The sequence below is a fragment of the Balaenoptera acutorostrata genome, chromosome 18, assembly GCF_949987535.1.
Source record: "Balaenoptera acutorostrata chromosome 18, mBalAcu1.1, whole genome shotgun sequence".
NCBI lineage: Eukaryota > Metazoa > Chordata > Mammalia > Artiodactyla > Balaenopteridae > Balaenoptera > Balaenoptera acutorostrata.
This window is the reverse complement of record NC_080081.1, coordinates 58,495,676-58,784,033: the sequence shown is the minus strand read 5'-3', so window position 1 is coordinate 58,784,033 and position 288,358 is coordinate 58,495,676. Positions and strand designations below refer to the sequence as shown.

Here is a 288,358-nt window from a genome sequence, read left to right as displayed (position 1 = left end):
TCATTTGCCTAATCATGGGCACAGTTGGGTAAAGACCTCTAACCACACATTCACCCATTAACTAGGCCAGTTATGAAGGGAGTTGGGGTTAGAAGTTAATAAGGCAGACACTGTCCCTGCCCTCATGGAGAGTACAGTCTAGTGGGGAGACAGACTTAAAACAATAAGAATAAACAACGTAAGACACTAATGATATGAGACATAAATGCTAGGAAGAAAAAATATAAGGTGCTGTGCTAGTGTACAACATACCTCCAGGCAGGAGCACGTGGGAAGATGATATTTATGCATAGATGTCAAGGATGCAAGGGAGAGGGCAGGAATGGGATGGGAGGAGGAGAGAGGACAGCCTATAGGTTGCCAAAGCAAAAGTGACCATTGGTGTTGTATTTTATAGCATTTATAATCTCCCTGGCAGAAATTTAACCTTTTTCACTTCCCTGGGGACTTTGTCATAAGCGAATTTGGTTAAGTTCGGTTCTAATTAATAGTGATAATAATGACGACACTAACACTTATTAAATGCTTACTTATACATCAGATATTATTCTTAGTGTCAAATGTCACCTCAGCGAGGCTGTCCCTGGGCTCTAAAAAGCAGCCCTCAACTCCTATTTCCTTTACTCTGCTTTTCTTTTCTCTTATAGTACTTACCACCATCTGACATTGTATATGTCCTTGTTTACTTTTTTATTGTCTGCCTCTCTGGTTGGAATGTAACCTTCATGAGGGCAGGTACTTTTGCCTATTTTGTTCATTGCTGTTTCCCCCAGAACTTAAGCCATTGCCTGGCACATGCTTGACACTCAAGAAATGCAACTGTGGTCCCTTGGTATCTGCGGGGGATTGGTTCCAGGACCCCCGTGGATACCAAAATCCATGGATGCTCAAGTACCTTATATAAAAGTCCTAATATTTGCGTGTAACCTATGCACATCCTCCTGTACACTTTAAATCATCTCTAGATTATTTATAATACCTAATACAATGTAAATGCTATAGAAATAGTTCTCAGTGCACAGCAAATTCAAAGCTTGCTTTTTGGAACTTTCTGGAATTAAAAAATATATATTTTTGATCTGTGATTGGTTGAATCCTTGGATGCGGAACACTCAGCTACAAAGGTCCAATGGTATTTGTTAAATAAATGGATGGATATTATTCATTTAATCCTCACAGTGTCTTTATGAAACAGGTACTATCTCTCCCTCTTTGCAGATGAACAAATTGGCACAGAGAGGTTAAGTAACTTACCCAAGGTCACACAGCCAATGGAGTGGTAGAATCAGGATCCAGACCCAGGCAGTCTAAGTCCAGAGGCTTGTACAACAGGAGTATCCACAAAATAGAAACAGCTGTGGAGAGAGTATATCAGTTTGACTTATAGCTTTTGTTTGGTTAAATGGCATTCTGTTTAAAGACCTCAGAAATATAATCCAGTTCAGTAATGAAGTTCTATACACTCCTGGTTTGATAAAACAGTTTCATTGAGGGAGTGGTATATAGGACTATCTCGGTTATTAGAAGTCTTGTGCCAACCTAGGGAGTTCACAATCCAGATCAGATAAGAAAGTCCTGAGTCATAAAACACTTTCAGATCCTATAATATAATCTGTACCCAGAGTTCCTGGAATATTCCTTAAAACTGACTTCTTAGTAACTGGTTATTAGGGATATGAAATATGGAAACATGATTTACTCTTGACTTGTTCGGTTGAATCAAAAACTTAAAGTTTGTTGTTTGTGCTGCTGTGTGTTTAAAAAAACTAAGAGTTTGGAATAAAGAACATAAAGCCTCCGTACCCCATCAGTACCTGTGTTAGACAACAAATTCAGTCTTGAGGTCCTGCCTCTCACCATATCTCCTTGTCAATCTGGGCAGATATTATTTAGCCTCTGGGATATAAAACTTGCCCCGAGGCCATTTTGATTTTTTTTTTTCCTTCTGACCATTTATTTTTCAGGAATGCATCTGTCAATAGTTTGCTTTTTCCTTGATAAGAACAGTTTTATCTTTGTGTATGTGTACGAGGTTGTCAAAGAAAGGAACTTGCTTTTGATCTCAGAAACTTCAGCTTTTCCTTTCTGCCCACACATCTCGGGATCACTCAGCAATCCTTAATCTCTTTTTCTAAGAAATCTATTTAGGTGGTTTGGCACTTATTTTGTTATTTCTTTGACCACTTACCCTGTCAGAACTGGCGAGCAATTCCAGTCCTTTTCACACATCTATCTTTATGCCGTCTCTCCAGGTCTATCTCTTTGTGCCTGTCCCTGTTCCTTTCTGTCTCAAATATGTCCTATAATCTCTTGCACACATACACAAATCTAAATTTACAAAAAGTTATGTATTTACAAAGAGTATGTACAATTGCCAAAACTCATTGAACTGAAAATCTGTACTTTTTATTATACGTAAATTCTCCCTCAATAAGAAAAAGAGGTTTTGTGCTTACAAATTTGCAGTAAATTTAAAGAGAGTTTAAGCGTCTCTTGAGCGGATTTATGAATTGATCACTGTTCCCAACAATATCTCGGGTGATATTGTTGTGCAAAGATAATGCTTGTTGCTACGAAAAGTGTCGTAAGCAATCATTTTTTCAAAGGTCACACGTGCTCAAATTTAACTTTTATAATTTCTGCATATATAATTAGAGCCATTGGAAGCCCATTACCACCAGGAACTTGAAAACCCCGGAGCAGTTTCATTGCAATGAGGAGCCATGTAGTAAATAAAGACTATGTGAAGATTCTAGCAAACACCTTCTCCCAAGACAAATAATTCTTTCTCTCATCCTCAGGTTCCTTATCTGCAAAAGAGGACAGCATTTGTTCAGCTTAATTCCAAGGTTGTTATGAAGATAATTAAATTTAAGTCAATTAAGCACATATTTAGTGTCCCCCTAAACCATGTCAAATTCTGTGGGCACAAAAGAAGGAACAAGGCATGCTTCCTGCCCTCATGGAACTTACCGACCAGTATAAGAGGGAAGACCAGTACATACGTGTTTACAATAAAACATATCATGCCTTCTAGGTGATAAGGATGCAGAGTGATCCAGACACAAGTAAAAGAAACATTAATTCTGGCTGGCACCACTGGGGAAGGCTTCATGGAAGCAGAAGCATTTAAACGAGACCTTGAAGGAGGATGATTTGGAAGAAAGGCTTTCCAAATAGAGGCAGAATGAGAGCAAAGCACAGGGATTGGTCACCATGAGAATCAAATGAGTCTGTAAACTGTAAAGCACTATTTAGTTATGAAGTGTTACTTGTTACCTCTACTGGGGCTGCTACTCAAAGTCACGGCCCCTCTAGGTAATAAGATAACACGGTGATTTAGATTACAGAACCTCAGAGTAAGCATGATTGCCCAGTGTCAAAGTCTTGAAGATACATCTCAAGTCTAACTCAGAAGAATAAACATCAACCAAAGGTTAACAGTTAAATAAATTCTCTTTCCGTCTTCTAACATCTTTCCCATTCCTTCCAAGCTAGCACCTCCCTGCCCATCAGCACATCAAGTCTTACGCCTTAAAAAGGATCAAAGCAGCCTCTGAGTTAGCAAACCTCAGATTCAAATACTGGCGATGTTGATTTCCAGCTATATGATAGGAAGCACCTGCCTTTAAACTGTATAAGATTTAAATTTTACATCTGTAAATGGGAATAAAAAATAATAGTATCCACTTCATAGAATTGCTGAGAAAGTTAAGTAAAATAATGTAGCTGGTATATAGCACTCACTATTATTTATTATAGTAAGCTACAAGGATATATAGTAAAAGACAGGGAATATAGCCAATATTTTATAAAAACTATAAATGGAATATAACCTTTAAAAATTGTGAATCACTATTTTGTACACCTGAAGCTTATATAATATTGTACATCAACTATACCTCAATTATATTGTATAATATATATTGTACTTATATAATATCCTACATCAACTGTACCTCAAAAAAACAATATATCAGAAAAATAAAATATTAGGGAATGCTATATAATAAAGAATTCGCCTGGTCTTAAAAAATATTATTTATTATCATTATCATCTAGAGTAAATGTTGCCAAACTATGGCTTGTGGGTCAAATCCAGCCACGTCCATTTGTTTATGATTGTCTAAGTAGCTTTCTGCTGCAACGGCAGAGCTGTGACAGAGATTGTGAGCCACAAATCTAAAATACTTACTTCCTGGTCCTTTACAGAAAAAGTTTACTGACTTCTGATCTACAGAGGTGAGAAGGGAAAATATGTTTATGTTACATTTACAACCAGTTAGAGGATTTTATCTCGGTGGGCTTGCCACTGACTTTATGTCCTTATTGTTGGCTCTTGGCATCTGATGGTACATGGTATGCACCCCTTAGCGCTGGAGGAGTTCCTCATATGGACGCCCACATCTCAGTACCATGGAGATCCCTAGGATCTTCTTATATCCTCCCAGAGTCTAGTATTAATAGATAAGGACCACAGAGCAAATGTGGGGAAGGTAGGTAATGAATTCTGGCTCCGATTAATAATGCCATAACCTCAAATGGAAAATGCAGAATACTCAGGATGAAAGGGAATTTCATATGTTACCAGGTGATGGAAGAACCCTGACCCAGTCACTGAACAGAGGGAAGCAACAACGTGAAAAGAAAGTAAAACATGGTAGATGGTTTGAAATTCCCATTGGCCTCCTACTACACTCCTTAAACTAAGGGCCCTGCACTCTAGTTCCATTTAAATATTCTCTTTTCAAGCATCTCCAACATTATTGCTATTATGAAATGTACAGGGACCTAGGTAGATTGGGATTATACATCTGAGCAGTATTTCTAGTTTCATTATTTGTCCAGGGAAGAATACTGGGCTTGGGTTCAGGGAACAAAGAGGCATTTCACCTCATCTCTTTTAGCCTCAGGTTCCTAGCATAGATAATCTCTTTGTTAACTGTAAAATGATTTCAAGGGAGGACAACCAAAGACTGGTGTACGCATGTGTATGTCTCTGTGTGGTAGGGTGTTCTGTAAGGGGGGGGTGATTAGAAGCTTTCTTTTGAAGTTGGATGCAATGAGAAAATGTTCTAAGATGAGCTCCAGTTGCTGATATTTTCACCTTCTACCCCTTAGGCCATCTGCATCTGTTCTGCTTGTTCAAGCAAGGTAAGGTTTCTTTGGACCCTGAGCTCTCAATCAAGGGAGAGCATGAAACTAGTGTTCTCTCATCCATACCTTTTGATTCAAAGGAGTACATTCCTTTATAAGGTAATAAATAGCTAATATGGTAACCCATCAGTTGTAGGGACATAAGCATAGATGCGAGCTTACTCAGATCCCTTATTGGCATGGGACTAAGCGGTAAGATGCAGCAGTATTCTAGTTCATGATGATTATGACAATGATAGTAAGAATATGATGATAATAATCATAAAAAGAAAAAAGGAGTACATTCCTAAAATCACTGGCAGGGGAATTGTCTCTTGTCAGTTGAAAGAGCCTTTTCTTAATTGTTTAAAAAAACCAGATATTCATTCATTCAAAAAAATTCATTGAAAACACCAATATTCATTGAGCTGTCACTATATCCCAAACACTGTGATAAGTGCTGGAGCCAGCAAGAATGGACAGTCATTGTGCCTTAATAACCTCAAGTCCAGTCTTGAAATACCCTTTAACAATTCTGTTCTGCTAACATGTTGCTTTATTTTGTTATAGCCATAGCTGTGTGGATCGCTGACTTCCCTCTCTGCTGCACCTCCATCACTCTTCCACCCAGTGTCTGGGAACGCATCATCTGTTGATTCCCTCTCCTCCCAGTTTCTATATACTTTTAGACTTTCATCCCCACTAAGGTGCAAATGACTGTCAACAGTTCAGAAGAGTTTTCCTCCTGGGGGTACTTGTATTACAGAGGGCTTCCGTGTCCCCCCAACAGCACTGGTTCTTGCTGAACCTGGATTTGGTCTTAGAACCCATCTGTCATTACCAGTCAAGGTTGGCAGTTATGTTGAAAACTATCCATCATGGTTTAAGCCAAGGCTGAAATTTCAGGAATTGGATAGCAAACAATAGTTTTGTTTTGTTTTTTTTGGGGGGGGGGGGGTGGAGTTTTCACTTTTTTTCCCAGAGCCCTGAAAAGTTAGGTGACACAGGCAAGAGCTTACGCCTATTATATATAAGGTCTCAGCTTATGGAAAAGCATAGCCCAAGGATGGCAGTTGTCACGCAGAAATGTTCTCTACCAAAAAGGAAACCAGAAATGATCTTCACTGTGCCTGAAAACCTTGTCACTGTATAAAGTGAGGAGTGTGGCATTTACCGAGATCCTCCTATCCCCGGATTCCTCATCTGTGGATATAGAGGGCTGACTGTACCGTGCCATTTTATATAAGGGACTTGAGCATCCTCGGATTTTGGTATCCTGGAACCAATCCCCCGCGATACCAAGGGGAAGACCGTATGTATATCATTATAAAGGCACAGCCACTCGAAATATCCATACTAAGTGCAGAATTCAGAGCAGAAGCATTGTAGGTAGAGAGGGCCTGGAGGTGCTTTATGGTACCTAAGTGAACAGTTTGCCTCAAGAAGAATCTAATTTGAATGTTGAAGAACAACCCTATGAGGAGGTCTGTTCTAGAAAATTCTAGCATCTTAAGCCCCTTGTTTGACAGGGCTAAATTCCAAAGAAGAAAAATGAACTCATTCATTAGTGAGGATTCAACTTGCTGTTGTATGATCAAGAAGACTCAATAATTTAAGTAATGTTCTCTAGCTTTAATAGTATTTGAATGTGAAAGTAGTCATTCTCTAGCTTTAATAGTATTTGAATGTGAAAGTAGTCATTAAATTTGGGTACCTGCTGGGTTATAGTAGATTGTAAAAATTTCAATGTAGTTGTAGAATTTCAAATGCAATATTAAACACTCATGACTATAGTAAAAGAAGGAGAGCTTTGTTCAAGTAACTGCATTATTGGAGTTGACAAGCGAAGTATAAACACCTCCCTGACTAATAGATGTGCTCACTGCCCCTTCCTAGTAGGAAGATAGAACCGTATATGGTATTATGTCTGTTCTTGGAATAGATGCCAACTTGGTGCAGGCTAGGCTCTCTCAAGAAGCTCTCTTCTTGATGGATTAACTATGAATCTCTGAAACTCTTCTCCGGTTGTGGAAAGTATTTGAAACACTTATCTACAGATACATGAGCACGGTGACATAGCTGCCTTAATAAGCCACAGAAACCAGCGTGTTTTAAATATGCACAGAGTTATATTTTTGCCTGACATCCCATTACCAATATAAACATATCATCTACTGTGTTGGTTATTTGCATTAAAAATTAATTAGATGACTTTAAAACTCCCATTTCCCTCAAAGCTACTTTTTATAAATGCTTGATTTTTTCTCTCAATAATTTCATGGGTGTTCAGTGTTTTTATCAAGTAAGTATTTTCCTATGTAACTTATAAATGCACACAGACATAAAAAATATTAACAGTTAAGAACTCATAAGATATTCCCATTATTTTTATTTTTGTTTTTATCAGATTTTAAGCACAGGCTTAACATCATACATATACACATCCTTGTGGCTGTCTGGATCAGTGAGGTTGATCCTTGAACTATTCCTTCAAGGATATTGTCTCATTAGATGATCATCCCTACCACCTCATGTAGAAAGAGCCAAAACCTCCTGCAACATTTGGAAATGTATTTTCCCCAGATGCAATTGTGGTGGAGTGAAATAAACAATGAATTTGGAGGTTGGATTTATGCTTTAACCAGATACCTGTTACTAAGAGGGCCTTTTGTTTAAGCTTTCAGAGCCTCAGTTTTGCCATCCCTGTAATGGAGATGTAACTCTTCTTATTATGTAGCTCATTTAATTAAATAATATTTACTAATATAAACTTTGAGAAAAGCACTTGGTAAAAACTCTAACATTAAACAAATATAAGACCTGCTGTTACACTTTACCACACCACAACTGTATTAGTCCCTGTTTATTCTAACAACACCCAAACATTAGTGGTCATTGGCCACCTGCAGGCTCAGCTCTGCCCAAAACCAGGCCAGAGAGACTCTACCTGATAGAATATTAGTTAATCACTCATTGTCGTGGGTATCTTTTGGTTTTGCCTTTCCCCCAACCAGATCTTCTGATAATAGTACACCAAATTTCCATAGCGAACCACTTCTTTTCTACTTCTCAATCCATGTGATTGGCTACAGCTTGTCAAATGTGATGTAAGTGTAGCCAATCAGAGTACCACTCTGGACACAATGACTGGTTCAGGAAAGATTCTAAGGTCAAACCAGGCAATAAAAACTGGCTTCTGGAATTTACTGGGGACTCTGTTTCCACTAGAAGAGGAAATAAGAAAGGAAGTAAGCCTAGGGGTGTTAATGGTCATCTTATCACCATGTAGATTGAACTATTTAAGCCAACTCTAAGCTAACTATTGAAACTAACACAAAGGAAAGCAGGAGATGGAGAAGGACATATCCTCGATTACATCATCTGAGCCCCTGGATCCAACCATTCCTGAAGTTTTACTCATGCACTTTTTGGTTATCTAGCCCATGGATTTCTTTCTCCACTTTAGACTTTAGAGTTTAGTTTCTGTCCTTTGCGATGAAAAGAGCCCTGACTAATATACTTACTTCTTACTGTGAAGGAGGTACTCTATAAAGAGTCCATGGCCAAGTTATGACTCATGCTTGCGTCAATAGATAGATACAGACCTAAATGCCAGTGATGGTGTTGTGCGGTGGCCTTCATCCCTCCTTTCTGTGTGTAGTTAGCCTGACTAACAGACCTTGAGCCTGGATCGAGCCTACCTCAACCCAGCCAACAGGTGAGTCTGTCCTTCTGTCCGGTTGATACCAGCTTTCTTTTTTTTTTTTTTTTTAAGTGTCTCTAAAGAAAGATCTGCATCAAAAATTGTAGATACCAGCTTTTAACCCTAGGGCTAGGATAAGCTTCTAATAAATCCTCATAGAATCATTTCTGATGTGTCATTTCCTCCTTGATCTATTCAAGATTTCTTATTGGCCTCAGAAGCTTAAATATTGCCCAGACTTGTCACTCCCACCCCCTTGTCTCTCTTGGACTTTGCTACCTGCCAGGACTGGATTTGAGCTTGTTCTGAATTACTCTTGAATATGACATTGAATTTGAACTCCTGACCATAATTCTCCTCCACCTTGAATAGGATCTAGCCTTTCCTTCTCAGTTTTCCCTGGTTCCTACTTAGGCAATTCTTGTTTACCTTTCTACCATTCTTTGGGAGTAGTGAAAACAATTTCGTTTATAAATTTCTACCCTTAGATACTGGTATCCTGAGTCTATATCAAGACCTTGAATGCACTTTGTGAAACTAAATGAGGTTCTCAATTTTCCACGTACCCAGTGCCTGTCCCCACCCACATCTTCGAAATCACTCTGGAGTTCTCTGACCAGACTCTACTTTGGAAGCCAGCCAAAGGGAACCTCTGCTTCAGTTTAGTCCAGTTCCATTTATGGCAGGGCAGTTGGAGAACACGTGACTCCAACAAGATGAGGCCCGCCCAGAATCATTGTGCACTGACCCTGCAAAAACTGAAAAAGTAGAGAATACCCACTGAACACAGGAATGACTTGATGCCCCACTCCTGGAATTGCCTCTGACCTTGTCCTAGAAGCAGGTGTTGGGTGCTGACCAAGAGAACTTTGAGGATTGTTGGTAAAGTTGGGAAATATGGATCCCTTGGTGGGACCTCTCCTCTCATTCTCAAGTTGATACATGAGTCTCCCTGTCATCTGAAGGGCTGAGTGCTGGGTTCCCTGCTTGGATGTGGGAAGCTGAAGACAGAGATCTCAGACCTAGTCTGCTTTATTCCAAGGAGCCCCAGACAAACCACCTTGCTCAGACTGCTGAGCCAGCCAAGACTTTCTTCTCTCCTGATGGCCTGGCATCATCTCCTTTTCCGATCAGGACCAGCCTCTGGAGCTCTTGCGCATCTAAGGGCCAGTGGAGAAGACATGGGTCCAAGAGAGGAGTCCAGAAAGCCCAACTCAACCTGCAACAAGAGAGGATGGGTCCCAAACCGGAAGTCCTATGATGGTGCAAACTCAAAGGGAGCCAATTCTCTCCTTAAGAACTGACAGAATTGCTAAACACCCGAGGAGGAACCAAGTTCAGAGGTAATAGAAGAGATATCAGAAGCCACAGTGGTGATCCTGCCCCTCCCACTATTATCCTGTGTTCTTTCCACAGCTGGGGGAAAGGAGCAGGGTGGTGAGTCCCAGCAACTGAGCTATAAACTGAAATGTGGTGACACTTTCCATATAAACATTATGCTAGCTACGCCCTAAGGTAGCCCACAAAATCTATTTAACACATAACATAGGAAACAAAGATGTATGCCTACAAGAAATTTATTCTGAGTTAAAAAAACCCCTAAAACCAAAATACAACCTACCAATGAATCTGGACACACACCTTCTGTGCAAAACTGGAGATAGCCCTACTGTGCTTGGGTAAACACAGAGTGGTTTTGAACATATGGTAAGTGCTTGACGACCACTTTATGCTTGATAGGTTTTTACTCTATAAAAGTTTATGCATGTTGTTTCATTTGTTTTCTTTGTTGTGACTCATTTTCAATTAACTTCAGTGTATATGACACTCAGAATCCTACTAACAGAGACATCTTTAAAGGTGTACGATCCATATGTCGGTGTGTCTTAAGTCTTCCTCTTCTTAGAATACACTTGCTGCTATATATATAGTACAAGGCAAAAATGCGGGGTTTTTTTGAACGTTAACTAAAGGCTTAACTTTTACCATTCATATAATAAAGTGCAGATTTTCCTTAAAGGTGAGTTCTCCATTTCAAAAAGGCTGGTGACAAGGTTAGCAGGTAGTAAAGAATTTCAACAGTTTAAATTCAAGGTCCTAGGAAAAGTCCTCATGGAGAATATTTTCTGATCATGGGAAGATAAAATTTTTATTTGATTGTTTTTTGCAGAGTCAGAAAAAACCCAGGGGGGGCTGAGAGGTGACAAGTCCTTCTTGTGTTTTGCCTGTGAAGGGGGTCAAGACGTGGTCCCAAGACTGAAGGGCACCACGTGACCAGCCGGGCTCACTCTGTGCGGGGGCTCAGCTTTGGCGAGTCACACAGATAGTCATTCAGGCCCAGTTCTTGAATTTCAGCTTATTTTGTTCTTGAAAAGACAAAAACCAATTATTGATAGCTCTGCTGACCTCAGATATGCAGTCTATCTTAGTGAAATGATCTTTTCCGACCATATTATTGCCAGTTAAAAGTGACCCTGAACTTGTTGACATAAGATCAGTGGGAAAAAACCACAACAAACAAGAAATAGATATTTTCCCTGAGTTTTGTGTTTTTAATCACCAACGTGGCTTTGATCCCCTTCAAAAAGACCCCCTCATCCTTTTTGCCAGCCCTGCTCTCTCTTTCCAAGGCATCCTTTGTAAGACCATCCCAACCTCCACTGGGAATCCCTAGTATAGGGTTATTATACTATCATAGTTAGCTGTAACCTACCTCTCTGTATCCTCCAGAACAATGTATCCTAAGAGGCCTGAGCCATATCTGGGCTCAACTCTCTCCTGCGCTGGGACCAGCAAGTGCTTTGAACGTATAGACCCTCAATAGATGTACTCTGGAATTTTGAAGTTGAATGAAATGAGTCCTTGCCATCGTCAATTTATGATTTAAACAAGATTCAGATTAGGATTTGCTCCTTTCCAATCTCAGCTCCCACAGCCCACATCTCAGCCTCTCTTGGAAGTCCCTGGAGTCCCCACCCCCTCCCATCTTCCTGAGCTGCCCATCCCATCCCCCTCAGCTCTTTTCCTAGGCAAGCAGCAGCAGCTATCCCAGGCCTTCCCTCCTCCCCTCCACCTGTTTCGCCTTCTCAGCCTCTACTGCGCTGGCCTCTGGGCCCTGTTTTTAAGAAGAGTCGGAAGCATTGAAGTCAGGGCTTCTGATATTTCATGACATCTATAAATAATAGTCATTATAATAACTACCTTTTATGAAGGATCTGCTATGCTGGACATGTTTGAAAGATGTGATTTATTTACCTAGCCTCAAGCCAGAAGAGTCATTCTCTTTGCATATTCATTTGTTTAAAAAATATCTAATGAACAGGACAGTGAAGATGTTTGCTCTAACAGAGCTTATATTCCTATGGAAAGAGAGAGTTAACAAGTGGGCAAGGTAATTTCAGGTAGTGACTATACTCTGAAGGAATGACAACTGGGTAACGATTTCGTGAGTGCTGATTTAAGTCTCAAGATCAGGGAAAACCTCTCTAAGGGGTAACGTTAGTGCTGAAACCTGAATGAAGTAAAGGAGACTGATGATGTAGACAGCATCCCTGCATAGGGACCAGCACGGGCAAAGGCCATATGGAGGGTATGAGCTTATCACGTTACTGCGTTATCCTGTGGCTCTGTCTGCTTTCTCTGCTAGAATCTGAGCAAAACCCTAGTTCCCTTACACGCTGACTGTAGGAAGGACTACCTTGCCCTTGCTGGTGACAGGGCTTTCCAACCTAGCAACCTGCTGGCTCAGCTGGGACACCCTATTATACCCATAAGCATTTTCTCTACTCTTCATGATATAGTCAAGACCCCACCTCTGACCCCTCCAGTAGGTTCATTTTGTATTTGTTTTCTCCTGGCTTATTTATTTTGCCATATGAAACACGGGTCTTTACATCTGCCCAGGCAGGGTCAGTAGTTGTGGTGCATGGGCTTAGTTGCTCCGCAGCATGTGGGATCTTCCGAGACCAGGGATCAAACCCATGTCCCCTGCATTGGCAGGCAGATTTTTAAAATAATTAATTAATTAATTAATTAATTTTGGTTGCATTAGGTCTCTGTTGCTGTGCGCAGGCTTTCTCTAGTTGCGGCAAGTGGGGGCTACTCTTCATTGCGGTGCGTGGGCTTCTCATTGCGGTGGCTTCTGTTGTTGCGGAGCACGGGTTCTAGGTGCACAGGCTTCAGTAGTTGTGGCATGTGGGCTCAGTAGTTGTGGCTCGCAGGCTCAGTAGTTGTGGCTCACAGGCTTAGTTGCTCTGTGGCATGTGGGATCTTCCCAGACCAGGGCTCAAACCCGTGTCCCCTGCATTGGCAGGTGGGTTCTTGACCACTGCACCACCAGGGAAGTCCCCCCAAGGTTGCTCTGTTTGACTATTTGTTTCTCCCTGCTCTCTCATCCTCTCCCTTCCCTAATTAACAACTGATCTGCCCACTGGAACTCAGGGAAGGTCATGGAGGCTGAATGAAGGCTCTTTCCTATAATCAAAGAAATGAGGGACACAGAAAGGCTTTGTGCCCAGGAGCGCTGCAGGGCCCTGTGCGGTATCAGCAGGTGGAATTTTTTATGTCTTACCTGATACATTTCCGTGTTGTTTGAAAATTTTTCCAACAGTGTGTATTAATTTTATAATTAAAAAAACACTAAAAAAGTGTTTTTAAATTCTACTTTATACTCAACACCCAGACCTTGGTATCTAATACCATTCTCCAAGAAAAGGAACGAGGATCCTTGGGGAAATGGCCAACACTAGGGCTGGGGCAGGGAAAATTCAAGATGAGTCTGGAGTACCTTGTGGTGCCAGAAAGTAAGAAAAAGCTCCAAAAACAAAAGGATAGGACATGTCAAAGGGACGCAAGTGCCAATCTGAAAGTACTCCCAGTGGCCAAACCTGGAACAATATGAGTGACAAAATAAATGGTATTGGATTATAACCCAAACTATAAAATAAATATCCATGAGTCTATACCAGTATAAAAAGGTGGTTGAAGAAATAAATGAATGGGGGAGAGGGAGAAGAGACAGCTGCCCCTTACAGATGAATTCCAAATAATTCATGTAGATACTCCACCCTCCAGGAGGTGGAGTTTAAAGCCCAGCCCCCATCCCTAACCCACACTACACACACTTTCAGCCTGGAGAGCTGTCCTTAGTGACCTGATTCCAAAAAATGTAGTACAGAAAGGGGAGAAGAGTAACTTTATAGTGGAGAAGTCTGGCAAGCACTACCTCTGCAAGGTGATCAAGGTGGATTGACCTCAACAATGATAAGTTGTGTTGATAGCATGTACCATTGATAAACGTGATGAAAAGGGTACTTCATCTCTGTGGTCTTCCTCTCCTCCCCCCCGCCCACCCCAAATTCCTATAATCCAGTTTAATCATGAGAAAACATCAGACAAATCCCAACTGAGGGACTTTCTAAGAAACACCTGACCAGCCCTCCTCAAAACTATTAAGGTTGTCAAAAATCAAAACCTTGTTTTGTTGTCAAAAACAAAATCTGAAAAACAGTCACATATGGGAAGAGACCAAAGAGATGTGATAACTAAACACAATGTGGAATCCTGAATCAGCTCTCGAGCAGAAAAGGGACATAAGTGGAAAAACTGGTGAAATCTGAATAAAGTCTGGAGTTTAGTTAACTGTACTGAACCAATGTTGGTTTCTTACCTTTGATAAATGTAGCAAAGTTTAGTAAGAATGATATTAGGGGAGGACTTCCCTGGTGGTCCAGTGACTAAGACTCGGTGCTCCCAATGCACAGGGGCTGGGTTCAATCCCTGGTCAGGGAACTAGATCTTGCACGCCACAACTAAAGATACTGCATGCTGCAACTAAAGGTCCTGCATGCCACAACGAAGATCAAAGATCCCACGTCCTGCAACTAAGACCTGGCACAGCCAAATAAATAAATAAATAAATATTTTTTTTTAAAAAGGATGATATTAGGGGAAACCAGGTAAGGAGTCTACAGGAACCCTCTGCATGGTCTTTGTAACTTGTCTGTAAATATAAAACTATCATAAAATAAAAGTTTATTTTAAAAAATGAAAAATGTTTCCATCAATAAAAATGCCTGTCAACAACCCAATCAAAAAATGGGCAGAAGACCTAAATAGACATTTCTACAAAGAAGACATACAGATGGCCAAAAGGCACATGAAAAGCTGCTCAACATCACTAATTATTAGAGAAATGCAAATCAAAACTACAATGAGGTATCACCTCACACCAGTTAGAATGGGCATCATCAGAAAATCTACAAACAACAAATGCTGGAGAGGGTGTGGAGAAAAGGGAACCCTCTTGCACTGTTGGTGGGAATGTAAATTGATACAGCCACTATGGAGAACAATATGGAGGTTCCTTAAGAAACTAAAAATAGAATTACCATATGACCCAGCAATCCCACTACTGGGCATATACCCTGAGAAAACCATAATTCAAAAAGACACATGCACCCCAATGTTCATTGCAACAATATTTACAATAGCCAGGTCATGGAAGCAACCTAAATGCCCATCTAGACGAATGGATAAAGCAGATGTGGTACATATATACAATGGAATATTACTCAGTCATAAAAAGGAATGAAACTGGGTCATTTGTAGAGACGTGGATGGACATAGAGACTGTCATACAGAGTGAAGTAAGTCAGAAAGAGAAAAACAAATATTGTATATTAACGCATATATGAGGAATCTAGAAAAATGGTACAGGTGAACCAGTTTGCAAGGCAGAAATAGAGACACAGATGTAGAGAACAAACATATGGACACCAAGGGGGAATAGCAGGGGTGGGAGCTGGTGGTGGTGTGATGAATTGGGAGATTGGGATTGACATACATACACTAATATGTATAAAATAGATAACTAATAAGAAACTGCTGCGTAAAAAAAATAAATAAAATTAAATTAAAAAAAATGCCTATCAGCAAGCATCTTTATATATTAAAAAATTACTTTTAACTATTTAAATGATATTTAATCATGTTATTATAAACATTATGAATTAGAATCTTTTCTTTAGGCTCACACAGTCCAAAGCCTACATTTTTCATACTGTATTTTTATCCGTTTTCAATAGGGCTGCCTCAGGCATGCCTGTGAGATCAAGGCTTTGTTTTTAATCCTGCCCTACAACCAGCTGGGTCTTCTGTTGTAGCCAGGGCCCCAACCTCTGTGCTATGTCTTAGCTGCCTGGACTCCAAACGGCTAGAATTAAGCCTGGGTGGATTTTGCTGGACAGCCAATGATACTCTAGATCTTTTGCATTTCAATCTACCTTCTCTCGGTCAATCAGGTCTTTTAAGGATAAGAGCTAGTCTTGTTAAGGATCTTAGACTGTAGTCTAAGAGCAACGTGAAGCTTTTGAAGGTTTTAAGTGAGAGAGGTGAATAATCAGCCGAGGATGAGACAGAAGGAGAGGGAGGGAAGAGTGTCTTTAGGAGGAAGTTAATACTTCATCCAGGCAAGAGATATGGTCACTTAGACTAGGGTGCTGGCACTGTGGGTGGGGACTTGTGATACCATGACAGTTAATAATGATAATAATAGACATTTATATAATCCTATAGAGTTTATACTGCAAATGCTTTGACATTCTTTGTCAATTAACTCTGGATAGAATTTTCATTTTGCAAATGAGGGAAACTGGAGCCATAGGAAATAAGTGAATTGCTCAAGGCTAAGTAGCATAATTTTAACCCAAGTGTTTTGATTCCAGATCCAATGTGTTTCCCAGTGCCTGACTGCAAAATTGTGTGTGTGTAGGGGAGTGATATATGTTGACAATTTGTTGTTTTTACCCTTGGCTAATGGTTTTCAAAATGACTATACTTACAAACTTAAAACATACAGATTCCTGGGCCCCGTCCTCAGAGATTCTGACTCCGTAGTTCTGAGGGGGGCCCGGAAGTCTGTGGCATCCCTGGGTGATGCAAGGAAAAAGGCTTGTGGACCACACTTTGAAAACCAGGACTGCTGTGGGTCTCTGCTTGTTATCCCAATTCCCACGCACAGGAGACTGAACCTGGGCAATTGTTTTCCAAGTACATGTTATGATGATGTAAAAGTGGATACAGATTTTACAAAACTATTGTTTGATCAGTCATCTTTTCTAATCTGGACAGCATTAGCAAACTTTGCTTTGAAACTATTTTTGCTGTTTAATAACTACCTTGTCCCTTTTGCTTCTGTCCTGTATCAAGCCTCTCCCACGGTCACAGTCTGCATGTCCTTGGCCCTTCGCTCTGTGGCTTCCCGGCAGCAAGCCTCTAAGCCACAGAGCTGGCAGTGGCGCCCAGGCGTCCCTGGCCTCAGCTCGGCATCACCTGCCCCGCGGTCAGTTTTTCACAGCAGAAACTTCAGCCGGTAATAGTCTGTGCGTGAGTTTTTTTTGTAGCCACAGGGAAAAGGGGATGGAAGAGGCTGGTTTGGGTATTTTCCCATCTTAAAGCACTCTAGCCAAACTGCAGGTTATGACTTCAGTGTGTCATTCTTCTTTTAAGAAAATAACTCAGCTGTCCATAATCCCTCCCTGTCTTACTTGGCCTGAAAAATGGATTTTCTTTCTGTTTTGTTTAGCTTTCTGACACATCTAGAATCAGATGTTCTTTACGTAATGACTTTGTGTTACTACTCCACTGGAAGGTCACTTAAGGCATGCAGCTCACCGTTTATGAATTTTATCTACTTTTGCATCACTACATGAAAATAAATACTGGTGCACTTGTACCTGAAGTTACAGAAGGGAGGCCCGGCTCATGTGGTGAAAGAACAAAACTGCAGTGACCATCAATGTTTTATTCTCTCACTGTTTGCCTCGGCCTCCATTGGCCCACTTTCCCTTCACCGTCCACAGGAACGTTTTCCTGGAAGGCAGAGTCAGGGGGAGAAGTAGGGAATCCAGAGAAAACTATTCTTTCCACATGGGGATGGCTTTTCAAAGTCTCTCCCAGGCGCACGGCCTCAGCAAGTGTGTGGATGGGCACATTTCCACTTCACCCAAAGGAGCCCTGGGCTGCCACACGTGGTATCTGCCAACTTCAGGGGGTGTTTCCCTCTCTCCACCTCAGCTGCTTGGTCTCTGGTGGGTGGAAGCTGTGGATGTTTATGGACCAGGCACCACAGAATTGCTTTGATCGGTTACAAACATCTCTTCTTTCAAGCAGATAGGGCTACTGCTATGGCTGTCTCGGTGATTGGTTGGTTAGTTCTCTGGAATGCTTCAGCCCCAGGGAGTACATACACCCCACCACCACCTGAGCTTGGCAGGGTTCCCCGAGGGGCTCCCAAAGATCACAACTCCTTCTGGCTGTGCCCATTGCTGGGGACACCTGTAACCTCTACTTCAGGAGGACACGATTGGCTGTTAAAGCTCCAAGTTTCCCCCTGCTCCTAACCTTGGATTTAGCTAAAAACACATCACAGGGACTTCCCTGGTGGTGCAGTGGTTAAGAATCCGCCTGCCAACGCAGGGGACACGGGTTCGAGCCCTGGTTCGGGAAGATCCCACATGCCGCGGAGCAACTACGCCCGTGCGCCACAGCTACTGAGCCTGCTCTCTAGAGCCCACGAGCCACAGCTACTGAGCCTGCACTCTAGAGCCTGCAAGCCACAACTACTGAGCCCGCGCGCCTAGAGCCCGTGATCTGCAACAAAGAGAAGCCAGCACAATGAGAAGCCCGCGCACCGCAACGAAGACCCAACGCGGCCAAAACAAAAACAAACAAACAAAACCACCGCAAAGTGTTTTCCTCTTACAACAAGTCTCTCAGGGCCTGGAAATGTCTCAGCTCTTCCTCTGGCTCTTTCCTTAGTTTAAAGGGTGGGGCTGGAAGGAATCTTTACCCTGTATTTCCCTCCAAGGACTGGTCATGGGCACATGTTCTCAGTCTCTCTATAGCAGCTTGGCCAGGTGAGATCAGCAAACGTTGTTCACTCCAATGCAGTGTGTCATTTTGGACCCTTCTGAACCCTCCTGCCTGCTTGCGGGGTTGAGTGACAGCCCGGCTCCCACTGTGGTCACTGCCCCACCAACAACCTCCCGCCCCGATGTCAGGAGGCCTGGACACACCCTCTACGTGGGCCCCTCCCTAGGAAGTGTGAGACCTCCATCTGCTTTCATAACCTTTTTAATCAGTGGTGCAGTGGGCCGAGGGGAGGATCCAGGGTTGCTCTGGGCTGCCTTCTAAGGGGGACAGCCTGGAATCTACATCTGACCCCCCAGGGGTTTGGCAAACGTGGGTCTAACCTTCCAGGGTATTTGATCAAAGCAGTGGAGGCATGGGAGTTTTAGGGTTTCTGGGCCAAGGAACATGCGTGACAGGCAAGTGGCTTGATGGGAGAGGAATGTCTGGGCCATCAGGGTGGAAGCAAGACCCCTCAAAGCAGGTGAGAGAAGGATACGATAAGTTCCAGTCCTTCAGAGAGGGAGTGCTTTGGCAAGGAGCAAGTGGATTGTCAGGCCCCGAGCCAGGCAGCTGTGGTTTGGGGCAGGGTTCCAGGGCCAGCAGGGAACTGCGGTGCCAAATGTGAGCTGAGTGGCCGCCCGGTCACATGCAAGCCTTGGCCCACAGGGTGGGCTTAGACACAAATGCTCTGGTTGCAGGGCACCTGGGTGCCAAAGAGCTTTCCTCAGGCACCTGGATCCTGGGCTTAGGGCAGCAAGACTGACCAATTCCCCTTCCCCCACTAGTGGCCAAAGGTCCCAGATTATGAAACAATAGGCGTGTGTAGGATCAGCTCAGCTAACTAGCAGGACAGAGTAAGTGTGCAGGTGTCCCGGTGATACGGGATTACCTTTGCCCCCATCCTTCCCACCAAGTTCTTTCTCATGAGAGGCAGCCGTTTCTACAAAGTGAAACAGATGAAGTCTTGCAAAGGCTCCTGATAGATTTTTTTTTTTAATCTATGAAATACGCAGACACACAAAGAGGTGAGGGATGATGGACAGATAGATATGTACATCCATACCTACACAGAGACACACTTACACATACAGACAGGCCTTATACACATAGTAGATGAATTCCTAAAAAGCTACATCTAAATTCAGTTTTTGCAAATAATCCCTACTTGAAATTTATCAAGACAGCATCTCCTAATGAGTCTTTATGTTCTCTTTAATTAAATAATGGAACAGATGCAGCCTAACTTCTTCTTTTTTTTTTTTTTTCTATTTTATTGCCAGGAGGCTCAGAGCGAAACTTCATACTTAATTCATTACTTCCTTAGCTTAAATCTCCTAATACAATTGTTTTCTTTTTTCAGCCCATTTTATTACTGGACTTTTGTATCGAGGTCCTCGATGTAATAATTTTACGGCTATTTATCACATGTAATTTTTGATGATTTTAGAAGTCAATAATGAGTAAGGAATATTAGATAAATGAGTTGAATTTTCTAGAATCTGAAAAATATGTATCAGGGAAGTTTGTCAGTTTATGGATTTCTAAGTTCTGGAAAAACAGAGTTCTGTTGTAATGAACAATATCCTATTACAGAACCCACCTGGATAGAGTTCGGAGTGTAGGATCCCCCTCTGCCGTCGAATGTGAAATGCCTGTACAGCTGGGTTGGAAGGATTAATCAGAAGTACCTGTGGCAGGAGGGAAGTACTGGTTCCCGGAGGCAGGAGTGCTCTGCCAGCATCACTCTCTTTGCACCTACTCTCTCGGGGCCACATTTGCAAACACACCGAGGAATGTTGGCCACATCCTCCCTGGTAGGTTCAGACAATGCTTTTGCAGTCCTGTATCTGACCCACTTGGTCAACACGGCGCCTGGTCTCAAAGATAGCGGGGAAGAGAAAGGCCTGCAGTGTCACTGAGTCCATTCCTCCGGGTGGGGCAGGAATGAGAAGCAACCTGATCTGCCCCCTCCAACTCTGGGGAGAAGGGTGCGGTGAAGTCTCCTCTTTCTACCGGCCATCTACCACTGGCACTGGCCATCTCGGGAGTAACCAATTCAGTTTCTCACTCTGGCATCTCTCCTTTACCTCTCTGCGTCCTCACTGCGTTCTGGGAGATAATTTGCTGAGGCACGAATGTACGTTCAGAAATCTTCCACCAACGTTTCATGGGGCTAGTGGCTGATGGGCCTCCCCAGCTTTGTTAACACTGGTTGAGGGTGCAGGCTGAAGTTATGCTTAGCCTGGGGGTGGAGGCCGGGCATCTGGGAGGTTCTGCTGACCCTCTGTGCTATGGGGTGAGTGGGGTGGACGGTACTGTCCACCAGGACAGTGTGAAATGAGCCCCCCCCCTTGAGCAGCTCTCCAGGCCTTTGTGTGGGGTGAAGGGCACTAAGATTCCCCTGCCTTTGGGGCAGAGAATGAATGGAAGAAGTTGTCTCCCTCTGAAGCAGCTCCTCCAGCACTGTTTGTTCTCAGGCTTCATTTCACAGGTCAAAGAGAGGGGAGTCCTAGAAACAACCTGGAATTGTCTTAAAATAAGTAGAGAACCGACACGGGGAAAGAGACTCAGTTTATTTTGTGTAACTGTTGAGGGGCAGAGCTAGGACCTGTGAACACAGGTTAGAAGGAAACAGAATTGGGTTCAAAGGAAGGAAGGCTTTTCTACCCCTGAGAGTTGTTCAAAAATGGGTTGGGTCCATCCACAGATGAATGGATAAAGGAAATGTAGGTACATATAACGGAATATTACTCAGCCTTTAAAAGGAAGGGAATTGTGACATGCTGCAATGTGGAGGAACCTTGTGACTTCATGCTAAGTGAAATAAGTCATAGATACTGTATGATTCCACTCATATGAGGTGTCTAAAGTAATCAGATTTATAGGGGCAGAAAGTAGGATTGTGGTTTTCAGGGTCTAGGGGATTTGAGGAATTGGCAGATATTGTTTAATGAGTACAGTTAAACATTAGTTTGGGCAATCTTATGGTTACTAAGTGGGAAAGGTGGGGGAGGGACTAATTGGGAGACTGGGATTGACATATACACACTACTATATATAAAGTAGATAACTCATAAGGACCTACTGTATAGCACAGGGACCTCTACTCAATACTCTGTAATGACCTATATGGGAAAAGAATCTAATAAAGAGTGGATATATGTATATGTATAACTGATACACTTTTCTGTACAGCAGAAATTAACACAACATTGTAAATCGACTATACTCCAATAAAAATTTAAAACAAAAATCAGTTTGGGAAGATGAAAAGAGCTCTGTGGATAAATGGTGAAGATGGTTGCACAACAATGTCAATGTGCTCAACACACTGGAAGGTACATTTGAAAATGGTTAAAAGGGAAAATTTTATGTTTATGTGTATTTTATCACACAGAAAAAATTAAGTAAACAGCATTGGAGATTAAAGGGCCCTGTGACACTGAAAGAAAAGTGGCTATTAGCCAGCTTATCACATTGGCATGAATGTGCCTTTTTGGTAGTTGCCACTGATTTGGTTTTGGTGAAACAGTACCAGGTACCATGATCTCATATGGAGATGGAGAGGCCCATTGCTCAGAGTTCTAAAGAAAATTAGAAAACAGAGCCAGAAGGCCAAGTTCCCATAGGAAAGAAGTCTCAGCTGCTTTCCTCAAGTATGCACATGTGAGTGGCAGGAGTGGGGTACTCAGCTGTTGGGAGGGTAGCATGGTGTAGCGAGAGGCACTGTGTTGCTGAAGAAAGATTCTTCTTAGACATTTTAGGTTCTAGTTGTGTGGTTATTTAACCTTTTGGAGCCTCACTTTCTGTATCTGTAAAATGGGAATTAATACCTTTTTCACAGAAATAGAGAAGTAGCCTATGAAAGTATCTACCGCATAGTGGTTTCCCACAGAAATGTTCATATTATGGGCCTCCCCACAATATTCTTTTTTTCTTTAAGTTTTACATTTTAAAAATTGTATCATGATTTGTCTGTCAGTGATGTGGTTCTTGCCAAATTCATCAACCAGGAAATGAAGTTGATACTGCAAAATATATTATCCTTGCTCTGTCTTGACCTGTCACTGTCACCCTGCATTATTTTGGACACCCTACCTAGAGTGTTCTGCAAAAGGAAGGGTGATTTCTTCTTGTTTTGATTTTATTGAGACTCCCCCAGGGGACCATCAGCAGCAGAGCTGAGACGTGGTCTCTTGACCCGGGAGACCCTTGGCACACGGCATGGCTCACTACAGTGTGCTCCAGCTCTCACCTAATTGCCTTAATTAGAGACTCTTCTGGCAGGGGTCCAAGTGGTACCTTGTCGGCATTCAGCATCTCTGCCAAAGGACAAGCGGGAAAGGGAGCCAAAGCCAACCAGGAGAAATGAAGGCAGCAACACTTTTTCCTAACTAACCCATTAGCACCTTGATGCTGGGGGGTGCTCCCCCATCCTAACCAATCTCTGTACATTCCTGCTTGTAGTTACCCAGGGCTTACACTGATAAACTGGTAGAACACAGTGAAACTTCCACAAGGACTTGAGGAATGGAAACACTGTGAAATGTGAAGCCACCACTCTGCCTTGGCAACAGCACCTTGGGGCCATGGAGCTACATGCCACCAAGGCATAGAAAAGTAGATTTTGGTCTGTGTTCAAGCCGGCATGAAGCACCTCCATCCATTTCCCCACCTCCACGGACATACATGTGGCAGCACATGGAAATGACAAGAGGCCATAGGTAAGGCTGTCCAGCTTTGGCCCATCAGTGTTCCTGGCTTGGATTTTTCCTGGTTATCACCACCTGAGGCTCGGCTCTGCTTGCCACCTCTCAGATAGGGGTAGCATCAGGCTGTGGGGAGAGGAGCTCTTCTCTGTAAATCACCAGTTGTCCTGACATGTGCCTCACCATTTCCCTATACTTCACTTGCATCTTGGTGTTTGATATAAAAGATTGCCTATATCCATTGGTGACAGAGACCTAATTCAAACTAATTTAGGCAAAGAGAGAAAGCAAGATCCAGAGGTTTGCAGAGGGGTCATTTTTGAAACAATGGCTGAGCACTGCTCTATGTGCACATGAGAGAATGTATCTGAGATGAAAGAACCACCTCAAAGCAGCAGGCTGAACATTTCCTAGAGCTCACACACGGCTGAGAATAGCTTGTGTCCCCACCAGCCAGGGTAGAAAGACCTCCTAGTAGAGTCCTCAGTAGTGGGACTAAATAAACCCTGGACTAACAGTTGTTCTGGACCCACCATAACAAAACTTAAATTCAAACTTGAAGAGATCCAATTGATCCCAGTAACTTAACCTTTTGCCATAATAAAGCTCTACACTATTTAAAGAAATATAACAAAATTCAGCAAACAACAATATCGAATTACAGTGTCAGGTATCTAGGCAAAAATTACTGAGTATGCAAAAAAGCAGAAAAATATTCTTCATGACCAGGAGAAAAACTGATCAATAGAAACAGACCCAGAAAATTAGAGAAATGATGAATTAGCAAAAAAGAATATTAAAATGGCTATTTTAAATGTGCTCCCCATGTATAAGAAAGTAGAAGAAAACATAAACATGATGAGAAGATAAATTGATGATATAAAAAAAGACCTGGATGGATATATAAAGATGAAGAATACAATATCTGAAATGAAAAATACTGGTTGGGATTAATAGTTAATCAGACACTACAGAAGAAAAGATAGTGAAGTTGAAGGCAGAGCAATGTAAACTATCCACATAGAGATATAAACTATCCAAGCAAGCACAGAGAGAAAAAAGACTGAAAAAATTAATAGAGCATTAATGACATGTGGATGATACAGGTATAATCCAAGTAGACTACACATGCATGATTAAAGCACCAAGAAAATGGTGTGGGTGGTGGGGAAAATATTTGAAGAAATAATAAAAATGTTCTAACTTTGAGGAAAACTATAAGTTGACAGAATCAAGGAGTTCGACAAACACCAAGCAGAGTAAACATTGAGAAAACCATGCCAAGACACTTCATAATCAAATTGTTGAAAATCAGTGGTAAGACAATCTTAAAAGTAGCCAGAGGAATAGGAAAACATTACATACCTGGGAACAAACATGACAATGACAGCAGATTTCATGTCAGAAACTATGTAATCCAGAAGACAGTGGAGCAACATCTTTAAAGTGATGAAAGAAAAACTTTCAATCTTGAATTTAATACCCAGTGAATATGTTTCAGAAATAAAAGTGAAATAAAAAATTTTCAAACAAAGGTAAAATAATTCATCACTAGAAGTTCTTCACTTCAGGAAATATTAATGGAAGTTTTTTGGGCAGGATACCATACAAGAAAAAGATCTACATAAATGATTGAAGCGTGCCGGAAATGTGTGTAATTTCTTTAAAAGTTGATTGGCTACTTAAACCAAAAATAATCACAGTGTTTTGTGGGATTCATAATATATGTTGAAGTGAAGTGTATGAAAATAGCACAAAGACAAGAAGGAAGAAATAAACATTCTGTTGTAAGACACTTATACTCTACTTAAAGTGGATTGATATTATTTGAAGTTAGACTGTTATAAGTTAAAAAGTATAATATTCTATATGTACCCTATAGGGGACCAAAATATATTACACAGATCAAATCTTGTTAAAATAAACTCCAAAGTGCTATTTCAATGATTTTATCATTCTCATATTTATGTCTTTCATTTTGGCTTTAATTAGTTATAATAACACTTGTAATTTCAAAATTTGACCTGTCTCTGTAGTTCAACATCTGCTCCTCTTTTATTAAACATTGCCAAGTAACAGCAGAGAAGTATTTTCAGCATCATGCTGGTCTCACTAAGCTAAATTTGGTACTGTGGAATTTGTTGGTGAGGATAAACTATGTGAGAATTCCTATGCTTGAAGTAATGCTGGCTTTGGGCCATTTCTATTTAAATAGTGGGCTTGGAAAAAAATGTGTTTTCAAACAGATTCTGCCATTTACAAACTGAACTACCTTCTGTTGGGGAAAATACGTAAGGTCTCTGTGACTTGGAGGTCCCATGTATTGCACATAGCAAAGAAAAGACCATACACGTCTCTGGTGCCCTTCCTTTATTCCCTGTGAAATGAATAAGACTTTTGGAAACCGTGATGGAAAACTTGATTACTTAATAAGTAACCACTCTTGTCAGATGAGTAGAAAGTAATACTGACCTCATTGATTTTTCCACCAATGTGTCTCCCTATTCAGGGCTACAAGTGGGTCATATTTGGAACTATGAGCTTTGAACAAGGTCTATTACTTAGTGACTGGATGATTTAATAATGGTATAACATTTTAAGTAGTAGTGAATCGCTTAGAGAAGTAAGGTATACAGTTAATAAGTATATCTAGATAGAGGCCCAGGCAGCCTGGCTTAGTGGTAAGGACAATCAAGGGATTCAGGAGATCCAAAGCGTGTCCTAGTTCTGCCACTTGTTAGACCTAAAGCACGTAATCTCCCTGACCTTAGTTTCTACTTTAGACCAGAGTAATGTTTCCACAGGTGGAGTATCTACTACTGGTAACCATGGTAGATAACCATTATAGGTTATTACAAGGTATTGAGTATAGTTCCCTGCACTATACAGTAGGTCCTTGTTGGTTATCTATTTTATAAATAGTAGTGTGTATATTTTAATCCCAAGCTCCTAATTTATCCCTCCCTCTTTTACCTTTGGTAACCATAAGTTTTTTTCTATGACTGTGAGTCTGTTTCTGTTTTGTAAATAAATTCATTTGTATCATATTTTAGGTTCCGCATATAACTGATGTCATATGATATATATCTTTCTCTGTCTGACTTACTTCACTTAGTATGATAATCTCTAGGTCCATCCATGTTGCTGCAAATGGCATTATTTCATTCCTTTTTCTGGGTAACATTCCATTGCATATATGTACCACATCTTCTTTATCCATTCATCTGTCGTTGGACACTTAGGTCGCTTCCATGTCTTGGCTGTTGTAAATAGTGCTGCTATGAATATTGGGGTGCATGTATCTTTTTGAATATTTTCTCCAGATACATGCCTAGGAGTGGGATTGCTGGATCATATGGTGACTCTATTTTTAGTTTTTTAAGGAACTTCCATACTGTTCTCCATAGTAGCTGTACAAATTTACATTCCCACAAATAGTGTAGGAGGGTTTAGGAGGATTAGTTTTAAAGCATACACAGTAGCACATAATTTGCACCTAACAGTACAAATAAAATGAGAGAAATATCATGGCAACAAAATCTTAGAAAGTAGACATCAGATGAACATGTGGTAATTGATGAGCAGATCCAAGAAAGCTGAATCCTAAGCCAGCAGTGGGTGAAGTTGAGAGGCAACATGATTTGCATCTCAGAACCTCTGAAAGGCTTAGGGATTTGTACCATCAATTACCTCTGGAAGCAGAGGCAGGGAGGTAAGATTGAAAACAGGATTGACATATGTACACTAATATGTATAAAATAGATAACTAATAAGAACCTGCTGCATAAAAAAATAAATAAAATTTTAAAAAAAATATTGAAAACAGAACAACTGTGATTAAAAGTCTGCTTAGGAAGGAGTAGGACTCCAAACAGCCAGAAATCTGCCCTCCTCACCCAGCTGTTCAGAAGACTCCAGAAGAGAATTCTTCAAGAAGATGAAACTGTTGGGATACCAAGAGCATGGATGCAGAGAGAAGATTTATGCACCTAAGGGAAAGTTTGGAGGTATATTAGTGAAAAGTGTATAAAAAAATCTCATCTGACCATGGTACTGTTATTAATGCTGCAAAAGGATTCCCAAGGAAAACAAAAAGGTGTGCAGAAGAGGAAAAGGAATCACACTTTACTGCATGGCTTGGATGTCAATAGGGTTTTCATCCTTAAAGTAATGTCAACCGAATATTGATTTTATCCAAATGTTTCTATTGAAAGAATGGGAAAGGATGGAAAGTGGAGAGGGAATTGGGTAAGGAATATGGAAATTAAGCTTGATCTGGATCGTCGACAGAAGTAAATCAATAAATAACGCTAAAATTAAAAAATCAAAGAGAAACATCAGGACTTGTTTTTAAAAATAACGAATTGGAGGTAGATAGGAAAATAATAATTTAGAAGCACTGAGAGTGGTAACTTCAAGGGGTGTAAGCCTGCTTTACTTCTTGTAACAATTATAGAATTCTTTGACTTTTAACTGTTTGCAGTATAATTTTGATACAGTTTTCAGAATTCCTTTTAAAAAGGTATGAAGATGTTATGCAAATGACTAAACTTTGGAAAATACTAGCCTGGAAAACTTAAGCTCCCACAGTCTGTGAATTGGTCTAAAGAAACAGTGAATTACCACTCTCTATTGCCATGTGTCTGTTGTCATAACACTCAGACAGTTTAAGTCACACACATTTGTTATTTAAATTACGGTGAATTGTTTTGGGGATGGTGGTGTGGGGGATTATAACATGGAGACATTACAGGGTTTCATAAACTAGGGCTGGAAGATACCTGGGACACTTGAAAAACCTTAAGTGCTCATTTGTAAAGATATATTTATACATTTCTGCCTAGTAAATACTATTACCCATCCCATCCCTTCCCCCTTCCTTCTCCCCTTTTAAAGTTAATGTGATTTCTGGAATGCCTGGGACCAGAATGCATACACCACAGCTGCAAGTCTTTACCAGTTTCATTTCATGACATTCGTTAAATTGAAAATATAAGTGGGGTGGGTGGGCATCTATTATTAAATGAGATAAAGCATGTAAACTACCAGGTAGTGAATGAATAGTTGCTACCTTCTCTCTCACTCACGCCCCTGGGAAAGGAGATTCACTGGCAATCACTCAAATTATGACTAATCACTCCTTGGGTTCCTGGAATCTGGGACCAGAGTGATGGTTGGGATGTGAGGAACTTCTTCCATAAAGCAGAGTCTGATGGCTGGAAGAATCTAGAATTATATCAAAAGAAAGGAAAAATTAATGAGAAATGACTAGACTTTACACTCGACGGACTGGAACATTCCAGAGCCAAGCAAAGTTCTTCTCACACGTGATTTCATAATAATTAGGGCCAGCTGTGCCTTGGCAATTCAGGTCAAGCCAGATGCCAAAACCCAACTCAAACACTTATAGGAAGCTCCTCATCGTCAAAAGCCTCCAAACATCCAGTAGAAAATCAAAAGAAGGTAAATTATGTTATCTCTTCCCATTCTGCCAAAATATTTTTCTCCTGAGTACTGATAACCTCTATGGTTTTTCCTTGTGCTTCATGTCAGAGGGTAATGCTACTGATGGTGTTATATTGTGCATACATGGAAGAATTCTCTAAAAAAAAAAAAAAAGCCTTCATTAACAAATACTCCTTTGTGCTGAGATTTGTTCTTGGATTACTGCATGTACCCCTAAGCCAGACCAATTTACCCATAAGTCACACATTTGTTGGCCAATAAAGATGAACTGTCTTAGCATCTCTCTGAATTGGAGAGGAATTAAGTGGCTGGGAGGATGGGTTGTCAGGACGGGGACTTTATGATGCTCTGTTGTAAGTTTTGAATTTAAATGAAAAGGTGTACAAGAATTTCTCATTCCAAATAGTAAGTACTATTTAAAAAATTTTTTTTTCAGTAGAATATATGTATTTGTTTGCTAACTGACTCACTCACCTTAACTATAGAAATTCTAGTGGACACGATGAACTCTACTTTAGAAACTGAAAACGTCTTTTCCTCCAGTTTATTCAAATTATATTCTTTCCATTGAATTGTGGATTTCTTGGAGTATTTTAAATTGCAGGTCGTTTCATCATATGTTTCTTTTACTTCTTCTACTGCAGGACTATTTTTTTTAAGCTACAGCTGAGAGAGACTCCCAATAAAACAGTACAGCATTTGGCTTCAGTAGAACAAAAGTAGGCCAGGCCTTAAAGCAGTGCTGGGGGTTTGCCTGGCCCCAGGGCTCCCCACTTAACTCAAGCTGGCCTGCTCCCTCTCTAGAGCCCTGTTTCCACTGGTCCCTTTGTTGAAGCTGAAAAGCAGTTAGAACAAAAGCCACGGCTCTACTGCTATTTGCCACAGTGACTAACTTGGGCTAAATGTAGAATTCACCGCATTCCCATCCAGAACCCTTGGGCTGGGGTTGGAACTTAGTCGAGGCTCTCCAAGGGGCTGCTTCTATGAGACGGCCTTAGATGATCTTATCTGGACCGGCCTGGGGTTGTTTACCACCTTGGGGACCTGAGTCCAGCTTGTTCTAGAGCAAGTTGATTTTTCTTTTTAAATAAATGTATTTATTTTATTTATTTTTGGCTGCGTTGGGTCTTCACTGCTGTGTGCGGGCTTTCTCTAGTTGTGGCGAGCTGGGGCTACTCTTCATTGAGGTGCGCGGGCTTCTCATTGTGGTGGCTTCTCTTGTTGCAGAGCACGGGCTCCAGGTGCGCGGGCTTCAGTAGTTGTGGTGCACGGGCTTAGTTGCTCTGCGGCATGTGGGATCTTCCTGGATCAGGGCTTGAACCCGTGTCCCCTGCAACCACTGCGCCACCAGGGAAGTCCTAGAGCAAGTTGATTTTTAAAAGGCTTAGATACTCTGAGATGGGAAAGAGAATTCAGAGCAGAGTATTCTGAATGGATCTGGGTTCCTTGACCAACAGAAGCTTCAACAAAGTAGCCTCCTCCATCTGTCCTAGGACCGAGCACAACGTCAAAGGTACAGCAGGAAACAGGCCACCTTCGGAAGTGCAGGAAGCTCACATTTAATTTGATCCCCAGTTTTGGTCATCATCAGCCACCCTCTTAGATTCCCTCAATTCCTGCAACAAAATTAGTTTCGAGAGGCAATAATATTTTTCTTAAAGGCATTTTAGCCTTTTTACTGAATAATTCAACAATGTCTAGTGGAACTCATAACCATTGACTCCTAGGTTTCCTCTATTTGGAGGGAACATATACTCATTTTATAGATCAGTGTTCTCTAAAATGAAGTATTTGTATCTGGTAGACATGCAAGACAATCTTTTGGAGCAGAGTAAGAAAATATTCCAACTTAGATATATTTTTATCTAAAACAAAACAGAAATTAAGCTTCAACTAGTACTTAATAAATGGGTTGGCACTGGTCTCCTCTCTCGGCCCGCTTGTCAGAAGGTCAGGTGTTCTGGACGACAGAGGAGGAAACCTGAGGGAATCCCATAATTTGGAGACATTAATAGCGTCACCATAATGTATTTGTTTTCAGTGTAGGACACACTGCAGTTTATGTGTGGCAGGTTACATGGATTTACAGGTTTTCTAAACTAGTTTTGATAAAACGAACCCTGACAAAAATAGGCTAATGGTGTAAAATTATTTCTCGAATGGAATCAGAGATTAAAGTTAATAAGAAATGCAAACGTAAGTGAACAGCAGGAATATGGTAGGGCAGACACCTCTATAATTCATCTGTCACATGAGGTAAAAATAATTCATCTAATTATTCATCACATGGTCCCAACTAAAAATACTAGGTGAGAGCAGAGTTATAGTTATTTTATCTCTATCTCATCTTTTTGAAATTTCTATTTTAGTAAATATTTTTAACATACATAAATGTTAGTGGAGCTTCATATGTATATAATTTTATAAAGAGATAAACATTTCATAAGCAAGCTTGCTGGAACATTTTTTGACTGATGGGATGTGCAATCAAAACAATTTGGAGACCACTGTTAAAGAGAGGCAAACTAAAGCAAAATAATGTTGAATTACTTCTCCGAATTCACAAAGCAAATGAGTCAGAGCCAGAAATAAATTCTGTCCTTGAGTTCCAATCATAGCAGGCTCCCACCTCTCAGGGTCTCTATGATTTTCTAAACTGCCACCTTCTTAAAATATTATTTCTAATATTCTGCATAAGTTAGATCCCCGAGGCAGTAAAATACAACTGTGGAAAGAATGAAAGTTCTGGAGTCTGAGCCCTGGGATGTAGCCCAGGCCCTGCAATTTCAGTCTTCTCATCTGCCAAATGGGAGTAAGTGACCACTCAGAGATGTTGTGAGGATTAAATGAATGAATAAATATGAAGCCTCTGGCCCATGGGAGCCTTCCCTCCCCTCCCCCATTATATTTTAATTATAATTCATGAAATTTTACTCTAAAGTGTGAGGTTAATCCAAATACTTTCGTAAGTCAGGAAACCTGTGGAAATAAATCATTCCCTTCATCCTAAACATACTCACATGGATACCACCTGCTCTACCTGAGGCACCTGCCCTGAAATCCTCCCAACACCCAACACTGAGTTCCTCGAGGCTGCTTCACGCTGCCGAAGAGCATGTCCAGTTTCCGTAACTCTCTCGGCAACACTAATGGACCATGTCACTGGGAGACAGAAAGCTGGAACCATACCCCTGAGGGAGTCATGTCAGAATCTTAGGGGTGGTGGTTTGACAAAGTAGATCAATATGAAAGTATAATTTTACATTTATAAATTTAAAATGCTTGCATAATGCATACCGCAAAGAGTAAAACTCACCAAGCCATCATGGCTGGTGGGGATACCCAAAAGAATCGGTGATTATAATGGGGGAAAGGTAGAGTGAGGGCAGCCCCCATAAATGGACATGAAGGGAAACAGGAGTGGGAGTGAGGTTTTAGGTCCATTAAAGGGGAACAAGTTTTTAAAACGATGAGCAAACGGATAGGCAAAAGATCTGAATGAACACTTCACCAAATAGACATTCAGGTGGCAAATAAGCATATTTGTTGAAAGATGCTCAACCTCATTAGTCATCAGAGACAGTCAAATTAAAATCACAATGAGGATTACTACACACTTTTAGAATGGCTTTAAAAAGAAAAAGAAAAAACTGAAAACAAGTGCTGATAAGGATGAACTCTCATAATTTATTGGTAGAAATTCACAATGGTACAGCCACTTCGGAAAACAGTTTGCCAGTTTCTTATAAAGTTAGATACATACTTACCATACAACCCAGCAACCCCACTCCTAGATATTTACTCAAGTGCTTGAAAACGTAATGCTTCCACAAAACCTATACATGGATGTTAACATAGCAGGTTTACACATAATCTCCCTAAACTGGAAAGAAATCAGATGTTCTTTAACAGGAGAATAGAGAAATGAACTGTGATATATCCATATGTGGAATACTACTCAGTAATAAAAAGGAACAAACTATTGATCCACACAAGAACATGGATGAATCTTAAATACCTTTTGCTTAGTAAAAGAAGCCAGAACCAAAGGCTGCATATTGTATGATTCCATTTATATGACTTCTTAAGAAGGCAAAATTATAAGGGTGGTTGCTAGGGGCTGGGGATAGGAGAGAGGCTGACGTCAAAAGGTCGGCACGGGGGAATTTGGGGGATGATGGAACTGTCCTGTATGTTACTATGGCGGTGAATACATGACGGCCTTAGTCAAAATCCATAGAACTGTATAGTCCAAAGAATGAATTTTCACTGTATGCAAGTTTAAAAAAACAATCAACCAGGTTATCAGAGGACTAAGATGGAATGCAGACTGTGACAAAAGAATCTAACAGTATTACACACACCATGCTTAAGGGGGTGGGGGAGAAAGGAGGCAATCTAAGTAATTTTGGAAAACAGTGCTTTGAGTTGATATTGTAAGGCAAAGACAAAAAGCAAAATTATACTATACTACAGAGAGTAAATTTATCTCTCACAGCATAGAGTTTAGCAGTTTTGAAGTTATTTTACCTCTCTACCAGGGTTGAACAAAGAAGTAAGTATATTATAGATAATGAGAGACGGGTTTCTCACTGTTGAAGAAGAAGTTATAAGTAAGCGAAGGAAGACAGTTAGAACAAACCCAGTGGTGCTAGATTAAATCGGAGATATCAGTATGAACTCATGTGTGTTTGTGTGTTTTTAATATATATTTAGACAGATCAGAGCTTCTCAACTTTGGCATTATTGACATTTTGGGTTGCATGACTCTTTGCTTTGGGGGCCTGTACCGTGCATTGCAGGATGATTAGCAACATTCCTAGCCTTTACCCAGTAGATCCCTGTAGCACTCTCCCCTCGAGTTTCGATACCCCAACATGTCCCCAGACGTTTCCAAATATCCCTTGAAGCGGGGAGCAAAATTGCCCCAGGTTGAGAACCACTGAGTTAGATCTATATAGAAGTAAATAGAGATGTGTGTGTGTATGCGTGGGTTAGTATACATTATTTCCTAGCTCTGTCCACTGAGGGCCCAGAAACAGTGACACCACAGTAGCAATGAGCACGCCTCACATCCAGATCCTGATTTCTAAATACCAGCCTCCAATACAAGGAATGAGGGTCCTTAGAGAATCAGTTGAGTCCAGGCATGGGGCAGGGAAGATACAATATGAGCCTGAAGCATCTTGTGGTGCTATAAAATAAGGAAGTGCTCAAAAACCAGGGTGGGAGGCTTGCTGAAACCTGAAAGAGCTTCCAATAGCCAAAACTGGAACAATCTGAACAACAAAATAAATGACAATAATATGGGATTATAATGCAAAGAACAAAATAAATATCCATGAGTTTATAATGTCGTGAATTAATAAATGAAAGAGAAAGGACAGCTCTTCCTTCCAGAAGAATTCAAATTCATAAATGCAGAAGGACTGAAAGAAACCGTAGAATCATTTGCACAGCACATAAATAACTGCAACAGGCAAGAACCACTTATGGATGCTAAAATTAGTGAGGGAAAGTTTAAGGAGAAACAGATAGCAGAGAAACCTGGCAGACAAATGATAAAGGGTAACATCATTGGGAATTAAGACATACCAATATTATCTACTCCCTGATATGATGCAGTGAGAAGGGCACCTCTCATGGTGTGCTCTTCCCCAAAATTCATAACCTCAAGCTACCTAGGAGACAACATCAGGCAAACCCAAATTGAAGGACATTTTACAACATAATTGACTAGTATTCTTCAAAAGTGTCAAGATCACAAATGATAAGGAAAGACCAAGAAATTGTAACAGATTGGAAGAGACTAAGGAGCCGTGACAACTCAATGCCATGTGGCATCCTGGACCAGAAAAAGGACGAAAATGGAAAAACTGGGGTAATCTGATTAACGTCTATAGCTTAATCAGTTAATAGTACTGTATCAACATTAACTTCTTAAAATTGCTACTTGCATCATGGTTACGTAAGGCGTTAATATTAAAGGAAGGTGATTGAGGTTTATATGGGAACTCGCTGGATTGACTTCTTGCAACTTTTTTGTAAGTCTAAAATTGTACAAAAAGAAAAAGCTTTGTAAAAGATGAGAATCATGGAAGTATTCCTCTGCATGACACCCTCACTCCAATCACAACACATAAGTTACATTCCAAATGCTCTTCAGTAGCCCTAAAGATGAGTAAGTTTTCTAGAAACTGCTACCAAAGGTACATGGAGGTAACTAAGGGACTCTGGGAACCCCTGTCCACCATATAGTCTTTGGTGTCAATTACTTCTAAGGAATGGAATGTTCCATCTTATTTTTTATAGATCTATAAAACATACCATGGTTTTCCCTATAAACTGAGAGTTTGATATAATCTGGAAAAGAGGATGTGTCTCCAAAGGAGTGGTTAGAATCATCTTGAATGAAAATGAAAAGAGATGTACAACTTGACTCCTTTTCTTGGTAAACCACTTCTCTTCCTCCTGTAAGTATTTTTCACCAGGTTTTCGGGTGCTCCATCGGAAATGTACAACATTGCAAGAGGGCTAGTGGGAAAGGGGACCTGGAACCAGCAGGGGAGGTTGGCAGAGGACCAGACTCTACGTCAGAGACAGAGGCGTGGAAGACTGTGGAGAAGAATAGACCCATTCTCACTTCTGCTGAGCACCTACCTTGCCAGACACTGCACGGAGAGCCCTGTGCCCATTTCACCCTCATTCCTCACAATGCCCCCAAGAGGTACTGTTAGTATTGTCCCAGTTTGGTGGATAAGAAACTGAAACTGAGGACAGCTAAGTGACTTGCCCAACGCCTCACAGCTACGGGCAGCAGAGCCAGGTCCTGAAACCAGTGTCAGGCCACAACCAACACCATCGCCACTTTTCCTCAAGTCCTGCAAGTGGTCGTGGAGGTTAAACATTCTAAGGCCAGAAACTAGAAAGTCATTCCAGAAGCTGGGTGTCTGGCCATCGTGGTCAGAAGTAAGGCAAGGGTCTGGAAGTCAGACCGGATGGAAAGGGTCAAGGCTGGCAGAGGTCCTGGAGCTCAGCGGTCAAGAGAATGACTCCAGTGGCAGGGCGCAGGAATTAGTCTTCTCTTCAGGCAGGGAATGTTTGCTCCAGGGACTTTTTTTCCTTTCTCTTTTTTTTTTTTTTGTCTGCGCCCTGCGGCTTGCGGGATCTTAGTTCCCCGACTAGGGATTGAACCCAGCCCCTCCGCAGTGAAAGCACGGAGTCCTAACCACTGGACGGCCAGGGAAGTCCCTAGGGGGTCTTTTTTTTTCCTTCTGGGAGCACAGGATTGGGTCCACGCTGACACGGCTGGAGCCTAGGCTCTGAGACTTACCGGCTGTGTGACATGGGGCGACTTCCTTACCTCTCTGAGCCTCAGATTCCCCATCTGTAACACAGTGATCGTAACTGTGAACCAGATCATGTCATTCCTCTACCCCAAACACTCCAGTGATGTCTGATCACACCCGGAACAAAATCCCCAAACCTATAAGGCCCCATATGATTGGCCCCTGGGTCCTACCCACCCTCTCTTCTTCCTTTTTGCTCATGTTTTTCCAGCATGCCAGCTTCCTTGCTTTTCCTCCCACCCTCACTCAGTCCCACCTTGGTAGACAGTTTGTTATTCAGGTGGTCTTGCAATAGGTATTACCTCTGCCTGGAATGCATGTTTATTCCTTCATTCATCCAGGCTCAGTTCAGAGGATCCTCCCCTGCCCACCCTCTCCTCTCCCCCATCATCCTTCTCTATCCCCATCATCCTTCTCTATCCCCTTCATCCCTCCCTCTGCTTTATACTCATCCCTTCATTTGGTACAGCAGCTATTTAACTAGTCCAGAATTGAAATGTAATCATTTATATCAGGACTGAGATACGGAAGTGAATTTATATAACTGAATTCAAAGCAGGGGGTGGGGAAGAGAATTCAGAAAGTTACCTAACGCTAATTGAATGTTCTTTATAAACGTAAAGAATTGGAAACAACCTAAATGTTCACCAACTGGGTACTCATTAAATAAATTGGAGTATATCCATACCTTGTAACGCATCGTACCATCATGGGAAAATATGTAGTTTAGTGAAAAGGGCAAGTTTCAAAACAAAACATCTGGTACAATACAATTGATGTTGGGAAAACTTTCTGTGTAAGCGCATGTAAATGTAAACTAAAAATTTAAATTGTGTACACACACACACACACACATATACACAAACACATTTATACAGTGTTTTGTTTTGTTTTTTTTCCTGGAAGAATATGTATATTAAATGGTTAAAAGCAGTTACCTCTAAGGAAAGGAATTGGAGGGGAAGGATGAAGGGCAGGGGTTGGGGAAGTGAGGGATAATGTTCTGTTCTTATTCTTTATATTTCTGTGTTATTTGAATTTGTTATAATAAATGCATGTCATGTTTGCAATTAAAAACAGCAACAGCAGCAAATCATTATAAGAGAGGAAATTCCCGAGGCAGAGTGTGTTAGAATTGCAGTAAACACACAGAGGACTTAGAAACCTGGAGAGAGGAGGGGTCAGTGGGCCACACGGAGAGCTGAAACCACTGTCCTCTGTTAGGATCTGTCCTAGCTGCCCGGGAAATGTGAGCTTGTCACCGGCGACCCCACAGTAACATAATCCTAGGAAGGAACCTGAGCCTTCCCCTGCCTGGTCACCTTTGTTCCTAAATCGGGGACGAATGGTTTTCTTTCCTGGTGGAAACCATTTCAGGAGAGGATTCAAGGGTCCATGTTGGGAATGCAGGCTGGAATTCACCCCACCTTTCCTCCCCACGTGTAATCCCGGCCACTCTGGCCGTATTTAAGTGTGTTCAATTCACATTGGAGCCTCCGAAAGGGACATCTCAACAAGACTTTTTAAAAGAAGCATTCATATACAATTTTGAAGGATATCCTTAAGTTACTCTTCGGTGTTCTGTTTTTTAGGTAAAGTTGTCTCAATTCATCTTTCTTCCTAGTACATATTTATTGACTCTCAAATTGTTTCTGCTCAAAGAAAAATTTTGTTGGTTGTTTTTGTGCAAAGTTGGTGCAGGAGACAGAGCCCTGGAGGCTGACTGTGCCCGGAGCCTTCTGGACAATCTTGAACAGAATTGTTTTCTTTTCTGACCTTCAGTGTCCTTGTCTGTTACATGAAAGAGTTGTACTAGGTGATCTCCAGACTCTCTGTAAGCGCTGACATTTATATCCCAGCCCATGAACCTTTGAGTGAACATATACCTGCTGCCCAGAGCTGTGGGGGGCACTATGAGCCCACAAGTTTATAGCATAAAAGAATTTTAAACCCTTTCTCTTTTGATTGCTCCCTTGTCCTCCCCAAGCAAAAAATGAACCCCTCCTATATTAGTGCATAAATGACATCACCAGCTGAGAAAAAGGCCAATCTGATCAGAGAAAAAACTGGCTTCCTGATGGAACTTGCAGGCCAGCTTGAAGACTCTCTTGGAGCCCACAGCCTTCTGACAGCCTTGAATTGCCTCCTCCTCCTGGAAGTTCTCCTGGATTGACTGAGAGTTTCCTAAAGTGCAGTAGGTGAGAAAAAGAACACTTGTCACCCTCTGAGACTGGCTATACCCCTCCACAGGATGTTCTCCAAGAAAGGCAGTTTTAACCCATCCCCAAATAGAACCCTTTATTTTTTAATTAGAGTTAGGAGCTGAACAAACACTACTGAAGAGATGCAAATGAAGGTTTTCTGGGTCTGTTTCAGCAAGTAGATGTTACTCATTTAAAGGCAGTACATTACATTAAAAAAAAAAAGCTTGAACAATGCTTGAAAGTCATTTCGTTATATTTAAGTAGGTTAAACTAATTTGTCTATACTTTTGTCTATCCTTTAATTGGTTTAATAAGTTCTCTCTTTAATAAACAAAGATTAACTTCAGCCAACTTTAATTTTTTTAAATTGATTTACAAAGTTGTGTTACTTTCAGGTGTACAGCAAAGTGATTCAGTTTTATATATATATATATATATATATATATATATATATATATATATATGTATATATATATATATTCTTTTTCAGATTCTTTTCCATTATAGGTTATTACAGGATACTGAATATAGTTCCCTGTGCTGTAGAGTAGAACTTTGTTGTTTATCTATTTGTTATATAGTAGTGTGTATCTGTTAATCCCTAATTTATCTCTCCCCCCCTTTCCCCTTTGGGAACCATAAGTTTGTTTTCTATGTCTGTGAGCCTATTTCTGTTCTGTAAAGAAATTCTTTTGTATCATTTTTTGAGATTCCACATATAAGTGATATCATATATTTGTCTTTGTCTGACTTACTTCACTTAGTATGATAATCTCTAGGTCCATCCATGTTGCTACAAATGGCATTATTTCATTCTTTTTTACGGCTGAGTAATATTCCCTTGTACATATGTACCATGTCTTCTTTATCCATTCATCTGTTGATGGACACTCAGGTTGCTTCCGTGTCTTGCCTCTTGTAAATAGTTCCAACAACTTTAATTATCACAAACACTTAAGTTCAGTCATTCAAATAAATTTGTTAGAACAATTATTAACTTTCACATTTGACTCTTCCAGAGGCTCCTACCTCCTGGTTTGTGGCGTCGGTCTTTGTCAGCTCATAGTTTACTGTAATCTCTCTGATTTCAAATTCTTTTCTTTTTCTGCTGATCCTTGTTCCCACTAGATTCTCTAGTTTTAACGCTTCCTAACATCTCATGGCCAAGTAGCACCAAGCTGGTACTTCTGAAATGATTTTTTCCCCCTAAATTTGTGTGCTCCCAGCAAATCAACACACATGAAGAAGGATTTAGTGTAGTTTGGTCTCTTTTGAATGCCTCTTCGGGTCATGGTCAAAGTGAGAAAGAAGCGAGCAACAAGGTAGCACAGCCTAGGGTGGGAAACAAGCTTGACCCACGTCACTAAACCAGGCCTGTGCTTTTAAGGACCTGGGTTCACCTTTCTAAGATTCAATTTCCCATCGGCAAAAAGAGGCTATTGAAGCCGGCTGGCCACCGTGTTTTCCGTTCTGACTTTCCACTGTGTTGTGAGAAACAGCATTTGGAAGTAGCTGGTGTGATTTATAAACCATTTTAGGTCAATCAAAAAGGGATAATGTAAATCTTGAGAAGTACAACTACCAGGGTGCCCATGAGACTCATGCAATCACTCCTCTTCTTGGAGAGATTAGGAAATTGTGGTTGAAAACAAACAAGCCCTAAGTTGCAGTCCTGTACTCATTATTCACCAAAAAAAAAAAAAAAAAAGCAGTCACTATTTTCATCAAAAAAAGAGTATAAATAGCATGTTTTGAAGTGAAAGAAAAGTAAACAAGAATGAAAAATGTTTATTAACATTAGAAAGTTTCAGTCTCGGGGCTTCCCTGGTGGCGCAGTGGTTGAGAGTCTGCCTACCAATGCAGGGGACACGGATTCGAGCCCTGGTCCGGGAAGATCCCACATGCCGCAGAGCAACTGGGCCCGTGAGCCACAACTACTGAGCCTGCGCGTCTGGAGTCTGTGCTCCGCAACAAGAGAGGCCGCGATAGTGAGAGGCCCGCGCACCGTGATGAAGAGTGGCCCCCGCTCGCCGCAACTAGAGAAAGCCCTCGCACAGAAACGAAGACCCAACACCGCCATAAATAAATAAATAAATAAATCAGTCTTGTGATTGTTCCAGAACACAAAAGCCTTGTCTGTTTTTGTTACTAAGTGGCCTGTGATTTAAAGCTGCTGATAGTACCAGTCGCTCACGATGCCTCCGTCCCCCCTTCTTCCCCGTGCAGTCCTAGCAGACACTCATTTGTATGTATGGCTTCAGCCTGTCTGCAGCGTCTGGCCAAAGGGGCAGATACTAATGGCATATGTTAATTACTATCCAACAACTTCCTTTCATTAGAGTGTTTATTAACATTCTCACTTCTGCCCATTGAACCAGCTGGCACGAGGCTACACTGGCAGCCCTAAGTTCATGGGCTGGTTTCACTCGGGGCTTATAAAATAGAAGAGATTTTTCCTTTTGGATCACGAAACCTTTCCTGTTCCTATCTCAGCCGAGAGCTTTCCGAGATGACACCAAAATAGCAACTTGGGAAAAAATGTCTTGCTGTTGGGGCCCATCTTCAGAGTGGTTCTAGATAGATTTGCTGCTATAATTTGATAGTTATCCATCCATCTGCTTAGACATCTCTTTCTTAATCATTAGTGGGCACCAAATCACTCTCATTCTAACTGTATACACTCAGAAGCTATGAAATAATTTGTGTATTGGTGAGATTATGAATTATTTTAGGAGGAATGCGCAACTTCTCTGAATACATCTCTAGACTAGATTTCTCAATAGCACAAGCAGACACAGTTCATTAAAATTTAGCGGTATGGGGAGTGGGGAGTGGAGTAAAGTAAGGTAGCTGGGGAAAAGCTCTGAAAAGCCAAAACTTCGGATAGCATGATAAGCAATGAACAGACATATTTTATATTTAACAATAACAGCACAATTAACCATAAAGAACTCTAGATCTTTCTATTTCATTGGTTGCCCATGTCCCTTTAAGGTGCCCTGAGGTGGGAAACGGACAAGTTACCAGGAGAATGACAAAGCAGGAATGACACGTTTTCCAGCGTTCTCACCCAGTGACAACCCCCAGCAATCACTTGTTGCAGAATATCAAATGCAGGAAAAGAGATAGAGCAAAATGCTCAAGAGACAGTTCTTAGTTGCTTTGTTGGGAAATCACAGTAGATCCCGCTTTCAAGGGGATCAGAAGTTTTGTTCACATCTGATCAGGCCACATATATTAGATGAATGGGTTTTTTGCTTTCGTATTAGAGCATAGCTTCCAAATACCACGTAAAGAACGGAGATTTTGCCAGGAACTTTCACAGCTGCAAAAGACATGGGCTTCATTAACTTCTTTTTAAATTAAAGTGAGAGCAGGCCTGTGCTTTGTACTATGAATCCCTTGAAAAGGCCACATTCCTTTGTCTTCTCCAGTCTCTTGTCCCAGCCGCCAGACCCAACCAGCTCCTGGGATTACGTGCCCTAAGGCTAGACCATGCTTAGTCACACTCTCTGCATTGGTCCATCGTCAAGGAGTTCTGGGAAGGAAAGTCTTTGGCATTTGCTGGGGGGGGTGTGGGTGGGTGGGAGGGAGGAGATAATGGAGTACCAGCAGCCATGAGAAGGATGCTTTAGTGAGAGGCATTCATTTCATCAGCAAGTATTTGTTATCTACAAACAAAGCTGATATTTAGCTGTTCTGCACCAGTATGGCTGTATCTACCAGTTTTCAAAATATCAGAATACTTCCATACTGACTGGTAAAATGTCACTACCCTGAGCCTTCCCCCTCTGCCCCGGACATGCCAAGCCCCCTGTACCTCTTGAATTCCCTAAGACCAAGCACCCCCAGAATTCCGTAAGACCAAGGACCTACGAGATACACACCTGGCCTCACGGGGGGCTCCAGGACTCTGCTCCAGCACCAAGACTCATATTATGTGGAAAGGGCCATGCCACTGACATGGGTGTAAATATTTAGACTATCACCCTTGCCTATAATGTCCCAGCACTGAGCTGGGCATCTGTGGTACACAGAAGAATAAAACATTGACCCCTGTCTTCCAGGATCACCTGGAGGAGAATTATCATGAAAAAGGCTCTGTGCTAAGGCCTAGGAATTTTGAGATGGTGTCGCTTTGGTGAAATTGATTTGCAGGCATATCAACAAGCGAGAGTGATCACGTTCTCAGGGACAGATTCACATCAGTCAAGCGCTTGAGAGACTGCTATATAAACCCAAATCACAACTGATTAATTTGCAACGAGAACTAAGAACTTCTAAGCAGAGTGGACATTTGTGTCACCTTGACTAACACATTCTCTCCCAGTAGGAATCTAAATAGGAAGACAAATGGTAATGAGAACACAGCTTGAGTACACAGCCTGAGCAGAGATAGTAGAGGGATGGTTTTCATGTCAAAGGGTGTCAGATTTTCTTAAGCTCATGCTTTCACTCCCTCTTTGGAGATGGACCTGCCAAACAGAAGGGACCGGATGTCCCTGTCAGCTCACCCATGCCCTCTCCGCTTGGCGAGTCCTTCCCTCCGACTCCCACTTTCTCTCTCCATGCAGACAGCCCCCTTTTGTTGACACGTTCTATCTTTAGATTTGTTAATACCACCGAGAAAGCTCCGGCCAAACTCTGCTGGTTTCCTGTCCCTGGCTTGGAAGACATTCTGCCTTTCGGGTGTCCTGCACTGATCCTTGGTGTTTGGGTTGGATTGTTATCATTTAGTTCATTGGTTCTCAGATTTAGCTAGATTTTGGAAGCATCTGGGAAATCTGAAAAAATACTGATGCCTGGTTCCCACTCCCAGAAATTCTGATTTCATGGATACAGGGTGCAATCTGGGCATTGGGCTCTGTTAAACCTCCCCAAGACATACAGCCAGAGTCTGGGGCTCCTAAAGAGTTGACATTCAAAGAAAAGAGCTTTGACTTTGAACCAACTTTGAGAATCGCTGATTTAACTCAGAGCTGGAGGACGCCTTGACCTGCACCAGCTTTTAATGTACGCCAGTGCTCTGCTTACAGCCCGAGGTGATGATTTATTTGGTCTGGAGTGTGAGTGAAGCATGGGCATTTTCACAAACCTCCCCCAGATGATTGCACTGTGTAGCCAGAATTGAGATTCAATGGTCTCAGCATTCATTTTACTGAGTTTTTGGTATCAGTTTCTCCTTTTCTCCTTGGACATGTCATTGTACATGGGGAACATAGAAGAAAAATTGAGGAAAACTCTGTAGGGGTGAGTTTTCCCAGAGGAAGAGCGGGGTGGGGGGGGCGGTGCTGTTCATGTGAGTAAGCTCTGTGGCATCATCAGGAAGAACACATGAGAGGGATGGATTGGGCTATACAATCTTTTGGCCATTTTCTGCCATATCTTAGAGTAATTTTAATAGAAGCCAATGAAGTCAGTGGGTGTGCTTGAGGAAAGGTTGGTCTGCTGCATACTTTGGCATGAGGAATCTGACTTTTTGTCTTCTTTGGGTGTTTTTTTGACCTGCCTGCTCCTCTGTGCCCCTCCACCTGAGCCCCCTGCTTTCCGAAGGCCGCCATCTTGAAGGAGGCTGAGCTACATTTTGGTCCATATTCTCCTTAGCAGCAGCTATGTTTAGCAGAGAAGCAAGAGACTGGAGAATCCCAGCCTACCACCTTCCTAAATAAGCTAAGGATTTTCAGTTTTCCTCATGATTCCCTAATTTCCTGTTGTCATTTCTAACCTTTCTGACGTGCATTGAAATTCATTTGCGCTTTCTGGGTGTTTGCAGTCTTGTCTGATTGCAGGGCATCTGGGAAAGCCATCAACTCCACTTATAAGCAACTTTAAAAAAAATGCGTTCCTAGGAGAGGAAAAGGCAGTGCAAAGGGCAAAGGTCCACTCCAGCGCCTCTGCCCTTCCTTCTCCTGGGACTGCTAGTCATAGGATTTGGAGCTAAATGATTCTGAATTGGGAGAAGAGGGACAGAGCAGGGCCGCCGTGTCAGGTTGGGCAGGTGACACACAGCACAATTCTAAGCGAGCCACTGACACTCATTCTTTGGTCATGGTGACCTCAGCCACCTTCCCCCGTTGCCCCATTCAGCAGCCCTGGCAGAAGCACTGTTCTTTGAATTTCAGCTCTTCGGCGGCCCCAGATTCCAGTTGCATTTGTGCTTCTGAGACATGCAACACCAGAGAAGTCCCTGGTTTTCTCTGGGCATCATTTTGTTCATTTAGAAATCGACAGGTGTTTTCCAGGTCTCAGAGTGATTCCGAACGTCACTTTCTCTAGGTGTGTGGGAGCCCAGCTATTTGCATGCTTGGAACAATTTGTATATAATCTCTCTGATAGAATATTTGAAGACTTCAATAGCCAGATATGAGGCTGAATTCTTCCGTCTGGCCCTCTGTTTTACCCATTTCAGATTTGATGATCCCTTGGAGCCATTTCCCAGCTTAGTCAAATGAAGATCCAGTATCTCTCAGAAAGCAACTATGGAAGAAACCCCCATTATAAGGCATCTCTTTATATCATTCAAAGAGCAGCCATGCTCAGCTCTTTATGATCATCTAAATATCCACAATTACAGATGAAAGGATAAAGAAGTTGTGGTACATATATACAATGGACTATTACTCAGCCATAAAAAGGAACGAAATTGGGTCATTTGTAGAGATGTGGATGCATCTAGAGACTGTCATACAGAGTGAAGTAAGTCAGAAAGAGAAAAACAAATATCGTATATTAACGCATATATGTGGAACCTAGAAACTGGTACAGATGAACCGGTTTGCAGGGCAGAAATTGAGACACAGAAGTAGAGAAAAAACGTATGGACATCAAGGGGGGAAAGTGGCGGGGGGTGGTGGTGGTGGTGTGATGAATTGGGAGATTGGGATTGACATGTATACACTGATGTGTATAAAATGGATGACTAATAAGAACCTGCTGTATAAAAAAATAGATAAAATTAAATTAAAAAAAAACCAAAACAGAAACAGACTCATAGATAGATATAGAAAACAAACAGGTGGTTTCCAGAGGGGAGAGGGCTGGGGGACTGAGTGAAATAGGTGAAGGAGATTAAAAGGTACAACCTTCCAGTTATACAATAAATAAGTCAGAGTGATGTAATGTACAGCATAGGGAATATAGTCAATAATATCGTAGTATCTTTGTATGGTGGCATGTTGTAACTAGACTTATACTAATGATCATTTAGTAATGCATAAAAATATTGCATCATTTTGTTGTACACCTGAAACAAATATAATTTTGGAATTCATTTATACTTTAATAAAAAATATAATAAAACTTCTAGTCCATAAGAACATAATAAAAAGCCAAAAAGGAAAATAATTTAAAGAAAATAAATATCCACAATTAAATACGGTCATTTAACATAGAGAGCAGACTTGTGGTTGCCAAGGGGGAGAGGGGGTAGGGGAGGGATGGAATGGGAGTTTGGGATTAGCAGATGCAAACTATTATGTATAGAATGGATAAACAACAGGGTCCTACTGTATAGCACAGGGAACTATATTTAATATCCTGTGAGAGACCATAATGGAAAAGAATATGAAAAAGAATGTATACATATATATATATATATATATATATATATATATAATTGAATCACTTTGCTGTACAGCAGAAATTAACACAACATTGTAAATCAACTATACTTGAATAAAATAATTTTTTTCAAAAATATGGTCTTTTAAAATTCCCCTCTCTCTCACCAGAACTGATAAGCTGTAAATGAGGATTGTCTTTGTCTTCAGAAACCAGCAGTCTCTGTACACATAGGTTTGTTCTCCTGCATTTGGGGGGTGGGCGTGGGGGAATCATCTATGTATCATCACTTGGTAGATCTCATCTTTAACTGGCCCCAGGGAGATGATTCCCCAAAATTCCAGATGCTGCAATGAAAAAGAATCAGATCTTTATTATACTGACAGATACCCAGTGCAGGACATGTGTGTGTGGGCCTGTGAGAGAGAGTTCGACTTCCTCATTTGATGACATTTATTTGCTCGTTATTGAAATTGACAAAAATGTCCAGGAGGCAACTGTGCTGGGAGCATTTTGGTTTTGCCTTTCTTCAACGTGTCCTCTTTTCTTCAAAAAAAAAAAATCTCTTGTAATTGCTCCATGTTACCCTGGAAGGCCCATAAAGAGTTTCATTGAGAACCGTAGAAAATTTTTTTCACATTTAAAAAAATTGAATGAAAGATTCTTTAAATTCTGTAGTGCTTTACAATTTTCAAAAGTTTCACACACATGATTTCATATAATCGCATAATAACCCCCTTTCCCCCCCCACCCCATATTGCCCCTCCCCTCTTCCCTCTCCCCACTGGTAACCACTAGTTTGTTCTCTGTATCTGTGAGTCTGCTTCTTTTTTTGTTTTATTTACTAGTTTGTTGTATTTTTGAGAGTCCACATGTAAGTGATTATCATACAGAATTTGTTTTTGTCTGTCTGACTTATTTCACTTACATAATGTAGAATTTTAGAGCTAGCAGACGCCATGCAGGGCATCCTTCTGGCACTGGCATCGACTTCAAACTTCTACAGATGAGCAAGCAGAGGCATAAAGTGACACATCAGGCAGCACCCAGGTACCCTGACTGTGTTATCCCCGAGAGCCCCAACTCCCCGCCCTGGGAATGCAAACATAATCTTAGTCCCCCCAGCCTCACCTACCTAAAGCAGGACTACATTCATAGTAATAAACCAAATTTCACGAGTTCGTGCCCATGCCAGCTAAGCCCAGATGTCCTTAGTCCTCTGCAGCACGTATCCCTAGTGTTTCTGGAAGTTTCCATGTACTCATGGACAAACTTATTCAGCTCTGTCTGCCCGGCCTCTCCTTCCCACCAGGCCACAGCGCTGGGAAGCAGAGGTGCTCTCAAGATGCTAACGTTGTCTGGCTCTGCCCACCTCCTCCTCTTAGAAAGGGCCTCCCTCACTGCATGGTGAGGCCTTAGGGAAGCTGCTTCCTGAAGGTTCGTATCTGCTCCGTGAAGCACTCACAACTGAGTCTTGTGTTGTCCAAGAAACACAAGCCAGTGACCAACACTCAGCTATACTCAGAGCTTTAATGACGAGGACAGACTTCAGGGTCAGGCGGCCCCTGCGAGGCCTCCGCTCCCCTTTAAATGAGTTCTTTTTCAGAAGGCTCCTCGGTTCTTCGCACAAATCCGTGTCTCCTACACAGGCAGTGTATGATTTATGCTCATAGTTGAATCCAAGTTTAGATGCAAGGCATGTCCCTATTATACTAGTAAATTTCTTCTTCTAAGAACAGAGTGATAATTGAGTCTTAAAGGATCCACTTGGCTTGAAGGGAGGGGGTGTGAGCCGACCTTTGTGATGAACGTGATCTGAAATAAGAATATTGTTCTCTGACCCTTGATTTTTCCATCCACGGTAGCTTTCCCCCATCTGCTCTGCTGGTAGACAGGGGTGGATCCAAACTTTGTGGGTCCTAAAGCTAGTATAATTTTTGTCATCACCTTTAATAAAAGGAACACAAAATGCAAACACCAAATTAAGCGTACACGAATGAACAGCTGTTTTGAATGAGAAAAGAAATCACAGCAAATTTTAAAGTTGAAAAATCTGACCGATAACAAAACACTACAAAACCCAGAAAAATATCATACCTTTTTTATTGCTTAACTGCCTGGTATACCTCTCTAATGCCTTTTCCACTACTTTTTTTTTTTTTTGGTTGCATACTTATTAATTGCTTCTTTATATGACCATGGTTTTAGAGTATCATTTTTCAATCTTCCCTTTAGCATGACTGATGGAAAATTGTTTTTGACTGATAGCTAGAAAAGTTGATTTTGGCTTCACAACATGTTATTGATTATGTCAGGTAAACTTGCAGAATTGGGAGACCCTCTCAAATTTCTTTCATACATGAGCTGTAAGATTTCAGGACAGTTCAAGTTTGCGCAGTAACTAATTTTCAACACCCTTTGGTTTGGTGACACTCATTAATTGGGGGTCATCGGAGTGTTCCATGCAAGTGAAGGGTCCTGAAGCTTAAGCCTCCTTTCCCTCCTCCCCTGGCTTCTCTGGAAAATGAGTAGAAAAATGCCCACAAACTCCCTCTCTCCTGCCCGCCCCCTCCCACCACTATGCCCATAGATGATGCAACTGTTGCTCGGATAAAACTAGAGCCTAGAATGTTGGCGGTATGGCAGCTGTGCAGAGACTTTAAAAACTGGAATCAGGGTCCCAACTGACTTTTCTGTGATGCTTCCAGCATTTCCAGTTAGAAAGTGGATATGTTTATGTTAGATCAAGTCACTAAGCAAATGTTAGGAATGAATTAAGGTTCCTGTGGTGTCATGCTCACCACGTCTCTCTCCTTGAAGGGGTGGTTTTCAAACTGTGCTGCACAGACCCCCTCAATTTCCACAGAGTTCCTTGGGGGCTGCCTGGGGTCGGGGGGGCGGGTGGTGGAGTGCCCAGGGAGGGTGGCGAGGTTCCATGGGCAGGGCTCTGTCCCTCCTACCACAACCAGATCCAATCAGATTCAACTCTTTTATGTACTGAGGCTCTGAAAGATTTCCATTCAATGAAAGCGTTTTGCTTACAAGTTTGAAAATTTTTTCCAATCAGTTTATTTTCATCAGGAACAAGTATTATGCATCTCAGATTTGTACTCTTTGCTATTCAGAAATATTATCAATTTATTTGCCAATGATTATTAGTCAAAACCCTTGCGTAAATGCAGTTAAATAATTTTTCCTCTTCTGTGTTTCACTATTACGTGTCAGTATAACATGTATGTCAGTTCCTTTCAGGATTGTGTTACTGCCGCTTTACCTTGCTTTCAGTTTTCTGTTCAAAATGCAGTTGTTTGGATAAAAAAAAAATTGTTTCAGTTATTTAACACAGATACTCTGGGAACATCTGTAATTTCTTGATACAGCAGGGACACATCCACTGGCTGGCATTTAATAAGTGTTGTGTATTTTTTTTTTTTTTCACTTTCCTTTTTAGCTCTCGGAGTTATTCCTGTATTCACTTGAGGTTTGCCCTAGTATTTTTCTCTGGATTTCTTTATCAAGCTCTACATTTTGCCAACTCTTCCATTTAGGTGTTTGCTTTTGTAAGATAATTTGCGAAATGATTAGCATTTTTCAGATGTTGTTTGCTACCTTTGTGCTATATCTTATTCTCTTTTTTTATAAAGGTCATAGGACGTGTATTACCTTTCCCTCTTTCTTCTTCCTTATCTTCAAGAACTAGTCAAGAATTACATACCTTAGGCAATTAGTAAGTCAATTTAGACTTGAACAAGTAGATACTTGAACAACATCATATTTCTTATTTATTTTTTTATTTTATTTTATTTTATTTTTGTACTTATTAAAACATTTTTACTTGGAAATAATGATATTCACAGGAAATTGCAAAAAGAGTACAGCAAGGTCCCATGTCCCCTTCATCCAATTTCCCGAGCCCTGGGTTAGTTGGTGGCAACAGCAGATGGAGATCATCCAAAGGCTTTACTGAAAGCAAGGCCCTAAATCCTAGTCTTCAGTCCTTAAAGACTAGAAAGGCCATAGTTTTCTTTGTCATGTGTGATTTTTCCTGTGGCTAGATAGGGGAGTCACCTCCTCTCATTATGTGACTAGACCAGAAAGATTAAAACTGGGAGATATAACACTCTTATAATGTGTGGTGTGCTTTGTCATTTTGTCACGTGTAGATTCGTGTAACTGCCACTGCAAGATACAGAACTACTCTATCACCACAAAGTCTTTGTCATGATACCCCCCAATCCTCACCATCCGTAATTTTTGGCAGCAACTAATCTCCACTCCATCTCCATAATTTTGTCATTTTGAGAATGTAATACAATTGGAATCCAACAGTATGTCTGATTTGAGACTGGCTTTTTTTCACTCAGCCTAATATCCTTTGAATTCCATCAAAGTTGTGTATATCAATTGTTCATTCCTTTTTATTGTTGAGTAGTAATCCATGGTATAGATATTCCGCAGGTATTTTAACCCTTCTTTATCAAAGGACTTTTTGATTACTTCTGGGTTTTGGCTATTGCAAATAAAGCTCCTTTGAATATTAGTGGACAGGTTTTTGTGTAGACATAAGTTTTCATTAGTCTGGGATAATTCCCTGAAAGTGTGATTGTTGGGTCCTATTCTAAGTGTGTGTTTAATTTTTTAAGAAACCACCAAACAACTCTACAGATTACTGCACATTTTATATTTTAACAATATATGAGAGACCTAGTTTCTCTGTATTCTTGCTAGGATTTGCCATTATTGCTATTTTTAAACAATTTAACTCTTCTAATAGGTGTATAGTGATAGCTCATCATGGTCTTAATTTGCATTGCCACAACCATAACGATGAATTACATTGAACATCTGTTAGTGTACTTATTTGTGTGTGTCTTTTTTTTTAACATCTTTATTGCAGTATAATTGCTTTCCAATGGTGTGTTAGTTTCTGCTTTATAACAAAGTAAATCAGCTATACATATACATATATCCTCATATCTCCTCCCTCTTGCATCTGCCTCCCACCCTCCCTATCCCACCCCTCTAGGTGGTCAAAAAGCACCGAGCTGATCTCCCTGTGCTATGAGGCTGCTTCCCACTAGCTATCTATTTTACATTTGGTAGTGTATATATGTCCATGCCACTCTCTCACTTTGTCCCAGCTTACCCTTCCCCCTCCCCATGTCCTCAAGTCCATTCTGTATGTCTGCGTCTTTATTCCTGTCCTGCCCCTAGGTTCTTCAGAACCTTTTTATTTTTATTTTTTAGATTACATATATATGTGTTAGTATACGGTATTTTTCTTTCTGACTTACTTCACTCTGTATGACAGACTCTAGGTCCATCCACCTCATTACAAATAACTCAATTTTGTTTCTTTTTATGGCTGAGTAATATTCCATTGTATATATGTGCCACATCTTCTTTATCCATTTATCTGTTGATGGACACTTAGGTTGCTTCCATGTCCTGGCTATTGTAAACAGAGCTGCAGTGAACATTGTGGTACATGACTCTTTTTGAATTATGGCTTTCTCAGGGTATATGCCTAGTAGTGGGATTGCTGGGTCGTATGGTAGTTCTATTTTTAGTTTTTTAAGGAACCTCCATACTGTTCTCCATAGTGGCTGTATCAATTTACATTCCCACCAACAGTGTAAGAGGGTTCCCTTTCCTCCACACCCTCTCCAGCATTTATTGTTTCTAGATTTTTTGATGATGGCCATTCTGACCGGTGTGAGGTGATACCTCATTGCAGTTTTGATTTACGTTTCTCTAATGATTAGTGATGTTGAGCATCCTTTCATGGGTTTGTTGGCAATCTGTATATCTTCTTTGGAGAAATGTCTGTTTAGGTCTTCTGCCCATTTTTGGATTGGGTTGTTTGTTTTTTTGATACTGAGCTGCATGAGCTGTTTGTAAATTTTGGAGATTAATCCTTTGTCAGTTGCTTCATTTGCAAATATTTTCTCCCATTTTGAGGGGTGTCTTTTTGTCTTGTTTATGGTTTCCTTTGCTGTGCAAAAGCTTTTAAGTTTCATTAGGTCCCATTTCTTTATTTCTGTTTTTATTTCCATTTCTCTAGGAGGTGGGTCAAAAAGGATCTTGCTGTGATTTATGTCATAGAGTGTTCTGCCTATGTTTTCCTCTACGAGTTTGATAGTGTCTGGCCTTACATTTAGGTCTTTAATCCATTTTGAGTTTATTTTTGTGTACGGTGTTAGGGAGTGTTCTACTTTCATTCTTTTACATGTAGCTGTCCAGTTTTCCCAGCACCACTTATTGAAGAAGCTGTCTTTCCTCCATTGTATATTCTTGCCTCCTTTATCAAAAATAAGGTGACCAGGGCTTCCCTGGTGGCGCAGTGGTTGAGAATCTGCCTGCTAATGCAGGGGACACGGGTTCGAGCCCTGGTCTGGGAAGATCCCACATGCCACGGAGCGGCTGGGCCCGTGAGCCACAACTGCTGAGCCTGCGCGTCTGGAGCCTGTGCCCTGCAATGGGAGGGGCCGCGATAGTGAAAGGCCCGCGCACCGCGATGAAGAGCGGTCCCCGCACCGCGATGAAGAGTGGCCCCCACTTGCCGTAACCAGAGAAAGCCCTCGCACGAACCGAAGACCCAACACAGCCAAAAATAAATAAATAAATAAATAAATAAAGTAGCTATAAAAAAAAAAAAAATTAAAAAAAAAAAAAAAATAAGGTGACCATATGTGTGTCAGTTTACCTCTGGGCTTTCTATCCTGTTCTGTTGATCTATATTTCTGTTTTTGTGCCAGTACCATATTGTCTTGATTACTGTCGCTTTGTAGTATAGTCTGAAGTGCAAGAGCCTGATTCCTCCAGCTCCGTTTTTCTTTCTCAAGACTGCTTTGGCTATGCGGGGTCTTTTGTGTTTCAATACACATGGTGAAATTTTTTGTTCTAGTTCTGTGAAAAATGCTAATGGTAGTTTGATAGGGAGTGCGTTGAATCTGTAGATTGCTTTGGGTAGTATAGCCATTTTCACAATGTTGATTCTTCCAATCCAAGAACATGGTATATCTCTCCATCTGTTTGTATCATCTTTAATTTCTTTCATCAGTGTCTTATAGTTTTCTGCATACAGGTCTTTTGTCTCCTCAGGTAGGTTTATTCCTAGGTATTGTATTCTTTTTCTTGCAATGGTAAATGGGAGTGTTTCCTTAATTTCTCCTTCAGATTTTTCATCATTAGTGCAAGAGATTTCTGTGCATTAATTTTGTATCCTGCTACTTTACCAAATTCATTGATGAGCTCTAGTAGTTTTCTGGTAGCATCTTTAGGATTCTCTATGTATAGTATCATGTCATCTGCAAACAGTGACAGCTTTACTTCTTCTTTTCCAATTTGTATTCCTTTTATTTCTTTTTCATCTCTGACTGCTGTGACTAAAACTTCCAAAACTATGTTGAATAATAGTGGTGAGAGAGAACAACCTTGTCTTGTTCCTGATCTTAGAGGAAATGCTTTCAATTTTTCACCACTGAGAACGACGTTGGCTGTGGGTTTGTCATATATGACCTTTATTATGCTGAGGTAAGTTCCCCCTATGCCTACTTTCTAGAGGGTTTTTATCACAAATGGGTGTTGAATCTTGTCAAAAGCTTTTTCTGCATCTATTGAGATGATCATACGGTTTTTCTCCTTCAGTTTGTTAATATGGTTTATCACACTGATTGATTTGCATGTATTGAAGAATACTTGCATTCCTGGGATAAACCCCACTTGATCATGGTGTATGATCCTTTTAAAGTGCTGTTGGATTCTGTTTGCTAGTATTTTGTTGAGGATTTTAGCATCTATTGCCATCAGTGATATTGGCCTGTAGTTTTCTTTCTTTGTGACATCTTTGTCTGGTTTTGGTATCAGGGTGATGGTGGTCTCGTAGAATGAATTTGGGAGTGTTCCTTCCTCTGCTATATTTCGGAAGAGTTTGAGAAGGATAGGTGTAGCTCTTCTCTAAATGCTTGATAGAATTCACCTGTGAAGCCATCTGGTCCTGGACTTTTGTTTGTTGGAAGGTTTTTAATCACAGTTTCAATTTCAGTGCTTGTGATTGGTCTGTTCATATTTTCTATTTCTTCCTGGTTCAGTCTCGGAAGGTTGTGCATTTCTAAGAATTTGTCCATTTCTCCCAGGTTGTCCATTTTATTGGCATAGAGTTGCTTGTAGTAATCTCTCATGATCCTTTGTACTTCTGCAGTGTCAGTTGTTACTTCTCCTTTTTCGTTTCTAATTCTATTGATTTGAGTCTTTTCCCTTTTTTTTCTTAATGAGTCTGGCAAATGGTTTATCAATTTTATTTATCTTCTCAAAGAACCAGCTTTTAGTTTTATTGATCTTTGCTATTGTTTCCTTCATTTCTTTTTCATTTATTTCTGATCTGATCTTTATGATTTCTTTCCTTCTGCTAACTTTGGGGTTTTTTTTGTTCTTCTTTCTCTAATTGCTTTATGTGTAAGGTTAGGTTGTTTATTTGAGATGTTTCTTGTTTCTTGAGGTAGGATTGTATTGCTATAAACTTTCCCCTTAGAACTGCTTTTGCTGTGTCCCATAGGTTTTGGGTCATCGTGATTTCATTGTCATTTGTTTCTAGGTATTTTTGATTTCCTCTTTGATTTCTTCAGTGATCTCTTGGTTATTAACTAATGTATTGTTTAGCCTCCATGTATTTGTATTTTTTACAGATTTTTTTCCTGTAACTGACATCCAGTCTCATAGCACTGTGGTTGGAAAAGATACTTGATACGATTTCAATCTTCTTAAATTTACCAAGGCTTGATTTGTGACCCAAGATATGATCTATCCTGGAGAATGTTCCATGAGCACTTGAGAAGAAAGTGTATTCTGTTGGTTTTGGATGGAATGTCCTATAAATATCAGTTAAGTCCGTTTTGTTTAATGTGTCATTTAAAGCTTGTGTTTCCTTATTTATTTTCATTTTGGATGATCTGTCCATTGGTGAAAGTGGGGTGTTGAAGTCCCCTACTATGATTGTGTTACTGTCGACTTCCCCTTTTATGGCTATTGGCATTTGCCTTATGTATTGAGGTGCTTCTATGTTGGGTGCATAAATATTTATAATTGTTATATCTTCTTCTTGGATCAATCCCTTGATCATTATGTAGTGTCCTTCTTTGTCTCTTGTAATACTCTTTATTTTAAAATCTATTTTGTCTGATATGAGAATTGCTACTCCAGCTTTCTTTTGATTTCCATTTGCATGGAGCATCTTTTTCCATGCCCTCACTTTCAGTCTGTATGTGTCCCTAGGTCTGAAGTGGGTCTCTTGTAGACAGCATATATACGGGTCTTGTTTTTGTACCCATTCAGCCAGTCTATGTCTTTTGGTTGGAGCATTTAATCCATTTACATTTAAGGTAATTATTGATGTGCATGTTCCTATTACAATTTTCTTAATTATTTTGGGTTTGTTATTGTAGGTCTTTTCCTTCTCTTGTGTTTCCTGCCTAGAGAAGTTCTTTAGCATTTGTTGTAAAGCTGGTTTGGTGGTACTGACTTCTCTTAGCTTTTGCTTGTTGGTAAAGGTTTTAATTTCTCCATCGAATCTGAATGAGATCCTTGCTGGGTAGAGTAATCTTGGCTGTACGTTTTTCCCTTTCATCACTTTAAATATGTCCAGTCACTCTCTTCTGGCTTGCAGAGTTTCTGCTGAAAGATCAGCTGTTAACCTTATGGGGATCCCCTTGTATGTTATTTGGTGGTTTTCCCTTGTTGTTTTTAATATTTTTTCTTTGTATTTAATTTTTGATAGTTTGATTAATTTGTGTCTCAGCATGTTTCTCCTTGGATTTATCCTGTACGGGACTCTCTGTGCTTCCTGGACTTGACTGACTATTTCCTTTCCCATATTAGGGAAATTTCAACTATAATCTCTTCAAATATTTTCTCAGTCCCTTTCTTTTTCTCTTGTTCTTCTGGGACCCCTATAATTCAAATGTTGGTGTGTTTAATGTTGTCCCAGAGGTCTCTGAGACTGTCCTCAATTCTTTTCATTCTTTTTTCTTTATTCTGCTCTGCAGTAGTTATTTCCACTATTTCATCTTCCAGGTCACTTATCCGTTTTTCTGCCTCAGTTATTCTGCTATTAATTCCTTCTAGAGAATTTTTAATTTCATTTATTGTGTTGTTCATCATTGTTTGTTTGCTATTTAGTTCTTCTAGGTCCTTGTTATTTTTTTTTTATTTTTTTAATTTTTTTATTTTTTATTTTTTTAATTTTATAGCTACTTTATTTATTTATTTATTTATTTTTGGCTGTGTTGGGTCTTCGGTTCGTGCGAGGGCTTTCTCTGGTTACGGCAAGTGGGGGCCACTCTTCATCGCGGTGCGGGGACCGCTCTTCATCGCGGTGCGCGGGCTTTTCACTATCGCGGCCCCTCCCGTTGCGGGGCACAGACTCCAGACGCGCAGGCTCAGTAGCTGTGGCTCACGGGCCCAGCTGCTCCGTGGCATGTGGGATCTTCCCAGACCAGGGCTCGAACCCGTGTCCCCTGCATTAGCAGGCAGATTCTCAACCACTGCGCCACCAGGGAAGCCCAAGGTCCTTGTTATACGGTTCTTGTATTTTCTCCATTCTATTTCCAAGATTTTGGATTATCTTTACTATCATTACTCTGAATTGTTTTTCAGGTAGACTGCCTATTTCCTCTTCATCTGTTTGGTCTGATGGGTTTTTACTTTGCTCCTTCACCTGCTGTGTGTTTCTCTGTCTTCTCATTTTGCTTAAGTTACTGTGTTTGAGGTCTCCTTTTCACAGGCTGCAGGTTCGTAGTTCCCGTTGTTTTTGGTGTCTGCCCCCAGTGGGTAAGGTTGGTTCAGTTGGTTGTGTATGCTTCCTGGTGGGGGGGACTGGTGCCTGTGTTTTGATGGATGAGGCTGGATCTTATCTTTCTGGTGGGCAGGACCACGTTCGGTTGTGTGTTTTGGGGTGCCTGTGACCCTATGATTTTAGGCAGCCTCTCTGCTAATGTTGTGTTCCTGTCTTGCTAGTTCTTTAGCACAGGGTGTCCAGCACTGTAGCTTGCTGGTCATTGAGTGGAGCTGGGTCTTAGTGTTGAGATGGAGATCTCTGGGAGAGCTTTTGCCATTTGATATTACGTGGAGCTGGGAGGTCTCTGGTGGACCAATGTCCTGAACTCAGCTCTCCCACCTCAGAGGCACAGGCCTGACACCCGGCCGGAGCACCAAGACCCTGTCAGCCACATGGCTCAGAAGAAAAGGGAGAAAAAAAGAAAGAAAGAAAGAAAGAACGAAGAAAGAGAGAAAGAGAGAAAGAAAAATAAAATAAAGTTATTAAAATAAAGAATTAAAAATTATTAAAAATAAAAAAATTAGAAAGTAATTTAAAAAAGAAAAAAAGAAAGAAAGAAAGAAGAGAGCAGTCAAACCCAAAAACAAATCCACCAATGATAACAAGTACTAAAAACTATACTTAAAAAAAAAAAAAACAACAAGAACAACAACAAAAAAAACGGACAGACAGAGCCCTAGGACAAATGGTAAAAGCAAAGCTATACAGACAAAATCACACAAAGAAGCATACACATACACACTCACAAAAAGAGAAAAAGGAAAAAATATATATTTATATATAAAAAATAAAAGGAGGAAGAGAACCAAATCAATAAACAAATCTAACAATGATAATAAACTCTGAATGCTAAACTAAGATAAGTATAAAACCAGAAACAAATTAGATGCAGAAAGCAAACCCCAAGTCGTCAGTTGCTCCCAAAGTCCACCGCCTCAATTTTGGGATGATTCGTTGTCTGTTCAGGTATTCCACAGATGCAGGGTACATCAAGTTGATCGTGGAGATTTAATCCACTGCTCCTGAGGCTGCTGGAAGAAATTTCCCTTTCTCTTCTTTGTTTGCACAGCTTCTGGGGTTCAGCTTTGGGTTTGGCCCCACCTCTGTGTGTAGGTTGCCTGAGGGCATCTGTTCTTTGCTCAGACAGGACAGGGTTAACGTAAAAGCGGATAGGGTACTCTGGCTCCCTCAGGCCAGGGGAAGGGTGGGGTACAAAATGCAGGGCAAGCCTGCGGCGGCAGAGGCCAGCGTGATGTTGCACCAGCCTGAGGCGCGCCATGTGTTTTCCCAGGGAAGTTGTCCCTGGATCACAGGACCCTGGCAGTGGCGGGCTATACAGGCTCCTGGGAGGGGAGGTGTGGATAGTGACCTGTGCTTGCACACAGGTTTCTTGGTGGCTGCAGCAGCAGTCTTAGCATTTCATGCCCATCTCTGGGGTCCTCGCTGATAGCTGCAGCTCGCGCCCATCTCTGGAGCTCGTTTAGGCGGTGCTCTGAATCTCCTCTCTTTGTGCACCCTTAAACAGTGGTCTCTTGCCTCTTAGGCAGGTCCAGACTTTTTCCTGGACTCCCTCCCAGCTAGCTGTGGCACACTAGCCCCCTTCAGGCTGTGTTCACGCAGCCAACCCCAGTCCTCTCCCTGGGATCCGACCTCCGAAGCCCGAGCCTCAGGTCCCAGCCCCGGCCCACCCCAGTGGGTGAGCAGACAAGCCTCTCAGGCTGGTAAGTGCTGGTCGGCATTGATCCTCTGTGCGGGAATCTCTCCACTTTGCCCTCCGCACCCCTGTTGCTGTGCTCTCCTCCTTGGCTCCGAAGCTTCCCCCGTCCGCCACCCACAGTCTCTGCCAGTGAAGGGGGTTCCTAGTGTGTGGAAACTTTTCCTCCTTCACAGCTCCCTCCCAGAGGTGCAGGTCTTGTCCCTATTCTTTTGTCTCTGTTTTTTCTTTTTTCTTTTGCACTACCCAGGTACATGAGGAGTTTCTTGCCTTTTGGGAAGTCTGAGGTCTTCTGCCAGCATTCAGTAGGTGTTCTGTAGGAGTTGTTCCACATGTAGATGTATTTCTGACGTATTTGTGGGGAGGAAGCTGATCTCCACGTCTTACTCCTCCGCCATCTTGAAGGTCTCCCTATTTATTTTATTTTTGGCTGTGTTGCATCTTCGTTGCTGCGCACGCTTTCTCTAGTTGCAGCGAGTGGGGGCTACTCCTCGTTGCGCTACAGGGTCTCTAGGCATGCTGGCTTCAGTAGTTGTGGCTCACGGGCTGTAGAGCGCAGGCTTAGTAGTTGTGGTGCATGGTCTTTTTTGTTCCGCAGCATGTGAGATCTTCCCGGACCAGGGCTCGAACCCATGTCCCTTGCATTGGCAGGCGTATTCTTAACCACTGCACCACCATGGAAGTCCCACAACTTCGTATTTCTGATCCCAAGTTTTCCTTCCTGGTTTTTTGCTCTTCTGTGGATTCCTTGGGAGCTAATTTGAGTTCCTTCTCTTGTTCTACCTGGGAAATCCCGCCCACAACCATTGCTCCAGCATCACAGTGCAAGAATGACATCCGTTTATCTCTAAGGCTGTGTCTACATTCCTGAGTTCGAGACCCATATTTTTAATTAATTAATTAATTAATTTATGGCTGCATTGGGTCTTCGTTGCTGCTCGCGGGTTTTCTCTAGTTGCGGTGAGCGGGGACTTCTCTTCATTGAGGTGTGCAGGCTTCTCACAGCAGTGGTTTCTCTTGTTGTGGAGCACAGGCTCTAGGCACGTAGGCTTCAGTAGTTGTGGCTCGTGGGCTCTAGAGCGCAGGCTCAGTAGTTGTGGTGCACGGGCTTGTTTGCTCTGTGGCATGTGGGATCTTCCTGGACCAGGGCTCGAACCTGTGTCCCCTGTATTGGCAGGCAGATTCTTAACCACTGTGCCACCAGGGAAGTCCAGAGACCTATATTTTTAATGCCTCATGAGTTACCATCAGGAAGTCTCCAGTGCCTCAAACTTGTATTCAGTATTAAACCCCTTTTTTCGATAAAGGATTAATTTGCCTCCACATAATGTGAGAAGCCATCATGTTTGCTCTGTAATTTTACTTTCTTTTGAGTGAACATAATACCTATTCCATGAAATTCCCATTTCAGGGTCAGCCAAATTCAAAATGGTAAGAGCAAGTTTAAAAGAAAATAGCTATTATTCGAAGTAATCTGTTATATTTGAATTGAGGTAGTCAAACCAAGTCATTACTCATTGTGATAAAGGTTTACCAACCTTCTGGTAGTCTACCAGTCAATCCTCTGGTTAGGGATCCAGGCACATGCCCAAGCTGTGTCATGAACCATGTTTATAAGACCATTAAATATGGAACATAATTTTCTGTTAGAAATCTGATATTGGAAAAAAAATTGAAAACCTTTAGAAATATGTTCATTTTGATTGGAATTTGGAACAGAATGTCTCTTCCTGAGAGACATACTTTTATGCGTATAAAAGTGTAGACCATGTTCATCCCTTTATAGCCATTTACTCATCCCACAGAGATTTGCTAAGTGTTCTCTTATACCAGGTCCAGTTCTAGATGCTGGGAGGCCCTGGAGAACAAGGCACACATTACCTGCAGGAAACCAGTGAACAAGCAAACAGATACAAAAGTGACATGACCTCAAAGGGTGGTAAGTAAGGTAAGGAGATGGAGCAGAACAAGGGGAAGGGGTGTGACAGGCAGATTGGGGGTACTGTCTTCCCTAGGGGGATGAGGGCGGGACCCTCTGAGAAAGCCACCTTTGGACAGAAGCTTGAGTGAGGTGAGAGTGAGCTATGCAGAGATCTGGGGGAAGAGCATTCCAGGTGAGGAAATAGCAGGTATAAAGTCCCAGAGGCAGAAAGGAGCTTGGCGTGTTAAGCAGGGGTTCTTCATTGGTGGGGGGGCGGGGGTGGCCCATAGATAGAATCAGGGGTCCCTGAGCTCGAATGGGGGGAAAGGTACATCACTATTTTCACTAACTTCTAACTGAAATGTAGCATTTCCTCCACTAACGAATACAGGCAGACAAACTGCAGGAGTATTATAGCAGCATCTGTGAACCTGTCGCTAATAGAAATCACAGACATTTTCATGTCACGTTACAGTTGCTACGGATATTTGCAAATGTCATGGGTGCTCATCGTGACTTCAAAATCATGATAGTTATCAGAGCTGCTGCTCGATCCTGTTATTTAATATGTGGCTGAAGAAGCACAAATTTGATCTTTAATATTCTGTATCACAAATTTGATCTTTAATATTCTGATAACCATATTTCAACAAAATATTATCTTTTGTAATCTTATGTAGTTTCTTTTATGCATTGAAAAACTTTCTGCTGAGAGGTGATCCATAGGCTTTACCAGACTGCCGAAGGGATCCATGGCATGGAAAATGTTAAGAACTCACAAGTTAGAGAAAAGCAAGAAGGCCAGTGTGACCGCAGCGAAGTCGCAAGTTAGTAGTGGAGCTGGACCAGGTGGGCAGGGACCAGGTCATGAGGGCAAGAAAGGCCACAATGGGGAGCTGAGGTTCTATGTTATGGGCAATGGGAAGTTATGGGAGGCGCCTGAGTAGAGAGGCAACGTGATCTGATTTAAGTATTGGGCCACTCTGCATGCTGAGTGGGAAAAAGATTGTTGAGGTGAAGAGTGGCATCCTGGAGATCCTAAGAGGCCAGGCAGTTGGGAGATGATGGTAGAGGTGGAAGTGGTGAAAGAGGTCACGATTATGAATGTATTTTGAAGACAGAACTGACAGAATTTGGCAGGATATGGGCGTGTGAGAAGAAAGACTTTTAGGTTTAGAGCAAATGGGTCAATAGTGGTGACACTTGCCAGGATGGAGAAGGCTGGGGAGGAGTAGGTTTGGGAGTGGGAAGTGAAGGTCTGTGAAACCAAGAGTTCCTTCTTAAACATGTTGAGTTTGAAATGCCTACTAGTCATCTGCATGGGGAGGCTGAGTGGAGAGTTGGGTATGAGTGTGGGGCTTGGAAAGGGGATTAAGGCCTGGAGAACTACATTTGAGGGTCCTGCATATACAGTAGATCCATAAAGTCGTGGTACAGGATGAGATCACCCAAGGAAAGACTATATCTAGTGCTCTGGAGGACAATGCTTTGAGGTCTGAAGAGAAGGAAGGAGCTGGCAACACTGACTGTAAAGCAGCAGCTAGTGAGGCAGGAAGATAAGAAAGATGTTTAAAGAAATACTGAGAAAGAAAGAAAGAATTTCATTGAAAAGATAAACGTACCCCAATGTTCATAGCAGCACTATTTACAATAGCCAAGACAGGGAAGCAACATAAGTGTCCAACGACAGATGAATGGATAAAGAAGATGTGGTATGTGTGTGTGTCTATATATATATATATATATATATATATATATATATATATATATATATAATGGAATATTACTCAGCCATAAAAAAGAGTGAAATAATGCCATTTGCAGCAACATGGATGGACCTAGAGATGATCATACTAAATGAAGTAAGTCAGACAAAGACAAATACCATATGATAGCACTTATATGTGGAATCTAAAATATGATACAAATGGGTTACCAAAGGGGAAGCGGGGGGGATAAATTAGGAGTTTGGGATTAACAGATACAAACTACTATATATAAAATAGATAAATAACAAGGTCCTACTGTATGGCACAGGGAACTATATTCAATATTTTATCATAAGATATTGAATATAATATCTTATAATAGTTTATTATATAATGGAAAAGAACATATATATATATATATAAAACTGAATCACTTTGCTGTACACCAGAAACTAACACAACTTTGTAAATCAACTATCCTTCAATTAAAAAAAAAGAATTTTAATTAGAAAGTGTGCCTCAATTCTGTACTTAAAAAACCTAATTTTGTAACACAAATAATAAGAGAGGGGCAGAGACTGCTGCAACTCCCAGAATTCCACTTGAAACTATGGTTCAGCCATGGACAAGGTTCTGGATTTAAGGACTTGAAGTACAGACCACTGCTAGCCTTCAAGCATTTTATGTTCTTGGGCAAGTTTTGGCCACTTTGTTCTCTCTCTCTCTCTCTCTCTGTCTTTTTTTTTTTTCCCCCTTTCTTGAAATAACTTGAAATCCATACTGCTGACCTATTTCACAGGAAAATTGGGTGAAAAATCTCACAGAAGAGCCAAGAGACCACAGTTTGCTTTACAGTTTCAAGGTCTTAAGGATCAGGGTGGGGTTTTACCCACTTCTGGGTTCAGTATGGCTCTTATGTGGACCCTGAGAGCACCAGTCTGAGTCTTTATTATACGACACAAATAGGCCCCGTTCTAGATAAAAATGTGGGAGAACAATTGGCCTTGAGCTGCTTCATGTCTTCGTAAGGCACTTCCAGCCTCACTTCGTCAGACTCAAGTGGATCTCCTGAACCTGATTTTTGCAAGGGTCTTGCATGCGGACCACCTTTCCTAAATCTCTTCCCTCAAGATGTGGAAAGGCTTCCTGTTCCCTGGGGGCTGTGACTCAGAGATGCAGGCGACCCACACTCTGTCCTACAGCTGTCACCCATAGGCACAGGGCCTGTGGGAATTGTGGGAGCAATTCAGTCCTTAACAGGTGAGGGCGGGGTCTTCCACTCTTGGACTTGGCTCCCCCTCTTCCCATGGTCTAGAACTCAGTGTGTCCCCCGGTGCTGCCTCTTCCCTGTGGATGGCTGATCCCAGCCTCTTGCAGCTGTGCCAAGCTTTCCCAAGTCACAAGAAACAGGTATGGGAAGATCTCTGGACTAGAGTAAAAGACCTGGATTCCAGCTCTGTGCGACTCCAAGCCTTGAGCAGGTCACTTCCATGCTGGGTCTCACTTTCCACTTGTGAAAAACGCATGGTTTAGATGAACGTTCATGTCCTCATCACTCAACAAAACCAGTCTGATGTGAGGCACCAAACCTCGGTAAGATGTTAGTGGGTATTAACTGGGCTAATATATTTCCTCTTCCAGGTCACATTTTTGAAGTTTACCTTGGGTGCCCTGAGGAATTTTGTCTTCCCTTATTCCAAAGGGTTTATTTCCATATTGACTGCATGTAACTACTGAGGCAGGCCCATGGGAGTGTATTACTTCAGGGAGTTCAGACTTTAGTAGCCCTCAAGCCACCTTCTCCATTGACATCCAGTGACAGTCAGGACTGTGACGACCAGTCATTTATTTATTTTTTATAATTACAGATACTTAAAAAAAATTTTTTTTTAATTTATTTAATTAAATTTTTTTTTGTGGCTGTGCTGGGTCTTCGTTGCTACGCTCGGACTTTCTCTAGTTGCGGAGAGCGGGGGCTACTCTTCGTTGTGGTACACCGGCTTCTCATTGCTGTGGCTTCTCTTGTTGTGGAGCACAGGCTCTAGGTGCGCGGGCTTCAGTGGTTGCGGCACATGGGCTCAGTAGTTGTGGCTCGCGGGCTTAGTTGCTCCGCGGCATGTGGGATCTTCCCGGACCAGGGCTCGAACCCGTGTCCCCTGCATTGGCAGGCGGATTCTTAACCACTGCACCACCAGGGAAGCCCCGGATACTTTTTTTTATTTTTTACTTTTTGGCCACGCCACCTGGCGCAGCTTGCGGGACCTTAGTTCCCCGACCAGGGATCAAACGCATGCCCCCTGCAGTGGAAGCACAGAGTCTTAACCACTGGACTGCCAGGGAAGTCCCTGACGACCAGTTATTTAAATGCAAAGGATTTGGGGATAGGTCAGTGAGAACAATCGAATAAAGTAGCATTATGCTTCAGGCCCATAGGGTACATCTCATTCCAGTGGGGATCATTTGATGGAAACATGAAAGACTACAGTTAACTGATTGTGAGCCCTGCCCCGCACCGCCCTCCCCCCACCCCTGCCCCACATTGGTCTAAGAATAACCATCCAAGGGTCTTCTCCCATGGAGGAAGGTGGAGAGTCATGATAATAGGAAAGTCATCACCAGACATCACACCTGTATTCTAGCTCCCAGAGGGCAGAAAGGATCCTCAGGTCTCTGCTAAATCCAGAGGGATATCCTAGCTCTTCACAGGCTCCCTGCCTCAGCGTCACGACGTAAGAGGAAACATGAAAAGCAAAGACTGGAAGTCCCACCATTATCCTTCCCTCTGCATCTCCAGAACCATCCAGGAATCATCTTGGCACAGGATGACTCCTGTGGCCTTTTAAAGACTGGATTGCGGTGCCATTTCCAAATGTGCAAACGGTCTAGAGAGAAGCCCCCTTGAGGAGAATGGGGTGAAAACGTCACCACACTCCCACTCTTCAAGGCCTGGAAGAGGACGAGCCGGTAGAATTGTAGAGCACCGAGCAGTGTCCTTGGGGAGAGACAAGACATTCCACCATCTCGCTGGCTTTGCATTTTGGAGAGTCTAAGATGAGACAAAGGGTGCCTGAGAAATCAGATCAGTTGCAATATTCAGTTCCCCAAAATATCAACAATTTAATTAAACAACAGGGTTGATCTAGGCGCTCTCAAGGAGCTCTTTTTAATTAAACTTTGCATTTCTTCACGCTGCTCTGCGGTGGCATTCCAGGGTAGCATTTGGCTTTGAATGAGCCGTCATTTTGTCCACCCATGATGGTTCGGAAAAGCCCCACTGCTGAGTTAACAGAATTCTTTTTTTTTTTGAAGACAGCAATATTACTATTTATTGACACTTAGAAGCATTATCCTATTATTAGGAATAATGTAATAACACCTCATGCTTATTATGTATTATAATCATTAAGTACATATGAACACATATAATAAAAATACAGATACTGCATGGTGACTAAGTAATTTGGGAATAAGTCCAGAGTCTAAGTCACAGCATGCATAAACTGTTTATGTCTTAACTGCTCACTTATACCTGAACAAGTTTTCATTAAGCATACTAATAATTTTCAAGTGATGTAATAAAAAGTCTGGTTGCAGTATTTTATTATTTTTCTTAATTACATTTGGGAGAAAGATGCTAGCTGCTTCACCTATTTTAATACTAGTATATTCTGGATCATATTATACAAATACATACATAGAAACTTCAATGATCATAAATTTCCCATGAGGAGATTTATTTAGTCTGTGTCATTGGTGTGTATTTGCAAAACATGTTAACATTGCAAACATTAGAGGTTTCAAGATTGGGCACAGGAAAAAGTTTTACTCTACGCGGATGATGCTGGTGTGCACTTCTCCACAAGGCCTCTTAGCGACGTCAATCAATGGGAGGTAGGAGTTTATCAATGAACTGCTTGATATCCATCACTTCCTGTTGACATGAACTGTGCATCATGCGGCCATAGGTTTTGAAGGTTACATTGGCTGGATTTACCAATGTTTTTAGCCTTTCAGCAGTAAAAGAACCAAACATTAGGGGAACTAAAGGACCCAAATCTCCATGGCACTGAAGAATAGAAATGTCTCTATTCACGCCACTGATAGGACCCCGTGGAAAGGAAGCCCACAGCTGAGAGCTGCGACGCCGGCCAGCTTCTGCTGTGCAGTCAGTGCCCGTGTACAGAAATAAAGCCCCTCCCTGAGAAAATCCTCCCCAAATAATTCTGTTAGAAGGAATGCCATTCTTCACCTCTTGCTCTGTCAAAGCTTTTACACTTTCTGCTGCCTGTTTAATTCCAGTTTCATCTTCCTGTGAACCTAGTGAAAGCCCAATAATGTCAAACCAAGAAGGCATGGCCATGTTCATATTTAATGTTACAGGCATAACCGGTGCGTGCGGGCAGATGTATTTGATGTGGGCGCTTCTGATACCTGCAAAGGCTTCTGCCCACCCATGCCCTGTGTCTCCCAATCCATGAAGGAAAATCACCGCGGCGCTAGCCTTCCGGACGGCGGGCACGATGGCGGGCAGCGGGGCCGACATGTTACTGCCGCAGATACACCTGCTCTACCGACCGCGCGTCGGAAGCGGAAGGCGGAGCCAGCGCCACGTCGCGGCCCAAGGGCGCGCGCTCAGGCGCATGCGCGCAACAGAATCCTTAAATGTGAATATCGCTGACTCTTCATTTTCACCCATATTCAGAAACTTTCATTAGGGTTAATGAAACTTGCGTGTTATTTTATTTATTCTTTTGTGGGCTGTCTGCAAAATATCTGCCCCTACATAGAACTCAGATGTTGACTAAGTTTCAGGTCAAATTTCAGTCCTTTCATCTGTAAAATGGTGTCACAATTCTCGCTCTTAATGCAAAATTATTTTACATTTTGGGTGAGGACATGACAAAAAAAAAAAAAACAAAAACTCATGACAATGTGTGTGGCATGACCTCTAAAGCATACTAGCCAGAATTCATGAGAGCTGGGCTACTAATCACCCTGCATGAAAGTGAAGATGCTGCCACTGTATAAATTGCTTGTAAAATTGCTAATGTATCAATTTTAAGGATTAGAGTGGAGAGAATCCCATCTAGGGTAAAAAGGACATCAAATTATTATGTAGACATTATTCTCATAAACTACTCATCTTCTGACTGGGAGAGGGCTTTGTACACATTGCAGAAAACTGATTGACAGGTGAGAAAGAGAGGATGCGATTAGGAAAGATGGGTGAATGGAGGTGGATGGTGTGGTAATTGCCTCCCTATGATACTGACTGTAATAATTTGACTATATGACCATTTTCTGCTCTGTAAAAACATACTTCACAAAAACCCCCTATTTCAGCCGAATTCTCTACACATGTATATATAATCCAAATGCCTCCGTCTAAACTCTTGGAAAAAAATGAGTCAGAACAGCATAGATTTCAAATTGGAAACAAAATACATCAAAGTAATTCATATTATTAAAATCCAAGATCAACCATGTTGGGGTTAAAAATATTACTTTAATCTTCCCAACAAGTTTTGTTATAGGATGTTCTTTTAGAGTGTGGCAAAACAAACTCCTAAAACCGATCACCAGAATTTAAAAAAAATAATTTGCAACACGGGAAGTCTGGCGAAACTCTTTTTTGCTCTGCTATAAGCATTAATATGTTGTGCTTTGGGAAACTTCATGTATTTTACAGCTAATGCTAAATACGCCAGCAGTAATTGCATTATAATGTGTATATAAGAAACAAGAGGGACTTCCCTGGTGGTCCAGTGGTTAAGTGCCTTCCACTGCCGGGGACGCGGGTTCGATCCCTGGTCGGGGAACTAAGATCCCACAGGCCGCGGGGCAACTAACCCCACGTGCTCTAGAGCCTGCACGCCACAACTAGAGAGAATCCCGCATGCCGCAAGGAAGAACTGGCGTGCCGCAATTAAGACCTGATGCAGCCAAATAAATAAACATTAAAAAAAAAAATTAACAAGAAATTTTAAGTTGGGGAAGAACCAAGAGGGTTTTCAAAGCTGAGTTTCTTCTTTTTGAAGACAACCACAAGATTCATGTCTTTTTTCTTCTCCATATAAAAGTAGAGTAATTCTGGTTGCTTTCTGTTGCTGTCTTTGTGGATTTGCTTCTAATGACTAGTCATAAGCAATTAAAAATTTTTTCTTTTATTTTTTACTCCTATGGGAAAACCATGGCCTCTCTAGAGCATGCTTTGCTTCAAAACTGACTAATGTCGAGATTATCTACATTGTTAATGAACACAAGTGGCTTGAAATGTTATACAGGGAAATCTATTCCTCTTAAGAACAAGATCAGGAACATAGCAACGGAGAAGATAAACCTTTTCATAATAACAAATGAACAACCATGGGAGAAAAGAGCTGAGATCTCTTTCTAGCAGAAAACAAGAAACTAAACTAGTAAAGGAAAAGAACTATCGTTAGTCCTATAACCTGAAATGTAAAGTGGATCCTGAGCCTCACTTTCACTGTAATTTTCTAAACTTTTGGAAAATGGACTTTCTAAGCAGGGCATTCTGAATGTACACATATAATGGACTTTACTAGGTAGATGCAATTGATGTTATGATTACTCACCAACATCTTTAGCTAGTGGAGGATGTGGGTAGCATTATTTTATACAGGTCAAAACCCATTAAAAATAAACTCCAAAGTCAAATAACAAAATACATGTGAAAGGTTTTTTTAAAATTAATTAATTAATTAATTAATTTATTTTTTGCTGTGTTGGGTCTTTGTTGCTGTGTGCAGGCTTTCTGTAGTTGCGGTGAGCGGGGGCTACTCTTCGTTGCGGTGCGCAGGCTTCTCATTGGGGTGGCTTCTCTTGTTGCGGAGCACGGGCTCTAGGCATGCGGGCTTCAGTAGTTGTGGCACATGGGCTCAGTAGTTGTGGCGAATAGGCTTAGTTGCTCTGCGGCATGTGGGACCTTCCTGGACCAGGGCTCAAACCCGTATCCCCTGCATTGGCAGGCAGATTCTTAACCACTGCACCACCAGGGAAGTTCCATGAAAAATATTTTGAATGTTAAAAATGCAAGGCCAATGTAAGAAAGTATTGTGTTATGTCAAATATAGGGAGAACATATGGCCATGGCTTGGGACTCATTTTTAGATGGAAGTTCCAGAGATATTTATTCTGAACAAAAATAACCAGTACATTTATCCTTTGCCATTGAATTTGAAGAAAGAAAGAGAGGAGAAAAGAAACTGAAATCTGTATTAGTCAGGACTCTGTTTTCGGATAACAGAAACTCAACTCCAACTAACTTAAGCAAAAAGGGAACTTACTGGCTCATGTAAAAGCGAAAGTCCAGGAGAGCTGGACCCAGGGACTCAAATATCATTTGGCCTCTCTCTCTCTCTCTCTCTTTCTCTCTCTGTCTCTGTCGCTCTCTCTCTTCACCTTCTTTTCCACTACCAATGCTCTTTCTTTAAGAGATAGAAAATATGGTGTATTATTCAGGATTCTCCAGAGAAATAGAACCAATGAAATGTGTGTGCAAAATCTGAAGGATGAGCCGGGAAGCTATACTGAAGTTCAAATTCCTCTTTCTTGGGGGAAGTCAGTCTTTTTTCTATTCAGCCTCTCAACTAATTGGATGAGTCCCACCTACATGATGGAGGGTAATCTGCTTTACTTAAGTCCACCTACTTAAATGCTAAGATCATCTGGAAATACCCTCACAGAAACTTCCAGAGTAATATTTGACCATGTATTTTAATTGGTTAACGTTAGACATAGGGTAATACCATATACTCTTAGTGGTTACATAGTCATGTCAATATCACTTCTTTTGTGATTACTAGTGCACTGACTTTCTTCATACTGATCTGGGGGTGAGGGGGTCTGGGGGTACTGCAGCCTGAAAGGAGATCTTAGTTCCCTGACCCCTGAACAGGAATTGAACCCGGGGTGCGGTGGTGAGAACACTGAACCCTAACAGCTAGACCACAAGGGCCAGCATAAAGGACTTGCACAGGCACAGATTTTGGTATCCAAGGTGGGGTCCTGGAAGCAATCCCCAGGATACTGAGGGAGGACTGAACCAACCTCACTCAGGCTCCTGCTGACTCTCACACCCTCTTTTATTTTTTGCTTTACTTCTCTCATCTATTTTACTTTTATCTTGCAATGTTTCACTTATATTTGAAAACTACCTAAATCTTTTTGGAAGAAGGCAGAATATAAATGAACAAATAGTGCTTATTTTACAGGGTGAGTTCAGCTATTTTAGTCAATGCATTTTGTTCTCTTAATAAAATGCCCCATGAAAGAACCTTCTGGAGGAACCTTGTAGGTAGACACACGTGCTAGGCAGAACTTGCCTGACTCCTCAGTCTAGATTCTGGATACTAGAACCCAGAGTGGGCAAAATCGGATAAGCAGCCCTCTTACAGGGATGTTTTTCAAATTTAAATAATAGATGCCTCTCTTTTAAAAGAAAATCATTATCACAGACCTTCATTACTGACATTTTTATTATAATATTACCTAAATATGTAAAGTCATAAAATGAGATTAAAAATTCCTTATATATAGAGTTATTATATAACTAAAAGCCAAAACAAATGTATTAATTAAATACAAGCAAAGCTACAAAACTAAAATTTAACAATTTTAATGTGATGAAGAATGCCATTTTGCAGAAATTAAATTTCAAGTGCAGCTTTCTAATTTATATATTTTTTGATTTCCTTTTTTGTGACTTCCGTAGTACTAATGTGGCTTCAATAATACTACTGCCAATAATTATTCACCTAAGTATATTTTTCAAGACAGTATTAACATTTTCAAAACTTTTTTACTTCAAAAAAATCTTATACATAAGCAAAACTGTCAGTGAGAATTCCATGGATGTCAAACTTAAAAGTAGCTCTGTAAAACTGTCCCCTTCTAAGATAAAGTTAACATCACAATGTAATTGGAATATGTGTTAAATGGGTAACAAAACCAATTACTGCTTGAATAAGGAGCAGGAAAATGCTTCACTGTATATTTAGTATTATGCTTGCTGCTAATGAATTTTTGCAACTTGGTACTGACAGCAGTAGAGGGGATTCTTTTGAATGTAAAACTTTGACTATGGGATTAATGAATCAACCCTCTCAGCACTTTCCTCTTTTCAAACTCCTGCAAAATTTTTGTCTGATAGCATCCTCATTGGAAGTACACGTGTTGCATGGATATACTCGGAATTCCGCGTGATTCTGGTAATAGTAATTTTTTTTAGATTATCATTGAAATTAAAATGTAATATTAAAAAAAAAAAAAAAAAAGAAGACCCCAGACCCTAAGGAAACACGTGCAACCCACAGCTTGAGAAATACTGCCTTACAGAGTGCTTCTGTATCAGGCTGACCCCTGGGAGATAGACCAGCAGCATCACTGGGTTGGGACAGAAAGGCCATCCTGAGCCCCAAGTCCAGGCTTCTTCCCTTCTTTTCCTCCTCGCCACTTGTCACCATTTGTCCCCATGTGTGGATGGACCAACCCGCGGCCCATCAGCTCCTGCCCTGGATGCAGAGGCGTCATTGTCCAACTTTCCCAGACAGTCTGACAAAAAGAGGGCTGAGGAACCCTTAGGCAGCGCTTCTCACGCTGTAACATGCATGCAGATCCCTGCAGATCTTGCTCAAACGCAGATTCTGACTCAATAGGTCTGGAGTGGGGCCCGAAATTGCATTTCTAACAAGTTCCCAGGATCCATCCAATCCCCCTGGCTTGTGGCCCACAGTTTGAGAAGTCTAGGTCTAGGGCCTGCCGGCCCTCTTCTGGGACGCCACTCAGAGTAGGCAAACTGTCCACGGTGTGCCTTAAGTTACTGGAAAGTTGCCTTAACACTGTGTTTTGCTTGGGACCATGGCATTTTGGCTTCTATGAAATGGAACAGAGACTTACTAAGCAGATTAAACAGATTACAACAGTCTCATTTCAATCAGAGAGAAAGAAAGTTTCACCAGACCCAAAGGATCTTTGTATTATAAGGATTTTTCATACCACTAGCTGGTACGAAGTTTCTATAAGATTAACAGCCAAAGACTCAATATAGATAACTCTAGAAACTCTGAATTAATTTTAATTCTACTTGTTGGTAAGTCAATAAATGGAATAATTTAGGAGTGAAGTGAGTGATTTTTTTTTTTAATTTATTTTACTTTTTTGGCTGTGTTGGGTCTTCGTTCCTGCGCAAGGGCTTTCTCTACTTGTGGCAAGCAGGGGCCACTCTCCATCTTGGTGCGCAGGCCTCTCACTATCGCGGCCTCTCTTGTTGTGGAGCACAGGCTCCAGACGCGCAGGCTCAGTAGTTGTGGCTCACGGGCCTAGTTGCTCCGCGGCACGTGGGATCCTCCCAGACCAGGGCTCGAACCCGTGTCCCCTGCATTGGCAGGCAGATTCTCAACCACTGCGCCACCAGGGAAGCCCAACTTTATTTTCCTTTTGTGTTGGATTTCAGTGAGTGCTGGGTAGCTTTAACGTACCATTATGTCAGCCTGCTCCCAGACTGATATTCATGGTTAGGAAATATTTTATTTTTAATTAAATGCTATATATTATTAGAAGAAACTCAGGACAAAGTTATCTCCCTTCTGTGAAGCCTATAAAAATCTCCTTGCGTCAGTTATAAATGTAGTTGGCTGTGAGTGACAGAAAATCCAGCCCACTGTGGCTTTAGCAGATGGTGGATTACTTTTCTCACATAGCAGGAGTCCTGGATGAAGGTAGCCTAGCATCAGTTCAGCAACTCTGTGATGTCAGGGTCACTATCTTGGATTTATGGCAGGAAAAGGGGGATAAGGACAGCATCAGCCTTATCCATTGATTTAACCAGGAAAGCCAAAATTTCCCAGAAGCCCCCAGCAGACTTTTGCTGACACATTTTTGGCCAAAACTATGACACACGACCACTCCCTCCCAACCCCTAGTGATGGAGGCAAGGGAGAAGTTTGGAAAGAGATGGTGGATTAGTCATCCAATTGTTTTTTTTTATCTCAAATTTCTCTTCTGCTTAACTGAAAAGGAGAATATTGTTTATCTCTATTTTATACTACTTCTCTACTGGCAGAAATTGTGATGGTTTAAGAAGTATGACAGATATATGAAATTTCTGAAAAGAACCACAGAGTCCAAAGATTCTTGATTAATATGAAAAGTGGAACATAAAAGAATTCCCTTACTTGACACTCCTTCTAAGAACATGGGATGCAGTCCTAAGGTGAAAGGTCATAGGGTCATAAACAAAGTCATAGCATTCTTACGGTTTCATTCCCCCTAAGTCTTTCACCAAGACTGCAGAATTTAGCAGGGAAGATTCTCTTTTTCTTATTTAGAGTGGAGCTGGAGCTTTTAGAATGAGAGCTTCAAGAATAAAATGTAATGTAATAGTACAGAGCTCCCATCTCTGGCTCCTCTGTCCTTCCCTGGTCTTATCATGGCAGGTCCCAGCTCCCAGTGGGTCCACCCGTTGCTGGAGACCTCAGTACAGTGGCTTCCCCTTCCTGCTTGCCCATCTTCATTAAGGAACCAAAAAAGAACATTGCAAAGATTCCAGGGTTAGTTCAGTCTTTGATTACTTGACCTCCTCTTTGTTTTGACGCTTTGATGTGATACCATAGTTCTAAGCATTAAACCCTACATATTTGATAAATTTGCTTTGAACTGGCCATGGATTCTTGGCTTTATCCTTAATTTCAAATTCTGTTTATAAACACCAAGGTTCTTAGTGACTCTTTTTTTTTTTTTAATAACCTATTTCATTGTTTAAACACTATGAAGGGCTTTTTTTTCTTTAAGATTTTTTTTTTGATGTGGACCATTTTTAAAGTCTCTATTGAATTTGTTACAATATTGCTTCTGTTTCATGTTTTGGTTTTTTTGGCCGTGAGGCATGTGGGATCTTAGCTCCCCGACCAGGGATTGAACCTGCACCCCCTGCATTGGAAGGTGAAGTCTCAACCACTGGACCACCAGGGAAGTCCCTCTTAGTGACTATTTCTAAGGAAGGATCAATTTGGCTGCTATGCATTTGTCTCTTAGGAGAGTCTTCTGTTTTCCAGTTTTACTAGGAATTCTGCACTTCCTGTCTTTTTTGCAGAACTGAGATGTTGGATGGCTGCTCTTAGGACGTTAGGCTGACCTATCAATGGATTTCTTAGTTTATTTGTACTTCAGGCAGTGCTGTACAGGATGCTCGTGTTCTAGATCATATTTCTTGTCCTGGTCCCCATCACCTCCAGATGTCAGCCTCAAACAAGATAGGAAATATTTTACCATATTTCCAGCTTTTTTTTCATCACATCTAGGACCTCTGTTACTGAAGAACTACTGGACTCTAATCGCACAAAACTGTAATTGCAATAGAAGGAGAAAGTCTATTAATATATATTTAAATATATAACAGCTTTTTGAGATTTATTTGAATGAGTTATTCTTTTAGAGGTGTTTTAAAGAAGATAAGGGGAAAGAATTCAGAGATAGGACCCTTCACGTAAAGAGTTCAGATCTTGGAGCATCTGGATGAAAGAGTTTCAAGCAGGGAGTCTTACCTGGGCCACTTTAAATCTTACAGTGTGGATGGAGCTGAGTCTGCCTACTCTACCAGGTTTTACAAGACATGGTCCCACCCACATAGGATGAGCAAAAAGATGCTGCATGAGGGACCCTACCATGGAATAGCTTGAAATACCACAAGTGTCTGGGGGTGGGGGAGATGCACAGAGGGAGGAAATGAGAACTCTGAAGAAAAACTGAATCTGCCCCTCCATTTGCCTTGGAGGGAGCCCCGATAGTTTCTTTTACTAAGTACTTTCAGAGGGTAAAGACTATAATTTCTGTGGAAAGAAAGAAAAATTATGAATTAAAAACCAGATTTTCTGTATGTCAACGAGATTTCAATTTAAAAAGAAGAAAATTGTGTAAAAAAATCAGATTTTCTCTCAACTCTCTGACATAGTAATTTTTAAAAAAGAGCAGATTTCGGGGGACTCAACCTTTCTGCCTTACTTGGGACAGCAGAAAATGTCCCCTTTTAGTAAGTGCTTATGATGGTGATAGTGGTGAAAATATGAGTGCTTCTTTCTAAACAGAAAGCATTTCACTAGCAAACCAATCGAAAAGAATATAAACCAGATATTTAAAGATTGAAAGAAACATAGAAAGGGTAGTAGTGTCAGGATATTTGGAAATGACAAAAATGGGATGACTGCTTAAATACATACAATGGTAAAAATATGCCCTTGCTCTCTGGAGCGGCCAACAAAGATGTGTCAGCTTATGGAACAAGGAAATGATGGGTCTCTAAACACTACTTTGATGGGCCACAGCTGGTGACTCTGTTCTGTGGATGGCATTTCAGAGTGTTTTTATGAGTGTGTGTGTGCTAAAGTATCAGGAGTTGAATGTAACCACCTGCTAGGGCTTGGGGGGATTTATCTCCCCCAGTATCCAATCGTGGCCCTCAGAACCTCTAGGAGTCGTGAAGTCGTACTCATTTGCATTGGAAAGGACTTGAAAAGTTCTCTAGTGAAGTATTTCCTGAATTTTTTTGAGAATCAGAACCCCTTTTAACCTTAAAAAAAAAAAGGCTTCAAGGATCTCCACGTGCTAGTAGTTGTATTTCTAATATCTGTTCTTTGAGAAAATGCAAAATGGCAAAAGACTTTTATAAGTTTAGTGACATTCATAATTAATTTGTACTCTATTAATCATAATAGCATCTGCAAAATTTGAAAAAGAATAGTATATGTAGTCACCAGACATATTTTTCATTCCGTCTAAAGCAACACTTGTGTCTGTGGATTCAGACTCTTAAAATAACTCCACTGCTCACCACCCCATCCCTGGAGGTCTTTCATTCACAAACTGGGAAATCCAGCTCCAAGAAAATTACCCTACTGATACTCTGCAACAGTCTTGCCAAGTTATTTTCCAGCCTGTACTTGAAACCCTTCACTGACGGGGAACTCATTACTTGAAAAGGTGTCTCATCCTGTCTTTGAATCAAGACTATTAGATGATTAGACTTCATTATCTTGAACTCAAGTTCTTATTGCTTACATTACTTGCTCCTAACTGTTTCCTTAGGTCGTGCAGACAAATCTAGCCCCTCTTCCACACACAACCCTTCAAACATTGTAGACAGTGCTGTTACCTTCCCTGAGCTGTCCCTTCTCCAAGCTAAACGTATCTGGTTCCATGGAGTATTTCTTAGTGTTTTCTTGAAATGTTCTTAGTGTTAACATTTGAAATTGATATTGTGATGATATTACCTCTGAATCAAGTCCTTGTCCCTTTTCCACCATCTTTAATTTCATCCTGTTGTAACGGCCCATTTGTTCTCCAGGCTAGTGGGTACCACTCTAGAAAGGGAACAATTCAAGCGCTGAAGGTAGCAAATAGATATGATTTTGTTTTTCTGTGAACAAGAATTAAAAAGAAGAAGATAAGGGGTTTTGTTTGTTTTTTGTTTTGTTCACGTTACCATTTCCTTTTCCAATTTCATTTATTTAGTGTTGCATTGTGCAGAAGCGTGTGTGGCGGGACCTTGGGGGGATGGGGCCAGAAGATCCGTGTTTAAGTTCAGCCACTGCCTCGATGACCTGGGGTGGCACTGAGAAAAGCCCTTAACTTCCCTGGAATCTGCTTCATCTTCTGTAAAATCGATGGAGTAATTCGGATGCTGTTAATCTGCCTAATGCTTCAGTGTTACAACCTATCTCCCCACGTGGGGCAATCACGTGGCCTCTCTGAGCCTCAGTTTCCTCATTATTGAGCTGTACTTTGCAAAGGCGTTCTAAAGATTAAATAAGATAATGATGTGAAGCCACATAAAAAGCACATAAGCAAAGGTAGCTCTTGCTAGCGCTAACTTCTCTGGACTGTAGAAAACGAACTGCAACACCCGCCCCAGCCTGCCCTCCCAACCCACTGATGGAGAGATTGACTCTCCATCAATCAGTCTCCCGGATCTGACGCTGTGCTCATGCGATATGGCTGCCACGTGCCACTGGGCCGAAGGTACCAGCTGCCTCTCCACCCTGCACCCCCCTTTCCCACACAACCCGGAATCCCCAGCAGCCTGTATTTCCAGTTTCTCTTTTGTCCAAGTAAGTGGACCAGCCCACCCTCAACCCTGGTTATAAGCTGGGACTTAACGCAGTCATTTCTCAGGACCTAAGCCCCTCTCTTAAAGGTCAAAGTCCCGTCTAACAGGAGCTGAGTCTCTTTCCCATCTCTCCGCAGCATGTCATTCTGCACTTTGCCTCTTGAAATCTCTCCCACTGTGACTGATTTGCCTCACACTCGTTTCTCTCTCTGCCTTTTCTCATGCCCACTACCCTGGTAGCCTCTTGATCTTTTTATACTACTTTCTCCCTTGAGCAACCTCATGCACTTTAAGAACGGTAGCCATGATCTAGAAGCTGATAACTCCCGAACCACTGTAACAAGTCCTCGCTAACTCCAGACCCAGAGGGCCTTCAAACTGCACACGTCCCACCGCATCATGTTCCCTTCCTTCCTCCTGTGTTCCCCAGCTCTGTGAACGGAACCATCACCAACCCACGGACCCGCAAAGCAGAAAATTCAGTGACCACCGACCCTGCTTTCCCCTACTGCCCCAACTCTCATTCCATCTATCTCTACATTTTATCAATTTTAATTCTTTCCCATCTTTTCACTATGCTTAGTTCAAACTCTCACGATGTTTCATCCAATTTCTGTAACCTCCAAACTGGTCTCTCTTGTAGCCACCCTCCCTCCCGGGCTAGAGATATCTTTCTTTTTTTAAAAAAATTTATTCTTTATTGAAGTATAGCTGAATTACAATGTTGTGTTAATTACTGCTGTACAGCAAAGTGACTCGATTATAAATATATGTACGTTCTTTTTCATATTCTTTTCCATTACGCTTTATCACAGGATATTGAATATTGTTCCCTGTGCTATACAGTAGGACCTTGTTGTTTATCAGAGATATCTTTTTAAAACAGAATTCATAATGCCACCTTGCTTAAGTCTTTGACAAATGTCCTTTGCCAAAAATCGTCCGTGAAGCATTCCACATCCTTCACAATTTGTCCTTTGATGCTCACCCCTTGCCGAATGTCCCTGGGACCCAGGCTGAGTGCCATGTGGTTTCTGTTTAGTTTGCAGTTCAGTTCATCAACCGATCACTTTCAGTCACACGACCTCTCTTCTGCCGAACAGCCCAGCTCTGCTTGAATTGTTTAGCGTATGTAGGTGATTCAATCTCAGAAAATTTCTTTTGGTGGATATTTTTAGTCATCAAATGACAGAAATACTCTACTCACTAATCATAGAGTTTATAAAATTTTAGAGCAAACCTATAACTATCTGATGGCATCTCAGAAATGTTTGAAAGAACAATGGCATAATGACGTTAGCAGAGCGATTCTCAAAACTTTTTCCAGTTAACATTGAACTCTTATTTGTCTAAGCTAAGGGAAGGCTATAGTACAAATAACTTACAGCATTAAGTATAGAAATACACTATTTTGTTGTATAATACATTATTTTTTTTTTCCATCTTCCAGAGTAGCTTTGGCTAGGTTGATAAAATATTAATTCCTAATCCCAGGTATCAAGCAGCTAATGCTAAATTAGGGAGTGACTCAAAAGTATGGGTATTTTGGGCATCAGGTTCACCAGGAGACGACATTTGTTGCAGATAATATAAGTTTACAACCATAATTTGGACTGAGAATGTGTTTTTTCTGTCCTCACTTGACTGTTGATTTGCTTATGTTTTATACAGTCACGCCTTATGTCTTAGCTAAAGATTGTCATTAAGGCTATACCAGCAACCTGCTTCCTGATATATGCTCTATACAGCTAGGGATGTAGAAAGTTGGTGATTTTTGGTTTCTTTGTCATTATGTATGGGTCAGATGTAAAGCACATTCATACACCAGAGTCTACAAAATATAGCCATTGTTGAAATGAGAGGTCATTCTATTTTTACTCACTTTCACTTTAATTGCAAATTGTTAGTGCAGGAATTTCCACAAAAGGGTTATGCAAGCATGCCCAAATTGCTTGAAATATTTTCCACTTCTCTGACTTCCCATGGGAAAAGCCACTAGGTTGCATTTGTGGCATCTCAGTTGGTTCAAGCAGCCTAATTGGGATTTAGAAGCTTTAAACTCTACAGGTTTACAAAGGGACATCCAGGATTGGAACTCCTGTCTTCATTCCCTCCCTGGAATCTGGAAATGTGTAAATTACCCATGTAACATACAACCTGAATGATGGTGGCTGACTTCCAACTTTTGTTTGTTTGTTCACCATCCTGTTTTTACATTTATTCCTTAAAATGATTTTTCAAAAACGTTTGAACCGTTTGCCTGGAATTTCATCAGGAAGCAAAGTACACTGTTGTGTTCTTAAAAAAAAAAGGGGGGGGGATTCATCTCTCATATGGGAGAAATATACTCTTGGGCACAGGTAACTTTCTTGTCTCTTGGGCAGAAGCACATAATCATTCTGTCCCATCTGTTAGAGCCACTTAATTGCAAACACAGGCCCTTTCGCAACATAGTGAACCAATGCAAAACAATGAATTAAAGCTCAGAAGAAAATAGTTGTTTAAAGGTATATACTCCACTCAAGACGTAAAACTCTTACTGCGATGTAGCTTTGATTCTCTCTTGTGCTTTCTTATATACCCCCATCCATGTACCCATGCAAATTTCATTTGTCCTACTTTTCAATTTCTACTATCTAATATTCAGTATAATTTAAAATAGTCAGGGAAAAGAGCCAAAGTAAGCAATTCATTGTTTGCCTCTCAAACTTTAGTGTGCTGATAAATCGCCAGGGAGATCTGGTTAGAATACAAGTTCTGATTCAGTGGGTCTGAGGAGGCGCCTGGGAAGCTGCATTTCTAAGAAGCTCCCAGATGTTCTGATGCTGATGGTCCCAGACCACAGTTTGCATAAGAAGGATCTAGACTATCAGATACTTACTCTTCCTGATGTGAATTTAGACTTCATCTCTTCAGGACTGCTATGCAAAGTCATCTCCATTTTACTTGCTTGATACAGTGGGTACATCTCAGATTTATCTTGTCTGCTTCACCTCTGCTCAAACCCGTGTTTCTCTTTGGCCTTGTTGCTATTTCCTCAGGAACCCTTAAAGAAGCACATCAGTGTCTAGGACTCTGAACGGATATGTTCAAAATGTGGTTCCCTCTGGACAGTTTTAGAAACAAAATGACACACTTTTTTTTCTTTCCATTTATAACTGAACTGTCATGCAGCAGTGCCCTGTTTGGAAAAATGCACAGGGCAGGTAGGAATCTGTCAAAAACTCCCTGTGGGTCTTAAGATCATGTGCCTCAGTTTTCTTCTCGGTGAAAGATGACAAGGCTGAATTTGATGATCTCAAAACCTCCTTCCTGCTGTAATGCTTTATGATTCTGAGAGTTGGTCAGCGAATCATCTGGAGGAATTCTTACTGGTTTAAATCAATGGATGCTCCTTTAAGAAGGTAATTCTATTAGTGTGGAACCCTGTTGAGTTCACCAGGTTCCACTCCTGCCTCTGTGCGCCCCAAAACATATTACTCAACCCATAAAAATAGTGTGATGACATTGCATCTTCATTAATTTACACCCACTTGACTTTATGGCTGGACTCTGAGTGTCTGGGTCTGAGCATTCTGGGGGGAAGGGAGGCAGCCATGAGGACTGTACCAAGTTGCCAAGACTGTAGGGGTTGGTTAGACTAGGCAAGACTTTACCCAAAATACATGAAATCAGCATAACGCCAAACAGGAAGTAGGAAGTGAATCTAAGAAGTGAAGCTAGAGATGAAGGTTGGAGTACTGCCAAGGCAGTGAGGTGGAACCATAGGCAAGAAAATGAGATGTGATCAGAGATTGGGAGGTTTGGGAACAGGCTAGGAAGCAGAATTTGAAAGGATGCGGGGTGAATTGTTCTGGCTGGAGGCTGTGATCACTCCCGGGGGTGGGACTAACTTTTGAGTTGCTAGATTAAAGAAGTTACTCAGGGCTGGTCAGAGAGCTTTGTGAGGGCAGAAACTCTACATTACTCATTTTTTTTGCCTGGTATCTCTAACAAGTGCCTGATACAACAAAAGAGATGAATTAAAGTAAGAATGAACGAATGAATGAATGAATGAAAGAACAAATCTAGTTTTAGATCACATAATTTATCCATTCTCTCCATTTTCTTTGCCACCATACAAGTTCATAGCCTCACTATTTCTCAAGTAAACCAAAAGGACTCCCCAATTCTCCAATCTCTCCCAATTTCAATTCATAGTATAGAATGCAGCAGGATTAGCCCTCTTGTTTGTGCCTTAGTTATTTGCATATTCTGTTCCATCAAAGAAAGTTAAGTCCCTTGAGATGGTCAGAGATAGTGTTCTACCAAGTGTTCTATGTCTATATTCATATGCCCAGTCATTATAAGGATTCAATATCTTGAACATTTAAAGCAATATCTTTTTCTCTACATTATTCTTTAATAATCAGATACCCAAGAGTTACACGTGACTAAAATGTTCTTATAAAATCTACCCCATTCAATCCTTCACGTTAATTATTATTTTAGAGTTGTAACTTTAGGCTTAAATTCATATTTTTTTAAATTAAGAAACCTTTTAATGAAGCAGTGAGTCTTCATTTTTTTAAAGTAGCAGACTCTGTGAGAGCTATGGAACATTATCCCCAGAAATGCACTTCTGCACGTATGCACAATCTCGCATATGATTTCAAGGGATTCGGGAATTCCCTGAAGGCCCATGAAGACCCCTAACGTTGATGGAAGTCAGCCCTGGAATTTCTACTGGAGACAAATAAAGGTTTTCTGCAGCTAAGAGACTCTGCCCTAATTCTTCCCTCGCACTCCTGCCCTAAGCCCTGCCACCTAGCATTTAAGAAGGCAGAGGACAAGTCCATCAATACCCATTTTGAGACTGAAAACAGAAAACACGTGGGAGGCAGGGCACAGTATATTTTGTGCTCTTGTCAACAGTGGTCTTTACCCTGGGATTATGGAAAACAAGCAGGGGTTGGCTGGATGACCACTCTTGAAGCCTGGAAAAATAGGCAGGTGCTTTTGAAATCGCCAGCTGATGAAAGAGAGGACACAGGATTGCCTCCACCCAACCCTGTTGGCCCCTGGGAGCTCCTAACTGTCCTTGGAGCATCTGTTGGTAGCAAGGGCTGATTCTGAGCCCGAGGAGCCCTTTTTTCTTTCTTTCTTTCTTTGAAGATTACTTTCCCCCTCTTTTCAGCTTCAAACTCGTGTGTGGATCTGACACATGGGAAAGGTTGCTAGGAGAAGGGGGATTAGGTCCTCAAATATAAAAAAGGAAACTAACCTGTCAAACGTTGATTCTAGTTTAATTTCCTGGCAGCTTTATCCCAGAAATAAGGGCTTCCAAGTTTCTGTTTCGAGAGATTTCAATATCCTTTGCAATTTTGAAATAAGAGGTTTCTCTGATACAAGTTGTCATGGCATGATGGAAGAGAACAGAAAAATCTGTTGAGATCTCAGAACTCACTCCCCCTTTCACGCTTTTTCTTTTCACTCTTTTCGTGGGTAACCTGCCATTTTAATGTGATAGTTTCACCGAGATCCATCCAGTGTTTGAAACAGGTTCCTCAACCTCTTTATAGGGTGGATGTAACCTTTCCTGGGCCCCACTTGTTTGGCTCATGATTGATTTCTCAACATGTTGAGAGATGTCTAGTTGGATAAGCACATGTGGATGCATAAAAAGCATGATCATTGATGACCGATTATATACGAAAATCGTGGTTTAACAGACATCACCAATTTTGATTTACGTCACCAGAATAAGTATAATCATGGGGCAGGAATAGCAAGTATTTCCTCTGATAAACCTGGGAAGAAACCAAGCACTCTGATGCAGAATTCACACTCAGTCATTTCAAAATGAGAGGGAAACAAGTTGCAACCAGAATCGCAGGTGTCAAGAGATGTACGTAAGGTGAGGATTCTGCATTTGGGAGGAATATGGATTTAAAATTAATCCAAGCATCATCTGATAACAGCATACAGAGGATATCTGTGCATATAAAGCAGGGGTGTTTCATTAGCCTCTTCCTATATATTCTGCTCATTAATTAGTGCTCTTAATTATAATCTCTTATACAAATAAATGATGTGATTTATACCATTCTTAAGCAAAGAAATTTAATTTTGTACCAAAAAAGGAGGTATGGTTTGCTTTAAGGTATGGCTTAGTGATCTGTGGTTGGAGAAAACCTCAGAGGTCCCACTCCTCAAGTTCAAAGGCGCCATCTATAGAACAACAGTAAGCAGAAACAACAACAAAACAAAACAAAATGAAACAAAAAGCAAACAAACAAAAAAACCAAAACACACACACACACACACACACAAAATGCCACTAAATTAATGCCACCACACTAATTGTTCTCTTAGGCACTGAAAGGCTATACATAGGAGTTGAAGCAAATCTATTTGGAGTTTTGGGGGCAAGCTTGTTGCTACTTAACTGTGTGGGTTTAGACAGGCATTTTACATGTCTGGGTCCCAGTTCCCCATTTGTAGAAGGAGAGGATTATGACTGTAGGACCTAGTGCTTATTGAACACTTTGTGTCAACCACTGTGCCTGGTATTTTAATGTATTATCTTTAATTCTTTAAGCAACTTTCCAAAGTAGATATTACTATCTCCACATTACAGAGGAGAAATTTGAGGCTCAGAAAAGTAAATTAACTTGCCAGAAGTGACATAAGGAACTAGTGATGGATCTGTAATTGGAACCCTATTGTATGGGGCTCCAAGATAAAGTTCTTTTCCCTACGACGCTTGTACTCATTTGTTTAGGGCTGCCATAGAAAGTGACACAGACTGACTGGCTTAAGCAATAGAAATTGATTGTCTCACAGTTCTGGAAGCAGAAGTCTGGGATCCACCAAGGTGCTGGCAGGGTTGGTTTCTTCTGAAGCTGTGAGGGAAATGGTTCCATGCCTCTCTCCTAGCTTCTGGTGGTTTCTGTCAATCTTTGGCATTCCTTGGCTTATGGCAGGATAACTCCAGTCTTCACATGGTGTACTTCCTGCGTGCATGTCTGTGTCTAAATTCTCCCCTTTTTATAAGGATACTAGTCATATTGGATTAAGGGTCCACTCTAACTCCAGTATTGTTCCCGAAAGTGGGGTCCGGCTGCTTACCTCTCTGAGCCAATAAAGAGACAAGGTTGGTGGAAAGGAAAGTTTGCTTTATTTATTTATTTATTATTTATTTATTCCTGTCCAAAGGCCGGACTTCCCCCACTGACAACCAGTGAGCAAGAGCTTTTATAGGCAGAGGGAGGGGGGGGGGTCCATGCAGAAACAGCACAGTCAGCTCTGACTCTCGTCTTGAAATTGGTCATTCGGTGGCCTGATCAGCGTCATCTTGATTGTTTTAAGCACAGTTAGTCTTTAGTTCCAGGGTCGGTTTGTTCCCATTTCTCTGAAGCCAGTTCTCAGAATTGTGGCAGCTTATGTCATGGCTACAGTCTGGTCATCATGTAGTTAACTTCTTCCACCTGATGGGGGTTTCAGTATCTACAAGACGGCTCACAGGATAGGGCTCAGAATATTATCTACAGCACTTGGAGAGGAACTAAAGGTCTTTGACTATGCTTAATGACTAAACTATTATTATTTAGTCTTGTTGGACGGTTTTCCTTTGTTTCTGCAGTTTCTCACTTCTCTGATTAAACTTATTCTTTTGCTAAAGTTTTCCACAGACAAAAGGCAGGCTGAGGACATTGGGGGGCAAGGACCATAGGGTCCTGCTCTGTTTCAGTATAACATCATCTTCATTAATTTCATCTGCAGCAACCTTATTTCCAAATAAGTTCATATTTAGAGGTACTGGGGATTGAGACTTCACCCTATGAACTTGGTGGGGGGGGATACAATTCAGCCCATAACAGTGGGGTTGTTAAACTTGTTAAAACTCCAAGAAAGAAGTACACAAAAGGATAATTAATATTCGGACATGAGCAATAGTTCCAGGTGACACTAGATGTCAGAGTGCATGAGTGCTTTCTTTGGTGGGTAAGTAGTGCTAGCCCTTCAGAAGCTTAAGGAAATCCCCTTTGGCTGGGATGACCAGGGAATGCTTTATACTGTGATGGGATTTTAACTGACTGTGAAAAAGTGGTGTATCCCTTGGGTCGGTAGAGACAAGAAAGAGGAGGGGTCCTGGTATGTGTAGGGACATCTTCTCTGTCGTCAAGGAACTTAAAATCTAGCTCCAGAAACACAAATCAAACTTGAGAAAAGTTAACTATCAAGGAAAAAGTTTACAAAATGGCCTTAAAAAATAATAAAATAAAATATGACCTTCACCGACACATATGTGGGTAGCCGTGCAACACGGCACAAGGCAATGGCCTTGTGTGACAAAGTGAGCTCCAGTGCTTTGGGGAAGGTTTGTGGGTATATGGTGATGTGAGCTGGGTTTGTTTTTTTTTTTTAAAGGATGGGCTTTGGATAGAAGAAGAGCAGGGAGAGGGGTTCCCAGGGAGAGAAGGTGCTGTATACAAAGGTCGTAAAGCCCAAAACCTAACCCTAAACCATCAGACATGCCAGTTGGGTGGAAACATCAAGTTTTTGTAGGGGAATGCTCCAGGGTGAGAGTGGAAAAGCTGTCAGCCTGCCTGCATCTTTCCAGAATCCTGCACTGAAGCCACTGCCTAGGAAGGCATTTACCAAAGTATACGGTCGAAACCTGTGCTTTGTCAGACATTGGTAAGTATTCCTCAATTTAGAAAAAAAGTTATGGGTTTAATAAATTGGGAAATAATGAATAATTAACATTAAGATTGCAGTCAGGTCATCAGGTCCTGGTGGGAAACAGCACACTCAAATTTAAGGAAGTTTCAGTAAATGGCTGGGCAGGGTTTGAGGAAACCATAAAGGAGAGGTGAGTGCCCCAGGGCTGGTACCAGCGGGGAGCCATTAACTATCCCTAGGCCTGAAGGGAGGGGGAGAGAAAGGTTACTGTACCTGAAGAGGGATGCTTAACAGGACCCGTGTCCTTGAATTACAGCAGCCCGTGGTGTCTGGGTAGAGACCGGGGAGTAAATACTCCCACCTCACTCTCCTGCCTCCTCACCTCCTGTTCAAACCAGCCAAGGCCAAAGGCAAAGGACTCCATTGATAGAGAAAGTCAAGATAGCCTCCCAAGGCACAGAGCAGGTACATGGGGGGATGAGGGGGGACAAATGGGAGGTTTCCCACACAATCAGTTACTTTACAGGAGGAATTCATAGAGTATTTAATATATGAATGGGCTAATGACCCTACAAAGGAGGCTTTGGAAGGCAGTATTCCTAAACTAGCTTTATCACAAAATTCCATTTTTGAAGGATCTTTAGGACGAGTGATCAAAGGAAACCAAATTGGGAGGCTTTGATCTGTGGGATGGAATCCAAGCCTCTTATATCAGTCAACCTTCTTTCAAATGAAAGTGTCAGAAACCGGTCTCAAGCTAGTTTAAACAAAAGGAGAATTATTTTGGACTTCACATAATTGGTGAGTCAGAAAGGGACTGCTGATTCAGGCATGGGTGGACCCAAGAGCTCTAGGGTTGGTGAGAGCTCTGTCTGTCCCTAGAGCATTCCACTCTGTCAGTCTCTGCTAAGCTTTATTCTCACCATGAGGTGGGCAGTACCACTACTGACTGCCTGACACCACATCCTCCCAGCTCAGCAATCCAGTGAAGAAGAGACTTCTCTCTCCCCAAGTCCATATACAAATCCCATGATGATTCTGAGTGCTTCTGCCTGAGGTAAAGTGTCCATCCCTAAACAATATCTGTGATTATACATTGAGGTCCTTTGACTGACACTGCTCAGCCCTTTGGAGGTGGGGAGGGTACTGACCCCACTTTCACAGACTCAACAGAATCATATCACCCCAGAGTGTGGGGAAGAAACAAGAAAGAGGGTCATGAAAAAGCATGCAAACTTACTGCCAACTAAAACTATAGCTACCATGATCTATCATATTCCTTTACAGTGTATTCATGGCTTCCTCCAAATCTGGCCTCAAACAATGAGTTCCAATACCCACTGTTCTCCTATATAACTTCCCTGCTTCAGTCAGACTGATTTACTTCCTGTTTCTTGAACACACCATAAATTCCCATATTTGTTCCTCAGCCCTTCTGATTTGAATCCTGCTTCGTCCGAATCAAGTCTCAAGACTTCAATGAAGTCTGCTCACTCTGTCCCCGGTTCCCTTATTCCAAACTATAGATCTTGTTTTCCATCCTCTTAACTCCTGTTGCATTAGAATGTCTGTACCATCCATTTGACCTTTATGACCCACTGCCCTTTCTTGTTTGTGTGTGTGTGTGTGTGTGTGTGTGTGTATCCTGTATTCCTATAGATATAACTAGGTTGTAAGCTCCTTGAGCTCCAAGACATCATCACCATATCTTCATAAACTTTGTATCTACCTTGCCTGGCACACCGTAGAGGTTAATCAAATGTATTTTGCTTGCTATTTCAGAAGTTCAAGGTTAGCCTCCCACCCCTTCTTGCTTGCTTGCATTTTCATCAATCCTTCATGTCCTCTATGCTAACTTGTAGAGTGGCCTTGAAAAATGTTCTTACCTTAGTCAGGTCCCAGTTTCTTGTCAAGTGGGTTAGCAATGTTGATATCATGGAAAAGAATAGCCCATTAATTCACTTACTCATTCATTTACTCACTCATTTGGCACTTATTGATAACCTTCTATGAACAACACACTATGTTAGGTGTTGTGGAGCACACAAGGATAAATAAATAGATTGTGCCTTGAGGACATTCAAAAAATTGTGGGGAATATAAAATAAGAATAAAATTTCTAAAAGGCACAGTAGAATATTGTGCATCAAAATATTTTACCAATCCCTACGGAAGGTAATTTGGCAACTTCTAACAAAACTATATATACATTTACCCCTTGACCCAGCAATGCCAATTCTAGGAATTCACCCTAAAAATAGACCTCCATCTATATGAAACAACATATGTACAAGGTTTTTCACTGTGGAAATTTTGTAATAGAAAAATTAGGAAACAACCTAACGATCCATCCTTAGAAGACTGGTAGAATATATTATGGAACATCTACATAAAAAGACTGAGGAAGATTGTTATAGGTTGAGTGAAGTGATTTCCAATATAATATTGTTAAGAGAAAAGAGAAGCAAGGTACAAAAGTGTATATAATGTGCCAACTTTTGTCTATAAAAGAAAGAAAAATTTTAAATATGTATCATATTTGCTTTTTTTAACATGATGAAACACAGAAGGAATGAATTAAAAAATTAATGAAAAAGGCCACTAATAGTGCCTCCCTCCTTCTCTCTCTCTCTCTCTTAAAAGAGATTTCCTAGTTTGTCTTGTCCACTGAAAGGGCCTAAAAACAATGACATCCCGGTAGAAATGACCATATCTAGCACTCAGATTTTGTTTTCTATTTACCATTCTCCAATAAAAGGAACCAGGGTTTCTTGAGAAATGGCTCATTTCAGGTCTGGTACAATAAAGGTTTAAGGTAAACATGGAACATCTTGTAGTTCCATAAAGCAAAGAAATACTCAAACTCTAATGGGGTTAATGTCAAAGTACCATAGGAATGAACTTCAGGGTTTCCTGAACACATTTTTAATTAAGTGCAAAACACACAAATTAAGTATAAAAAAGAATATGGGAATATAACACTTTGAATAAAAAAAAATTAATAAGCCTATGCAGACTTAAAAAAGAGAGATACAATAGAATACCACTGAACAATAATAAGGAACAAACTGTTGAAACACACAAACAACATGGCTGAATCTCAAAATCAAGCCAAGTGAAAAAATTCAGACAAAAAGGAGTACATACTGTAGGATTCCATTTATATAAAATCTAGAAAGTGAAAGCTAATCTACAGTGACAGAAAGCAGATTGGTAGTTGCCTGTGGATGGGGTTAGAGGAAAGAGGATGAAAAAAAACTTTGGGGGGTGTTGGAAATTCTTGTTATCTTGATTATGGTAATGGTTTCACAAACATTTGTCAAAACTCATCAGTTTATACATTTTAAATGTATGCAATTTATTGTGTGTTAATTTTATCTCAATAAAATTAGAGAGAGAGAGAGTGTGTAAATGATGGGGACTCTTCTTCCATTGCTAGGTTATAAATACAGAAGAAATGAAAGAAGTAGAAAATTGTCATTTTGCAATCCCCAATGTAATAATTGATTCAGACAAGAATTATCAATAGAGGCTATCAATTCTGGGGGAAATGTTCAAGGTAACAGGATAGTCACATGGTCTCAAAACATCACCCCATAGATTACTTATCAGTCCTGAAGGGGAAAATATACCTCTATGTTGGAGAGATATGATGATAACACCATCACAGCAGAATACACATTCTTTTCAAGTGCACAGGGAACAGTCTCCAGGATAGATCACATGATAGGCCACAAAACAAGTCTCAGCAAATTTAAGAGGATAGAAATTATCTCAAATAGTTAACTTGAAGGAGCTGTTTGTTGCAACTGTATCTGAAGCCAAGATTGCCTCCTTTATAGTAGACCTTGACATATGAATGAAATAAAAATTGCAATCATATTGCTACTCATGGGATCTGTACCATCGGTAGGGATCCACTGAGGACATCCTGGTCCCAACATTGCATAAAATTCAATTGGAATATTTTGTTACTGGTGAGATTGGACTGTTCTTTTAAATAGCATATTGTTGTTTTCAAATAGAGTCATTAATGGTTCCATTTTCCCCTCTACACATTGAGAAATAGCAGTTTCTGTTCTATCCATGGGCAAGTCATTACTTCCAATTTCAGCATTTTATCATGTTGAATATTTATTGAGTTCTACAGTAAATCATGGAGCTTGTAAATACTGTCACAGGAAAACAAATTTATAAACTACTTTTATCACAAAAATTCCTGAAGCGTTATGCTGTGTGGAGAACCCATCTCATCAGTCACTCAGGAATGTTATATATAAGATTTACAGCCCTTGCAAATGAAGCTTCAGAGGTTTTCATATGTGATTGACGTGTCCATCCATTATATCTGTTACTCAGTAAGTGCACAGATGGTGCTGTGTGCTGAGTGGCAAGGTGGGTGGGGACCCAAAGGAACTCTCCTGGTGCTTGTAGAGGTCAACGTGTGGGCTTGTGACAGAGTAGGAGAAGAGGATGTAGCCAGATTCAAGGTCTGACCCTTCAATTTGCCTGGGCCCCTGCTCTACAGAGGAGTTTGGCAGTGCAGTATCTCCAAAGTTTTGGATTGGCCTATGTCCCTAGAAGAATGTTGGGTGCACTGTGACCATGGCCACTGCAATTGAGCCCACCCATTGGATGAAGTGCTCTAAGTTCTGTTGTAACAGAGGCGGGTCATCTGCCCAGGGCCCTTCTATATCTTTCCCACAGGGATTTGGACTTTCACCTCTGTGCATCTGTTTCCTCCCTGGGAAATGTAGGAGAGCACCTGCAGCCTTGTGGAGAAAATCGTAACTTCTCTTTTTTCTGCTTCACTTCTTAAGCCATCACCCTCTTTGACAAGATGTGCATTTCTCTTTCTTTCAGATTGCTATTGAAGTACAGTGCATAAATCTAATCTTTAAAGTTTATCTTATTTAAAGTCTCTGGGGAGTACTTAGGATTTGAAGAAAGCAAGCAGCAAATCCTGGGAAAATGTGAATAATTATAGCATTATTGATTTATTCTGTAAACTTGCATCTTATTTCACTTTACTTGAGGCTGGAGTGAACAGCTGTCTTTTTCATTTATTTTTCAAAAGCAGAGACTAGTTAATTCTTTTCCAGGGGTGGCAAGTTGTTGATCAGGAGATTACAGTCACCCTGACTAGTGAGCTGAGTTTTCTTCTTGTTGCTCTCTGTTGCCAGGGTATCTTCTTTGGGTTTGGGGCAACTTTCCCCAGCTTCCTTGTCTTTCTCCTCTTCCTACACTACACAGTGACTGAACAACCTCCAAGGGCTAATTTAGGAGGAGTCGAGAGAGTGTTTGAATGGGGCTTTGTATTCGTGATTCATTTCCGTTAGCCTCACACAGATGAAGGATGGCACTAAATAACACATCCAATTTTTGAGGCTTGATATTTGCTAACTGTATAGCCAGGCCCCTTTGACTCTCACTGAAGGGGAAACTTAAGCTATTAACTGAGATTAAGTGACTCATTTTAAGGTCAAACAGTAAATCAGGGATAGAATGGGAATTAGAACCACAGCTCCAAAGAGCTACAAAAACAAAGACTTGAAGAGGGGGAAAAAAGGATACAATTTAGGAAGATTACTTTCTCCTCTGGCTACAATGACAGACAATCCTGCCTCTGGATTATTCTCAGGGATTAATAATTCATTTTGAACCTCAATAATGAATTCAAGTGTTCACGCACACAGCATCTTTGTGTGACAGTTCTGTGCTCTGCTCTAGAAGAAAACGGAAACAGATTTAAATGGTTCGCTGATCCCCACCCACTCTGCTGTCTGCGGTGTGTTGATGTAGTTCAGTTTATTTTAGCAAGAATTTATTTAGCACACACTGCGTGCCAAGCATGGTGTTAATCCTCTAAAATGAATATTGGAGAATTTAAGCGAGACCCGAACATTTCCCAAAGGAACTTGGAGTCCAGTGATCTATTCATTTATTACCTTAAATGATTATTTGTACCCTTCTCTTTCCAACCAGTATAATTACAAGAGGAACACAAATTAGACTTTGACTTAAAAGTTTCAAGAATACGCAGTGATCTTGAAGACACAATCGGTTTTTTTTCATTCAGCCAGATGAAGTGGTGAATGCCAGCACAGTGACATCGGCGGCTGCCCTTCAGTTGTAGACTTGGAAAGCATATCCTAAATCCTCCAGTGAAATGTTTTGACAGGCATTTTCATCCAGATGTTATTAGCAACAAAACGAAAACAATCCACACATCAATTCTGACTCTCAGGGAGGTCCTTGATGGGAATGTTAGCAACTGCAACTTCAAGTGTTCTTGCCCAACCAAATCTCATTTCCCAATCAGTCGTAATCTTTTAAGTAGCTTTTCTCCTTGGGGGTAAATAAAGCATAGGCATGTATTTGTCCAGCCACTTTTTGCATTTTTCATTACTGCGACACTTTTTGGAAGTTATGACTGATCCATGGCTTAACGACATAAGGATATTCTCAATAGCCAAAAGGCTGTAGGCAAAAACATCACACAAGCCTACAACCTATTGGAGATCGGAAAAAGCGTGGTCTGGGCAGTCCATTCATTCAACAAATATTTATTGAGTATTCTGCTAGACCTACATCTGAGACCAATGACTCCATCTCTTTGAGCCTCAACTTTTCTCATCTGTGGAATGGGGACACCTACCTCGCAGGGTGGTGGGGATTCAGGACAGCAGCTATGTGAAAATTCCCAGCCCAGGGCACACATAGGGGAGGTACTCAGTAAACAAGGATTTCCTTCACTTCTAGGGGAGAAGGAAAAGACGTATTTTTTCACACTTCCTTCAAGTTGCCTTCTTCACCTCTGCCTTCTTCATTTTTAACAGCTGCAACCTTGGAGACTTCCTTAGAAAATAGATAGAGGTCATTGCTTGGGAATGCCTTCACGTCCCTGTCTTCTGACCTCTCCTCAATGTGTCCTCATCTTTACTTATTTGGTCTCAGAGCATCACCGTCCTTTCTCTGGCCAGATTAACTCAGCCTTCTGTGCTCTGGAGCCCATTCCTTCCCAATTCCAAAAGACCTCCTGCCATCCAAAACTTCTTTCTCTTCTTGTCCTCGGGTACTTTACTTTCGGTGTATAAACAAGGCTTGACTCTCCTCTTGGACTCTTGAGCTCCCCCGTCCAAGGGTCTCTCTCTCCTTGACTTCAAAGCCAAGCTTTTGGGGGCTTCCCTGGTGGCGCAGTGGTTAAGAATCCCCCTGCCAAAGCAACCGCATAGCACAGGGAGATCAGCTCTGTGCTTTGTGACCACCTAGAGGGGTGGGATAGGGAGGGTGGGAGGGAGATGCAAGAGGGAAGAGATATGGGAACATATGTATATGTATAACTGATTTACTTTGTTATAAAGCAGAAAATAACACACCATTGTAAAGCAATTATACTCCAATAAAGATGTTAAAAAAAATAAAAAATAAAAAATAAAAAAATATATATATAAAAAAAAGAATCCCCCTGCCAACGCAAGGGACATAGGTTCAATCCCTGGTCCTGGAAGATCCCACAGTGCCACGGAGCAATGAAGCCCGTGTGCCACAACTACTGAAGCCTGCATGCTCTAAGGACCCGCATGCCGCAACTACTGAAGCCTGCACACCTAGAGCCCGTGCTCCTCAACAAGAGAAGCCATCGCAATGAGAAGCCCGCGTGCTGCAACGAAGAGTAGCCCCCGCTCACCACAACTAGGGAAAGCCCATGTGCAGCAGTGAAGACCCAATGCAGCCAAAAAATTAAAAAAAAAATTTTAATACAAATAAATATAAATAAAATAAACTGTTAAAAAAAAAAAAAGCCAAGCTTCTGGAAGGATGAGAGATGGATCACTCCCTCCACTTTCTCACCCACCATTCACTCCTCACATCCTCTGGCTTCTGTCTTCCTCACACCATGGGGACAGCTCTTGCCAAAGTCATCATTCATTTCCAAGCCTATTGAATATTTTTTCACCTTATTCTTCACGGCTCTTTATGACGTTTGAAACTGTTTTCCTTCTGGAAACTGCTGCTCCCTTGGCTTTGTGGTATGTGATTCTGGCCCTCCTCTTCCTTCCCTGGCCACTCCTGTCTACTCTAGGGGCTCCCCATCCATTATGCCTGATGATAATAACCAACTTTTTTTTTTTTTACTTTTATTGGAGTATAGTTGATTTACAATGTTGTGTTAGTTTCAGGTGTACAGCATAGTGATTCAGTTATACATATACACATATTCATTCTTATTCACATTCTTTTCCAATATAGGGATAATAACCAACGTTTATAGAGACCTCAATATATGAAGGTAGTTTCCTAAGTACTTTATATAAATTATCGCATTTAGATCTTAACAAACCTTTAACGAGTACTAATATTTCCCCCTTTTATACACAAGGAAACTGAGGCTTAGAAAGGCTAAGCAATCTGCCCAGAGGGACATACTAATAAGAAGTGGAGCCTGATTCAAACCCAGGCAGCCTAGCCCCAGAGCCGCTCTTATCACTACCTAAAGATTAGTTTTCTCCTTAACCTTTTCTGTCCATTTTAACATTTCAATCCTTTCCCCCCTCGTCCTATAGGTTCTCCCAGATATATCTAATTTACTCCTATTCTTTCAATGATTACCTACCTATATATTGATGACTCCTAGGTGAGTGCAGGATCTCCAAGAAGCAGACACCAAAATGGAATTAGATGTGCAAGAGATTAGTTGGGAGAAATGACTGTAGGGGATACAGGAGAGAGGGAGAGCCTTAGACCTTTGTGCTGATGGACATCAATGAAAGAACAGGAAGGAAGGACGTTGGGTAGGGAGAGCCTCAGCTCCCAGTACAGCCCAGAGGAAGCCTGTGTTAGAGAAGCACGTGTGAGGCATGGCCATGCTTGGTCACCGGGTGGGAGCAGCCCAAGGAGAGTGTGGTGAGTGTGAGCCTGTCACACTTGAAGGTGAAGCGGCAGAAGCCTGTCTGCCAGCCTACTTCCTCGCACCGGGTTCTCTTGATGGGAAATCTGAGCAGTACACCTCCCTAATCAATGCCAAGCCCCAGTCCCCATTTTCCATCCGAACCTGTCTTTGAACTCCAGTCCTACCCCCAGCCGCTTGTCTCCCATGTCCATCCCACCTCCACGGAACCTCAAACTCAGCATGTCCAACACTGAACTCCTTAAGGGCCTCGCCCCTTTCATATTCTCTACATCCGCTGCCTCAGCATGTGGCTCTATCATCTAAGTCCCCCCCTTTCTTTCCCTCATGTCTGCGCATACAACCAGTAACCACATTCTGTGGATTTTAGGTTCTAAATTTCTGTTAAATTGATTGGTCATTTCCTCTCCGTATCTATTACCGCTGCCTTCGTTCGGACCCTCATCATTTCTCTGTTATAAGAGCTTTATATCTCTCTGGTCTCCTTGTCTCTGCTGTCTTCCCATTGTGCTGTCAACAGAGTGATCTTCCCCCCTTGAAACTGACCTCATGACCTGATCATCTCCACGTGACATAGTGAAGCTGAGAGGTGAGCGCTGAGTGCTACAAGAATTCAGAGAGGGGATGGTCAGCATCTGCTGGAAACGCAAGGAAGCCTTCCTGGACAAAGACACCTGAAAAATCACCAAGTAGATGACCAGCCCCTGTTTAAATAGGTAATTATACACTCAACCACGGCTGCTCATGGCCAAGAAAAGTTTAGTCATAAGAAAGTTTCATGTTGCTTATGAAAACAGTGATTTGTTGCAGGCAAAGAAGGAAGGCTCTTCATTTTCCCTGAAATGTGAGGACCTTTAGGTTTGGGATTTCTGTCTTTCAAGCACAGTGGACATTAACACATATCTGTTGGATGGGTTTCAAGTTCAGCCATGGCCTTTGCCCTAGTGCTCCCTGACCTCGCCCCACACCTCCCATCTCCTTTTAACTTGAGAGGCAAATGCATTCTCACTTCTCTTCGGGGAGGGATTGTTTCTTGTCTCTTCAAAGAGAAACTTGAGAAGGCCAAGAGTGTGGGCCTCTCCGGCAGGTATGGTGAATTCTTGATGGGTCTGAGAAACAACGGAGTTGATTTTGGTTTTCAAGGATATCAGAGAACTTTAGGAAATCACCCAAGTTTTGAGTATTTTGAGTTCAATTTCCAGACATGTCAATAGAGATATGACTATAATATGCTCCGGAGGATACAAGATATTCTGCTCAGTGAACTGACTTGTGAAAGTTTAATCAGCTAATTTATCTTTCCCCCCACCTCTACCCATCCAGGATACAGAAATGAGCACTTTCCTTCTTCCAGAAGAAATTTATTCCACATGCTCTGTGAGACAATGTAACAGAAACTATAGTAGATCAGATAAACCGATACACGCGAAGATACTATCAGCTACAAATAATACCAAATAGCAGCCTTCTAATTTTGATACCTAAACATAATTTCCCTAGAAGATGTCATTTTAATAACAAATAGTTATACACTTGCTTTAGATTAGTGTTTACTTTCTAAAGGAAATGATCCCATTATCATCTTTTTGCCTGTAGGAGAGGAGGGGCAGCAGGAGAAAGATGACCGAAGCAAAAGGTCATGGAAATCGATTCACGGTTCAGGCAGAAGATTAACTGCCTCTTCAGAGGCAACCCCTAGGGCCACAAAAGCCGTTGCTCATTTTAAGACTTTCCCAAGTTTCCCTCTTGATTATTGAAATCTGATCTTTGTTTCATAGGCATACATCAGTAGCTTGATAACTTTATTTTGTTGACTGTAATTTGTCCTCCATATTCAAGACTAGGGAAGCAGGTAATAGCTCTATGCCAGGGGCTCCCCTTCATGCTGGGGTTTGTCTTTGCAAACGTGGAAAGGAACAAAGGCTGGGAGAAGATGCCCAGAGAGCTCAGACCATGAAGAGGGAAAGAGGCATAACTGCCACTTTGGGTGGCCATTCATTACCTTTTGGAGTACAGGATTAACCCCAGTACAAAGTGGCACTTTCCTGGTTAAACCAAACTCTTGGTTTTCTATAATCCTGGGGTGTCAGGATCAGTTGTGAAATGTGTGTCACACGCACATTACTACTAATAAAGTTGTAGAGCTTTTCTTAGTACCGACCATTATTATTACTCAATAAATGTGAGTAGATAAAAATATATATATATGAGTAGATTAAGTGTTGTCCTTTAAAAATGTCTCTCTCACTCAGGTCCATTCCTTTTTTTTTTTTTTTTAATAAATTTATTTATTTATTTTTGGCTGTGTTGGGTCTTTGTTTCTGTGCGAGGGCTTTCTCTAGTTGCGGCAAGCGGGGGCCACTCTTCATCGCGGTGCGCGGGCCTCTCACTATCGCGGCCTCTCTTGTTGCGGAGCACAGGCTCCAGACGCGCAGGCTCAGTAGTTGTGGCACACAGGCTTAGGTGCTCCGCGGCATGTGGGATCTTCCCAGACCAGGGCTCGAACCCGTGTCCCCTGCAATGGCAGGCAGATTCTCAACCACTGCGCCACCAGGGAAGCCCTCAGGTCCATTCTAATGGGCTTCCCTGGGGGAGGGACTGAGGCTGGAGATGGTTACTAATGAGCCACGAAGACCACTCTATGGCAGCTCCAGTGGTCTGTGCCTGAGAACCTCATGTGTGTTAGGCATCATGACTAGAATAAGGTTGAGAACCGTTGGTCCAAGAAATAATCTCTCAGGGAGACCTCTGGGCCTCTAAGCTGGTGAATGACCATGCTTACGTGTGGCATCTTTCTCTCCTCCTCCTTCTCACCTTGCAGCTGGACCACAGGTACTAACACAACACAGTGTTCAGTTGACTCCTATTTCACATGAGCTCCCTCTGAAACCTCCTTTCACTGAGTTGTCTTGGACCAGGCTGCTGCCTCCAGCTTGTCCAGCTCTGCCATCACAGCTCCAAGCATCCAAGGAGAAAGGGAAGACAGAACCCATCACCCAGCTGTTCCGGGCCACCAGCGTTGTGTTGCATGTGTATGTAGCATGTCAAGAAAACTGGCTGCGTTTTTCTTTTTTCAAGTAATCAGCTTTCAGAGCCCATCTCTGCCATTTAACTAGTGTGTGACCTTGGGAAACTTTCTTAACCTTGCCAAGGCTCAGTTTTCTCACCTGGAAAATGGGACTACAGTAGGGTTGTTGTAAGGGTTAAGTGAGATGATGCTGTTGGGAGGAAAAACTTCCTCTTCCAACATGAGGTCAGCTCATCAGGAGAAAAGACAAAGTTCATTTACATTCACTGGAGCCTTTAGATGAAATGGCCCAGAACAGCGAGAGACAGGGGTTTATACACCAACTAAATAGGGGAGAGAGAGGAAAGAGAAAGATCTTCTGTGGAAGAACAAAGGAAGGTCTGACAGTTTCAGATAAAGTTTGTTAAGCAGTTACTCATTCCAGTGATAACGGTTAGTCTCTATTCCAGCTATAAATCTCCCAGAGAAGGGATTTATGACAACTGTATTTTTGGGGAGTTCCAGCTTAAGTCCCCAAAATAAGTTTAGAGAAGGTTTCTTTCTGTGGCTGCTGTTTGTTCAGATGTTTTTAGCTTAAAATAATCTTTATGCCATTGAGGTGCATGTTGGGTTCCTTCATTGTAAGACACATGGTGCTATGTAGGTGTTGTTACAGGAGAGGGAAACCTTTCAGAGTTCAGAGACATTACCCAAAAGTGGTATCATCACCCTTGGGGCCAGTGGCTCCCTTCTGGGCTCTGGGGAGTGGTGGTACCCTAGAAATCGTAGCAGCAAAGGCAGCCATGAGGAGAAGTGCTCTGCTTGTCCCGAGAGGAGAAAAGAGGTCCCCACTCTCCACACTTTGACCTTAAACACAAATGATGTGCTCCTGCCTCCACCTGGAAACAGCCTCTTCTTTGGCTCCGCCACAGAAAAAAATCAAACTGAATAAAAATAATTTTCCTTCTGAAGTTTTTACTCCTGGTGTCTGTAGAGATGGTCAAAAGGAGGCAAGGCATGTGGCAGAGGGATGCTGGAGTCCAGGCAGGAATTAAAGTCACCTAACGAGGACCAGCTGAAAATCCACATCCAGGTTTGTGTTTTTTTTTTTTTTTTTTTTAAATGTGTGTTTTTATTTATCTATTTATTTATTTATGGCTGTGTTGGGTCTTCGTTTCTGTGCGAGGGCTTTCTCTAGTTGTGGCAAGCGGGGGCCACTCTTCATCGCGGTGCGCGGGCCTCTCACTATCGCGGCCTCTCTTGTTGCGGAGCACAGGCTCCAGACGCGCAGGCTCAGTAACTGTGGCTCACGGGCCTAGTTGCTCCGCAGCATGTGGGATCCTCCCAGACCAGGGCTCGAACCCGTGTCCCCTGCATTGGCAGGCAGATTCTCAACCACTGCGCCACCAGGGAAGCCCCAGGTTTGTGTATTTTTAAGTCCAAGTGAACAGCTTTATATAAAGGTGTGATTTGGTTTCAAGGTATTTTAAGCCCTGACAAGAAAAATCTTTAAAAATAAGAGATAAATCTCTACTTTACTCGTTAGAGAAAAGAATAGTGGCATAGTTCATATTGCATAGATTTTCATGTTTTAATTCCATTTTTTTTCCAAGAAATCTACTTCCCTTCTATTTGTGGCACTGTGTGTATAGCTGGGAGTGAAGACACGTTAGAAAAATTCATGTAATACCTAATTGCACTGAAGATAGTTATACCAAAAGAGACTGACTCCCAATGAGAAATCTGCTTTAATTTTATTATTTATATTATAAAGGATTTATGAATTGCATGTAGTGCGAAGGGCACCACACCAATCCTATAAATGTTACTCTTATATAACTGCACAAATTATGCAAATTATGCAAATGACTCATGCAAATAATTCAAAATTGCTAATCTGAAATTTTAATTGGGCATATATGACAAATATTTTCTTCAGTAAGGTAGATTCCCCCCTCCCCAGGCCAACTGGTAATTAAATAAGAAATAAGGGGAGTAAGGTACCTTAGTGGTTAGAAAATGAAATTTGTTTTAATATAAACATATCGCCCAACATTTTTTTGAGTGACTTAGTTACTGATGCCAAAGATTATCAATCAGACTAGTTGTAAAAGCTAAGAACATGGAGTATATATAACAAATAGGCATCTTTGGAATTATTTGAGGAAAGGTGATATTTTTCTTATTCCAAGAGGTACCCTATGTTTATCCATTATTTCTTCCCTAAGGGCACTTGTTTATGACCAGTAAATAATCGAATTGCTTAATTGGTCTATCCACTTAAAAAAATATCGTTCTCTGCATGTTGCCAGCATTTTTATCTGCATTATTAAATTCTTTTAGATTGTAAATCCCAAAGCAGTAGCTTTCAGTTCTGGTGTCATAAGCCATTGGTGTTTGATCGTCTTGTAAGAGAAAAGAAAAAAAACCACAAAAAAAAACCTCGTGGGGTGGGATGTGGGTGGGATTGAACATAACTCACAGACCGCCCTACGGGTGCCTGGAGCTGGAAAGCATCTTGGACGCCCATGGGAGCGCGTCCCTCATGCAAATGTCCTCTGTCAAGTGTGACCCTTCAGAACAAAGGTTGAGGCCCAGATCCTGTATGGCTCGAGGTCACGTTGATCCAGATGATTCTTCCCAGCTAGGATGGTGACACTACAAGAGGGCATCTCATAAAGGCCCCCTGATGGTGATAACAACAATAATAATGGCCATGAAGCTTGTGGTGGTGATGATAATGTGTCTTTGTTCTCAAGTGGTTCCCGATTTACTCTATGTCACCTCTTCTTAGCCTAGGCCCAGAAAAGCTGAAAAGTTGGAAAGCCAAAACTCCTTCCTCCCAGCAAGTGCAATGGAAGGTAATGGGTAAGACGTACCAACTCTTCTCCTCTGCCTGATACACCTGTGGGCCCGGATGAAGGTAAGCGTTGCTCTCCCATGTATGAAGCCCCTCTGGTGCCCATCAGTATAAGGTCCAAGTTCAACGCAGCTAGGAAAGCATAACAGGTCTTGTTTGTGTGGCAGACACTTTGCATCGCCTCCCAACAGCCAGTCTCACCCCCACTCCTTGTGATGTTTACTCTGCACCCACGTGCTCAAGGAAGGTAGCTCCCCTCCCCGCCTCCCATCTCTGAGGGGTGGAACATATGAGTCAAAGGCAATCACAGTGGTCTTCTCTTTAACAGTGATTGGCTTAGGCACTGGCACCTTGACCCAGTCCTGAGGATTAGTCTGGGAAAGCTTTTCCTCATTGATTAAAAATAAAAAGATGCACAGGAGTGCACATTTCTCTCCTTTGCTGGACATCTTCATACCCGCAGGTGATATCTGGAACTTCTGTAACCCCTTGGGACGGAGAGGGGAGACCCTGGCCACACACTGGGATGTTGAGATGCTGAATCACAAAGAAGGAAAGCACCTGGGTCCTTGATGCCATCGTGGTGCCACTGTATTCAGCAAACCTGGAAATGCCATCTCTCTGGAGTTCTGTAAGATAATAAGCTTGCTATTGTTTAAACCACTTTAAGGAAGGTAGGACTTCTATTGCGCGTGTGGGCAAAGGCGTTCTCACAGACACACCCTTTAGAGGAGCATTCAGCCTTGTGATCTGCCAGCCAGGCATAGAGGCCACGGAGTTGATAAACGAACCAAAGGAGCAGGCCCATAAGTTGTCCCAGTCACCTTGATTCAGTTGCTGGTTTAAAAAAATCATTGAAAACTGTAATTTTTCAGCCTTCTGAAATATCCATTCATTCATTCATTCAGTGACTATTCAGTTAGCATTTACTATGGTCTTGCTGGGAAGGACACAAAGAAATGGAGTATCTAGCAGTGACTTAGTTCTCAAGCATTCACCAAAAGCTTCACATGCACAATTTGATGGCCACAAGAACTCAGTGAAATCAGTATTAGCATTTCCATTTTACCGATGACTGATCTGAGGTTCAAAAAAAGGTTGTCCAAATGTCCACAACCTGACTCCAAGTCCAGGGTTCTTTCCACCAAAGCGTGAATTGTATCTTGCCCTTGTACCTTGCTTTTAGATCTAAAATCTGGGAGATGAGGTATCCATACATTTAGAATGAAAAAACAAGATTTAGATAGCGATGCAAAATAGCTGTTTGGGAAATATTACAGGGTAGTAAGTGGTTAAATACCTAATGCATAGGGCAAAGAGCAAGCATCACAGAGGAGGAACTTAACATTCTTGATGCAGAAGCAGAGTGTATGTTTATTGCAAATGGAAAATAATCTTTCCCACACAGGGACTAACAGCCTGTATTTGGAATCTGATTTAATCATATAAAAACTATTGTTAACTTCAAATAAACAAAAAAATGCATAAACCAAATCCATGTTTCTTATCAGATCTGGGCTACCTACTTTTGGCACCTGTAAATAATTAATTCTAAGCTTGAAAAGATCTGATAAAACAACTTCATTTGAAAAGCAATCATGTGTAGTTGTTGAGACTATTAGAGGAAAAAGATTTAAGGTAGTCTCAATTTGCTCCAATAGCAACTGAAGTGAAGGAAATGGATTAACAATAGATTCTTACCTTTACTAAATCACAGAATTAATAACATGTACTCAAGCCCTTTAAAACTGTCTGATTCAGTAGCCAGTAGCCACTAGATGCAACTATTTAAATTTTAATTAATTAGAAATTAAATAAAACTTTAAAATTTAGTTTCTCAGTTGCACTAGCCACATTTGACATGCTCAGTAGCTGTATAATAGATGATCAGCTACCATATTGGACAGTGCAAATATAGAACATATTCATATTTGCAGAAAGGCCTGCTGGACACTGCTGCTCTAGACTCTGGCAAATGATAGACTGTGATGGAGAATTTAAATTAGTTTTTAAAAGAAAAAGGGGAAATATTGAGTTCTTATTATAATACTTTTGCCTTGTTTTGTATAATGATAGCATCAGAGTTGCTCTGCTCATTCATTATAAAACAAATATTTGCACTTTGCTAGGCACTGTGTAATTACACAATTTCAGTTCTGCTAGGGATGGGCAGTTGTTTCTCCCAGAACCTAGCACCTAGCACTGTGCAGGAAAATAGTCCTACTCAAGAATTGTTTATTGACGGAACAATGCAGATCTTCAAACATCTTCCTCTGCCTTTGTACAGGTCAGGAATGAGACTAGCAACTCCATTGCTGAAGATAAGGTAACTTCTTAGTTGCCCACCCAATATCTCTTCCCTTCTTCTTTTCTGCAGGTAGAATTCCAGTTTTATTCAGGTCACTAATGTCCCCAGCCAGGGAGATGGATCAAGACTTTTCTATGCCCACACAACAATTTTATCCCAGCTTTCCCATCCTTTCTTTCATCTAGTATGGCCATAAAATCCAGATTTGGCCAGTGAAATCTAGGTAGAAATTAGTGTGAGAGACTATCTACTCCTTCATGATGCAATCACTTACCTGATAAGATTCTACATTTGAAGTGGCCATTATAATGTATGGTTCAGAACTCCTGCTCCAGGGAGCATAATTGACTGATGGCTCCAGGTGCTGCCCTTCTGGACCCACCCCCGAGCTCATGAAAGGCTATCCTTCCTATGGGACACTCTGAGTCTATGACCCAGTGTGGCAGGGAAACGAACGCAGGCGCATTCCTGCAAGATGAAGGCCTCCTTCAACAGGCAACTTTGGCCCGAGGACTCCCCATTGGCCTGGCTGAAACTTTCTTAGAATTATCCAGCATTTGAGAGTCTTCCCCTCCAAGCCTCCTTCCTTGCCGCTCTTTTTCACAAGCACCAGATTTGCAACATGGTCTGAAAGCTCTTCTTGTCAATTCTTTCTCCCTCCCCTTTATCCGTCATAGCCATTTCTCCTAATAAATCTCTTGTGTATCTAATTCCCTCTTGAAGTCTCCTTCTTAAAGGACCCAATCTAAACCCAATCTAACCTTGGCTAAATAAATTAGGAACATAATCTAACCTGGGAAGGTAGAAGAGGTTCAGCCTGATTGAAGCATGAAGCAAAAAGGCTGGAGAGGTTAAGAAGACTTGAAAGCTACATTCAAACCATTGGTTTATCAACCTCTCTGCTTTCCTACTTTTAAAATTCCTGCCATTTTTTTTTTTTTTAGAGTGTAAACCACTCCCTCAGGATCATTTCCTAGAATCCACTCCTATCCTTCTGGACAGTTCCTTTCAGCACCAGTTTGGTAGCTTGTCTCCAAGATGGCCACCATCAATTCTTTCCCTCCATATAAGCTCATACCATTTCCTCATCAAGAGATGGAATCTCTTCCTACCTTCCCCTTGAATCTGGTATGGCTTTAGTGACTTGCTGGACCAGTAGAATATGGCAGAAGTGACACCCTGTGACTTTCAAGACTCAGTCATGAGAAATCTTGTGGCTTCTGCCTATACTAATAGGTATATTCTCTCATGGAACTCTCTCTCTTTAGAGGAAACCAGTGACTGTGTAAGAACTGCAACTAACCATGAGACTACATGTCGGGGGAGAGAGAGAGAGAGAGGCATGCTGGCCAGACTTCAACTGTTCTAGCCACCCCAGCCCAGCACTGAACCTGAGTCAAGGAGCCATCTTGGACTTTCCACTCCCATCAGATGCCCCAAAGAGAAGAAAAGAGGCTCCAGACATACAGCCCCAGGAGAGATATCCTAGCCATTTCTAACCATTTATTCCACTCCAGCTGAAGTCTCAGATTTCATGGAGCAGAGACAAGCATTCCCACTGTGCCCCACTCATATTCCTGACTCACCAAATCATGAGCATAATAAAAAAAGTTTGTTGTTTTATGCCACTAACTTTCAGGATGGTTTGTTATGCAACAAAAGATAACTGGAATATCCTTGGGATCCCTCACATCCATAAGACTAAGCCATTTTAAACAATGGCTTCTCAGAACTTCATTTTAGTTCTTTGAACTCTATCATCATATTGAGCTAATCCTCCACAGTCTTTATCATCCTCCTGCTAGACTTCCTGTCTTCCTCACTGAATCCAGTGTCATATGGTACAGTTATGGAGGTCACGCACTGCACAAAGGTGTCAGGCCAAGGAGTTGAGTGATGGCTGAAAAAGGTGTCTTTACGTTTACGTAAATCTGTTATATAGCTTAGTGGCTGTCTTGACTGGGACAGTCAGTCCCCCCAATTTTTCAGTCCTTCAGTTCTCTTTGCCATTATTGGATTGCCTGTTCAATGTAATCCAATGCTACCTTCACCCCATTTTCATTTTTTTGCATCTTTGATGTCTTGAAGCACTCATTGTGCCTATCGTAAGTCTTGGGCCACTTCCTTCCTCATCCGCTATTAATAAACTCTTTATTTTCTCTCTCAGCAGAAATACCTTATTTCCCTAATTGTATACAATATTTGCCAATTTAAAAAATTTAAACTATACATAAAAGTTACACTACACACAAAAGTATAAAGAAGAAAGCAAAAACCTGAAATCCCATCCCTGAGATATCTATAATTAATATTTTTGGTGACTTTTTTTAATATGTTTGTACATATACACAGGATTTTCTGGATCATTCTATCTGCTTCCTCCAGTTCTTTCCCCAGATGATAAATGAAGAACCTTTGCCTGGATGCTTACACTGCTTGGCAATGTTTTAAAATCTGTCTCATTTCCTTTCTACTACATCTGGTAAGTTGACACCTTTTCAATTATCCTCAGGCTCTACCCACTTTGCTGCAAAGAGTGAGTCCCTCCTCAACTCCCCGTCACCTCAGTGGACTTCTGTCATGGCCCATGCATCAAAAAAGGATGAAGAGGGACTTCCATGGTGCGGTTAAGACTCTGTGCTTCCACTGCAGGGGGAGAGACTATGGTTAAGACTCTGGGTTTCTGGGACTACCCTGGTGGCGCAGTGGTTAAGAATCCGCCTGCCAATGCAGGGGGCATGGGTTCGAGCCCTGGTCCGGGAAGATCCCACATGCCGCAGAGCAACTAAGCCCGTGCGCCACAACTACTGAGCCTGCTCTCTAGAGCCCACGTGACACAACTACTGAAGCCTGTGCGCTTAGAGCCTGTGCTCAGCAACAAGAGAAGCCACCGCTCCCCGCAACTAGAGAAAGCCCTCACACGGGAACAAAGACCCAATGCAGCCAATAAATAAATAAATAAAGACTCTGCACTTCCACTGCAGGGGGAAAGACTGGTTAAAACTGCTGTAACCTAAGTGTCCATCAACAGATGAATGAATAAAGAAGATGTGGCACATATATACAATGGAATATTACTCAGCCATAAAAAGAAATGAAATTGAGTTATTTGTAGTGAGGTGGATGGACCTAGAGTCTGTCATACAGAGTGAAGTAAGTCAGAAAGAGAAAAACAAATACCGTATGCTAACACATATATATGGAATCTAAAAAAAAAAAAAAGGTTCTGAAGAACCTAGGGGCAGGACAGGAATAAAGACGCAGACATAGAGAATGGACTTGAGGACATGGGGAGGGGGAAGGGTAAGCTGGAACGAAGTGAGAGAGTGGCATGGACATATATACACTACCAAATGTAAAATAGATAGCTAGTGGGAAGCAGCCGCATAGCACAGGGAAATCTGCTCAGTGCTTTGTGACCACCTAGAGGGGTGGGATAGGGAGGGTGGAAGGGAGATGTAAGAGGGAGGGGATATGGGGATATATGTATATGTATAGCTGATTCACTTTGTTATACAGCAGAAACTAACACACCATTGTAAAGCAATTATACTCCAATAAAGTGTTATTAAAAAAAAAAAAAGGCGTTGATTTGGGCATTACATTTTCTAATTCTTTTTTTATATTGAATTTGTGTCCAGAATACTTGCTTAATATCTTATACATTCTAATAGTTTGTAAATTTTCTTGGGTTTCCTATGCAGACAATCATATTGTCCCTGAAAAATTAGATTTTTATTTCCTTTTTCTATCCAAATATATTTTATTTCTTTTTATTATTTATTTATATTAGCTAGTCCCTCCAAGCAATGAATTAGAAGTAATGATAGTAAGCATTCCTGTCTTCGTCCTGACTTAGTAAATAGAAAGCTTCTAATGTCTCACCGTTAGGTATAATATTTACTAGAGTTTTAGTGAATATCACTTTGTTAGGTTAAGGAATTTTCTTTCTATTCCCATTTTGATTATAGTTTTATTTTAACGTTAATATATGTTGGATTTTTCTGTATCTATTGATGTGTTTATGTTTCTTTCACCTTTAATTTCTCATGAGAAATTACATTAATGTATATTGTCTAGTATTAAAACTTGGGTGGACCCAACTTAATGGCAATCTATAATTTTTTTCTCTCTAACAGCCTTTTTTAAATAGTTGAGAAATTTTGTCTCTTTTTCTATTTTTGGAACATTTTACATAAATTTGGGATTATCCATATTTAAAGCATCAGTAGAATTATTTTTAACTGCCTAGGTCTGTAATTTGAGGGAGGATATATGGATAGAATATATTTTTAAATAGTGATTAAATATGCATAATAGTTGTAAGTGTAATCATATCTTTAATTCGTTTGCGAGTCAGCCTGGCAAGTTATATTCTTTTGGTAAATTGTTTATGCAAGTCTTCAAATTTATAAATTTATAAGTAAATTTATAAGCATTCCAAATTTAAAGTTTTCCTAGCATTATATTATAGTTTAAAAAAAACTCTAAAAAAATAAAAAACTGTGCACTTCCACCACAGGGGACCTGGGTTCGATCCCTGGTCAGAGAACTAAGACCCTGCATGCCATGTGGTGTGGCCAAAAAAAAAAAAAAAGAGGATGAAGAGGGGCAAAGAGAAAGGAAGCAAGTCGGGGCTACCTTGGGATGGACAGTTGGACAGTTGACAAGCTTAGGAGACAGAAGCTAGGAAGGCAAAGAATAGCAGGCCAGGATGGCGTGTTCACTGAGCAAGGCCAAGTCCAGATGCAAGAGCCAAAAAGTAAGACTGCAATGGAAGCAAAAGAAAGGCCTTAGAGAAAGTCTGTTAGACACCTGAGTATGACTCCTGTTAACAGGGCTTTATTACAGCCAACTCCGGGTGCTAAAGTACTTAAAGGTATAAGTGTCACTCCTCACAAGCTGAAGTTCTGGCTCTTGAGAACTGACTCCCTGTGCGTCCCTGGCCAGTTGGTCCACTCACTCCCCTTGCCTGATTGTGAGCCTTGGAAGCAGCTCATGCCTGCATGAAGGCTAAGCTGGTACTAGTCTTTGTATGATGGCTTGTCTGTGGAACTTCTCTTCCAGGCTGGAGTTGGCCAGGGCCCAGCTCTGCCCTGCTGAGTTGTTCCCTCAAAACATTTTTCTTCATATTCCTAAAACCCTTGCCAAGCTCTGGCAAAAAATATTACGTTTATTACCACAAGCCAGGTTATAAGGTGGGAAAGCATCCTATGTTTTGATGCTGCTGTATAGAAACAAGAGGAAAAAGTCCTTCAGTGTCCTGGTAAGGCTTGAGTGGCTGCTGGGATGAATAAAGAGGGGAGAGTTGTCTGCTGTGGGCAGTAGGGGAGGGGACCTGACGTTCCAGTGGCTTCTTACTTGGACCTTCAAGCAATCGGCTGGTTTTCAGCTGCATGTTCATCGTCAATGCCCAAGGTCCCTGTGAGTCCAATTCCTAAGCATTTCAGAGATTTTATGGCATAAATCAGGTCACTTCTAGACTTCTCTCACTGCCGGTTTTGGATTCAGTTTTCACAAGTCTCCTGTGTCAGTTATGGCTCATCCATCTGCTTTACGGTTTTCAAAATGTTGATGATGTTTGTCTTCATGGGCATAAGCCTATCTTTTAGATTTATTTATTTTTAACCTTTTACTGTCATTTTGGGGGTTGGGGAAAGAAACTGAAGTAAAGTACACTCAATCCATCATCTTCAACCAGAAATTAATATGAGAGTATTTGCCAAGGAGAGCAACATGGTGAAAACATTATTTTAGGAAGTTCAGATCATCTGTAAAATGCAGGATAAATTAGACGGGCAGAAACTTAAGTCACGGAGCCAGGAGGACACACAAAAATCCAAAAGGGAGAAAGTTAAAGGTCTGAAATATGGTTGTGGCAAAGAGAATGAAAAGAAAGAGCAAGACCTTTGAAAAAGGGGAAAGGAAGGAATTTGTTGGCCAATTGACTAAAAGGAAGAAAGAGGAGTCCATGTGCTTAGGACAGAATGACTGAAAGAATCCTAGGAATTTATGAGAAGTAATAAAGAAGAAGCAGAAAGAGGTTTGGGGGGCAGTTCATGGCTTCTGCTTTTATAATGATGAGTGTTAAGAATGAGGGGAAAGTAGGTTACTTTCTTAGGGCAACCAAAATATAACAGAAATTCTACCAAAAGTCATCAAAGTTTTAATTTAATTTACAGGGAAATCTATTTTAAAAAGATATTTAGAATATATATTCAAGAACTTCTAAGTGTAACATTGAAGTGAATGGCCTTGGAGGTTCAGGAGGTAATGTCTTTTCTCTCCCCATATGAAGGTCATAACTTTTTAGGGAAAGGTTTTTTATTCTCTGGAGAGAGTAAATCAGAGGGTTTCTGATTTAGGAGTTACCAGGCACAGCTTAAGTTTTGAGGTACCAAAACTTAAAACAGGGGATTAAGAAAAATCCTGCAGCCTTTTTATCCCACTGGTAGCCAGGCTGCCTTTTTAGTCAAGAGACCATGAGTCTTTTTAAAGAAATCTGACTAGGCCAAGAGGAAAAGCCTAAATATACAGACAACAGGGGCTCCCTGTGCCAGTCAAGGATCTCCACAGAAACACAGAATCAATAGAATATATGTGTATTCACATTAAGAGATTTCTTTTAAGGAAATACCTCATGCAGTTATGGGGCCCAGAAAGCCCAACATCTATAGGGCAGGCCAAAAGCCTGGAAACTGAGGCAGAATTTCTCTGTTACAGTCTTAAGGAAGAATCACTTTTCTCTGGGAAACCTTGTTTTTTGCTCTTAAGGCCTCCAACTGATTGGATGAGGTCCATCCACATGATTGAGATTAATCTTCTTTAAAGTCAACTGATTGTAGATGTTAATCACATCTACAAAATACCTTCACATCAATGTCTAGAGTTGTGTTTGATCAAACAACTAGGCACCATAGCCTAGCCAAGCTGACACATAAAATTCGGTCCTCACACTCCCCAAAGAAACTGCCCAACCAGATCACCCCAACACCAAAGCCCACCATCAACAAGGCCCACCCATGGCACAGACCTCTGAGTCCCCTTATTAAGTGCCCCATGCTAAAGAAATAATAGTCAACCAAGAATCAACAGACATCTGAGCAAAGTCACTTTGTGGAAACAAAAACAATTCAGGGAGAAGAAAACAAAACAAAAACAAACACAAACACAAACAAAAGCAAAAACAAAAAGCCAAACCACCATTAATATCTTTGGGGGAGATAAGAGAAGACAATTCAATCATGAAACAAGAAAGAAACTATTGGAGAAAAAAAGACTTCAGAGAACAAAAAGGAGCTCCTGGAAATTATAAAAATTATAACATAAATGAAAAACTTGGTAAGAGGGTTATAAGATAAAGGTGAAGAAATCTCCAAGAAAGTAAAACAAAATGACAAAGAGACAGAAAACAGACAAGAAAAAAAAAAAAAAGGAGAGGGAGAGAGAAATCAGTTTGGGGGGATTGACATCTAAATGAGGTTTCAGAAGGAGAGAACAGAGAAAATGGAGGAGGACAAATTATCAAAGAAATAATTCAAAAAAGTTTCTGAACATTAAAGGTCATAAGTTTCCAGATTGAAAAGTTTTACCAAGTTCCCAGCCTAGTGGTTAAATCTATATCCACACCAAGCCACCTCATCATGAAATTTAAGAAAACAAAGAGACTAAAGCGTGGGTGAGGAGGAGGGACAGATTACATACACATGATCAAGAATCAGACCGACTTTGGACTTCTTAACAGCATCAGCAGAGGGCAATGGAACACGCCTTCAAAACTCTAACAAAAAAATAATATTTTAACCCAGAATTCTATTACCAACCCAACCTAGTAAATTTAAGGGTAGAAGAATGATCTTTTCAAAAATGAAAGTTCTCCAAAAATTCACTTCCCAACCACTTTTTCTCAGCAAGGAGTGAAGGATATCTTCCTCCCCAAAAAAGGAGTAAACAAAGAAAGAAGAGGACATGAAATTCAGGAATCAAGGGATCTAAGGAAAGAGAGAGGGGAAAAGAATACTCAGCAGAATGTTGAGGGGAGATCCAGGACACAGCTGCCCTAGACAGAGAGAGTAGTCAGTCCAAACTGAATAAGGTCAGAGGATTCTGGGAGAGATGTCTCCAAGGATAAGAAATTGATGGGGCACCTGTCATGTTTGAACATATTAAGAGGAGAGTTACATCACTTGGGAACGGTTCAGAGATAGAAAACTAAGCAATAAAAACAAAAACAAACCAAGAAATTATCAAATCCAGGAAAAGCAAAAGGTTATTGAAGAAAGGAAAAGTAATAATGTCAGTTAGAACTACTTGGCTCAATTATAAATGGTATTTACCTAGTTAAAATAATGTCAATATTAAATATTGTTTAATAAAATTAACATATTTGCGGGGCAGGCAGAGAAGTGGAGAAAGAGCTAAATCCTTATCTTGTCTAATAAATAGAAATGGATAATATGAAATACTGAAAAATCAAGAAATAGTAGTTACTTCAGTAGCAGTCCAGTAATGTTATTTACAGATTTAGAGGTAAATAGATTTAACAAAAACAAACAAAAAAAGAGTTAAAAGGGCTTGTCTCTGGGAGGAAAAAATTAATGGTGGAGACAGGGAGAGGATTGTTGTTTTTCCTAATAAGCTTTGTAGAACTGTTTGATCCTTCTTGTATATACACAATTTTAATGAAAACAAAAACTAGAAAAAAACTTCCCAAATAGCATAAAACCCAAACTCCTGGCAGTCTAAGAGTCAAGCTTACGGAGTCAGTCCTGGGTTCCAATACCAGCTTTGCCACTTACCAACTATGTAACCTTGGGCAAGTTTTCTAAGTTCTCCAAACTGTGAAAAGGGGATAAATAATAGTTCTCATGGTAACGGTGCATACTGACTGATTCACAGCCCTGGCTTGTGAAGAATGAATGAAATAACCCATGTGAAGTCTAAGCACTATGCTTGCTACACTTAGTGTTGTTTAAACTTTTGCTGATTTTTTTTTTTTTGGCCATTATCAGGCTGACGTTCAAAGGCTCTTTGTCATCTCTCCCATCTGCATTTCCAACCTCAAGTTCTCTCACTCTTCTAGATAAACTCTAAGTTTGGCTGGGCAGTGTTCATTCTTTCTGAAATACACTGCCCTCCTTCCTGCCTGCTCTCTGCTCGTGCAATTATTTGTTTTCCTATTCCCCAACCTATTGTGGTTGAAATAACAATGGAAATGAAATGTGTTACACCCTGTAGATAACTGGACGATGACTGCATTGATAGAATCTAAATTCAAGATGTAAATATTTCCTCTAGGGGCTAAAAGCTGAAAGGAGGAGTTCCATTTTTGTTCAAGACATGTTAATCTTGTCATTGCTCAAGGTTGCCATGGTTCCTGTTTGGCGCTTCCAGGACTTAAGCTTGTGCCACTACATCTGAACAAGTATAAATAACCCTATTCGACTGAGACAGGGAGACAGGCAGGGTGAGATTCTTGTGAGATAGGTCAATACTGTAATTAGAAATATAAGCCAGGATTTTTGTGTCTCGGTTACAAACTGATCCCGGCTGCCCCGACACTGCATATTTCCAGCTTCATGTTTTCCTGGAGACCAGGGAGCAATTTACTTTGTAAACCAGAGAGATACTCTTTTCCCTTTCCTGTGGCAAAATTTAAATGGAAAAAACCTCCCATAGTAACCATTTGCTTATAGTTTTTAAAAATAAAGGCTTCAATTGTGTAATTTGTTAGAGCCAATTATTGTATTAAAGAGAGAGACTTCATTACAATATAAAAATAAGTTCTAGCCTAAAAAATAAAGATTAAACCAATGAAAATAAAGCTAATTAACTTTGGCAAATCATACTCTTCCATCAACTTCACAATCATTTTCAAGTGCACAGTCATAGGTAGGACAGTTCCTTGAACAGAAATGAAAATCGTGTTTTTATGAGACTCACTAACCTATCTCTGATGACATTTATGTACTTTCTTAGAGACTTTTGGTGTCTGGTGTATATAGGAAGTAAATAGTAATATAGGAATGGTGTTAATTGCTTTTCATTGCTTTAAATGGTCACAAGATTTCAAATTTTGATTGCATAAATCATTTTATGAAACTTTCTTTTGAAGATTTAAAGAAGAGGCACAAAATTATCTTCCTTCTAACCATCATTGTAAGTTGAATTCAAATAGACTATCCAGCATCTTATGCAAATTCACCAGCATTTCATCATTTATTATCTTCGCCAACAACATTTTGTTTGTATTTGCTGACACTTTATCAATGTCCCTAAGGCATATAAGGATAAATCAGTTGCTATAAGGTGTACATTTGTATGGACTAGGAATATTCTCTTTCCTCAGAGGGTAAATAATTCGTGAAGGGTTGTTTCATGCGAACTGTATTAGGTTTTTAGGTAAGATAGTGAGAGATGAGAATATTTTCATGCAAAAAAGAAAATTTGAAACCCTCAGGTTAGGTTTTGAAAACTCTTATTCCCTTAGCTTTAAGGAGGGATAAAGTAGAAGACATTTAGGTGAGCAAAGACCTCCAAAATGTACACTTTAGTTTCACCTTCTCTGTGCCGTTCCTATGCTTTATCTACTAAGCCAAATACTATTGCTTAGGACACCCAAGGAACAATTAGAGCACCATTCAATCTCTATTTTAGATAATTTCTTATAAACTGAGTATTAACCCATGATCGCCCTTTATTTCTAATTACTTTCTTGCTTATTAATATCTTTGTTAATTTAAACATATGTGCCTGCTTGAATCTCATGAAAACCAAGTCTTAGATAATAGACAAGATATGTTGCCAATGCAAAGTTGCCAACTACAGGTTGGAACTGTTCTTAAAACAAGAAGGTCAAATCCAAAAAAGGACCCATGAACCAAGTTTCCAGGACCCTCTAGTATGCACTGGATACCAATGACTAAACATGAAAGTAATATCGATCTCTTTTTATTTTATTTTTGTATACAGCAGGTTCTTATTAGTTATCTATTTTATACATATTAGTGGATACATGTCAATCCCAATCTCCTAATTCATACCACCACCACCACCACCCCTGCCACTTCCCCCCCTTGGTGTCCATACGTTTGTTCTCTACATCTGTGTCTTTATTTCTGCCCTGCAAACTGGTTCATCTGTACCATTTTTCTCGATCCCACATAGATGCCTTAATATACGATATTTGTTTTTCTCTTTCTGACTTACTTCACTCTGTATGACAGCCTCTAGGTCCATCCACGTCTCTACAAATGACCCAATTTCATTCCTTTTTATGGCTGAGTAATATTCCATTGTATATATGTACTACATCTGCTTTATCCATTCGTCTTTTGATGGTCATTTAGATTGCTTCCATGTCCTGGCTATTGTAAATAGTGCTGCAATGAACACTGGGGTGCATGTATCTTTTTTTTTTTTAATAAATTTATTTATTTATTTATATTTATTTTTTGGCTGTGTTGGGTCCTCGTTTCTGCACGAGGGCTTTCTCTAGTTGCGGCGAGCAGGGGCCACTCTTCATCGCGGTGCGTGGGCCTCTCACCGTCGTGGCCTCCCTTGTTGCGGAGCACAGGCTCCAGACGCACAGGCTCAGTGGTTGTGGCTCACGGGCCCAGTCACTCTGTGGCATGTGGGATCCTCCCAGACCAGGGCTCGAACTCGTGTCCCCTGCACTGGCAGGCAGATTCCCAACCACTGCGCCACCAGGGAAGCCCTCTTTTTGAATTACGGTTTTCTCTGGGTATATGCCCAGTAGTGGGATTGCTGGGACATATGGTAATTCTATTTTTTCTTTTTTAAGGAACCTCCATACTGTTCTCCATAGTGGCTGTATCAATTTACATTCCCACCAACAGTGCAAGAGGGTTCCCTTTTCTCCACACCCTCTCTAGCATTTGCTGTTTGTAGATTTTCTGATGATGCCCATTCTAACTGGTGTGAGGTGATACCTCATTGTAGTTTTGATTTGCATTTCTCTAATAATTAGTGATGTTGAGCAGCTTTTCATGTGCTTCTTGGACATCTGTATGGCTTCTTTGGAGAAATGTCTATTTAGGTCTTCTGCCCATTTTTTGATTGGGTTGTTTGTTCTTTTAATATTGAGCTGCATGAGCTGTTTATGTATTTTGGAGATTAATCCTTTGTCCATTGATTCGCTTGCAAATATTTTCTCCCATTCTGAGGGTTGTCTTTTTATCTTGTTTATAGTTTCCTTTGCAGTGCAAAAGCTTTGAAGTTTCATTAGGTCCCATTTGTTTATTTTTGTTTTTATTTCCATTGCTCTAGGAGGTGGGTCAAAAAAGATCTTGCTGTGGTTTATGTCAAAGAGTGTTCTTCCTATGTTTTCCTCTAAGAGTTTTATAGTGTCTGGCCTTACATTTTGGTCTTTAATCCTTTTTGGGTTTATTTTTGTGTATGGTGTTAGGGAGTGTTTTAATTTCATTCTTTTACATGTAGCTGTCCAGTTTTCCCAGCACCACTTATTGAAGAGACTTTTTCTCCCATGTATATCCTTGCCTCCTTTGTCATAGATTAGCTGACCATAGGTGCGTGGGTTTATCTCTGGGCTTTCTATCCTGTTCCACTGATCTGTATTTCTGTTTCTGTGTCAGTACCATATTGTCTTGATTACTGTAGCTTTGTAGTATAGTCTGCAGTCAGGGAGACTACCAATCTCTTATGGTTCAAAAATTTCATTGGATAATGGCATCTTCCTTGGGTTCAATAATACAATGGCTTCAAATACTATGGCTGCCAACTCTTCAATTAACAGATTGATGAATGTATTGAAAAACTGGGCTGTTCTCAAGTGGTAATCCCACTAATGGATATTATGCTTGATAAATTAATTCTGAGGCTTAACTTCCGTGCAGAGTGGAAAACAATGAGAAAATCAAAGAGAAAACAAAAAGAAAATCACAATAGCACAAAATACAGATTTCAAAGAACTGCCTTGTAGCCTCTCCTATAGAAGAGGACAAGAAGAAATAGACATTTCCAGAAACATGGCACGTGATATAAGATGACCACCTCATCACTTTGCCTTGACTGGCATGGAATGTCACCTCACACATGCAGATGACTTTGGTGCAAAAGCTTTTTGCTCATGATGGTTTTACTGCTGTCTGTGCAGGACACACTGAATTACATGTGATGACCACGTGCTTTTTCCATAGCAGCGTCTATAAGAATGTTTAATTTGGATTTTCCAGAACAACAGCCTAATGGCTAACAGGGCCTCACATCCTTTCCCACCAAGTGGTGCCCAGGGAACCCTATTCCTGATTGTGGTTGATAACTGACCACTAGGTTTAATATTTCCCCAATTTCTTTACTTTTCTTATTCCACTTTTTTTTTCCTGTTTTCAACTGTATGTCATATACAGATTGGGGTAAAACACTTCACAACTTATTTCTGGTTTAATATTTCTCATTTTCAAATGTGCTTTTCAGACTTTAATTAAACCTAGTCTCCCTAAGGGGCTACTAGGAAGCACTGTTTTTTCTGCTTTCCAGAAGGGGACAAAGAAAAAGGAATAATGACTTCAGACAGTAAAAGCAGACAGGGACAGTAAAAAAGAAACTCTCCTGACTGCTTCTGAATTTAGAAGCTTTGCAGCCTTTCCTCAGACCTCAATTCGCACTAGTAAGCCTTTTAGGGAAATCTGTTTCCTTGAGGAGGTTGATAGGTATTATATTCTATTTCATAATATGAGAAGAAAAATCATTACTTAATTTCTTATAGGTGTAACATCACATATAAATTAAAGTATAAAAATAAGAAAAATGTTTACCTTATTTGCTTAGACAAAAAAATCATTTTTATTTATTCTGAAGTAATAAAATTATTATTTTTTTTTCATTTTTAGGCAAAATTCATTCATGATTAGGCCAAAAATAATTATAATTTGACGTACTGGCCTTTAAGTCATATAATTTGATAATCCTGTATAATTAGAATTTATTGAGACTATTTAAAATATAACCTTTTTGTCTTTAAAATGCACACATTAAGTGGACATAAAACAGTTTAACAACAAAACCTCAACAAGGTAGCCACTGGTTAGTTTTGACTGCATTTACTGAGGCCAAAGAGTACATCTGCAAGCAGTATATAAAAAACATCTCAGAAAACTTTTTGGGGGGATAATAAAGTAGCTCCTTGAGGAAGCACTTATTCTTTCTTCCAAATTCCACAGCAAGATTTTACTTTTAAAGGCAGATGCTGTAGGTCTTTTTTTTGCAGAGAAGGCAAAAGAGTTCCCCTCTTTGAGGTGTAGTGCTGCACAAATCTTTTTAACAACTAATAGGAACAGAAGGAACAAGGTACAGAAACCAAACTGATGAAGACACTCTCATCTAAAATTTGTATTTTACTCACTGCAGACAAAGACATTAAAAAATGGGAATGTTCTCCAGTTTTCACATCAGAAAGAAAACATTCTACTATGGACCGGTTCGGAATGGATGGAGGATCAGGAATGACAGAATCAAGTGGTAAAGAAAGCACAGGATGTGGGCAAGACCAGGTTAGAAACAGTTTCCTCTGTCAGCCGTGCCCCGCTATAGTGTGCATTACGGTCAACTCCTCACTATCCTTTCCTCCCACCAGATGATCAGTCTAGGCTAACTGTAATTCCATGAGCCTTGCCAGCTCCTAGTTAAGGAATGGGTTTGTGACCCAATGAGAAAAAATCTGCTGAGGGCTTTCTGGGCAAGGTTTCCTCACTCTTATGAAAGAGTTAGAGGAAAAGATGGACTTTCTTCTTTCATACTCAACCAAACCTACGCTCAGAAGTTGGCAGAGTGGATGGAAAGAACTTCAGTATTTGATGAAGTTGTTGAATTACTAAATCAGCCAGTCTTGAATCCTACCCTACTTCTGGACTTCCATTTATGTGAAATAATGTTTCCCTATGTTTAAGCCAGTTTAAATCAGAGTTTTTTGTTAACTATTAACCAAGAATTTTCTAATTGATAAAATTAATGAGGAAGATTGGGTATTTCACCAAAACTCTTGCATGGCACTATTTATATTTGCATTTATATTTATATTTACATTTACATTTATATTTATATTTTTTGGCCACGCCACACGGCTTGTGGGATCTTAGTTCCCCAACAGGGGATTGAACCCAGGCTATGGCAATGAAAGCACCGAGTCCTACCCACTGAACGGCCAGGGAATTCCCTTGCCTGGCTATATTTTAAGTACGGTTTCCATAGTGTATGTTTATACCTAAGTTGACTGAGCTTAGTTTATTCTACAATTTGGGTTCTCTTCTCAACTCTTAGTGATCTTTCTCAAGTCCTAACTCAAGAATCCTTTTATAGGGGCTTCCCTGGTGGAGCAGTGGTTAAGAATCTGCCTGCCAATGCAGGGGACATGGGTTTGAGCCCTGGTCTGGGAAGATCCCACATGCCACGGAGCAGCTGGGCCCGTGCGCCACAACTACTGAGCCTGTGCTCTGTAGCCCTGGACCCACAACTACTGAGCCTGTGTGCTACAACTACTGAAGTCCGCGTGCCTAGAGCCCGTGCTCCGCAACGAAGAATAGCCCCCGCTCGCCGCAACTCGAGAAAGCCTGCGAGCAGCAACAAAGACCCAGTGCAGCCAAAAAAAAATAAATTAAAAAAAAAAAAAAAGAATCCTTTTATATGTTGTTTGGTAGAAAGGTATGTGAACTAATTGACTCCAGATGTCTTTGCAGCCAAGATTTGGTGTTCAGAATGGGAGAGTAAGCAAGCAGCATCAGTTGCAGAACAATGCTTGTAACATCTGTGAATGTGTCAAATATTATCCCTTTGAGATTATTTTACAAATGCACTAATAAAGATGTCATCCACTAGCAAATTTGATATTCCTAATAATATGACCGGAAAAATAAGTAGAATTTATAAAGAATTTCTTTATTCTTCCCCTCAATCTTCCATCATTTGATGACTATTTTATTAATGACTTAACATGTTCTCCATTCTATGCTGGCAATTAAGAGCTAAGCATTCACTATGGATATCAATATTCATATTGCTGGGACTAGGAAGAGTGAGTATTAAAGAACAGTCCTATTATTCCAGGGATCTGCAAGCCAATATTTCTGAAAATGAAAAATTACATGTCTTTCAGAAGGAATATCTTTGGGTTAAAATTTGACTCTTTAAAGTAGCATGGCAAGAGCACTGCTACAACAGTGCAGTCTATGGGAGGTTTGAGTAGTAACATGAAGTAGGATGGCCTCTAACCTAGGATTTCTTACAACCTATGGGGTCCCTTTCTATGAGTCTCAGGAGTCCTCTGTCCTTTTGCCAGGACTCTTTTGTCCTTAGTTTGGCCTTAGTAATAGCCCACAGGTAACAAAGGGTGATATATAGTAGGGGAGATACTAATTCTTGCACCTAGCATTCTTTCCTTTTATATTTATACTCTTTCTATAGTGCTTTAGTGCACCTAAGCACACCTTACAGTGCCTCCAAGCTATTGCAACCTCTTGACCTCAGTTACTTCCCACTTAAGATAAATCTCATCTTTCTGTCCAAGTTGCCTTTCTTGCCCATAGTTCTGATTTATTACCCTCATGACAGCCAGAATGATTCTTTAAAAATATTTGCATGGTATATCATTTTCCATCATCTTACTCTCGAGCTTTCTGTATCTTTATATTAAGGATGTGCTTCTTGTAAGCAACATGTAATTTATTTATTTATTTATTATTTATTGTTGGCTGCGTTGGGCCTTCGTTACTGCGTGCGGGCTTTCTCTAGTTGTGGCGAGCGGGGGCTACTCTTCATTGCGGTGCACAGGCTTCTCATTACGGTGGCTTCTCTTTGTTGCAGAGCACGGGTTCTAGGCGTGCAGGCTCAGTAGTTGTGGTGCATGGGCTTAGTTGCTCCGCGGCATGTGGGATCTTCCTGGATCAGGGCTCGAACCCATGTGCCCTGCATTGGCAGGTGGATTCTTAACCACTGCGCCACCAGGGAAGTCCCCTAGGTTTTGTTTTCTTATCCAGTTTGACAACTTTTATATTCTAATTAGAACATTTAGTTCACTTACATTTAATATAATTATCGATATATTTTGCTTTATATCTATCATCATAATATTTGCTTTCTTTTTGTTTCTTCTTCTTTATGTTCTGTTTTCTCTCATTTCTTGTCACATTTTGGATTTATTTTATTATTAGTAGTATTCTAATTTCTTCCCTCTATTAGCTTAGAAGTTATACATTCTTTTATTATTCTTTTACTGCAGGATTACAATATTAGCTTACCAAAGTCTAACATTAATTGGTATTTTTACCCTCTTACCAGACAGGAGCCTTAGAACCTTTTAACTTTATTTATCCTTCTTCTGACTTATATGCTATTGTTGTATTTTAATTTCATGTTTATTGAAAATTTCACAAGAAATTATTATTTTATACAGTCAATATTTATGTTATCCACATATTTACCCTTCTCATTGTTCTTTATTCTGTCCTACATCTCTAGGCCTCTGGGCTTTCATCTGGGATCATTTTCTTTCTGTCAAAAAAAATCTAGATCTAGATCTATCTCCTTTGCATTTTCTTTACTGTGAATCTGCTAATATGAATTTTATCAATTTTTGCTTGTCTGGATATTTATTTCAGCTTCATTCTTTTATATATATATATATATTTATTTATTTATTTTTGGCTGTGTTGGGTCTTCGTTGCTGCATGCGGGCTTTCTCTAGTTGCGGTGAGCGGGGGCCTACTCTTCGTTGCAGTGCGCAGGCTTCTCATTGCGGTGGCTTCTCTTGTTGCGGAGCACAGGCTCTAGGTGTGTGGGCTTCAGTAGTTGTGGCACATGGGCTCAGTAGTTGTGGCTCGCAGGCTCTAGAGTGCAGGCTCAGTAGTGTGGCGCACAGGCTTAGTTGCTCCATGGAATGTGGGATCTTCCCAGACCAGGGCTCGAACCTGTGTCCCCTGCATTGGCAGGCAGATTCTTAACCACTGCACCACCAGGGAAGTCCTGGTACCAATAGATTTTGATCAATGTGTGTCCTTCCCATTAGAATGTAACCTCCAAGAAGGTAGAAGGCATGTCTGTTTTGCTCCCATTGTATTCCGAGCACCTGAGCAGAGTGTGTGGGGCATAGTAGGTGTTCATTAAATATTTGTTGAAAGAAGGAGGAATTTAACCTTTACTGAACACCTGTTATATACCAGGCAGTGCGGTAAGCACTTTGCAAATATAATTTTATTGACTTTTCATAACAACCAAATGTGTTAAGAATTCTATCTCCTTTTCACAGATGAGATAAAGTTTGAAGAAGAGAAATAATTTCACCAAGTTCACACAGTCAGATATGGATGTGGAGTGTGACCTATAACCTCTGCCTCCATAGTAAATGCTCAGTTTATTCTGCCACATTTATGTTGACCAGGTGGGCTGTTCCCTGGCTTCCTCTGATAACAGGTTGGCTGATTTCATGAAAAGATGGAAATAGTAAATAATAGATTAATATCCTTTCAATGGCAAATTCCTGAAGCCTTGTTGCTTTAATGAAAGAAATTAATTTATAGCTACTAAATTCTAGGTATAATGTAGACAGCTGAATGAGCTAGTAGTTTAGAAGAGATACATTCAGGAATATATCTTCAAAAATCATACCATGTAGACATTTTCCTACTGAGCTAACATCAATTGCCCACAAAGATCAGTTGTTTGGGTGATACAATTTTGATATTAGGGTCTCTAGTAAAGAAGCTAGCACAATGACAAAAGTTCCAACCAAGATAACAAATAAATTTTAAAGGGCAAGGAAAAGGAAGAGGCAAGAAAGACAGAGAAGATAAAGGAGAAGAGAAGAGAGGAAAACATATACAAAAGGAGAAGAAACAGAGTAAAATGGAAAGGGGAGAGAATGGTGCCCATTTGTTTTTTTGTTGTTATTTTGGGTTTATTTCTTTTAGTTTTCAGTCCATGCTCTTTCAGTAATACCATCCTCCACTTACCCTTTGGGATTACATCCTCCCTTTTGGATACGTAATCTGGTGGGACTGTTGTTCAGAAGGGGGCTGCCTTCCCTGGGCCAAGGAAAGAAGAGTTGACCATAGCTAAACCACTCAAATGCTCTCTTCCTGGAATCTGAATCATTCCTTCTAGATGCAGCTCTTGAGATGTTCATGCTGTGGAGATTCACGTGAGGTGCCCGGTTCAGTCCTTTCCAACACTGGATCTTCAGCCTTCTCTCCTCAACCCTTTGAGCTTCCCCAATTTACCCAATAAATTCCTTTATTGCTTAACTTTACCAGAGGCAGTTACTGTTGCTTGCAGCCAAAGAACTCTACCTGACAGAGTCAAGGAAGAAGGTAAGTGAAAATAAATGTGGAAATTAAGATCTGGAGTGAGATCCACTGAGCATATGTATTCAGATCCTAAAACAGTAGGTACTGGGGACAAACAATTCTGGTTTAAACCTGGAAAAAAATGTGCAAGTTAGTGTTCAATCATCTCAGCTCTCTAGGAGCAAATATAATCACACTGTAAAGTAGCAGAGGGTTTCCAAAAGGTGAGAGTAATATTCTTTTTCAAGGATAACCTACTGTAAGATTGACATCACAATTTCAAGTAATGAAAAGAGAATGTGTCTCCTGCAAGGCAGAGGTTTATCTCTGTTTTTACTGTGTAAGATCTTTGTGTCTTTGATGATTTCACATCTTTGGCATGACTAAAGGATTTTTCAATTCAAATCGAACTCCTTCAACTTGGCTAGTCCCTCCCACTTCCCCTGACTGGCCCCCTGGGATTCTTTCTTTTCACTGCCGAGGATTAAATTCCCTGTGAAAGCCTTGAAGGCAACAGACATCTGTACTAGAAATGAGATACAAAACTGTCCAAAAAGAGAGAAGCAATCCCAAAGCTTAAGTGAGAAAATAATTGAACTCTTATTCATACTGGAAAAAAGTCTGGTTCCAAACTGAGTTTTTTATTGACTTTTTCTGTGAGGAAAGTATCATCATTTTTGAATAAGAAACTGTTATTCTTCTACTTTACCAAAGATGCTAAGTTTTGCATGTTTAAAACACCACACAAACATCTCCATAGAGAATGGCTTGCTGCCAATATCTGGTGAGCACACCAGACTTTCAAAACAGCCCAGTTATACCAGTTCTGTATGGGTGGGTGAGCGATTCAAGATAGAAGGCTGAATTAGAACTCAGTCCTAATCCTGCTTGGAATGCTGGTTTTATTGGGTCATAGCTTGGTTGATCAGAACAACCCCACATGCCTACAGTAGCACAGATCCATTGCTCCCTCCTCAAGCTACACACGTGAAAGGCACAGTGCTGTTTGCAATGTGAAACATCAGATGTGATGAGTACAAATAAAAAGGACCAACAGAACACATTGTAGACCTTAACTATTACCTTGTTATTTTATCAGTCCTTACTCTCTCCACCTCACGTATGGAATATCTTACATTAAATTTATATTCTGGCAATTGGTGTGTGGAGTCATAAATTGTGCCAAACTAAATTGATTGCCAGTTTAGACATGATGATAAAGGGGTTCATATAAGAATGATATATTATCAGAACTGTATTGTCTCAACTTTCATCTGTTAATCCAAAAGCTCATCAGAAGCGTGAGGCTGGTTATAATGGAATATGATTCAATGGACAAGAATTGAGCTCCAGATATTAAAATAAAATAGCCCCTTGAAAATGTCTTTTCTTTATGTTTATTTGGCATGGGAATTTTTTTTTTTTTTGGTTTTATTTTTGCTCACACATTTTTGCTCTGTGTGACAAAATTGAGCTTGAGGGAAAAAATCACATAGGTTATTATGTCAGGGCTCCCAAATGGTTAGATGACCCTTCAGTAAAAAAACCTAAGGGTTCTTTGTTTTTCTTATAGTTGCTCAGGCTTTAATTCCACTGAAAAGTGACTGGAAAAGCCATTTTATGAAATGACTCTTTAATATTTGATAAACGAGTCAGTCTGATGGGCCTATATTGTCACATCAGTCATGCTTCTCAGCTAAGACTGCATATTTTCACATGGAATGGTCATTAAGCAAACCTTTCAAGATGACAGGAGTTCAGTTACTTTGTCGCATTTTCCAGAAGGAAGAATAATGAAATAAAGTCTGGAGAGTTAAAAGGAAAAGGAAAGCATGTTGCACGCACACACACACACACACACACACACACAAACACTTCTTTCTAACGTATGTCTTTGCAACATAATTTGTCACAAAGAGCTGCATACGAAGTGAATAGGAGACATTTATTCCTAAATCCTCATGACACTTTAATGAGATAGCAGGAGAATATTATTATTTAGCCCTTAATGACTGGGAAAATTGAGGCAAAGGGATGCTGAAAAATATATTGAATATTACACTATTAGTCTGAATTAAAAGACCGGAACTTGCTCAAATAACCTAGTTTGGGGAAATGAACCTAAGATGGGGAGTGAATTGGACAATATAGACACCAGATAGCTTCCATCTGGATCCAGATGCTATTTCCATTCTACTCTAAGTAGCACTGCTTTTAACCACAGACTAAGAGACCTCTGGTCTCTCCCCAGAGAAATCAAACTGTCAGACTTCTCCCTTGGATTGCTCCTCCCAATCACACACTCCCACACTCATGCTCTGTACACAAACCTACCAGCTGCCCACCAGAAACAGCTGTCTCAAGACAGGTCTGTCAAAAGAAGTCTTTCTATGGATGTACAACCGCTGGCAGCAGCAGGAACCCTTCACCAAAATTGTCCCTTTGGCCTCAGTTCCAACTTTTGGCTCTGACCCAGATAATACATACATACCCATTGTAGAAAACATAAAAAATACACAGAAATCTTTTTAAAAAAATCACTCATAATCTCACTACCCACGCGTGCCACAACTACTGAAACCTGCGCACCTAGAGCCGGTGCTCCGCAACAAGAGAAGACACTGCAATAACTCCGCACACCGTAATGAAGAGTAGCCCCATCTCGCTGCAACTAGAGAAAGCCTGCGCACAGCAACAAAGATCCAATGCAACCAAAAATAAATAAATAAAAATAAAATTTAAAAAAACTCACTATCCAGAGTGATGTCTGTCAATATTTTGATATTGTGTAAAAAAAATTTTTTAATCTAAATATTCATTTGGGTTCACACTGTACTTGGAATTTTGAGTCCTGCTTTACTTTTTTTAAACTTAACTTTATATTGTGAACATTTCTCTATGTCATAAAAACATTCTTTGTAATCACCACATACATCTAGTCCATAAAAAATAATGATTATAGAGATCAAGGAGAAACCACAAAACCAAAGGGGAAAATAGCAAACAATCTCAGAGTTGAAGATGAAAGAATGATCGTTCCAATTACTAATTTTCAAATCCTAAAGGTTATGGGGGAAAATGTTCAAGAAAAAATTAGAAACTAGTAAAAAAGGAATGAAGCTACTTTGATAAACGTATAAAATAGCGAAAAGATAGTTGTTAGCAAAGGCATAATATATAAATACCAAGAAAATAACTTTTATTGTGCAGCACCAAATTATACTGGTGAGGTTAATTAATGTAGTTTTATTAAATAATAAAAGGGAAATGCCTACATTTTAAAAAGATGCCTAGAGAAAATATGCATAAAGGAGCTCATTAACTGTATGATATTCTTAACATGGCATTGCAGGTTCTAACATTAGATTCCCTACGGGAGTTCTGTGAGGACTTAGAAAAAGAGGTGGGCAGTATGTTAATGGCAGAACTGTCCAACTCCTCCCCCCACGCCCCACTAAAGATCATTCACAAGAACAACAACAATAACAAAAAGTGGTGATATTTAATCTCTAGCAAAACATTTTGTGTTCACTGGAGATTGATCCTGATACTACCAGCCCCTCCCTTCTGCTTCAGGGCATCTCTCACTTCCCAATGACATCCAGGGGGGTGGGCTGGACCTGGGCTAGAGCTGGGAGGAAAGAGCTCAGTTAAGGGACCTGGAGAAGACCACGATTTATTGCTAAGATGATGGGCTGTGGAGTCTGACAGAACTGCATTCCAATCCGAGGTTGTCACTTCTAGCTATGTCATCTGGGCAAGTGACCCAAACTGTCTGCATTTCCCCTTCCACATTTATATAGTATAGGTAATAAAATCTGTTTCTCACAGATGTTTCATGAAAGTTGGTTATTGTCATTTATACTTCATTTTCATGTTTTCACATATTTCTACTTCCCCTTTTTTGACCATGGAATTGTAGCTCATTTCAACAGTGGTTCTGGCTTCTTGTTGTTTGTTTCAACTTCATTAATAATACACTGGACTTGTGTTATGGTAAGTCAGCAAGATTCCGTCCACCCCAGAACTTGTCATTTGATGTTTAACAAAGCTCATAGGTGGCACTAATACTACTCTTTAAACATTCATTATACAAAAATTCCCTAAATAAACTTTTTATTGAGAGCCTAATATGTGCTAAGCACTATGCCAAATGATATGGCTAGAAATTAATAAATCCTGGCTGGATAAGAAGGTGAAAAGAATTGTCTAAATATATTTAGAAAAAGGCTTAGGCAAATATTTTAAAAATGTATAATAGATGAGGCTAACAAAAAAGTAGAATTCTAGTTGTAATATGAGTTAAAGACAATGTTGGTTTAATTTCAAGAAGCTTTCTGATAGGGTAAAGAATATGAATTAAGAAACTGGAAAAGCAAAGTGGAGTAGTAATCAGGAGACTTTATTTTCAACCCATGCATTAGCTATACTATTTTGAGCAAGGCATTTAATTTTTCTGGACCTTAGTTTCTTTATCTGTAAAACAGAATTCAGGGATTACAAACTAAAATTTAAACAAATACTCTCCTAAAGAACTCATGGATTCAAGAGAAATCACAATGGAAATTATAAAATATTTTTATATGTACAACAACATATCAAAACTTGTGGGTAATTAGAAAGGTAATGGTAATTGGAATGAAATGCATACATGTAAATGAATTTATTTAAAATATAAGAGATTGAAAATGATTGAGCTACATGTGCAATTCAAAAAGCTAGGAAAAAACAAAGTAGAAAAGGAAAATAATGAAATTAACCATGGAAATTAAAGAAACAGAAAAAATAATAAAAATATAGATTATCAGCAATACCAAAGGCTGGTTTTTGGATATAATCCAGACAAGGCAATTTATGGAAAGAAAGTAACGGGCCAATCTCATGAATTTAGATGCAAAATTTCTAAATTAAATACTAACAAATCACGTGCAAAAATGTATAAGAAATACATTGTGATCAGAGGTGTAGCCATTATGGAAAGCGATATGGAGGTTCCTCCACAAATTAAAAATAGGATTGTCATATTATCCAGCAACCCCATGTCTGGGCATATATCCAAAAGAATTCAAAGCAGGATCTCAAAGATATATTTGCACACCCATGTTCATTGCAGCCCTACTCACAATAGCCAAGACGTGGAAGTAACTCAAATGTCCAAAAACAGATGAATGGGTAAAGGAAATGTGGTATATATATATATATATATATATATATATATACATACATACACATATACACCATGGACTACTATGCAGCCTTAAAAAAGGAAGGAAATCTTGTCACATACTACAACATGGATGAACCTTGAGAATACTGTGCTAAATGAAATAAGCTAGTCACAAAAAGATGATACCATATGATTTCACTCAAATGAAGTATCTAAAGTAGTCAAAACCATAAAAACGGAAAATAGAAAGGTGGTTACCAAGAGCTGGTGTAAGGACAGTAGTAGAATTAGTGTTCAGTGGGTATAGAGTTTGAGAATTGCAAGATGAAAAAGTTGTAGAGGTCTGCTGTACAACAATGTGAATATACTTAACACTACGGAGCTGTACACTTAAAAATGGTTAAGCTAGTAAACTTAATGTGTTTTTTACCACAATTAAAAAAAAACAGTAAGACATGGAAGCAACCTAAATGTCCATGGATAAAGAAGATGTGGTATGTATGTATATATATATATATATATAATGGAATACTACTCAGCCATAAAAATGAATGAAATAATGCCTTTGCAGCAATATGGATGGACCTAGAGATTATCATACTAAGTAAGTCAGAAAGAGAAAGGCAAATATCATATGATATCACTTACATGTAGAATCTAAACTATGACACAAATGAACTTATTTACAAAACAGAAACAGACTCACAGACATAGAGAACAGACTTGTGGTTGCCAAGGGGGAAGGGGCAGTGGGGGAGGGATGGACTGAGAGTTTGGGATTAGCAGATGCAAACTATTATATATAGGATGGATAAACAACAAGGTCCTACTGTATCACACAGGGAACCATATTCAATATCCTATAATAAACCATAATGGAAAAGAATACCAAAAAGTGTATATATATATATATATATATATATATATATATATATGTGTGTGTGTGTATATATATAACTGAATCACTTTGCTGTACAGCAGAAACTAACACAACATTGTAAACCAACTATATTTCAATTAAAAAAAAATAACTACAGCACAGTGCACAATACTCAGACACTGGAGGGAAATGATCTGGGTTCCAGTCTCAGTTCTACCACTTATTTATGTAACCTTGGGTAGATAACTTTTCTTTAGTTTCTTATTAAAATTAGGATAAGTATAGACCATTAAAAACAAAAAACACTGTGACCAAGTAAGGTTTATCCCAATACCTGTTGGTCTAAAATCCACCATATTAACAGATAAAAGAATCAATAAATACAGGAAAACTTTGTTAAAAATCAACACTTGAAATGTTCTTCTCTATGATTTATGCGGCTTTTCTTTCTCTTCCTTTAGGTCTCTGCTCAAATGTTGACTTATCAGTGAGGCCTTTCGGGACCATCCTGCATACACTAACACCCTCCCACCCTGCCATTCTCTAACTCTGCTCTATATTTCTTCATAGCAGTACTTCCCAGGCATAAAGATAATGGAAGAAATCTCAAAGATAAAAATAGAGAAATTTGACTACTTAAAAATGTAAAACTTCCTTATGGAGAACAGTATGGAGGTTCCTTAGAAAACTAAAAATAGAACTACCATATGACCCAGCAATCCCATTACTGGGCATATACCCAGAGAAAACCATAATTCCAAAAGACACATGCACCCCAATATTCATTGCAGCGCTATTTACAATAGCCAAGACATGGAAGCAACCTAAATGTCCATCAATAGAGGAATGGATAAAGAAGATGTGGTACATATATACAATGGAATATTACGTAACCATAAAAAGGAATGAAATTGGGTCATTTGTAGAGACATGGATGGACCTAGAGTCTGTCATACAGAGTGAAGTAAGTCAGAAAGAGAAAAACAAATATTGTATATTAATGTATATATATGGAATCTAGAAAAATGGTATAGATGACCTTATTTGCAAAGCTGAAGTAGAGACACAGATGTAGAGAACAATGTATGGATACCAAGGCGGAAAGGGTGTGGGTGGAAGGAATTGAGAGATTGGGATGGACATATATACACTATTGATACTATGTATAAAATAGATAACTAATGAGAACATACTGTATAGCACAGGGAACTCTACTCAATGCTCTGTGGTGACCTAAATGGGAAGGAAGTCCAAAAAAGAGGGGATATATGTATACATATAGCTAATTCACTTTGCTGTACAGTAGAAACTAACACAACATTGTAAAGCAGCTATACTCCAATAAAAATTTTTTAAAAAGTCAAATCACTATGTAGTACACCTAAAACTATCATAATATGATACATTAACCATATTGCAATAAAAATTAAAAATAAATAAATTAAATTTTTTATTGGAGTATACTTGATTTATAATACTGTGTTAGTTTCAGGTGTACAGCATAGTGATTCAGTATTTTTGCGGATTATATTCCATTATAGGTTATCACAAGTTAATGGGTATAATTACCTATGCTGTACAGTATATCCTTTAAATTAAAATTTTAAAAAATAAAAATGACTGGAGCTATCTTCGGTGCTACCACTTTAAAAAAAAACAACTGTAAATGGAGTGTAACCTTTAAAAATTGTACAAAAAATAAAATTCTTTTAAAAAGCCCACTCCAACTATTAAGATTTACCCAGAAAAGAATTCTAAGACTGTTTTTTAACAAAACATTTTCCTTTTTATAATTAAAAAAAAATACACATTAAAACACTTTCCAAGGTCACTTATTTAGATATATTCCCCAAATGAAAGTTACATATAAATAGCATCTCAAACTCTCTGACAACACTCCCTGAGAAGTTAGGTCACATTAGTTCACTCTGTTCTGTCTTTGCTAACTCTACTTCACTTCTTTCAAATCAAACTGATACGGTTAAAAATGACATGCCTGGGGCTTCCCTGGTGGCGCAGTGGTTGAGAATCTGCCTGCTAATGCAGGGCACACGGGTTCGAGCCCTGGTCTGGGAAGATCCCACATGCCGCGGAGCGGCTGGGCCCGTGAGCCACAATTACTGAGCCTGCGCGTCTGGAGCCTGTGCTCCGCAACAAGAGAGGCCGCGATAGTGAGAGGCCCGCGCACCGCGATGAAGAGTGGCCGCCACTTGCCGCAACTGGAGAGAGCCCTCGCACAGAAACGAGGACCCAACACAGCCATAAATAAATAAATAAAAATAATTTAAAAACAAAAAAAACAAAACAAAACAAAAAAAACAAACCTCTCTCTCTCTCAACCCATCACTTCCTTGAATTCTTTGCCCTTTAATCTTCTGGAGACACCATGGGAAAAAAAAAAAAAATGACATGCCTGAAAGGTCCTTATGTTCACTTTTACTGTATATATTATATCAACTTTATGAAATAAATAATTCACAAAATATTGCAATCCAAAAAAAAATGTAAAACTTCTTGATGCCAAAAAACCATAATAAGCAAAATTAAAAGCCAAGTTAAAAACAGGGGAAAATATTTATCATCAATATAACTGGAGACAGGGAATGAGTTCATAAGTACAAATAAGAAATTTTTTTAGTAGGAGAAAGTGGGAAAAGGACATGGACAGATCAATCCATTTACAGAACATGAATTGATTAAATTTTTGAAAAAAAATCAACCTCACAAGTACTCTAAGAAATGCAAAATTTAAAGAGTTGCTTTTTTAAAAACAAAAATCTTTGGAATTAGAATGATTTTAAAAGGAATACAACTCCATGTGGTAAAACAGGTCCTCATGTCCTGCTGGTGAGAATATAAAATGATACAGATTTTCTTATATTAGTTATGCATTGCTGAGTAACATGTTACTGCTAAACTTAGTAGCTCAAGGCCACCAATGAACATCTATCATTTCACAGTTTCTGTGGATCGGGATCCAGGAACTGCTTACCTTGCCACTCAGGAAGGGCAGTCTGTAGCTGGGGATGGTCACTGCAGGCTCAAGCAGGGCAGGAGAACCTACTTTTATGCTCCCTCACGTGGCTGTTGGCTGGCCTCAGCAGCCAATGGCATTGGCCAATAAACTCAGTTACTTGCTACGTGGAGTTCCCCATTGGCTGCCGGCATATACCTACAACATGGCAGCTGGTGGCTCTCAGAGCCAGTGACCTGAAAGAGCGACCAAGACAGAGGCCACAGTGTCTTTTATAACCTAACCTTGCAGGTGACCTGTCATCACTCTGCTGTATTCTCTTGGTCACACAAATCAATCCTGGTAAAATGTGGATCAGGACTTCGTAAGGGTATGAAGACCAGGAGGCAGGGACCACTGGGGCTCTCTTGAAGGCTGGTTACCACATTTTTTAAAAGCAAGTTGTCAATATTTAAAAGTTTATACCTACCCTTTGGTCCAATAATATTAATTACAGTTCTAGCAATTTATTCTAAGAGAATAACCATATACGTGGATAAATATTATGCCCAAGCGTGTTTACTATAGCACTTTTATAATAGTAAAATATGGAAATAATTTTAATGTGTAATAATAGAGGATTTATTGATCAAACAAATGGTAATAGTATATGATGGACTACTATGTATCCATCAAGAGTGATTTTGAAGAATTTTCATATAATGGGAAAATGATGATATAATGCTTTTGTTTTTAAAGGCAGGGCATGAACATTTGTATAGAATATACTTACTATGTAAACATTAAAATGCATACATAATTATGTTTTAAAAAGAGTGGGTATACCTTAATGCAGTGAGAAGACAAAATAACACATATGTAGTATTCCAAGCACTCACCCCTCCTACTCCACCAAAAAAGTTTAACCTGTGTCTCATTATGAAGAAATAATCAAACAAATCTAGCTTGTGGGACATATTGCAAAATGACTGGTCTGTAATCTTTAAAAATGTCAGTGGCAGGAAAGACAGAAAAAGACTAGAAAATTGCTTCCAATTAAAAGAAGGTGCAATGGATTTTCCTCGATTGACTTTTGGATTTTTTTTTTAAGGTATAAAAGACATTTTTAGAACAATAACCTGAGGAAATTCGAACATGGACTTTATATTAGATAACAACATTGTATCAATGTTATATTTCCCGAATGTGATCATACTATTATGATTATGGAGAAGACTGCTATTGTACTTAGGAGATCCATGCTAAAGTCTTTAGAGTTGAAGTGTCATGCAGATAACTCTTGTGTGTATACGTGTGTGTGTGTGTGTGTGTATGTGTGTGAGTGTGTGGGTTAACAATTGGTAAATCTAGGTGAAGGGTACAAGGTGTTCATCTTACTATTCTTGCAACTTTTCAAATGATTTGAAAGTTGAAGAAAATAATCTTTTAAAATTAAATGCAGGGCTTCCCTGGTGGCGCAGTGGTTAGGAATCTGCCTGCCAATGCAGGGGACACAGGTTCGAGCCCTGGTCCGGGAAGATCCCACATGCCGCAGAGCAACGAAACCCGTGTGCCACAACTACTGAGCCCGCGAGCCACAACTACTGAAGCCTGTGAGCCTAGAGCCTGTGCTCTGCAACAAGAGAAGCCACCGCAATGAGAAACCCGCACACCACAATGAAGAGTAGCCCCTGCTTGCCCCAACTAGAGAAAGCCCGCGTGCAGCAGCAAAGACCCAATGCAGCCAAAAAAAAAAAGTAAATGCAACCCTAGAAAGAATCGAGATAGTAAGAACAGCTTTATTTTGGAGTAAAATTAAGACAAAAGTTTATACTTTTCTGTAGTTACACATTTTCAGGATTTTAACATGCTAAGCCTGTTATTTTAATAATTGGCTAATAATAAATGTTGTATAAAAAGACAGATTTTTCCTCGTTAGGAATGTCCACTTAAGTTTTTGTACCTTATTCTATAAATCTTTAACTGACTTTATTTAACAAGGCAGAAATTTTGCCTTGAAACTGTAGTAAGATGACTAGGAGACAACATACACAACAACCATATACATTGGTTGTAAAAGATCTAAGTTAACAATATGGATGACCCTCAAAAGCATTATGCTCACCATACAAAATATCTTTAAAAAGGGAAAATATATAGAGACAGAAAGTAGATTAAATGGTTTGGGAGTGGGAATGATGATTGACTGTAAATGGGCATGAGGTTTCCTTTTAGGGTGATGGAAATATTCTAAAATTAGATAGGGGCGATGGTTGTACAACCTTGTAAATATACTAAAATTCATTGAATGCGCTACTTAAAACAGGTGGATTTTAATGGTATATAAATATCTCAGTTGTTTAAAAAATACAAATTAAAAGACTTTAGCCAGATGAAACACACAATCTCAATTTGAAGAGACATAAAAGGTATGAGAAATCTATTAGGATTACTTGAGAAATAGCCAATAGAATCTAACTGTTCTATCCTTAGATTTTCCTTGTTTTTATCAAGAGAATCATCATTAATTCAGACTTCCTGGAGTCATTTAGATGTAAAGGAATACCTGATTTATAGACTAATTCTCTAAAACATATTTTATAAATTTAAAATACACAGGCTAGTAGTGGATCACAGAAGACTCATTGCTTAATTAATGGATTAAGCTGCTTTGTAACTACAGTTTCAAATTTTATTTCTTTCAGCAATTGATTTTTTTTTTTTTTTTAGCAATTGATTTTTGAATGTTTACTATGGCCAGTTTTAGGGGTAACCACCAACATATAATTGTCTGTATAGAGGTGATGGTACCGGTAAATACTTAAAAATGCTGCTTGGAGTCAGGTTTATAGGTTAATTTATAAGCATATCCTTTCTTCAAAAAATAGGTAATACCAATGCAAATTTACTCTAGTCCACGAGTCACAGTGGTTAATGTAGTCTGAGTTAGTGATGTATCACTGTGTTCTCAAAAGTGTTAATGAGGTTATTCTTGGTAAATTTTAATGCGTCTATAAAATACTAATTAAAAGATATTTGATCAGAATTAGAAGATCATATTCTAATTCCAATTGTGGCAATCAGTTCTGAGGTAACGTGATAACCAGACACCTCGGCTAGTTCCTCTTGGACCTGTCTCTTACTAGACCACTCGCTAATGCCACACAGCCCTTGACTGACTTGACGTAAGTGTGAGAGGACAGTGCTTGGTCTGTCTCATTGGCGTGGAGCACCATCAGACCAGGATCTGCACTCATGCGAGTGCAAAAAAACCGGGGGGGCCGGCGGTGGATTTAACGTCCATAGGACCACACTTTTGAGCAATGAGGAATGGAAATCAGTAGATAGATGTTAACCCTATTTGTCTCCTGGAAAACATATTTTAAGGTTCCTCTATGATAGCCTGCTCAGTAATACATCCTTGTTTTGGTTTTTCCTCCTTCCCTGTTTCATTCCCTCCTGCTGATATTCCTGCCTCCTGACCCCACTTTTTCAAATAAACTACCTGCATGCAAACCTTGTCTCTTACTTTGGAGGAACTCAGGCTAAGACATATAGGATATTTGATATATGCAATATATAGTACTTGTTAGTAAATTCTTGCTGAATAATTGACAATGTTGGACCAATAGGTTTGCATTTTTCACTTGAATAGCTTCGTTCAAGTAATAGGAATTTTATAGAAGATAAGCCCCTAATGTTAGAGGGAATAAGCCCCTAATGTACTTAAAAATTTTTTTTAAATTTAATTAATTAATTTATTTTTGGCTGCGTTGGGTCTTCGTTGCTGCATGTGGGCTTTCTCTAGTTGTGGAGAGCTGGTCGGCTTAGTCTTCCAGAGACCTCTCCCAGCTGCTTTGCAACCAACCACAGACACCAAAGAATTCTGTGTTAATTTAATTCTATCCTCATGCAGTCTTTGAAGAATTCTGTATGTGACCTTGGTACCCTTAACTAAGTTCTTGCTCCACTACTCACCCTATTACTTTTTGATGACCTGATCATGTCATATTTCTGCTGGTTGTATAAGTGTGATAGAGTCGACTGAAATGTACATTATAATCATTCTAGAATGTTCTGTTATGAGGTTTGTAGGCACAAACTGAGTTTCCTGTTCCACACTAAAAATGAGCTACAATTTAGGCAAGTCCTTAATAAATGTTTGTGGGCAGAGAGACCTCATTGAAACAACAGCGATCAACTCTTTGTTATCTTTGCTATTAGAAGAAAGCAATGACAGAATTCTTCCAAAATATTGGATAAAGTATAATAGACTTAGACGTCCCCCTCAATAGTGTTACCAGACTAGACTTTTTTCCTCTTTTGGTCTAGACCAATTTCTAAAGGATTTGTCATCCCTCATGCACACACTGTAATGGAGAATGGAGGACCCGACTGCAGTTGACTGAGAGGTTCAGGATGGTCTGGGAATGCAAACTGCCCACAGGAAATTCACGTGCAGATAACGAGGTGATGGTTGTCCCTGCAATACTGATTAAAATGCACTTCAATCTCTGCAATAGGCTTCAGGCTCTGCTTTTCTGGCCCTGGGACTGCCATAGCCAAGTTAGTAGGACAGGGGTCTTTCATGAACAGGACCAGCAAGTTTAGGCTTTTAAAATGGTCCCTAGCTTCCTTGTTGAAAATGGAGCTCAAGCTTTTGTTTTAAAAACTTTGTTTTAGGGCTTTAAATGTGACGCTGATAACTTATTACTGACATTTATCTTTAAACGTAAAATTCCCTTTCTAGTCTTTCTCCTTACGGAATATTCTATCTGTCACTATATAGATAGTGGACTGCCATAGAATAAAATCAGTGAACGTTAAACATATGAGATACGGACATAGTTTTATCCTAGGCTTGGTTGTTTGCTATCATGACATTTGTCAGGGGATAAGTAGCCTCGAAGAACCTTTTGTGTGTTGTTATTGCCCCTGCTTTCTGTTAAGTTTGGTGTATTTTATTAGTAATATTGCTAGATTTAGTTACACCAGGAACACAGAGGCTTTTCTCCTCCCAAATGTCTGCCATTAAAAAATGAACAAAAGCCAAAACCCAACAACAAAAAATTAAGACAACCAACAAAACCCATACACTTACTCAAAATCAATTATCATACTAAAGAGCCATAATTGCAGGGTTTTTTGCATCTGTATTGGGCACTATTCCCCAGCAGATGTATGCATCAATGAGGCATCATGGTTTCTAAACTACATCGTTGCTATTGTTTCACATTAAAATTTTTCTTATCTAATTTCTGAAGATCCATATTGTGCCTATATGTAACTGCTGGATTAAGAGGTGCTTGCAATGACTTGGAACTCTCTGGTTAGGTTCAACCTGGAGGAAAAATGTCTTTGGGGAAACGTGAACCAAATTGTTCTCCTGCTGCTTTCCATTTGTCCTTTGTTTAAAATAAGGTTATATAAATACACCTTCGAGCTGGGGGTGAGGGTCCGGGGTAAGGTTGCCTCCTTTTGTGCCCTCACTGATATATAAAAGACCATTGTACAGGCAATTTTGTCTCCTAAAGAACAGGCAGTAGATATTCAATTAATGATATTGGACTTGGATCAATCTTATCTTTCCTATTCCTAGTTCTTCTAAGGAGAACTTCCCATTATCTCATCCTTACCAGTATAGCAGACCACAAATTATTATATATTTTGAGTTAATTCTACTTACTTTCCAGGGAAAAATATTTTAACCCAATAAGGTGAAAAATATCTGCAATATAACTCAGATGAGATCAGCCATGACTCTTAATATGTATTTGTGGAATGTTAAATTAAAAAAAAAATTAGTTGATAACCTTTTATTTGCTTTTTTTTTTTTAAATTATTTTTCCTCTCCTACACTCTTTTTTAAAGTATTTTGTTTTTATTTATTTATTTATGGCTGTGTTGGGTCTTCGTTTCTGTGCGAGGGCTTTCTCTAGTTGTGGCAAGTGGGGGCCACTCTTCATCGCGGTGCGCGGGCCTCTCACTGTCGCGGCCTCTCTTGTTGCGGAGCACAGGCTCCAGACGCGCAGGCTCAGTAATTGTGGCTCACGGGCCCAGCCGCTCCGCGGCATGTGGGATCTTCCCAGACCAGGGCTCGAACCCGGGTTCCCTGAATTAGCAGGCAGATTCTCAACCACTGCGCCACCAGGGAAGCCCCATTATTTGCTTTTATATTTTATGTTTTTGCAGCAGTTTCTTATTCATGAAGTACAACTCAACACGTATTTAGGATGAACAAAACAGCAAGTGGTGTTATCAGTTGACTGTTGCTGCACAATTGTCACCAAGAAGAAAATGAGATATTACTATTTAAGGATTTCATTCAAGTGAAGATGGTTGTAATCTCAGCTTCTGAGGTATGCTGAGGGAAATGGGAGTGGAGGGAGGGGCAGGTTGGAGCACTGGACATGAAGGGAAGAGAAAGAGGAATGGGGAGTGATGTCTATTATAAAATCTATTCAGCCTCCAAAACATCTTTGACTTGTAGATCAAAGCCATTTGAAAATATGTTAAGGCCTGAGTAAGGCCTGAGTCTTAAAAGAGTGACTCGTCTGGTGCAACTAGTAATAAGATGAATGTTAAGCTAATGTCTTATTAGAGCAGAGTCACTTGAAACAGTGCCAAAGACTGTTCTCTCTGGACATTTTAATAATGCAGAGCTGGGTGGAAAAGGTGATTGGCCTCTTCTGAAGATCCTACAGATCTGAGAGGCTCTGAGGCCAAAATCTCCACGCTCTTCCAAAGGAAGTGGTGACATAAAGAAGTCCTACTTTCAGTCAATTACTATGTATTCACTGGGAATAAACTTCAGCTACAGAATCATTATCATTAAAAAAGAATTTATTGAACGCTTGTATACAGGGCTAAATATTATGTACTTAATTTTTTAAAATAAATTTATTTATTTATTTATATATATATATTTTTTGGCTGCGTTGGGTCTTCGTTGCTGTGCGGTGGCTTCTCTTGTTGCAGAGCACAGGCTCTAGGCGCGCGGGCTTAGTTGCTCCGCGGCATGTGGGATCTTCCTGGACCAGGGCTCGAACCCGTGTTCCCTGCATTGACAGGTGGATTCTTAACCACTGCGCCACCAGGGAAGTCCCATGTACTTAATTTTAAAAACATATCCATAATAATAAACAAGGTAGCTTCTTTATTTTAACCTTAGTTATAGAAAGAAGGTTGTTTTTTATTATACTGACAATTGTAGGGGAGGAAAAAGAATTCTTCCTCTACCCTTCTGAGTTTTTAGCTGAGGCCCTTGTTATAAAAGACAGATTAATATTAAGAGAACTACAAACAAGAATTGCAAATTAAGAGGAAAAAACCTAGAAGTTTATTAGCATGTATACCTTATGCATACATGGGAGATACCCAGGAAAAATGAGTAACTCTCCCAGGTGGCTTAAAATTCAGGATTAAATACTGTCTTAATAGGAAAGGGTAGGGGGGATATAGGCCTCTTACGGCAGAATTAGTGACTTTTAGGAAAGATGAATGGACCCTTAGAAGAACAGATGGGAGGTGTGGTAGTCTGAGTGTGGTGCAGACATCTAGTTCTCTCTCCTCTGATGAGTCCATCTTCCCTGGTTGATGAAACTCCTGGGCAGGGGATTTATGACAATTGAGTTCCTTCTGGAGGATCTGTCTTTAGGCAGATAAAGGAAGTTCAGAGAAAGCCTCTCCCTGCATTTGCTGTTTTTCAAGTGCCTACAGTGCAAAATATTAATATACCAAAGTGGCATATTTTGTGGTGGTATGCCTTGCTACCCTTCACAATCATTAATAAAAGGAAAAAGTGTTTCATGTGGAGACAAATGCAAAAATAATAGCAGAACCCTCATTTGGTATTAAGACTTCAAAATGGAAGTTTTGACCAATAAACAGGTAGTAAGCTTTTTAGATGTATTAACTAAGTCAAACTTTAAAAATTGATCATTTTATCTGAAATTATTCATTGTAGTCTTTGTATGAGCTCTGTGACTAGTCATGCCAAGTAAGTTTCTTAGAAGATAGTTCTGGAGCTCATCTGAGTGGACGAAGCACATGAATTCTCCATATCCTGAAGCCAGAATGTAAGGAATGCACTTCCAGAATCCACAGAGGCTAAGCACTCCAGTTCTAAACAGTATTTAACATAATGCTCTGTCCCTAAACAAATGCAAAGCTACCAGAAAAGAGGATGCAGATTCAACTCGTATCTTCTTACCATTTTCACTGAACTTTGCTTCTTAAAAAAAAAAAAAGATTGCTTTGGGCATGATGTTCCATGAAAAAGAGTAGTCAGCAAGTTGTTATAAGCTTAGGCTGGGCAAGGAGACTTTTACAGAGATCAAGTAAAGAACAGAGAAGGAAATGTAATACCATTGGATGCCCTTGACCAAAATTTTAATAGTGAGCTTGTTTCCTCATGTCATAATTTCTGAACCTAATGTTCTGCAGAAACATCCTGTGAAAAGTTCAGTAGTGAAAGTTCATATGACAAATTATGTTGACAATATTATTGCGTAATGTGGGATTTAAGAAATTCTTTACAAGTACTTATTGAGTTACTATCATATGCTTGACAATAAAGAGAACTTAGCGCCCTTTCCAAGATGTTTTTCACTGGAAGTATTCCTTTGAAAATGCTTGTTTTTCTTTATTAAATAATTTAGGATCAACACTGGGGTACCATAGAGTATTATTACCCCATTTTATTCAAAATATGTATTGATAGAGGTGTAATTCAACAACCATTTTTGTGTGTCAGTTATGACTTGGATAAATAGGGTGTTTAGAAACTCTTTCAAAACATCAAACTTAAACCACTGAGTTGGCATTATGGTATGATCCCATTCCTGTCTATAAATAACTGGGGCAAGAAAGCACCTGGACCTTTGCTTCCAGTTTTTGATGGAAAGCTTTGCTGGCATCTTTGCAATTAACTTTATGTTTAACTTCATGAAGGGGCTGAGTCAGTTATACGTTTAATTTTCTTGAATTTGACAAGTGTGTATATATTGCATGTAATAAATCAGTTTTGTTAGGTTCTTTCTTCTAAATCCCATCTCACGCTTTTCTCTGAAATTCCAACCTTTCCCCTTTAATTGTTCTAATTTTATCATTCACACAGGAAGGTTTTGTAAACACCTTCCATAGGCAAACAGTACATTTAATGGTCTACGGTCATCCTATTTATTTATTTATTTATATTTGGCTGTGTTGGGTCTTCGTTGCTGTGTGCGGGCTTTTCTCTCGTTGTGCCAAGTGGGGGCTACTCTTTGTTGTGGTGCGTGGGCTTCTCATTGCTGTGGCTTCCCTTGCTGCGGAGCACGGGCTCTGGGCACGCGGGCTTCAGCAGTTGCAGCACACAGGCTCGGTAGTTGTGGCTCATGGGCTCTAGAGTCAGGTGCTGTAGTTGTGGCACACGGGCTTAGTTGCTCTGCAGCATGTGGGAATCTTCCCAGGCCAGGGCTTGAACCCGTGTACCCTGCATTGGCAGGCAGACTCTTAACCACTGCGCCACCAGGGAAGTTCTACGGTCATCCTAGGAAAAGGATTTTATCTTGTGTTTCTGATTCTAATTTAGCTTGCATGTATCTAAGATTTTCTTTTCATTTTATTCAAAGGTATTAATCAGAAAAGATTTTGGCCTTTATGACTACTGATTTCTTGTTTTTCTTCTACAATGAAATTAACTGGGAATGTCAATTTAAGTGTAAGTTACCGAAAACTATTTTATTGATTTTCTTCTCCTAAAAGATAACCCAGAGTAGAAGGAGAAAAATGAATGACCAAAGGAAAATTCCACACTGAGGAATGACTTCAACAGCCATTCTTTTTTCCTTGAGCTTTGAGACTGGAGATATACCTAAGTGTTTGTGAACCTAATCTTTAAATACGAAGGAATACTGGCTGTCATGATTTGTTTGTACTTCTTGACCTGGTTTTGGTTCATGTATGGTGGAAGGACAGAGGTCTTCTTGGAATTATGATACAAAGAAAAATAACAAATTTGTTTATTTCTGTAACTTTAAGTATTCAAAAACATGTACAAATACAAATTGGTCCTTAGAACATGTTGGAAAGACTAGATTATTATTGTCCCTATTTTACAGGCTCTCATGTTAAATGAACACTAATTGCTAAAATGGGAAAACATTTATCTTGTCCTGTATAGACAGTGTTCCTCAATTATGTGTGATTAATGCCTTTTTTTCCCCAAGCATTTGACATCTGTTTTTGATCAGTGAAGGATCATCCAACTTATCAAGCTGTTGTTCTGTTCATTTATGTCCAATTCCTACACAGCCACAGTAGAGACTCTAAAATGTTCATTCTTTCCTAGAATGTCTCTGCATCAGGAGAAAATGGTGCTCCTAGATTCTTTGGAAAAATTAAAACATGAGTATTATGTAGAAATTTAACTTGGGAGCTAGAATTGGCAGGAACCTGATTTAACAATGTGTCTCAAGAGGCAGCTGTGAAGTAAGAGGTGGTTACCCCGTATGGATTTGTGTCTTAGCCCTACTACTTGTTGTTGTGAGGCCTCAAACTCTCTGTACCCCACTTTCCTCATTTGCAAAATGGGGTAATTAGAGTTCGTACATTATACAGTTGTGAGAATTAGAGATAAAACAAAGCTGTTAGAAAATGTGTGGTTGAGAGTAGGCATTAAATAAATATTAGCTATCATCTGGGGAGATCTGGAGGATTATTTGATTATAAACTTAAAAAAACCCTAAATTAACAAATTATTTCTTTTTTCAATGTCACGTCACAGTTCTGTAGCAGAAGTTAGAAATGATTTTTTTTTTAAGTTGCGAGAAAATTCTCCAAATTAACACATTCGTAAGTCAGCAAAGACTGACTGTGGAAGCATGTGTAACATTTACATTGGTTCAAACAGGGAAGAAGTCTTTTATCCTCTTCATGTAGAAGAAATGCTATGTGCAATTAGTGTGTGTGCAGCATATCTTCACTGGCATTCAAAAGCATTAAAAGAACACTCCCTAATTTCCAAAAGAGCTTTGAAAAATACTAGTCTCTAGAGGTCAGACTGCTTTTTCAGAAAAATCCCTCAGCACAGAGGCATAGAATCTGAAATTAACAGGACCTGAGTACCCAGATTTAGGCATAAACCTTGGATGAGTTATTTAACCTCTCTGTGATCACTTACTTCTAAAATGAGAACGATAATGCCTCCTCCTTCAAAGGGTAGAATTTAACAAGCTAATGTACACCAGTGTGCCTTCTGAACCATAAATTCAAATTTCTGTACTTTTTTCCATTTTATAATCGTGTCTCCTTTGAGGATATAAAATTGTTTAGCTGACCAGAAACATTTATATTGAAAACTTAATAAGTGCTGCAAAATTTAATCAGTTACAAGCTAAGCTTTACTCATTGAAATTTGAATGAAAAGTTTCAAAATAAGTATTTTGTGCAATTTACAAAAGTCAAATAGCACATACAACTCCTGGTCTCATTTAAAGAATTTTCTAGACAGCAAATTGATTTATAAACATGGTGTAATATCCCTGTGCATAAGTTTCATATGTAAAAATGTGACTTTTTCCATGTTTATAACTCATTATTAAAAAAATTGATTTTTTTTTTCAGATGACGTTTAAAAGTTACAGATAAGTACTATCGCAGGACTGAAGCATTGGTTAGCCAGAAAAATTACTGGAGTGGATAAGTGGTGTATTTTCTTCACCCATTTCTCTTTAGTATTTATCTTTGCACTCACAGCCATTCTGAGTCGAAGTATTCCCTTCCTGTTCTTCAAGGGCATTACTTTTGGAGAATTAATTGGTTTTAAATACTGATCTATTTCACAGTTCTCACAAATAGGTAAATTGAGTTGTAATGGTCAGGAAAATTTCTATTTTATGGTAGAAAAAACTCTAAACATAGTGAAACTGAGCGCCCTATGGGGCTCCCAAGCACAGAGGCCCTTTTTGTCGCCCCATTTCTTCTGGGCAAGACTCCACCTCTGTGACCTTCCCTGAGTTCCAGAGGGTGGATTCGGACAGTTGCTAATCAAGGGAGGGGCTGCCAAGAAACCACCTGAGGCCAGAATCAAGGGAGGGGCCGCCAAGAAACCACCTGAGGCCAGATTAAAGGGACCAGAGAAGCTCGTCAAGATGAGGAGATGAGCATCTGAGAGGAGATTGAGGAAGTGCAGGCCCTGCTCACACCCTAATCTTGTCAAAGACCCCGCCTTTGAACCCCTGTTATAAAATCCCTTCATCAGATCCTCTGGGGTTGAGACATTTTCCTGAGGCAGAAGCCCGGTGTGTCTTCCTTTGCCTGGCAAAGCAATAAAGCTATCTTCTTCTACTTCACCCAGAACTCTGTCCCCGAGATTCGATTCAGCACCGGTGTACAGAAAGGTGGAGCTTTCGGTAACAATAGCCCAATATACATGCTGGTTTGCAATGTCACAATAACGAGATTTAAGTGAACACTGCACTATGGACTAATCTTTTCCACAATAGAGAGTAATTCAGAACTATACCTTCAGAATGTAAACAGGTGAAATGCAGTCTTTCAAAAGACAAAGGGTAACTCCAAGTACTGAGTTCAAAGGAATTAATGACTTCATTGCACATAGCAGTGTGCATTTGATATTAATGTAAAAAAAAAATCCAGACCTTTTAGATTAAAAGGTGGTAACATGATAACATGGGGTTGTTCAAGTGCTTCGGCTTGTTTTTATGGACTTATATTTATGTATTGCTGGTCATAGAAATGTTGGCAACTGGAGAAAGGAGAGGGAGAGAGAGCGATGTTTCTCAAACGCAGGTTGCCGTAATTGCAGAGCTGCTCGTCTATCTCAGTGGGCCTTGATGCAGCCTAACCAGGAATTTGAAGGTGATATGGCAGATAAAAGTGAAACCCATTTCAAAAGGCTGTATTTTCTATGTCTTATGTTATCCTGGAAAAGTTAAAACAATAACAACTTTCTTTTAAAAGAAATAATATACTCACTAACCCCCAACATCAAAACAGCCCAAAATAACAATACTCATCATTACTACTGGTTATTAGAAGTATCTGCTTTTACAGGGTTATCTCAATGACTCATTCTGTCAACGCTGGAAGACTTTATTTTTTATAAATTTATTTATTATTTATTTTTGGCTGAGTTGGGTCTTCGTTGCACGCAGGCTTTCTCTAGTTGCAGCGAGCGGGGTTTACTCTTCGTTGCGGTGTGTGGGCTTCTCATTGCAGTGGCTTCTCTTGTTGCGGAGCACGGGCTCTAGGTGCGCGGGCTTCAGTAGTTGTGGCTCGCGGGCTCTAGGGAGCAGGCTCAGTAGCTGTGGCCCACGGGCTTAGTTGCTCCGCGGCGTGTGGGAATCTTCGTGGACCAGGGCTCGAACCCGTGTCCCCTGCATTGGCAGGCGGATTCTTAACCACTGCACCACCAGGGAAGTCCGGAAGGCTTTATTACATGGGTTTCTTCTGCTTCAAACCCTATCATAGTTGGTGTTTAGGCGGCAGGTATTTAGCTCAACACACCAGGGGGTGTTGAGCTGTTGTCGGGGTAGTTTAAAATTTTGACCTAAGGCAAGATTTTGAGAGATCTAGAGCATTTTCTTTCACACTGTAGCTCACAAACACATTTTGCCCTACTAAATTCTATTGCAGTTTCAGTTCATTAGGATACTTCCTATTTTCCGTTCAAAAACTGTTGAAAAAAGCATGTCAGAGTTGCATTTCAACAATGAATGGCGGCCATTAATCAGGTGTATTTTTTGCAACAAAAGCTGTTGTAACATTAAAAAAGAAATTATTTTTGTAAAATACACAAATGGCCATAGTTATGTTAAAAAAAAAACCCCAGTCATTCACGTATTAATTCATGAGTAACATAAAACAAGTCCGATCTTTTCAAGTGAATTTGAGTTTTACTACCATGTCATTTTCAATATTTGTGAGCACCTACTTTGTACCTACTCCGGAACTCCACATTAAAAACACGTAGTCCTACCTTTTGGGTTTAGTGGGGGACACCACAGAAAAAGCAACATATCAAAACTTTGATACAGGCTATACGGAGATGTTGAGGGTGCGTTTCTATTCAGTAATAGAATGGTGATATTCCTAACCTCTTGGGGCACAGAATGAGGGGGAAAGTTTAGAGAAACCTAAAGTAACGTGTTGAATCGACAATTATGCCATTTATGTTTTAACAAGCTCCTCTAATAGGATTGTAGATCTGGAAGTCTGTGAGACTTACTGAAGCATAGGTCTAACCATAAACGTTCAGTTTCTCAACAACCTAAGTTGAAAAAAAAACCACATTTCTCCCTAGGGTTTTCTATATTACAATACTTTGTTGTTTTTTAATTCCTGGGCGAGAAGTACACTCTCGCCTAGTAGTAAACAATGCTTAGAGCTAGAATGTTTTGACGTGTAATGCCAAGGAAGCAACTTCCAGTAAACTGCCTCCCATCAACCTAACATTGCTTCTGTAGCACCATGCTCAGATCCATGCAGGTTTTATTATTATTTTTCAAACTGGAATTGCAGATGGTTCTTTCTCTTTTCTAACCTTAAAGGGTAGTCTTCATTGATGATCGTGTTGCCACCATGACTAGGCCAGTTTGTCTTTTAAGTCAAACCTATGCAGGCTACAGCCTGGACAATTAAACGAAAAGCTATCCCTGCTGGAGATAAGCTCCACCTGTTGAGGTCAGTTATTTACTTGGCCGGGCTACTGCTTCCCTCCAGGTAACGACGGATTGCAAGCGCTCCCTCTCCAGACAAGAGCTCAGGCAGTTAACTGCAAACAGCTGCAATATCTGCCGGGCTGGCTAGTCCGTGCCCGTCGAAAAGCGAGGGGACCGCATGGCAGCTGCAACTGCGCTGCACAAAAGGGAGCGTCTATCCCGAGGAGCTACCGGCCTTCCGCGGACGCCGCGGCTCCGAACGCTGGGGCATCCTCCGAGGGGGCGAGGGCCGCACGGGCCGGGGTCGAGCCCAGGTGCGGCGAGGAGGAGGAGGGCGCCTCCACGCGCCGAGGAAGAAAGCCTGACTCATGTCGTGGCGGCGGCGGACTCCTGGGAACTGGAACTCGTGATGCTGTTGCTGCGGAGAAAAGCCTCATTACCCATTCCGCAGGCGGGGGGACACTACCCAGAGCGCTTACACCCAAGACCCGGGCTCCAGCGGCCTCCGCGAGCCCCTCCCTGCCGCGCCCCCTCCCCTGCCGCGTGCCCGCGCGCGCGCGCCGGCCGCGTGTGAAAAAGGAGCGGACACACCTAACCTGCGCGCGCCCCGCACCCTGCCCCACCCCCATCAGGCCGACTCTCTCCGGCCGACCCGGATTCGCTCCCCCGGCCGAAATTCCCCACCCCCACCACCGCCGCCGACGTCGGCGCCTCCGCCAGCCTTCGGAAATTTCCGCCAGGAGACCCGGCGCTTGGCGAGGTTCGAAGACCCGCCGCCTCCTCCTCCGCCAGACCCGGCTTTATGTCTGCGGCGCCGGGGCGCATGCGCAGACGCCATCTTCCCTCCTTCTCCTCGGCCAGCCCCCTCCCCCCGCCACCGCCGCCGCCTCCTCTGGCCGGCGGTCGCCCCTCCTCCTCCTGAGCTCGGGCGCTGGTCCCTCCTCTGCCGATGCCGCGAGAGACCCGGGGATACGGTGGAGCCGGAGAAAAGCACTAGTAACAACCACCACAGCCCCCTCTCCGCCCGCCGCCCTCCCTCGGCACCCACCCACTCACCCGCCCCGTTCGCCGACACCGACCAACCCCACCTCTCGTTCCTTTGAACGGCGTCGGCTGCAGTCGCTGCAGCAGCCCCTCTGGCCACCAACGCCGCCGAGAAAGGAGTCGTCGCCGCCGCCTGCGGCCCCCTCCCTCCCGGGCCGCGGGAGCAGCGGGGTGCGGACGAGCCGGCTGCGGAGGAAGAGGACGAGAGCGGCTCGCATCGTCGGCGTTAGCGCACGTCCCGCCGCCCTGCGGGGAGGCTCGGGCGCCGGCCCCTTCCTCCCCGAGGACGTGTGCCGAGCTGAGGCGCCTGCCCGGAGGGAGGAAAATGCTCGGGCTCCATGGCTGCCAGTGATGGAGAGGTCCCTGGGCTCCCGCTGCCACCGCCGCCGCCGCGCCCCGGCCGTGATCCGCGAGGACCCGGCGTCTCTGCGCGCCCGCCCGCGCCCCGTTGCTGGGCTCACCGTACCCGGCGCCCCGCCGCCGCCCCGCTCCGAGCCTCGCCGCGCCGGCCCCAGCCGCGGCCAGCGTTTCCTCACGGAGCAGCCGCCGCGAGCCCAGGGGGTTTGAAAGGGTCCGCGGGGCGTGGGGGGAGGGCCGAGCGGGGCCGGCGGGGCCGGTGGGGCCGGGAGGGGAGGTTTGAGCCACTCTGAGCTCAGGGTTCGCCGGCGGCGGCGGGGCTGGGGGTGGCGAGGGGAAGGCGACACTCGCTCGGCGCCGCCTTCGTGCAGAGCGACCGGGAGGGTTTTGCAGCGGCCGCCGCCGCCGCGGCGGGAGGAGGGGTGGAGGTGGCTTCGGAGTTGTCCGGAGAAGGTGGGCATTTCTCGGCTTTCCCACCCCCTCCCCTAGCCTCCCCCCTCCCCTGGTCTTCCCCTCCCTCCTGCCCCGCACCCCACGTGAAGCGGAATATAAAGGGGGGTGTGAGGCTAGAGGGGAAAGTGAATGGTGAAGGACTGAAGGGGTTCCCCCTTCGGGTCCCCGGCTGTTCTGTTCACCCTCGTTCATCCTCCCTTCCCGAAGCTCGCCCTCGAAGGCAGAAGCGACCGGCGCCTTCGGCTGAGAAGGAGGAGGAGGAGGAATCGCGCCGGGCAGAGCGTCAGGTCCCGTTTTCCTCCTCGGCGTCTTGAATACAAAGATTACGGTGCAGAAGGAAATTGCACTCGCCTCCTCCGCCCCCCGGTACCCAACACAATGCACCAGCCGCCCGAGTCCACTGCCGCCGCGGCCGCGGCTGCGGCCGCTGCAGACATTAGTGCTAGGAAGATGGCGCACCCGGCAATGTTCCCTCGAAGGGGCAGTGGTGGTGGCAGCGCCTCTGCTCTCAGTGCAGCAGGTACCGGCGTTGGTAGTAGTGCCCCATCTTCCGAGGATTTTCCGCCTCCGTCGCTGCTCCAGCCGCCACCCCCTGCAGCATCTTCTCTGTCGGGACCACAGCCTCCGCCTCCACAAAGCCTGAACCTCCTTTCGCAGGCTCAGCTGCAGGCACAGCCTCTTGCGCCAGGCGGAACTCAAATGAAAAAGAAAAGTGGCTTCCAGATAACGAGCGTGACCCCGGCTCAGATCTCCGCCAGCATGAGCTCTAACAACAGCATCGCAGAGGACACCGAAAGCTACGACGATCTGGATGAATCTCACACAGAAGATCTGTCGTCTTCCGAGATCCTTGATGTGTCACTTTCCAGGGCTACCGACTTAGGGGAGCCTGAACGCAGCTCCTCAGAAGAAACTCTCAATAACTTCCAGGAAGCCGAGACACCTGGGGCAGTCTCTCCCAACCAGCCTCCCCTTCCTCAGCCTCATTTGCCTCACCTTCCACAACAGAATGTTGTGATCAATGGGAATGCTCATCCCCACTCCCTCCATCACCACCCTCATATTCATCATGGGCACCACCTCCACCATGGGCACCACCATCCATCCCATGCCGGTGTGGCCAGTACACCCATTCCGGGAGGGCCGCCCTCAAGCCCAGTATCCAGAAAACTGTCTACAACTGGAAGCTCTGACAGTATTATGCCAGTTGCACCAACTTCTGCTGTATCATCGAGTGGCTCACCTGCATCTGTAATGACTAGTATCCGTGCTCCGAGTACAAGCGGCAGTATAGGTATAAATTCTGTTACAGGCACTAATACGATGAATAATGTCAACATTACGGCTGTGGGTGGTTTTAATCCTAACGTGACCAGCAGCATGCTTGCTAATGCTAATTTAAGCGCGAGCAGCGTTCCCAGTGCTGCCGGTGTGAGCGTTGGGCCTGGAGTGAGCAGCGGTGTTAACGTGACTCTCTTGAGCGGCCTGGGCAACGGTACGATTTCGTCCTCCGCTCTCATTAACAGCACTGCCAGTGCAGCTGCAGGGATGACTGTAGGATCAGTTTCAAGTCAGCAGCAACAACCGACAGTTAACACGTCCAGGTTCAGAGTTGTGAAGTTAGATTCGAGTTCTGAGCCCTTCAAAAAAGGTAGATGGACTTGCACCGAGTTCTATGAAAAAGAAAACGCCGTCCCCGCCGCCGAAGGGGTGGTGATCAATAAAGCAGTGGAAAGCATAAAACAAAACCCGACGGAAGTGACTTCTGAGAGGGAGAGCACCAGCGGGAGCTCAGTGAGCAGTAGTGTCAGCACCCTGAGTCACTACACGGAGAGTGTGGGGAGCGGAGAGTTGGGAGCCCCGGCTGCCGTGCTGCAGCAGCCGCCCGCTCTTCCAGGTGTCGCCCTGCCGCAGATGGACTTCAGTAGCGCTGCTCCGGCGGGCATTTCAGCAGTTAGCCTGCCGCAGAGTATTTCTCAGTCACAGATCTCGCAAGTACAGTTACAGCCTCAAGAACTGAGCTATCAGCAGAAGCAGGGTCTTCAACCAGTACCTCTGCAAGCCGCTCTCAGTGCTGCAGCTGGTGTCCAGCCATCACCTGTGAGCGTGGTGGGTGTAACTTCAGCTCTAGGTCAGCAGCCTTCTGTTTCCAGCCTGGCTCAGCCCCAACTGCCGTATTCTCAGGCGGCCCCTCCGGCACAGGCTCCCCTGCCAGGCACACCACCCCAGCAGTTACACTATGGACAGCAGCCGCCGGCTCTTTCCACACAGGTGGCCCCAAGCCACGGTCCGTCAGTGACTCCGAATGCTGCTTCCGAGTATGTTCAGCAGCAGCCGATTCTGCAAACAGCAGTGTCCTCTGGACAGCCCGCTTCTGCGGGGGTGGGAGCAGGAGCCGCGGTGATTCCTATGGCTCAGCCACAGAGCATCCAGCTGCCAGCGCAGCCCGCAGCAGTCCAGGCGCAGCCCGCAGGGGCACCTGGCCAACCTGCTGGCCCGGCGCAGACGGCAGTATCTGCTGTACCTCCTGGCAGTCAAATTGCAAATATTGGTCAACAGACAAACCTACCTACAGCAGCGCAGCAGCCCTCTACCCAAATCACACCTTCAGTTATCCCGCAAGGTGCTCCTCCGTCTTCACAGATAGTTCCACCCGCTCAAGCTGCGATTCTTCATCAGGGAGTTCCAGCTAGTGCTTCAGGCCTCCCTCAACAGTTGGTCATTGCACCCCAGAGTACCTTGTTAACTGTGCCTCCCCAGCCACAAGGAGTAGAGTCAGTAGCTCCAGGAGTTGTTTCGCAGCAGTTGCCTGCAGTTAGTCCTTTGCCCTCTGCTAGTAGTATTTCTGTTACGAATCAGGTTAGTTCAGCTGGTCCTTCTGGAATGCCTTCTGTCCCAACAAACTTGGTTCCATCACAGAATATAGCACAAGCCCCTGCCACTCAAAATGGTAATTTGGTTCAAAGTGTTAGTCAGCCTCCCTTGATAGCAGCATCTAATGTAAATTTGCCTTTGGCGCAGCAGATACCACTAAGTTCTACTCAGTTCTCTGCACAATCATTAGCTCAGGCAATTGGAAGCCAAATTGAAGATGCCAGGCGCCCAGCGGAACCCTCCTTAGTTGGCTTACCTCAGACTATCAGTGGTGACAGTGGGGGAATGTCAGCAGTTTCAGATGGGAGTAGCAGCAGCCTAGGAGCCTCTGCTTCTCTTTTCCCGTTGAAGGTGCTACCGCTGACGACACCCCTGGTGGATGGCGAGGAGGAGAGGTAAGGTCATGCCATGTTTCTGCAGACACTCAGCAGATTCAGAGTTAATCTATTTCGTAGCTATGTATATGCACAAGATTAGTCTAAAGCATTATATATTTCTTCCTTTTTGTATGTGAAACTGCATTTTTCTGGTAAGTTTTCTAGAGCAAGAGTGTTATGGAGCGGTCTCAAACTAGTTGGTCAGGAAGTGGTATAAGTATTGTGTAAACACTATTTGACAGGATAGGTTTTGAGCATTAAGAATAGGTTTGGGAGCACCAAGTGGTTTTGTTATTTATAAAATGGTTTTTAGAGTTATTAGTTTTTGCTAATCCATCTACTAGCTAATCTGTTCTTTTGAATTACGAAAATCGTTATGATCATCTCTTGGGCACGGGAGGGGAGGTTGCGGTTCCCACATTTGTTTCTCCTTTACTGGACAGGACAACCCTTTTCAGTTCTACTGTGTTTGCTCTTAGTCTGTGAAAGATAACGTTAGCTGCTTTTCCTCATCAGATATTACAGGAAAGATGACCTAAGCTGGGTTATACAGGTTGCCCTCAAACTAATTGACCAACTTTTGTGTACTTATCTAATGGTCGTTTCATCTGAACAGTAAAGGAATGGGAATCTTAAAAAGTGTTTCGTGGGGTGGGAGGCCATACACTCTTAAAAATAACCAGATTTATCGTTGATGGTAGTATGCTGTGCATTTTTCCTTTTGCATAGTAGATCAAGGTGGTAGCCATTTTAAAGGGTAAAGAAACAAAAGTCTTGGAGGGTTGAATTTATAGAGACATGAAACCGACTTGGCGCTCCTACAGTCTACTCCACCTGTTCTCCTCTTCTCTTACCAAAAGAAAATACATAAAGCCTAAAGTACATTATTAAACCAGCGTTTCCTTAATTGGATTGGAAATAATGTGATAATCATGTTTATTGAATCAGATTGTGTCTTTGAAGCTGGCTAGCTAGAAAAGTTGTGAAATCTCTCATGCTACTACATGGCTTTAAACTAAGTTGATTTTTAAAGGAATGTTCTTTTTATAGATTTGCCAGTCTGTGACTAACCTTGATCAGAATAATATAGGAGTTATGACAAAGGCTATTCATTTTCACTGTGGAACTTTGAATAAGCTTGAAAGATACTTAATTATTTTAGTATTAGTTGGAGATTTTTGTGATTGAACTTTTTTTTTTTTTTTTTTTTTCGTGATTGAACTTTTATCAAACCAGTTGGAACATTTACGTTCAAAATGTATATCTGTGGTTTTCCCTTTGGAAATATTGAGCATATTTCAAAAGAATTGCAGTTTTAGAAAAACAAAGGCCTAATGTTTCAGTGAGGTTTTCATTTTTTTTTTTTTTTTTAGTTACTTAAAAGATACAAGGTAAAGGCATGATTAATTGAAAGAATTTAAAGTCTTGTCTTTCAAGATTTTTATTATTTTTCTAAGTCATATAATTAAAATCTCGTTACCTAGCCAAATGTATTCTGTATCATGTGTACAAAACTGTACATTAAAAGATAGACCTCTTCTAGGAGGTGGTTTCCTTAATAGTCCTATTATAATTATTGTTAAACCTTTAAATGTATCAAATCATACTAATACTTATCTGTAATTTTAAAGAATTATTTACCCCAAATATTAATATGTTCTAAATTTAAAGGGTGTGATCTGAGTAAAGCCCACGGGTACATTATGTGGATGCTAAATTTAGAGAAATAAAAGATGGGTCAGATACACAAATGAAAACCACATATTTTGAATTCAAACCTGCCATGATTTTTGCTAATTACTGTTTGTGGTCTCCTGGCATGACATTCTCCTTTTTTGTTTTCCTCCTGGTGGTAGGGCATGATAGAGCTTTCCACAACATGCTGTTCCAGATGATTAAAGTCAGGAGACTTTACAGCTAGGTTTTTAACTGTAGAGATAGAGTCCCCGTTTAAGATATTACTACAAAATTAATTTTTCCGTATAGTAACTGAGAGGAAGATTAATTAGGGGCAAATTATGTAGGAAGGTTTGAAATTAAAGGGACAAAAACAGATACTGAGAAATATGATTAAATATTGGTATAAAGTAACTTGAGTTGACTGTATCTGTTCGAATGAACTACATATTTGAGCCTTTGTTAACATCAAAGTCAAGTCGTCAAAACCAGAAAATTTTTTTTCAGAGGTATCCTTTAAATTCTGAAAAATCAAAATGACCCCTAAAATACCTGTAAAGGTCAGATAGGGTAAATTTGTATATTTTTTTCTTTGTGTTTTCCTGCAGATTATTTCTTTTATCACTGTAGTTTGGAAAAAGAAATGTGTTTCATTTAAATTGGTTCTTGGAAGGCAATTTGAGAATATCTGCAAGAGAAAAAAGTGATAATGAGTTTCTATTTATTTTTTTAAAATGTTAATGGTTAAAAAAATTCTTTTTACTTTTCCTTCCCATGTTAGTTTCTGGGTCACTTGCGTCTTCTGGGCTTGGTCACCTATTAGTCTCCCATGGGAGAAAAGAGTACATTGTAATTTCAGTATTATGACTTAGAAAACACGTTAACAATAAAACTTTTGGATGGTAGGACAAATGAAGATTCGTTGTTCTTTAGTCATCTTTTGAAATAATATTCTAACACTTTAAATTTTAAAATATTTCTAACACGTGGAAAATGCTTTCAGTTGGCTACTGGTAGAGACTGTGAAGATTAGAAACATGGATCAGGCATTAAGATTATGTATCTAGTTTTTAAAAAATCATTCTCATTAAAAAGTTCTTAATGTCTCACGTTAGCCTTTAATGTGAACTTATTTTTACAACACAGGGAAGATACAGGTATTTCACACTGATATATAGTCTTTAGTGTTTTGTGATTGTTAATACAGCCTCTTCTGTGAAATTAATTGGTCAAACTTCTATTCATCCTTCAAGGCTCAGCTCAGATGTTCCCTCTGAAGCAGTCTCTTCACCCAGGGAATGTTGTTTCCTTAGCCCTTTTTAGTGTTCCTCTATTCAAGGCACTGCACACATTCAGTTTGAATTATGTTTACCCATTTTCCCCACAAGACTGTGGGTTCCTCAAGGGCAAGAGCTAAATCTTTTTTGAACGGATTAATGAGCAGACCTTTCTCTGCTTTTTTATCATGATTTAAAATTTGTATTGTCTCTCACCTTAAGCACAACTGTTCAGGTTGTAGGATCATATAATTAAATGCAACAAAGTGAAAAGAAATGAATGAAAATACTTGCTTTTTCTACCTCTTTTGCCTTTTCATACCTTGAGGTGAATTGATATCTATCTTTAAATACAGTGCCTGTTATACAGTTGGCCCTCATATTTATTAAAGAGGAATGAGTTTTCTTATCAAGTAGGAGTAATACTCATTTTACCTACTTCTTAGGATGGTAGCATCAGATAAAATACTTTAACTGTAAAATACTAAATTATAAGTTTTAATTTTTATTTAGGTTGTACCTGCACAGTTTAAAGAGCCAAATAGTTTACATGGTTATCAAAACAAACAAAAGCTTCCTGCCTGCTTCATTTCCGAGAAGCAATCACTTTCACCTCTTAGATAATGACTGTGATATTTACCTCCTAGTCTCTAACTGCTTGTATTGCTACTAGATGTGCAACATAGCCAGGTGGTTAGGAGCATGGACCCTGGAATTAGACTGCTTAGGTCTGATCCATCCTCTCTTGTTAACTAGCTGCTTAACCTCTCTGGGCCTCAGTTTGCTCATTTTAAAAAGTGAGGAAAATAGTACCTACCTCATAGGGTTGTTATAAGAATTCAATGAATTTGCAAAGCCCTTAGAACTGTTTCTAACTCATATGCCCTATATGTGTGTGTTAAATAAAATACTCCTTACTTTTTAAAAAAAATACATTTCTTTCTTTCTTTATTTTTGGCTGCATTGGGTCTTTGTTGCTGTGCGCGGGCTTTCCTTAAGTCGCGGTGCTCGGGCTTCTCGTCGCCGTGGCTTCTCTCGTTGCGGAGCCGGGCTCTAGGCGCGTGGGCTCGGTAGTTGTGGCTCACGGGCTCTAGAGCGCAGCCTCAGTAGTTGTGGCACACGGGCTTAGTTGCTCCGCGGCATGTGGGATCTTCCCGGACCAGGGCTCAAACCCGTGTCCCCTGCATTGGCAGGTGGATTCTTAGCCACTGCGCCACCAGGAAGGTCCATCCTTGCTTTTGTTTTTGGCTTTATTAACTTCCTGGGTAGAAAATGAAGATTAACTTTGTCATGACCTACTCAGCTGGTCCTCCTACCTCCTGGTCCCCCCTCCTCTTAATAGTTATGATTGCATCACTATTGATTATTCAGTGTTCTTGTAAAATATGATTACTTTTCCTATCCTGTCTAATGTCCTGCACTCGCCTCCCTCCTCCCACCCCAGCCATCTAGTATGTGTGGTACACTTATATATATATTTCTGTATACTATTTAGCATTTAGAAATGTTAGTGAGTTCCCCCACCCCAAGTTTTCATCTGTCATCATCTGTTCCCTCCAAGTTGCCTTTCTCCCCATTTTTCTATGTTTTGGGCTTAACCTTTTATGATAGAGCCTTTCCTCAGATGTCTGGCAATTCTTGGTCCTCTGCTTGTACTTAAGTGTAGGAGACTAAAGAGCTGATAAGAAGTTCTCAATGTGACTTGCTGACTGTTAGCTTTACCATAGGATGATTTGGCTGGAATTCATTGTCTTCACCCACCCTGCCCCCCCTTAGTTTTCTCTGTAGTAATCACTGATTCATCATTTCATCACATGTCCCTTGAGATGTTCAGACATATCAGGTACTGTTATCAATTTTATCTTCCTGAGGAAGTCTCTCTCATATTTCTCTGAGCTTCATTCTGGACTGATTGCCTTTTAGACTTGGTATGCAACTATTAGTATTTGTGGGATTCCTTTCACTGTCTTCTGTGGTTGGATCTCCATTTTCCAGTGACTCATGTCATTATTCATTCTTGGCTCACTTGATGTTTTAAAATGGCTTTTGCTTACCCTGTTACTTGTTTGATTCTTTGGTTAGGTAAAGAATACTGGATTGGAAATTGTATTATTTTATAATTTTGCTCCATGGCTTTCTAGCTTCCACGTTGCTTTTGAGAAGTTTGAAGCCATTCTCATTCCTTATATATATTACATGTGACCTGTGTGTATGTGTTTTGTTTTTTCTTTTTTTCTCCTGTACTCTTGTTTATTCTCTCTTTCCATCCCTTCTCTCTTTCTTTAAATCTCTGAAAGTTTTTAAAATTGTATCTGTTTTTAGTGTTCTGAAATTTTACGATGATGGGTTCTTATGTGGGTTTCGTTTCATTCAGGGTGCTGAGTACTGGTGTCCCCTTTCACTCTGGAAACATCTTTTAATTCTGGGACTTTTTCTTGAATGAGGTTGTTGATTATTTCTTTCCAATTTCTTTTTTCTTTCTCAAACTCCTTTTATTTGGATAACAGACCTTCTTGACCAGTCTTCTAATTTTCCCATATTTTCTTTCCTATTTGCCATCTCTTTTTCTTTTTGCTTTACTTCTATTGAGTTTCCATCTATTATCATGTATTTGATTTCCAAGAGCTTTTGTCTTTGGTCCTTTTAAATAATATCTGTCCTGTTCTAGTAGCAATAGTACTTTCTCTTAGCTGTCTGATCTCTGTGTGATCTGTGTCCTCCAGTTTTTGCTTTCTTAGTTTTTATTTGTTTGGTCTTTATCTTTTGTGCTATAGCCTTTCCGTAGATGGTGGTTGTGTGTGAGAGTTGGGGAGTAAAATGCTGATTCAAAATTCTGAGAGTCTCGTTAGCTTTGCTTTATGGTCACCTGGCCGAGCATCCCCGTATATGTCTCTTCACTCAGTCAGCTTGTTTTCAGTGTGTTCTCCTGCATACTGTTGTGCCTCATTTCCTCAGTCCTGGGATCTTGTGTTTTATATTCACCAGACAATATATTTTCAGTTTTTTGTTGGGGCTGGGGAGGGGCAGTTGGGATTTGTGGGGCTGGTTGCTTCTTAAATAGACTTTTAAACAATCTTCCTTATTTTAGCACTCTCTCTCTCCCACATCCCACTTCAGATGTATGTGGTACTGCCAATTCCTGAGTCTTTTGGGGATTTTACAGTTTAAATTGAGTTTGTTCTTGGCTTTCCCCACTGTTTGCTAAAGATTTGATTTCCTAGTGTTTGCTAAATAAGTCATTTGTCACTCAACCATCTGCTTTCCAGCTTCCAAATTTTTGTTGCTATTGTCTTTTCCACCTGTTCTCTCAGTGTTTGTGGGTTTATGGCTTTATATCTTAAAAAATTCCTTTTCTGTCATTTTAGTGGGGTTTTTAGGAAAGGAGTGTAAAATAGATGTGCATTTAACATTACACATCTATTTCAGTTGTAGAATACTGCACTGTTAAATGTAAAGAATGATACTAATTTTAACAATTCATGCTCCAAGATTGATCTATAACTAGTACGTAAATTTTGAGTGGAATTGCTTGGCTTATATTCAGCAGAAATAATAATGGCATATAACTTGGTAGTTCAATTCACAGAAGTGATCAAGAATGTTAGGATTAGATTCAGTTAATATTTGTTGTCACATTTAACCACTCAACAACCTTGTGAATTAAGTTTTTTTCTAATTTACTGGTGAACAGACTGAAGCTTATTTAGTTTATTAGAGAAGCCAAGTAAGCAGTGTCAGGTTATATACATAACAGTAAAGTTATATACATAACAGTAAACAGTAGGATTAAAAGCCATTTTTCCAATTCAAAATCTGGTGCTGTTTCTACTACTCATAAAGCCAACAAAGAGGTAAGGGTGATGCCCATAAGTAATAATAGAGTGGCTGAAAACCCGAAAAAGGGCAGGCTTTACTGACTTGTGTATTAGTACAAATAATGGGATTGTCATAGAACGTACCAACATTTACCTATGAGCCCTTGGTGAGAAAAAAGTGGGTAAAGTCGTAAGAGTGGTGTACCTGGGATACAGTAGACAGACATGTTAAATGAATGAATTTTAACATTTTTTGGGGAAGTTGTATGAAAATTATCTTTTCAGGAAAACCATTTTAATTTTCTAATAATTTAAATTCTGTCTTTGTAACATTGACTTCAGAATTGCAAAACATGTAGATTTTATTTCTTATTTAGAAAGTTCAATTTAAAAATATGAAACTGCAGAGCATGCCCTGTTCTGGTGCGACAATATCAGAACCCTGGTTGGTTTTTGCTGTGTCACCGTGTCGTTAGGTTTTAATATGTCATGGTAAGAATATACTTTAATGGCTTATTAAAAGAAATTACATGAGGGAAAAAAATGATAAAGGATGTTTACATTATTTGAAAAGAATGATCTATAATGTTTTGGATTCCAGGTTAACTTTTTTCCTAGTCTCACATATATTCAAATGCCCTACTCTCTCCAACCCTTCACTTCTTCCTTACTAGTCAGCTTGACCTGAAAATCTTACTTGACCTTTCAGTCTCAGTAGGTCTAGTTGATCTTTGTTTTCCTTCCTTGAAACACCCACTCTCTTTTGCTTTCAGTGATATCCTGCATAGTTTCTTCCCACCTTTCTGGCCACTCCTTTTCATTCTCCTTCAGTTCAGCTCCTCTTTCAGACTCTCAACATTGGAGTTTGTTTGGATTTGAGTCCTCTTCCCACCTACTGCCTTTTCCCTTTTCCCTAGGTAATCTGCTGTTCCACGGTCTGTATGCTCTCAACTCCTGAATGCATATCATAACCCACACTTCTCTTCTTAGCTCTAGACTGCTACGGACCTCTGCCTTCCTGTTATCTCTGCTTATATTCTCACAGCCTCTCAGTCTCAACAGATCATAAACTTAACCTCTTCATTACTTACCCTCTCAAATTTCTCTTTTAGTCATGCTCATTTTAATAAATATTTCTTACTGTAGTTCTTCACTTTAGAAACCTGAGTCAATCTTGATAGCTTCCTTTCCCCCACCCTCTGCATTCTGACCATTACATTCTAAATATATCTTGAATTTATCTTTTCTTTCCCCATCTGTGTTGCCACCACTCTAGTCTAAGGTAACACAGTCAGCTCTTAAAGCCCTGCAGTAGCTTCCTCACCAACTTCCTGCATACATTCTTGCCTTTCTCTGATTTTATGTCTTGTAGTCAGAGTGATGTTCTTAAAACGGAAGGCTGTTCAGGTCTCTCACTTGCCCCAAACCCCTGAAGCCTTCCCATTTCTTTTAAGGTAATTACATTTCGCTTTTGCTCACTTCTGGCCTCATATGCCACTTTCCCCCTCACTTTCTGTGTCCCAGCTGCCTCCTTTCGTCTCCTTGGGTTGCCATCCTTTCTTGCTCTCTCCTCCAGGCTTTGGCATGCGCTGTGTCACCTTCCCTCCATTCCTCCTTAAGCCTCACTGTCACTTTGAGAGGCCTTCTGTGACATACCAATCTAAACTTAGGTTCTTTGTTAATACTGTTTAAGATCACCTTGTTCTTTTATAGTGCTAGTACAGTTTGTATTGCATAATTAGTTTTTGTTTTTGTGGATTATCTGTTTGATGATTTTAAGCTTTATGAACAGAGATGTTTGGTTTGCTACTATATATCCAAAGTATATTTCGGTGCCTTACAGTAGGTACTCAGTAAAAATCTGCTTAATGGATAACTGAAGAAAAATATTTTTAATATTGGCATAAGTTCAGCTTCTTTTTAAAAACACTATTATGATATATTTGAAAGTTAAGTAAGTTCTTTATAGATCATGTGTTATCACTATTTTCTCCTTTAATAGAGATGATTGAGAATTGATTACTTTTTTGCTGTATTTATGAGCAAAAAAGCAGTGCTTAGTTGCTGCTTTTAACAAGCATTGTATGTTTATTTTGTATTTACATATGTTTATGACAGTAAAAGTTCTCCAACTTGAATAAAACAAACAAAAACCCCCACTTATTTCTAAATTAGAATGTCAATATTCTTATCTCCTTTTGACTGGTTCAGCTATTTAGCATAAATGATTCTCAAATATCTAAATATTACCTTGGAAGTTCTTTGCAGTTTCAGCTGTTTAAAATATAAGCATTTAACTGGTGAAATGCCACTTGTTTGTATTAAAGGAGTTTTCTTTGTTAGACAGTTTAGTAAGCATTGAGTTAATTACTTGTTTAAAATTCCTAACTGATCTGTTTTACTTACGGTCATTGTAGTGACAACAAGTAATTGTTACTAAACTAGTAAGTTATGGATTCTATTAAGGGAAAAGAACCATGGAAAAAATTTGGCAGTGATTAGAATTAGGAGTAATTTTAATTGGTTATATATGAGTATTAAATGGGAGTAAAAAGTATTAAGATATGAGGCCTTTACTTTTAAGGTTGGGGTAATTAAAAACAGAAGGGAAAATATAGAATCTGATGTTGTAGTGGGATGATCATCAGAGGCTAGTTCTGAGAGTCTTTAAATGTTTTCATATCCATTTTGTGGACATACCAGTGTTAAACCTTGCTTGGCTTAAAACCATATTTGTGTTGACTGGGGAGAAGATTTACTGTGGCTTGATCTTATTAAAGAATTAACTTTAGGTCATGGTGAATGGTATTGCCTTTTCTCATTCACGGAGCCATAGGGTAAAGGGTGGTCTTGAGCTTCATGGGGATAAGACAGATGAGATAGCATCTTATTTTTCCAGGCATCCCAGATTATTTTTGTAATATCAGGTCATACTTAAGTTGAGGAACTCTTGGTACTCTGTGTACATGCATAAACGTACAATTGAAATACTATCTAGCATTAAATTTTTGCTAACACATGGCTATGATAAATTTCTACTGGTGATAGTAATAAAACCTGCCTCTTATATGATTGGGGGGGGGCGTTAAAACTCTGAAATAGATTATGTACTCTTGAGTCATAGCAGTCCTAAATTTTTTATTTTTTTATTTTTTTATTTTTTAGGACTTTTTAAAAAAATTTATTTTTGGCTGCGTTGGGTCTTCGTTGTTGCTTGCGGGCTTTCTCTAGTTGCAGCAAGCAGGGGCTTCGTTGTGGTGCGTGGGCTTCTCATTGTGGTGGCTTCTCTTGTTGCAGAGCATGGCCTCTAGGCGCGTGGGCTTCAGTAGTTGTGGCACACGGGCTCAGTAGTTGTGGCTCACGGGCTCTAGAGCACAGGCTCAGTAGTTGTGGTGCATGGGCTTAGTTGCTCCGTGGCATGTGGGATCTTCCCGGACCAGAGCTTGAACCCTTGTCTCCTGCATTGGCAGGTGGATTCTTAACCACTGAGCCACCAGGGAAGCCCATGTCCTAAAATGGATAGGATGCTTTTGTTCCATTTTCACAGAGGAAGAAACTGAGTCTTGGGTTCATTTATTCAGTCAGTAATTAAATATTGAGTTCCTACCATGTGTCGTATGCTGTTTTTAGCTTTTCATGGACAGGCTACAACAATTTAGTAATAATAGTAGTAGTAATAGTTGTAGTAGTAGGAGTAGTTGAAAATTATGGTACTCGTTATATGCTTGTTCTAAGCACTTTACATATATCAACTTGTTTAATTCTCAGAACAACCTTATGAGGTGTAAGTACCATTATTATCCGCATTTTGCAGGTAAAGAAATTGAGGGATAGAATGATTAAGTAATTTATTCAAGGTCACATAGCTAGTAAGTGGGAGCTGGGATTTAAATCAAGTCAGTCTAGGTCTAGATTTTGTGCTCTTAATGACTTCTGTGCTCTGCTGTCTCTGTAGGATATGATCAAAACCAAGGTGTTCTGACTGTTGTTTCCTACATTGGAAGGCACTGGGAGCTGCAGATATTTAACTTATTATATCCTTAGATACTCTTGTTTTGATCTTGGAAGTTTGGGTAGGGATGCTACTCTTGTTCTTGTACTCCAGAATGTAAGCTCCTTGAGAGTAAGGATGTTACCCACCTGTTTTTACCTCTGTATTTCCACTGCATGCAGTATAACCTGATTCATAGTGTGTTCTGAAATATTTGTTGAATAAGTGAGTGCAGACATGTGGCAAAAACATACCCCACAGTCATCTGGGAAAGGTATATAATTATTGCCAAATACTTTGCCATCCTGTTACCATTATTGCATAGCGGTTTTGATAGGAGTAAGGTTCAGTTCTTCTCGGATATGTTACTGTACCTATTACATTAAGTTCTCTGTCTCCCCCTCACTAGCCTATCAGATGGGTATATTTATTGAGTAGGTACTAGGTGTAAATCATTATATCTAGTAATGATGTGGGCAAAGATGTAATCTAACATGGTTCTTGTTCTCAAGCAGTGTATGCTACATATACATGGGGAAATTATGAGAGCTAAATAACACTTTAAAACAACATGAAATATGAAATCAAAGAATCAGAAATTTTGAGCTGGAAATCTTGATCCCATTCAACTTTTGGCTTATAGGTAGAGGAACAAGTTCAGAGAGGCTACGTGAATTCCTGACATAGTGCTACAAAACGTTTCTTAGACTGTAACTGGAGCGCTAGCCTCCAAAATGACACAGGAAATTGCATTCAGAGTTCACAGATGGGATAGAATTGACCTTTGGTAGGTTAGGAAAGCAGTGTTGTTTGAACTTACTTTTCAAAAGTCTTGAGTTGAAGGAGAAAGTTTGAGGCAGGAGAGGGTTAATAAAAATGGGAGGAAAAAAGGAGAACAGTCTGGGCCTAAGTAAGGCAACAGTTGGGCTTAATGGAGTAAGTTTGTCTTAAGGAGGTGATAGGAAGTGACTGAAGGTTAAATTGAGGAGTGATTTTTGCCCTCAACACTTGCTAACTACCTGATGTTTAAGGAAAATTAGTATCAAAGGAATCCGTAATCTGGATTGGAGTGGGGGTACGCTTGGAACAGGGAGGAGAACTCAGGAAATTATGTTTTTTTCTGTTATTTGTTAACGAATGAAAGAAAGAAATTAGGGGGAGAGTGATTTCCGTTGTAAAATGATTCAGTACAGGAACGCTTTGGTTAGCAAATCTCTCAGTTTATAAAAATACTGTATTCACCTTCCTACCTTCTCCTCCCTTGAAGCAATGTTTTGTTTCTCTTGTGTTGAAAAAGAAAAAAAATAACCTAATTTCCCAGAAAAGCTATTATGTATAGCTGCAGTTTTAAAGGTCTGAGGATAAGTGGTTATAAGCTTCAGGTAGGATTTTTTGGCAATTTAATCTTTTCATAGGGTTTATCTGTGTCTATAACCCAAAGCAGATGTTCCCCAAAAATATTTAGTAGTGAAAAGAAACCCAAGTGAAGGTGAACTAAATATTTAGGATTGGTTCTTTACTTTAGTGATCGTAGCTGCTTTCTTTTCATACTAACCAGGTTCCATTGCCAGACTCTTCCAGGCATTGGAAAGAGGTGGAATTATTTCTTCCTATCTCCTGAGCACTCCTAGGTCTCTACCGAAAGGGAAATGGTATAGATCTATTTTTTTTTTTTTAATTTTATTTATTTATTTATTTATTTATTTATTTATTTTTTTGGCTGTGCTGGGTCTTCGGTTCGTGCGAGGGCTTTCTCTAGTTGCGGCAAGTGGGGGCCACTCTTCATCGCGGTGCGGGGACCGCTCTTCATCGTGGTGCGCGGGCCTTTCACTATCGCGGCCCCTCCCATTGCGGGGCACAGGCTCCAGACGCGCAGGCTCAGCAGCTGTGGCTCACGGGCCCAGCTGCTCCGTGGCATGTGGGATCTTCCCAGACCAGGGCTCGAACCCGTGTCTCCTGCATTAGCAGGCAGATTCTCAACCACTGCGCCACCAGGGAAGCCCGGTATAGATCTATTTAAATGAGAAAAGCATTAATGCTATCACTGACAATAAATGTGAGTAATTTGATTATTTTACTGACATTTAAAGTGCCACAAAACTTACGCCTTTATATGTTGGTGCATTGTTTCATTTTGCTTGCCATTTAAAAAATTCGAGACTCTATACATGTATGTGTGGGTACGCATACAAAGGAATATAATTTTTGAAAAGGATGTTTTGAAAATGTCCTTAGATTACAGAATCTCCTGGGTATTTGAAAGGATGTAATTTATTGACTGTATATGCCTAGCACTCTTTATATCCTTAAGGAGAGCCTACGTTGAATTTAAGAATAAGTGTGTATGTGTATGTACGTATACGTATACATGAAAGGAAAAGATAACAGGTAAGTAACAGATTCAATTTATATTACTCTTCTATTTCTGGTCCTTTGTGTCAAGTTTTCTCACTCATTTATAATTTATTGTATCTTAGAGTATTTATATCTATCTTTGTAAGCTTCTTGAAACAGTTTAGGGAATGACTTGGGATAGAAAGCCAATAAATGGGAAAAGTATGGCAAGGTAGAATATGGTGTGTCATAAGAGATCTAATAAAGCAGTATTGGGAGACAGAAGGTAAAGATCACATGCTTTTGAGGAGGTGACGTCTGAGAGAAGTTTGATAGCCATGGGGATTAGCAAGTCACTTTAGTGGAGAAAACATACCAAGAAGGTTCAAGGTACGGGGAGTATTTATAGAAGAGAACACAGGACATAGTCTAAGTTGGTAAGAGATAGTGTCTGTATACAGGAATGTAGAAGACAAGGCTAACTTTGAAAAGCCTTCATTAAAGGCGGGATTGCGAAGTTTGGACTTAATTGGACTTGGAATGGAGAGCGCTTCTTGTTTTTGTATAGTGGCCTTATCAGTGCTGTGTTTTAGGAAAGTGCTGACCTTACTTTGGATGTCTAGTTGCTTCCTTCCTTAATGGGGTATGAGAAGTTCAGTAATTCCTTTTCTGTCACTGGTGGAAATGGAGGCACAAGTTCTTTGTGGTTGCAATCTGAGGTAATGGTTTGAACCAGTGACCTTGGCCTCATGAGGAAAGCTAAGAAGGTAAGGACCCAGTCCACACATGGTAGCACTCCACTTATCCAGAGTGGATAACCTAATCCTTCAGACACAGCTCTGGCTTCCAAAACTGCTTGAAATTGCCATCACAAAATAAAGCTATGTTTGTGTGGTTTTTTTCCCTTACTGTTTTTGCATAGCATTTCTGGTCCTTTTTAGACTTTTTTTTCAAGTCTTATGTTTTACTGGCTTTATCATTTTAAAGCAGATGAGGGGAGGGGAAGGGAAAAAAAAGGGGATTCTGAGGCATGTAAGGTGACATTGGGAAAGTAGCAGTTTCTATAGCCTGGCAGCAAGGTAGGAGTTAGAAATTTTAAGAAAACCCCAGAGAAATTTGATATGGTATTGAATGTTCACCAGTTGAAAGTTAGATTATGTTTTGTGTATTATTTTAAGGAAGCATGAACACGAATGCGTTCCCAGTGGTGTTAACTACTGAGCTATGGATGAGTATAAGGAGACAGTATTTTTAGTTGTCTGCCTCCACTGTATCAGTTAACCATCGACAAATTAATATACTGCTCCATGTTGCTTTTTTCCTATTCTAAAGTAAGGGCAAGTGTTTCACGTTTTCCTAGCTTTCAGGCTGGTAAGATTATTCTGTAAGAAATTCATAATGTGTTATAAATAAATGTTAGACCTTTACAGATAGAAATTACAGAGAATATTTTCAGTAGTAAAATTAAAAGTCCCTAATAGATGCTAAGATTGAAGTAATTATTATTAATGATTTGTAGTTTTAGTGAAATTACTGATGAATAAGTGACATACAGTTACCTGTTCTGTATGAGGTATTGTATAGATACCTACTTATTAGTTATTTTGCTATAATATTATCCCCCCTGAGTTTTTCCTTTGAAATATTTTTATTAATTACCTTTTTCAACACAGTAAATCAACTAATTGTACCAAGGAAAGCTGATTTCTCATTTCAGATGTTTTTAATCTCTTTCTTTAGAAATGGATAACCCAAACCGCTTACTTTCTTTCATAAGGAAGTTTTTGCTTATGCTTAATATAGTTTTGTTTGCTTGGTTGTGTCCTTTTAGACAGTTTTGTTTTGGTATTTTCAACAATGACAAGGATTCTCTTTCTATTGAGGGAAATACTCTCATGTTTTAAAAATTACTTTTGAAAGATGGTATTCAGTGAAACTTACATTAGCCAATTTATTTTGGGAAAAAATGCTGCTTTTTTTTTTTTAAAGAAATTCACGTTCTTTTATTTATTTATTTATTTATGACTGTGTTGAGTCTTCGTTTCTGTGCGAGGGCTTTCTCTAGTTGTGGCAAGTGGGGACCACTCTTCATCGCGGTGCGCAGGCCTCTCACCATCGCGGCCTCTCTTGTTGCGGAGCACAGGCTCCAGACGCGCAGGCTCAGTAATTGTGGCTCACGGGCCCAGTTGCTCCGCGGCATGTGGGATCTTCCCAGACCAGGGTTCGAACCCGTGTCCCCTGCATTGGCAGGCAGATTCTCAACCACTGCGCCACCAGGGAAGCCCCAAAATGCTGCTTTGTAGTTACCGTTTTTTGCTTGGTTTTTGTTTCTTCAAGTGTATTGTTTTGGGTGCAACGTGGTGAGGCGAATTGAGTGAATGCCTAGTTTTGGCTCTAGTGCTGTCTGCTGATCATGTGCTAATGAGCCATCGCACGTCTGGGTCTTTCCTTCTCTTCCTGTTTTAAAAGGCTTGATCACTGTGCAGTTTGTCTTAACTTCTCTTTCAGAGTCAAGCGTGGTGCCGTGTCTTGCCTTTGGTGGATGCTCCATGATATCATAGAATCTTGAAATAAGGGATCTGACTGATTCCTAAGCTGTTCTGTATCTTCATTGTGTTATTCTCCTCTTTGGGGATCCACCAAACATTATGTACCAGTTATTCTCTGATATGACATCAGGATTTATATGTTTGTACACTAGATATATTTTATTATTAGGAATTTTACCTATTTTGAGGTTCCAGGGAGGAAGGGTGGATCCAGAATGAGGAGGTAGGGTAAGTCCAAACTAGGTATCGTAACTAGCTTTCTGCCTCCATTCTTGAATCCCATAATAATAAACCACGAAACTGCATCCCAGTCCTTTTAGGAACAAGTATATTTAATGCTTATTGAAGGTAAATAATATTTGGATTAGCAACTTCTTGAACTCTTTTTTGTAAATTTGTATAAGATTGATGATAAATTCATAGGGGACCTGAGGATTATATAACAGATGATTCTAAGATTTCTTTCAGTGTATTACTGGCTGATATATTACTATGGGTAAAATATTGTCAAGTAGCTTGGTCACGTAGCTACTAAGTGATGGAGCTAGTATTCTAGTAGGTACCACTTGTACCACTCGGCTCTCTGTATCCGTGGGTTCTGCATCCATGGATTCAACCATTCTCTGGTTGGTTGAATCTGAGGATGCGGAATCCACAGATGGGAAGGGCCAATAGTATTGATACTACTGGATTTGGTATCCACTGGTGGTCCCGGAACCAATTTCCCTGTGGGTACTGAGCGATGACTGTATTCTTAAGCATTTTGGAGGTTGCCATGGCCCACTGATAAGCAGCAAGAGGTGACAGTGGACAACTATAAAAAACAGTCTTAGCCTACAGGTGTGGAGCCATTTGGCCGTATACACTTCCCGTTGGTTCCTCCTTATAGAGTGGTACAGTGACTGGTGTTCCGAACGATGATCCTCTCAATCTGAACTTAGTTATTTTTTCTTGATGCATTTTGAAAGCATTTTTTTTAAATTCAAAATGATTAAATTTTCCAAGTTTTTGCTGAAGAATAAACTTTTAATTTGGAAAATCTGCTTAAGTGGCATCCAATTTCTGAATACCAAATTGATAACAGAGATAGTTTTATGACATGAACATTTCAATAAATCAGACTGGTAGCCTTGCATTGGTCTCAGTGAGCTTTAAGTATTATAAGCTGTTGATACTTAGGTTATTTTTTTTGTTTGTTTCATGTGATCAAATTACATTACAGTACTTTTTAAAGTAGAAAACTCACTTTAATCAATTCAATCATAATAGCACATTGTGACTCAGATCTTTAATTGTGTACAGTTACAGCTTATATTCACATCACATGCTTATTATTGGAACAAGAAAATGCTAATTTACACGAAGGTTTTTATAGTAAGTTGAAAAACAGGATTAATCTAGTCTTTTCGCTCCTTAACCTAGAAGGGGAAGTGTATTTTTTTAAATCTAAGACAATTGTATTACTTATTAATTCAAAGTTTTTGTAGTAAAGCTGCTTTCCTTAATTTTTATTATATTTTTCCTGATTCATTTACAAACATTGGAACTATAGAAAGAAGCAATTGGAAATTTTTTTGAATTGTAGTTAACAGTAAAGATTTATCTTAAAGGATATAGTAGCTTAATTAAACATTTAATAGTAGTGTAGTATAAATCTTACATGTTCCATAATTTTACTTTCCAGTAATGTGAAATAGCCAAAAGCTGCTGAAAGTCGGTAATTTTCACATCTTACACAGTTGATTTCATTTCTAGACTTTTTACTTACTGATACACTTTCAACAGCCTAAACCCGCCACTCTTCCCAATCTGTGCGACGGTCACATTGAAGAGAGAATGTTTTAAAGTGAGGTTACCATTGTGAAATGGATAGGCTAACTAACAGACTCTGGGGTTTTTTTTTTTTATGTAAAGGTTTACTTATGTTTCCAGTTATATTCAGATTCTTAGCCCACGAGGATCTACCAGTAGCTTCAGTTAGCTTTTTAAGAAATGGATCCAATATGCAAAAGCAAAAACAAGTAGACACAATGGCCTAACAAAAACCTAGTTGTGCTATATTTGGGCTTATGAATATGTGACCTAAATGCCATTGATACCAATGGTCTGAGTTAGAGGCTCAAAACATGAATAAGGGAGAAAAAACAGAGAAATAGAAAGGTGGTAGAAGACCATTAAAGGGGATGGTAGGGAAAGAGGAGGATCTGGTGATAGTCATAATTTATTAAACAGTTTTGTTGCCTGCGTCTGTAAATCTAGCTGTATAAAGTATTTTAGAAAAATTACCTAAACTAGTTAAGCAATTGTGTGTTAGCCCAGAAGGCTTTTTATATTTACAGTATTTCTTTTCTTTTTTGGTATTGTGGTGGTTTATTTATTTAAGAAATATTTATTAAATGCTTGTTATGTATGTTAACACTGAGCAAAGGTACTAAGGATGCAAAGAAAAAAAGTCATGATTTTGGTCTTAAAGAGTTTTGTCTAGTACCCTGAAGAAATATCCTAATATCTTGATATATCTTCCGAATTATCCCAAGTTATATTATGCTTAGTTATTCTGTGTGTGATGTGCATGACAGCTTTTTTATTCACACAAGTTGATTAATCTAGGCTGTAGACTAATGAGCATAGAGCATAATGAGGTAGAGTTTAATGAGCATTAGCCTTGGCATCCGATGTGGTGTCTGATCTTGTTTATGCTACCTCTTCATTGTATGACCTTTGTAAATGTACGTGTAAGCCCAATTTCCTTACCTGTTAAATGGGAGTAATAGCTATCCTTACACTGTTGTTGGGAGGATTAAAGGAGATAAAGTAATGCACCTAGCTCAGTTCTTAGTTTTGTAAACGGTGGCTGCTCTTATTGTGCCGAATAAGAATGATTCCATTCCTTTCTTACCCACTGTAAATTAAAACTAAAAGCTCGTCTACATATTTAGAGACTGTCTCCCTACTATAGCCTTCGAAACAAGTGATTCTGCGCCTTTGTGACATTTTTGGTTGTAACCTTTGTCACCTTGGGCTCCATAAGAGAATTAATGCCTACAGGAAAAGAGTGACTACTTTCTCAGTTCTCTTAAGAATAATGTATATCTAGTATCACCATTCCAGATGCATAAGAGAGTAGTGAATGTGTTACATATAGTGAAAGCATCAGGGATGAATTCTTTTGCTGAAACCCAGGATGCTAGTACTATATCTGACTATTGGAGAAGTGCTTCAAACTTCTGAAAGTTATGGAAGTAAAAGTTGTTACAAAGCACACTTTCCTCTTTCTTAATGGGGGCAGGGAATATGTAGAAGGAATGTAGTGTCATGTAGCAGTTTGTTGATACTCCAAAATGCAACCATTTCCCTAATCAAATGATTCTGAAACTCTTTCATTGTAAAGATTGTTTTAGACAGGCATAATGCCCTGAAGACCATCTGTTCCGTACTCGGTCCCATATGGGACTGAACACTTACCTCCTTAGAATGAATGGAATTAATCAGTTTATTTTAAATAAGATAATGAGTCAGTACCTGGTTTTTAAGTTTCAAAGATTCATTGAACTGGATTTTGAAATCTAGTTTAAAAGTTTCAAAACGAGTGTTTTGGGAATACTAGTTCTTCAAGTAAAAAAAAAAAAAAAAAATAGTTCTAGAGCCCAAGAATTTGGGGGAATGCTTTTTGACATACACATCTTGGAGATGGACATTGCATTTTAGTTTATTGAAGATTGAGAAATTCTGCAGAAGGGAGACAGTTTTACTTATTGACTCCAACTCTTTTGAACATATAGCACCTATTAATGTCCTGTAGACCCAGTGTTTTTTGGAATACACTTCGGGAAATATTGATCTGCTTCATTTTATACGTGAGAAATATTCTGGGTCGTATAGCTAAGTGATGGCAGGCCTCAACTGGATCCCATCTCTACATTTATTATTCTACGTGAACAGTTCTTTTTCTGCTATACCACCCTATTTTCTGTAAGTATTTGATTTATATTAGAAATAAAAATATAATTGCTGTCATGTGAAAGTATATACCATCTGGCAGAAGTTTAAGAACATATTTTGAGAAGTATAGCACTGACATATTTGCAGCCTCATTTAATTGGCCCTGTCATTGTGAATGGTTTGCAGATCTTAGGGATGGCCTTCATATGAGTTTAGTATATTCCTGGGGGAAATCTAGTTAACTCCACAAACATTCAAAGATAGGGAAGCTAATCAGAATTTGTTCTACGCTTTGATTAGTAAAATATAGAAATTTTACTAACTTTATTTTTCTTATGCTTAGGGTTAAAGCTTGACATTGCTAACAAAGTAAAGGAGCCAATTAAACATTCTCATCTCCCATTTATCCATTTCCTATGTTACACTTATTTGAGCAATGGAATAAGAAAGGAGTACCGAAAGGGATGTCAAATTCTGAGAAAAATTGAAGTCTTCTGGGGACTAAAAGGATTTATCAAAGGGGTGAAAAGAATGGATATTGGAGATGTTCCTGAAGATGTATTAGTAGATTAAGGTATTTTTGGCTCTTTTGGGAATGTCTTTGAAGATAGACCACCATAAAACTGCAGGAAGTCAGAACTTTTAAAGTGTTAATACTAGCTGCATTCGGCAGTATCAGAGATTTGATTCAAGTTTTGAAGGAAGAACGGAAAAAGGTTTTTTTCCTACTCAGAAATACTATAATCTGGTGTTCTGAGTAAAATTTAAAGGAGTGCCTTATTAAAACATGTGAAGGAATATACATGAATTTCATTTCTTCGAGGAGGTATGTCCACATTTGTCGTTTTCTCACTTGCTAAATTGAAAACTTGAGTTCTGGTAGTAGTGGCAGTTTCGAGGCCTTAACCCAAGATCTGTGATGGCTTTTGCAAAGTTGTGTTGATAGCCCATACGATGTTAACTAAACTTCATATATCTGTTTTATATCAAATCATATTTCTTAAATTGTTGATTGTTGATGGTGGTGATATTCTTTTCCCTTCGTACCTTTTCACCATTTTCTTTTTGGCAGTACTTTCCTTTTCAAGACCTGGATGTGACTGTAAAATCTTATTTACAAAATGTTTGGAAAGTAGAATCGGCTGTTAAAGCTGTGAATGGTTGGTAAAATGCCAGGGTTAAAGGTTTTTTTCCAGGATTTAAGTTTAGTATAGCATATCAGGTTAGGCATTTTTTATTTTTCTGGTTTGTAGTTTCATTACTGTGTAGATATTAACTACCTGATGAGTATTTGACAAACACAGGCTTTCTTAATTTCTGATGGTTTACTGACATGGGCCCTGAAGTTCAGGATGCCCTCTCTCTAAGACTTATGGATGTGTTGGCCTTATGACTTTTTTTTTGTCACTGCAAGCTCAATGGCCAGACAAGTTATATAAATTAGAATAGGGTAGATTAAAGGTGTTATTTGTAATTAGATATTTGTCCTGTCTTTTCAAAGGCCTACCCCATTTTATTGATAAAGAATTTGAAAGCATCCTGTTCTTGTATAAAGTGTTGAGTGCTTCTGATATCATACTTACATTGAGATGAGTGTATTTATATTGATTTTTATTAGACTCAGGTTGGGACGAGGAAGGGAAGGACCTTCCTTTGATTTTGTCTTTATGTACAGAAGAATTTGAGTAGATATACTGAAAGCTATCTGTAAATAATTTTTAAAATATATTAAAATTTAGGACAACTACAGCGTCCATACAGAGTATTATATACTCTGTAACAAACTAAAGACTGTTCTCTGGGTAGCAGAATTGAGCTCTGAATTAGTAGAGAATAAAATCCAATTTGTTATTGCTAGATCATTATTCTAATCATGCTCATAACAGAAATGATGACTTAAATTATATAATTTTATATAATTTTTAAAGTACATTAAGATAATTGAACTCATTAAACTCTTTGAGATTTTTATACATTTAAGAGAGTATCCTATATATTTATTTGTTAGGCAGGTCAATAGATATGTGTGACATATAAACTAGAAATTAAAATTCTGCATTTTGCTTTTTTGTAGATACTTTAAAGATGAGAGGAAAAAAATAAAGATGAGAGGAATTTTGGATTACCTTTTCAACAAAGTTTTAGATACAGGTCTTTCAGTTTCCATAGAAACATCTGTTGTTCCCAGATATTTATGTTGCTGATATTGAGTTTTGCTATATTTTATTTCTAACTCTTATTGCCTTGTCAAACTTTCCTGGGTTGATAGAAATGGCAAAGCAAATAACTGTCAACTGATCTATGTTTAAATGAAATAGAAGGAGAGAATTTTAGAATTCTACTTAAAACATTTATTCTAGCACTTTATCATATACTAAGTATTTTGAAAGAAAATAATTGTTAATCAAAATAATATGATTTGGAAATGTATAAAATTAGTGAAAACTCAGGATCTTGGAGACAAACTGGTTTTCAGTTTCCTGCTCTACAGCCTACTAGGTGTGTGATCTTAGCCGAGTTACTTTACTACTTTGTGCCTTAGTTTCCTTATCAGTAAAATTGTGATGATTGTACTGTATATGTCATTGAGTTATTGTGAGGATCGAATGAGGCAATATATATATATATATAATGCATAATATATTGCCGTATACTAAGCTCTCAATAAATGTTAACAAAATAAAACGAAAGTTTATGAATATTGTAACTGATTTTATAAGTGAAGGTATGTTATTTGGGAGTTTTATAATTTGATTTTTAGCAAAAAAAATGTTAGAGGGATATTTATGGTGCTATACATTGTTTCTTATGGAAGTTTTTAAAGAAAATGAACAGAAATTTTTATTCCTTCCATTTTTATTATGCAGGAATAAAAATTCATACATGGTAATTTATTTTTATTTTTTTATTGGAGTATAGTTGCTTTACAATGTTGTGTTAGTTTCTGCTGTACAGCAAAGTAAATCAGCTATATGTACACATGTATCCCCTCCCTGTTGGACCCCCGACCCCTCCCACCCCTGCCAATCCCCCCCATCTAGGTCACCACAGAGCATCTAGCTGAGCTCCCTGTGCTATACAACAGGTTCCCACCAGCTAACTATTTTACACATAGTAGTGTGTATACATACATGGTAATTTAAATTTGAAGACTTCTGGTTTTTTAGCCACTTACTCTATTATATGTTTGCTTTAGTCTAAAGTTAATTTCCACGCTAGTTTACATAAACATAATTCAGTTTTTCTGTTTGTAGGAGAGAAGATATTTTTTGATCTCATACTTTTCTTCTGAATCAAAGTTCTCCGTATAGAGAACTATTTATCAAAGAAATTAAAAAGCATAAGCAAGACTGTCACCATCTGATTACTTTTCTGATATTAGTACAGAACATAATGCTGTCTGTCATTTCCACTAGAATTAGTTTTTAAAGAAAGATCGGAGTGAACTTTCTATCAATAAAAATTGTAGATTTATATTTCTTCTCAATGAACATTCCATAGGTACGTCACATTATTCAGAACCTTTTGTTTTATATTTTTAACTTTATTTAAAAATAAATTTAGACTTAACAAAAAGTTGCAAAAGTAGTACAGAGTTCCCATATACCTTCACCCAGCTTTTCCTAATATTCATAGAACAAATATAGAAATCAGGAATTAACATTAATACTAACCAACCTGTAAGCTTATTTGCGTTTTGACCATTGTCCATTAAATCATCTTTTTTTGGTCCAGGATCCTATCTGGAATTTAACAGTGTACTTAATTGTCATGTCTCTTTAGCCTCCTTCAATCTGGGCTAGTTCTTCATACTCTTTGCCTTTTGTAACCTTGACAATTTTGAAGAGTACTAGCTAGTTTGAATGTTACTTAACTTGTGTGTCTGATGTTCTCTCATGGTTAGATTGAGAATTATATATTTTTGGAAAAGATTCCACTGAAGTGATGTTATGTCTGTATCAGTGCATTATATCAGGAGTTAACATGATAACCGATTTGTCCATTACTGGTGGCGATAAAAGATAATTTGGTTAAGGAGGTGACTGCCAGGTTTCTACACTGTTGATTTACTCTTTTTCCCTTTGTAAATAATAAGTGTCTTTGGGGAGATATTTTAAGACTATGTAAATACTGTTTCTCAAAATACTTCCATTAATTTTAACATAAAATTATGTTCACTAAGGTTTTCTTTGTTTCAAAGAATGGAGCCTTTTTCATTCAAAGGAGACAGTGGTCAGTTTAAATGTTTCTGTGTTTAGTCATCTTGACCCTGAAGTTGCCTTTTTAAAGGCAACTTGATTCTGAATTTTTTTTTATAGTCGATATATATTTTTATGATTGCCTTTTATATTTTATTCTATAGAGCATTAACTACTCTAAAAATGTATTGTGCATTTTCTTTTTTTTACCTGTTTTACTTCCTCATCTTATAGTCAGTGGAACATGAGGGCACAATTGGATTAGCTATTTTTTTCTTTTCTATCTTTTAACAAACACTTGACATTTAAACCTAGTGGAGTAACTTGAATCCCAATAACATTCCGGGATAGTATCTTTTCCAAAAGGATGAAGAGAAAATATATTGGTAAATCTTGGAATTTGGTTAGGTATTTCTTAAAACAATCTAATAGGGTTTTTCACTTTCATTACAACTTTCTTCTCTGTTAGGTAATTGCTTTCCATGTTGTGCATTCCTTAAAGTTCCAGGCTTTCTTCCTTATTTTAGTGTTTATAAGATGTATCCCGTTTGACAATATATACAAGGTTGTGGTTTAGATAGAACCTTTTCCTCCAGAGTCAATACAATACTGTGGCTAACTAATTCTAAGCAAGCTGGGCTTTGTTTGTCTGTCTGCTTCTTGACAAGATCTCTCACTTTTTAAAATTGAAAAATTGAAATTGGATGTTCTGGCAATATCCGTTTTTTTTTTTTTTTTTTTTTTTTTTACTAATTTTAGGTCTGGAAAAGAACATTAGAAAATCTATAATGGGTGTTGTAATTTAGCTAAAATTTGTGTCACCTCAGGATAATACCTTTGACGTTTCTGCTGATCATACTTAGAAATTAATCCTAGAAGCTGATGACCCCCAAAAGAGAATCCATGAAACTAATACACTTTCAATAGTTTTTATTTCCCTTAGGATAAGAAAGTTTAACTTTAGGTACCAGCCACTTGACAAAATTCTGCTTACTTTTTGTTTTTTGACCAGTAGACTTCGTTCATTTGTAAAACGTTTACTGAATTTATTTAATTCAGTGTGTAGTTTAGGGGCTGGAGATGCAAAGACTCACTGCTTCTCTTAAGGATGTTCTTTCATTTTCTTCTTAATGCCAGCTGGGGCTGATCTGGACACTTGGAGGGATTTGTGGGAAATTCTTATTCTTTTTAGAAGTGCGTTACAACTAGTAACAGTGAATGATAAAAGATGAATAAAAGAAAGATACTACTGTGTCCTGCTCCCAGTTTGGAGTAGTAGAATGTTTTGTTTTATAAATAATCTGTAAATCTATAATTTAGTAATTTCGACTTCAGATTGGTCTTCTATAACACAAGTGAATAGAAATCATAGTCTTTGTAGAAGTGTGTTACCTTCTGTTTCATTGCTTAAAAATGATCAGGTGTAGCTTTCCCTCTTTCACTGATATTAGAAACGCTTAAAAGTAATAAACAGTATATGCTCATTTAGTAATTTAGTATTGAGAACAAATATCGCAAATAGTCTAGTTTGTACATTTCGGGAGAATTTCTCAGAGTGGTATTTATATATAAAATACTTAGATTGTTTCTGATTTGAATGTGACTTGATTTTCAGTCAGAATCTTTAAACTTTTAAGTATTAATGGAAAATATTAAAATCGTAGATGAATAGACCTTCTAACACCTTGTTTGAGTTCCTTTGTGGCATTTCAGCATTGCTGATTTTATTAGCTTTGGTTTGGAATTTCTTCTTTAGTGGTTGAAATGCAGCCCTGCCGTGGAGTAATTTCTTTTTTCCTTCTTGAAACATCACATAGAAGAATGCTGTATACTGAAACAGAATTAGGATAGGTCCTACTATGTCATTCTTGTGAGCCTCCATCAGTAGTAGTCTTGCAAAGACTGTCCTTTCTTGTTTGAATAATGATCTCATTTTGAAAGTACCTTTACATTTTTCTACATAAGTGATATGATACACTATCTATCTAATCCACAGTCTTCATAGATTATTAACTCCTGAAGCAAGAGAGATGCAGCTCTCCTCAATGATTCAAAATAATTTCTATTTAGGGAAATTTGTTTAATTTTTTTTTGAGTAAGAATATGTTGAATCCACAAGTTTTGGCATACTTCAGGCAAAACAAAGAAGTTATATCCTGAAAGTAATCTGACTTGGGAGAAGTTTATAAGTGGATCTATTATTTCTCCAGCCAACTCTCATATTTAACTTACCCTATAACCTAACCTAAGGACATTTTTTTTTTTTTTAAATCTAAGTTTGTTGCATTTTTAATTTATATACTCTGTGGGGTCTGGTAAATAAATCAAGGGTTTGGAGCTCCTACTGAAGGAGAAATTGTAAACTTAGACCATTATTAATCTGAGCAAGATACGATTTCTTGGGAGTTGTTTTTCATTTTCAAAGTGAAGTGGGCTTCTGAACTTAAATTACCAAGTAATTCTGTTCCATAATGGAATGCTCCCCTTTTGCCTGTATTTTCAATCAGATATATTGTTACTAATTAGTATTTAAGAAATGAAGGAAAACTGGGAAATTTGGAAAATCATATCTTGTTTATAGTTTCTGAATATATTTTAAACTGTATCTTAATCAAAGTAGTTAAGTTTTACTTAGATCTCGTTCATTTGGGAGTCTTTAATAATTTTCACGGTTTATATTGAAATATTATTAGATATGAAAAAGAATGATTTGTCAAGGAAATTGATTAGAAAAGGCTGGAGGATGATTGTTTAATAATTTTAAAAGCACTTTTGTAGCACCTGTTTCCACTGTATAGGTCCAATGAAAATAAATAAAATAGCTCTGATGTATCAATTTTTAGCTCTTTCTCATCTGTTAAAAAGCCACCTCTTAAGAACTCCAGCTGTGGAATACTTTGCTATTCTATTTGTGATTTTTGGACCCTTGCAAATACCTAGTTAGATTGTGTTTCTTGAGATATTCAGTATTCAGATCTTTTTCTTTTTTGTGCTCCTTTCCTCTTGTCATCCCTCATGTTCCTCCTCAATGTGATTATACTGTAGAATACTGTATAAAGACTTCAGGATTTAAAATCTATTGGAAACTTATAATGGAAAATAGCTGCCACATAGGCTCATAACTTTTGTAGTTATTTATTTGATACCTCATGTTAGATGGCAGTTTCGCCCCCTTGACTTCTTTAGATTTGTTTTTTCATTGCTTTCTTTAAATTCTTGAAATTACAGATTTGATGGTTAAATTTGTAGGTTTTCTTTTCTTAGTCCAAACTGTTTACATTTTTCACTTGTAGAGACTTGAATATATTCCTGAAGTACAGAAGGGTTATTAGCTCATTCCTTCATCTTCAGGCTTTAAAAAAAACATTTAGTCTAACTGTTGTTAGGTAATGGAATAACCATTCCTTTTCAGCTGCTGGCATATTTCCAAACTGGCTGGCAGAGCCAGGAGGAAATGAAGGCATTAAAAACTAACTTTGGTTGGTTGCCACCTTCTTAGTGCTGAGACTATAACCTTTGTTGGTTGATTGATAGAGAACAAGAGAGCACAATCCTCGTTCCACTAACAGGTAAGGAACCCTTGTGATGACGAGTTGGTGTGAGAGAGCGATTATTTGATAGCATTTTTTCTTAATTTATCCCAAAATATAACGTCCCTGAAGTCGGATAGTGTGACTGCCTACGTCCCATCCAGCAGGAATATGCAGCACCTTTCTGTTTAGAGTAAGATCTGAAATTTAATAGGCATGTATCACTCTGTACCACAAAGTATAATTGATCTGTTTTCTACTGTTAAAATTTATCCTGCAGTCCCTATAACTTTAAATACCTATCTGTCTATCTTGTTCTCCTTTCAGCTTTTCCTTGCTCAGATGCTATGTCCTTTGAACTTCCTTCTCTTAGTTACCTAATTGCTATAATAAAGTAAACTATTTTCCAGTATCTTTATCATCATCTATTATTTGGGTATATCTTACTGCTTTAATTTCTGCATTGTAGCCATTAATGATTATTTCCTGGTCCTTCTTGACCCAAAACCAAATGATCATACGTTTGTAAAAGATTTTTAGTCTGTATTGCCTGTATCCACAATTCTGCCCTCCCGCTTTTAAATATGAGTGCTTGAAGAATAAATCTTTTTCAGTGACAGTAGTCATAGCTTGATAAAATTCAGGTTTAGTTTTATATTGCTATAATATGGGACTGTAGTCTGATTAATTCTTTAAATTACTGAAAACTTAAAAACTGAGAACAAATTCAGCTTCTTAGACAATTCCCAAGGTTTATTGGTATTCCTGTTACTATGCTTGATTATTCTGTTTCTACTTTTCAATCCGTCTTCTTCTCTTTGACAGAAGAATTAATTGGGACTTCTTTGATATATCTGAGGTCGAGTGCCTTTCCCTGTCCCTTTAAAACAACTGATCTTGTTTTCCAGTCCTAATTTATCATTTTTTGATTTGGTCTTCCACTTGAAGTTGAGTGGTTTGTCACAGAACGTGTTACGGCTTAGACCAGGATAGGTCCCTTCTTAATAGTTACTGAGGAATGAATCATTTGTGGTGACAGACTTCTAAAATTCAAATTAAGAAGGCACTAAGGAAAGTATGCCCAAAGGTAGCTCCTTTTTATCCTGAGGATAAGTCATTACAAGCTCAAATGACCAGAGAATGTAATTTCTTAATAAGAATTTTTTCTTAAATCTATATTCAGCTCTCTATTTCAGTGCTTCTCTCCTACCAGAGGTGCAAGGAGTGATCCTAGAACCACAGATACAGCCAAGACCACGGAGAGCTTTTGACGTCAGGGGTCCACTTTCTCCACTGAACCCTTGGAGGCAGAATATCCAGCTTCTGGAGAGAGTTGGGAAAGGATAATAAACAAGTGGGTGCTTTCCATTATTTACTTGGGTTTATTTATAGATTGGAGTGTCCTTCCATTGCCCATTTAATTCTACTGTTAAACTCCTTGGTTTCATATAAGAACCAAGTGGGGCTGCAATCTGTTTGTTTTTCTAAGAATGCTAACTAGTGCCCGTGCAGAAAAGAGACCTAAAATTTATTTTAATTTTCTCTCCAGATAATTAAAGCAGTGGGTGATTTGGGGGCACTTGATTTGGTGAATGCCTGTGTAGTCCACAGGAATTTTTAAAAGGAAATATTTGCCCATTTTAGCCTTTACTGGTATTAGTGTACTTCTAAGTGCTCTTTTATATTCCAGTATTTAAGAAGTTTCTTTATTTCGTCTTTGGGCAAGCTGGGCATCTGAATTCTCCTAATTTACACAGTCTGATGTCCAGGTGTTATACTACCCTGTTAGTGAGAACTTTTTGCTCTTTTTCCTATCTCGAACTTTAGGACTTCAAATTAAGTAGATCTTTAAACAAGATGCAATGATAGTACCATTATGGTTTTACTGTCAAGTCTGGGCTTCATTCTTTAATAAGATAAATATTAATGAGAATGAGTTTCAGGATATAACATCCCTGAAAGCTATGTTAAATATACTCACAAGTAGTTTTCCAGTCCGTAGGAATAATGTTATGTGTGGCAAAAGAGCCTTGTCCTAGATTTTCCCCATGGCATTAAGATGGCTTTCTCTTAGTTTCTTTGATGCCAAGGGTAGGATTTGATTCCAGGAAGTTCTTATCACCTACAGTGGGTAGAATGTGAAGTTGGTGCTTTTGGCAGGTTTTCATTTCTCCTTGGTGGATCCCTTCTGTGACTCCAGGTATCTTGATAATGGGAGACCGGTTTATTTGTTCTCTAATTGCCCAGATTTCTTTCAACTGGTAAACATCATACTTCAGCAAAAGGAACTCTTCTAGCAGAGCCTTCATGGATGATATCTGTCACACATGCAGCAGCTGCAGTTTGGAAGGCAGTGGTGAACGGAGCCATGCATTATATCTAGAAGACACAAGGATGAGAGAGCCACCTGATCTTGTCATTGATAAACTTTAAGATTTACTCTGGTGTACTCTTGGTCTGGAAACGGAAAGGCTCAAATAATGACGTAATTTTTTCAGATTGGAATTTTACATGGCCATGAAAATATTCCTTTTTATTCAGAAGACTGAAATAGAGGAAGCATGAGAGACACCTTTCTTTAAAAAGCAGCTCTCTGTATCTGTTTCACTTAAAAGATTTGTGGGATTGAAAATCACCTTAATGAAGCAGGCAAACTTTTTTTTAGTAGTCTGGGAGATCCAAAAAACATAATGAAACTGTCTTTTGTTGCCTGACACTGAAAGGAACTAGGAAATATAAAGGGTGAACTTCTTAATTATTCCCAAATTACTTTTAATATTAGGATGCACTTTTTTAACTTTTTCTAGTCTTGAGCCTTATTCTTATTTGTCAAGTCAACAAAGATTCCAGTATAGGAGTAGAGACGTCTTTGAGTTCAGTCTTCTAAAGTAGTAAATACCTGTTAAACTAGAGGTATCGTTCTGCATTGCAGGCATTCTAAAGTTGAATGATACTGAAAAAAAGAGGTATTTTATAGAGCAAAAGCAATTGGTAGTAGTAGGATAAGCCTCTGTGTGTGAATAAGTGTTGCAAGATAGTTATCCATACTGTCGATAAATTGATGGCAGTAGTGATCAAAATGTTTTATTTCTCTTTTTGGTATCTATTTAACTGGTCAGTCAAAAGCTGTTAAAGAAGTTTTTAAAAGTTATGCAATGCTGCCAGTTTGTTTTATTTGGTATAAATTTTAAGAATAGAAATTCTGGAGATAATAATATGGAAGCATCTAAATGTCTTAGGAATCTTAAAGGTTTTGGAAACCACATTTGCTGGATTATAACCTGGCCTTTAGTCTTTCTCGGCTATTTGTGAGACCTGTTTTCCCCTCATTTATTATAAATAAACTTTTGTATGTACAGTACTTAAAAGTAAGTTTAAAAGATCAATTTGAGCTAAAATTTCCCTAGAGAGCTCTGAATTCCCATAAACAATTACAGCTTTTTACTCTTGATTTGTTTTTGTTAAAAGTTAATAAGATAGTTGTTACAAACACATATAAATTAAAAAACAACTACTCACTCAACATTTTAGAAAGAACTCAGGGAACTGAAAGTGAGATTTGCTTGGAAATTTAGTTGAACTCTTTGAACCACAATACAAACGAGTTTATGGCCTGTGAGGTTGTTAGCCTTTTGTTTCAGTTTTGAAGAAGTGATTTAAACTCTTAATCCCATTAATCTCATGCTTTGATTAAATTTTAGCTTTGTTCCTTAAAGTGTGCAAAAGAAATGTAAGTGCATTTCTATTCATCTCATGCCACTAAAAGCTATTTAAAAGTGAAACTTTATGTATATTAATGTGAACTGATGTGTTTAAACTTTTATTTTGATACATTTTCCTTTCAGATTTTTAAATATTTCGTGTCACAATATGCAATCCTATATTTTTCAGTGTTTATTTTATGGATATTACTATAAGCTAATTTTTTTCTAGAATGACTAATTGTGTAATATTTGTATTATGTGATCATTTGAAAAACTAATAAATATTTTCTCCATAAAAAAAATGCACTTACTGATAAATGGCTTATTTTTCTTTCAGGAGTAGAAAATGGAAACTACAACAGTATTTTTAAGTGTATTTTAATTTTATGTATCTTCCTCTAAGTATTTCTGAATATATATCCTATCCTTGTATATGTTAAACTTTTTAGAGAAAAAAAATTATTTTAAACTGTTGAATTAAAATGATTCTCATTGGGTCACCCAGTGCCAAATGTAGGAAATAGGTGATCTATTTAGTCTATTTTTGCATTTTCCTGATTAGCTTCATCTTAGCTTTGTTTCCAGAATTGGATTTTTTTAGATGCCGTTTTTGTATGCCAATTTTGCAAACCATTAAAACTCGAGTTAATATCATAAATATCAGGAGTAATATGGTCAAATCTTTTAAAGTGAGATTTTGATAAACAAAGACCCTTACAAAATAGCATACAAAAGACAGTTCCTCTATTCAGAAAAAGAATATTTGAAAGTAACGGCTGATTGGAGAACTACCCAATTTGTGGGTGCTGTTAATAGGAGAAGAAAATGTTTTATATTTTAGTGTTCTCCTTGAACAAATAATTGTAGAAGGGGAAATCTTAGAGTCTCTTGCTTTTAACCTTATCAAAACAACATGGAAAAGGATAAAATTGGGTTTTAATGATTCTTGTCTTGATATCTACATAAACTTAATCAAAGCCACTGGAACAATTTAGCTTTCCTATGCAGAGTCTGCTAGAGGCAAGAGGAGATTTCCCTTTTGATTTGAAGAAAACTCATAAGAAGTGGATTCCTAAAATTAAAAATGAACATTATGATAGGGTCCTAGGCAAGAAATAAAGTTTGATTAATGACAATTTGTGGATTAAAATGAAAGAATTTGGCTCCCTGAAGAAATTGTACTCTGAAAAATGAGAATTATAAAAGGAAATTATGATTTAGAATAGCTACTGTATTTGGGGTGGGGGCGGGAGAGGAGCTAAAATTCTTGGCTTTATTAGTCTGGTAAGTTTGGGAAAGATGAGTAAAGATTCTGTGGATAAAATTTTTTTTTTAGAGTTAAAGCTATTAAAAGGTTTACAGACATAATGTATTTCTATGGAAGATGGAAGGCTGTATTTTCCTTGAATACAAAAAAATTTATAAGCCATAACTATATGTGTATAGAAGGGTAGGGTTGGGGGGTTAAATAAAAATCTTGCACTGGAAATTTCAAACATATTGTAAAAATAATGGTGAAATGAGAGTTTTAAATAATTTTCATTACATGGACTTTTCCCTACACTGTCAATAGCTTCAAAATAAAAACATTACAGAATGTTGAACATGGCTTTATCTCCGAGGTGTAAGAATGTAGGCTTATTGTTTCACCATGATTCATGGGATTAGCTATAGGAAAAAGTTTTGTTTTGTTCCTTAGTGAGGAAACAGTTTTTTAACATAGCTTCTGTTTTAAAAAAGGTAAATGTCACATAAGCAGTGTGACTGCAAAGTACTGACCTTGTAGCTTATTGTAAATAAGTGCACAGATCTTACTGTATTTTGCTGTATTGAAACAATTGAGCAAAACGTCAGTGCCTAGATGTCCTAAGCGATTTCTTGATTTTTAAAAATTCAGGTATTTTTATTTCCCATTTAAAAAAATTCACATTAACGTAGTCCTGAAATGTGAAAGATTTGTGTTTCCAAAATAAGCACATAGGTGCTCTTTAAAGTTTTTTCCCACTAAATGTACATCTAAAGTAATTAGATCACTGCAGTAAAAAAACGTTAGGGAACTTTGAAGGGTGCATCGGAGTTTTCAGGAATTACGATCAAAGGGATCTCTACTCAAGAGGTAAGGTATGGCATAGGTAGAAAAATGTTCAAAATGTGTTCAGTGCAATGTCTGATGATAAAGTAAACTACAACAGATATCCTTTGATTTTCAGACAGATGTAGAATTAGGAAAATAATTTTTCTTAAAAATCTCTCCCAGAGAAGAGCAATGGATAAACCACTAATTTGTTTTTGTATGACTTTGGAGTGCATTTAGAAACAAATATCTTCAGACATTGAACCCTTTTGGTACCTGGCCTGAATATATTCCATTGGCATCTCCTTCCCTTGCTCTCTTAATGTTTATGATCCATATTTAATTTAGTATTTCTTAAGCCCTGAGAACTGTTAAAATATTGTACTTTGAATGGAAAGTTGAGTACAGATTCTTTGAGGTTATTGCCTGGCTTCATGTTTGCTGTGTATGCCTGTTTTTGTTAAATGAAACCTAGAATTTAGAAAACAGTAGCTGTACTGAGTAATTTTAACTTCGGTTTGAGAAATTTGAGTTTTATAAACATTCACTTACACTGTAACTCGGGAATCTGTTATATTAAGGATTAAGATATAATATTGTTGGCTAGTATATAAAATTGTTCAAAGTTATACTGTTATTCTGTAAGGTATATTAAGTAGGTTCAAAGAATCAAGTGTTAGCATAATATGTAGTATATCTAGAAACAAAGGAAAATGCAGTATTCAGTACAGGTGAGCTAGAAAAATGATTTAGAATTCTTTCTCTAGAATTACATTACTAGTATAATTTACTCAATAGATGGCAATATAGAAAACACAGTAACCTTCCATCCTATCTTTTTGATTCTTTTTATAAGGACATCAGCTCGTGGACATTTGGCTTTGATTTAAAACAGTTTGCTGTCTAGTCTGCATTTGCCTTTATGCAGAGCAAATGATCATATTGCTAGTGACAGCACTCACTACGTCAGTGAGGTAGCTGATTCCATGTTCAGGGATGCTCTGATGGTAAGAAGCTGACCCAGAATATGCTTCCATGTCATTTTTTATTTGAAAATTACCTTAGAAATTAACTAGGTTAGCATACTTATCTGTAAAATAAAATATGTAAAATTTTACATGCAAGATAATTGATATCTGGGAACAATACATGTATTTCTAATATCACATAGTTTATTACAGGTCTGCTGTAGGATTCAAGTCTCTTGACTCCAGGCTCAGAGATTTATACTTAACTGTACTTTATTGCCTCATCATGTTAGTCCTAGTTCTGGACAACATAGAGCGAGTCTGATGCCCTTCAAATATGATAGCCTTCAGGTATCTTAAGATGGCTGTTATACTCCATCAATTCCAAGCGCAAGTTTCTCCCCCCCTTACAGATTGAGCACACCTCCATTTTTTTTTTTTTTTGCTCTTATTCATGTAGCATGGTTTTGAAATCCTTAAGAGTTTTGTAGCTCTCTGAACATGCTTCAGTTTATTATTCTTCTTAATGTGTGACACTGAACCAACACAGTACACGCTCAGCCTGTGTTTAGCCCTGTGACTCATACCATTTTGTTTACGTATTTAGCCAGTCAGGTGCTTAATTTTACGAGATGCTCTTGGACAAAAGAGTTACAAAGTGATATGCAAAAAATTTTGTTTCAAAAAATTAGGCCAGTACAGACTAATGTGCACAGTTCAGAGGAAAAGAAAAAAATTGGCTCAAGGTAATAGCTAAGACCTTGAGAAAGCAATCAAAAAAGTACCATCTTCATTTCAATTATTGCTTAATTCTGACTCACATAACTATAAATTCCATATTAAATGGCTTGTGTAATGTAAAATGTTATTTTTCAGGTTGTCCTTAGTAATTTAAGAGGAGCCAGGCCCTTTGGAGCTAAACTGTTGACATGGCACTGGCATTGAGAAGAAAATGAACTTGTGTTTAGTAGCATAATTGAAACTAGAAAGGAAAGTCAGTGCTTCAGTGGAGAAGTTTGAGGTACACCCCAAACAGCTGAAGATGGTGGAGAAGTGGCCCTGGAAGTCTGAGAGTGTGACCAAAAGTCTAATGAAAGCACAGTCTTATGTTGCTTCTTGAAATATAGTGTGAATACTGTCGCAACGTTGTTTTGGTATAACAGTGTTTTAAGTTACCAGTTATATAGCTTTTTTCCCCCAGATTTTAAATTGAGCTCCAGGAAGACACAAGGTGTTTATTTAATGGTTGCATGTACCTTTAGGGTATGTGTACCTTTGTTTGGGAAATACTGGTTTGAGACAGGTTGTGTTCTACCTTACCTGAGTTAGAATTTGGGGACAAATGAGGGAGAAAGAAAAGAGCAACCATTTACATGCCTACTCTGTGCAGCTTTTGCTAGGTGCTTTACATATATTTATCTAATTAGATCCGGTTGACCTATGAGAAAGGTAATTTTTTATTTTACACACAAAGATGCTGAAACTCAGAGGTTACAGCGCCTGCCCAAGGACACATAATCAAGCAACAAAAATGGCATTTAAAAGATGATTTGTCAAAATCTAAAGAATTCTATCACACCATTGATTGTCAAATATCTTTGCCAAAAAGAATGCACATTCTCAGGAAAATTTCACATAGAACCTCGGTGTTTAAAGTAGATAAAAGGGATTTTTGATTTAGTATGCATTTTTTGAGAGTAGTTTTAGTTTTACAGAAAAATCGACCAGAAAGTACAGTCCTCCCCCTGCCCGCCCCCATTTATACAATTTTCCTTACCATAGTTTGCTCTATTGTTGATAACCTTGTGTGGTGTATTTTGTTACAATTAATGAACTAATACTGATGCATCATTATTAGTTGAAATCCATAGTTTACATTAGGGTTCACTCATGTCATACAGTTCTACAGGTTTTGCCATATACATAATGTCACGTATCATAATTATAGTGTCATACAGAATAGTTTCACCTGCCTGCAAATGGTGTTCCACCTATACTCATCTTTCCCTTCCCACCCCTCCCCATCTCTGGCAATCTGTAGTTTTGTTTTTAGCCTTCTCAGGCTGGGTTTCCTTCATTTAGTGATATACAATGTCTTTTTGTGACTTGATAACATATTTCTTTATATTACTGAATGGTATTCCATCATATAGATCTACCACAGTTTGTTTATCCATTCATCTTTTTTTTTTTTTTTTCCATTCATCTTTGGAGGACATCTTGATTGCTTCCAATTTTTGGCACTTATGAACAAAGTTGCTATATATAAACATTTATGTGTAGGTGTTTTGAGGACAGATTTCAACTCATTTGGAAAAATACCTGGTAGTGAAATTGCTGGATCTTACGGTAAAGCCTATGCTTAGCTTTGTAAGCAACTGCCCAGCTGTCTTCCAAAGTGGCTGGACTATTTTGCCTTCCCACCAGCAATGAACCAGAGTTCCTGTTGTCCTATCTGCTTGCAGGTGTATGGTGGTGTCAGTGTTTTGGATTGTAGTCCCACTGATAGGTGTATAGTCGCATCTTACTGTTTCATTTGTAATTCTCTAATGATACTATTTTCCATCTGTATATCCTCTTCAGTGAGGTGTCTTTTCAGATCTTTTGCCCATTTAAAAAATCAGTTTTCTTTTTGTTGAGTTTTAAAAGTTTTTTGAATGTTTTGGATATCAGTCCTATACCAGATAAGTGTTTTGCAAGTATTTTCTCCTAGTCTGTGGCTTGTCTTCATTCTCTTAACAGTGTCTCTTAGAGAGCAGAAGTTTTAAATTTTAATGAAGTCCACTTCATCAGTTTTTTTCTTTAATGGATTGTGCTTTTAGTGTTGTATCTAAGAACTCATTGTCAAGCCCATGGTGACCTAGATTTTCTCCTATGTTATCTTCAGGAAGTTTTACAGTTTTGAGTATTACCTTTAGGCCTGTGATCCATTGAGTTAACTTTTGTGAAAGGTGTAAGGCCAGTGTTCAGGAAAAGACTGTCCTTTTTCCTTTGAATTTTCTTTGCTCCTTTTTCAACGATCAGTTGACTATATTTATATGGATCTATTTCTGGGCTCTTTATTCCGTTCTATTGGTCTGTTCTTTTGCTGATACTACACTATGTTGAATTCTGTAGTTTTTTGGTATGTCTTAAAATTGGGTGTCAAACTTCTGACTTTGTTCTTCAGTATTGTGCCTACTATTCTAGGTCTTCTACCTTTTCATATAGACTTTAGAATCAATTTGTCCACAAATGACTTGCTGGGGTTTTTATTGGGATTGCACTGGATCTAAAGATCAAGTTGGGAAGAACCGACATCTAACCATATTTAGTCTTCCTATCTATGAACTTGCAGTTACTCTCCATTTATTTAGATCTTTTTGATTTTTCATCAGGATTTTGTGGTTTTTCCTCACAGTCTAGACACATTTTCTTAGATTTATACCTAAGTATTTTTTTTTTTTTGGTGCTGATACAAATGGTGTATTTTAAATTCCAGTTGTTCATTGCTGATATATAGAAAAACAATTGACTTTACCTGTATCTTGCAACCTTGCTATAGTTGCCTACTAATTGCAGGTATTTTTTCCTTGCTTTAGGGACTTTAAGTGTACACAGTCATGCCTTCTGGAAACAAAGACAGTTTTATGTTTTCCTTCTCAGTCTTTATACCTTTCACTTCCTTTGCTTATTGCATTGGCTAGGACTTGCCACAACAATGTTGAATAAGAATGGTGAGAAGGGACTTGTCTTGTTCATGATATTTGGTGGAAAGCATCTAGTTTCTCACCAATAGGTATGATGTTAGCTGTAGGTTTTTTGTAGATATTCTTTATCACATTAAGGAAGTTCTCTAGTTCTGGTTCCTCAAAGGTTTTTTGTTTGTGTGTTTTTTTTTAAAATCATGAATTGGTGTTGGCTTTTGTCAAATGCTTTTTCTGTATATATTGATATGATGATATTTTTTCTTTAGTTGTTAATGTTTCTAATTGATTTTTGAATACTAAATCAGCTTTATATATGTGGAATAAATGGAACTTGGCCATGGTGTATAATTCTTTTTTTCTTTTTTAATTAATTAATTAATTAAATTACTTTTTTGGCTGTGTTGGGTCTTTGTTGCTGCACGCAGGCTTTCTCTGGTTGTGGTGAGCAGGGGCTACTCTTCCTTGTGGTGTGTGGGCTTCTCATTGCGGTGGCTTCTCTTGTTGCGGAGCATGGGCTCTAGGCACACGGGCCTCAGTAGTTGTGGCACGTGAGCTCAGTAGTTGTGTCACCCGGGCTCTAGAGAGCAGGCTCAGTAGTTGTGGCACACGGGCTTAGTTGCTCTGCAGCATGTGGGATATTCCCAGCCCAGGGCTCGAACCCGTGTCCCCTGTATTGGCAGGCGGATTCTTAACCACTGCGCCACCAGGGAAGCCCGTGTATAATTCTTTTTACATATTATTGCATTCAATTTGTTGATATTTTGTCAAGGATTTTTGTATCAAGGTTAATGAGACACTGGTCTGTAATTTTCCTTTCTTGTAATGTCTTTGTCTGATTTTGATATTAGACTTGCCTCATAGAATGAGTAAGGAATTGTTCTCGTTTCTATTTTCTGAAAGAGATTGTAGACAATTGGTGTCATTTTATTCAACATTTGGTAGAATTCATCAGTGAAACCATCTGGGCTTTGTGCTTTCTGCTTGGGAAGGTTATTAATTGTTGATTCAACTTCTTTAATAGATACAAGCCTTTTCAGTTTGTTTCTTGTGTAAGTTTTGGTAGATTGTATCTTTTAAGGAATTGGTTCATTTCATCTAAGTTATCAAATTTGTGGAGATAGAGTTGTTCATAATACTCCTTACTATCCTTTTAATATCCATGGGATCAGTAGTAGTGGCTCCTCTTTCCTTTGTGATATTAGTGGTTTGTGTCTTCTTTCATTTTATTTGTTAGCCCAGTTAGAGATTTATCAATTTTATTGAGAAAATAACCAGACTTTGGTTTTGTTGATTTTTCTCTGTTTTACTGTTTTCAGTTTCATTGACTTCTCTAATTTTTATTTCTTTTCTTCTACTTGCCTTAGGTTTATGTCGCTCTTCTTTCTAAGCAGTGTTTTTGCTGTATCCCAGAATTTTGATAAATTCTTTTTTCATGTTCTTTTAGTTTGAAATATTTAAAAGTTTCTTTTGAGACTTTTGAAACCAATGTATTATTTAGAGGTGTTGTTTAATTTCTAACTATTTAGGGGTTTTTCATTTATCTGTAAATATTTGGTATCTTACTAATTTTAGTTTAATTCCCTTGTGTCTGAGAGTGTACTTTTAGTATGCATTCTATTCTTTTAAAATTTTGTGGTGTGTTTTATGGCCCTTAATCTTGGTGAATTCTCCATGTGAGCTTGAGAAGGTATATTCTGTTGTTGGATGAAGTAGTCTTTAGATGTCAGTTAGATCCAGTTGATTGATGGTGCTGTTCAGTTCAACTGTCTTTACTGATTTTCTGCCTGCTGGATCCGTCAGTTACTGGTGGAGCGGTGTTGAAGTCTTTTAAGTATAATAGTGGATTCATCAATTTCTCATTTGAGTTCTCTCTGTTTTTGGCTCACATACATTGATGCTCTGTTGTTAAGCAAACATATATTAAGGATTGTTGTGTCTTCATGGAGACTTGACTCCTTCATTGTTTTGTAATGCCCTTCTTTATCCCTGATAACTTTTCCTTGTTCTGAAGTCTGGTTTTCCTGAAATTAATGTGGTTATTCTAGCTTTCTTTTAATTAGTATTATCATGGTATCTTTCTTATCCCTTTACTTTTAATCTATCTGTATCTTTGTATTTAATGTGGGTTTTTTATAGACAACATAGTCAGGTCTTTTTTTTCTTTAATCCATTTGACAGCCTCTGTCTTTTAATTGGTATATTTCAACCATTTACATTTAAAGAAATATTGATATAGTTGGGTTTGTATCTATCTTGTTTGTAACTTTTCTATTCATTGGCTTTGTCCTTTTAAAATTTATTTTACCTTACACTCTATTTCTGTCTTCTTTGATATTAAGTATAATTCCAATTTAGTTTGAGTCCTAACATTTACACGTAGTGGTGCTTTGCTAGGTGCCTTCTAAAAGCATTTCACTACTTTAATTTGATTCATTTAATTCTCTTGAGCATCCACTTACCAAATTTCATGCATCTCTCAAGCATTGGAGATATTGAGATGCTTCTACCCCCATACCCCTCTTTTCAAAGGCTTTTTCCCATTGTTATCTAGAGCCTGGATCTGTCTTTTGTATCTTGTCAAGGATTTTGTGGCTTTAGTATTTTCTATGAGCAAATTTCCCTCTCTACTGGATCATTCCCATCACCATCTAATTATGCTGTCATATGTTATCTTAAGGAAAGGAAGCGGGACTTTCCTGGCAGTCCCGTGGTTAAGACTCTGCACTTGCAATGCAGGGGATGTGGGTTCGATCCCTGGTTGGGGAACTAAGATCCCGCATGCTGTGCGGTGTGGCCAAAAGAGGAAAAAAAAGAGAAAAAAAAAAAAAAAAGAAAAGGAAGCCACCTTGACCTTTTCTTCACCCTCTAACTTCTACTGCAGTCTCTACTCACATTTATTACCAAGAATTGTCTACTCATATTGTTACAATTTCTCAAATTTTATTTACTTCTCAGTCTATCCGGATGTAGCTTTTGCATCTCATACCACTGTGACTGCTCTTATCAAAGTTTCCCAGGTCCTCCCTGTTGCCAGATCCACTGGATGCTTACCTGTGCCTTGTGACCTCTTAGCAGAATTCAGTGTAGTTGAGCACTCCTACCTTCTGAAATGCCCTTCTCAGTCCTTGAGTTTTTCCTCTCACCTCTTCTTCCTTTACACTTAGATGATTTTATCCATTCCCATGGCTTAATACTTTTTCTTTTTTTAACTCCCCCAATTTTTATCCCCTGCCCAGCCACCTCCTCAAAGCTCCAGTCTTGATATCTCCACTTGGATATCAAGTGGATTAATTAAACTACTTAAATTAAAATTATAAAACATGTCCAACCTTGGACTATTTTTCTCTTCATCTCAGTGCAGAATCATTATGTGAAAAACCACGGAGTGGTCTCTTCCTCACCTCCCATATACAATCTATTTGTTTTTCGTTAGTCCAGTTGTTTGTTTTGGGACTTTTTTTTTTTTTTTTTAACCTTGTTACTATTGTTTACAGCACTTTTAGGTTTATAGAAAAATTGACCAGAAAGTACAGAGAGTTTCTATATTAATTCCCCTTCTCTTGTTTCCCTTGCTACCAGATATCTTGCATTAGTTTGGTACCTTTGTTGTAGTTAACCAGTTTTGATACATTAAAGTCCATAGTTTACATTTGGGTTCACTCTTTGTGTCAGCAGTTCTATGGGTTTTGCTAAATGTGTAATTTCATGTATCCACCATTAGGATATTTTATCACCACCTCAATCCCTGGCACCCACTGATGTTTTTACTGTCTCTCTAGTTTTGTCCGTCTCAGAATGTCATATAGTTGGAATCATACAGTATGTAGCCTTTTCTGCTGGTTTCTTTCACTTAGCAACATGCAGTTAAGGATTGTCCTTATCTTTTTGTGGCTTGATAGCACATTTCTTTTTATTACTGTATAGATCTGCCACAGTTTGTCCTTCACCTATTGAAGGACATCTTGGTTGCTTCCAATTTTTGGCACTTATGAGTAAAGAAAGCTACTGTAAACATTTGTGTGCAGGTGTTTTGAGGACGTAAGTTTTAAATGCATTTGGAAAAATACCTAATAGTGCAACTGCTGGATCTTAAACGGTAAGCCTATGCTTAGATTTTTAAGAAACCACCAAACTGTATTCCAAAGTGGCTGTCCCATTTTGCATTCCCACCAGCAGTAAATGAGAATTCCTGTTGTTCTACATCCTTGCCAGCGTTTGGTGTTGTCAGTGTTTTGAATTGTAGCCACTTTGATAGATGTGTGATGGTATCTCATTGTTTTAATTTGCAGTCCCCTAATGGCATGATATTGAGCATCTTTTCATATGCTTATTTTCCATCTCTATATCCTCTTCAGTGTTGAGATAAGGCCAGTGTTTAGATTGATATATCTTTTTCCCAATGTGGATGTTTATTTGTTCTAACACCGTTTTTTTGAAAAGACTGTCCTTTCACCTTTGAATTGCCTTTACTCCTTTTTCAAAGATCAGATCTACCTCCTAAATCTCTCTCAAACCTGTTCCAACTTCTCACCATTTCCGTCTACCAACTTCTGCTCCAGGCTATCATCATCCCTCGCCTGAACTATTGCAGTAGGCCTCGCTGGTCTCCTTGTTTTATCTCTTGACTTCTATGTTCTTCATAGAATAGGATTTATAATGATTTTAAAGTATAAATAAAATCGTAACTGTTTCCTGCTGAATACTCAGTGCTCTTCTTTGTAAAAACTATAAAATCCAAATTCTTTATCATGGCCTATGATCTCACCTCCAACTTTACCCTTACTCCTGCTCTCCAGCCAACCTTGGGTTTATTTCATTTAGTCTCTAAATTGTTTATCCCCTATCTTAGGGGATTCCCAGTGACTGGAATGCCCCTTCCTCTGCTTTTAGGTCTCAGCTTAAATGTTTCCTTTTCAGAGATGCCTCCCCTAGTCACTATAGCTAAACATCCAGTTCTGCATCGTGACCTCCATTCTCTGATATTGATTCCTTCCTAGTATTTTTCTCAATTTAAAAGCATATATTGTTGATCTATTTATTGCCTGACACTCTGAGACCAGGGATCACGTCTGTCTTGTTTATACTGTTTATTAGCACCTGGCAGAGTAGCTGTCACACAGTAGGCACTGAACAAATATTTCAATGAGGAAGACGTAGGCAGCCTTTGCGATGCCCAAATCTAGTGAGGGAGATCCACACATAAATAGGTGAATTGCAACGCCACTTTAGTGCTGTTGGATAGTTGCCGTAGTCCTGGAAAATAAGCAATAGGAGACTAAAAAAAGAAAAAATCTTTGGGATTCTTTCTCAGTAGTGTGAAGTAGTGATTACAGAGGTCAATTTATGAAGTCTTACTACCTAGGCTTATTTATGAAGCCTTACTGCCTAGGCCATAAATAAAGTTAATATTATTTAATAATGGGGTCAACATAACTTTCATCCAAGCAGTACCAGACTTAGGATATTAAGTGTTCCAGAAACCATCAATCTGTACCGACAGTATGGGTGCTTTAGGGTCAGTCTCACGCCCACCAAGAGATGGTCCAGCATACTGATTGAGCTTTGGCTATAGAGTCAGTGTTTGGTTTTGAGTACTCAGTGCTGCCATTCACCCTGGGCAAGTTGTTTAACCTCTCTGCGCATCAGTTTCCTCATCTGTGAAGGAGCTAATAAACATACTTACTGCACAGGGTTGTTATGAGGGTTAAATAGACTAATCTATATAAAGCATTTTTCCATGTACCAGATACTGAAATAAACATACAAGTGTTTCCATCATTTAACTAAACTTTTATTATTTTAGAATACACTGACATTGAGTAATATGCAGCTTTCTCAACAGATACCTCCCTTCCTACTTTAAAGAGAAAGACTTCATTTTGATGCCAAACGTGAATCTTAACCTTTGCAGCACCCATCCTTTTTATCCTCTACCTGTGCTCTACGTTACATTACCTCTGCTTTCTCAGATGTCTTTAAAAAATCTCAGATGATTTTTTTATTCCTTTTCATAATTCTTCCTTTCAACTAGATCTTTCTCATATGCACAAAAACATGTTAAAGTGTCTCCAATTTAAAAAAAATGGTATCTAACTGTAGGCACTGCCCCACCTCTTCCTGTATATATGCAAACTTAACATTCTCTATAACATTCTCTCCGTTTCTTTCAACGCCACTCACTTCTCAGTCTACTCCAAGCTTGTTTCTACCTCTTAACTTCATTGAAATAATACTATTGAGGTGATCAGTGACCTTATCACTGAATCAAACAGACCGTTTTCATACCTTGTCACACGTGTGCTCTCAGCATTCAACGTGATCGATGGCATTCTCCTCTTCTGACATTTTGGACTCTGTGAGTCTTCACTCCTCTGATTTACTCATATCTCTCTGGCTGGTTCTTAGTCTGTATTGCAGACCCATTCTTTACCCAGGCTTTACTTTACGTATTGAAGTTTCTAAGGCTGTTTCCTCAGTCGTTATCTCTTAGTTCTTTGCGTCTCTATCCATACTCTAAGACTAATTACCTTTATACTGATGACTCAAGTTCAATAATACTGGTCCAACTTTAGAGATCGAGCGACCTACTTGGCATCTCTTTTCCTTTCTGTGTGCCCCAAGGGCACTTCCAACATGTTTTATGAATTTATGATCTTTCCCCCCTCAAATGTGGTCTTCCTTTAGCATTCCTCGGTTTAGTGACTATCACCCCCTGCATCCAAGTTATGCATGCTGGAATCCTAGGTCACATTCTGCATATGTGTATTCCTCACACCTCCTTCACCCCATCTGTCATCCAGTCCTGTTGATTTTTGTGTCTGAAATCTCAGTAACCTACTTCTCTGTTGTCAGTGTCCTGGCTTAGTCTATTACTTCCTAACGTGAACCATAAGAGTTCTAATGGGTCTCCTTGTATACATCCTTGTGCTAATCAAATTCATTCTCCACAGTACAGCCAGAGTGATGTGTCTCAAGATACGAGTTTGATTGATATTATTATACCTTTAATTAAAACAATCAGCTGCTTCCTGTTGTTCTTAGTTAGAATCCACGGGTAGAATAGAGACAAAAATCCTTAATGTCATTTGTGAAACCCGGAAAGACTACGTTCTTATTTAACTCTCTGCTCTCACCCTTGGTCACTTCTTATTGTTTTTACTCTGTCTCTCCCTCATCCTTTTTGCCTTAGCTGGGTGGTCCTTTCCTTACCTCAGGAACACCTCGGATGTGCTTGAACAGGTTAGATCACCATCTGTTTGCTCTCATAGTGCCATGTACCTATTGTATCAATGCTTACAGTTTTACATTTTGGTGTGCCGTCTCTCCCTCTAGCTAAAAGTCCCGAAGAGACCAAGGATCTTGTTTGCTTTTGCTTACCATTTGCCAGTACTTCGCACAGTAACTGGCTTGTACCCTTCATTTCATCAACTCTTAAGATGCCACCTTTATTTTTCTTCCACTGAGGAATACAAAAAAGGAAGGAAAGTAATCAATGGAAGATAAGCTCACAATAATGTTATTGAAAGAATTTTCTGTAAAAGCTGAATTAACTTGAACTGTTATATTTTCTTCCAGCCCCCTGCCTTTCTTGGATGATAAAAGAATGTAATTTGAGAAAAATATCCTAGAGTTTACTTCTAGACTCCGATACTGTACGAAAATAATTGGCACTTAATCATGGTTCCATTGTTCAGGGCTTCCGAAACGGAGAAATTAGATTTGTTTCTAACTTTGGAAATAAAATATTCAAGCTAGTTTTGATTTGTCTTTAAATGCAGGTTTGATGACTTCCTGAACTCCCAAGTGATGCTGACTTGTGATCATCTCTGGGAAAGGGATATTTAGTGAGAATTTGAGTTTAAGAACAATACTTTTAAAAAACATTTACGGTGATGTGAAGTGAATCTTGTTTGTCTAGCTCCTCCTTTCATTAATTTACTCTTTTTCGCTCATACTTTTCATTCTTATAGGAAGATAACGCACTGCCAGCATTTCTGTTTCCATGCCTCAGTTCATGAGGTTCTCTGCACCGTTCCTATAGTGGGCCCAAGGGGTCGTTTCTATACGACTTAATTTTTGCCTTGACTCAGTTTACGCTTTGTGTTAGAGAAATTTAGAATGGAAAAACTCAGTTTGCCATTAAACATCGTATGTTTCTCAAAGGAAACTTTAAAAATCTATCAAAAAAAACCTTTTTGTAGTTTTAAGGCCTGTTTTTCTAGATTCTGAGTAATAAAACACTCCTGGTAGCCTGGCATTTGGTAGTTGGAATAAACTAATCCCTTCAGCCTTTTGCAATCACTTAAAATACTCATTAACTGTGAGTCATTGTTTTGAGATAATGTACATTATATTCTTTTTGTTTTTCTTGCTTGAATTGCCCAACATTCTTTAGAATAGCTCCGTGCCACTTGTGAGCTTAGCGTACATTTTTATTTGGAAAATTGGTGCCAAAGAACATTGTGGGACAACAGCTGTTTATTCCCTTCCAATCAAGTTGCCTTTTTGTAGAGCAAAAAGTACACCGAAGAATAGAACTTTTTTTTCTTGCTGAGGTACTGATAAGTTTGAGAAAATGAATATGTCTGAAATAATAGGGAACTAATTACCTTGGGCATCTTAAAAACTTATAAACAAATTTCTTTGCTAAGAATGGTACTGTATTTCTTTATTTTCAAAATTAAATTTATAATAGTCCTTTGAAAGCAGAGAATAATCTTCATATTTAAAAGTCAGTCACTATTATCGCATTAATTAAAATATATCTGTATAAAATAGCTTATAAAATACTTCCTAAAATTTCTAGTTTGAACTATAAGGACTCAGTCATTTTTTTCATAAATAATTTAAAACATTTTAAATATGTCGTCCACTTTTTAAGTTGGTGGCATTCTACTATTCTAAATATAAGCCTTTTCTTCATGGAAAATGTGACTTGATGAACTCTTGTATTTTTCAGTATTGTCTTTAAAAAGTCATTAAAAACAATCTTGTAATGGCTATCAGGTTTTTTAACAATGATCAGCTTTGCTTCCACTTTTCACATGAACCAGAGCTTTGCTGTTTTAGTTGCATGATTCAGCGCATTAAAGACAAAAACAAACCAGTAATCACCTCCACCCAGTTACCTTCTTTGTTCTCTGAACTCTTGGTATTGGTGGAGGATGTAGGACTGTTCGAATGAAGGTACATTTTATGCATGTCTTCTAATTAAGTAGTCTAAATTCTGAAACCTTTGTTTAGATATATTCATCTCCCTATAATACAGTTTCTTAATAGGTCTATATCGGTATTGCCAAATTTAGATTACCTTTTTCATTAGTCTACTAAATATGTCAGGTTACCTATTATGAAGAGGAAGTTATCCTAAAGGATTTAACACCTCTTTTACATTCTTGGAAATGTATTCAATTGTTGTGACATGAAGACTCCACTAGGAATGGAGATATTTATATGTAAATTCTATCTTGATAATTTTTCATTGAAAAATTGGATACTACTTACTGGCTCTGCTTTTGGGCTTCATTTTCTTTTTTGTTTTTTTTTTGAATTTATTGTTTTATACAGCAGGTTCTTATTAGTTATCTATTTTATATAAGTGTATATATATATGTCAGTTGGGCTTCATTTTATTTTCTATTCAAGTTTGGCTTCTTGATAGGAAATGGGAGATCAAATTTGTTATATAAATTAGTTTTTTATTGTTCACCTCTATAAATGAAAAGTTTTTTTAAGCTCACCCCTAATATAAATATGTATTTTTTTTAAAGTTTGTGGAATTATTATTATTTTAAAGGAATTCCTTTATTTTAAAAATTATTTATTTATTTTTGGCTGTGTTGTTTGTTCGTTTCTGTGCAAGGGCTTTCCCTAGTTGCGGCAAGCGGGGGCCACTCTTAATCGCGGTGCGCGGGCCTCTCGCTATCGCGGCTTCTCTTGTTGCGGAGCACAGGCTCCAGACGCACAGGCTCAGTAGTTGTGGCTCACGGGCCCAGTTGCTCCGCGGCATGTGGGATCTTCCCAGACCAGGGCTCGAACCCGTGTCCCCTGCATTGGCAGGCAGACTCTCAACCACTGCGCCACCAGGGAAGCCCTAAGTATGTATTCTGAGTGTGCAGATATGAGAGGTTTTTTAGATCACTGTCAGCATTTCAGTACAAATTACAAAATGGTGAGGATGTTTCTAAACATCCATCTGTAACATGCTTCATAATTTTTTAAAATCTTGGTTAATCTCTTTGACAGCTGTATGAATCAGATTCCACGGTCAGTTTATTTTGATACTTTTTAAATGGCTGTCAGAGATGGTTCACAAAGATACATAGATTCAAATGGCAATGATTCCTAAATCATGATACTAAGATTTTAATACCATCCAGCAGTTACGCAGAGGTTTTGGTGATATTTGGCTGGCGCCTAATAGTCTGACCTTGCACCTAATGGGAGGGATTTTAATTTCCATCATTTTAAGAAATGGATTAGAAACCTGATGTGCTTCCTCTGGAAGATTTTGAAAGGGGTTAAAAATTCTGTTTCCAAGCTTTTGGGTGTTCCAAGCTTTTAAATGAGAGGTTTTTAAAAATTACTCTCTCAACATTTTTAGTACCAATCACAAAATGATGGAGCTGTTTTGAAACATCCATCTTTAAAATTCCCATAGAAGTTACTCCCGAAAAGCAGTCTTTCTCTCATGAACTGTTGAAACATTCCCTTTACATCGAAGGTACAAATTCAGTGTGTTTGTTTTGAAGATTGTGCTTGGTGGCTTAACCTCTTGTCATCACAGAAAAGCTCAGCAAATTGTGAATGTTTTTCTTTTTGTAAAAGAAAAAATCCATAGCCCATCGTTTAAGTTCAACAACTCTTTTACGTTCTTTACAGTAGATAGCTAGCAAGCCTAATAGCTGTTTTTAGCTGTTCCCTATCTCATTAAAAATACTAACAAGCCTAATAGCTGTTTTTAGCTGTTCCCTATCTCATTAAAAATACCCTAATGATTCTTCTACTTTAAAGGTTTTTTTAAAAAATAAAATTAACCACATTGATGATACTAGTGCACACTTCTTATTTCAACTCCTCTGCTGCAATAACTTGCCTGTATGGAATGACTCATTGATTTTCACATGCGTTGCTATCTCATTTATCTGACAATCCCTTTTCTAGTTAAAGCAGCTGCTCCATCAGAAGTTACACATACAATTTATAAAAGAAGAAATTTGCTGTGGAGAGTACATCTTCTCCAGTAAAACTTTTCTTTAATTCTTCGTATACACAAAAACACAATGTTTTATATTGGAAACAGAATCTAGCAAATAGCGTAGGCTGAGACGTGTAAGGAATGTGTCTTTTTATCTTATATCCAACCTTTTGGACTACATAATTTGCTCCAGTACTTCTTTCTGCAAACATTATGCAATCTTTCCTATAATTCTGGCAGTGTTTACTGATAGACGATTGCATTTTAATTTGTTACTATGCTGTTTTTGTTTTTGTTTTTAAATTACTCATGTTTGCCATAGGAGGAAGAGCAAAGTATTTTCCTAATGTGACATGACTATTTGTTAGGAGTATTTTGTGAGTGTTGTAAAATGTTGAGCGAACTGGATTGAGTACTGCATGGCTTAAAACATGTCGTTAAAAAATATAGATATTTTATGTTTTGGATGTTCAATTTTTAGATATCTTGCTAACAGTGATGGCTTCATACTCATTAATTATCAAAGCACAATATATATTTAGGACTGTGATTGCCTGTTTTGTGGTGGACATACATATTTCAGATGAATACTTGATAGTTTTGTGGGGCTTCTTTTTTTTAGATCTGATTAGCATGATGCATTTGTCAACTTGTAGTTGATAGGGTGTTCGTGCTAGAAGTATTCAGCTATGCCATTTTCCTTTTATTTGTTCGTGTTTGTGTTATTAATATCATCCTAATCCTATATTCCTTTGCAGGAATATTTTAAAGCCATTTCTCCATTTGGTGTGGGTTATTTAGTTAATAAAACTCACTTAATCAGATGCCCATAAACTGCAGTTAAATTTAAAACATTGAAAGTGATCAAGTAAAAGTGCTACTAAACATTCCTCTACCTTTGTGGAACTACCACTGAGGAAACCTTAACTGGAACACAGCTTGAGCACTAATTGATGAGACCATCTGACCAAGGGATAGATCGAGGGCGCCAGTGTCAATTTCCATATTAAATATCAGCACAGCTCAGTGTCTTACTTAACTTTTTAAGATTAAAAATTTTTTTTAATATATTTTCTTCTGGTACCAGATATCAATAGATTATCTTTTATACTCTATTATGGAGTGTACTAGTTTAAAGTATGGTTTTAAAAATTGGGTTTTTCTCTCTCATAGTCCTTCAAGATTAAAATAATTTGCATGTCAATTAAAATAAATGTCAGCCTCATTCAACAGTTCACGATTTTTTCCATCACCTTATTTCCCTCAAAGTTTTTCATTTCCGAGGTTATTGAACTCTTTCTGAATTAGACCATTGTACAGTCTTAGATAAATATTAAAGCAAGGTTTGATGAAACCTTCATACTTTGATAGCTAGATGTTACAGTTAGGACTGTCCATGAATTAAATAAGCAATCTGTTTTTAACTTTGCCCTTTTGAGGGGGATGAGACAATTTGTTTAATTAGAAATACTCTCTGTGAATTAACATATAATTTGTTTACCTCCACTTTGGAGCAGGATATTCGTTTTCTTCTGGGATATTTAACTTCATTCTTTGTCAGAACTACTTTTGAATATGTTGACATATTCATGAGATTGATTTAATTTGTAGACACTTAAAGAAAATAACAGCATTAGGCTGGAAAATACTTTAAAACGCTCAGGTTTTGATAGATCCTGCACACTTAAAATAGATTTTAATGTTCCTGCACATTTTCAGTGTGAAACTTAATGCTTATTTTCTGTTATTGATGTGTCTTAGAACTTATAGGGGTTAATAAGTTCTTCCGGGAAATTTTCTGATTTATGCTTACTGTTCATTTTCTCCAATTTTTCCTTAATATTTTAGTGATTATGAAATAATTTAAGTTTTGTTACAGTAACAATGACGTTACCATTGCTTTCCTGTTTTTTGGATGTAATGGTCATAGATAAGTGCACACTGTGTAAGAAAATAAATATTAGTTTGTGAAATGGGCCATAGCACATGATGAATTAAGTTTTGAAAATTAGCTTCCATTTCACTTGTTACCTCTAATGACTGAAAGGTGTGTGTGTGTGTGTGTGTGTGTGTGTGTGTGGTGTATGTGGTGTGTATTTTACACACATACAGTCTGGATCTAATTATATTTATATATTATACATATACATGTATTTGTGTTAGCACACAAACACATGCACACACATGTGTATACGTGTGTATAAACACTTCATTGATCTCTGACTAGAAGGGAGCATGGTAGATCAGACAGTGTAATTCTAGGTTTTTGTTTTTTTTTTAATTTATTTTTATTTTTGGCTGCGTTGGGTCTTCGTTGCTGCGTGCAGGCTTTCTCTAGTTGCGGCAAGCGGGGGCTACTCTTCGTTTCGGTGTGTGGGCTTCTCATTGCGGTGGCTTCTCTTGTTGTGGAGCACGGGCTATAGGTGCATGGGCTTCAGTAGTTGCGGCTCGCAGGCTCTAGAGCGCAGGCTTAGTAGTTGTGGTGCACGGGCTTAGCTGCTCCACAGCACGTGGGATCTTCCCGGACCAGGGCTCGAACCTGTGTGCCCTGCATTGGCAGGCAGATTCTTAACCACTGTGCCACCAGGGAAGCCCTAGGTTGTGTTTTTAGGTTACTGGAGGCAAAATGGCCTTGACTCTACTTTCACTAGCAGTGTGTGAGTGTATTCATTTCCCTCGCCCAGATTATTATTGTTTACCTTTTTTTGCTAATTTTCTAGTTTGATTTGTTTTAACGTGTGCTTTGATTATTAATGAAGATAAACATGTTAAAAGTACAATTATATTTCTTCTTTTGAGTATCTTCTTTTTTTTTCCTCTTCTAGTTCTAGTAATTAATTCAGTGAGCATTTGCAAATTCTTACTCTCTCTGTCATGATTTAATAAACTTAGAGCATAACCTTCTTAGCTTTTACGATTTGCCAGGGCAAGGAGGTCCAGGTTTTTTAGCATTAAAGATGTACTGACACTTTCCTACTCCTGCCCCCCCTTTGAAATTGTGGTAAACTACTCATAACATAAAATTTACCACCTTAACCATTTTTAAGTGTACAGTAGCATTAAGTACACTTACATTGTTGTGAATCACTGTCACCCTACCCTCTTGGTCATTTTTACAACTCTGCCAGCATAGTAACGTTGGCTTTAAAATTTCACCGGTGTTGCCTGTAGCATTCTTACTGTTAGTGAACCATTCTTTTGGTTACTATTTTTGTAATAACTTTGTGGAGATTTGTTGGCTTCTCTGGGTGTGGAAGCATGCTGTCTAGGTGCAGAAGCTGAGATTTCTAGTTTACATTGGGTCTTAGGTTGTTCCTAATAATTTAGAGTCCCTCATTCAATGAATATGGCTTATTAGCATTAATTTCAGTTTTCCCTAAACTTAATTTGTTCTGCTAAGACTGATGCTCATCTGCCAATTTATGCTCATCACGTGGGGGCCTCATGAGATAGTTCTATGGTTTGTTCTTTCCAACGAGACACTTTGCTCCTTGAGCATGGGGGCTGTGTGTGTATCTCTTTCTCTCTGTATTGGCAGAGGGCACAGGAAGTACAAAGGCTCTGCTGGGGAGGGAGCTTGATTTGCTCAAGGAACAGCAGGGAGGCCTGGTGGCTGGGTGTGAGAAGCAAGGGGGCGTTGGTGTGCGATGAAGTTGCAGGGGTCAGATGCTGTGGGGCCCATGGGAGTTAGGTTCCTATTGCACTGTGAATAGAACTCTATTGAAGGATTTTAACTGAAGCTGGAGTGCAGTGAGCGACTTAGTCTTATGTGTGTGTTTTAAAAGATAACACTGGCTACTGGATGGGGAAAAATGGATTCTAGAAGAAGAAGAGTAGAAGCAGGGAGATGTGTTGGGATGCCAGACGTGTAATCCAGGCGGCACTGTTATCCTGATTTATTTCCTTTTTCTCAATCTCTCTCTCTCTTTTTTTTTAAAACTAAATCCACATTGTGACCATCTGCAGCACAACTGAAAATAACTTGCCAGGTTTACTCCATGGAAGAGTGAGACTTATCAGAATGTATAAACCTCAGAACGATGGGTTCATTAATATCATAGTTCAACCAAGCTAGCTAACCCCAGGCTAAATATAGTTTGCCTATGAATCTCAGAAGTTCACTGTCAACTATCTTTGAACATCCCGGTGAGGTTAAATGAACTTTAATTATGTAGGAGTTAGTGAATTCAGAAAGGTAATTCATATGCCTATTTTATACGTGAAGAATAGGACGTAGGACATACAGTCATTAAAAATACTGAAATAAAAAGCAAAACATTTGTCAGTTTCTCCTGACTGCAGGCACCGTTTTGTCAACATCATGCTTTTACTTTAATTCCTTCCAAATCCATTATAACTTTAGGACATAGGTGAAATTTGAGAGTTTTATGCACGTTTTTGGCATTTATTATTTTGGTGTCCCAGATAAAAGGTCGTGTGATTCCTCTGTGTAATTGCTTCTGATTCCCCAAGACTGGGAAAAGGCCCCTCTTATATGCTTTTATAGCACCTTATGCCTTCCCCTATGTTAAGCATTTATTATACTGAATTATAAGGCTCTTTGAGGGCAAAGATAAAGATAAGGGAGAATGAAGGCAAATGGGGGAATCGGAGAAACAAACTTGAATGAACTTGAGGCAAGTGTGAAATTTCTGTGAAGCCTTATTTCACTCCATAATACAGTTTTGTTATATGAAATAGTATTTGAAATTACCGAACACCAAGTGAGATTGACATCACAGGGAGCTGTGACTTCCTCTATTTTCAGCATACTGTTATCTTCTCCAGTGTGAAGAGTTACAGTTCTATAGTATTTTGTGAACTTGAAGTTTCCTATCTTGGCTTTAGGGGAATAACATCAATACCTACATGATTAGACTTTGTAAGCTTTAAAAAATAATTTAATATAAGATATTTACTTTTTACTTTTTTTTTGAGGTAGAGTTGTACAGTATTATATAAGCTTCAGGTGTACAACATAGTGATTCACAATTTTTTAAGGTTATGTTCCAGCATTTATAGTTATTATAAAATACTGGCTATATTCTCCGTGTTGTACAATATATCCTTGTAGCTTATTTATTTTATACATAGCAGTTTGTACCTCTTAACCCCCTACCACTACATAAGATATTTACTTTGAGTGTAAAATTTTGAAAGGAATTCAGATCCTCAGTTCTTCAGTGTAATATTAGTCTGAGTCGTTGCCTTTTTAGGCCTCTCTAAGCTTGGTCTTTCACTCCTTTTTGAGCCTTCCTTATTTTGACACTGCACTACTCTGGTTTACTCCTTACTTCTGCTCTTTTTATCTTATTTCTTGGCTATTTACCGCTCCTCCCAAGAACTATGTATAGGTACGTAAAAGTTTTCTCCTTAGTTCTGTTCCTTTCTGTCAACTTACTGCTGGAGCATTTGCCGCAGTCCTTAAACTCTAAACTCTGCCGACGACTCCAAATCCTTATCTCCAGCCTTGGCCTCTTTCCCGTTGCCCTGTCCTATGTAGCTGACTAACTGCCTCGTGTTCTGCATGGGCTCCTTCTCCTGAGCTTGGAGCTTCTATTAAGGATGGTCCTGATGTTCCCATCATCTAGGCTCCCAAGCTTAGTCACTTTGACTCCACTTTCTCATGCCCCCCACCTGCTTGCCCCTGAGTCCCCAGTGCCAGAACCCCTGAGTCCCCAGAGCAGATGCTCTGGGTTATCCAGTTCTGTAATCTCTGATTCTGTAATATGTTTTGCTTTTTTGTTCTTCTTCTTTCCACCCCCATTATCACCACCGTAGTCCAGGCTGTTACTAGCTCTTTGGACTATTCGTGGGAGATACCTTATTGACTACATAGCCTCCAAGCCTACCTGCCTCCTTCCCAGTTGTAAGATTAATCTTACTGAAACATTCCCTCTCAACCCAGCTCAGAAATCTTTAGTGGCTTCCTACTGTTTTCTTCTAGCTGACTACTTACTCATATTTTAAAAATGCTACCTACCTTAACGTAACCTCCTGCTTATTCTTATGCATCCTCTTTACCTAGAATTCCCACTTCACTCTTCCCTGAAGCTTACCTATCCTGGGACCACACTTCAAGTTCTACCCAATTGGATGTGATCTTTTGGAAATTCAATCCATATGTGTGTGTGTGTGTGTGTGTGTGTGTGTGTGTGTGTGTGTGTATTTTATACTTTAAAAAAAACTGCCACTCATCCACACCCTGCCTTAATCATTTTTTTGAGTCATCACAGGCAGAATGGTTAAAAGAATGGATTCTGGACCTGCATTGCCTGCCTTCTCATCCCAGTTCCACCTCTTACAAGTTCTACACCTTGAGCTGATTACTTAACCTCTGAGCCTCATTTTTCTCATCTGTAAATTGTGAGCAGTAATAGTACCTAGCTCACAGGGTTGTTGTGAGGAATAAGTGACTTATTACTATATGTTTAAAACATGGCCTAGTACCATATAGATGTTTGCTATTATCACATGTTTAAAAAAGATTTATCCTATTCCATAAGCTCCCTAAGGGTAGGGGATGTCTTATTCTTATTTGGAATGCCCCACAGAATCTATCAAGTTACCTTATACTTAGTAGGCATTTAAGAAGTTATTTACTGAATGAAATTGAAATTTATTGAAAAATCCAGTTGTCCAATAACATCTACTTTTGGTTTTGAAATAAGATTGTTTAAATTTGTACAGGGGAGTTTCAGCAGTCATAATGTGAGGTCACAGAGTTTTTCTGGGATAATTTAGGTAGTAAAGTATACTGTTTCCTTGTTTAATTACATGGTTTGGAAAAAAAACCAACTGTACTTTTAAAAAATATATTCTAAACAGAATCACACAAAGATGATGAAATAGTGAAACTTTGAACACTAAAACTCTTAAAACATAAGCTTTAGTGTTTTAAATTAGAAAGCAACAACAACAACTAAGAATCATATCAGACAACAATTTGCATGCAATAGAGACAACCTTCTAAGTGAAAGCACCCCAGAGTAGAACTAGTCGCTTACATATAATTTTCTTTCAAGAACACTAGTTTTAGGCTCCATCCTGGGATTTTAACTTATATATGCATTTGGCTTTTCCAAGATATATTTAATAGTGTTTTTAAAAAAAAATTTTTTTTAAATAGTGTTTTGAGTATTGAATAAGAGATATCTAGGACTAATATTTACTGTTGGTCTTGTATGATAATTGTGAATTGTGGTAACAATGTTTCAGGCTTAAATATTTGAAATCATATCAGGTAGTAGTTTTATTTATATGGTTTTAAAGAAACATTATCATCGGACATTTCACTGAAATTTTATCAATCTGCTTGAGACTTTTAATAGGAACTTAAAGTAGCTCTAAAACTAGACCACAGGTAAACTACAGAGTAATGTTTGGTTCTGATGGGAAAAAGGGAAGAAATATCCATTAAGTATGGGCTTAATTTTTCTGGCTCCAGAGAAGAAAAATTGAATTTTCACCAGTAGATAGAAACCTGGCTAAATGCCCCAAGAAAGTAAAATAATTTTCCTCACTTTAAAATATTTGGTGATAATCAGGTAAAGCAGCTTTTTTTTCTATGTAGGTTTTACAGGGCCTTGAAGCATCAGCCAAAGAACCACTTGCAATGCCCATTAACCCAGGGGCTCAAATTCCCATGAACTAATCATTATTTATAATAAAATCTAGGTATATTATCTTACATATTTAATAGAGTAAAAAACTAAATTTCCATCTTTTAATGTTAATATGCTGTGAGATTTATTCAGTTAATGTCTCCTAATTTTGTTATGAACTTATTTAAAATTTTTAATGTTAAAGTGTTGTATTTCTAGTCAAAAACATAGATATATTTAAGAATCTATAAAACTAGATTTTGTAATGGATCAGTATTTAAGTAAAAGGAGGAAAGGTATCAGGTAATTGTAATGAAATATTCATCAGCTGTAGAATGACCTACTCATCCACTTGCCAAGTCTTACCCTCTGTTTCTGTTTCATTTGTCTTTATAACCTTAGTGTTGAAACACTGAGAGTTTATGCTGTAAACTCTTTCTCACTGCTTTAGAGTTGTAAATACTGAAAGATTTTTACATTCTAGATTTCACCTCCTCCTCCCCCGGCAAAATTGATGAAAATTCTTGGGAAAATAGTTGTTTTACAAACTTAGTTGCAATGGCAATATGAAAATTTAAAGGTATTTATGTGTGGCATCCTGGAGTTTGTTGGAAATCATTTATTTTCCTTTCTCTTCTGCCATGTTAACTTTAGTCTAGATTTATATATAACAAAATAGAGCCCCAGCAGATTTCTAGAGACTTTCATCTTTTACCATATCACCTCGCTGCCCTCTGTTTTTCCTATGTACCTTAAGGTATCTTGTGTGGGTACATTAGAAACTATCCAAAGGAACTAGGAAGTAAAATTGCTGAAATAACAACCTTCATATTAGTAATTCTATGATAACTTAAAAATTATTGATTGTAGATATATCTGTTGTGTGCATGTTTTCTGTATTTTTATCTTCAAATTTCATTATGTTCAATATGCACATATTAGCGTATCTCTAATGACTGATGATTATACTTTGGCTCAAGCAAATCTTGAATCAAGTAAGTTAGTCTCGACTATTTGAATTCACTCTTTGTTTCTTGATTTCTTATGGCTACACTTAGTTGTAATGATCAGTTAAACATTCTGAATGCTTTTTTTGGTGAGCCTAGGGCTGTGGGAATACAAGGGAAGTTCGTTGTGGTCCTTATTTTAAACAGCTTGCAGTTTTGTTGTGAAAAGTATGTATGTGTGTGAAATAATTATAAAAATAGTAAATCATTAAGGATTAGGTCATAAAGTATTGCTTACATAGGAAGGAAGAGCTAAGTGGATTCAGAGCAACTGGGTTGGACTTACTGCGGTAGGAAGGACTCTGGAGCTTGACTGCCTGGATTTGAATCCTGGTTCCACCACTTACTTAACTAGCAATGTGACTTTGGTCAAGTAATGCAACTTCTGCCTCAGTTTTCTCATCTGTCAAATGGGGATAATAAAACTTACCTACTGGGATTGTTGACTTGTGGCCTTTCTAAACAGGGGTTTCGTGAGAAAATTCAGCCCTAATGACCTCAGGCATCTATTTATATACTGACTTGACTTCTCTCCTATGCATCTGGAATGGCACTAGTTATGAACCATCCTTGGGAGATTTGAGAAAACAGGCATCAGATAATTTTCTATGTGTAGTGGTTCCAATAAGGAACCCTGGTTGAGGATTAAATGAGTAAATGAATCATGTGGAACAGGGCTTGAAAGTGTTAATTATTACTGTTGTTAGACTCTGAAAAAAAGAGAGGATTTAATTAGAGGTAAAGGGTTTTTCAGGCTGAGAGAAGTTAAAGGTTATCTGAAAGTGTTTTCCATCTCAAACAAGTATCCAATTACTTGTGTCTGTGGGACCGAGATGGGACTTGGAAAATCAACAACTTAGTCATCAGTCAGAAAAGCATGGAGCATTTGAAAGGGTTGTACATAGAAAAAAAAAAAAGCTTCTTAATAAGCATTTACCTGTATCAGAGTTACATAAATTTATAAATATCATATTGAAACTATGGGAGAGAAAAGTTTTTAGTGAGCAAGAGATGGCAAATGGAAATTAACCATATGCCAGAAAGATAAATTGACACACCTTTTTTTGGGTGGTTACATATCTATTTTTTGTTGCATATTAAGGCAACTTGGAGAGACATTTGTTTCATTTGATCTAGAGGGCTGTGGGAACGCAACTTTAGGTAGGTTAAGTACTAAGAGTTGGCTGCTGAGTATAAAGATCATTGGTGACACTGGGAGAGAGTCATTTCAATGCAGTTCACCCCACCGTGCGTGTGTTAGAGCTCACACTCCCTCTCCCTCTCTCTCTCTCTTTCACACACACACACACACACACAGTTTCAATATAGTTGTAAATTCCTATGGCTTTGATACACTTAACATGCTTATTAAGAAGTTTGTTGTTTTTTACTACACGAGGCTCATCATTTCACACTCAGAGCCCCTTTTCCCTGCATTTTATCCTGCCTGTCACACCTGTGATCATTTTCTTTCATCTGTTCCATTTGAACCCCAACTAGTATGCCCACCCCTTCCTCAGTCCAGCCTCTGGAACCCAGTCTGACCTTAGGGCGGATTTAAAGAGGTCCGGTTCAATACTGGCAGATTGCGCAGTTGGGATACTTGTTGCTAACTTGATGCTATATTGTTTAGTAGTATGTATAATTGGCATATGGCTTTGTTCCTATGATCAGTTCCCCATCTTGCACCCCAATTTGTGTACCTGGGCTACTTTTATTTCTCTTTGCAGAGTCCTTTGATAACTCTAGGCCTATTCATGAAACTCAGAGGCGGACTTTCTCTGATGTACGACATTTGCAGTGTCCCATCAGTTGGGGCATCTGTTAATTGATGCTGAAACTCCCTGAGACTAACCTCCTGCCTTATTATTACCTTTGCCTCTCAGGGTTTTATCTGTTTTATCCCTGCTCTGCTAAATTTTCCATCACTGCCCACTGTTGGTTCCCCACCCCCCAGTTTCTAGTTCCAAATCCTTATCCCTTCCAGGTTCCTACTGCAGGAACCACTGGTACTGCCTGAAAAATGACAGTGGCAGAGGGTGAGATGTTCTTTAATAAAACTTCTGGCAAAGAAAGAAGCCAGCAGGGGAGACACCATTAAATATATGAGATAAAGTAAGGCTATAGGAAAAAACTGAGCAAGTTTTAGCATTAAGAACCCAGAGGGAAGCCCTTTCTTTCTTTTGGTTGAGATTATAATTTAGAAATTTTAAGATGCAGTATGGGGAGGAGAGAGAGGGAATTTAATTGATCGGCTTTATCATCTCTGAAATTTAGGTAGAAATGTTGCTTGTTGACAGTGAGATAAATTGCAGTGGCTCCAAGAGAATGAAAAACGAGATATAGAATGGTTTATATGGGGAATGGGTATATAGTCAAAGAAGAATGTATACGTGGATTGCTGAACAGCTGTGGAATAAGACTGATTAGGTCTGGCTCCTGTATCATTTGGGAAGCAGACTGGCTAATAATTAGTCAAATGTGTATATAAAGTTTTTCTAGGAGTATATTCCAGAAGGAGTTAAAGGAAGCTTACAAAAATATGCCCAGCATGATAAAATAAAGTATATGTTGAAAGTATATACATTAAAAAGGATAAGATGGGGCTCAGAATGAAAATATTACCCAGGCAACATATAAGGAAGTCTAGAAGTGGGCCATAAATTACCTGTGGGCTTTCTAGCTGCCCATGTGAAGGTGGAAATAGTAATTGCTAATTCCAACTCTGTACGATGTAAAACAAATGAATTAAGCAAAACACAAGACTTGTTGGCATTGAGAAAATATTTGTCCGAAGTCTTTTCTGGGAATTTACAAACTAATGAAAATGGGGAACATGTTTTGGGTCAGCAGAAATAGCTCTAGGAAAAATCAATCTTGACCGTAAGAAAATAAGTCAGTTAATAGCATTGTCTCATTCTTTCAAGTGTTGGAAATCTATAGATGTTGTTAAGTGGGCAGAATTCAATTGGATTAGAGCAAATAGAGTAAAACTAAACCCCATTACCAATGAAAACACATAACTATAGTTTGTCATTCAAGTACTATTTTATGGGAAGTATTTGTAAGTTTTAGATATTTCCAAATACCAGTTTACCCCTAATCATCAAGGCAGTCTAGAGGTATATCCCTGCTTATCTTGGGCTTACCTGGGTACCTTCAAATGCAGATTGTCGAAACATTCTTAGATGTCAAGTGTTTTCAGCAGAAACGAGTAAAAGAAAAGAGTAGAGAATACTTCCTTTGAAAAATATTCTGAAAGAATCTAGTTTCTAGCATAGTATCTAATGGCATCCAGATGATTTGGTGAGGCTAAGAACACGGCAGTGTGCCCAGGGAGTTGGTAGCTAGTGGTGCAAGAGTGAGCATAACCGATATCCAACTCCACAGGCCAAAACCGAGTTGTTATTTCCAGTGAGGGAGAGAACCATTAGTTAAATTTTTATATTTAGGTTGTTCGTGTCAAAGCTAATTAAGGGATTTTACCTTGACGGTGGCCTTATTTAATAAGAAAAAGATTTACATTTCCTTAGATTGACTTAGAGCAGTTTTTTTAATAAGAAGGATTAGAAAATATTCCTTCACGTATTAAACGCATTAATCAAGTCAGAAGCTCTTGTTTTAATTAGTTTGCGGAGGGATTACTAGGCAGAAATGTTGCATAAACAAGTTGCTAATTATTTTCTCAGATATTGGCCAGCCATGAAGACCTAACAATCAAGTAGCAAAGGGTGAGCAGATCTGTGAATTATTTTATGTTTGCCTAACGGAGTAAAGGGCTGAATAGATGAACATTTGCTGAGCGAGATACCAGGGAAATAAATATGATAAAGTCATGGCCCCTGCCCTAGGGTGTTATCTAGTCTATGGGAAAGTCAGCCAATTAAGTGGTAAGTCATAAGTGCTCTGATAAATGCTTGGTATGCTGTGAAAGTAGTGAATTGGGAGCTGGGGAATAACCCTTTCTAGAGGATGAGACATTTAGTTGAATTTTGAGGGAAGTTACTCACTTGGGAAAGGATCTCCCACTTAGAGAAAGGGCACCCCTTAAGCAGCCTAGGTCTTTAAAATAGGAAGAGTACACACTTTGTATATTGGGGAAAAGACAAGGAATGGCAGGAGATGAGGCCAGAGGGATAGGAAGAGGCTAGAATAGGGAAGACCTTTTGTGCTAGGATAAGGACCTTCACTTTATCCTAAAAACTATAGGGAAACATGGGAGGATTTTGAGTACAAAAATTATATGATTAGATTTGTATTTTGGAAAGATGGATCTGGCAGCAACTTAGAGATTAGCTGTGGAGAACAGTGCTGTTGGCAATGAGATTATCTGGGACACTTTGTAATTAGTAGTGAGAAGTGATAGTCCTGAATTAAGGCAGAGACGGTGGTGAGGAAAGGAGGAGGAGAGGGTCACTTTCCAAAGTGGAGGTAGAATCTGCTTTGAGTCAGTGCCAGATGGGGTGCGAGCGATGATGGAAAAAAGGGGTTGAAGATAATTTGTGGCCACGGGTTTTTGTTTTGTTTTCAGATTGAGGTGAAATTCAATTTAACATAAACAACATACAATTAATTATTTTAAAGTCAATAAACTACGACTGAAATATGGTATTAAGTATATTTACAGTGTTGTATAATTTGTCACATTTCAAAACATTTTTATCACCCCAAGAGAAAACTCCACACCCATTAAACAGCTATTCGCATTTGCCCCTGCCCTCAGGCCCTGGCAACCACCAATCTGCTCTCTGTTTCTATGGGTTTACCCATTCCGAATATTTCATATGAATGGCATCATACAACACGTGACCTCTGTTGTCTGGCTACTTAGCATGATGACTCCGAGGTTGATCCATGTTATAGCATGAATCAGTACTTCATTTATTTTTGTGGCTGAATAATGTTCCTTGGGTGTATGTCCCCCATTTTTTTAATTCATCTGTTCATGGACATTTGAATGTTTCCACCTTTTAGTTATTGTGAATAGTGCTGATAAGAACATTCACTTATAGGTATTTGTTTGAGTACCTGTTTTCAATTTTTTTGGATGTATACCTAAGAGTAGAATTGCTGGGTCATACGGTATTTCTTTAACATTCTGAGAAACCACCAAACCATTTTCCACAGTTGCTATACCATTTTACATTCCCACCAGCAAGGTACAAGGGTTCTAACTTCTCTACATCCTCACTAACACTTATTTTCTATACTTTTAATTACAGCCAACCTAGAGGGTGTGAAGAAATATCTTACCGTGGTTTTGATTTGCGTTCCTTAATGACTAAAGACGTTAAACGTCTTTCATGTGCTTGTTAGCCATTTGTATGTGTTCTTAATTCCACTCCTAGGTATATACCCCAAAGGTCTGTTCAATATATACTAGACCCTTATCAGATATATGATTCACAAATATTTTCTCCCACTCTGTAGGTTATCTTTTCACTTTCTTGATGATGTCCTTTGATTCACAAAAGTTTTAATTTTCATGAAGTCCAACTTACCTGTTTTTTGTTGTGGTGGTGGTGGTTGGTTGTGCTTTTGGTGTTGTATCTAAGAATCTATTGCCAAATCCAAGGTCATGAAATTTTATTCTATATTTTGCTCTAAGAATTTTTTAGTTTTAGCTCTCATATTTTGACCATTGGTCTATTTTGAGTTTGTAGATGGTGTGAGTCGAGTCCAGCTTTATTCATTTGCATGTCGGTATCCAGTGTGCCAGCACCAGTTGTTGAAGGTACTGTTCTTCCCCTGTTGAATGCTCTTGGCATCCCTTTCTAAAATCAGTTGGCCAGAGTTGTGTGGGCCTTCTTTCCGTATCTTTGTCGTGGTTGATCTCTTAAGTGTCTGTTACTTCAGCTTGGGGTCAGCTAGTACTTGGACAGAGATTGCCTTGAATATCTGGACCCTCCCCCCTCCTCCTCCACCAAATAACCCCAACTCTCCCAGTCTTTGTAGATTGGCCTTGTATTAGGACATTCCTTTAAAGCCGAGCTAGGCTACTTACAGTCTCCCTTAGCCTTCACTTCCTCATTGCACTGAACCTGAAGATCAGCCAGGGGTGACATTTCGGGGTCTTCTCACATCCTGTCCTGGGTGTGCACTTTGGCTTTCTAAATTCCCCAGTATATACGGTAGCTTTCCACTATACTAGTTTTCCAAAGACTGTCTCTCCCCAGACTTTCAGCATATCTTTTGTGCACCTTACCTGTAATCTTTTTTTTTTAATAAAGAATTTCACTTTTAATTAATTAATTAATTAATTAATTTTTGGCTGTGTTGGGTCTTCGTGTCTGTGCAAGGGCTTTCTCTAGTTGCGGCGAGTGGGGACCACTCTTCATCATGGTGCGCGGGCCTCTCACTATCGCGGCCTCTCTTGTTGCGGAGCACAGGCTCCAGACGCGCAGGCTCAGTAGTTGTGGCGCACGGGCTTAGTTGCTCTGCGGCATGTGGGATCTTCCCAGACCAGGGCTTGAACCCGTGTCCCCAGTATTGGCAGGCAGATTCTCAACCACTGCGCCACCAGGGAAGCCCTACCTGTAATCTTTTGCCTCAGATGATAGCGGGTTGTTCATAAGCCTTTCATTGTTTTCTAGGAATGCCCTCTACTTAGCTACTTTTCCATCCTGACTGAGTCTGAGTCAGTCCTTCAGGTTGTCCCCAGATAGGTCAACACAAACACGATTCTTTGAGAACAAGGTCTGCTCTGCTCCCTACACAGCCAGGGACCGGAGTCCCACACTGGGAATGAGGGCTGCCATCACCAAGATGACAGCAGAGCCAGAGAGTTGGGTGGGCAAGTAAAAATGCTGCTAAGTTTACCTACCATTTTCCCGTTTCCTCTTTTTTGATTCACTCTTTGCTTTGTTGCTTATAAACCTTTGACTATTCTCCAGAATTCTGACTAAGTTGATTCTGATAGTTTTGCTCATTTTGGAGCATGTTTCTCTGGAGGGACGTGCCCTTGGGGCCACCTACTTCGCCGTATTTGCTGCTGTCACTCCCGCAGATGGCTCTTGGAGGAATACATTTGATGGGAGAGGTGAAGGGGGTCTGAGCTAAAGAGAAAGTGGGATTTGAGAGTTATCAGATGTAGATAGCTACCCAGGGAGAGTGCATCTCTTGAGCAGTTTGCAAGGGAAATGTTAGAACTCATATTTATATATTTTAAGAAGTTTTTTTTATCATTTGTTATGGGATTCCTGTAAAAGAATTACATAACATTTAAGCAAATTATGAAACAAAATAGACACCTGTGAATGTACTAGCCAACTTAAAAATAAAACATTAGAGTATCTTTGAAACTATTTTGTATCCCCCCAGTCCCAGCCTCTACCTTCCCCCATCTTACCCTCAGAGGTAACTACTATAGTGATTTTTTTTGGGCGGGGTGAGAGGAGGGGCTTATATTCCTGTATTTTAAAACAAAACAGATCCCACATCAGCTTATCTAGATATGTACGTATTCCTAAACAATGTGTTGTTAGTTTTGTCTACGAGCTTTATAAAAATGGAATCCTGTAGGGAGTCTTGTCTGGATTACATTTTTCACTCAGTGTTGTTTTAAGAGTATCCAAGTTCTGTGTATTCATGTATTTTCATGAATGCATAAAATTTAGATGTGTGAAGCCCTACAGTTTACCTAGTCTCCTCTTGAGAGGCATTTAGGTTTGTTCCCAGGTTTGTTTGTTTTTTTGCCAGCATGAACGGTGCTACTGTGGACATTTTTATACATGTGCACAAGACATGTATAGTATTTCCACTGGAGTGGAATGGCCGAATCATGGAAGAGACACATGTTCATAGTTGATGTACTATGACTTTCCACAACAGTTGTTCCAATTTGCCCTCCCACCAGCAGCATGTAAAAAATCTCACTGATCGGTATTTTTGCCATCATTTGATATTACATACTGCTTCAATTTTTCTAATAGAGTGCATGTAAATGTTAGTTCATTGTGGTTTTAATTTGAAGCTGAGTACTCTTTGATACGTTTATTAGTCATACATGTTACCACTTCTATAAAATTCCCTTTACCATTTTTCCATTGGATTGTTTGTATTATACTTATTTGTTGGAGCTTTTTATGAACTCTGCATACTAATCTTTTATTGGCTATGTATATTATCAATATTATTGCCTAGTTTGTAGTATGCCTTTTCACTTTATGAAGTCCTTTGAACAGAAGTTCTTAATGTATTCAAATTTATGTATATATTTTTTATGGTTTGTGATTTTTGGGTTTAAGGAATCTTTTGTTACCTCAAGGTCATCAAGACAATTTCCTATAATTTCTTCTAAAGTATGAAAGTTTCGTTTTGCACATTTACATCTTTAACCACCAAGAATTAATTTTTTAAATGAAGTGTAACATACAGAGAGAAAGTGTAAATATTGTATTACTTGATGAATTATCACAAAATAACGGATGAGTAACCTCCATCCAGATTAAAGAAAAATAGAACATTACTAGCATTCTAGAATCCCCTTTCAAACCACCTCCTAATTATACCCTCATTCTTCTCCCTAAGGATACCTGGTCTATAGATTTCTAACAGTGTCAGTTACTTTTGCCCATTTAGAACTTTATATAAATGAAATTATATGCTATATATGCTTTTATTTCTGGTTGTATTTGTGAGATTCATCCATGTTGAGTTTAATGGAAGTTCACTCATTTTCATAGCTATGTAGTATTTCATTGCATAAGTATATGGCATTCTATTTTTCTATTGATGGACATTTAGGTTGTTTTCATTTGGAGACTGTTAAGAATATTCAACTATAAACATTCTTATGCATATCCTTTTGGTGCACAAATGTTTGCATTTCTGTTGAGGGTAGTCCTAGGAATAAAACTGCTGGTTGGTTTGTGTATGTTCATCTTTAGTAGATATTACCAGTTTTCCAAAGTGGTTGTACCTATTTTCATACCTACCAGCTATGTATGTGTGTTCCATTTGCTCCAAATTCCATCCATCACTTACATTTAAATCTACTCGTCAGTCTTTCTTATTTTAGCCATCTTGGTGGGTGTGTAGTGTTACTTCACTGTGGTTTTAAATTGCATTTCCCTTATTAACAATGAGACTGAGCATAGATAGATAGAAAAGCAGACAGACATGCTATTGGGATATATTATTTTGTAAAATACCAGTTCAAGTCTCTTGCCTATTTTTCTATTCAGTTGTCTGTCTTTTTCTTATTGATTCTAGGAGTTCTTTAAATATTCCTGAAATAAGCTCTTTGATGTATTATAAATATCTCCTCTCACAATGTGATTTATCTTTTCATTCTTTTATTGCTGTCTTTTAATGAACATAAATTTCCAGTTTTGATGTAGTTCAGTTTGTTCATTTTTTCCTTTAAAGTTAATGCTTTTGTGTTCTGTTTAAGAAATTTTTGCCTGTCCTCAAGATAACTCTCCTATGTTATTTTCTAGGAACTTTTACCATTTACATTTAGAGCTACAATCCATTTTATTTATTTTTTTTTAATATGGTATGAGATAGAGATCAAGAGTAATTTTTTCCATTTAGGGGCAGCTAATTAATTGGCTCAGCACTAATATTTGAAAAGACCATCCTTTTCCTTCTTTGCAATGCTGCCTTTGTCATAAACTCATATATATATATATATATATATATATATATATATATATATATATATATATATATATATATATATATAACCACTTCTGCATTGTGTTCTTTTTTTGATCATGACTTTTATTCAAAATGTTTTATTGAGATGTTATCGACCTATAACATTATTTTAGTTTCAGGTGTACAACATAATGATTCTATATATATTATATTATAAAATGATCACAATTAGTCTAGTTAACATCCATCACCACACAGTTACAATTTTATTTTCTTGTGATGTGAACTTTTAAGAACAACTCTCTTAGCAACTTTCAAATATACAGTATTATTATTTATAGTCACTGTGCTGTACATTACATCCAGTGACTTTTATAACTGGAAGTATGTACAATTTGACCTCCTTCACTCATTTTGTCCAATAAACTGACAACCACTAATCTCTTCTCTGTATCTATGAGTTTGTTTGTTTTTTAGGAGTCCATGTATATAAGTATTCATACTTATGAATCATACGGTATTTGAGAGAGATCATACGGTATTTCTCTCTCTCTGTCTACTTATTTCACTTAGTATAATGTCTTCAAGGTCCATCCACGTTGTTGTAAATGGCAAGATTTTCTTCATTTTCATGGCTGAACAATATTTCATTGTATATGTATACCACATTTTCTTTATTCATCCATCGATAGATGCTTAGGTTGTTTCCATGTCTTGGCTATTATAAATAATGATGCAAATAACATGGGGGTGCAGATATCTTTTTTGAGTTAGTATTTTCATTTCCTTCAGATAAATACCCAGAAGTGGAATGGCTGGGTCATATGGTAGTTCTATTTTCGATTTTTTGAGTAACCTCTATAGTGTTTGGCACAGTGGCTACACCGATTTACATTCTCACCAACAATGCACAAGGGTTGCATTTTCTATACATCTACACATCCCTTTTCTACACATCTTTGCCAACACGTTATTTCTTGTCTTTTTGCTAATAGCCATTCTAACAGGTATGAGGTATGTAGGTTTTGTAGTAGTCACATTAAAAAAATATAAAGAAACAGGTGCAATTAATTTGAATAATATGCTTTATTTAACCCAATATTGTTATTTCAGCATGTAATCAATATAAAATTATTAATGAGATACTTATCTTTTTTTGGTACTAAATCTTCAAAAGCTAGTATGCATTTAACCTTTACAGCACATCTCACTTTGGACTAGCCATATTTCAAGTGCTCATAGCTGCTCATAGTGGGTACTGTATTAGTCAATATAGGACTAGAATTTCTAGTAGAGTGCTGATACTGGGCAGACTTACCTTGTTCCTAACTTCGAAACAAATGCTTCTGACATTTCACCGTTAAGAAGGATATGGTCTGTAGGTTTGGGTAGCTACCTTTTATGTGGTTAAAGAGGCTTTCTTATATTTTTAGTTACTAAGTTTTATTATTAGTAAGAAACTTATATTGAATTTTGTCAATGTTTTAATCTCTTGAGATGATCTTTTCTTTTTCCTTTAATTTGTTAAGGTGATAAGTAAAATTTTGAGATTTTCTAAGGGTAAACCAGTTTTGTATTGCTGGAATAAACTCAGCTTGTACATTATGTCTTTTTATTCACTACTAGATTTATTTTATAAGAATGTCATCTTCTGTTACTTGGCTGTTTGATAAAAATTTACATGTAGTAGGTTCTAGGTCTGATGTTTCTAAGTGTTGCCTTAAATTTCATAGTACTCTAATATGTTTTAATTTTTGCTGTATATATGATTATATCCCCCTTTTACTCCTGATGCTATTTATATTTGCATCCCATTTTCATTAATCTTTTCAGAGTTCTACCTATTTTATTAGACTTTTCAAAGAGCCAAACATGTAAAAATTGAATCTTGTTTTAAAATTTCATTCATTTTTGCTTTATATTCATTGTCTCTTTCCCTCTGCATTTTAGGTTTATTCTATTTCCTATTCTATCATATTAAGTTGAAATTTTAGCTCGTTAATTTTCAAGTTTTCTCCTTTAACATTGTAAGCATTTAAGGCTATAAAATGTCTTCCAAGTTGTTACTTTGGCAGCATATCTTACAAGTCTGCATTTTCTTTTCATTTTAAGTTTTTTAAATGTTCACTGTGATTTTATTTTTGACCCAGAAATGATTTAGGAGTGTGTTTTAAAATTATCAAATGTAGGTGTTTTTACATTTTTATCATTTTGTTAGCAGATTATGTAGAAATGATTTGCATAGTGGTCTACCAACTCGGTTGTGTGATATCGATTCTTTGAACTTTGTTTAGTCTTTTAATTATGGTTTAGCACATAAATAGTTTACGTAGATGTTCCATGCATGCTTGCAGAGGATGTGTATTCTTTAATTTTGAAGTCGGGAATTCTCTTTGTGCCCATTTAGTAAAATTTTTTAATTGCTTTGTTTAGATCTTTAATATCTCAGCTGATTTTGTCTGCTTGATCTAACAGTAGTAGAGAAAGGTGATTTAACACTTTCTCCCTTATAATTCTATCAAATTTGCTATATGTATTTATGTGTAGTCAGTGAATACAAGTTGAGAATTTGTATATATTTCTAGTGCATTGAAGCTGTTGTGTCTTGACTCTCTATCTCTAATGATGCCTTTGGCTTAGATCTATTTTGTCTTATTTTAACAAGGTCGTTCCAGCTTCTTTTAGTTGGTATTGCCAGTGATATCTTTTTTCCACTTTCCGTCTTTTTTAGTATTTCTGTGCCCTTATATTTTAGTGTGTCTCTTGTAAATGCTATATATTGTAGGATTTTGGTGTGTGTAGGGCGAGTTTTTGGTTTTTTTTCCTATGTATAGTCAACAAGGTTAATCGATATCTTAAAACCCACTCCCTCTAGAAAAAATACGTCTTATCATATTCTAACACTAATTACTAACTTCCCCATTCCCCACAAATTACATAATACTGTTATCGACCATTTTAACTTCATTTTTTAAAAGTTCCATAAATTTGATGTTATTATTTTTCTATAGACAATGTTTGTTTAGTTTTATGTACATGTTTACCAGCTTCTTTGTTTACTATTCTTTCTTGTAACTCAGACCTTTTTAAGGGGGCATTTTTCTTCTTCCTACAGAATATTTTTGGGGAGTTTTTTTTTAGTGAATGTTAAATGGTGATAAATTTTTATTTTATATTTATCTGAAATGGTCTTTATTTAACTCTAGTTCTTGAAAGGTCTTGGGTACCCAGTTCTAGGTTAAGGGTTATCCTAGTCATTTGTTCTTTCCGCAATAGCAGGACATTTTTGAAATGTCTTTCTAATGAAAAATGTCATCAAAAATCTAATATTTATTATGTGTGGGCTCAATAAAAATAATCTTACTAAGAAGCCTCTTAATAACCTTGTAAAAAGTTTGTATTAGGTTAGTGGCAGAATAGCTATACATTTAAAGATCAAAATATGACTAATAGAAATTTCTATCACATATGTGTGGTGATTGCCCTTAGGTTTGTAGCTAGGGTCACTATTTATACTAATATTGTTTATGATCTTGAGTTTTTATTTGCTTATACTAAGCACCCATTTTTCAGAAACTCATTTTTAGTTCTTGGTGATAAGAGGGCAGGCTGTCTGCATTTCAGTCTTTAAAGCCTTATTTTCTAACTATTGCCTTAAGTGGACTTTACTATTATTTCTGTCTACTCCTTACTACTTCTATACTATGATAAAAGGAAGGAAATGTAGTCTTAGCTTCACTGAATGTTTGTGTATCACTCAAGCTATATACTCTACGTATCTTTTATTTTTTAGTTCTCACTGTAATCCCACCTTACTTGCATTTTATAAATGAGGAAATTGAGTTTGAAAGTTATTTAAGTGACTTCCTGAGGTATCATAATATATGTGTTGGGACTAGGAGTCAAAACACAAATACTCAGGTATTTTCTACAATTCTGGTCTCATTTAAGTTACGATATCCTATGGTAAGCACTCCTCTTAATGCAGATCAGTAGGTGGACTTCATAACCACCTGTGTAGCTTGATGTTAGACATGCAGAAGAGCACTTCAACTAAAAAGAGTGCTGTACTGTTATTTTGTGTTGCTTCAAGGTGTACAATTAGATTTACTTGTAGGATTTGCGATAGCTATCTTATGCCACGAATCATTAAATATGTTTATCATGAGTATCATTTGTACTTATAATAATTTCTGTCACTCCCTGCCTTCTCCTACCCCAGCTCCCATCCTAGATTAACATGACAGGTAATAATAAATAACTGTGTGTTTTTTCTCTTCCAGACTAATTAAAATAACATTACATACTTAAAGCCCAACATTCAGAGACGTTATTTACTACTGGGTTGGCACTATTATTTATAATGTATAAAAATGGACTTGTATGGGAAAGGGGAAGGACTGTGTTCCTTTACCTGTCGAAGAAATTGGAATATTCTGCATAGTCTTAAAGGATTTCATAGAAAGATAGGGAAATCCATTATTGTAAATACTAGGGGTTTTAGAGGGCTGTTTGAACATTCCTATGGTTGACTATAGAAATCTTTTCAAACTTTATGGCTACTCTAACCTCAAAACATTCATGTACTATTTTTGAGTTTCTTTTATCTGTTCTTTTTTCCCTCAGTTTTTCAAATTTTGTGACAGTATGTCTATTAAATTTGTTAACAAATTTTGTAGATTTTAATTGTGTGTTTAAGCAATACATTAAAAAAATAATGGTCCAGATTTGTGTATTAGGTGCCTGTGTGTTCAGCTTTAAAAAACTAGGTTAGATATCAAATTATATAGAACCTTATATAAATAAAATTATACTTAATTTAAGATAGCCTGGGTTGTGTACATAAAAATATTCTTCTAGAAGGAAATGGACAGGTATTTTTTTAAAAAATAGGCTATGATGTGTTAGCGCCATCTACTGTTGAGTAACAATAATCACGTCTTTGTGTATACTTGGATTTTTTTTCCCCAGCCCCTATTAAGTCCTGTGTATTACTCTGGATATTCTCACTTAGTTGACAACTCTGTAAAATCTGGGTGTTTTGGGACATTCAGATGATACCCAATCTATGTTTAGAGTTGGTCAGTTTTTGGAGATCTTGCTTCATAATTCTTGTCGAAGTAGCAGTGGCGAATTTCCTTTAATATTCTTGACAGTGCAGGATTTTAAAATAAAGCTAGCTGATTATTCTAGTTTTCTATATAGCATCCTTGTTTTAAAATTTGCTGATTGATTGACCATTGCTATAAAAAGACTGGTGGATTAAAATTGGGATTTAAATTGAATGTCCCCTTTGTAGTTGAAAGACTGTCTGTGGAAAACTATTTTCCATATGTTGCTTGTTATTTAATTAATTGAATTGTCCAAATCTGCATAGCACAGTATTGAGTGTATTTGTGATTTAAAGGAAAACCTTTGTCTAAATAATATATTAAATTTCTTGGAGCTTAATTTGTTAATGGAAAGGACATTACAAAAATAGGTTCATGTAATGCTATTCACTTTACCACTTGTGATCTTGAGACCATTAACGTTAACTTCTCTGAGCCTCAGTTTTCTCATTTGTAAATGAGAATACAGTAATAGTACCTACCTCTTGGGATTATTGTAGAGCATAAATAAAATATTCCTTCTAAAGCACTTAGCATAGCTTCTGGCACATAGTAATAAACACTCAATAAATGTTCGTTATCATTATTTGTCATTACTATTTTGATCACTGTTGATATATTCAAAGTGAATATAATGTTTCAATAAATATATTTTTATCTTAGTCACTAATACCTTTTTAAAAACCCATAATGTTTGAATAAAATTGTAGCTTAAGAATATAAATGTTCAAAATGTTTACTGTTTGTTTCTGCGCATCATTTAGAGTGGAGAATGTATGGTAGGTGGAAAGTACAAGGCCTTTTGGGTCTTTGGTCCTGGATCTGTCAGTTACTAGCAGTGTGACTTGCAGTAAATGATTTAACCTCTCTAGAGCTCAGTTTCTTCATCTGAAAAATGGGTTTTTTTGAGGATTAAATGGTATAGTGTATGTATAGAGCCATTATTCTTGGCATTTTGTAGACTAACAGAATGTAAATGTTAATTCTCTCTTTCAGTAACAACATACTACAAGTTTACTAACATGCACATATTTCTATAATTTTGCTTTATGTTACTCATGCTAAAATAAGAAGATATTAAGTATCTTTATGTTTGAATGACATGGTATTTGAGAGGATACAAAGAAATTGTTACATCTTGGAGGGGTATAATTGTGGAGATAGGATCTAAATATAGGAAGGTTTTTTTTTTTTAATTTGAGTAATGTGGTAATATTTGTACATGATTGTTAAATAAATTATACAAGAAACAGTTTTTAGGAATTCAAAGGAGGAATACTTTTTATACTGGACCCAGCTTATTTCCCCCCTCCCTCATCACCATCACCATCACCATCACCATCACCATCACCATCATCACCATCATCATCATCATCATCATTTTAGTAATTGTGGCACCTTGGGTATCCTGGGAGGACATAAAGAAGATAAAATCCACTCATGGACTGATAGAAATATTTCCCGATTACATGTTATCTACCAGCATTATGGACCAAGTCTTCAAGATGGGGCAGGGGTTGTACATGGTAGTAAATGATCAACACTGAACATGGTACACGCTTGTAAATCCATGAACAAGCAAATGAAAGCCTCCGCATCACAGTAGTAACGCCAGTTGAAACCAGTGTTCTTATCACATGCTACTTTAAATTTCTGCGTATAAATATAAAGAGCTAATTCCCTCCCGTGTCCTCTGGGTCTTTACCTCATCAGGATACTGCATCATCTCTTACCTTTCATCTTTTCCTCTTTACTGGCAGCTTGTGTGGACCAGCAAGCCCCCAGTGCCCCCACCCCAGACCCCATCTTCCTCACTCCCCATCCATCAATGGGGATGTGGGGTGGCTGTTCCCTCTTCTTCACCCCCCTGCAAACCAAGCTCCTGAAGCTGTTCTTTCGCAGATATGACCAGTGGCTTCCTAACTGTCCAGTCTCAAGTCCGAGGAGCGCTTTTCGGTCTTAACCTCCTTCAATCTCTCTTTGGTGTCATTGCCTGATGCTCTCCTCCCTCAGCTTCAGTGCGCCAAACTCTCCTAGTTTTCCTCTCTCGATCTGCTCTCTTTTAGTCTCATTTACTGGTTTACTTTTCCTCCCCCAGCCCTCTAAACTGTTGGTGTTTCCTTAGGTTCTGTCGTTGGCCTCCCCTTCTTTACTCGACAGGTTTTCTTTGCACTGCAGAGACCCTGCCTAGATGTGATGATATCTGTGGGATCCTAGGTTCACCCTGGTAGTGCAGGGGGCAGAGGGCATGGGCTTTAGCCCCTCATAATAACTTCCATCACCTGTCAACACACGAAAGCTTCCCTGAGTAAACATATAATCTATGTAAAACAAACAACTGAAAAACACAAAATCATGCAGAAGTAGTATGTTTGGTATGGAAACTCAGCCTCAAGAAGTGTCTCTAACCCTTTCTGCCCCTGAACTGCTCCTCTGTGGAAATTCTGGAGCTGCCCTTGAGTGACCTCAGTTTCCCTGTGAACATAGCTACTTGCATGTCCCATCCAAGCTGGGCTCCTCACTTATCACTCCTTTCAGACAGTCTGCGCCTCCTGTATTCTGCCAGTTAACAGTACCAAGATGTGAGCTCTATCAGAGTCAAACCCTTAATCATCCTAAACTCTGCTGCTTCTCTCTTATCTTAGTAACAAGCCAGTCCTGGGATAACTACTGCCTTAGTATCTTTCATTTATGATGGAATTTACTCCGTTATATTATGGTTATTTGATCAATGTCTTTTTCTTTCACTAGAATCTTTATGTCCCAAGTACCTATCATAATTTTATATGATAATATTTTTATATGTAGAAATAAATTTAGCAACTATCCCTAGACCCCAAGGAATTAATAGCATCACCCTATTATACTAAAAAACACCAAAATACTATAAAACAATAGGTCTTCTACTCTTCATATGTAAAAATGTTATATTAAAGAATGTTAAATTAATGTTACAGTAAAGTGAAATGCTTTAAGATTGTTTTCTTTTGTAGTTTCTCAATTTAAAAGAGTTTTGTATATGCCATCGATACATTTTGGATCTTGTACACTTCTAATTGCTTCAGTCTTATGTTATTAATCCAATTTTTCTTGTTTAATAATATTTCTCAGTACTATTTGTTCCTTGGATGCTCTCAAATGGTGGTTTGATAGTTACATTTTTGTTAAATGCATACTGTACCCTCCATTTGTTGTCATTTTTGAAATAAACTGTTCCCATTATCCTTTCAGGGCCACTCTTGGAGGGGTAGACTTTTTCCATTTCAGTCCTAAATAAATAGCATAAGAGAGGATGGTGTGTTCCAAATTCTAAATGGTTACAACTTATTTACGTAGGTTTTCCAATGGTTCTAGTGTTTGACATTAAGAGAAGTATGGGGCTAACTGAAACAAACTTTTAAATGCCTAATCTTATTTTAACCTCCTAACCTTATTTTAACCTTCTGAGATGGTTACGGTTTGATGATGGCTCAGGTTCAGCTCCGGGCTGATGACTTGTCTGTATGGAGGCCACTACTAAGCTCTCAGCCTAATAAGACAGAAAAGTGATCTCTTCTTGAGACTGTGTGTGACTGGTAACAGTTTGCCCTTTTCATTTGGTTGTTTTTAATCTCCTGAGGCCCAGGAAGCCTGATAATCAGGTTTTAAGAATTGTGTGATGAACAGGAGTCAATAATTCTCAAACAGGATCTAAGGAACAGAGCGTATTTCTTTGGTGTAGTGGCTTTACAAGAGCTTCTTCCATTGTTCAGTTAGTCTTCGTTCTTTGAGTTTCTAGACTGTGTACTGAAGGTTACTTAGGGTTGCTGATTCTAGGTACCTGGGTGCACTTCCCGTTCATTTATGGTTCACCTAGTTCTGATGTTTTCTGAAATGTAATCAGTCAGTCTTGGATAGTTTATTTCATTGCATCTGCTCATAGAGCCATTTGGGACAGAGCAAAAGGCCTTAATTTCTTTTCTTTCAATAATATTCAGAGGACTTGAATCTTGGGTGATGGAGGGCCTGAGTGAAAGTCTATATACACAAACACATGCACACATACACACAGTACATGTGTGTGTTTGTGTTTAATACACTCATAGTATGTATTCATTAACCTTGTTGCTGTTAGTTCACGGCCGGAGTCCCCCTCCTAGTGCTGTTTTTGATAAAGATCAGTGTTCGTGTGTGCGTACTGGGCTTTCTTGCTGGGTGGTGGGCATAGCAGGAAAGACTAGAAACTCCGACAGAATGTGGGAAACAAACTGAGTGTGAGTTTTCCATAAATAGTTTGATGCTAGCTTCTGTTTTGGGATGTGATGTGAATTTACTATCATTGCCTTATTTTAATTATATAAAGAATTGCTATGTATTAAAAACGGGAAAAATTTCAGTACCCCATTATTTTATTATTTTCAAATTTTAAACTGTCATATTTGTTCTTTGTAGAGGCAATAGGGCTGTACATTCTGGCATCAGGCTGCCAGATTCTAAGCCTAACTCAAAAAATTATTCACTTATGCCTATGAACTTGGGCATGTTTCTTATTCTTTCTGTGACTCAGTTTTCCTGCCTATAAAATGGTAAAATAGTTATTATGGGGATTATACTATATATGTAAAGTACTTAAAATAGTGTGTGGATACTAGTCACTCAATAGTGGTAATACAGTTATTCTTTCTATATTATTTTTCCTGTGGCAAGCATTTGAAATGTAATTTTTCATGTAAATTTAAAATGTAAATTTAAAAATTGTTTCAAACTTAAGACTTCTGGAATCTTCTGGCATCTCCAAGAGAATGTTGTGATTTAACTCTTTAAGCAAAATAAAAGTAGTTCAAATTTCAAGTTCTGTCCCAGCTTCCACGACAATCAAAATTTGATTGAAAAAAAAATTTGATTCAATGCTTTTAATATTAAAGAGTATTTCAAGTATAAGATATTTATTCTTGATAATGTTGGGGTCAGATCATGTAGTTAATGAATAATTTTCATCACTTTCTTTTTTAAAAATAGAGCACATTATCCCTGTTTTTGTAAATTGCACCATTAGATGATAATCAAAAAAAGTAGGAGAATCACTTCATTAATTATTCTAAGTTTATTTCAAGTTACAAATAATTGATTTTTTGGGACTGATTTAGAACTAACCATTCTGTTTCATAATAATTCTAATGTATTTTTTCTGTACTTGTATTCCCAGAAATAAATTGCACAAGTTGTTCTGTAGTTTGTAGTTTATGTAACTGTTAAAGTAGAAAGTTGAACAGACTTTGAGTGATACCTAATTTACATGTTCTGTCAGCAATGACATTTCGGCTAACTTTTAGAGACTCCATATCTCTTAGGACTTCAGCATGTCTTGTTAGAATCATAGTTTGTGATGACTGTACAATCTATGCCTTCACCTGCTGATGCCCCACCTCCAAGTGTGTTTTAACGTCCAACAGAGTATCTCACATGGGTTCATGTGCCTTATCTAGTGTCAGCCACATGGCATTACTTTTAATTTTCTCCATCTCTTCGGGCCACCCACTAAGGTTCTGTCCTGATCACAAGGCAGTGCCTCTTTTGGTGGTTTTTTGTTGCTGATCCTTTTCTTGGCCGTTGCGGGGACCTCCCAGGGCTGGGTCACTGAATGATTTCTAGGACTCGCTGGTGAAGCTGTCTGGTTACAAAAATCTCTGTGAAAAGGTTTTTCACTATTGATTTAATACTATTTAGTGGCAATATAGGACTGTTCAGATTTCATATCTCCTCATCAGTCTGTTTCAGTAAATTATATTTTTCTAACAGTTTGCCCATTTAATCTATATATATATATATATATATATTTTTTTTTTTTTTTTTTTTAATTTTATTTATTTTTGGCTGTGTTGGGTCTTCGTCTCCGTGCGAGGGCTTCCTCTAGTTGTGGCAAGCGGGGGCCACTCTTCATCACGGCGCGCGGGCCTCTCACTATCACGGCCTCTCTTGTTGCGGAGCACAGGCTCCAGATGCGCAGGCTCAGTAATTGTGGCTCACGGGCCCAGTTGCTCCGCGGCATGTGGGATCCTCCCAGACCAGGGCTCGAACCCGTGTCCCCTGCATTAGCAGGCAGATTCTCAACCACTGCGCCACCCGGGAAGCCCCATAATCTATATTTTAAAAATTATTGTTATATTCCTTTTTCATTCCTGATATTGCTTATTTCTGCCTTCTCTTTTTTCTTAATTAATCATACTGGGGGTTTGACAGTTTATTTTCCAGTCTTTTTCACGGAGCCAATTTTTGGCTTTGTTGATCTTCTCATATATGTTTTCTATTTTAATCACTTTTGCTGTTATCTTTATTATCTCCTTTTATTTTGCTGGGTTTCCCCCCAGTTTTCTTGATAAAGCCTTATCCCACTAATCTTTAGCCTTTATTCTTATGTTCAAGACTGTACATTTCCCGTTACTTTAGTTGCATCCTACAATTTTGATTATTTGTTATTCATTTTAATCTCATAATTGAATAGAAAATCTGTGATGTTAATCCCTTTGCATTATATTTTTTCTATTACAAATTTTCCTTGGTTTTCTAAAGTTTAATCTATTTTTTAAAAAATCTCCAACATGGACATTTACTGGGTTTTTTTTCTGTGTCTTAATTGATAAAAACAGAAATCCATCCTGCTGTTGCTGATGTCAGTTCCTTTCACTTTGGTTGATTTTATCAGTCTTTTTCTACCTTCTGGAGTAGCATTGCAGACTGTGTAGGAGAAAAACAACTGAAGAACTATGTGTTTCTCTTTATTTCCCATCCCATCCCCACCTCTGCTCCAGTAAAATGGTATATTTATAGGACTAGAGTAGAATATCTTGGTCGCAGAGTGCAGGAAGTACTATGGGGCCTCTTGGGAATGGAAAAGCTGCTGGGCAGTAGGTTTCTCCGTCTCTCTCTGAGACCTCCATGTCTGCTTGTTTCTGCTCTGCTTTCCTTGGCCTCTTGATTTTTCCTCTCTTCCCTCGCTCTCTCCTTCCTTCCCTCCTTTGTTCCTTCTTTCTCTCCTTTTCTCCCTGCCTCTCCCTCCCTGCCTCTCTCCCTTCCTCCCCACCCCCTTCTTTCCTCTCTTCATCCCTTCCTTCGAATCCTCATTGTCTGCCCCCAAACTCCCCTCACACGCGCAATACACAAGTATGTTTCAAAAGTTGGAACCCCCCCCCCGTTAGATCCTCCTGATTTTTGGATCAAGAAGATCCATGGGAGCCATATGGCATTGACTTGTTACCTTCTAAGAAATCCTAAAGGAAATCTCGTATGCCCTTTTTAAAATCCTTGAAACAGAGCAAGTCACTGTATTGATAGTGTTTTTGTTCTCTCTGAAGCCAGTCATCATAAAGAAATTGGGTCACTGCCCCTTTAAATAGAAACCGCCCTGGGGGAGGGACGGAACTTCGGATGCTTCCGGAAGCACGTGGTCCACCAGGAATGTCAGTTGGTCCTGGGTGGGAAGAGGGGCCCTAGGAAAGCCACGCTGATGTGTGTACCATGAAATTTTTTCTGTAGTCTGGTAGAGAGATCTGCTGTGAGTACTTAACTGTAATTCAAATAACCGTGGAAAGAATTGCCCCTCAGTGGTCCTATACATTGCTTATTACCTTGAAAGGCAGTTGGCTTCTAAATACTCATCTTGGAGGGGGAAATAAGGTTCAGTTGAGCCATTTTTTTTTTTCCCCTAGTTGGAACATTTTAAGATATTTTTTTAAACCACTTGGAGGATTATTTGGAGATTATCAAGGGAAGAAGTTTTTCCTTCTCTTGTTAACTGAGATGAATTGTATAAAGTCCGTTTTTAGTTTAAGAGCTTTAAAAACTTAGTTGTATAACAGCTTTTTAATTTCTTTGATTCCCCAGGTGAAGCTATTGTGAATTGACTTAAAATTGTAGATGATTTAGAATTTTATGTTGAGCTTTTCTATCAGAAAATATTGCCTTCATTTATCCATACTTGAAAATGATGTTGGCTGTACTTTATAGTATGTTTTCAAAATAGAGGTCTTTAGATTCATATGTAAAGCATCAGTTGTGTGGTTCTTTTGAATTGTTCAAAATTTTTGTGAATGCATCTTAAGAGCTGGTGAATACTAGCTTAATTTAAATATAACGTTATGTATATTTTATAACAGTATATATATACTGTTTCTACTGTTTCTGTAACTTAAGCTGATTTGAATGCTGGCAAAAGTGCTCCTCCAATTGTATAGTTCCACATAAATTTAAAGTACTTCAGAGTAGTTGGTATTAACTCTTAAAATTAAGAATTACAATTTTAAAACCATTTAAGTTTCAAAAAAGAGTTCACTAGCTTAAAAATAGAGAAAATAATTATAGGAATTTTGCAGTTGGCTTACTATAAAAAGACACAGATTATATCGATAGTTTTATTTAAAGAGAGGTAAACCAAAAAGATAATGGACAAATAAACTTTTAAGTCTTTTAAAATTAAATCTGTAGATTTCATCAATACTAACAGTTTGAAGAAAAGTTATATTATACATTAGAGCTGAAATTGCAAATGGGAAATTTTCTGCTTAGCATAAATAAGTCTTGAATCTTAAAGGAGAAACAAGCTTTTTGCCTAAATTAACTCTTGCATATGATGGCAAAATTTTGTAGTTATTTTTAGTGAAAAACTAATGAATCTTTTTAAAAATTCTAATTTATGTTTGATTTATGGATTCCTGAGGTGTTTGTAAACTTTGTAATAAAATAGTCCCATAATTTTAAAGTCGTGAGGGAACTAAGAGATCATTTAATATCTGATTGCTAATGGTCAAATAATGTTTGTTTTCATAACAATATAGATACAGATGGAAAAATTGTTTTTTTAAAAATCACTGAAGTAACTTAGAATAACTTTAGTTATTGCTTAAATAGACAACCACCAGTTGTTGTTTATGATATAATTTTTTAAGAACTGGCTTGTGATGATTTTAAAAAAGACACACTTTTGTTAAACCAAATAGAACTTATGATTAACAAATGAATAGCTCACTGAAATTAATGGTTAATTGAAAATATTTTGGATATATAGGATAACTTTCATCTCAGTTATAGCATTAAGTGATCTTATTTGCCCAGCTGTTTTGTAATATGACTTGCTTCTCTGATTATTGGCTTTAGAAGTAACTTACTTAATACTTTATAAGTGCTTTTGCATGTATTGTCTCATTTGGATCTTTAGAATAACTTGTGAGGGAGGTAAGGCAAATACCCTCATCCTCATTTTACAAGTGAAGAAACTGCAGTCAGGAGATTGCTACTTATGGAAGCATAAGTAGCCAGTCAGACTAAGTCCCAGTCTTTCAGCTCCTGAGTTTGTACTTTTTATATATATGTAGTAGTACATGTAAAGTATGCTTAATAAATATTTGTTGAGTGATTTTTATGATAAATAATTTTTATCATAAAGCAATATATATTGTACTTATTAATGATTTACTTAGAAATTTCTTTAAGAAATTTGGAAGATACAAGAAATTAGAAGGGAAGAGTCATCTTCAAATTCATCTACATTGCATTTGATGAAAGATAAATTATCTCACAGATATCATTTGTATGTGATTGTAATATATAAAAATATAATTATATATCTATATGTACATTAAAAATATATAATTATAGTGTATATTATGGTGTGTGTGTATATATATACATATGTGTATATATACACTTACATATGTATATGTATTTAACTGATATTTTATTGGCAATTTAAAATCTGTTAGTTGATCTGGTGTGAGCGAAGAAGTGTTTCTAGAGGAATTTATGTCCAATTTTAGGGACATTGAGGGAGAAAGTTAAGAAAAGCTGTTTGTTTTATGAGTTTACTTATGGAATTTATAGGTAATACTGGTGTCCTTTTTTCTTCTGTAGCCATTCAGTAGGTTCTTTGCACATTTTAACTTATCGACAGAAAAGATAAAAAGATTGTGAAAACATTTACTGCATAATCATAATCCCTGATAAAACTTTTTGTTTTGCACTTTTTTCTATTAACATAGTATGAGACTTTCTACTATAAAAAGAAACACTTAGCAAAGCTGTACAATTAAATGTGAAGCTTATTTGGAGAATGACTTTGAACATGGAAGGAATGGACAAAAATAGATACCTCAGAACAAAATTAGCTACCATTCTTCCCCAATTCCATTATACTCTCTTCATACTTGTCTTGAAAAACTTATCATTATACTGTCTCATTGCCTCTCCTACTAAAAGATAAATTTTTGATAGTAAAAACTATGCTTTTTCATGTTTTTGTACTCAGTACCTGGTACACATAGCAGGTTCTCAGATATTTGTTGGATGGATGATTGGGTGAGAGGGGAGAGAGAAATCAGATATGCCAGTGGTTTTAAGTATCTGAGAGACTGATACCAGTATGCAAGGTAAAACTGCTAGTTTATATGAAAAAAGAGAAGGCATAGTTCCGGGGCTGTGAGATAAAAGAGATGACCGGCTGTTGTTAAACAAGTAAATTCCAGGGGCTTCCCTGATGGCGCAGTGGTTAAGAATCTGCCTGCCAGTGCAGGGGACACGGGGTTCGAGCCCTGGTCTGGGAAGATCACACATGCCGCGGAGCAACTAAGCCCGTGCGCCACAACTACTGAGCCTGTGCTCTAGAGCCCACGAGCCACAACTACTGAGCCCACGTGCCACAACTACTGAAACCCGCGTGCCTAGAGCCCATGCTCCACAACAAGAGAAGCCACTGCTATGAGAAGGCCACGCACTGCGACGAAGAGTAGCCCCCGAAGAGTAGCCCCCGCTCGCTGCAACTAGAGAAAGGCTGTGCACAACAAAGAAGACCCAACGTAGCCAAAAAAAAAAAAAAAAAACCTCTTAAAAAAAAAAGTAAATTCCAATGATGCTGTAGGACAGCAAAATGCAACAGTCTCTCTTTGCCCTCTCTCCTGAAAGTTTCAGTAGTTAGAAGGAAACATAAGTGCTATTCAGAGTCATCATTAACATAAAGATAAAAAACAAAAAGATCTAATGTATTATCTTTTCAGATACATTTTAAACAGATATTCTACTTTTATCTATGTAAATATCTATTCTATTGGTTAGGGCGCTTGGAACCTAGAAGCTGAACCTGTTACTTAGGACAGGTTATTTGACCTCTAAGCCTCAATGACCTTCTTGGTAACTTGGGGATAAGAGTGGTTACTCTTTCACAAGGTTAACATGAGGATTATTAAATGAGCTAGAGCAGGTGAAGTACATAGCACAGACTTATAGGAAACTCTCAATAAATGTTACTTATTACAATAAACTAAATTACAGTTGAGCAATATTCAACGATTTTTGACCTACATAAATAGAATTTCATATGGTTCAACCTAATCTTGCCGTCATCATATTTTTCTGTAATTGGTGTTCATATTTTCACAGAATCAACGTCCAATCCTTTATATGTCAAAAGAGACTTAGTCTTCATTGAATAGTTTTCTTAAAACGAATTAATACAGATGGTGCTCTGAAAATGTCAGTGGTCCTGTATTTTTATCCACTATTTTAAAACTAGTCTTTTTATGTCAACATGATGTTTAGAAACTTCATAATTTATTATTTAGATTCATCAAGGAGTCTGAACAATTTAAGAATTATAGAATGTATCTAAGTCAAGGTACTACAGAAATTTACCATACTTCATTTTTGCCTACTTCATCATTTAAAGTTGATCAAGCAATGCTATCTAGTGGGCAATACAAATTTTGCAGCTCCATTTATTTAACAGGATGGTTATTTAATTCCCAGAAAGGAAAGCATGAGCCATAATTGATGTGAAGAATTTATTGAGAGCTCCAAGTGCTCACAGTTGCATTTCTTCATCTTATATTTGAAGAGACAATTTAGTTTTTACCTTAGAAACAATTTCATTAAGCTAAACATTGACAATTTAATAAATTTTTACAAATTTTATGAACATTAAAATCAGTATTTAAGATTTTAAAATAAGTCATATTGATGAATATTGTTTTACATAAGCACATTTTTAAAAATCAGAATTTGTTTTAAAGTATGAAGTGGTGAAGGGCTTTTGAATAGGTACCACAAGGTGGCAGGATTGTATTTTTGTAGATTCTTTTTGCTTTGATGTACTGAAAATTCTTGGTTATCTAAAATCTAAGTTTTCCATGTGGTTAAACTGTTAAGCGTTTTATATACCAGAACTTTTAAATTTTAACTTTTCTGATGGAAAACCTTCTAAAGTACATTCCGTGCTTTCCTGAACTCTTAAGCAGAAAAATATAACTCAGCCTTTACAATAAGCCATTTGAATACCAGATATTGGATTGTGGTTAAGATGAAGTGAGAGATAAAGGTGGTGTGCGAGGAATGAGGACTGGTCCCAGCAGAGACTCTAGAACTTGTGCTCTTAAAATGTGTGTTTGCGTTAGCTTGCTTTTTGCTTATCTACATTTTTTCCTAGTAAGGTGAAGTGAATCATGTCAAATGCCAGACTCTGGTGTAGTAGAACATAATTGCTTTCTGCAAAATTAAACAGCAAATGAACGCAGTCATTGCCTTCTCCCAGTGGCGGGGGGAAGGAAAATGAACTATGAGGCTTTAGAAAGTCTTCATCAAAGGCCAGTCTGGTAAATGCAGCCCCAGACCATGAAGACTAGGATTCTGTAGCTATGAGTGTTATTAGAAACTAATGTAGCTGCTTGTGGAGCAACTTTCAGAAATGTTTCCTATGATAATATTTTAGACTCTGAGTTGTACATACTTTGTATGAAAGAGATAATATTGATTATAAAAGACGTATTTAGGGATGGATGTATTTCCATGGTGACTCTGTTTTCCTGTCCTGGTCACGGGGGAGCTGTTTCAAGGCAGTTTGTGCCTTTATGGGCGATACAACAAGCGTTGGGTAAAATCTTCAGTCTCTTGGAGGCTGCATTTCTGCCAGAACCTTTCTTTCCCCTCCTGTACACTTCCAGCTCGAGTTGTTCTGTGAACCTGTTACAGAATAGTTTTGGACTAAAGATAGGTTTTCTTCTGGATTTGTTTCCTTCATTAATTATTTGCATATTTTTCTAATCTTTGAAAAGATATCATGTATAGAATTCATTGGACCAAATTTCAGAAGGAGTCCATTTAACCTCCCATAAGCACGGGTAAAGCACTATTGAGCTCTGTTGATGAAGGGGAGAGGAAGAGGACGTGGCTTCCAGCAGCACCCCTGTGTTTCTCTGGCTCTCTGGAATGTTCCTCTACCTGCCTGCCACTTCCCTACTCTCCCTAGTGATCATCGACTTATGGAGGGTTTGGTTTTTTTCCCCTTATCTTTCATTCAGCCCTTCTGGGGTAATTAGAGAACTTTGTAAGGGCTCCAGAGAAGCCCCAGGAAATGATTGCTAAGTTAGCTCCATCTGAAATGGATATCAGAGCCTAGACACTTGATCCTGTCTTCTTGGTTCTCCTCAGTGGTACTTTTTTTTTTTTTAATTTACAGTAGATGAGGAGGTAAGCATTTCATGACTGAAATATACGGATAAACTTCCCTAGCTTGTAATTTAAGGATGTGTACACTTTCCTCCTGGCAAGGTATTATATGTTTTTAAGTAAAAGTGATCTTCTTCAAGCTTTGCAGATGGGTTTTGTGGATTATTTAAAAGATTCATGCTTTAAGAACCAGCTCGAACTCGCCCTGTTGCCTGGGGGCAGTTTTTGTGTAACTGTACACTCTGAAACGAAATTAACTCTGACTTTGAGATTACCTGAAAGATGCGATGCAAGAGGTTAGCTGTGTTAAGAACCCCCTCCTACACGTTCTGCAAAAAATGTAACAACGGTGAGCAAAAAAGCAGCTCATTTGAAGTTGTACCACCTTTGAACATTTAACCCCAAGATAGAATCTCATTAAAAGTGTTAGCCCACAATTTAAGTATTTTTCTCATTTTAAATGTAGTTTTAAGATATATTTAATTCTTGTTTTGATGAAGGAATTTTGGATTAAAAGTACATTGTAGTTGAATTTTTTAAAAAAGAAGTTAGCGAGGGGTAAGGGCAGTTAGTTACAGACTTTGAATATCAAGCTAAAGATTGGGGTCTTATCCTACAGGTAGTGTGTAATCATTAAAAGACTTGTAACTGAATGAGTGACAGGCAAGAAGGTTAAGAAAATTAAGAATATTGGCCTGGAGGCAGTATACAAGATGGATTTGCTTGGATCCAGCTGGATAGAGATTAGAGCCAGATTGACCAGTGGGGATCATTTGGCAATAATCCAGAAGTCTTATGATATGGGTCTGGATTAGGGTGTTGGTAATAGAAATAGAAAAAGAATTAAAGGCAGAGGTATTAGCAGGGAGGAGTTGACAAGACAGCAAATTGCTAAGTGCAGTTAAGAAAAAGGTATGTTGTATAAAATTTCTGTTTTTGTCAGACAGAAGTCTTAGACACAAGCCCGTCTTCTGTAGGAAAACTATTTCTGTACATTTAGCATATTGCAAATTCTTCATAATAAAGGAGATACTGCTACTTGATGTAAAGCCCAATAATGGAAGACAATGTTGATACTGAGTCTGATTTCACAGAATGATATGCTACAGTTGACTTTGAAAGGTCATAGTGCAGTGGTTCTCAAAATACTAGCAGCCTCAAAATCACTTGGTTTCTTGGGGAGGGTGAGGGTGTTTTAAAGAATGCAGAATGTCATGGTTAAGAGCACAGGCTCTATGCAGGTCTACAGGTTTGAAGCCTGTATCCACCGTTTACCATGGGCAAGTTACTTATCTTCTCTGTGTCCCAGTTAACTATTAGGGTTGTTATGGGCACTAAATCCGATGATATATAGAAAGTGCTTAGAAGATTGCCTGATACATTGTAAATGCTGAAAAAATGGTAGCCACTATTGTTATTAATTTGTCATTTCTTACCTCTGGAGATTCTAATTCATACCTTTGGGCTCAGAAATCTATATATTTAAAAATATCCCTTCTTGCAGCTCTGATCACCAAGTTTGAAAACTTTTGTTGAAACCTGCTTTTCTACCTCCATATAATGGGACTGTATTTAAACCTCTTTATCCATTTTTTTCCCTTTATTTTGACATTCCAAGGTTGGCCATGTTTTTAAATGGTATGTGCAGTACTTTTAATGCGCTAGGTCAGGGACTCCTTTTGAATAGCTTATCTAAATCCCTCTGGAAATTCCTTCAAACCTTCCCCACCCCCATTCCTCTCCCCTTGGTCTCCCAGTGGAATTGAGGATCCTAGCCCTTAGGTGCCAGACCTACATGCTGCCTCACCTGGAAGCCTAGATTAGAGTTCCCTGATCTGGGCCCTCATGTTTCAACTCTGCCTATTTCCAGCCCTATCTATGACCTCAGAAATAGCCTTATAAGCTTTGTTGGGGAAAATGAATATACAGTCTTATTGACTAATTACAACTGCAAAGTTTTTTTTTTAATGCATAAATAATATCAGGTTTTTGTTTTTGTTTTTTTTAAATACCTCCTAAGACCTTTTCTCCAATCCTCTGATTGTTGCTGGTGTCTTGCTCTGGTCTAGTGGTTCTTAGCCCTGACTTCCCTTCGAAATCACCTGGGGAACTTTTAAAACCTACCGATGCTCAGGACTTGCACAAGAGCAATTAAATCAGGATGGACCTGAGCATCTGGATTTGTGAAAAGCTTCCCCAGTTGAATCTAAGTTTCGGCCAAGGTTGAGAAGCACTGAATTAGTCTGTCTCATCTACCCCGCCCGGCTGCAGTTCTGTTGGACAAACGAATGCTTCAGCCATCTGAAGTGAACATAGCTCTTATAGTCTGTCAGGGAATTTGAGGTGATAAAGGGAAAGCTTTCCAAAGCCTGTGTTCTTCCGGATGGACTCTCCTTGTACTCCTGTCTCTGTGCTTTAGACCTTCGCACATGCTATTCCCATATTCGATCAAGGTCTTCTAGAACTGTAAAAACTGTCCTTCATAGTGCCGGCATTTCTTCTGTACCATGATACGTATGTTTCTAAAGACCTTTTCATTTTTCAAAATGGCATGCAAAAAATAAGACAGCTTATGGAGAAAACAGAGTTGGGGCCGATCACTCAACACTTAGGCAGCTTTTGTAACCAGAGCACCGAGAAAACAAAAAAATTGGTACCAGCTCGATAGAGCTGGAAGCTCTCATGGTTGATACTAAAAATACACACAGAAAAGTAGAGTGAAATGCCAGCAACATTTTAACTAGAGCAGAGGCGGCAGGTGCTAAGCCAAGGCAGAAGGAAACGGAGCTCCAAGCCAGGGGGGCTGCCTGAGGCTGGGAGCAGGAAGCAGCACCCCGGCAGAGGCTGAAGGCTGCACGGAGTGGGCGCTCCTGGGGAAGCGCTTGCTTTCGGGTTTTGTTAAATGCACATGAAAGGCCTCCTGCTGCTGCTACAGCAGCAGAGCCTAGCGCTGTCTCCTTTCTTGCCAAAGGCTGTAATTCACTGGCAGTTCTGGCTCCTCTTGTGTAGGAAAACCCCTTGTGAATCAACACAACTTTTGTGTTAGACTGACATCATTTTTCCATTTACTAATCACTTCGGAATTAAGTTGCCTTCCAGAAACACATGTGATAGCAAAGAAGACTGTATCATACTTGGTAATCCCGGACTAACTTGTGACATGAGTTGATTAAGGCCTCTCCTTCCCTCTAGAATGTGAGCTCCTTGAGGTCAGGGACTGACTGTTTTGACTTCCCATCCATCCTAGGAGGCATTTGCGGAATGAATGAATGACTGAGAACTTCTCTAATGAAAGTGGTGGGAGCCATTAGAGCTAGGACCATTGAATGTATACTTTCAAAAAATGGAACAGTGAAAGTGACATAACTTTACAGAAAGCTTAGAAAGCAGAGGAAGAAATCATCCCTGCTCTTCTACTACAATCATACTCTAGTACTATTATTATTGTTATTGTTATTGTTATTATTACATGGCCTTTTGAAATATACATTCTATCAGTTCTCTATTGCTGTAACAAATTACCCTAAAATGTAGTGGCTTAAAACAACAATAAACATTCATTATCTTGCTCAGCTTCTGAGGGTCAGGAGTGGCTTAGCTGCATTGTTCTAGCGCAGGGTCTCTCAGGAGGTTATGGTCAAGATGTCAGCCAGGGCTACAGTCCTCTGAAGGCTTGACACTAGGCTGGAGGATCCACTTCCAAGATGGCTCATGCCCATGGTTGCAAAGTTGATGTTGGGTGTTGGCAGCATGCCACTTAGTTCCTTGCCATGTGGACCTCTTCTCCATAGGGCCACGTGAGGGTCTTCATGACATGACAGCTAGCTTGTCCCAGAGAGAGTGATCAAAGAGTCTTAGAAGTCACACACCATCATTTGTACAGCACTTTTCCCCAGGTCAGCACTCTTCACTGTGGAAGGGGGCTATACAAGAGTGTGGATACCAAGAGGGGAGGATCACTGGAGGCCATCTTGAAGGCCGGGTACTACATATATGCATTCATGTTGATAGTTGTCACCATAGGATGGGTATAGTCTACATCTTTTTGTTCTCTTAACATAGAAGTATTTTCATACTTAGTTTCTATTATTTTTGGTGTCTATAACTCCCTAGTTTCTTTTGTTTCTAAACATGAGATTACAAAATATAATAGTTATACTTAATTTTCTCTAAAATTCAATTCAGCAGGCATTGAGAACCCTCTATGCACATAGCTAAGCCTTTAAAATTTGCCACTATATCCCTGCATATAAATAACTCAATTATGGTTACAGTAAACAGTTAGGAAAATGACTGATTTTTCTTTTCTTTTTTCTTTCATGGTCTGATCTACTTTCCTGGCGTTGTTAACTTTGACAATTACTGTGATTGGATTGCAGGTAAGGATTCTTTTAAACTTTTTCTCTTTTATTATACCTTAAGAGCAAATGAATATAAATTTGCAAATATAAGTTTTTAATGAAATCCTTGAAAGAAATACCACACATTTAAGGATTTAGACATTTCTTTCAAAAAGCCATCTTCAAAGAGAGAACTATTCTCTTTATATAAACTTCCTTATGAAATTCAGTAGCTAATCTGAATTTATTCCCACTGACCCATCTCTGGCTTCAAGTGCATAGTGTGTTACCCATGGGCTAACCCGTTGTGTGTTACCCATAGTGTGTTACCTTAACTTCTAGTTCAGAGTCAAGAGTGCAGCCAGTCACTGGGCTGCTGTTTAGCCAAAGCTACTGTTTCTGTAATTCTGGGTAGACTGAAGATTAATACAGGTGCGTGAGAAGTTTGTGAACATGTCAAATGAGTTGAATGCGATTTACAGATGTTAGGTTATTACTGCACTTCAAAGAAATTTCCATGGACTTTTAAACTGAAATTCCATAATTTTAGGAAATCACATATATGTAGTTTTTATATCTATTTATACTTTCTTCCTTATGTTTATACATAGATGATTATGTCTATTTTTATTACTTTGTCAAGTAAAATTGATCCCTTTGATCAAACACTTGAGAAACTTATGTATAATGTTTTTTTACGATCAATTTTAGTGTTGTTTTTGTTTTTTCAGAATTAGGATTAGCAGGGATAAGGACTAAAATTGTTAAGTGGATCTTTTTTATTGAAAAGAGTGGCGTGATTTGAATTATTTTTCAAATTTCTTAAGCCTTCAATAAATGTAACATACATCTAAAATCTGGTTTATAATTACGTACATTAACTTAATTTTTATACATTATGTATGTTAACATAAGCTTTACTTTTCACAGATAGAGTATTTTAAATATTAAATATTTAAATATTAAATATTTAATATTTCCAGACACATTCACCATCTTTTTTTTAAATTGAAATATAGTTGACTTACAATATTATATTAGTTTTTAGTGTACACTATAGTGATTTGATATTTTTACAGATTACACACCATACAAAGTTATTATAGTATTGTTGATTATATTCCCTGTGCTGTACATTACATCCCTGTGACTTAGTTTTTAACTGGTATTTTGTACCTTTTAATCCCTTTCTCCTATTTTGCCCATCCCTACCCCTTCACCACCCCCTCTCCCTGCAACCACTAGGTTGTTCTCTGTATATGTGAATCTATTTTGTTATATTTGTTCATTTTGTTTTTTAGATTCCACATATAAGTGAAAACATACAGTATTTGTCTTTCTGTCTGACTTATTTCACTAAGCTTAATACCCTCCGCATCCATCCATGTTGTTGCAAATGGCAAGATTTCATTGTTTTCTATGGTTGAGTAATATTCCTGTGTGTGTGTGTGTGCATCACATCTTCTTTATCTGTTTATCTGTCAGTGGGCTCTTAGATTGCTCCCATATCATGGCTATCGTAAATGATGCTACCGTGAACAGTAGGCTGCATATTTCTTTTTGAATTAGTGTTTTTATTTTCTTCCCGAAAATGAAAACACTAATACGTACAACCCAGATAAATACCCAGATGGTATGCTGGGTTGTATGGTAGTTCTATTTTTAATTTTTTGAGGAAACTTCATACTATTTTCCACAGTGGCTCTACCCATTTACATTCCCACCAACTGTGTACTAGGGTTCCCTTTTCTCCAAATCTTTGCCACTTGTTATTTCTTGTCCTTTTGATGATGGCCATTCTGACAGGTGTGAGGTGATATCTCATTGTGGTTTTGATTTGCATTTCTCTGATGATTAGTGATGTTGAGCATCTTTCCATGTGCCTGTTGGCCATCTGTATGTTTTCTTTGGAAAAATGCCCATTTAAGTCCTCTTCCCATTTTTAAATTGGGTTGTTTGTTTTTTTGATATTGAATTATATGAATTCTTTATATATTTTGGATATTAGCCCCTTATTGGATGTGTCATTTGCAAATGTCTTCTCAAGTAGGTTGCCTTTTCGTTTTGTTGATAGTTTCTTTGCTGTGCAAAAGCTTTTCAGTTTGATGTAGTTCCATCTGTTTATTTTTGCTTTTGTTGCCCTTGCCTGAGGAGAGAGGTTCAAAATAATACTGCTAAGACTGATTTCAAAGAGTGTACTGGCTATATTTTCTTCTAGGAGTTTTATGGTTTCAGGTTTACATTTAAGTCTTTAATCCATTTTGGGTTTATTTTTGTATATAGTATGAGAAGATGGTCTAGTTTCATTCTTTTACAGGTAGTTGTCCAGTCTTCCCAACACCACTTATTGAAGAGATTGTCTTTTCCCCATTGTATATTCTTGCCTCCTTTATTGTAGATTGATTAACTGTACATGGGTGGGTTTATTTCTGGGCTCTATGAAGGAGGCTTACCAGGACTGGAACATAGTTTGGGACGTCAAGTAAATAGGTGAGGAAAAAAAGAGGGGATTCTCTCTAAAGTTATAAAACAAAAATATTAGGAATCACCCTCTGAACTATTTCATCATATCACAAGAGATTAAAGCAAAACTTTCATTGCCCTTTTACCAACTCAGTGACGTCTTTCTTGGGATATTATTATGAATTGGTTCTTGGGATAATTTTTATGTGTTAGGGATTCTCATAGTTGAAAAAATTTCTTTTGGATATAATCTATAACAATACCGTTTATTAATTAGGCTATTCTCAGGCAACTTTCTATTTTAAAAAGTAAGTGGAGAAATGTGCTAATAACCTCTTTTGATTAACCCCTGGTATGGCTGAATGAAACCAAGCAGTTCAGAGTACGAGGTCATAACCTTAATTGCTCATCTGATTGATGTGGGAAATGCCAGGTCTTTTCTTGTGTTATCTCCCCATTTTATATAGAAAGAAATGATGTTTGGAAATTTGGATTAAAGTCTAACTCCAAAGCATAAAATCTGACCTTTACTCTTTAAAGCAGCATTAAAAAGTCATTACTGATCAGGGAGCAAAACAGACTTGAAGTTTTGCCATAACATATCTGGAGTCGAATGACTAAAATAACATCAGAGTTGCTTTTAAGGGTTGTTTGGAAGCGATATTTTAATTGGAATTAAGAAGGATAAGTCAGTATCATTTGGTTTACCTCCCTTAGGCCACATAGAATCATGTATGCTATTAAGAGAATGAGAGTATTCGTTGCTCTCAGAATCTTTGCGGGAAACATTAGAAAGCTCACATTTGATAGAATATAGTGACTTGGAAATAATCAGTCTTCACTGATCCATTTGAGAAGTGAAAATAGATCCTAGAACTTTTCCATTTTGATATAAGCAGACTTTGAAATCCTTGGAAACTTAGTTTTCTAAGTCCATCCAATAATATAAAGCAGTGTCAATAGCCTTAGATCTTAGATCAAATGCATGCATTTATAATAGATACCTGTTTCATCAGAATTGGAAATTTGATCCAATGTATATATAAAACCTCCTTCTTCAATTAACTTGTATATCATTGCTGGAAATTCTTCAGCAGTTTTCTTATCTGCATTCTCTGCTTCACAGAGAATGACAGCTGAAATCTTTGAAATTATAGAGATTTTTGAGACTGCTAAACTAGTCATTACCAGCACTAAAAGAAGCAACTTCTGCAGGACGACCTGGTGATTTCCATTTAAGGTCTTTGTGTATAGATAGTGCTTTCTCTTTGATTGTGAAACAGGTTGTTCTTGGTTTTTTGTTTTGTCTTGCTATTTGTTCTTCAATCCATGTATCAACAATCTTTCCATTCCTTCTGTTTCTTAAGAGCTTGTTCTTATTGGCTTCACAGCACTTGAAGTTACTCTAGCTATAGATGTTTATTTTATTTTCATGTGTTATCTTTGGTGGTCCACAACATGGATTCCTTTATGCTTGTTGCTCTGGAGATATCACATGTTCTCTCATGTCTTTCAAAACACCCTATTCGTAGCTTCTTCCTCAATAGTTAAAAGTTTTTCTTTTGCATGCACTGCTTGGTATTTTTTTAAAATTGTAGTATAGTTGATTTACAAAGTTGTGTTAGTTTCAGGTGTACAGCAAAGTGATTCATATATATATATACATAAATAAATATATACATAAAACATATTCTTTTTCAGATTCTTTTCCATTATAGGTTATTATAGGATATTGAATATCATTCCCTGTGCTGTACAGTAGGTCCTTTTGTTTATCTATTTTATAGATCGTAGTGTGTATATGTTAATCCCAAACTACTGCTTGGTATTTTAGAACCAGGTGGTTAGATGTATTCGGGATTCGATTGAGTGCTTTTTTTCATATAGAAAAGTTAACATTTGCAAAAGAATAGCAAAACAATCTTGTAGGATAACAAACGTGAACTGAGCAGCTGGTATATGCTTGAGATGTGTGTGTTTGTATTTTTCCAGGTAGCCTGATTCAGCTGGGTGCAGTTTCCTGTGTTCAGCTAGTATTTCTTGAAGACAGAGCATAAGCAAAATGTGAAATATGAATTATGCTCTAATTGTTCTCTATCATATAGACTGTGTTGGAACAAATTTGTGTTTTCCCAACAAGCTTTATAACAGAACAGATTGTGCTTGATAGGCTCTTTTAATTTCTAAAAAAGCATGATCTGTAGTTCTAGGAAATTTTCTTGAATTATTTTATGATACTTTCTTCTCTTCCATAATCTCTATTCTGTTTCCGAAGCTTCTGTCGTGCAGATGTTAGTCCTTCTAAACTGCGCTCTCTCTTCTTTCCTATTTTTCCCTCTTTGGTATTTGTTCTAGTTCTGAGATATTTCTTCAACTTTACTTTCCATTCATTCTAGGGAATTTTCACCTGTGATCTCATAATACCAGTTTTTCAATTACCAAGAGCTTTTTGTAGTGTTTTGTTGTTGTCTACTCCCCCCATCCTCATTATTTTATCCATGTAATCTTTTAGGATCTTTAAAGTTTCTTCATTCCCCTACACTGTCTCTGTTTCCTCCAGGTTCCTTTCTTTCCTGGGTGATGGTTCTATTAGAGGATGATTAGCCCTTGCTCAGTTATTTATTCAGTTGGTAAGGATAGGTAAGGGTCTGTTTTGTTTTCTACAGACTCTCATTTTGCCTGTACCTTGTACTTTGAGAAGCCTGTGCTTTAGAAGTATTGGATTCTTCAATGCATATCAACTATCTTCTGGACTTTCTTTACGGCTTGCTTAGGTTTCAGCTTGATGAATTACCACCTTTTTTCCAGGCTGTTGAAATTGACATCTCTCCCATTTACTCCATCCTTGCATGTTTAAAATTGGATTCTCTTATCTCTTTAGTGGTTTGTAGATAGCAAGAGAGATAATATAAATGAATGTATTCAATCTACCATATTCACTCAGAAGTAGCTTTAAACAGCTTTGTAGTTGAAGACAATAAACACTGTGAGATTCTCATGGTTTCATGAACCTACCCAAACCAAGATTCAGAAAAGAGCTGTCATTGCATTTCTAGTGCTTGAACTTTGTAGGCAGGTGATTCTACAAAAGGATATCACTTGTTTATACTTCCAGACAGGAAAAAATTTTGAGTTTCATTGGAAGGTGAAAAGCACCCCAAAATAATCTTTGAAAAAACTAGTTTAGGAGCATACCAAGTGGCTATATTGCTGTTAAATGCACAGCAGTGTTTCTTAAATGCACTGTGTATCATAATGCTGATCTCAGTAAATACTCTTCTCTACCAGAGAAGAGAGGAGTCTTTCAAAATACCAAGAAAGCCAGGGCCATCTCTTACATCATATACTGCTTACTGCATGTTCCTGCGATGCTTCATGATGGCTTGACTTTGTACAGACTCTTGAATATCAGAGGACCATTGTTTCTTCCTATTCTCCCTGTTTGATAAGCTCTTCCATGACTGATTCCTTCATTTCTTTCAGGTTTTTACTCAAAATTCACTTTCTCAGGGAGGCCTTCCTTGATGACTTTATCTGAAATTTTATCCCCTCTGATCTTGCATATTCCTGCTTCCATTCTTTGTCTCCTCAGTATTGTCACTATCTCACATACTGTGTATTTGCATGTTTGTCTTGTTTAGGTTTTTTTTTGTTTGTTTGTTTTTTTTAAACATCTTTATTGAAGTATAATTGCTTTACAATGGTGTGTTAGTTTCTGCTTTAACAAAGTGAATCAGTTATACATATACATATGTTCCCATATCTCTTCCCTCTTGCATCTCCCTCCCTCCCACCCTCCCTATCCCACACCTCTAGGTGGTCACAAAGCACCGAGCTGATCTCCCTGTGCTATGTGGCTGCTTCCCACTAGCTATCTATTTTACATTTGGTAGTGTATATATGTCCATGACACTCTCTCACCCTGTCACATCTCACCCCTCCCCCTCCCCATATCCTCAAGTCCATTCTCTAGTAGGTCTGTGTCTTTATTCCCGTCTTGCCACTAGGTTCTTCATGACCTTTTTTTTTCCCTTAGATTACATATATATGTGTTAGCATACTGTATTTGTTTTTCTCTTTCTGACTTACTTCACTCTGTATGACAGACTCTAACTCCATCCACCTCATTACAAATACCTCCGTTTCATTTCCTTTTATGGCTGAGTAATATTCCATTGTATATATGTGCCACATCTTCTTTATGAATTCATCTGATGATGGACACTTAGGTTGCTTCCACGTCCTGGCTATTGTAAATAGAGCTGCAATGAACATTTTGGTACATGACTCTTTTTGAATTATGGTTTTCTCAGGGTATATGCCCAGTAGTGGGATTGCTGGGTCGTATGGTAGTTCTATTTTTAGTTTTTTAAGGAACGTCCATACTGTTCTCCATAGTGGCTGTATCAATTTACATTCCCACCAACAGTGCAAGAGGGTTCCCTTTTCTCTACACCCTCTCCAGCATTTATTGTTTCTAGATTTTTTGATGATGGCCATTCTGACCGGTGTGAGATGATACCTCATTGTAGTTTTGATTTGCATTTCTCTAATGATTAATGATGTTGAGCATTCTTTCATGTGTCTGTTGGCAATCTGTATATCTTCTTTGGAGAAATGTCTGTTTAGGTCTTCTGCCCATTTTTGGATTGGGTTGTTTGTTTTTTTGTTATTGAGCTGCATGAGCTGCTTGTAAATTTTGGAGATTAATCCTTTGTCAGTTGCTTCATTTGCAAATATTTTCTCCCATTCTGAGGGTTGTCTTTTGGTCTTGTTTATGATTTCCTTTGCTGTGCAAAAGCTTTGAAGTTTCATTAGGTCCCATTTGTTTATTTTTGTTTTTATTTCCATTTCTCTAGGAGCTGGGTCAAAAAGGATCTTGCTGTGATTTGAATGTAGGTTCCACGAGGGCAGGGCTTTTGTTCGTTACTGAATCCTCAGTGCCTGGCACAGAACAGGTGCTCAATATATAGGCATTGGGTTTCCATCAATTTTCCAACTATTTCAGTATATTCTAGTCATAACCAGTCTTTCAGCAGACTTAGGGTTACCAATATACAATATGATGGCATCCGTTATGTTAAGATTGCAGAAATATTTTTTGCTATTCGTAGTGATGATGAGTATGGCCTTGATCCAGTCACGTAACTCCTTTGTGCCTCGGTTTCCTCATCTACGTAAATGAGGATAGTAATGGTACCTAGATGAACAGGTTGCTGAGAGTAAATACATGTAACAGGCTTAGACTAGGGACTGGCAAGTACTAAGTGTAACTAAGCGTTCGCTGCTATTGTCATCACTATGATTATTATTACTGTTCATTTTCCTTCTTTCAGTGGCACCATATTGAGCATTTACCATATGTCAGGCTCAGATCTAGGTGTTTAGGACACGCCTGTAAATAACAGTTAACACTCCACCCCACGCCCCACCCTTTTCTAGCTGAGGGAGGCAGACAATAAATATAGTAACTAAATACACGGGAATGGCTTTTAACACTTTCTGGCCAGGGAAGCGCTGCCCTTGGTAGGAGACTGGGGGAGGAGGGAGGGGTGTACAGGGGTTTCAGTGGTGGTGGTCACCTTCTTAGTTTAGTGGTGGGTTTCGGGGTGTTTGTTCAACTGTTATTCTTCATAACTTACACATAGGGTACACGTATTTATATGCTTTAAATACTTCATTAAAAAATCGTTTCTGTCTCAAGCATACTTCAGTGCTGAAACAGCTTAATTATTCATTTAATTTAGTTATCCTGATTAGGTAAGATACTTGACTTAAGAAAATCCCTTAATATAACCTAATTGGCCCCATCCCTGCCCCCCATGTATTAAAGGCAGTCATAGTTGTTTTTAATTGGCTCTGTTTTTTTTCTCCACGATATGTATTTGAAGTATTCAGCTTTATGTAATTTGTGCAGGATTATCCTAACTTGGGGTAAATGGGTGATGAGATTTATGCCTTGTCACTGACACCATTTTAATGACTTTAGCAAAATGTCTTGTTTTAGTTCGCATAATATGATTGAATTTTCAAATATATGTAGTATTTGTGTAATGGAGAGAAGGATTTGATTTTTCTACATTAGACTAAATTAATCATTTTATGTTTTAACTACCTTCAAACCAATTATGAACCTATTAAAATTAAAGCATATTCAATTAAGAATATTTCTTTTTTATTAGAAACACATATCTAATAATAATCTGATAAATAGTAGATTTAAGATATAAATTGTTCCAACGTTTCTAACCGTAATGGCTGTAAGTACAGGTACTATTTTAAGGACAGGCATCAGTTTTGCACTAAGTTCATTGAATTGGGCATTTCTGAGGCATCTAGAAACAGCTCGGCACCTCTCAGCTCTGTGGGGTGGTTGCATCATGCTGTATGTGAGAGTCAGCTGGCTTGAGTTTGGATCTTGGCTCTGCTGTATTTAAGCGTTATGTTACCTTGGGCCGTGTTTGGCCACTGTTTAAGCCTCCGTTTTCTTTTCTTTAAATGAAGAAAATAACGGTACCTACCACCTCAGAGTTGTTAGAAGTATTCCATAAGAAAATGCATGTACAACCAGTTTATTGAGAAGTCTTAATTTTTCAGGGGTATGAATGTGCAGCAGTTTTTTTTTAATTAATTAATTAATTAATTAATTTTTGTCTGCGTTGGGTCTTCATTGCTGCGCGTGGGCTTTCTCTAGTTGAGGCCAGTGGGGGCTACTCTTAATTGCGGTGCGTGGGCTTCTCATTGCAGTGGCTTCTCTTGTTGTGGAGCACGGGCTCTAGGCACGCGGGCTTCAGTAGTTGTGGCTCGCGGGCCCAGTAGTTGTGGCTCGCGGGCTCTAGAGTGCAGGCTCAGTAGTTGTGGTGCAGTATGCTTAGTTGCTCCACGGTATGTGGGATCTTCCTGGACCAGGGCTCAAACCCGTGTCCCCTGCATTGGCAGGCAGATTCTTTTTTTTTTTTTTTTTTTTTAATGAGGATCTTGAATCAGATGCGTATGTTTTTGATTGATTGATTGATTGATTGATTTTGGCTGTGTTGGGTCTTCGTTTCTGTGCGAGGGCTTTCTCCAGTTGTGGCAAGCGGGGGCCACTCTTCATCGCGATGCGCGGGCCTCTCACCGTCGCGGCCTCTCTCGTTGCGGAGCACAGGCTCCAGACGCGCAGGCTCAGCAGTTGTGGCTCACGGGCCCAGCCGCTCCGCGGCATGTGGGATCCTCCCAAGCCAGGGCTCGAACCCGTGTCCCCTGCATTAGCAGGCAGACTCTCAACCACTGCGCCACCAGGGAAGCCCCCAGCAGGCAGATTCTTAACCACTGCGCCACCAGGGAAGTCCCGTGAAACAGCCACAGTTTTTAAAAATTCACTTTTTCTCATTTCGAAACCTGACTCTCATGTTGGAATCAAAGCTCTCTACTCTGCCCACTCTCACCCCCCAAAGGAAAACAAAAACCTTAGTCTGGATCCTGGCGCGTTGGGGGAGTGGGTACCGCTTGGCTCTCACATGCATTCCCCCCGCCCCCTCGTCTCCCAAGCAGTGGCCGGTGTGGCCGGCGTGGCTGGGTGGGTGGGTGGAAAGAGCAGAGGTGGTTAGTGGCCCACTCCTCTGTGTGAGTGGCAGCTGCTTCCCTGTCTCCCTGTCTGGACTGCTGGCTTTTTCTGTGAGGCAGCCATTCACATGTAGGCTCTTGTAGGACACATCTGGCAGTTCTTTGGGGAACGCTTGGCATTGGAGATCTGACACGATCTCCTCATTTCCCTGCTCCACAGTCAAATCACCTTCATCCTCTTGCTTCTTGGTCTCCGTATCCAGTAGGCTGCTGTCCTGGGCAAAGTTCTTTCAAAACGACTCAAGCCTCACTACCTTTGTGGTGTCCCCTAGACCCACAGAAAACCCAGGTGTCTTTGCCAAGACGGATGGCTGCCCCGATGTTTGCGGCCGTCAGCTCCGCCGTCCCTTTCCTGCGTGCATTACTGTATGCATTCTCTTCCACCCCCCACGGCTGTTTACTGCTACCTAACAACTTCCAAATCTTTCTCTCAAGCCAGATCTCTCCTAAGTTCCCAGACCACATTTCCCATAGCCTAGGGTGTCCTCTCACCATTATTTCCCGGATCCAGTTCCTCCCCGTGACTTCAGCATCATCCTGGTTAACGGCATTTCCTCCTCCCATTCATGTAACCCAGGAGCCTGGGGGCCCTCCAGCCCCCCTTAGCTCCCCGTAAGCCAGTCCTGTCTCCCAAATATCTTCTTCTTTTTTTTTTTTTTTTAAAGATTGAGGAAGCAATTAGATTTAATTTTCTTAACGATAAAATATACAGTCACTACTCACTGGTAGGCTCTTTTGCCTCAATTCAAATACCCACTCATTTCAAGTAAAGCACTCACTTCAGGTAATGACCAGACACAGGAAATGAAAAAATCTAGATTCTAAAAATAGTCACAAAGAGCACTGTAATATTCATGGTATAAAACTTGAGAATACCAAAGAACTGTTGGAGGAGACTATCACGGTATACACTGTTTACAACAATTATTCACTGCATATCTTTGCCCCAAGAACAGTATCTATTATGAAAACATTTCAATTCTAATTTATACTAGTTCATATTTACATTGTAAAAGTTATTCCTGGATCAAATGTTTAAAAGAAAGATGTTAAAATTTGTAAGGTTCAAAGACTATCTACAAATAAGAAAATGACTCAGAAAAAATTATAAAAATGGGCAAATAAATCAACAGCAATCATACAGAAGAGAAAAGCAAACGGTCAACAGAAGTAAGCAAGTATGTTCAGCCTCATTAGTAGTAAGATATCAACAGATGAAAACATCTTTTGAATTCCTCCCCCTTTTCTCTGTGTCCCCCGCCCCTTCTTGGTTCTGGTCCTCATTATTTCCTTCCTTTTACTCCAAATCCCATCTCCTTTAGACTTGTACACTGTGGTCAGGGTGGTCTCGCTAAGACACAAATCCCATCGCATCACCTGCCTGCTTACAACCCTTCTGTGGGGACCCCTGCTGCCTTCGGACCAAAGTCCAGTCTCCATCCCATGGCCTCTGAGGCCCCAGCCTGGGAGCAGCCTTTTTTCCTTCTACTGCTTCTCTTTACGCCCCACCACTGACCCTGACTTCCCTGCTCCATAGCCACGCTCAACCACTGACAGAGGCCGGGGGGCGCGGCGTGATGCTCCGAGACCCAAGCTTTCCCTGGCCTGTCCCTGTTCATGGAGGGTCCTCATTCTCTTTGTACCTGTGGTCCAACCAGACACTTTCACTTGCTTTTCAAGGCCCAGCGGGAGTCTTCTGCTCTCAGAAACATCCTCTGGCTTCTTTTTGCTAATCATCCTACCCACATGATTCCAGGCATCACACGTCTTCCTCTCCCCACCCCCCAAGTGCCCCTGGGTCACTGAATGCAGAGACTATGCCTTATACATCTTGAAATTTTAGGGCCAAGCCTAAAGTTCCTGGCCTTTCGTGGGTGCTCAGTGCTGAATAAGTATGAATAATGAACAAAGGCACACCTGAAGAGCTAATGTGTAGAAAATTTTTCTTCTGGTTCGTATCCTAGCTAAGATGTGTTGTAGTGACCATTTCTGTTACAGAGGTTGGCAGTGAGTTTAGATACTAAGAAGTGACCCTAATGATCACTGTGAATTTATATTTCCCACTCCACTGGCCTTGGCAGCCCACGCAGTACTTTGTTATTTTCATTATGTTGTCTTCTCACTCTTACTTGTGAACGAAGGAGAATATAGCAGCGTCAGAGTCACATTCTGCCAGAGAGATGGGAAGGGCATCCCAGGTAATGACCACAAAGAGTAAAGATCCGTGGGGACTGTATTGGGAAGCTAGATGGTCTGGGCGTGATGTGCTTTCTCCCATGAGTCTCGGCCTGTTGTGCTGACCGGGCCGCTTTCTCCTCCTGGTCCCGGCCTCAGCCACAAGCCTTGGGGACACAGCCTGCCTGCCTTCTTTATTTTTTTATTGTATTTTATTTTATTTTTGGCTGTTCCAGGTGGCTTGCAGAATCTTAGTTCCCCAACCAGGGATCGAACCCGGGGTCCCAGCAGTGAGAGTGCCGAGTCCTAACCACTGGACCGCCGGGGAATTCCCATGCCTGCCTTCTTTATGAGTGAACATTGTTCCCTGCGGTCCACTTGGGTTCCTTTTGATCCTTCTCACAGCTCTTGAGGGCTCTCCAAGGAACTACCAGGGCTTATGAAAAAGACATTGGAAAATCAATCTTGGGCACGTTTGCAAAGTAACGTGCCTGTCAGCAGGCTGTGTCTGTGTGTCTGCGGTGGGCCCCCTCACCCTGGGACCTCTTCCCAGTGGTTGGAAAGCACCTCCTCAGACTGTGGAACTCGTTGGCACTGGGACTAGCCTGGGTGCCCGTCAGCCTCTCCAGCGCCATAATCTAATAATACTAAGCGGGTGAGGGCCGGCTTTCACCAAGAGTTCAACATCTCTACTCAGGACAATGCCTGGAAACTCTGCAGCCAGGCCGCCGGGCCCATATGCCACCTGGGGCTCTGGCTTTGGTCTCCACACAGACTCCTGGCTAGTTTCTTCATCTGTAAAACGGGCAACTTTACATGATTACTGAGGTTCCATTGAGATTGGCAGGAGGGATCTCCCCTTTACTCTTCCTGCACTAATATTCCTTAGTTTAGATCTCTGTATATGAATCTGGAATTCCTGGTCTAGAGGACAGCATATTGAATCAGAAGATGGTTCTCTGCCCCGTCCTACAGTGAATGAGATAAACACTGTACAAAAACACACGATGTCTTTGAGCTTCAATTTCTAAACCTACAGATGAAGGAAATTAGAACTAGATGGTCTCTAAATTAGATGATCTCTAATGAGAACTAGATGATTTCAGCTCTAAAATTCTGAACAGACCAATTAAAGAAACCCTCGGGCCCCAGTGAAGTCACAGAGCCTGGACTCTGCGAGACCATAATATGGAAATGTGTCCCTTGATCAAAGCAGAAGGTAAACACGCAGCATCCCTAGCACAGAGTTACCTTTTCCAATTTGTTAATGCTTACCTAGGTCTGTACTGCGTTAGAAATTCAGGAGCTGTGTAATCCTCTAGAATTTATCTTCACCTTTGTAAATAAAACTGTACAGTTGAACTTCATCTTATTGTTTCAGGATCACCAAGGACCAACTCTAATGGCCCTAAGTGGTTCTGTGTGCAGAGAATAATGGTTAATCTAGTTCCCGCTGGCTCTTCTTTCTCTATTGCTTATCATTGTTGTTATCTTATGGAATTTAACGTGAAAAAATAGCTTAAAGTAACTAGTTGCTTTTCAAAAGTGAAAGAAGAGTTTGAGGCATCTGTCTTACGTAGCTGTGCAAAAGTGAAATAGAAATAGTATTCATTTCTGATGGACTTTCACGAGGTTCTTGAAATAGCAAATCATAATCAGGACGACTTGTCACTTCTTCAGAAGTTTTATGTAGGCTATCATTTGGTTTCAAAATCTATGATGCCCTTTTGCCTGTGGCTTCTGATTTTCATAATCTACCACGATTTAGCAAAAGTGGTGATTTATGAAGAAACTTGGCTTTGAGGAGCTTATTTTCAAGAAGATAAAAAGGAAAAGGGAGAATGTTAACCCTTTGAATCCTGTTGACTCTTTTAGAATAGGGGCATTCTTTTGGAATTTTAGTTATGTTAAATAAAGCAAAGAAATAGAGGCATGTGCAGACAAGTATGGAAGAACCAGAGATTATTTCTAGAACTATAAAATAATTTAAAAGTAATCGTAAATGTTTAGAGAGAAAATCTACAGAAAGATATAGGAAAAATATATTTATAGAGAGCCTTATATGCTATATATATATGTGTGTGTATAAATAAATAAAAGGTTATATTTAAATTTGCTAATATTTTGCTAGGATTTTTGAAATTCTCACCCTGAGCAAGTAATTTGTTACGTCCTTTAATCCTCATGTGGGATTTAGGGAACCTGTAGTATCAATATACCTGAGTTAGTTCTCCTGCAGGTTAATTACCAACAAATGTGGCAGCTTTAAGACAGAGCAAAATTATAGTTTAAAATTCAAACTCAATAATACATTTCAAATGATTATAGAGCAGTTAATTAGTCTAAAGTAGACATTTTTAGGTCTTATCAATGAAAGTATTCAAGTCCTTAGATTATAACTTCCTTCTTTTTTTCTTTTTATTTATTTATATATTTATGTTTTTATTTATTTATGTATTTATTTTTGGCTGCGTTGGGTCCTCGCTGCTGCGCTCGGGCCCTCTCCAGTTGAGGCGAGCGGGGGCCAGTCCTCGCTGCAGTGCATGGCTTTCTCGCTGCAGTGGCCTCTCTCGTTGCGGAGCACGGGCTCCAGGCGCATGGGCTTCAGCATTTGTGGCGCACAGGCTTCAGCGGTTGTGGTTCGCGGGCTCTAGACCGCAGGCTCAGTAGCTGTGGCGCCTGGGCTTAGTTGCTCCGCGGCAGGTGGGATCCTCCTGGATCAGGGATCGAAGCCGTGTTCCCTGTATCGGCAGGTGGACCCTTAGCCATTGCGCCACCAGGGAAGTCCCTGTAACTTTTTTAGTAGCTTTTTTTTCCTCTTTGCTTTTACTTTAAAATATTTTTAATCAAAATAATACATGTATAGGTATCTAAAGTAGTAAATTCGTTGAAACAGAAAGTAGAATGATGATTACTGGGGCTAGAGGTGGGGAAGGGGTACCGGGAATTGTTTGATAGGTATGGTTTCAGATTTGCAAGATGAAGAAGTTCTAGAGGTCTGTTTCACAGCAAGGTGCATATACTTAACACTACTGAACTGTACAGTTAAAATGGTTAAATTGATAAATTTTAGGTTATATGTGTTTTACCACAATAGAAAATACATGTGCATTTATAAAGATCAAGTAGAATTAATAGAAAAAAAATATTAGCAGTTCCTTTTTTTTTTTTTCATCCTCTCACCTGCTACCTAGAGGCAGCCAAGTTTTTTCTTTCATTTTGTTAAAGTGTAATTCAGTGAAGTTTCTCTGTTCAGTATACAGTTCTTCAGGTTTTGACAAATAAACAGTGGTTGTACCACCACCACAATCAAGAAATGACACAGTTCCATCGCCTACAAAAACCTCCCCTCCCTTACCCCAAGGCTCTGGCAACTTCTGACCTGTTTTTTGTGCCTATAGATTTGCCTTTTCTAGAATGTCACTGTAAATGGAATCATCGTTTGCAGCCTGAGTCTGGCTTCTTTCATTTAACCATAATATATCTGAGATTCATTCATGTTCTTAGGTGTATCAGTAGTTCATTTCTTTTTATAGCTGAGTAGTATTCCGTGGTATAGGTGTACCACGGTTTGTTAATCCATTCTCCAGTTGAAGGACATTTGGGTTGTTTCCAGTTTTGAGTGATTATGATAAAGCCACAAACATTTATGTACATATGTCTGTGAGAACATAAATTTCATTTCACTTAGGTTACTGACTTAGACTGGGATTATTGGGTTTTATGGAGAGTCAGTCAAACTTTATAAGCAACTGCTAAACTGTTGTGCAGAGTGGTTGTACCATTTTGCATTCCCACCATCAGTATATGAGCATTCCAACTGTTCTGCGATCTTGTCAACAGTTGATATTTTTAGGTTTAATCTTTAAAAGACTTTAGCCCCTCTAGTAGATGTGTTGCTGTATCTCATTATGGTTTTAGTTTGCACTTCTGAAATGATTAATGATGTTTACCTTTTTTCCATGTGCTATTTACCAAGCATGTATCTTCTTTGATAAAGTGTCTGTTGCCCATTTTTTAAAAAATTGGGTTGTTTGTGTTCTTGCTATTGAGTTTTAAGAGTTCTTTATATATTCTAGATATAGGTCCTTTATCAGATGTGTGACTTGCAATATTTAATTACAGTCTATACTTTGTGTTTTCATTCTTGTAACAGTGTCTTTCAAACAACAGAAATTCTTCGTTTTGATAAAGTCCAGTTTACTGATTTTTTTTTTTCTCTTTTATGGATGGTGCTTTTCATGTCACATTCAAGAAGTCTTTGCCTAACCCAAGGTCTGAAGGAATTATGGGTTTGGATTTTGCATATAAGTCTGTGATCCATTTTAAGTCAATATTTCATATGGTGGGAGGAATGGATCAAATTGGGTTTTGTTTTCTATATTCTATCTAGCTGTTTCAAGACTATTTGTTGAAAAGATTATCTTTCTGCACTGAATCACTTTCACATCTTTGTTAAATCAATTTGCCATATATGCATGGGACTGTTTCTTACCTCTCTATTCTGTTCCACTGCTCTACACATCTGTCCCTTTACCAATACCACACTATCTTGATGAGAGTAACTTTACAGAAAGTCTTGAGTGGGAGCCCTTCAGCTCTATTCTTCTAAAATTGTTTTGCTTATTCCAGTTCTTTTACTTTTACGTATAAATTTTAGAATAACTTTGTCATTTTTTAATAAGAAGTCTTGCTGGAATTTTGATTGGGATTACGTTGAATCTTTACGTTAGTTGGGGGAGGGGGAATTGACATATTAACAATATTGAGTCTTTCAATTGAACACAGTGTATCTCACCATTTATTTGGTTCTCTTGGATTTCTTTCATCAGTGTTTTATAGTTTTTAGCATACAGATTTTATACATATTTTGTTAAATTTATATCTATTTCATGTATTTTTATGAGATAAATGGAACTTTAAAAAAATGTCAGCTTTTGGACTTCCCTGGTGGCGCAGTGGTTAAGAATCCACCTGCCAATGCAGGGGATGCGGGTTCTATCCCTGGTCTGGGAAGATCCCACATGCCACGGAGCAGCTAAGCCTGTGCGCCACAACTACTGAGCTTGCGCTCTAGAGCCTGTGAGCCACAACTACTGAGCCAGCATGACACAACTACTGAAGCCAGTGCACCTAGAGCCTGTGCTCCACAACAAGAGAAGCTACCGCAATGAGAAGCCCACTCACCTCAACGAAGAGTAACTCCCACTCGCCGCAACTAGAGAAAGCCCGCACGCAGCAATGAAGACCCAACGCAGCCAAAAATAAATAAATAAATAAATAAAATTTTATGATGTCAGCTTTTAATTGTTCATGCCAATACGTAGGAATATAATTGATTTTTCTGATTGAACTTATATCCTGTGACCTTGATAAACATTCTTATTGTTAGTTCCTGTAGTTTTTTTTGTGCATTCTTTGGGATTTTCTGTGTAGGCAATCATATTATCTGTTAATAGGATAGTTTTATTTTTTTCTTTCTACTCTGGATGCCCTTTCTTTTGTCCCTTCCTTCCTTCCTTCCTTTCTTTTTTTTGCCTTATTGCCTGCCTATTACTATTACCTCCAGTATATCGAACAGTATTGCTAAGAGTGGACATTCTTGCCTTTTTTCCAATCTTAGGGGGAAAGCATTCATTCTTTTACCATTAAGTGTGATGTCAGCTGAATTGTTTTTGTATATATATGCCCTTTATCAGGTTGAAGAACTTTGATTCCTGTTTTGCTGAGGGTTTTTATCATGAATGGACGTTGAATTTTGTCAGATTGCTTTTTCTGCATCTATTGAGATGACCCTGTACTTTTTCTTCTTTAGTCTGTTGATATAGTGAATCACATTGATTTTCGAATGTTTACCTTGCATTCTCAGGATAAATGCCATTTGGTCCTGAGGTATTTATTACTCTTATTATATATAGTTGGATTCAAGTCGCCAAAAATTTTTAAAGAACTTTTGCGTCTCTGTTCATTAGGGCTATTGGTCTGTAATTTTCTCTTTCCCTTTTTTTTTTTCTTTTTTAAATAATGTCTGCCTGATTTTAGTATTAGGGTCATGCTGGCCTTGTAGAATGAGTTGGGAAGTGTTTTCTCTTCAGTTTTCTCAAAGAGAGTTTGTGTAGAATCGGAATAGTTTCTTCCTTAAATATTTAGTAGGATTCACCATTGAAACCATCTGGGCCTGAGATTTTTGGGGTAAGAAGATTTTAAATTACAAATTAATTTTAAAAATGGACTATTTTAGTTACCTATTTCTCCTTGAGTGAGTTTTGGTAGTTTGTGTTTTTCTAGGAATTTGTCCATTACATCTAAGTTGTTATATTTACTGAAATAAATTTGATATGCCATGTTTTCTTTTCACTCAGTTCAAAATACTTCCCAATTTCCCTTTTATTTGACCCCCATGGGTTATTTAGGTATGTGTTATTTCCGAATATTTGGAGATTTTCCAGATAATTTTCTGTGATTGACTTCTAATTTAATTCCATTGTGCTTATAGAACATGCTTTGTATGATTTGAACCCTTTTAAATTTATTGAGACTTGTTATGTGGCTCAGGATGCGGCCTATCATGGTAAGAATGCCATGTGTGCTTGAAATGAATGTGTATTCTGCTGTTATTGGATGGAATGTTCTACAAAAACCAGTTAGGTCAAGTGGTTGACAGAGTTATTCCAGTATTCAGTACCCGTACTTATTTTCTGCTTACTGTCTTTCAATTACTGAGAGAGGATCGTTGAAAACTCTAACTTTAATTGTGGATTTTTCTATTTCTCCTTACAATTCTATCGGTTTGTTGCTTCATATAATTTGAAGCTCTGTTATCGGGGTATAAACATTTAGGATTTTTATGACCTCATGATGAATTGACCCTTTTATTCATTATGAAATGATTTTAGCTCTGCAGTCCACTTTCTCTGAATCATATAGTCACTTCAGTGTTCTTTTGATTATTTTAACATAGAGGATCTTCTTCCATCCTCTTATTTTACCTAATTATGCCTTTATATTTCTTTTTTTAAATAAATTTATTTATTTGTTTGTTTGTTTATTTTTGGCTGTGTTGGGTCTTCATTGCTGCACCCAGGCTTTCGCTAGTTGTGAAGAGCAGGGGCTACTCTTTGTTGCGGTGCACAGGCTTCTCATTGCGGTGGCTTCTCTTGTTGCGGAGCACGGGCTCTAGGTGCGCGGGCTTCAGTAGTTGTGGCTCGTGGGCTCTAGAGCGCAGGCTCAGTAGTTGTGGTGCACGGGCTTAGTTGCTCCACGGCGTGTGGGATCTTCCCAGACCAGGGCTGGAACCCGTGTCCCCCTGCATTGGCAGGCGGATTCTTAACCACTGCACCACCAGGGAAGTCCTAAAGTATTATTTCTTAAAGGCAGCAGTGGTTGTGTCTTGGGTTTTTTTTTTATCTGATCTGACAATCTGTACCTTTTAATTAAGGTGCTTAATTGAGAACATTTACATTTAATGTGATTATTGCTATAGTTGGTTTGAATGACTGTCTTACTATTCACTTTTTATTTTGTTCTTTATTCCTCTTTTCTTTCGTTCTACTTCTTTTAGATTGTATTTTTTCTAAGGATTCCATGATATCTTCTTTATTGGCTTATTAGCTGTAACTCTTTGTATTGTTATTTCAGTTATTACTTTAGAGTCTGTAGCATATATTTTTAACTTACCGCATCTACTTGCAAGTAATGTAAGAACCTACAGCACTATCTTTACCTTCTTCCCTCCTGGCCTGTGTTGTTTTTTGTCATACATTTTACTTCTACATATGATATATCCCCTCTTCACTCATATATTGTTATTATTTTTGCTTTAAATAGTCATTTATCTTTTAAAAGAGATTTAAATAGTTAAGGGAAATGTCTTTTGTATTTAACTACATAGTTACCATTTCTGATGCTCTTCATTCTTGTGTGTACATCTCAACTTCCATCTGGTATCATTTTCCTTCTGCCTGAAAGACTGACTTCACAATTTCTTATAGTGCAGGTCTGCCAGTGATTGAATCCTTCTAGCTTTCGTGCGTCTGAAAAAGAATTTCATCTTCATTTTTGACAGATATTTTCAGTGGGCATAGACTTATAGGTTGACAGGCTTTTCAGAATTTCCTTTCAGCACTTGAAAGATGTTGCTGCACCGTCTTCTGTCGACCAGAAGTCTGCTCCCAATCTTATCTTTGTTTCTCTGTGTATGATCTAGTTCTTTTTTCTGGGCTGCTTTTAAGATGATCTCTTTATCACTGTTCTTAAGCCATTTGATTATGATACACCTTGCTGCAATTTTCTTCACAGTTCTCTTGCATGAAGTTTGTTTAGCTTCTTGGATCTGTGAACTTATTTTTTTAAAATAAAATTTGGAGAAAATTGCCGTTATCACTTCAAATATATTTTCCCCTCTCTTTCCCTCTTCCCTTCTTTAGGGACTTCACTAAAGATTTACTTGGTTGTTTGAAATTGCTTCAGAGTTTAATGATACTTTCTTCTTTTTTTGTTTTGTTCTTTTTTTCAGCTTTTTTTCCTCTCTGTTTTGTTTTGGGTAGTTTCTATTGCTGATATATCACTAATATTTCTTCTGCCCTGTCTAATCTGCTGTTAATCGCCTGCAGTATATCTTTCTTCTCAAATTGTATTTTTCATCCTCATAAATCTAATTTGGGTTTTCTCTATACCTTTCATACCTCTATTTAATATGCTGCTGTTTACCTCTACTTTCTTGAACATATAAAATATGGTTATAATAATTATTTGAGTGTCCTTATCTACAAATTACATCGTCTTTGTCATATCTGGGTCATTTTGATTGATTGATTTTCCTCCTCATTATGAGTCATGTTTCCCTGTTTATTTGTATGCCTGGTACTTTTCATTGGATGCCAGACATTGTGAATTATTGGTTGCTAGCTGCATTTTATTTAATATCCTCGAGGCTTGTTTTGGGAAAAAAATAAGTTACTTGGAAACAGTTTGATCTTTTCAAGGCTTCCTTTTAAACTGCTTTACACAAGACCAAAACACCATTCAGTCTAGAACGAACTTTTCCTCATGACTTTCCTCCTTGAATATCTGGTGCCCTGCGTTTACAAGGTTTGTGTTTTTCTTTTAACCCAGGCTGGTGGTAAGACCAACTATTCCCAGCCCTGTGTGATTTCCAAAAATTGTTCTTCCTGCTTCTTTCGGGTGGCTCTTTCCCCAGCCTTGGGTAGTCTCCTCACGTGTGCTGCTAAGTACTCCACGGAAGCCTGGGAGCAGAGGAGCACGGTCCCTGCAGGTCCCATCCTCTCTCTTTTTTTTTTCTTTTTTCAAACAGAAAGTCACAAAAATTATAATCATCCTCATCAGTTCACTGAGTCCCATGTAATTAATTTTTTTTCATCTTGATCTTTTGTTAGCACTTTTATGAATTCATCAGTTTTCCATTAGAGTTCTGAAAATGCTTATTCATTCAGTTCAGCAGTATAGTCAGTTACCAGAAACCTGTACTTGTCAGAGTCTTTTCCATGAATTCCTTGAAGATGAAACCCTTTTATAGGAACATTTTTGCAAAAGCATCAGAGTACACCCAGAACTGCCTGTAAATGACAAAAGACTTAAAAATGACCACGGTTAAAGGTTGATGAAAGTTCATAATAATGCAATTGACAAGGAAATTTAGTTATTTCTGAGATATACATTTTAAAATAATAACTAGAATTATGACTTATAACATTATACCAGGACATATAAGATTTTTAGGAATTTCATGTAATGTCTGAAACATTTATATTAACATATTTCCATACAAATAACCCAAAGAAAGTTTAGTATTATTTATTTTTTAATTTTTGAATTTATTTATTTTTTTATACAGCAGGTTCTTATTAGTCATCCATTTTATGCACATCAGTGTATACATGTCAATCCCAATCGCCCAGTTCATCACACCACCATCCCCACACCCCCGCAGCTTCCCCCCCCCCCCCCTTGGTGTCCATACATTTGTTCTCTACATCTGTGTCTCAACTTCTGCCCTGCAAACCGGTTCATCTGTATGATTTTTCTAGGTTCCACATACATGTGTTAATATATATTTGTTTTTTGCTTTCTGACTTACTTCACTCTGTATGACAGTCTCTAGATCCATCCACATCTCAACAAATGACCCAATTTCGTTCCTTTTTATAGCTGAGTAATATTCCATTGTATATATGTACCACATCTTCTTTATCCATTCGTCTGTCGATGGGCATTTAGGTTGCTTCCATGACCTGGCTATTGTAAATAGTGCTGCAGTGAACATTGCGGTGCATGTGTCTTTTTGAATTATGGTTTTCTCTGGGTATATGCCAGTAGTGGGATTGCTGGATCATATGGTAATTCTATTTTTAGATTTTTAAGGAACCTCCATACTGTTCTCCATAGTGGCTGCATCAATTTACATTCCCACCAACAATGCAAGAGGGTTCCCTTTTCTCCACACCCTCTCCAGCATTTGTTGTTTGTAGATTTTCTGATGATGCCCATTCTAACTGGTGTGAGGTGATACCTCATTGTACTTTTGATTTGCATTTCTCTAATAATTAGTGATGTTGAGCAGCTTTTCATGTGCTTCTTGGCCATCTGTATGTCTTCTTTGGAGAAATGTCTATTTAGGTCTTCTGCCCATTTTTGGATTGGGTTGTTTGTTTCTTTAATATTGAGCTGCATGAGCTGTTTATATATTTTGGAGATTAATCCTTTGTCCGTTGATTCATTTGCAAATATTTTCTCCCATTCTGAGGGTTGTCTTTTTGTCTTGTTTATGGTTTCCTTTGCTGTGCAAAAGCTTTTAAGTTTCATTAGGTCCCATTTGTTTATTTTTGTTTTCATTTCCATTACTCTAGGAGGTGGGTCAAAAAAGATCTTGCTGTGATTTATGTCAAAGAGTGTTCTTCCTGTGTTTTCCTCTAAGAGTTTTATAGTGTCCAGTCTTACATTTAGGTCTCTAATCCATTTTGGGTTTATTTTTGTGTATGGTGTTAGGGAGTGTTCTAATTTCATTCTTTTACATGGAGCTGTCCAGTTTTCCCAGCACCATTTATTGAAGAGACTGTCTTTTCTCCATTGTATATGCTTGCCTCCTTTGTCATAGGTTAGTTGACCATATGTGTGTGGGTTTATCTCTGGGCTTTCTATCTTGTTCCATTGATCTATGTTTCTGTTTTTGTGCCAGTACCATATTATCTTGATTACTGTAGCTTTGTATAATAGTCTGAAGTCAGGGAGTCTGATTCCTCCAGCTCCATTTTTTCCCCTCAAGACTGCTTTGGCTATTCAGGGTCTTTTGTGTCTCCATACAAATTTTAAGATTTTTTTGTTCTAGTTCTGTAAAAAATGCCAATGGTAATTTGATAGGGATTGCACTGAATCTGTAGATTGCTTTGGGTAATATAGTCATTTTCACAATGTTGATTCTTCCAATCCAAGAACATGGTATATCTCTCCATCTGTTGGTATCATCTTTAATTTCTTTCATCAGTGTCTTATAGTTTTCTGCATACAGGTCTTTTGTCTCCTTAGGTAGGTTTATTCCTAGGTATTTTATTCTTTTCGTTGCAGTGGTAAATGGGAGTGTTTCCTTAATTTCTCTTTCAATTTTTTCATCATTAGTGTATAGGAATGCAAGATATTTCTGTGCATTAATTTTGTATTCTGAAACTTTACCAAATTCATTGATTAGATCTAGTAGTTTTCTGGTGGCATTTTTAGGATTCTCTATGTATAGTATCATGTCATCTGCAAACAGTGACAGCTTTACTTCTTCTTTTCCAATTTGTATTCCTTTTATTTCTTTTTCTTCTCTGATTGCCGTGGCTAGGACTTCCAAAACTATGTTGAATAATAATGGTGAGAGTGGACATCCTTGTCTTGTTCCTGATCTTAGAGGAAATGCTTTCAGTTTTTCACCATTGAGAATGATGTTTGCTGTGGGTTTGTCGTATGTAGCCTTTATTATGTTGAGGTAGGTTCCCTCTATGCCCACTTTCTGGAGAGTTTTTATCATAAATGGGTGTTGAATTTTGTCAGAAGCTTTTTCTGAATCTATTGAGATGATCATATGGTTTTTATTCATCAATTTGTTAATATGGTGTATCACATTGATTGATTTGCGTATATTGAAGAATCCTTGTATCCCTGGGATAAATCCCACTTGATCATGGTGTATGATCCTTTTAATGTGTTGTCGGATTCTGTTTGCTAGTATTTTGTTGAGGATTTTTGCATCTATATTCATCAGTGATATTGGTCTGTAATTTTCTTTTTTTGTAGTATCTTTGTCTGGTTTTGGTATCAGGGTGATGGTGGCCTCATAGAATGAGTTTGGGAGTGTTCCTTCCTCTGCAATTTTTTGGAAGAGTTTGAGAAGGATGGGTGTTAGCTCTTCTCTAAATGTTTGAATTCACCTGTGAAGCCATCTGGTCCTGGACTTTTGTTTGTTGGAAGATTTTTTATCACAGTTTCAATTTCATTACTTGTGATTGGTGTGTTCATATTTTCTATTTCTTCCTGGTTCAGTCTTGGAAGGTTATACCTTTCTAAGAATTTGTCCATTTCTTCCAGGTTGTCCATTTTATTGGCATAGAGTTGCTTGTATTAGTCACTTAGGATGCTTTGTATTCTGCGGTGTCTGTTGTAACTTCTCCTTTTTCATTTCTAATTTTATTGATTTGAGTCCTCTCCCTCTTTTTCTTGATGAGTCTGGCTAATGGTTTATCAATTGTGTTTATCTTCTCAAAGAACCAGCTTTTAGTTTTATTGATCTTTGCTATTGTTTTCTTTGTTTCTATTTCATTTATTTCTGCTCTGATCTTTATGATTTCTTTCCTTCTGCTAACTTTGGGTTTTGTTTGTTCTTCTTTCTCTAGTTCCTTTAGGTGTAAGGTTAGATTGTTTATTTGAGATTTTTCTCGTTTCTTGGGGTAGGCTTGTATAACTATAAACTTCCTTCTTAGAACTGCTTTTGCTGCATCCCATAGGTTTTGGATCATTGTGTTTTCATTGTCATTTGTCTCTAGGTATTTTTTGATTTCCTCTTTGATTTCTTCAGTGATCTCTTGGTTATTTAGTAATGTATTGTTTAGCCTCCATGTGTTTGTGTTTTTTTACGTTTTTTTCACTGTAATTCATTTCTAATCTCATAGCGTTGTGGTCAGAAAAGATGCTTGATATGATTTCAATTTTCTTAAATTTACTGAGGCTTGATTTGTGACCCAAGATGTGATCTATCCTGGAGAATGTTCTGTGCGCCCTTGAGAAGAAAGTGCAGTCTTCTGTTTTTGGATGGAATGTCCTATAAATACCAATTAAATCTATCTGGTCTATTGTGTCATTTAAAGCTTCTGTTTCCTTATTTATTTTCATTTTGGATGATCTGTCCATTGGTGTAAGTGAGGTGTTAAAGTCCCCCACTATTATTGTGTTACTGTCAATTTCCTCTTTTATAGCTGTTAGCAGTTGCCTTATGTATTGAGGTGCTCCTATGTAGGGTGCATATATATTTATAATCGTTATATCTTCTTCTTGGATTGATCCATTGATCATTATGTAGTGTCCTTCCTTGTCTCTTGTAACATTCTTTATTTTAAAGTCTATTTTATCTGATATGAGTATAGCTACTCCAGCTTTCTTTTGATTTCCATTTGCATGGAATATCTTTTTCCATCCCCTCACTTTCAGTCTGAATGTATCCCTAGGTCTGAAGTGGGTCTCTTGTAGACAGCATATATATGGGTCTTGTTTTTGTATCCATTCAGCAAGCTTGTGTCTTTTGGTTGGAGCATTTAATCCATTCATGTTCAAGGTAATTATCGATCTGTATGTTCCTATGACCATTTTCTTAATCGTTTTGGGTTTGTTTTTGCAGGTCCTTTTCTTCTCTTGTGTTTCCCACTTAGAGAAGTTCCTTTAGCATTTGTTGTAGAGCTGGTTTGGTGGTGCTGAATTCTCTTACCTTTTGCTTGTCTGTAAAGGTTTTGATTTCTGTGTCGAATCTGAATGAGATACTTCCTGGGTAATCTTGGTTGTAGGTTCTTCCCTTTCATCACTTTAAGTATATCATGCCACTCCCTTCTGGCTTGTAGAGTTTCTGCTGAGAAATCAGCTGTTAACTTTATGGGAGTTCCCTTGTATATTATTTGTCATTTTTCCCTTGCTGCTTTCAATAATTTTTCTTTGTCTTTAATTTTTGCCTATTTGATTACTATGTGTCTTGGCGTGTTTCTCCTTGGGTTTATCCTGTATGGGACTCGCTGTGCTTCCTGGACTTGGGTGGCTATTTCCTTTCCCAGGTTAGGGAAGTTTTCGACTCTAATCTCTTCAGGTATTTTCTCCTTCTGGGACCCCTATAATGCAAATGTTGTTGAGTTTAATATTGTCCCAGAGGTCTCTTAGGCTGTCTTCATTTCTTTTCATTCTTTTTTCTTTATTCTGTTCCACAGCAGTGAATTCCACCATTCTGTCTTCCAGGTCACTTATCCATTCTTCTGCCTCAGTTATTCTGCTATTGATTCCTTCTAGTGTAGTTTTCATTTCAGTTATTGTATTGTTAATCTCTGTTTGTTTGTTCTTTAATTCTTCTAGGTCTTTCTTGCATCTTCTCGATCTTTGCCTCCATTCTTTTTCCGAGGTCCTGGATCATCTTCACTATCATTATTCTGAATTCTTTTTCTGGAAGGTTGCCTATCTCCACTTCATTTAGTTGTTTTTCTGGGGTTTTATCTTGTTTCTTTATCTGGTACATAGCCCTCTGCCTTTTCATCTTGTCTATCTTTCTGTGAATGTGGTTTTTGGTCCCCAGGCTGCAGGATTGTAGTTCTTCTTGCTTCTGCTGTCTGCCCTCTCCATGCTCTCTCTTTTACTTTAAAAAATTGTACATACCTAAAGATAGAGTGAATAGAAAAAAATATATTAGCAGTTTCCTTTTTTCCAGTCTCCCAATGTATTCCTGAGGCAGCCACTTTTAATTTTTTTGGTTTCTCATATTTACCCACACATGTCCATGTCATAGTGATATAGTTATTCTTGCTTTTTCAATTGTAGATATTTTATAATCAAGCTGTGGTAGATAAGGATTTAGCACTTTTAAACTATTCTTACCACAGTTTTTTTCTTCCCACCGCACATTTCTTCTTCCTACCACCTTCCCAATAAAGTTAATTTAACTTTTTAAAGTTAAATAAGTAAAAAATGTTAAGAACGAATATAGTCATGTAAATTTTATTTATGAGTGTAACTTTTTTTTCTTTCTTTTTTTGTTTTCTGTAAAACTGTCTTTGAACTTATCTAGTTGCTCCATTAGATCTGTCCCATACCTGGCTGTACCACCCCCCGCCCCTGCAAATGCTCAAATGTATTAAATCCTGTCTCTGTTTATTCCCACCAAAGTGCTGCCTCCCAAAGGCTCCCACTTCCCACATGGTTACATACCTGTTGCTGCTAAGGCTTGCTTATTAGCACCTTTCATCCCCAGATTTCCTTCCCCCATCATCCTGCTTTTTTTTTTTTTTGGCTGCGCCTCACAGCATGCGGGATCTTTATTCCGCAACCAGGGATCAAACCTGTGCCCTGTGCAGTGGAAGCACGGAATCCTAACCACTAGACCACCAGGGAATTCCCCCCATCATCCTGTTAATTCCCTTCCTTCTCTCCTGCATTTGAGTCCCTGGTTCATGTTTCCCTTCTTTTTTTTTTTTTTTTTTCTTTTGGAATATACAATATTTCTTATATTTTTTTAATTTAATTTTATTGTGGTAAGAAGACTTAACCTGAGACCCACCCTCTAAAAGTTTTATGTGTACCAACACAGTATTGTTGACTTCAGGTTCAAGGTTGTACAGCAGATCTCTAGAACTTATTCATCTTGCTGTAAACCCTTTTCCTTGGTTTGCTCCTCCATACTGGTGTCTGAAATGTCTGAAAATGTTCTTATTCTACATTTACACGTAAATGATTTGGCAAAGTGAAAAACCTTTCTCTCTTAGAATCTTACAGACATTTTCTCCATTGTTTCCTGGCAGCCAGCAGATTCTGATACTAGTACCTGTGTTTGTACCTTTTTTTTTTTGTTTGGACACTCTTAGGATTTTCTCTGTCCCGAATGATCTTTAGTCTTGTGATGATGTGCTTTGGTGTAGGGCTCTCTTCATTGATTGCGGTAGCCGTCTGGTCATCTGATTTAATCTGGAGACTTGTGCCCTTCCGTTCTGGAAAAATTCTTAAATTATTTCTTTGATAACTTTCTTCCCTCTGTTCTCTATTTTTAGAATTCATTCTATTTTGATGTCGGACCTCCTAGATTGATCCTTTTAAGTCTCTTGTATCTCACAATTCCATCTCTTTTTTGTTCTACTTTTGGGAAGATTTTCTGAACTTTATCTTCCACCTTTTCTATGGAAATCAAGGAAATTTAAAATATGGTTGAATTTTTCCGTTTGGATTTCTTTGGCATTCTTTCTTGTTCCAACAGTGTGTGGGACCCAAACAGTAAAACATTATTTGTTGTTTATCTGCAATTCAGCTTTAACTGGGAGTCCTGAAGTTTCATTTGCTAACACTGGTAACCCTAATCCCAGTGCCTAGTAAGAGTAAACCAGGAAAGGGGGTCCCTAGACAGCAGTGATTTGGTCAGGCTCACAGTGATGTGCTTCAGCCTCTTCCCTGGCAGTCACTTTAGATTTGCAAGGAGTTTGGACAGAGGGAGAAACAGGTTATCCTATTTGAGTGGTGGATCCCCAACTGTACCTATATTGGCCAAGGCAGATCAAGTTTGGAAGAAAAGCAGATGTTACTGAATTAGCATACATGCTACCAATATGCAGAAGTGATTGAATTGGAGTCCAGGTAAAAAGGTTCTTAGGCAAAACAGAACAGAATAGAACAACAAAATCAACCTCAGAGAACCACCCCGATCTCAAGTGTCCAGGCTTTTTCCTGTATTCCAGATTCCCCAGCAGAGTGAGACCTCCTGATCTCTGCCCAGTGCCTGAAGGTGACTAGTATCATCCATGCCTTTAGGGGTCTCTCCCAGAGGCATGGGAGTATTTATCCTGTCCTATCAGCTGGTCTTGGTTGTTAAGCTCGGGTCACTAGACTCACAGATGTTCTGTTTTACAAATGCAAGAAACTTTTGTAATGGCTAGAAAGTAATTTTAGCCATTTGGGCCTCAGACGTTTCTGACCCATGGGTTTTCCTCTATAGAGATTAACTCCAATTTCTTTACCTTCTTTTTGAACTTATGTCTTTTCAGTTTTCACATAAAAATCCATCTTAAAGGAATCTAGCCCATTTATGTGAAAAATAGGAAAAGAAATAGATTTCTAATCATATTTTTGCTTGTATATCTTTTAGCCCAGCAAATTCTCCAGAAATAGATTACAAACGTTCAAGGATATATGTACAAGGATGTTCCCTGCAAGTGTATCTAAAATAGCAAAGTATTGATGATGACCATAACGTCCTGCTGTAGAGATACTGGGTAAACAGAGTGTGGTTCAGATATTGGCTTCTATAGCTTAATACTTGGATGATCAGTTGGAATGAATGAAATAAAAACATAACCAACTTGTATCTTTGTTTTCAAGAATCTGGAACACAGGAAAAAGCCTGGACATTTGAGATTGGGGTGGTTCTTTGCTATTGATTTTACTTTTCTATTCTGTTCTATTTTGCCTAAGAACCTTTTTACCTGGATTCCAGTTCAATCACTTCTGCCTATTGGTAGCACATATGCTAATTCAGCAACATGTACTTTGCTTCCAATAAATAAAATCCAGTTAATTTAGTAATCTTCTTAAACTTCAGTGGGAATTTAAAATTCATTTCTTTATATGACCTTAGAGTTTTGTTTTTTTAAGCTCTTAATTGCAGCTTAAGCGATGCTTTAATTTTTCCTGTGCAGTTGGCATTCCGTTTAAATATATAAATGACTTAATCACATAGATAGTTTTAGTGATAACTGTAACTTTCAAAATATAGAAACTACCATGTAGTAAGTAATAATTGTGCCTAGCATTCATAGACATGGAGACCACATGTCTGCTTCCCAAATTATGATTTTTGAGGTTCCACTTACTCTGTTTCCTTTTACTAAAAATGGGTGCCTTTCCAAAATTTGTATCATGAGATAATATATATTTAATTTTTGTAAATTATAAATATGGCAACACATATTTGAATATCACTTGTTATTCAAAAGCATAGCCTTAAAATTTAGAGAACAATATGAACCTTACAGTAAAAAAAGGATGATACTGCCTTGGTTTTTTTAACCCAAAAGAGAATTGCCCTTTCATCAGCTACCACATTCACCAGATTTTGTTCCTAACGACTTCAGACAATTTCTAAAACCAAATGCGCTCTGCCAACATTGGGTCACCTTCAAAGAATGTCTAAGAGGCTCCATTGGCAACTAAAATTTCCTAAATTAAAGGATGCTGCTTGAGGGAGAATGCTTCTTTGAGAGAAAAGACTCCATGTGTGTGTGTGTTTGTATGTGTGTGTAAATCGAATATGTACTTATACGTGTTCTATGGTCAGATTTTATGTTGGAATTATTTGTGATGATACAACTTGTTTATGGATTAGTCTTTAGTATTTGTAGTTTTTTTGTTTTCTGTTTTTATAGGATTATACCATTAGAGGGCAGTATTGTAGAGGTTTAAATGTACCTTCTTAAATGTATTGAATTGCAAACTGTTTATAACCTGTAATAAGTGAATTTAAGACCTTAGACTTATAGTATATTAAACTGCAACCTCAATTGATAACATCCTTGCAAATATTTTAAATTAATAGAAGAAATTATGTAACGGGTTAAGCTATTTTACACCCAGATCTCTTAATTTTAGTTTAGAGAAGGGAATTATTTGGTCAGTGTGGCCATCAGGGTGACATATATACCTACAGTATTTCAGTTCCTCTGATGTAAGAAGGCTCAAAGGATTGAGTCTTATAGGAATTGCACTTAACATCCAAAAACTTGCCTTACGGACTTAGTGAAAATATATCCATGTGGGTAGGGTTCAACCTGTGGATTGATTTTTTTTTTTTTCCCCCTAGCTATAAATGGAAGAAGGAGGTGCAATTTTAAGGTTTATGGCTCTAGGGACATTTTGAGATCTACCTGATTACATCTGGTGGTTTCCTTTTGGCCTCAATTTGTGTATGCCTAGCAAAGAATATGTACTGTTTTTTGTTTCTACACGTAATTGATAAATTCATGGAAAGGTAGTCTCTCAAAAAGGAAATGTGATTTTTTTCCCTCTAAAATTCACTGGCTAAGAAAAAAAAAAGTATTATTACAGTATGGTGTTATCCTTATAAATAAAACTGCCTGTAAAATCCTCCAGTTACTGCTGCCTGTAAGAACGAGATAATTGAAATCGAGACACTCGGGCTCCTGCAAGTCTTTAGTGGTGGGACTGGGCATGCCCAGTAGCTCAGACGGGTCTGGTTGCAAATAAGCAGCTTTCGCGTTCGGCAGCCACGGGGACAGGCAGCTCCAGAGACGGGGTCTGGCTCCCTTAAACGTAAGCACGTGCGGGTTCCCAATCGTATTTTTCGGAGCCCCTCGGCGTTTTCTGCCGGAGCACTGCTCCATCTTTCCTTGATCACGGAGGCTTTGGCGGCCTGCACCCCAGCCCCTTAGACTGCGGCCTGGGCCAGCCCACCCGAGGAGCGGATCGCAGGGCTGGGGGCGGGGTGGGGGTGGGGAGGAAGGCGGGGAAGCGAGGAGGAGGGCGGGGAAGGGAGAAGGGGGCGGTTCCAGCAGCGTGCTGGCCAATCGGCGCGGCCCTTCCCTGCATATATTTTGCACGGAGACTGGGAGTCCTAGTCTAGAGCCTGGTGGAGCCCGGCTGCCGACGTGGGAACCTTCTCCGCACGGTAGTGGGATCTACATCTTCCCGGAATCGCCAAGCCCCAGAAGCCGGGTTTCTTTCAATTAGGGCTGCTGTTTTCTATTGCTCCCTGAGCTACATAAAGCTAGAAGATTTTTATCTAGCTCAAACAAGGCTGCTAGTATTCCTCTTTTTTTTTTTTTTTTTTCTGCGAGGGTGTTTTTGGCTGCAATTGCATGAAATCCCAATGGTGTAGACCAGTGGCGATGGATCTAGGAGTTTACCAACTGAGACATTTTTCAATTTCTTTCTTGTCGTCCTTGCTCGGGACTGAAAACGCCTCTGTGAGACTTGACAATAGGTAAATGTCGGCCGGGATAGTTTTAAAAAATTTACTCGTGAGATACTTGTAATAATGCAGGTGAAAGATAGCCTGGCGAATTCCTTTGTCCATTGCTGAGAGACTACGGTGACATGGATGTTGCTTTTTGAAATGTTCAGAATAGCCTTCTTTTTGCAGGTCTGGCCAGAGAACAGGCTTTTACCACATTATGTAATTTAGCCTTTGTGGCTGACTAAAATTGGGAAATGTCTGGATATTCATTAGTGAAAGAGTGGCTGGTGTGTTCTGGAGGGTGATATATTACATAGCATTAAAGAATATTGAAAAAATGATGCTAGTAACATCACAGAATTGGGAAATCCTTTTTGTCTTGGATGTTTAAGATAGATTCCATTTATCGATTTTTTTTTTCCTTTTCAGCTCTTCTGGTGCAAGTGTGGTAGCTATTGACAACAAAATCGAGCAAGCTATGGTATGTACTGATTAAAAATCGTTTGTACTAAATGTGGGCACAGTACAAAAAGCGAGGTGCCTTGGGATGGAACAAGCGCATCCATAGTTAAACTGATGATTGCTCTCCATACATTTAGAAATGCCGGCACTGTCTCCATTCTGCTAGCGTGAAGCCACATACCACAGCTGCTAAGGAGAGAGAAAGGGGCCCTGAGGGTATTCGATGTTCTTTCCAGGACCGATTTCCCACAGCCGTCGGGATTTTGGCGGAGGTTCCCCTTTTTGCTGGGGAATTGCTAGGAAAGCGCTGGCCCGGCGTGTCCTTAGGTCGTGGGTTCATCTCTAGTGATGTGGCTTTACTAGGAATCCTAAGGTTTACCGGGGAGCCGGGAGGGGGGAGGGCCACAGAAGTGGGGATCTCCGGAAGGGGCCTCCTACACCGGGCCCAAACGGATCCCCAGTGATGGAGGCTACTGCACAATGAAAAAGAACCGGAGAAAAGTTTCGCCTTCTCAGCCTGCGCCTGGTTTTCTCCTATTTTTTATTTCCGCCTTGGCCGTTCTTTGTTATTGGAGCAGCGCCTGTGGCTCTTCTCACGGGATTCTCTGCCCACTGTTGCTAGGCAAACTCCGAACCTTTAATTCGGAGCTATAAATAACTCGAGCGCCCATTGGCTGCAACGGCTGCCCAGGTTTCTGTGATGTCAGCTTAATCACGAAAGAGGCGGGGGATGGGGGGAGGGAGGAAAATGCGGCAACACGCTCTGTAGGAACTGGCTGCAGCCGGTGCTGAGGGAGGCGGTCTGGCGGGCGGAGGGAGGGACTTGGGGGCGGGGACGCGGCTACCGTTGCTCCGGGGCTGGACAGCCCTGGTCCGGCCTTTTGCACGGAGCCCCAGAGCCCCAGTGCATTTTGCCAGCTCGAATAGGAAACTTGAGCGTAGGCATTCCTGGCCAACGGCTGCAAGGAAAGCAAAGGCTTTAAAAAGGCTTGATGACTTAGACGTTAAACTGAAGTATTGTACAGTTGTGGTTGTATTCCGGAGATTTCTCCTAGGGCCTGTTAAATGAGCTCTAAAGGCAGGATACGTAAATGGTTAGGGAGAGCCCCGCAAAATGATGCTTTAGAAATTCAGAGTGCGGGGAACAGTAAAGAGAAAGTTAAACCTTTTTTTTCCTCTTCTCTCTCTCCCTTTCAGGATCTGGTGAAAAGCCATTTGATGTATGCGGTTAGAGAGGAAGTGGAGGTCCTCAAAGAGCAAATCAAAGAACTAATAGAGAAAAATTCCCAGCTGGAGCAGGAAAACAATCTGCTGAAGACACTGGCCAGTCCCGAGCAGCTTGCCCAGTTCCAGGCTCAGCTGCAGACTGGCTCCCCCGCTGCCAGCACACAGCCACAGGGGACCACACAGCCCCCAGCGCAGGCAGCGTCCCAGGGCTCGGGACCAACCGCGTAGCCTCCTGTGCCGCCGCGGAACTGGCTGCTGCTGTCTGAACTGAACCGACCGGAGAAGATGGACTGGGGGGCGTCCGCGTCCACCGTCACCCATTTCATTGCTCGCTGCAAAAGAGACGTGAGACTGACATATGCCATTATCTCTTTTTTTCCAGTATTAAACACTCATACGCTTTCGGCTTGAAGAAATTTCTTAAGTTGGGTGAATTAAAGGTTAATGAGAGAATTAGCATGGATATACTGGGACCTCATGCAGCTTGGCAGATCCGTGAGAAATGGTTTCATTCATGCTGAGGAGCTGTGTGCCTTTCCATCCCTCCCCTGCTCCCCACCCCCCACTGCCAAGAGTTCTTCCTGCTTGCACGTGGTATACTCCACGGGGTTCTGAAGCAGTGGGGCACCACTGGACTTTCCTCTCTCTCCTCCTCCCGCCCAGGAACTGGACGGGGAGGTGAAAGTCAAGAGTGAAGCTTAGTCTCACCTCAGATGAGGAGAAACATAGTTCACTGTACAGATGACGACTGTCACCAACATTCTTAAAAACCAATAGTACTGTGCCTCTTTCAAAACAGTGGATGACACAAAACTATTAGCGTGACTGAACGGTGACAGGTAGCTGGGATCTAGGCTATCTTACCCTGAAGGTTGTTTTGCTTATTGTATATTTGTGTATGTAGTGTAACTTTTGTACAATAGAGGACTGTAACGACTATTTAGGGTGTACAGATTGCAATTTAGATGTTTCACTGGCTGTCTGAAGAGGTGTGGGTTGTCTTTTATATAGAGATCTACGTGAAAAATAATACATGAAGAAAAACACACCTACCTAAAGAGATTTTAAGAATTTGGCACAGTTGGTCACTTTGTGTAATCTGAAATCTTCTAGCTGCTGAATATCTTAAAGTCAGTCCTTGTTCACCGAAGTCTTTTGATTGAGCTGGTTGAATACTTTGAAATATGATCAGTTCTAGCTAATGAAATGGATTTCCCAGTAGGGGTTTCTGCATATTACCTGTATAGTAGTTACCTGCCTATGTTTCTGTGCATGTTCTCTACACAGTTGTAAGGTGTCACTGTATTTAACTGTTGCACTTGTCAACTTTCAATAAAGCATATAAAATGTTGATAAACCAGTGTTTCCATGTTATAGTGTTAACATAATCGCAGTCATTTCCACAACTATTTCCAGATAAAGTTAAAACAATTCAACTAGTAAAATCCTGAAGGGGGATGAAAGGGTTGGGCAAAGTAGTGGTGCTAGTGGTTTGACTGGAGGAGTAAAACGAATCAGACGTTGCGTTCTGTCAGGCAGTAAGGGAAGAGACATAATGAAAGAGGCAAGAGCTTACTTCTTCAGACTAGTTGTGTGACCCGGTCAAGTGGCTTCCCCTGCTCAGGGCTAATGTGGGGTATTGTTGAAAGAGAGAATCTCTTAAGTTCCTCTGTGGTTTTAAAATTCTAGGAGCCCGTGGAAGTTTTAATCTCTCAATGTTTACCAGCTTAGGGGAATGAACCTTACTCTGTGTATAATCCCAACAAGCAACTCTAGGATCAGAAGATGGGAGTTAGAGAAGCTGATTTCCACTTTTAAGAACTCTGTCACCCTAAGTTGGGGTGTCTTTCCTAGTGTGGATTGAGTTCCCAGCTCCTGGGAATTTCCAAGCAAAAGATAGGATAATTCCAGGGGTTTCCTCTTCTGGGTTTGAGGAAGGAAGGACCAGATAAGCAAGGGAGTCCCTCCCAGTTGTTTCCTTAAGACTATAAAATAGGTCAAGATTCAAAACATGATGGAATCCTAAAGCAAATTGGCCCCTGAGAAGTGAGCCTGAGGGGTCCCACTCTGCTGCAAGAGCCATGCCAGCGAGCAGGCAGGGTGGATTTTCCGCTCTGCAATCTGCCCCTGCACCTCAGCAACCGCCCCTCCACCCAGCGGGAGTCAGGTATTCCCCAGCTCTAAGGCTTAGGGAAGCCCTTGCAGGACAGGACTCAGCTCTTCTGAGTCCTTCACTTCTCTAATGTAGAACTGCTGAGAGATTGATGGGTGGATGGAGGGAACATCAGAGCTCCCCGAAAAGAACTGGACTGGGTGCATGTGTTAACGAAGCTCAAAGTAACTGGTGGGGCGACCCATCTCCTGTTGAAGCAGTAAACTGCCGACGGCCTGGGGAGGTGGCGGTTGCCATGAAGATGGTTTGGGGAATTTGGAGAAGACTTAAAACAATCTTTGTCGTATTTGTTTTAAGGTTATATAACTTTGACTTAAATAAAGAGATACTTAATATAGTAATTTCATTTCCTTTAAAAAAAAAAACTACTGAATCGAAATCTTTAACCATTTCATCTTTTAGGTTTTTAATGAATATCCTCAAGAGCAAAGGTGGTAATTGAGGAAATTTGACAAGTGTCATGTCAATGTATTATTAAGATAAGGGAGAACTTTCTTCATTATTTAAAGGAATTTGGGGCCTTTATATTAAAAATGTGACACTCCCATGACGTTTTGGGGGCTGAATATTGTATGTGAAATACGAATGAATTATTAGAATCAAAATATGTTTTTCCGTACATGTTAATTTTAGTAATTACTAAACACATTTTAAGTGATTGACTTATATTTAAGGATATTTAAGGTAATTTTAATTAATTAATTAATTAATTATTTATGGCTGTGTTGGGTCTTCATTTCTGTGCGAGGGCTTTCTCTAGTTGCGGCAAGCGGGGGCCACTCCTCATCGCGGTGCGCGGGCCTCTCATTATTGCGGCCTCTCGTTACGGAGCACAGGCTCCAGATGCGCAGGCTCAGTAGTTGTGGCTCACGGGCCTAGTTGCTCCGCGGCATGTGGGATCCCCCGAGTCCAGGGCTCGAACCTGTGTCCCCTGCATTGGCAGGCAGATTCTCAACCACTGCGCCACCAGGGAAGCCCTAAGGTAATTTTAAAAGGCATTTTACTATCTGCTTACAGGCCTGATTAGGCCTTTTTTGGCCTGTGGGTTGTTATGTAATTGATTATATCATACTTAACGTTATGTGGAGCGGGAGAGATTTTTAAGGGGGACAGAATGTTGTCCAGCTCTGGGTGTTCCTGACATCAGCAATTGCAGCAGGAGAGACCGCCATTCAGGGAAGGAGAGACAGAAGGAATTTTATGTGATTTTAATGAATGTTTGCTTTTTGTTTCAAATTAACAATGCTCATAACTCAGTAATTCTGTGCTTTTTTTTTTTTTGCATAGTTTAAAAGCAAAAATCTATTTTTCATTATGTGATCAATACGTAATGCCAGAATCAATTTTAAATTGACACAAGAAATGTATAAAAGTGCATTATAACTGAAATTAGAAATGAAAACTTAATTTCCTCAGACACTGCTCTGCCCTTACTTTACGTAAAATAAGTAGTTGAAGCTATCAGGAGCCTGACTGCTTTTAGCCGTCAACTTGCATTCCCACAGCAGTCATGGCCTAAAGATTAGAAACGGAGGCAGAGAAAATGAAGTTTCCTCCTTCACAGATAAAATTGCCTGCCACGGAGCCGAGGATGAAGACTTCTGGCTGCCAGGCCTGGCCCTGCAGTAACTAGCTCTTTGACCTTTTGAATGGGACCTCAGACCCACTTTCTCATCTGTAAAATATGGAGTTGGATCAGATCACAAAGATTCTGTCCTGCCATAAGATGCTACAGTCCTCTGCTTTTTCCAATGACTTTATTTCATTGGAACTTTTTGGGGAGAGTGTGCTGTTTTGTTTGTTCATTTAACTTCTTGGGCTAAAATTAATTTGGTTTTAATCCTAGCTTTGCCAGTTACTAGCTAAGTGACCTTGGGCAGGTTCCTTTACTAACTGGCCTGTTTCCTCATGTTAAAATGGGGGTATGCTATCTCCATAGGGTTTTTTGTAAGTGTAATGCTGGAAAGCCATAAACAGAGACATGAGTTCAGAGCAAAGGTTCAAGAAATGTTAGCCTTTCTCTTATTTTTGAGTCATTCATCCTCTTGTTTATGTTTATATATATATTTAATTTTGTATTTTTTTCAGGAATAAAGTTGTGGCAGTTTTATTTTCTAATAGCTTTTATTTAGCAGGGATAATAGTGGTGGCTGTTAAAATTTTATTACAAAAACACATTAAAAAATGCCATTTAGAATATGGACAGAAATGGACCATTTCTTCTGTATCTGAAAAATAATACTTAAGGCAGCTATTTGATTTACATAAGTCAGAGAAAGAATTTACTGGGAATTCATGTTTGAAAGTCATATTGGTAGAAGTAAATACACAATTACAGGTGGAATGTATATCTTAAATTATTAATTTCCTTATGGAAAAAAGTTCTAGGTAAAACAGTGCTATGGAAGGCCAGGCAGACCAAAGTCACTGGGATTAGTAATCAGGCTTTATCAACAGCTGTTTAAAAAGGTTCAGTGGCCATTTTAATTTATTTTTTATTTATTTATTTTTGGCTGCATTGGGTATTTGTTGCTGCGCGCAGGCTTTCTCTAGTTGCGGCAAGCGGGGGCTACTCTTCGTTGCGGTGCACGGGCTTCTCATTGCGGTGGCTTCTCTTGTTGCGGAACGTGGGCTCTACGCACGCCGGCTTCAGTAGTTGTGGCTCGCGGGCTCAGTAGTTGTGGCTCGGGCTCTAGTGAGCGGGCTCAGTAATTGTGGCTCACGGGCTCAGTTGCTCCGTGGCATGTGGGATCTTCCCGGACCAGGGCTCGAACCCATGTCCCCTGCATTGGCAGGCGGATTCTCAACCACTGCGCCACCAGGGAAGCCCTCAGTGGTCATTTTAAAGAGTGCAAAAATGACTACACGGTTACAATATAAATCTGTGCTTTAATCCAGGTGTTTTGGACACAGATGTCTGTAGGGTATCACAGAGAAGCCCCCTGAGTGAAGTGAGATGGGACCATAGGAAGTGGTAGTGACCGTGGCCTTGGAGCGTGTGCTCCATCCACACACACGGGGCCTGTGCTCCTCAGCTCCATGCGGTTGTTGCTGGGTGGGAACTCAGGCGCTGTGTTGCCAGATCTTCGCATTTTTCAAGATCCAGAAACCCAGGCTGTGTCTGAAAATTCCCGATTTTTAGACACCGTGCAGACCAAACAAAAGCACAGCTACTCTGCTGATTTGGCCCACAGGCTGCGAGTTTCCGCTCCCTAACCTCTAGATCTGCCTCAAGAACTAGACTCCTGCCCTAAATGGCAACTCATCCCTTCAGCACAAAATAAAACAAAATCAAACCTCTTCTTTTTTGAGTAGAGAAAATGGGCACAGGCTGTCTGGTAAGCTATGTGTGAATTTACTCAGAGAACGTTTCCTGAGTACCTTCTGTGGCTTGTTCGTTTTACTAGAAGGTAGTGTAGAGCCCCTGCCCTGAAGAGCAGCTCAAGTATTGCGTGTAAGAGAAGTGAAGCACTTTGTTCTCTGGCAAAATTTGCCTTACGTGACATAATACCTGAATCACTCCTTCTCTGTTCCTTTTCAGATGAATCCTTCAGCAAAAATATTTCTGGGAGTTCTTTTAAGAACTGTTGTTAAATTGGTAGCAATTCCTCAGGGTAGTATAACCCCTCCGCTACATTTTATAACTGACTCATGTAAGGACAAAGATGGTGTTTGCAGATGTGTGTGCTACAAGCTTATATCACACATGCCCCAAATTTCCAGGAATAACATGTATTTCAGTAAGACAATCTGCCCTATTGAATCAAGTACACTCAAGCATCCCCTGATAGTGGTTTATAGTCAATGCAGACTAGGGGACCAAGAAAACAGAAGACTGAGTTTCTCTCCTTAAGAGGAGAGAGAGGTGGAGACATTAGGGTGACCCACTGTACTGGTTTGCCCAGGGATTGAGGGCGTTTCTGGGAAGTGAGACTTTCAGTGCTAAAACCAGGAAAGTCCCAGGCAAATTGGGACAAATTGGTCTTCCTAGATCCCATTTCCTCTTCTACTTAGACACACAGCTGAATTACACCTCCCAGCCCCTTGAAGTTGGGTGTGACATGGGACTCAGTTTTAGTCAATGGATTGAGAGCTGAAGTGATGAACACCTGGCCATGAGAAACCCAGTCTGCTGTGCTCCTTCTGCTGACCTGATGGGAAAGACCTTGGGCCCTTGGACGTGACAGAGGCTCTGTCAGCCTGTGTGTGTGTGTGTGTGTGTGTGTGTGTGTGTGTGTGTGTGTGACTGGAGCATCCTACCCCACTAACCTGGGACCGGCCAGCACGGTGCCTTTTTCCGGAGCGTGTCAGCCTTTAGGCATCTGAGAAACTGCTTGCCTCAGGGACTGACTCCAACTAACATGGAAATGAAGACGCTGAACTGGGGTGCTGCCGCCAGAACCAAAATGTGTGGTGTTGACTATGGCTGGGTGATGAAACGATTGGAGGCTTGAGGTTGAGACCCGTACTGTGAAGCGGCAACACGTTTTGTAAAACTGCTGCCTGTGCTACCTTAGAAGCCGCCCAAGTGCCCAGTGAGCCTGTAGCTCTAAGGGGTCAGAAAGTTAGTAACCTGTGGCTTTTTGCTGTGTTTGACAAAGGCTTTCAAGAAAAAGGTGAGCTCAGGAAAGAATGAGCTCAGTTTGTAAGTTGAAAGGAAGGGGAAGAAAAGGTAAGAAATTTGGGGTGGTCTGGTATTGGAAAAGCCTGTTGCTTCTAGAGCCCAAAGAGTTGGAAATAAGACTAAAAAGCCGTTAAGGCCCATTAGGACCTTTCAGTTAAACAAGATGATCCACCCCTTCAGCAAATATGGGATAAAGGGTACGGACTCTCCGTAGATGCCTTTGGTTTCAAATGGCTTCCGGGTGCTGACCGTTCAGCTGATGGAGGTGGGCGAGACCAAGTACTAAATCATAACACCATCTTGTCCAGAAAAATATTTTTGGTCATGCTATTGACACATTGAATTGGTTGGATACAAATAAGGGAGAAGTCTGCTAAGTTTCTGAGGAACTTCTATCGCCAAGGAAAACACCAGCCTGCCCAGACTTCAATGATAACAACGACAACAGCAAAACGGTGCTGGAACCTTCAAATAACCAGCAGGCCTTAGGACTGGCAGCGGGCATCTAAAGCTGTCCAGCTCCCAAGGAGATCATTCTTCTCCAGCACCCACTTCACACAAGGAGGATACCAGGCAAGGAAACCCCCCAGACGCAGGAGCCTGGAGCTTTGGAGAATAATGGGCCAAGGATTTCCTCCCAGAGAGCAAAAGGAGTCAGCTAGGATCAGAGGTCACCATCAGATGATGCTCAGGCTGTATCAAGCCTACTGACCAGAGCTGGCTCCCAGACACGTGTTTACATAGTGTTTGGGGCAAAAAAGTGAATTAGTGACATCCCTTCTGAAACTCGGATATCATTCCAAGTTCTGGCAACCTTGAGTCTGTCAATTCCTGCATGACAGTCCCCACCTGCTGCTGAGTTGAGCTGCTGTTGACTTTAGCTGGGGCGTGGGCCTCCAGCTGCCAGAAGCCCACCACTCTGGGATGGTCCATGCTGTCAGCTGCCATCATGCCTCTCTCATCTGGTTGCATAGCTGGCCCAGGTAGGCATTCGAGGTTGTGTTCCAAACCCAGACTCTGACACCTGATTCCTAAAATTTGGTGGCTTAATTCATTTTAACCCTGTTTTTAACATTCACATGATATGAACCCTTAAAGAAGAAAAGAACTTGAACTTGTTCTATTACCTCTTGTGTTTTATTTTGCTCTGTAGATCCAAGCTGTTGGAAAGGAGCAGAGTTATGCTTTTTCCTTCACGGATGAGACATGATTGAACTGGGCCAAAGCATGAAGACTGGCAGCGTCCTTTTGGGGAAAAGAGAATGGAACCCATTTGTTATTATTATTATTACATGTTGTTGAGCTTACTGTGTGCTAAGCACTTGAAATACAGTATCTCATTTATTCTTCGTGCCGGCCCCGTGAGGAAGGTGTCATCCCACATTATAGGAGAAGAGAGCAGAAGTAAGTTGCCAGGCCAAGTGTAAAGAGGTGATAAGTGTCATGCAAACCACTTGTGACTGACACCAAGGTCAGTGCTCTTAGCCACCATTTTGGCCCTTTCCAAAGCCAGGCAAGCCCCATCCAGTGGAGCATGGCTGGGGCGCTTGGCTGCCCTAGTGCTGGCATTCTGTCCATCCCTCCGTGTGTACACCAGAGAGGGGTGCATGTGGTGGCACAGGTCAGGGCTGGCCTGTGAATCCTGTTTCTTCCAGGAAGCAGTAATACACAACACCCTGCCCCAAACTCTTCCTGCCCTGTCCAGCTGCTTGGCTAGCAGGGTCCAGTGGAATTCTATGTCCTTGTAAGGGAATTTTACAGCACAAAGGGAAGACTAGGTATGGATTGAGGAGCCATAGGTGAATGTACAGCACAAAGGCAAGTAGACCTCCACTTCCTCCCGTCCACCATGGTACCAGATGGACCCACGGCATAGACGAGACAGTTTCCTTGCCCACGCCGGTGTCCCCGCCACTTGACCCAGAAAAGCCATCACTGGAGACTGAAGTGATCCTCTAGAGCATGCAACTATTCATTCATTCATAAAACCCACCACATTTATTAAGCACCCACAACGTACCAACCTTAGGGAGCCCCCTACGTCCTGTAGGTACAACAATGAAAACACTTCTGCTTTTTTAATTTGTTTTATTTTTATGGCTGTGTTGGGTCTTCATTTCTGCGCGAGGGCTTTCTCCAGTTGCGGAGAGCGGGGGCCACTCTTCATCGCGGTGCGCGGGCCTCTCGCTATCGCGGCCTCTCTTGTTGCGGAGCACAGGCTCCAGACGCGCAGGCTCAGTAGTTGTGGCTCACGGGCCCAGCCGCTCCGCGGCATGTGGGATCTTCCCAGACCAGGGCTCGAACCCGTGTCCCCTGCATTGGCAGGCGGATTCTCAACCACTGCGCCACCAGGGAAGCCCCAACACTTCTGCTTTTGAGGTGCTCAAGTCCAGCAGCAAAGACAGATCATATAAAGGATTATTATAATGCAAAAGACTACCTCTCTCAGTATCATTGCACACTGAAGCGTCGTGACACAACGTGGCAGGGAGAATCCACTCTGTCTGGGAAGTGAGTAACTGAGGGTGGGAAGAGACACAGTTTGGGGAGGATATTTTGGTCTCGCTCCATGCTTGTTTTGGGAAGAGGTGTTGGAATACTGTCTGCTGTTGGCTGCCCAGAATTCATTTTTCATCCTTCCTTTGGGAAACCCCAAGGTAACTACAGAAATGGCCCTGCTTGACATCTGCCCTTCCCCCCAGCCACAGCGACCCAACCTGGTTGAGTCAGAATGAACTTTAGCCTTCAAAGGACTCAGAATCTTGCCCCGGTCTCTCCCTGCTGGGATTGGCAGTTTGAAAATGAAACGCTCACAAGTGCCACAGCCATGAGCAGAAAGCTTGCGGCACCTGCAGGAGCCGTTGTGTGGGTCCAGAAGATGAGGCAGTCTAAAGGAAGCCGCGCTGAGATGTGAATCTTTGTGACAGCATTTGAACCCTGCTTTCAACTAGATCTGAAGCCAGATCTATCCCCCGACATTGCTCTTTTCTGTGAAGCTGATTTAAGTTAGGTTTTCTGTGGCTGGCAAACTAGAGGATCCCTAACTAGTACAGATCTTTCCTCTGTTTCCTTGTCAACAGATTGGAATTCTGTTTTTTTTTTTTTTCTATAGGAATAATTACTGTTGCATACTTTGACTTTTGGAAGAAATAATTATTGCTGTATACTTTGAGTTCCCAAAGTTCTATAGGAGTTATAAGTCTGTCTCATGATAAAGGAAGGAAGGGAGGGAGGGAGGGGGAGAGAGAGAGAGAAAGAGAAAGAAAGAAAGGAAGAGAGAAGGAAGGGAGGAAGGAAGGAAGGAAAGAAGGAAGGAAAGAGAATGAAAGAGAGAGAAAGAAGAAAGAAAGGAAGGAAGGAAGAAAGAAAGAAAGAAAGAGAACCACCTCCCATGGTTTCAAATTGAGTCCATTAGTGTGTGAAATTTTTACTAATACTGTAGATGAAGGACATCATATTTAACTGGTTCCCATGGTTGAGACCATTCTGTAAATGACCAACTGTAATTTCCATGGAGGTGGTGCTCAACTATATCTGGGAAGGTCCTCGAAGCCTCCTCGAGAACGTGATACTTGAGCTATGCCTTCTAGGGTAAATTGCCAAGAGGGGAGGGAGGAATCTTGTGAACGCAGAGAGGAACGGAAACTTTAGGTTGGTTTCCTCTAACTGGAGCGCAGGCTGGTGGGGTATGAGGCAGGAGGGGGAGGGGGAGGTCCTGGAGGGCCCTGTAATCACGCTAAGGAATTGCAGGGAAGGAACACATTATAAAGTCCATTTTAGGAAGAATTTAGCAGGGGTGAGATTGTACACAGAGAAATCTGTTATTGAGCTGTTGAAATAGATCAGGTGCTAGAGAGGAATCTAAGAAGCACACCAGGATGTAGAGTCTTGTCCCGGTGGGGTGGGGGAGGAGTGTGGGAGCCTCTGGCTCAGGGAATTGGGTGGGTGGGTGATAGTGCCACCCACAGGGCAGGAATAGGAAAGTAGAGCCTGTCTGGCAGCCTAACAGAGTTCAGTTTTGAATGTGCAGAGTGAGGGGCTGTAAGGAATCCCAGTGGAGATTTCCTCTAGCCAGACCAGCCTCTGGCTCTGGGACCGGGGGCGATCTGGGCTAGCTGGCAGATTCCCATGCTCATGATGTCCATGCTTTTCTCTTCTCCCAGGGCACAGCCAGACTACCTTCCCAACCTCCCCGCAGTAGCGTGCACTATGTCCTGCCCACGGATGGTGAACAGAAGGGACATATGCCACCTGCAGGCGTGGCCCCGAGGGACCTGCCCACGCTCTCTCGGCATCCACCCCCGAGCTGAGGGGGAGGACTTGAGGATGGGGGGAGGGCAGACCTACAAACTGCAGGAGCCGGGCTCCCTGCGTGACCGTGTGGACAGGGCACCTCCTCCCACACCCCCTCCCAACTCAGAGTGAGCTATGGGGAGAGTGAAGAGTGACCTGGGCTTGTGCTGAGCCCCAGGCATTTGGGAGTGTTTGTAACGCAGCTGAAGAAAGTGAGTTGAGTGTCATTTTGGTACCCAGTCCAAGCCTGTACTGCTCACCACACAGGTCAATGAATCGAGAGATGTGTTGTTGGGACAAGGAATAGTGACTTTATTCAGAAAGCTGGCAGACCGAGAAGATGGTGGAATAGTGTCCAAAGGACCATCTTACCCGAGTTAGAATTCAAGCTTCTTTTATACTAAAAGGGGAGGGAGCGTGGCTGCTTGTTGCTAACTTCTTGGTGCAGGTATCCTTCAGTTCTTGCAGCTGTGTCCACTGAGGTCTGGTCACAATGTTCCTATAAACCTCCAACAAGACAAATGTTATTCTCTGTTCTACAACTTTGTATCTCTATATGAATGGGAAACTGTCATACCTTGAAAGGTCAGAGCCTTGAGAATGGGCTCTTCTGTATACTTCAGGCTATAGGCAACAGTCTTTTACAAAGGTGCAGAGCCAGCATGACTAAGCAGAAAGCTTAGAGCTAAAGGGATAGATCCAACATGAGTCATGTTTGTTCTCCTCTGTTACAGGACCACGACACAGGCGGAGGAATCAGGTCTTCTCAGAGAAGGGGCAGGAAAGTGAAGGTGGAGGCAAATACAGATGCATTTGCAGGTGTTGGGAAGCTGAATGTCCCTCCTACTAACCAAATTTGTCCCCTGTGAATTAGGAAATGGGGGTCTGCACAGAAAGTGCAGACAGCAGCGGCTGGGAGTTTGAGAAAAACAATGAAGGTAGAATCACACAGATTTGTGGAAGGAAGCTGTCAATGAAAAGCACTTTTGGTCCCAATAGCAAATCCAGATCTTGCAGGATCCTGGTGGTCTCTGAAGAAGCCTCTGCCCCCAGATCAGGTGGCCTGGGGACCAGGCTCTGGGACTGGTGGTCTGGGGCTGTGTAGAAGATGGACTTGGATGAGACAGGAGATCCCTGGGGCAGTGGCAAAGAGAGTGAACACGAGAGAAAATGGAGGTCTGGATTTGAGCAGTGGTTTAAGGGAAAGGCGGGGGGTGGTTGGGGGATTTAAAGACATAAAAGCTATAGAGTTGAGAGGATGACATGACCAACTAGATACCAGAGTTAGGACATTGGAGGGATGCTTGGGACAGAGAGCGTGGCCATGGGAGGTTCTTCTATCCCAGCAGTACTGACACCTACAAAGTTACACAACAGAATTACCTTACACAGGAGAGAGGGGAGGGGGTTCCTACACAGCCTCTGGCTCTACCCCCTCCCTCCTCTTCCAGAGGGGACACTGAGTCCCAGGGACGTGAAGTCACTTCTCCATGATCACAGAGTTAGTGACCAAGACAGCGCTGGACCCAAAAGTAATTGCAAGGGAAAGGGAAAAGTTGGTGAGAGGTGGGAGAGGAAGAGAGGAGGGGCATTCATTCATTCATTCACTCATTCATTCCTTCACTCACTTCTTCATTCAACAAGTAAGTATTGCCTTTTAGGTGCTGGGGCCACAAATATGAATCTGAGCCGGTACCTGCCTTTAAGAGCTTCTAGGCAGGGAGGAGACCCAGACAGCTGTTGGAATAAAGCGCGCAGGTTACAGTGGGACCGGAAGGAGGAGTCATTTGTGGCTGGGTTGTTGGAGTGGGTGGATGATGAGTATCACGAAAAGCTTCCAAAAGGAGCAACTTGAAGTCTTAAAAGATGAGGTGGACTAGTGGAAAGGATGTGTC

The 288,358-nt window shown here is 39.4% G+C and overlaps 1 protein-coding gene and 1 pseudogene across 7 annotated transcripts; one reads left to right on the top strand and one right to left on the bottom strand.

The window, feature by feature from the left end:
- Positions 1 to 66,069: 66,069 nt before the first annotated feature.
- Positions 66,070 to 66,808, bottom strand: LOC103008284 (acyl-protein thioesterase 1-like; annotated as a pseudogene).
- An 80,086-nt stretch (positions 66,809 to 146,894) lies between these two features.
- TSC22D1 (TSC22 domain family member 1) lies at positions 146,895 to 276,730 on the top strand. Of its 7 annotated transcripts, none has more exons than XR_009005866.1 (4): positions 146,895 to 147,675; positions 148,132 to 151,193; positions 179,673 to 179,843; positions 180,737 to 182,435. XR_009005866.1 is itself a non-coding variant. In XM_057532578.1 (4 exons), exons 1-3 carry the CDS (start codon positions 147,466 to 147,468, stop codon positions 179,834 to 179,836), a joined length of 3,423 nt encoding a protein of 1,140 aa, XP_057388561.1. In that variant the 5' UTR covers positions 146,895 to 147,465; the 3' UTR covers positions 179,837 to 179,843; positions 180,737 to 182,435. The 7 variants fall into 7 exon arrangements, 6 of the variants coding, with proteins under 6 accessions (XP_057388561.1, XP_057388562.1, XP_057388564.1 ...); XM_057532578.1 differs by having other exon boundaries at positions 179,686 to 179,843; XM_057532579.1 differs by having other exon boundaries at positions 179,686 to 179,843; positions 180,690 to 182,435.
- Positions 276,731 to 288,358: the final 11,628 nt, after the last annotated feature.

Bases quoted from the DNA above. Each gene is read 5' to 3' on its own strand.
- TSC22D1 (XM_057532578.1), top strand. From the start codon at position 147,466: ATGGAGAGGTCCCTGGGCTCCCGCTGCCACCGCCGCCGCCGCGCCCCG. The intron at 147,676-148,131 runs GTTTGAAAGGGT...CCCTTCCCGAAG, and splicing joins AGCCGCCGCGAGCCCAGGGG to CTCGCCCTCGAAGGCAGAAG. The intron at 151,194-179,685 runs GTAAGGTCATGC...TCTCTATTTCAG, and splicing joins GTGGATGGCGAGGAGGAGAG to TGCTTCTCTCCTACCAGAGG.